The sequence below is a fragment of the Bos javanicus genome, chromosome 19 (assembly GCF_032452875.1).
Source record: "Bos javanicus breed banteng chromosome 19, ARS-OSU_banteng_1.0, whole genome shotgun sequence".
Taxonomy (NCBI): Eukaryota; Metazoa; Chordata; class Mammalia; order Artiodactyla; family Bovidae; genus Bos; species Bos javanicus.
Window position 1 is genome coordinate 6,740,078 of NC_083886.1, and position 262,564 is coordinate 7,002,641.

At 44.7% G+C, this 262,564-nt stretch overlaps 3 protein-coding genes and 1 long non-coding RNA gene across 20 annotated transcripts; 1 reads left to right on the top strand and 3 right to left on the bottom strand.

Moving 5' to 3' along the window:
• The first annotated feature begins 25,223 nt into the window (after positions 1–25,223).
• On the top strand, positions 25,224–79,380 carry HLF (HLF transcription factor, PAR bZIP family member). Of its 6 annotated transcripts, none has more exons than XM_061390005.1 (5): positions 25,224–25,767; positions 27,911–28,246; positions 45,798–45,881; positions 69,899–70,119; positions 75,136–79,380. In XM_061390005.1, exons 1-5 carry the CDS (start codon positions 25,653–25,655, stop codon positions 75,349–75,351), a joined length of 972 nt encoding a protein of 323 aa, XP_061245989.1. In that variant the 5' UTR covers positions 25,224–25,652; the 3' UTR covers positions 75,352–79,380. The 6 variants fall into 6 exon arrangements, with proteins under 6 accessions (XP_061245989.1, XP_061245992.1, XP_061245991.1 ...); XM_061390008.1 differs by having other exon boundaries at positions 25,224–25,364; XM_061390004.1 differs by lacking the exon at positions 25,224–25,767 and adding an exon at positions 25,849–26,034.
• On the bottom strand, positions 46,711–56,476 carry LOC133231640 (uncharacterized). Its single transcript, XR_009731180.1, has 3 exons — positions 51,139–56,476; positions 49,047–49,369; positions 46,711–48,093 (listed from the first exon to the last, which is right to left on the bottom strand). It is a non-coding gene; the product is annotated as an uncharacterized LOC133231640 (long non-coding RNA).
• Positions 79,381–94,613: 15,233 nt separating the features above from the next.
• MMD (monocyte to macrophage differentiation associated) lies at positions 94,614–175,066 on the bottom strand. 12 transcript variants are annotated; one of them, XR_009731179.1, is made up of 9 exons: positions 174,782–174,928; positions 166,797–166,878; positions 162,809–162,969; positions 159,284–159,358; positions 157,666–157,767; positions 155,484–155,553; positions 130,701–130,905; positions 117,350–117,490; positions 94,614–94,847 (listed from the first exon to the last, which is right to left on the bottom strand). XR_009731179.1 is itself a non-coding variant. In XM_061390015.1 (7 exons), exons 1-7 carry the CDS (start codon positions 174,805–174,807, stop codon positions 104,456–104,458), a joined length of 567 nt encoding a protein of 188 aa, XP_061245999.1. In that variant the 5' UTR covers positions 174,808–174,915; the 3' UTR covers positions 98,701–104,455. The 12 variants fall into 12 exon arrangements, 8 of the variants coding, with proteins under 8 accessions (XP_061245999.1, XP_061245994.1, XP_061245995.1 ...); XR_009731177.1 differs by lacking the exons at positions 94,614–94,847; positions 117,350–117,490 and adding exons at positions 124,751–127,312; positions 127,429–130,545 and having other exon boundaries at positions 174,782–174,927; XR_009731178.1 differs by lacking the exon at positions 94,614–94,847 and having other exon boundaries at positions 115,848–117,490.
• A 71,741-nt stretch (positions 175,067–246,807) lies between these two features.
• Positions 246,808–248,128, bottom strand: SMIM36 (small integral membrane protein 36). The gene has a single exon (XM_061389927.1). The coding sequence runs from the start codon at positions 247,631–247,633 to the stop codon at positions 247,352–247,354; it is 282 nt and encodes a 93-aa protein (XP_061245911.1). The 5' UTR covers positions 247,634–248,128; the 3' UTR covers positions 246,808–247,351.
• Positions 248,129–262,564: the final 14,436 nt, after the last annotated feature.

Sequence of the window (262,564 nt, forward strand, 5' to 3'; positions counted from 1 at the left end):
GGCTTAGTTGTTCAGAGGCATGTGAGATCTTCCCGGACCAGGGATCAAGCCTGTGTCCCCTTCGTTGGCAGTTCCCAACCACTGGACCACCAAGGGAGTCCATAAACCTCTATCTTATTTAAACCACTATTAAGTTGGTATCTGTTAAAGATACCAAATCAATATTGTGTTACTATCTTATATTGTGTAGATTTTCTTTTGAGAATTGTAACTTTTACATTATGTTCTATAACCACAATTATTTAAAAATTCATTTTATGCTTCATGTATTTCAGTGTTCACCAATAATCCTTATGTGCCTCAACACCATCCCTTTCATAAATATCTTAGTCTTAATCATGCCCAGTGGCCCTGGTGGTATCTTTTCATTACAAAAGGAAGAAATGAGTGATATATTCCCAGAGGTCTTCATATTTGAATGCCAATTTTTAAAAATTGAAATATAGTTGATTTACAATATGGTGTTAATTTCAGGCGTACAGCATAGTGATTTAATATTTTTGCAGATTATACTTCATTACAGGTTATTAGAAGATAATGGATATAATTCTCTGTGCTACACAGTGTATCCTTGTTGCTCATATATTTAATATGTAGTAGTGAATCCCATGCTGCTAATTTATCCCTCCCCACTCCCCTTTCTCCTTTGGTAACCGCAAGTTTGTATTTTATGTCTGTGAGTCTGTTTATGTACATTCATTTGTTTTATTTTTTAGATTCTACATATAAGTGATACTATATAGTATTTGTCTTTCTCTGACCTATTTTACTAAGCATAATATTCTCTAGTTCCATCTACATTGCTGCAAATGGTAATATTTCATTCTCGTTTGGCTGAGTACTATTCACATATATATACATATATAAAGGAAAGTGAAGCCGCTCAGCCGTGTCCGACTCTTTGCGACCCCATGGACTGTAGCCTACCAGGCTCCTCTGTCCATGGGATTTTCCAGGCAATAGTACTGGAGTGGATTGCCATTTCCTTCTCCAGGGGAATCTTCCCGACCCAGGGATGGAACCCAGGTCTCCCTCATTGTAGAGACGCTTTACTGCCTGAGCCACCAGGGAAGTCCTATACATGTATATACACATATCATATTTTCTTAAATTAATCATCTGTTGATGGGAACTTGGGTTGCCTCCATGTCTTGCCTATTGTAAATAATGCTTCAGTGAACACTGAGGTGTCCGTATCTTTTCAAATTACTGTTCTCATTTTTTTTTCTGAATATAATAGTCTGGAGTGGAATTGCTGGACCACATGGTAGTTCTGTATTTAGTTGTTTAAGCTCTACACTGGTTTTCATAGTGGTTGCACCAGTTTACATTCCCACCAAGAGTGTACAAGTGTTCCCTCTACATCCTCTCCAACATATTGTTTATAGACTTTTTTATGATAGCCATTCTGACTGGTGAGGTTATTCCTCACTGCAGTTCTGATTTGCATTTCTCTAATAATTAGTGGTGTTGAGCATCTTTTCGTGTTCCTGTTAGCCATCTGTATGTCTTCTTTGGGCAAATGTCTGTTCAAGTCTCTTGCCCATTCCTCACTCCCTTTTTTAATTGAATTGTTTGTTTTTGTGCTATTGAGTTTTATGAGCTGTTTGTATATTTTGGATATCAACTGTCAGTTGCATAATTTCCAATTATTTTCTCCCATTCTGTAAATTGTCTTTCTGCTTTGTTGATGGTTTCCTTTGCTGTGCAAAGGCTTTTGAGTTTTATTAAATCCCACTTGTTTAGTTTTGCTTCTTTTGCTTTGGGAGACTAATCCAAGAGAATATACCCACAGTTTATGTCTAAAAATGTTCACCTATGTTCTCTTCCAGAATTTTATGGCTTCATGTCTCCCATTCAGGTCTTTAAGCCATTTGGAGTTTATTTATTTATTGTGGTATGAGGGAATGTTCTAATCTCATGCTTTGACATGTGGTTGTCTAGCTTTCCCAGCACTTGTTTTTTTTTTCTCTATCATGTATTTTTGCCTCCTTTGTTGTAGATTAATTGATCATTGGTGGGTGGGTTTATTTCTAGGCTCTCTATTCTGTTCCATCGTTTTGTCATGCCTATTTTCTGCCAGGATGACACTCTTTTGATTATTGTAGCTTTGTGGTATAGTCTGAACTCTGGGAAGATTATACCTCTAGCTTTGTTCTTTTCTCTCAGGATTGCTGTGGCAATTCAGGGTCTTTTGTGGTTCCATATAAATTTTAGAATTATTTGTTTTAGTTCTATGAAAAATGTCCTGGGTATTTTGATAGGGATTGCATTAAATCTGTAGACTGCTTTGGGTAGGATAGCCATTCTAATAATATTGATTCTTCTAATCCAAGAACCTGAGATATATTTTCATTTCTTTGAATCATCTTCAGTTTCCTTCATCAGTGTTTTATAGTTTTCAGCATATGTCTTTTACTTCCTTGGTTAAATTTGTTCCTCAGTATTTTAAATTTTCTGATGCAATTTTAAATGGGATTTTTTTTTTTTACTTTCTCTATTTCTTTATTAGTGTGCAGAAAATAACAGATTTTTGCATATTAACCCTGTATCCTATAACCTTGCTGAATTCTGTTATTAGTTCTAATAGTTTTGGGGTGGAGAATGACAATTTGTTTATTTTAGAATCCTTTCTTTTTGGCTGTATTGTCTGGCATGTGGGATCTTAGTTCCATGACTGTGTCGCCTGCATTGGGAGCACAGAGTCTTAACCATTGGCTGCCAGGGAAGTCCCGTGTTTTAGAATTCTTGAGTCATTTTCCTTCCCTCTTAGGTCTCTGGGGATTGCTTTTTGTTGTTGTTATTTTTGTTACCTTCTGGGCTGAAGGTTGCTTTGAGATCAGCCTGATCATTTCTTCTTTTGGAATAACCTGATTTCTGCTGGGGCACTTTTGGATTGTAAACTTTAGACTAACAACTTCACAAAGATTATGTAATAGCAGTAGTCAATATTAATCATTTAAAAAATACTATAGACCCTTTATGGTGTAGTTCTTTGGTTTCCATCTTTCCATTTTCTTGTTATATTAACTTTTCTTTTTATTCTTTTATCTTCAGATATGCCAACTGTCTAAACTCATTCATCCATTCAACAAGTATTAAATAAATGTTGGTCACCATATTTAATGTTACTATGTGCCAGGCATTGTTCTAGATGCCAACAGTAGAGTAATGAACAGGACAAAGTTTCCACTCCATGGAGCATACCTTTTAGTAGAAGGAAGCAGAAAATAATTAAACAGAAAACTAAGCAAGAGCCTTTCAGATGGAGATACATTTTAGGAAGAAAAACCAGGATGACCTAACAGCATGACTAACAGCATGACTACCAGGAAGCAGTGGATTAAGGACAACTTCAGTGCTTGAGCTGAACCCTGAATGACCTAAAGAAGCCATTCATCCACGATCCTCAGTTCCGCTTTCTTTGTCTCACGAAAGCCCAGTAGAGGATTTCTGAAAGTGGATTCCAAAATATATCTCAAATCATATCACTTCTCACCACCTCAGCTTCTACCACTCTAGACCAAGCCATCTCTCTTTCTCCACTGGTCTCTCTGCTTCCACTATTATGCATACTCTCTTGAAACTGCTTTCCTTTACCATCCACGCAACTCCTGAAGAATCGGTCAGATTGGGTCACAACCTTGCACAAATCCCTACAGTGACTTTCTATGACAGAGTTATTTTCAACCAGAGAGCATTTATTTCTTCTCCTTTTGCTAATAGAATTACCTAATTTTAGCTAGGAGGCTTCCCTAGTGGCTCAGTGGTAAAGAATCCACCTGCGAATGCAGGAGACAAGAGTTCAATCCCTGGGTTGGGAAGATCCCCTGAAGAAGGAAGTGGCAATGCAGTCCCGTATTCTTGCCTGGGAAATTCCATGGAGAGGAGTCTGGTGGGGCTTCAGTCCATGGGTTCACAAAAGAGTCGGACACAACTTAGTGACTAAACAACAATTTTAGCTAGGCGCATTACCCAGCTTCCTTTGCAGCCAGTTTTGGTTATGACCAAATTCTGGTCAACAGGATGTGAACAGAATTGATGTGAACAATTCTAAATTGTGCCCTTAAGAAGAAAAGAGCTGTCAGGACTTTCCTAGTGGTCCAGTGGTTAAGAATCCATCTGCCGATGCAGCAAACATGGGTTCAATCCCTGTTTCAGGAAGACCCCATATGCTGCGGGACAACTAAGCCTGTATGCCACAGCTTCTGGGTCCGAGCTTGGGTCCTAGATCTCGTGAGCCTCAAATACTGAAGCCTGTGGGGCCTAGAGTCTATGCCTGCTCAGCAACCAGAGAAGGCACCGCAATGAGAAGCCAGTGAAACACAACTAAAGAGTAGCCCTCGCTCACCAAAACTAGAGAAAGCCCTCACACAGCAAAGACCCAATGCGGCCAAAAATAAAGGGATAAATATTTAAAAAGAAGATGAAAATAGCTGTCCTTTCCTTCTCCTTTCCCCTGGGTCTCATGGGGACCATGTGGTGGTGACCTGCCTTCCACTGTAGATGGTGCAAACTATGGGAGATGGTAGGAGAATGAGAGCAGGTGGTTCCTGCCACTGTGGAGGCCTTGGGGTTGCTTACTTTCAGACTGAAGAGGGAGAGAGAAATAAACTTCTGTGTTACTACTTAGGGCTGTGAGCAGAAATGATGTGTGGTACTTCTGGGTCATGTCTTAAAAGGATAGATCACCTTGCCTTTGCCTGACTTTGCTGTCTAGGGTACAAACACAGTGACAGCAGAGGGAGCAGTCATCTGGGGTTCAGAAGTGGAAGCGGTGTCCTGAGGGTGACACAGCCACTGCCTGCCCCTAGGCTGGTATGTGAGAGAGAAATACCTTCTTACCCATTGGAACCTCTGTACCGTTGGGGGCCTCTTTGTTACAGCATCGTAGATCCTACCTAGCTGATACATTTCCTTTTGCACTTAAATTGGAAGTCCTTGATAAGAAGACAGTGTGTCTACTTCATAGGGAGGCCAACACCTAGCACAGTGTTCAGAACAAAGGATGTACTAAAAATAGCAGAGCCAAGCTGGAATCAAGATTGTCGGGAGAAATATCAATAACCTCAGATATGCAGATGACACCACCCTTATGGCAGAAAGTGAAGAGGAACTCAAAAGCCTCTTGATGAAAGTGAAAGTAGAGAGTGAAAAAGTTGGCTTAAAGCTCAACATTCAGAAAACAAAGATCATGGCATCCGGTCCCACCACTTCATGGGAAATAGATGGGGAAACAATGGAAACAGTGTCAGACTTTATTTTTCTAGGCTCCAAAATCACTACAGATGGTGACTGCAGCCATGAAATTAAAACACGCTTACTCCTTGGAAGGAAAGTTATGACCATCCTAGATAGCATATTGAAAAGCAGAGACATTACTTTGCCAACAAAGGTCCATCTAGTCAAGGCTATGGTTTTTCCTGTGGTCATGTATGGATGTGACAGTTGAGCTGTGAAGAAGGCTGAGCGCCAAAGAATTGATGCTTTTGAACTGTGGTGTTGGAGAAGACTCTTGAGAGTCCCTTGGACTGCAAGGAGATCCAACCAGTCCATTCTGAAGGAGATCAGCCCTGAGATTTCTTTGGAAGGAATGATGCTGAAGCTGAAACTCCAGTACTTTGGCCACCTCATGGGAAGAGTTGACTCATTGGAAACGACTCTGATGCTGGGAGGGATTGGGGGCAGGAGGAGAAGGGGATGACAGAGGATGAGATGGCTGGATGGCATCACTGATTCGATGGACGTGAGTCTGAGTGAACTCCGGGAGTTGGTGATGGACAGGGAGGCCTGGCATGCTGCGATTCGTGGGGTAGCAAAGAGTCGGACACGACTGAGAGACTGAACTGAACTGAACTGAACTGTCCCTCCCCCCACTTTGCTCAGCACATCATTTTGATGCCTGGAAACCCTAAGGTAATGTGACTATGTTTTAATGGGAAACTAAATACTGGTAATTAGAAAATGTTGTTCGTAAGAGGATCACATCACTGCATATGTTTGCCAGGAAATGTCTTGCTATATTTTTGACATTAAAAAGGTTCCAATTTTTTGGGAAAGTGAGGCACTGTTGATTTCATGCCTTGTAACTGTCACAGATAGCTCTTTATCCAATCTAAGCCTTAGTTTTCTCACACTTCTTAGAGCGCCTGCAGGAATGAATTCATTAGACATTCAGTGGCAGAAGCTTGATGTGCTAGCCCCGTGTGGTGGTACCAGTCCTTTTCTCACACAGTTAAGGCCTGTGAATGTCAGCCCACTGCCAGGGCACTAATTAAATTGGGCAACAATCAAAGCTCTGACTAGAAAATCCACGGAATAGTGAAGAGAGGCCTCATCTCGCTCAGCCTCCTCCAGCGGCTGCCACTACAGGGAGAAAAAGACAGCCAATGGGATTTCTACCAAATACCAAGGTTATCGGTGCTTTACACACATTGTTTCCTTCATACCTTACGAGGCCCCCTTCAAATCATCATTATGATCCCCACTTTACTTTTTTAATTTTTTAAAAATTTATTTTATTTTTTTGGCTGCACTGGGTCTTTGCTGCTGCTGGTGAGTTCTCCCTAGTTGTGGTGAGCGGGGGCTACTCTCTGTTAACAGCGGTGCATGGGCTTCTCACTGCAGTGACTTCTCTTCTGCAGAGCACAGGCTCTGGGTGACTGGGCTTCGGTAGTTGCAGCATGTGGGCTCAGTCGTTGTGGTGCTCAGGCTTAGTGGCTCTGTGGCATGTGGAATCCTACTGGACCAGGGATCAAACCCGTGTCCTCTGCATTGGCAGGCAGCTTCCCACGCACTGTGCCACCGGGGAAGTCTGATCCCTATTTTACCGATGAGAAAACCGAGGCTTAGGACACTTGGCTATTTGATCACAAATGCTGAGCAAGGAAGTTATGAAGCCAGATTCTCTTGTGTTTGTTAAAAACTCATGCTCCCTCTGCCCGCAGACCTTGCCCCCATCCCAGGCTTCTGACAATGTGATGAGAGATGCCAGGGAAAGGCGTTCTCAGGCCTGGGGCACTCTGAGCTCAGTGTCCTCATCTGAAAACAGGGGTGCTGGGGTTAAGCTAGATGAACTCGGACTCTTGTGGGAAGAAACCTGCGAAACCTGCAAATGGTGTAGGAATGACACAAAGTGCTTTCCAGTCCACACATTAGAACGAGGTCCACAAGCCGTTCCTTGTAGCCACACATACCCCTGGGCTACAGCTTCCCACAAGCCCCAAGAAAGCCAAGGATCTGCGGCTTTGTTTACTAAATGTATATTGAGTGCCTTCTAGGAGCCTGACCTTGTGCCTGGGTCACACTGGTCAACAAGACATGTGTGATTCCTGGCCTCACAGAGCTTATACTTCAGCAGGGGGAGCAAGCCAGAAACAAAGAAACAAAGAATTACACATTTAAAAGGTATTTATAAAGAAGCAAATAAGGCTTTGAGAAAAAAAAGAGTAACTAGACTTTAGAGAGGGTGGGGGTGAGGGGCAGACCTAGAAGGTTAGCCTTTGACTGACTGGTCCAGGCAGAGCTCCAGGCAGAGGGAGCAGCGTGTGTAAAGGCTGAAAGCTGGGAAGAATGAACCAGGCTCAAGGGCCTGAGGCTTGAGTAAGTGAAGCTAGAAATAGAACCAGGCTCCAGATATGCAAGGCCGAGACTGAGAGCTATAGTAAGGAGCTTAGATTTTAGCTGAAGTGCAACAGAAAAGCACGAGAAGGATTTTAAACAGGGAAGAAAAGTGATCCAATACCCTCACCTTTTAAAATCCTCATCCCTTTGGGGGATAAATTTATTGAAGTATAACTTAAGTTCAGAAAAGTCCACATATTGAAAGTGTTCAGCTCAATACATTTTAACAATGTGAAGATCTCTATTTAAACAGCACCCAGATCAAGAAACAGAACATTACTGCAAGTCCAGAACCTCCCCTGAAGTCCCATCCCATTCATGTATCCACCCCTGACTCATGCAGAAGATGGCTCCTGGCAGCTTGCGAGTGATGAGGATCAAATTTTCAGGAGTCTATGAAATGGTTATTAAACACAGGAACTCTCAAAAATTTATATAAATTTCTAATTAGATACATTGTATTAAAAGAAAAGGTTAGAAATTTTAGAAATTAATGTATAGTAACAGAAAGCAGATCAGTGTGACCTGGAGATGGAGGTGGGAGGCACCAGGAAATTTGGAGGTTGGTGGATGTGTTCATTATCTTGATCATGGTGAAAGTTTTCTGTGTGTATACCGAAATCAAAACTTGGTGTGTACAGTAAATCATCTGTAGTTTACTGTATGTCAATTATACTTCAACAGAACTGTTAAAAAGAAAGGCACCTAGAATGTAGCTTGCTAAATATTTGTTGAGAAGCTGGGTAAATTCAGACAAACTAGGAGGGTTCAAGAAAGAATGACACTAATGGAGAAAGTAGCATCTACATATATACACTACCATGTGTAAAATAGATAGCTGGTGAGCTGGTATCAAGATTGCTGGGAGAAATCTCAATAACCTCAGATATGCAAATGACACCACCCGTATGGCAGAAAGCAAAGAAGAACTAAAGAGCCTCTTGATGAAATTGAAAGAGGAGAGTAAAAAGGTTGGTTTAAAGCTCAACATTCAGAAAACTAAGATCATGGCTTTTGGTCCCATCACTTCATGGGAAATAGATGGGGAAATAGTGGAAACAGTGTCAGACTTTATTTTTTGGGGCTCCAAAATCACTGCAGATGGTGACTGCAGCCATGAAATTAAAAGACGCTTACTCCTCGGAAGGAAAGTTATGACCAACCTAGATAGCATATTGAAAAGCAGAGACATTACTTTGCCTTGTCTAGTCAAGGCTATGGTTTTTCCAGTAGTCATGTATGGATGTGAGAGTTGGATTGTGAAGAAGGCTGAGCGCCAAAGAATTGATGCTTTTGAACTGTGGTGTTGGAGAAGACTCTTGAGAGTCCCTTGGACTGCAAGGAGATCCAACCAGTCCATTCTGAAGGAGATCAGCCCTGGGATTTCTTTGGAAGGAATGATGCTGAAGCTGAAACTCCAGTTCTTTGGCCACCTCATGCGAAGAGTTGACTCATTGGAAAAGACTCTGATGCTGGGAGGGATTGGGGGCAGGAGGAGAAGGGGACGACAGAGGATGAGATGGCTGGATGGCATCACTGACTCGATGGATGTGAGTCTGAGTGAACTCCAGGAGTTGGTGATGGACAGGGAGGCCTGGCATGCTGCGATTCATGGGGTCGCAAAGCATCAGACATGACTGAGCAACTGAACTGAACTGAGCTGAGCTGGTGTTGCTGTGTAACACAGGGAGCCCAGCCTGGCGCTCTGTGATGACCTGGAGGGGTGGGGGAGGGGAGGGAGGCTCAGGAGGGAGGTGATGTATGTGTAATTATGGCTGATTCGTATTGCTGTATGGCAGAAACCAATACAACATCGTAAAGCAATTTTCCTCCAATTAAAAAATAAATTAAAAACAAGGAAAAACAAGAATGGTGCAAATTGAGAGGGTAGTTGGACATCTGAAGTCATTTCAATCATGCCTTCTTAGAAGGCATTAGCTGTTTCAAATTTGCATGTGAGTGAGGGTACAGATCATTTGGAACACAGAAAAAGGTAATGAATACTCAAAATTATCTACTTCCTGTGCATTCTACTACATTTTATTAGTATTTATGCTCTTGAGGTTATTTACATCTATCCATCCAGTGGAAATTCCATATAATGTTGTGCTACAATACAGCTTCTCCCAACTCTGAATTAAATGGCGTTGTTTTAGCAGCTTGAAATTGGCTGAGATAGGAGTTTTTACACCCAGGAAAACAACTAATAGTGGCTTCTAGACCCATAGAAACTTTATACATAGTACATACTCATGGATCTGATGTCTTTGCCTTCTTCCATATTGCATTTACGAGATATTCATTTCGTTGCATAGAGTGGATTCACTGAGAGGAGAATCAATAGCAAGGGTACAAGGATGGGAGAGGTGGACACCAGTGAAGAGGCCCTTTTGGCCAGATTTTGCTTTTATGATGATATCAAGGGGGAGGCAGAGCTTTGGGATGAAGCACGCTGTAGTTGACCCTGATCCCAATGTTAAGAAGAGTCACAGCTCCTGGAAATGTTGGGGGAAGAGACAGGATTGGGGATTGCATGAAAAGTAAAATGTACACACACACACACACACACACACACACACACACACACACCTGAAGATAGAGCACCAGCTACAGGATTTGTAGAAAATCCTTGGAGTATTAGGTGTACAGGGAATACATATGGTAAAAGAGACGAGGTTCTTGTAGACAAAGCAGATTGCAGCCATGAAGACTCCCACACTTTTGTTGAAAAAGCAGGGGTTACTATAGATCCTTGGTTTCAAGGAATTCTTTAGTTTGAAACAGGATGAGGAAGGTAACTAATATACAGAAAGAGAAGGAGGAGGAATCTTACCTCAGTGGTAAAACTGTACTAATAAGACAGAGAGAGGAGAAAACCAGGATAAGGATTACAGAGAGGAAGGGCTGATTTTTATCAAGGTTCAATATACAAAGGTCTGAATGAGTTGAAAGAAAAGGAAATACTTCCATTCTTTTGTGTGCCTTGCGTGTTTGTTCATTCATTCATGCGTTTAATATCTGTGTTTCCAGCAGAAGGCTCAGTGCATTTGGTGAAGAGGCAGTGTCTGAGCCTGGAACTTTGCTTTTAGAGGTAAAGTTTTATTTTGGCTGGAGAGGAAAAGACCAGACATTCAATAGAAGAGAGAGAAAAGGAGAAGAGGGAAGAGGAAGGGAGGGGAGGAAGCGATATGAAACAGGGGAGGGAAGCCAGCTCTTCTGCTTTTCCTCCCCCTCCCTTTCTTCCACAATGGCAAGTGCCCAGTGAAGTCACTCAATCGTGTCTGACTCTCTGTGATACCATGGACTGTATCCCACCAGGCTCCTCAGTCCATGGAATTTTCCAGGCAAGAGTACTGGAGTGAGTTGCCATTTCCTTCTCCAGGGGATCTTCCCAACCCAGGGATCAAATCCGGGTCTCCCGCATTGCAGGCAGACGCTTTACCATCTGAGCCACCAGGGAAACCCCAGGGGGACAGCATTCCCTTTTATTTCTAATTTTTTCAACTTACTAGTGTTCTAGCATAGAACCGTCTAGATATCACGAAGACGAGTACAACGATAAGCTCTAAAACTGATCCAGGACCTAGGGTAGCATTTTTACAGTATAATCCCAGAACCACATAAATCAGCATAACTTTCTGTAGAGGGTTGAATCTGGTCCCATCAAGAAGATTTGTCAAGGAACTTCCCAGGTGGTCCAGTGGTTAAGAGTCTGCCTGCTAATGCAGGGGACATGGGTTCGATCCCTGGTCTGGGAAGATTCCACATGACTCAGGGCAACAAAGCCCCTGTGCCACAACTACTGAGCCTACACTCTAGAGCCTGTGCTCTGCAACAAGAGAAGCCACTGCAATGAGAAGCCCACACATCGCAACTGGAGAGTAGCCCCTGCTCATCACAACCAGAGAAAGCCCACACACAGCAATGAAGACCCAGGGCGGCCAAAACTAAAAAAAGGGAAGATATGTCCAAGTCCTAACCTCCCAGTACCCGTGAATGTGACCTTATTTGGAAATAGCATCTTTGCAGATGAAATTAATTTAAGAATCTCCAGGTAAAATGCTCCTGTATTTAGGATGAGTTCCAAAACCAATGACTTGTATCCTTATAAGAGAAATAAGAGGGATATTTGAGACCCACATCACAGGCTAAGGCCATATGGAGGCGAAGGCAGAGACTGAAGCGATGCAGCTACAGCCAAAGAATGTCCGGAGCCCCCAGCAGCGGGAAGAGGCCAGGAGAGATTCTCCCTGAAGTGCCTTTGCAGGGACCCTGATCTACCAGTATCTTCAGTTTAGGCCTCCAGAACTGTGAGAGAAAAATTCCTTTCATCTTCAGGTACCACATTTGCGGTGATTTGTTAGGGAAGCCCTAGGAAATTAATTGGGCCATGCTAAGTCACTTCAGTCACGTCCGAGTCTTTGCGATCCTAGGAACCATAACCCACCATGCTTCTCAAGAATACTGGAGTGGGTTGCCATGCCCTCCTCCAGGGGATCTTCCCGACCCAGGGATTGAACTTGTGTCTTACCTCTCCTGCACTGGCAGGCGGGTTCTTTACCCACTAGCTCCACCTGGGAAGCCCTAGGAAACAATCCCCCTTGATGCAAACATAGTGCAAATGACTTAACAAGTAAACAACAACAACAGATTACTAAATGAAAACTCAGCAGCAGGCCCAGGAATCTACATTCTAATGAACCCCTCTAAATGTTAGTATATAAGGCTCGACAACTGCAGATAAAGAACAACAGAGTGTGGCTTCTGTCTTTTGGGATCGAAGTGGCCCAATATTTCAAGATTTTTTTTTTTTTTTAATGAAATAGGAAATCCCAAAGGCTGTCTTCCACTTTCTCAGCACAGAAGCCAGGATTATCAGGCGGAGGCATGAGATGCCCAGATTACTGTTATTGGAGACGTATAATTACTTAAGCCCTGACTGAGTAGCAACTGGAGCCGCAAGCTGGAGACCTAGTAACTGGTCTCACTGGACAGGAAACCTCTGTGATTGTGCAGAAACTAATGAGGAAGGAGAGCTGCACGGTCAAGGGCTGGTGTCGGCAGGTAAACAGAAACCAAGCTGGAGAGGTAATGGAGAATCTGGGAAGCTTGATAAGAAACACAACTGACACTCAGACGTGGATAAGAGCTGACGGGTCGAGGCGGAAGGACCAAGTCCTGAGCTCTGTAAATGATATTTTCCACACCTCTGAATGTAAGCAAGTAGGAACAGTTGAAACATGAGTAGAGAAAACAATGGTTAGGCAAACTAATCAGCACCTTTGGATGACCCAGGCAAATGACTCTAGATATTGGAGTTGCCCCCCAAAAATCTACATATTTATGCTTTCAAACTGGTATGTGGTGGGTACAGTGTTAGGTATGGTGACGAATACCAAGAGAAAAGAACCCTACTCTCGAGGAGCAGGGGGGAAGACGGACATGAGGCCAAGAGTTTCTGGGGCACAAAGGAGGATGAAGTGTTTTTGAGGGCATCAGGGAGATTTCAACAAGGAGTGGCAGCTGTACTGAGCCCGGAAGGCCGAGACAGGCATTCCTGAGAGCTGTGAGAGTGGGACTCCTCATGATCACTCAGCTCACACTCCGGGCCAGGCTCTAGTCCCAGCCCTTCCTATATATTAATGCACTTAACCCTCCCCTGTGAAGTGGGTACAAGTGCTACCCTCATCTTATGGCTGGGGAAGAAGCTGAGGGACTTGCCACACATCATCCAACTGAGAGACAGTGGCCAGGTTTTGAGCTCCTGGGTCTTGTTCCCGAACCGCCCGCTGCCTGCTGCCCTGCTGGGGGAGCTGGAGTACAGGTGGGGGTCCTGGGCCGGGGCTGGAAGGAGCCTGCAGGCTGGTGCCCAACTGGGGCGGGGCGTCTGCTGCAGGAGAAGGGTGGGTTTCATTCTGCAGGCAGTGTGGGGATACTGAGGGCTCACAGTGAAAGGAAAGAAACCAAATCCCGATTAGACTTTTGGAACCTAAATTTGGAGGAACACTATTTTGGGAAGGCAGGAAGTGAAGACGGAAAGTTCAGGGGCAGCAGTGGGTAAGGAGGTTCCCCTCAAGGGAGAGCTGCAACAAGCCTTAACCAAGGCAGCGGCAGTGAGGATGGAAAGGTCAGTTCTGTAGCTTCTAACTTGCTGACCCAGCAAACTGGTGCCATTGGGGAGCGGGGGAGAGGAAATGCAACAGGGGAGGGGTGGGTGCATTTGAGAGTAGGACGAAAGAGGAGTACTATTTAGAGTTATTTTGCAGAGAGGACTAGACTCTCAAATATTTGGAAAATTACCGAGTTTGGTGGCATCTAAGCTTACTTGGTTGAACAATATAATTGTGCCAGCCAGGTCATATTGTTTCTGTTTTCTTCATATTATGGTGGTTTGACATTTGACATCTTAAAAACCTTCCTACCCGTTTTGGGGCTAGACAATTCTTAGGGATGGTATGGGGAGGGAGGAGGGAGGAGGGTTCGGGATGGGGAACACATGTATACCTGTGGTGGATTCATTTTGATATTTGGCAAAACTAATACAATTATGTAAAGTTTAAAAATAAAATAAAATTAGAAAAAAAAAATTAATTTGGTTGTGCTGGGTCTCGGCAGCCTGCAGGATCTAGTTCCCTGACCGGGGATCAAACCTGGGCCCCTGCACTGGGAGGACAAGAGTCTTAACCACTGGACCATCAGGGGAGTCCTGGGGCTAGGCAATTCTTACAGATAGCAAAGGACTCAGCTGGGAGCACACTCTGGAAATACATATGAACCAACCCAGAGTCATACCTCCTCTGCCTGTTCTGAACACCCTCAGGGCGATATTACTTTGCTTTAAGTACCCTGGGTACTCCGCAAATAGGACCACCCCTATAGCCTGCAGCTGATATTATTGAACTAGCCAGCTGTAGACTGTGGACTCTTCCCCGCCTCGCCTTTCCGGCAGAAATTAAAGGTCACCCAGGTTCTCCGCTCACTCCTGCCCCTTCAGCCTCCTAACCAGCCCTGGTGCTTCCCCACGTGGCCCTGCATGGGGTTGCCATGCCTCCTGTTTCTAGGACCTGTGAGTATATTAAACTTGTTTTCACAAGCCTCTCCTTGTTCTTGTCTTCTCTTGAGGCCACATTTGATTGCTCATCACCTGAAAAAGCACAAAACACAGGAAAAATCACCAACTCTGTCACCAAAAGAAGCTTTCCACAGCCACAGACTGAGCTGTTACCCTTGAGGGGAGAGATGGAAGAATACGGTTCAGTTCAGTTCAGTTCAGTCGCTCAGTCGTGTCCGACTCTTTGTGACCCCATGAATCGCAACACGCCAGACCTCCCTGTCCATCACCAACTCCTGGAGCTTACTCAAACTCATGTCCATTGAGTCAGTGATGCCATCCAACCATCTCATCCTCCGTCGTCCCCTTCTCCTCCCACCTTCAATCTTTCCCAGCATCAGGGTCTTTTCCAGTGAGTCAGTTCGTCACATCAGGTGGCCAAAGTATTGGAGTTTCAGCTTCAACATCAGTCTTTCCAATGGATATTCAGGACTGATTTCCTTTAGGATGGACTAGCTGTCCAAAGGACTCTCAAAAGTCTTCTCCAGCACCACAGTTCAAAAGCATCAATTCTTCGGTGCTCAGCTTTCTTTATAGTCCAACTTTCACATCCATACATGACTACTGGAAAAACCATAGATTTGACTAAATGGACCTTTGTCAGCAAAGTAATGTCTCTGCTTTTTAATATGCTGTCTAGGTTGGCAATAGCTTTCCTTCCAAGGAGCAAGCATCTTTTAATTTCTTGGCTGCAGTCACCATCTGTAGTGATTTTGGAGCCCCCCTAAAATAAGGTCTCTCACTGTTTCCCCATCTATTTGCCATGAAGTGATGGGACCAGATGCCATGATCTTAGTTTTCTGAATGTTGAGTTTTAAGCCAGCTTTTTCACTCTCCTCTTTCACTTTCATCAAGAGGTTCTTTAGTTCTTCGCTTTCTGCCGTAATGGTGATATCTTCTGCATATCTGAGGTTATTGATATTTCTCCCGGCAATCTTGCTTCCAGCTTGTGCTTCATCCAGTCCAGAACCCCCTACTCTTGGGACTTCCTCTTCCTTCCATTCCAACCATTTGGTCCCATTTGGGGTGGTCACATTCCTATCAACTACAGGACACCACTGCCCACTCCCAGAATGGGCAGCTGATCTAAGCTGGGCCCATTTGAGCCTGTCTATAAAACCAAGAAAGAGAGTTAGTCCATCTCTGATGGAGGAAAGCCAAAGATATAAAACTCTTAAATGACTGGAAGCCACACAGTGCATGGAAGAGGCCAATTTGCAGAGAGAGAATCCAGAGACAATGAGAAGGCAAAGCAAAGCCAACCCAAACTCCTCATACTCGCCTCAGCCAGTGTGGCTTTGGCTTATGACACCCCAAGAATTTTCATCAATAAAACCTATCAGTGTCTATCTCCTAGTGTTGTCTTGAACATGGTCTGTGATGATGCAAAGTACTTAGCACAGAGCCTGGCCTGGTCCGTGCTCTACATATAGTCACTGCCATGGTTAAGATCATTGGTATCATTCTTCTTCTTGTGAGCTTGGCATTCCAGAAACTGAACAGCCTATAGTTCCAACTGTGCTATTCTATGCCTGTGTGCCTTACACCCGGCATACCTCTCCCACTCCCCACCTCCCTCATTTACTCCTATTCTATCCACAAAACCTTCCTGAGGCCACTCTCTGAAGCCCTTCAATAAGAGGCAGTCACTTCCCTCTTCACACTGTTCGTCTCTCTCAATTGTATACTGATGTACGTATCTAGCTAAGTGACTGTCTTCCCAGCTGATTGCAGGGAACCCCATGTTTCTATTTCTCTTCTTAGCTTGAATCCTCAGCATCCAGGACAGCGCTGGGTCCCAGAGAGCTCTTCTTCACCCATCAGCATTCTGTGCCTTGAGAAGAGGACCTGCGGAAATAGAAAGGCAGGCCTGCTGAAAGCTCCTCAGTCCTCATGTTCCCTGCCTGACGAAAAAAGCACTAACAGATGGGAAAGAGTGTGCTTGGAGCCTAGTAAAATTAGTGTCCAAAAAGCCAGGAAGGTTGCCTCCAGCTCTGAGCAAAGACCAGCAGATTCGAAGCCTGTGAGACATAATGAGCTGGAATAAAGTGAGCCTAGAATGTGTCTGTCCGTGTGTGAGAAGACCTAACGCCACCTCCAGCCAAGCAAGGCCCTTTCTCCTGCCTTTCCCTCCCAGGTTCTGAGCCCCTGTGATGGACGTGTGTACATCCTCACAGTTGTGCAATGGGAGGGAAGTCTCAGCAAGATCGTGTGCACCCAGATAACACTGCCTGGTGTCATTAAGGCCATGCAACTCACTTGCCTGGCTCTAACTCCATGTTCAGCAAGGATGCTCCCATGGAGTGTCCCTACAGGGCAGGAAAAACACTATCCAGCTGATACAAATTTTTAAGTATTGTTAGAAGTTCAACACACCTGGCATGCCCAGTGCTTCTTTACAGAAGAAAGCTGTGCCAAGTTGATCTGGCCACACATGGCTTAGGCCACATGTTTGGGTAAAACCAGCTACCTTGGCCTCTAGTAATTGAATCGATTACCAATGTCCCAACAAAAACACCCACTTAAAGGCATTGGTTTGGCCACTTGTTATGAGATGGCCCATGTGAAACTCCACCCAGTGCAAAATCTGGATATAGAAAATGGTGGTGAGGTCTGTGGATCACGTTTTGTCTTGGAGTGAAGATGCAATGAACAGAGGGAACCTGCATTCCTGTGTGATGAGATGCCCTTGTTCCTAACACAGCCCTTGTTCCTAACACATGCCCTTGAGCCTAACACGCAGCTTGGAAATTATATTTTAGAGTGTGGTTAATGGTCAATTTTGCTGAGGCTGACCGAGCCTGGATTCTAGAAAACTGAAGGCTAGATTTTCAGTGATGGCAAGTCCTTGCCTCTGTAGCTCAAACATCTCTAACTTCACTTATACTGACTAGATTTGAAATAATTTTCATGTGCTAATTAACACCCTATATAGGGATTTCCCTATAGCTCAGATGGTAAGGAATCTGCCTGCAGTGCAGGAGACCCGGGTTCAGTCCCTGAATCAGGAAAGATCCCCTAGAAAAGGAAATGACAATCTCCTCCAGTATTCTTGCTTGGAGAATCCCATAGACAAGGAGCCTGGTGGGCTACAGTCTATGGGGTCCCAAAGAGCAGGACATGACTAAGTGACTAATACACAATTAACACCCAGATTTCTATTCCTCACCCTTTAGTAAGATATAGGAAATGGATATCTTTTCCATAGTCTGGTTGAAAGGCTATTAGGGATCTGCTTTATTGGATTCTTTCATTGAACTTCAAACTCATATGTCTTTTGGAGTCTGGAAGCAATAGAAGGTGGCTACCCTGGGTTTCTCGCTTTCGCGAGAAAAGTGTGAAAAAAGAAAAGGACACATGTGTTTGGATTAAAAGGAGCATCTAATATCACAGGCCAAAGAAACAGATATGTAGATCCACAAATGGAACATCCCTGCAAAGGAACAGAAAAATAGAAAATGCAAAAGTGCCCCAGTTAACAAGTTCTCACATACAGTCAGTCAGTTCAGTCGCTCAGTCGTGTCTGATTCTTTGAGACCTCATGGACTACAGCACGCCAGGCTTCCCTGTCCATCATCAGCTTCCAGAGTTTACTCAAACTCATGTCCATCAAGTCAGTGATGCCATCCAACCATCACATCCTCCATCATCCCCTTCTCCCACCTTCAATCTTTCCCAGCATCAGGGTCTTTTCAAATGAGTCAGCTCTTCACATCAGGTGGCCAAAGTATTGTAGTTTCAGCTTCAGGATCAGTCCTTCTAAAGAATATTCAGGACTGATTTCCTTTAGGATTAACTGATTGGATCTCCTTGCGGTCCAAGGGACTCTCAAGAATCTTCTTCAACACCACAGTTCAAAAGCATCAATTCTTCCCTGTTCAGCTGTCTTTATTATAGTCCAGCTCTCACATCCATGCATGACTACTGGAAAAACCATAGCCTTGACTAGATGGACATTGGTTGGCAAAGTAATGTCTCTGCTTTTTAATATGCTGTCTAGGTTGGCCATAGCTTTTCTTCCAAGGAGAAGCATCTTTTAATTTCATGGCTGCAGTCACCATCTGCAGTGATTTAGGAGTGCCAAAAAATGAAGTCTCTCACTGTTTCCATTGTTTCCCCATCTATTTGCCATAAAGTGATGGGACCGGATGCCTTGATCTTAGTTTTCTGAATGTTGAGTTTTAAGCCAACTTTTTCACTCTCCTCTTTCACTTTCATCAAGAGGCTCTTTAGTTCTTTGCTTTCTGCAATAAGGGTGATGTCATCTGCATATCTGAGCTTATTGATATTTCTCCCAGGAATCTTGTGCTTCATCCAGCCTGGCGTTTGTCATGATGTACTGTGCATATGTTAAATAAGCAGGGTGACATATACAGCCCTTCCAAGCACCTTCACATGCATTCTCATTTAATCCTCCTAGTGATTCTGTGAGCTTTAGTTTTTATTTCACACAAAGAAAATGGAGATCAGAGAGGTTATCCAAGGTCAAAGGACAGAGGAAGAATTTGAACCAGAGGGAAGCCCAGTGAGTTTACTGGATGGATGACTGTCATTCTTTTACTGCATGGAGGTTAAGAGCACATGTTTTGGAGTCAAGCAGAGCTGTTTTCAACTCACAGGTTTTCCATGTCCCAGCTAGGCATAGGACCAAGGCAAGTCACTACCTTCTTTAAGCTTTACTGTTCTCATCTGTAAAATGGGGGTGACAGTGCTCCACACCCTATGTTGATGTTACAAGCAAAAAATGAGATAATATATTAAAAGTGTCTAATGCTGTGCCAGAACACAGTTAAGCACACAACAAATGTGACTTTTTCTCCTTCGTGTTGTTCTAATTACTACTTTAGTAGGAGATACCAAGGTATGTCTCACCCCAAACTCTGTACTTATTCTACTGTAACACACTATATTAATTTTTTTCTCTCCCTTTTCAACATACTGTATATCTGTTCTTTCCTTCTCGTCAACACAATTTTTCTTCGCTTTCCTCTGGATTGCAGTAAACCACACTTACCTGGCTTACCACATCTACTGCTTTTTGTTTCTTTGTTTGTTTTAGAAATTAATATTAAGGAATTAAAGATAGTTTAAACAAAATCCCATGTATTTGGAAATTAAACATCCACTTATCAATGATGGGTGTATCTAAGATGGCTTACCACCTCTTACAGGTATCTGTCTTTCCTACTCCTTGGGACATTTCATTTAGTAAACACCCGCAGAACCCAGATCCAGGGTAGGAAGCCCAGCCCTGGTCCTTCACATGAGTCATCCTTTGGACAAGAACTTAGCCTGCTAAACATGTGTTTGCTTTTGGTTTGCATCTTTCTGCACCAAGTGAATGGATTTGAGGGTCTCTAGTAGTTAAGCTAATTAAATATAATTTTTCCGTCTTTGGTATTTTAGCCGGGATAGAGGTTTCAGGAAGGAGAGAGGGAAAGCTGGGTGAGGCGTATCCAGCTCAACTCCCATGTGATGTCTTTTACTTCTGAATTAATTCCCTGGATAAAGTGCCCTTTCTGGCAACAAGATAAACAGGTTCATCTAGAGGTTTGGCTCGCTGGCACATAAAGGCTTTTATAACCTCAGTGGCTGCTTCTCAGCACCCTAGGCTCCCAGCCGCTGGTAGGGTACAGTGGCAGGCATTGTGTGCTCAATAAGCTTTCACACCCACTGGGAACCTGAAACACAGATGCTGCTTACCCTGCAAAGACCTTTATGCAGACCTGCAGGGCAGTGCCAAGGTGGCAGCATCAAATCTTCCCCCACTAGGCTGCAAGAAAGACTTCCTCACTCAGTCTCACCCAAGTTCTGAAATGACAGGCCAGGTGCAAACCACTGGCTGGACAGAAGGCTGATTCCCACACCGTCAGGGCAGAGCAGGGCTGTGCTGACAGCTTTTAAGAGGTTGTCTGGGAAACCTTTCTTCCAAGGTCATTTCTATTTTTAGGACAGTTCCATACTCCAGGAGCCTCTGCTATCCTTCCCTACTTGAAGAGACAACTAAAGAGTTTCCACTGATCTGTTAAATGTTCTCCTTACAGAATTTATTTGTTTGGATGTATGCAACAGAGGTTTAGCTTTGACCTTTTTATCCCCCAAGCACATGAGGGTTAGGACAGGAGGGCTGAAAATAGTCACATTTGTAACAAAAAGCATTCAATAGACTTGATTATTTACTCTTAGACATAAAAAGCAAATTAGCCATGCCTCTGCCTCTGGCTCTTATTTACCTTAACATGGACAGCTTTGTAGAAGGTCTTGTAACAAACCAAATGGGCCATCCAAAGTGAGCCATCCATTTTAGCCTTGAACTTAGATGAACTTTGTTCGGCTGCTTGATGCGAATCAGAGCCCAGGAAACTTAGAAATAGCATTATTCTGTTCTTGGAAATAAAGCATCCATTTTCCCTTGAGGATCAAAGGTTTTGATCACTCACAAATATACAGTCAAATAATTTTCAATAAATCTACCAAAGCCACTCAAGGGGGAAGTAAAAGTCTTTCCAATAGTTGCTGCTAGAACAATCGAATATTCCCAGGAGAAAAAAAAGAAAACAGAGCCTCAACCTCTATCTCAGTGCTATCCACAAAATTTAATTTGAGATGGGTCATTGACTTAAAAGGAAAAGCTTAAACTATAAAAGGTTTAGAAGAAAATATCTCCAAAACTCAGGATGCTTAGTTCACCAAAAGTAATAGCCATGAAAAAATTTTTAATAAGTTGAACTTCATTAAAGTTCCGTGAGTCCATGAATTTTTGCTCATGGAAAGGCAATGTTAAGAAAATTAATAGGAAAGCCACAGAGTGGACGGAAACACATGTATCTGCCAAAGGACCTGTTATCCAAAGTATATAAAGAACTCCTAAAATTCAATCATAAAAAAGACAAACAACCCAGTTTTAAATTGGGCAAGGGACTTGGGCAGTTTGCACAGAAAAATATACAAATGATTGATATGCACATGAAAAAGTTCTTAACATTGTCATCATGAAAATTCAAACTAAAAACACAATGAGACATTCATCCACTTTAATGGCTAAATATTTTTAAATTGACAGAGGTAAATGTCAGTAAGAATTCAGAGCAATCAGGATTCTCAACTGCTGCTGGAAATGCAGAATAAGTCACCTACTTCAGGAAGTTGTTTGGCAGTTTCTCATAAAGTAAAACATGTATCCTTCCGATGAAACCAATTGCCCTCCTATTTGTTTATCCAAAGAAATGAAAACACATTCACAGGTTGTCTATGTTCTTTCTCCATATCTTGACCAATGTCATTCCTTTCTGGAATTCCCTTTTTCCTACCCGCATCCCTGATTTCCACATGTACAAATACTATGCATTCTTTTTATTTATTTTTGATGTGGACCATTTTTAAAGTTGGGCTTTCCTGGTGGCTCAGATGGTAAAGATCCCTAGGTTGGAAAGGTCCTCTGGAAGAGGGCATGGCAGCCCACTCCAGTATTCTTGCCTGGAGAATCCCATGGACAGAGGAGCCTGGTGGGCTACAGTCCATGGGGTCGCAGAGAGTTGGACACAAGGGAGCAACAAAGCACAGCACAGCACATTTTTAAAGTTTTACTGAATTTGTTACAATATTGCTTCTGTTTCACTGTTTTGGTTTTTTCTGCCACAAGGCATGTGGAATCTTAGCTCCCTGATTAGGGATTGAACCGACACCTCCTTGATCACCAGGGAAATCCCCAAATATTATGCATTCTTAATGTCTTGTTTTGAAAAAGCTTGCTGCAAGTTCCCCTCCCTTATCTTTATTCTCCAGATCTCTCTTGTACTCTTTCTGTGTTTCTCATGTGTGTGTTTGCTAAGTCGCTTCAGTCGTGTTCGACTTTTTCTGACCCTATGGACCATAAACCACCAGGCTCCTCTGTCCATGGGATTCTCCAGGCAAGAATACTGGAGTGGGTTACTATGTCCTCCTCAAGGAGATTTTCCCAACCCAGGAATCAAAGCCACATCTCTTATGTCTCCTGCATTGGTAGTTGGATTCTTTACCAGTAGCGCCACCCGGGAAGCCCATGTCTCTCACACACCATCACTTTTCACATTGGTTACATATGGCATATCAACCAGCCAGTCTCTAAGCTCCTCCCTGACCTGATCCCTCTGGTCTGACATCTTCACCTGGCACCCAGAGCTTTACACAAGTTGTTTTGAACTAGTACTAAATGAATGACTGAGTGGACATATAATCATCCAATGACACACTGGACTTATGGTCAGAAGATCTTGATATAATGATGTTTGATAAGTTCTCTAATCTCATTTGCCTTTATTTAAGATAAAATAACTGTGGTAGACTTTTACTTTGGGGACCTCCTAATGAACTATGCCACCCAACTTCTACCCCTCTGTATAGTCCCTCCTCACACTGACTTGAGATTTGACCACAAATCTGACTTTGACCACTGGAACATTAGCAAGCAAAATCTTAACAAGTGCTGCAGACTGAGGCTTATCTTAGATGGCTGGCTCTTGGCAGCCCTGAGCTGTCATGTAAGAAGTCAGACTACACGGCTGGAGAGACCATACAAAGGCCACATGAAAGCAGACAAGCCTTAACACCTCATGTAGAGGAAGAGAAGGCTGGCCATTTCAGTGTCCCAGCTGAGTCTAGTCCAGATTTCAGGACGAGGAGAAGAAATAAAACAGCTGTTCTTTGAAGCCAGTAGATTTTTGAGTGATTGTTTGGAGATGTCATCTCTATCTACCCATTTTTGCTCCTTTAAAACTATATTGTATATGCCAGGCTCTAAACTAAACTTTTTTGAGGGTTAGAACTATGTCTTATTCATCTTTTCCTCCTCAGTTCCAGTATAGGTCCCTGGCATACAGCTGGTGCTCGATACATATATGTGACATTATCTTAAAGCCTGATGTTTTCAGAATTTGGTTGAAGTCTGAAACACTCTAGCACTGTCTCACCTACCTTTCCTCATAATTTTCAAATGAGGAAAAATGTAGAGGTCACTTGATCATATATGCCCAATGAGAAGGAATCTGTGGCTCAGAGAGGGAAAGGCACTCACCAGAAGCCACCCTGCCAAGGGTCCCCTCCACCTGGTCTCCTGTCTTCCAAATGCCATGGGGGACTCCAGGGAAGAGCCACCAAGAATTTCCACCCCACAGAGGTAGTCTTAAAAAAAAACAAAAACTTTTTATTTTGTGTTGGGGAATAGCTGATTAACAGTGTTGTGATAGTTTCAGGTGACTAGTGAAGGGACTCAGCCGTACACATAGGTATATCCATTCTCCAGCAAACTCCCCTCCCGACCAGGCTGCCACGTAACGTTGAGCAGAGTTCCCTGTGCTGTACAGGAGGTCCTTGTTGGTTATCCGCCCACTCTTAGCCAGAGGTAGTGTTTACAAAGGCCTTTCTTATTGCAAGATTGTATTAATTTGTGCCTTTCACTCTTGCAGACCTTTCGGGAGATGACAGTACCCTAATCTTAGCGAGGAGATGTGGGAAGGGAAGGTGAGGAAGACCCAGATGTCTGTGTGTGGGAGGGGAGGGGCTCCCCAGGCCTGGATGCCAGCGCTACCAGCCAAGCTATACCCGGCTTCACGCAGAACTCAGCGATCACCACTGCCTGGCGGCATACTGGCCAAGCACAAACCTGCAGCTGCTGTGGTGGCCTTGAACAGTTATATTACTTTGGGGAAAATTTTACAAAATCGTTTTTAATACCATGCAGACTTTGTAACCCAGGCCCAGTTATCTGCGTTCTTTTAGAGCAAATATTCCTGAAATACAATTCAGTGTGGGTGTCTCTCCTGCCCTCACTCAACTTTGGGCCAGAGTGTATCCCTATTAACATTGCCTTGAAAGCTCTGGAAACAGTTCGCAGTGCTCCTCTGTGGTCCCCTCTCTGGTTTTTATTATGTCTCATTTGAACTTCTAGCAAGTCCTTATTTTTCTGAGGTTGTGGGAGCGGGGCAAGAGAAAGGGCGCTAAACTTGGCTGGGGCCGGGGGGAATATTCAGAAGAGTATCCTCGATTGGATCCTAAAGATCCTAAAGCAGTCATTGACCAACTTGGCTGCTCCTTAATCACTCTGGGAGAGATTTTTCAAACGCCCTAAATTATCCCCAGGTGGAAAACTAAAGAGATAAATTTCTCATTCGTCTTCTTACTGTGAAAAAGTTCGGTCCTCAGCGCAGGACCACTGCCCCGAGGGGACCTGGCGTCCTTACACCCTTCACCGCCCGCCGGCACCACAAGGCTCCAGAAAGTCGGCGCGCGCGGCGACGCTACACTCGCGGCGGGGGCGGAGCCCGCTGGGGCGGGGCCTCAGTGGGCGGAGCCTAGGGCCCTGCCCCCGAACGCTACTGGGCGCGCGGGGCGGGCACTGACGTCACTCCCGGCCGGCCGCGGCACATGGGCGGCCGGCTGCGCTGGGCCGGGCGCTGCGCTGGGCCGGGCGCTGCGGGGCCGCCGGCGCGGGGGGCAGCGGCCGCGGCGCGGGAGGGGCGGGGCGGGGCGCGCGGCCTCGCGCTCGCGCTCGCGCCGGGGCGGTGCGGGCTCTCCGCCTTCTGCAGCGCTCTGCATGTTTTTCCTTTCTTTTTCGCAATTTTGAGCGTTGTGCATGACGAGAGGTTCGAGGCAGGTGAGAGCATCCCGCCCGCCGCGGAGGAGCCCGCGGGCACTCGGCGCGCTCCCCGGGGGTCGTCTGCGCTGGGAGCCCGAAAGTTCTTTTGGTTTTGTGTTTTTATGCAGATGTATTTAAAAAGACATAAGTAATTTTTTTTTTTTTTCTTCTCTTGTCTCCACCGCCTTGAAAGCTAATACTTTTGGCAAAGGACGGAGGAAAAAGCTCAGCAACATTTTGGGGGGAGGTTGGAGTTTTTTGGTTTTTTTTTTTTTATTTAAGAAAAAAAAAATTGAGTGCATCGCGATGGAGAAAATGTCCCGACCGCTTCCCCTGAACCCCACCTTTATCCCGCCTCCCTACGGCGTGCTCAGGTCCTTGCTGGAGAACCCGCTGAAGCTCCCCCTTCATCACGAAGACGGTGAGCGCTGCCCTGCTGGCTGCCCCTCTGGGGGCCCCCCGCCCGGGCCGGCACCCCTGGAGCATCCCCCGCTCCCCCACTCCCGGCACCCCGGCCCCGCTTGAATGAAATTGAGGCACTCACCTATCGCCCCACCCCTCCTCCCCCCCATAAGGGAGGGGACGTTTCTGTCGAGGGGACATTCCGGGTTGCTAGTTGAGCGCCGGGGCCCCGGCCGGGCCTTGCGGGTCCTCTCGGGCGGCGCAGGTGGGAGACAGAAGTTGACAGGTCGGCGTCCCCGAGGTCGAGGTGCACCCACACGCGGAGCGAAAGCGCCGGGGCGAGGGGCGCCCCGCTCGCCGGGGAGTGAACCCCAGGGCCGGGCTCCAAGCGGACGGGGGCTTGAGTCAGGGGTCGCACCGCGGAGCCGGAGTATTTGCGATAGTGCTGATCACAGCTCTTAGTTTTAGCGTTTGGAGCTCCCGAGGCGACAGCGGAGACGCGCGTTGTCCCGGGCTGGGTGCTTCAGACCGGGAGATAGGGGCTGGGGTGGGCTGGAGGAGTGGTCCCTGGGCGGGGTGCCGCACCCCCCCACGCGGCCCCCTTCGCCGCGCACTTTCCTGGTAGGAGGGGAGAGCGGGGCAGGCTCAAGTGTAACCGCACCGGAGCCTCCTTTGGCCTGAACCCTTTCTGGGTAAGTCCCAAACCTTCCCCGGGCAACCCTGGCTGGGGCAGGCCCGGAGAGGTCCTGCGTGGAGGCGCCGGATCCAGTTGGTGCCGCCAGGGATTTGTCATTTGGGCTGGCGGGTTTCCTGCCACAGGTATCCCAGGAGCAAATGTGAACTGTGAGGTGAGCCCTGCGGCTCAAGAGTGTAAAGTCTTAAAAGATCCTTTGGCTGCAAGCAGCTGGGGCATATTCGCATTTTTCTTTCCTAGGACAACCTGTTGCATTGCAAGAGCCGAGGGGTTTGTTTCCCAGTCTGCAGAACAGAGCTTCCCTCTTAAATCCCCTTTAAGGAGGGGCACTTGGGAGGAAGGTGCTGCCTGCAGTCTTTTGCATCTGTGGGAGTTTTGAAGTCAGATTCTTGGGAGATGAGACTGTAGAGGATTAGAAGGGATGGCATGGAGGCTGTAGAAGCCAAATTCCTTAATCACAGATTTCACCCGCACTTGAGGACTAGTAGACTTGTCCAAATCCAGAGCGCTGGTTAAAGACCTAATGGGGTGAGGGATACTTGCTGGTAGAAAATAGCTGTACATCTCCATCATAGGTGCTCAGAGGAACCACCTTTTCTGGTAACTGTGCTTTTGACAGGTTCCATACATGTATAATTTTTGAATTCGATCATACCTAAGTGTTTGGGGAAGAGGAGGAAGAAAACACTTTTGTATTTTAAACCACACCAAAACAAGAAACTTCTTTTGTAAAATACAGTGTACCCCAGTGGCTTTAAAAGCAAACACATGTGGGCTAGGAAGTTCTCAGCTTTCCTCTCTGCAATGTGATACATTGGTTAAGCTCCCATAGGCCTCAGAGCCTCCGTTTCTTCATTGTGAATGGAAGTTGTCACTATTTGCAAGTTTATTATGAGATTTTTTGGGGGAGAAACATATAAAAGAACCAGGTATGTTAGTAGGTGCTCAATACAGGGTATCAAAGAAGGGCAGAGAGTCCCTGCTTTACCAAAATTAGCATTACTAATGCACTGGCTTTCTAAATCTGAATGACCTCATATTGTCACTGTAATGAATTTCCTGGAAGATAAATCATGCCTAGTTATTGGCTGTTTTCTTAAAAAATCACAGCAGTTGTATGTAATTGCAGGTGTTATTTTCCCACTGTAGTTTTAAATTATTATTTGTCTCCTTAAATAATGCACTGAGGGCTGTGCTGTGTTGTTTATATCCTAGTCCAGTCTCTAGCCCTGTCCCGAGGACTAGTGCTTTCTTTCCAAAGTAAATAGGAAGATGTCGAAAAACAGGCAGAGATCCATGTCCTGCCTGAACTTTTAACTCTAGATCCACAAGAAACAGCAGCCAGAGAACAGCCCCGGTATGTGTGGAAAGTAGTTTTGTAGCAGAAGCCAAGGAGGAGTGATTAAAAAAAAAAGTGAGACTTTTTCACTGTCTTTTTTAAACTCCAGTATTTTCCCTTGTTTTGCAGCATATAGTAAGGATAAAGACAAGGAAAAGAAGCTGGATGATGAGAGTAATAGCCCGACGGTCCCCCAGTCAGCATTCTTGGGGCCCACCTTATGGGACAAAACCCTTCCCTATGACGGAGATACCTTCCAATTGGAATACATGGACCTGGAGGAGTTTTTGTCGGAAAATGGCATTCCCCCCAGCCCGTCTCAGCATGACCACAGCCCCCACCCTCCGGGGCTGCAGCCGACCTCCTCAGCGGCCCCTTCCGTCATGGACCTCAGCAGTCGGGCCTCCGCACCCATTCACCCTGGCATCCCACCCCCAAACTGTGTGCAGAGCCCCATGCGACCAGGTAAACTCCCAGATGGTTCTGCCTTCCCGTGGGGAGGAGGGGAGCAAAGGGGGAGGACAGAGCTGACATGAACGTCTTGATCCTCCGGGGTGCATCTGAAAAGGGGAGCCTTGGATTTCAGCCACGGTAGTGGTTGTCCCATTTCAGCGAGCGCATCACCCAGAGAGTCTGCTAAAGGCTGACTCGATGGAACCTACTCCCAGAAATTCTGACGTTTCAGGTCTGGCTGAGGCCTGGAATATGCATTTTTATCCAGCCCCAGTGGGGATTCTAATGCAGCTGATCCAAGGACTGCAGTATGAGGAAAGCCAACCTGTGGTTAATGATTCAGATAATTTAGGCCCCTGTCTCAACTCCCGTCTTTTCCTCCTTCCCCAAGTACTCAGATAACAGGACCTTGCTGAATGATTTGGGTGGACTGTCTGTATAATGCTGTGGTTTACCTGTATTCATTGTTTTTTCGGCCTGAAGGGGAGCAAGATGTGAGAGAGGGGTGGGGAGCAGGTATCTTTTTCATCCATTTCATCTTGTGTTGTCAGTTGAGAAACTGAGTCTTAAAGTAGTTTTCACCTTAAGCATGACTTAGTCTTCTTCAGCATCAGATCCTGTCTTTCTCTTCACCATTCCTACCAAATTGTTCTTTTTTTTTCTTTTCACTTTCATCTGTTCACCACACGTAATCCACTTTTATCAAAACCTACAAGGCTGGCTTTAAACGGTGTTGAAATATTGCACAAAAACGTTACCTGAAATGACCGGTACTTCAAAACCCACCCACAAACGCTCAGATGTAAACACAAGTGAGGGCGCTCTGTCTCCGTGCGTTTAGCCCCCTGTCGTACAAAACACACAGGAAGAAAAGCCGTTTCATGTGCACAGGTAACCGGGAACAAAGATGCAGGGGATAAATTGTCGGGAAGGTCACCGAGCCAGGGGCCTTAGCTGCGGGGAGGCCAGAAAGCAGGACAGTGGGAGACTTGGGCCGGAGATCATTCCCGAATCTGTGTCCTCGGCTCCTGTAGAATTTCTGTGGCACACAGAGCGAGATGAAAATGAAAGGAAGCGGTGCAGAGGAGGAAGAGAATGCCTCTGCCTCGAAATTTAAGTATTGGAGTTAAAGCTCTCCCATCCAGTGTCTCTGTGCAGCCCCTTCTTCGAAACCCACTTTGAATTATAGCTTCCAGGGTGCTGCCTGGAACAGCATGAAATCTTAGCCCCTGCTCCCCACCGGGGGCCACAGAAGCTTATGGAGACACTCCTTTCATGTGAGCCTGACCCCCTGTTACTTAGGACATACAGGGGCGTTCTCCCAGCAACAGACTACAGAATAAATAATCATCAGAGCGAGAAGAGAGTCAGGAGGAAGGGCACAGAGGCCCGGTGAGAAGGCTTAGCTGTCCCTCTGTCATCTGCTCACAGCAGTGGGACTTTACAAAGTGCTGCAGCCTTTCTGGGCCTCGGTTTCCCTTTTGTGCTGGAGGGTATCATTTCTGTTCGATTGGGTCATTGTGAAAATTAGAGATCATGTGTCTAAGAGGTCAGATGACTAGCGCTAGATATTTCTTAATGAGAGCAGTTATGATCATTATTCTGTTCGTGTCAGGTTCCATCATTTCTTCCAATGCTTGTCTTCTGAAATACCTTCATAGAGTAACTAGGTACAGTGTATAACCCTTTGTTATGTAGAGAAATGTTAGGAGATTTTGACCAATAGTTTTTGGCTTGCAGTGTTCTAAGCCTAACACTTGCACTCAGTTGACAAGTTATTTCTCAGTCCTCTGTTCATGTATAGGATGTGTGTCATGTCAGAAATACTGCATTTTTCTCCCCAAAAGGCATGCTGATTGTCGGGTCCCCACCCTCAGGTTCCTACTGAAAAATCAAGAATTGGGATTTTGGAGCTTGAAAGTCATTTGAATCAATATTGATCAATGACTTTCAGAAACTTGTGATGCCCTCCTCAAACTTGCAGTCCATAATAAAGGACTCCTGCTTTCGGTTGGCTGTCATTTTGTTAGGTTGTGGAGTTAAAGATGCTTGGATCAAAGGGTGCCCTGGGCATGTAAGTTCTTCACTTACATGCCTTTTCTCATAATGGAAGCACACTTCATAAATAATACTCTTCAGTTCATTTAAACTCAATGATATTCCTGACAACAAATGGAAAATAAGTTAGAGCTCTTCTTGAAATACCCAGGGCAGATAAAATAACACTGCTGTTCTTACAGAGGTGATAATGCAAGGTAAATTCTAGGGAATGTGGAACTGATGGATGGTATATCACAGGCTAACCTGAAAAAGGAGAAAGTCTTTCATGATTCTGTGTAATCACAGTGGTGACCCGAATAGAAATACCAAGTAAACCTTGAGGAAAACAAATCCTGAGAAGGGAAGAGCACAGAGGTGGCAGTGAACATTCTGGGAACTACAGAATCTCAGTCTGGAGCACGATTTCTCAGCTTTGGCACTCTTACGTTTCAGCTCAGTCTTTGCTGTAAGGGCTGCCCTGTGCTTTGTGGGATGTTTAAGGGCATCCCTGCCCTCTCTTCCATAGAAGCCAGTAAATCCTCCCCACCCCAACCTGTGTGACCAGTAAAAATGTCTCGGGTTACTGCCAAATGTCCCCAGAGGGCAAAATCACCCCCTCCCTCTCCCCACCCCCACCCCGCCCCAGAACTACTGATCTCAACTTGCGATTTGAACGGCCACATCTGGGCTTAATTCAGGATCCTGTCACACACACGGATGCTTTATACCTCCTGTAATGCGTTATGGCAAAACTTTTGAAGCAGTCAGGAGACCTTAAGTTGCTAAGAAGAAATATAACATTAATAAGAGCATAGTTATCCACTTTTGGTTAATAAAACTAAGACATCAGGCTAATCAGGAGATAATTGCAAAGCAATTTTGTTAAACATTTGTTTTCTACTCTCTGCTCAGCATGCATCTTTTGAGTTATACTTGGTATCATTGTACCATTAGTGTTACCTGTGTGGCTGAAGGGAAGTGAAAGAGATGACAAATTATGCATTTCTAGGTTTACCCCAAGTGTGTCTTAGAATGACAAGGTGAGTGTTCCTGTGAATTCTCTTACTGTTTACCCTGACTGCCCTCCAAGCCCTCTCCTATTTTATACACCCTGTCTGTTCAAAGAATGAGTTAAATATCTGAATACAGTTTTCCTTGAAGAAATAACCCAGGGATCCGCTGAAGCCTCCTCTGGCAGTGGGGGTTATTGCTATGCTTTCTGGGCTGACATCTTAATCAGGAGCAGTGGTGGTTCCCGGATGCATCGGCAGGGGCTTCTCAGGCATTTGAGGTGCAGCTTCCTGGATATTCCTGAGCCCACAGGGATGGCAGGAGTTGTCCTGAGCACTTCAATGTTTGCATGTCAGATGCTATCAGAGGCGGTGCCCAGGAGTGCTTTCCTGGAGGTATGTGCTGCATTCTGGAAAAAAGAAGAATCAGTTTGCCCTGAGAATTGAGTGATTGCTTTAAGGACAGCAGTCCCTTTAGGGAAAGTCATCTATAGCAGACAAAGGCAGAGTTATTTTTAAATCACATGCTTGTAAAGCCAGAATTGAAATTGTTTCCTCTGGTGGTTTTTCTTTGAATAGCTTGGAGGTGTCCTACCACCATTAAACCCATATTCAGCTGAGAATTACAAAGCCTCTCTTTCCAGTTCTGAGAACGATCTGGGTTGTGGTGAAGGCTGGTTATGGAGTAAAGTGAGAACCCTTCTGTGTGGGGGTGTGTGTGGAAAGAAGAGGGTGGGGGGGTCGGGGAGACCCCACTGGAGCTTGGCAGGATGGAATCAGCGTTGTGTGTGCTCTGTTCTCCTCTTGTAATGAGGTTTTGATGTGGAAGGGAAGTGCCATGGGATCCGAATCGTGATGCCGGGGAGTTCTGTGCTGGGGGCTCTGAGATTAAGAGGGGTCCTGCTGAAGCAACAGAGTTCTTTGGGCTTTTCTGACACTGTGAGACGAAGCTTCGATTTCTCCCTGCCCTTAAGGGCGTGCAGTTCATGTACCTTCCCGTCCCGCGTGCTGGTCACGTCTGCGGGTTGGGAGCGCTCTGAGGTGAGGTGCACTGTGCCCCGCGCGTCTTGGGAATACTTTCCATTCATCAGGATCAAGGAGGCCTTAAGGGGAGAGCGTCAGCTTTGTCCTCGAAGCGGGCAGACTTTTTTTGGTTTCAGTTTCTTGTACGAGTTCATCTTCTCCACCACACCCTGCAGAGGACAGGCTTGCCCTGCTCTCTTGGCTTTGCCGTCTCTAACGTTCCCAGGACTGCACATCTTCTGGCAAGAGGTGTTTCTGGATAGGGGTGCACAGTGAGGGTGACGAGGTGCTTAAGAGCATCAGCTCTGGGCCCAGGGACTTGTGTTCACAACCTGGACGTATGCTGGCGTGCTGTGTAACTTTGGGTCCACTTCCTGACCTCTTTAAGCCTTGGTTTTCCCAGCGGGAGATGGACACTGGACATAGTCCCCCTCCCATGGGGTGTTAGCGGGCTGTGTGACACACGCCTCCGCAAGCTGGGAGCTGAAGGGATGTCATGGCTTGCCAGCAGGGAAAGGAACGGCCTGTTCCCAACCCCAGTCTCCATTGAGGGATTTGTTTCATCCAGCACCCTTCCCACTGCAAAACTAGGACGTGCGGTGTTTTGTGGTCCCCCCCACAGCAGGCCCTATACCCTGGAGGCTGCCTGACTTTTTGGCCTCATTCTGGATTAGAACAAGCCACTTCCCTGATGTTACCCCAGCAGTTTCTGGGTTCTCACCTCATGTCCTCCAGTGTAGACACAGCTGCTTGCCAGGTGCCCAGCCCCCAGCTCCCTCCCGCGTGAGCCCCGACCCTGGCTGCCTGCCCAAGCGCTCTGTGTGCCCCAGGCACGTGGCTGTGCCCCGCGGAGCTCGCCCAGCCCTGGGTGGCGAGCTGGCCGCCTGCCACCCTCCCGCCCCCACCCTCGCTTCCCTTCCCAGGCACGCCACTGCGAGCGCAGTGAGCCATCGTAATCCTGACCCTGGCACGAGAAGGCCGAGCTCCGGAGGGCCGTTCCCATGCCAGGGAAGCCTGCTCTGCCCCACATCCTAGCCAGACCCCAAGTGCCCAGCTGCCCAGAGGCGCTGTCTTCTCTGTGCCGCTGCGGTGGGCAGGCTTCCTGCAGGCCGGCTCCTGCCAAGGAGCTTGGCAGAGGCTTTTCAGTTCAGCCCGGTGTCTACCAGATGAGAAAAATAGCAGTGTAAAGACAGAACTAGGTAGAGCAGAAGAACAGGGTGGGGGAGGTGGGAAGGAGGGGGCCGTGATAACATCCTGGTGCGGAGAGCCAGAGGGTGACAGACAACAGTGATTTATTGGGTTTCGCAGAAGCCTCCCCGCCAACCATTGCTAATCACTTGTACCCAGGAATCATTTTTTATGTCTCAGCAGTGAAGATGGAGGGAAGCAAAAGGGTGGCAGGGGAAGCATTAAGATGGAAGAAGCTTTGGAAGAGAATAAATGAGAGAGGGACGGGGAGGTGCAGGGCCTGCATTTGGTTCTATAATGGGGAGGGCCGAGAATATTGGTGCCAGGTCATATCCCACTTTATTATACTGTTTGGTGTTCCCCCAGCATGTGTCTTAACCTGAAACCACTCAACCACTGTTTTGGAATAAACTGAAACGTGCTTCCAACCTAGGTGCTTGCTGGCTCACCGTTCAGATGTCCATCAGGGTGACCTGTGTTTGATACGCAGGTCATCCAAGCAGCGTGTCACTCTTGTAGGGCACAGGATCCCACAAAAACACACACCTGGTGTAAATCCCGTCCCTGCCACACTCACCCATGCTCTTGGACACATCCTTTAAATGGTGTGAGCGTTGCATTTCCCATCTGGAACTTCGGAGAAATCCCTGGACCTGCCTCCTAAGCTGTTGAAGGATTGCTGGAGAATACTTGGCACAGTGATGAGCCCACAGCAAGGGCCCAGTCACAGCTGCTCTGAGGGCTTCCTCATTCCCGTCTGGTCTCATCTCTCATAGGAGGACCTCATCTCTCGTTGGGTTCCTGGGGAGTCTCCACACTTCTCCCTTCCTGGCCAGTTAAGGCCTCTGGAGTTGGCGTTTCTCCTTTGCTTCTCTGCTGAGTCTTGCTCACCCGCTTCTTCACCTCTGAGTTTTAATTAACCTTGGATCGCTAACTGTAGCCTTTATTCAGTCCTCCTTGCTCATGAGATTAAAAAAAAAAAAAATCAGACAAGCAAAATGTAGCCCAAAGAAGTTCTTGAGTAGAGGATTTCTCCGTGACATATATGGCTAGTAAATCAATCAGTCAATCAGTTGATGTTACTATTGTGAATTTTTACTAATAGGCAAGAATCCCACTTGAAGGAAATACAGTGAACTCAGGGGTAAAGAAACCATACAGGCATGTTAGGGCGCTAGGAAAGGAGGAAAGTCTAGTCCATCCTTCTGCTTACCAGCAGGACTTTCCAAAAGCATTCCAGAATAATTCCTCCTCCCCCCCAGAGGTCCTTTAATGGAGAAATCTTGACTCTTTTCACACATTTATCTTCTTATCTGCAAAGTAACATCTTTGTTGGGTTGATGTGAGGTTTCTGATGTCCGTGAAAGCCAGCGTGGCACCTCCCATAGTAAGCAACCCTGACCCGATCAGTCCCATCACTTTCCACTTGTCAACAGTGGGAAGACGAGGAGGCAACAGAGGAAGCCGTCAGAGCTGGGGGCACGTGGGTGATCCCCAGCAATAGCATCAGCTGTGGATTTGTGCTTCCTCCTGGGGAAGACAGACAAGGGTATGATCGAGCTGCTTGTCTCAAGGAGATGGGAGTTCAGCAGGGAAGATGGAGCATTTAGGTAAAACCATGAGTGACGGAACAAGCTAGCATGTTCCAGGCCAAAGGATGAGTCCATGGAGGCCTCCCGTATCTACTGAAAGAGGAGGGTGGAAGAGTCAGCCCAAAAATGAGTAATAAAACCTCTGAAAATTAATGCGGGGGCAGTGCCAAAGTCAGTCAGGGATGCCAGGTCTCAGGGAAGCAGCCGCTGCCTGGGGCGGGAGGGCCTGGGGGTGGTGCTTCTTGGGGAGTCAGGCCTTCCTGGGTCTTGTGCGTGATGGAGGAGCTGGGATGGACAGCAGCAATGGTGTGGTGGAGCGTGGAGGCGGGAACGCCCGTGGGTGTCCAGGGAGCAGGGTGTCGATCCAGTTCGGCTGGTGCAGAAAACTCACACGAAGGAGGCAGGAGCATGAGTCTGCAGAGGCAGGTGCCAGCCAGGCTGGCAGCTTCATGAACGCCAGGCTCCTGAGCTTGAACTTGGTCCAGGAGGCAGTGGGGAGCCATTGAAGGTTTCTGAGCAGGGAAGCGGCATGTGGATGTTTCCGCTTGGGTTCAAGGTTGGATTTGAAACATTTTTAGATACTTCACAACAGTTTCCTCTGGCAAACCGGGACTTCCTTATTTTTCTTGTTTGGAAAATAAACACTCTTCCTTGAACATCAAACAGCTTTTCAAAACACAATGTTCTAATGATCTAGAGAAAGTGATTCAAAAACACAGGGTTTAAGTTTCACTTATAAAGCCCATAATTTTGATGATTGGGGGAAACCCTCTTTGGCAAGAAAAGAGTTTGAGGGATGTGAATGGTTCAGAATTTAGAAGTCCAAAAGCAGACCTGATCTCACAGAAGCAGACAAACCCAATCTATTAACATTCATGACTTTAAAATGTCTCTATGTTATAAAACTTACTGGGTTTGCAAACAAGTATGTTAAACCTCTTTCTATGAGTGTAGGTTTTTGTTTGTGCCTTTGTGTGTGTGTGTATATGTGATTGTGAGAGAGGGAGGGAAGGACCCAGTGATACAAATAGTACTTGATTATAAGGATTACCTGCAGCAGTAATATCAGGCTAAAACACTTAGGCGAGCGTTTGGCCAGCTTAGTAATTTTACTCCTGAGAGACAAAGGAATCCTTGTTGCAGTTGTGTATTCTTGAGTCCTGACCTTGTGTTTGTGGCTCCCTTCTTCCCTGAAGACCGGAATTAATTGCATGTCATGCAGAGATCGGGTGGTTGGGGGTTGGGTGGGGGTTGTGCCGAATTGCTGCTGGAGGAAAAGGAATTTGTGGGAGCAGACAGGCTCTGGGGGAGGGAAGGGGGCTGCTGAACAGCACCTGCGTGAAGTAGCTCGCTCAGGTACCCCTGAAGTGTTCTCTGAGATCAAGCTAAGATTACAGAAAGCAGGAGGAGTTGCCATAACCCAAATCAGTTCACTTAAGGGAAAAAAAAAAACAAACGCAGTGAATGTGTGCAATTTCACCTCCAGCTATGTACAGTAGACAATTGCAGGAGTGTTGGCAGAATCAAGCATCTGTTGGGGAAAAACTATACAGTACTTGTTTCTGTTAAATTGGCTTCTGGTGGATACACACTCCATGACTTACTATGAAAATTCCAAAAATGTTTTCCTTCCTTTCTGACTTTAACAAGTATTGTCACTGTCTCAAGTTCCTAGCCATCCAGCTCATAGTGGGAATCCAGTCTCATTGTCTGTCCTGAAAAATGGCAGTTCCATTGTCAGACAGATCTCCTAAAAGTTTTGTTTTTAGAAGTTTAATATAGGGTTTTTTTTTTTTTCCATTAATGATTTTTGGAAGAATGCTTTGGAATTTGGGGTCTTGTAATAAGAGACGGCTTGTGGCTAATTAAGCCCCTTTCTGTCTCAAATCTTGCCCGGGAGACCCTAGATTCCTAAAAACAATGAGCACATGCTGCTGCAGAAAGATGCTCCAGGGAGCTGCAACACTAAATCATCTGTGACAAAATGTTCTCTTAGACAGTGGGATTGCATAAATGGCTCAGCAGAAATAAGCGCCTTGGCAGAAGCTTCTTGAGTGGGAAACAGCAGTGCTTTCTTCTGTAACTGGCTCTGGGTAACAGTCTGCTGGGAGGTCCTTGCTGGGGAACCCACGCATGGGCCGTGGAGTAGAGAAGGAAAGCTTCCCTGCCGCTCTGTAAGTGTTTTCGCACTTAATGGAAAGAGTTAAGTGAGACTGGCCATTCAGGCCCAGTAAATGCCTCCTGAATTGAATGGCAGAGTGAAGGTTTGTTTGGCGAGGGATGCCACCAGGCCCTGGCCAATGGGAATCAAGGCTGTAAACCAGATGAACAAGATCATCTAGATAGGCAGTAATCAGATTACCCAGAACAGATACTTCAATGCCCCAAGACAGGAAGAGTTCTTCTAAGGAGAGTGGCAAAGAGTCAAACTCTGTCTGCCCAAAGGATTGATCAGAAGACTTAGTTCACTTTAGAATGGATTTATTGTGCTATGGGTTTAGTTAGAATCACGGAAGGAGATTATGGAGGCTTTTACTAGAGAGAACTTTTAAAATAGGATGGAGATCTCATATCCAGTTCGAATATGCCAAATGCCACTGAAAGATTTATGGAAGAAAGAGTAAATAATATAAAATGTAAAGATAGAAATAAAGCCTTGATAGAGTTTCTGAGGATAGGAAAAGGAAAATTTGTAGAACTGACTTCATAGGAATTTGGTAGAACTCATTTCATCATGATTGATTTCTTTTTATTAATATGCTTTCCAGGGGAGTTGTGGGTTTTTTCCCCTCATAGAATCTAAAGTATGTTTATTTCAAATGACCAGTAACACCTGAATGATTTTTTAAATGATATTTATATTCAGGTCAAAAATATGTTTAGCATTGTAAATGAAGTTAACCCAGACATATCAGGTCTCCTAGTGATATTTAGTTATTGGATTCCTTAGACGTTTAAAGGTAAAAGATGCGAAGTTTCAGTATTACAAAAATTAAGTGTAAAGAAGCAATTTGAGTGTACTTACATTCTACTTATTTCTCTTTTTATCCTCAAGCTTACTTGGCAGTAACATTGCATTGATTCACATTTTGTGATCATTTGATCTTGCATCGATCAAACTTAAATCTGGATCTTTGTGTTCTTTGTAAAGATATTACCAAACAAATTAATTATGCAAATAGAATTTTAGAAGGCACATTGAACTTATTTGAGTACTAAACAGGCTTTAAAGGCCTTCTCTGTGTCTATACATCCACGTTCTTAACCACAGCATGTATCAGCAAGGAGTAAAGGAATTTCTTCTCATCCAGCTGCGTCAGTACTTCAGGTTAGTGTGACCAGCAAGCTGTGGCAGTTTGTCTGTCTGCCCTCCCCCACCTTGTCCCCATCTACTAAAGTTTCATCTTTGTAAGCTTACATTTTCATATAAGTGCATGGAACCAAACGAGCATTTTTGTTCATTTTCATCCCATCAGAGAGGATGTTGTGCAAGAGTGGTGTTTTCCCCGAGGATTTTCCTCATGAACTCATCACCTGCTGGAGCAGACTCCTCTCCTTCTTCCCTTCCCCTCACTGGTGGGCAGCACAGTGTGGTTATAATTCCTGTCTTGGTTTAGATCTTCGAGCCAAGATGGACCCGCTCTCTAACTCTTCTGCCTTTGTTTTCTCCTCTGTAAGTGGGGATGGCGAACACCCGCTTGAGCTTCAGCGGATTCCTGGAGGAGTAAACGAGATGCTCTGTGGAAAAAGTGGTCAGTCTGAATGGTAGCCGTCGCCACTTTCATTTGCTCTACAATGACGGGTTTTCTCTTTTCCTACTTCCATCGTCATCTGTGGACACTTACGTGGGAACGGGTTTTGTGCTGCAGCAATCATGGCCAGCAGTGATTGCTGTAGCCATGCTCTCTGCCTCTTGTACGGAGAAAAGGGTGATGGAGAGGCCGAGCTGGGAGCGTCCTCTGTACTGACCTCAGTGAGCAGATATCCAGCCCCCGCACCCCGACAACCCTGTTTGTGGTTCTGTAACAGTACATGCTGTCTTTCTCGGGCAGCACTGTGTCTTCTGTCTCCACCCTCCTTGCCATCCTCTGACTCTGTGCCTGGAAGACCCAGAGAGACTAACGGGGGAAATGGGACAATTCATTTCTCTTCGTGCTCTCAAGCTTTTCCAGTGTGTTACAGGGTTGGGGACTGGGCTTCTTCTTTCTCCTTTCTGGTGACACCTTTGGGTCATGGACTGGAAGACTGGCCGTGGCCCTGCTGTGGGCAGCGGGGTGTGGAGCAGAGTGAGACCGTGGGCTTCCATGGTAAAAATCCCCAGCTTTCTGCTCCCCTGGTGCACATCTCGCAAACATTTTCTTAACCCTCCCTTCAAGATAAAAACATGGCAGAGGATGCCTCCAGAGAGGGCAGATAGAGCCTTCTGTCAGAGTAGAATGGAAACCAAGGAAACAGAAGTAAATGATTTGGAAGAAATGTGTGAAAATAGTTTTTACACAAAGGGGTGAACTAGAAGTCAATTAACTTAAGACTCGGGATTGACCTGTTATGACCGTCTTTCAGCCAGATTAGAGATCTGGCCCTCTTGGTGTGGGTCTTCATACAGTACAGAGGGCACTGTACACATCGGTGTGGCAGGATAAGCCTTTTCAAGGCACAACAGTCCTGTCTTAAGGATGGTGAAGTACATCAGCATCAACCTAGGCAAGACTTCCCTCTTGGGAGGGGAGTTTGATTTCAGGGAAAGCTCCCTCAGCCTGATTTCACATCCAATCACACACCTCTGAGCTTTTATAAAAGACTAGACACCATGCTCCTAAGTTTGAATGAACTAAACGCTATGACATCATGGCTGTACTCATTATGTGTTCAGGCCAGGATGGTGCTGAGCATTTAGTGTAAGGGTCGTAGGAAATCAAGTCACGTTAGAAATGAAATTGGTTTCTGGAATTTACTCTGCTCCCAGGAGCATTGACTCTTGTGGATCCATTGCCAAAGCACGTTTTCTCTTTTCTTCATCCGTCTTTCCATTCTGATTACAAGCTGCTTAAAAATAAATGTAGGCCTATCTCAGTAGCCCAAAACCATGGAGATCAGGATTAAATAATTTTAAGGCAGAAATAACAAGCTTTGATTAAGACGTTCAGAAAAACACGGTCCTAATAGCATCTGCACATTCCTTTTGGATCCTTCAGACACTGAACTAAGCGGGAGCCCAAGAAGCCGTGACACCCTGGGCAGATCACTTAAACTCTGAGCCCTGTTTTCGCGTCTGGAACATTGCAGTCTTATTTCATAGGAATGCTGTGAGGGTTGAGTGACATTAAATGGGCTAATTGGTGAACAGATCTGGAGAGTTGTCCCTCACTGTTAACTCAGAGTGAGAATCTAGTATTAAAGCGCCACTTTGAGGCTCACTGTTAGATTTCTGAGTTGCTAGGCTGAGTCTTTGCAAGCCTCCTGATGCGTCTTTAGATACACTAACAGATCTAGTATCTGGTTTTAGCTGTGCCAAGACCACCCTCTCTTGGTTTATCAGCCTCTCTTGGTTTCACCTCTTCATTTGTAAGATGGGAGTAATCTATGTTTTTCTAACTTACAAATAAATATAAGATAGCCAATTAGAAAACTGACCAAATTAAACTCAAATCAAAGTGTAAGTTCTGCGAGTGTTATTGTTTCCCTTGGGTTTTAAGTGGCAAAGGGGAAAATACATAGCAATAATTGCAGGGCAGGCCATTTACAAAACACTGAGTTTGGAATCAGCTAATCTAGGTTCTGGCTTCCCAGGGGGCGCTCGTGGTAAAGAAGCCACTTGCCAATGCAGGAGACATAAGAGACACAGGTTCAGTCCCTGAGTTGGGTAGATCCCCTGGAGAAGGACATGGCGGCCCACTCCAGTATTCTTGCCTGGAGAACCCCACGGAGAGAGGAGCCTGGCAGGCTGCAGTCCATGGGGTTGCAGAGAGTCAGACATGACTGAGTGAGTTTGCACACACACTCGCAATCCAGGCTCCAGGCCTGGTCTGCACCGACGGGTGGTGTGTCTCTGGACAGGTCACTGAATCTCTGAAGGCCTCAGTTTTCTTATCTATCAAACACAGGTGCTATTTTAAGCTCCATGACCCTGAATTATAAGGTTATTATGAACTAAAAGACTAATATTCAACTTTTGTTGCAAAAAATGTAAATTTTCTTGGGGTGATGGTACCACTCCTAAGCTGGTCAGTAGATTGAGAGTCTGATGTTCTGCCACTCATAAAGGATGACAGCATTCAAAAAGTAAAACTGAAAAGCAAAAGATATTTGACACCATTTGGGGTGGGTGGGGGGAAGGCAGCAGCATTAAAGCTCTTTACTACCTAAAATTTGGTCTTCATCCCATTCTGAATGGGAACTACTGACTTCTCTCTGGTGTTCAGCATTCCAGAATAACCCTGAAAGCAAGTTTTCTGGCTGAAATCACTGCTCCAAGGGTTAGAGTTTTTTTTTTTTTTTAAGTGGTGTTTTATTAGCCAGAGAAATAATTTTTAAAAAAGAGAAGCAGGAAAACCCCAAGGCCCACAGCTAGCTCTGATGGAACTTCTCTGGAGGGCTGCGGCCTGTTGTGCCCTGGCCTGCCCCTCTGGGTGGCCGGGTTTTTGTGTGAAGGAACTTCCCATGCAAGCCGGTTTCTCCCCAGCCATTTTTGATGGATTAGGAGGTACCTGGAATGTCTTGAAAGACTGAAACTTGGTCTGGGCTCAGTGGAAAGAGCTCTGTGATGGATTAGGGATGTCTGCTCTGAGCGGAGGTAGGACCTTGTTTGTGCCGGGTCTTTGCTGTCCCAACTGAGCCGGGTGGGAGGATCCTCTGGGACTTGTCCTTCCAGTGGGAAGAAGGTCAAGGACTTCCGCCAGTGCTGTTCCTGGTGTCCTGGGAAAGTGCTTATCCAAGTCCCTGGCAGGTACTGTTCCGCTCTCAGCAGGAGTCTTCCTCCGGTTAGTGTCGCAGGATGGAAGCAGGGAAATCTGTTGATTCTGTACCATGGTCACAGGACCGGTGTTGAGGGTGGAAGGAAGCTGTCATTCCAGCGGTCACCATCAGATTCTCATGGAAACTTCAGCACGCAGACCAGGGCACTCGCCTTCCCGCAGGGCAGCCGCGCACCGCGGAGCCCTGCAGACTGTGGCGGCGGAAACCCAGCCCTCAGAAGGACCGGGAGGCTGGGCCCTCGGGACACTGCACACTGTGATTCTTGACGTTTAAAACAGAAGTTCTGTTACCTGAAAGAGCATTGGAGAATTTACCAACCTGTATAGGTTTGAGGATGACCCTCAGGTATCCATGTTAGCAATTCTGAAGTTGACTTCTCTTCCCCTTCAGAATGTGCTGGATGTTTTTGTACTCTTGATACGCTTTCCTAGCGATGTTTAAACTCTTCAGATTTTCCTTTTTGTAAAGCACACTCAGGGGGAGAGTAGAGTGGTTTTTGCAGCTCCCCCAGTGTGGTTCCCCCAGCCAAATGTCTTGGAGACCTCCTAACTTCCTAACTTTAAATCCATCAGCCACACTGTGCGTGCTTGTGTGTGCTAAGTCACTTCAGTCGTGTCCGACTCTTTGTGACCCTTTGTAGCCCACCAGGCTCCTCTGTCTATGGGATTCTCCAGGCAAGAATACTGGAGTGGGTGGCCATGTCCTCCTCCAAGGGACTTTCCCTACCCAGGGATCAAACCTGCATCTCTTGTGTTTGCTGCATTGGCAGGCAGGTTCTTTACCACTAGCGCCACCTGGGACCACAGGCTCGACCACACTAAAGGATTAATAATAACTGCAACTTATTGAGCACTTACTGAGCACTCCCAGGAGCCAGGGTCGCTGTGTAACAAGGGTCAGTTGCAGGAGTGAATGGGGCCGCGCGTGAAGTGGGCTCGAGGTTGAACATTGTCTTTTGAGAAGTGACAGGTTCACTGAACGTGGACCTGACTTCCTCTGCTACTGTGGTTTCCTGCCGTTTCCAGTGACTGCACTTGGGCTGTGCCTACGATTAACTTTCAATTATCCTGAGGCCGATAAACCAGTTTGCAGATTAACCAAGGTGAAGGCTCACCTGGGCCTGGGAGGTACTCATCAATTCAGCTGCCCCACAATTAGCTGGTTCTGGTTGACTGCATACCCTGTGGTCCAGGAGCCTGAGGGCTGGGCTGCTGCAGGGGAGGAGAGCTAAGTGCCAGTGTCTTCTGGGACCTTCCATCCCTTTCCATCAGAGGAGCCCACAAGCCTGGCAAGTCCTGCAACCTCCAGCACATCCCCTGAGACGTTTGGAAACTCCTGGGGCCCCAGGGCTCTGCCTGTGCCCCCAGTACCTTCCAAGTTGGGGAGATCAAGTTAGCTAGAGGGCACAGTTCCTTTGACAGTCCTGGAGAGGAAGTGATCTACGGTGTTGAAAGAGACTCAGCAAGCAGGGGCCCTAATTCCCCCTTTCCTCCCCGTGAATCCCCCACACATGGTGCCCCCAAACGTGGGTTTGCAGGCTTGAGTCCGTGGGCAGTGGCTACCTCCTGTGGTCAAAGGAGGCTGAGGCCACAGTGGCAGTGAGGCAGGAGTGGCCCACAAAAGCGAGGCGTGTGCCAGCCTGGAGCATACACAGTCTAACCCCGGAGCCAACCTCCTGCCACCCTGGGAGGGATCTCAGTTGTGGGGGAGGAGCCTCGAGTCCAGGGTAAACTCCACATCTTGAGAAAGTGCCCATGAACTTTGGTCTCTGGCCCGTCAAGGAAGAGCAAGCCTTTGCTCAGGACATGCTCGCTGCGCCTCCGTGGATTATCTGATGTTTAAGCAGCTTTCGCGCAGGCGCCTGGCACGACCTTTCACCTCTGACTCGGGGCTCATCCCACACCTGCCCGGCCTGGCCGCCCTGGGCGGTGCAGTCGAGGTTGCCGACCGCTGCAGCCCTCCTCAGCCTGGCCGTGGGTTTCCTCGGGTCCTTCCCTTTGGCTCACGTTTTCCCAGGGCTGCCTGTGTGTACAGTCTAGATATCACATTTTATTAACACAAAGAAATCTGCTCTGGCTGCCTGGCTCTTGCAGTCACATGGAGAGAAATGTGCTCCTTCACTTCGCCAGCCCGCAGCTCTGTGCAGAATCCAGCCGCGGGCTGGGCACCGCGCCAAGCTTACATTTCACTTTGGAACACACTTTCGCATCACTCCTTGGCAGAACATCCACGGCGGCGTCTATTTGGGGAGTGAGTTAGAGAAGTGTTATTTCCCTCTTATGAGTGTCGAGAGATAGGACCTTTAAAGCATGTTTGACTGGTCCCCGTCCCTGACGTCTTAAGGGGGCCCGGGTAATGCGGGGACCCAGCGAAGCATGGCAGCGGCGGGCGGGAGAGGCCTCCTCCAGGTTCCCCTGTTTCCTAAGTCAGTAAACATAGCCAGGACTGCCTGGGACAGAGAAACTCAGGCCAAGGTAATAACATCAAAACCAAAGTCCTGGAACTCTTGAGTAAACTAGTGACCCTCCCAGATAAAACAACTTTGTTGTCCAAATCTTCCTTTCCAAAGATCTAAGACTTTTCAAATGCTGGTCCAAGGCCAGCCATTGAAAGAAAGAGCTTCAGCAAGCCTCCTGGAATGGCAAACACTGTTAAAATAAACAAACGAACCTCTTCCATTCAGTTTTCCCTTACTGGTCTATTTTTATTTCTGCCCCCCCGACCTTGGTACTTAACATTTTGTAATCCCCTCCCTTCTGCACCTCTGCTCCCATCCTCACCTCACTTTTCTCTGGGACTGAGCTCATTGTTTCGCCTTCAGTAACACAAATATCTAATTTCAAAAAGAGGAATTGGGGGAAAGGGGTGGTGTAACCTCCTCTTTTTGGTGTTGGCTCATACACCATTCTTACAGGTGGATACCTAAGCCTGACTTGGGTTTGAAAAGAACTTTGGTTCTGGAATTTTAAACCCTGATTAGGAAAGATCAGAATGGTCAGAACACAGAGATTCATTGGAATCATACTTACCTCTCTTTTCTCAATGAAATTGACCCCTCTTGAAACAAACAAAAAATTGAAAATAAACTCTTTTTTTCCACATTGTGCCAGCCCATACATCCTTTGGGGATTTCCCAAGTGCCAAGTCTTATTCTGATCCCAGTGTTGACTGCCTTGGAATGTTGCTTTTGCTGTCAGTCCCATCTAGCCAAACAGCAACTAATAAAGATTTAAGAAACTTTTTCATCCACAAGATGCATACGGCAGCTGCTGCTTCATAGAACAGAATGCCACGGATCCCCTCCCCCCATGAGAAGGGTGCCCAGAATCTTGGGGACCAGGATGCAGGCTCTCCTGCCAGGCATCTGGACAAGTTTCTCCTTACTCTGCAGAAGGGAGGGGGCAGAAACCCATGCCACCTGTCTCCAAAACCTGAAGGTAATTAGCTTTAAAAATAATGCCAAGTTCTCATGGTGATGGTAGAGGCCTCAGCACAGTGGGGGGTGGAAAGAGGGCCACTTCACAGAGTAAAACTGTTGCAATCACATTAGTCATTTCAGGTGAGGTCAGACAAGGTTATTGGAGAGATGAAAGTTGCCCTGCGGTTTCAAAGAGATCTCCTGAAAGCATTGAGAAATGGTTGAAGTTCAGAATCTTTGTTCTCCTTCCCCTTATAAGCAAGACAGGTTTTTTTTTTAGGGTTTTTTTTTGTCTCTTTTTCCTTTTGGATGGGCAGAAGCTCTGGTGGACGACGGGGATGGTCTGATCTGCAGTCTGGCGGGTGTGTTGTGTGGGTCACCTGCTTTCTACGTTGGCCACGGTGAGTGTGTAAGCTCTTGGCTCGCTGCCATCTGCCACCCAGCAAGATGGCACCTCGAGGCGGCTACCCTCTGCCCTTGCTTGGGGGAGGGTTCAGGGAATGTAACTTGATGATATAATTAACTGATGCAATGCACACTGCTTTTCTTACTGCTTTGAATGGCAGGACACTTGCCACTCAGAATTGACTGTGTTGGGACTTTGAAAATCAGTAGATTAAGTGGCTGGGCCTGGGTTTGACCTAGTCTCGTGCCAATGTGGGTACTTCCGTCCCATGAGAGTTTTGCATAAAACAGGTGGTGGTGTGTTGAACCCCATGTTCCCCAGAGCACTTGTGTGGACTGTACCCCTGCTCATGGGTGTCCAAGAGACAGGGATTGGGCGTTTCTCTCAGGCACTGAAGCCCATGCTTTGCCCCATGGTTGGTGTACGTGCCTCCCCAGTCAGCATTTGTTGAGTGATTGAGACCGCAAAGACGTTACTTTCACCATAAATGGTTTTCCAGGAGCACTTGTGCTCACTTCAATATCTTCGGCAGAATTTGGTTCAAAATGGCAAGTCTGTATGGAAGGTCCGGGGGATGTGATGAGCTCCTTTAGGGCAGCGCTGAGTCAGGGTGGTCTTGGAGGAGGGGCCGTGCGTACAGACCCTGGTGGACGGTGATGGGGTCAGGGCTGACCTCAGGGCTCCAGTGAGCTGCTCTTTGGGCTGTTTTCTGATAGGTTGTTGAATAGCCAAGGATGAGAGATTACAAACAAAGGTGGGTACTCACTCAGCCCTGACTTTCCATGCCAAGTGGCAAGCCAGCAACTCCAGACTGTTCCGTGTCCCCAAATCACCTGTAAGAGTTGTGAAACTCATTTAACAGGTACTTAATCGGAGTTTTAACTGGGCAAGTAAGAAGTCCCAGGTTGGGTTGGGGGAAGGGAGGAATGGAGAGGAATCCCAGTTTTTTGAAAAACACCAACTTATAGTTCTTCAGTTAGCAGATGCAGAGGCCTCTCCAGTGACACGTTAGGATGTAACTCCCCTGAGCATAGGGTTTGTTGGTTTGAGGAAGGCTGCTCTGTCCTCACCGCCAGTGGCTGGGGCCTCTGAGATAGACAGGGCCCTGCTGGAGGGAGAGGGGCTTCGGGGGCCGACCCTGTGCTGAGGATGGCCTGGGGGCCAGAGCTGCCCTTCTGGCCTCCTGTCCTCTGCCATGGCAGGTCAAGAATTAGATTGGGTTTTGCCTGGATCTGTGATGTCCTCAACAGTCTCTGAGCAGAGTTCATTCTAAGCCCCCTGCCCGCTGTGTGCCCACACCAGAAAACGCAGTGTGAAGCTTCTGGAGGCCCCTAGAGGTGTGGGACCCTCCCCCACGTGCTGCTGCTGTTCAGTCTGCTGTGTCTCAGTTTAGTAGAATGTTGGGGAAAAGAACCTCCCTCCTACTAGGGTGAGGTTGCAGAGGCCTCTGGAGAAAACAGAGCAGAAGATTATTTAAACAACTGCGGCATTTGAAAAATCATTTTGAGAAAGGTTTAAAATATTTTTTAAAAACTGCATAGCAAGCACCCTTCCATTATCCAGGGTGAATTAACATCTTGGCATATTTACCATGTATGTTCATATATAAATGTATGTATTGGTTCATGAACTTAAATGTTACAGATCAAGTTGTGATTTGGGGGGAACTTTTAAAAAAGAGCCATGTATAAACTCATAAGGCGGAACGTTAATAATTCCGAATCTGCTTTCTCGGGTGCAAATCTGTCCTGGCCCTTTGGGTCCGCCGTATTAATAAATAAGCCTGGCTTGAGTCTGGTTAGGAAGGCCAGGCTGGCTCATAGGAACACAGCGTTCCGCTCGGTTAGCCTTTGTCAGAGGGGGGCAGGCGGCTTGTTGGCACAGAGTCCTGGGTGTCTGCCTTTGGAATGTGAGGGGAGTATCCCTTCACTTCAGGGGAAACTGCACCAGGGCCATCTTCTTCCCTTGGTGTGGAAGAAAAACAGACAAACGCACAGAGCAGACGTTCAGAGAAGAGCGTGGTACAACCCAAAGCTGCATGGTGAGCTGTGATGCCTGCTCACCCCAGGGCACCCTGCGTCACAGGGGAGGCCCGTTAGGTGAGGCAGCCGGACCGGTCACCCTCGTGCCTTCTTTCTTGACAGCTGAAATCCTGAGAGTCAGGCAGTCTGCAGTGTGCACCAGTTTTTCTCTGAACACAGAGCTTCCTTCAAACAGATGGGTAAAAAGGAACAGTGTGATTAACAGCTAATCCTTCTCTAGTATTTACTGTAGCCTGGGCTACAAGCTAGACTGAGTGGTTTTACATGTACAATTAAAACTCAAAGCAAGCCCTGGGCGCTGCTATTATTGGTACTAGGTAGGTACTATTATTATGCTCCTTGCACAGAGGAGAAAACCAAGGGCCGGAGAAGGAGCAGACAGCCGACGGAGTCCGGTCAGTGGGCAGCCGGGCTGGCTGCGGCACCCGTGTGCAGGCCCACCCTCCTGTTTCCCCGCAGGAGATGCTTGCCTTCATGGAAGGTGGAGAACTCCCGGGACCTCGGAACCCCCGTGTGGATGGCATGACAGTGTCAGGCATCCTGGGGGCCTGGGTGTGGAGGGGATGCCAGCGAAAGGACCCCCAAACCAGGCCATGCATGTGTCTGTGGCGGCACTGAGATCACACCGCCCCGGCCTGGGGAGGCCAGCTGTCAGAGCGCAGGCTTCCCTTTCAAATCATAGCGGATGTGACTTAAAAATGGATTCTGTGCTTTGGTACGACTCTCAAAGCCACAGAGCCTTCCAGTCCGATCTTAAAAGTGAACCTCAGTGAAGTGGTAAACACAGCCATCCCGGAAGAGTCAGGGACACTCTAGAGGCTTGGCAGCACGCAGTGCCTCTGTGCCGAGCTCGTGGCGCGGTCTGCGGAGGGCGGAGGGCAGGGGCGGGCCCCCAGGGCCCAGGCTGTGCTGATCTGCCCGGTGCAGCAGGGAGGCCTGTGGGGCCCGAGAACACCAGTCCTCCGTGCTGAGATTTCCTTCCTCAGCCCTCCCGAGCGGCTGGCACAGAGAACCACGCACGGCCATGTGGACGTGCCGGGCGGCAGCTCTGTGCTGCGCCATCCGCGGGTGGGTGAAGGGAGTGCGCACCTTCACGTGCTTTTCAGAGACATGCTTACCGAGAGCTCCTTGCAGACTCAAAACGTGGGGAACGGGTGTTCACAGAGTCAGGTAGGTGAGGAGGCTCGGGGCGTGGAGCCGGCATTTGGTAAATATTAGTTCCCTTCCCCTTGCTGTGTGTGAGGCAAGTTGTACAAGTGAAGCATCAGCAGTTCAGATGCAAAAATAGAGCTCCATGTGAGGATGTGGCCTCTTTTCCCTGCGTGTGGACCAGATGTCAGGCTGCCTGGTGAGGACTCCAGGAATGTGACAGCTTCCTTCTTCGGGGCTTCACTGCTTCTCCCCATATGGAGGAGCCTCCCTCTCGATGCACTTCTTGGATCTGAAAAACAAGAATGAAAAAGAGGATGGTATAAAAGTCTCAGGAATGAACTTTCTGTATTCTCCTTCTTAAAAAAAGCATTTGCACATGTGTTCTTTGGCTCTTCCCTTCAGGTTTGATACCTGGTCGCCACATCATTATCCCTGTTACTTAACATGATAAAAATTAATGGAGGATCACAGCAAATGAACCTTTGTTTTCAGTGCATTTATCCTTTTCCTTACCTGACATTTACTGAGGGCCAGCTATCAGGCTTTGAACTAGATGTTGGAAATTCGGAGATCAGGAGGATGTTATCTCTTGAACTTGAGAAGTTTATGAACTACAAAGAGATAGATAAATAAATATGACTAAAGTGTATGGGTCTTCTCTGGCAGTCCAGCGATTAAGATGCTACACTTCTACTTCCCTGGTGGTTCAGATGGTAAAGAATCTGCCTGCAATGTAGAAGACCTGGGTTCAATCTGCGGGTTGGGAAGAGCCCCTGGAGGAGGGCATGGCAACCCACTCTAGTATTCTTGCCTGGAGAATTCCATGGACAGAGGAGCCTGGTGGGCTACAGTCCATGGGGTTGCACAGAGTCAGACACGACTGAGTGACGAAGCACACTTTCACTGCAGGGGGCGCAAGTTCAGCCCCTAGTTGGGGAACTAAGATCTTATAAGCCACATGCCAAGGCCAAAAAATAGAGGGGGGTAAAAAAAAAAGTACCACTTGGAAAGAAATGAAAGTTGTAAAGAAAGAAAATAGAAATTAAAAAAAAAAAGGTGTTAAGGGTATGGACAAAGTGAAGTCAGGAAGGCAAGAGTGGTCAGCTCTGAATGGGGTGCAGAGAAACGATCAGAGATGAACTGTGTCTTGAAGAATGAGCTCAAATTATTCAATGTGAAGTACATATTTAAATGACTCATTGAGTTTTTCTTGACTGATAATAATTTCCATTAAATACGCTCAAGAATTAATTCAGATCATAGCGTTAAGGGACATGAGACTAAAATTTTAAAATGAGAGGGAAAATAATAAAAAGAATGTATATGTGATGAATACCCAGAGAAGCGAGGCTTTGGTGTGTGGTGAGGGGTCGGGGGTCTGCACTCCAGGGCAGCTGAGGCACGTGTCTCAAACGTGGCACATTTAAAGAAGTTGGGAGGTTAGAGGCGGTGTGACTGATGGAATTTGACAGTTGCTGTGGCAACACACCCACTTTCAGAAAAGCATTTGGTGGGAGGGGAGGAAAAGGTGTGGTCCTTGCCCTGGGCTGCCTTACTCCCCACATTGCCTGTTCTGGCCAAAGGTGAGGATGGATTGAGAAGGACAGACGCCCCACGTAGCTGACTGTTGTCTGCTTTTGTGGAACTGACTCTGGAATAAGATAAGGAGATAAGTAAACCAGAGCAGACAACTGGGGACCATTTGAACAGGAGGGGGCATTCTGAGCAAGCCCATTGCCTTCAGGAAGACATCTCCCAAGCACTGTATTGGAATATATTGAATGACCCATGGATTTCTGTGAAAAAATGCACATGGCACAAATGTGTGTAAATCTCCCCTATGGAAGCAGCAGCAAAGAATGCTGTTGGCATAAAAAAAGAGTCCTGAGAGGAGCAAAAAGACTTTGGTTTATGAAAAATTGGTTTTGAAAAGTTTTGGCCCAAGAGCTGGGTGATTGTCTCTGCGGCGCCACCTTCTGGCACGTCAGAGGTATGACATGGTGTGAATCTCTATGGGTGGTGGGTTTCCTTACTGGCTTCCATGTGCTAGCTACTTACCTCCACGTGGGCTGTATCTTCAGACCTTTGGTTCAGGACTCAGCGACACAACATCAACAACAAATTGGTTCTCGACCTCGGCCTCATGTGAGACTCTCTGGAGGAGCTTTTTGAAAAAAGTTATTTAAAATAATTTAATTACAAAAGAAATAGTTCAGTCGCTTAGCGTGTCCGACTCTTTGCAACCCCATGGACTGCAGCACGCCAGGTTTCCCTGTCCATCACCAACTCCTGGAGCCTGCTCAAATTCATGTCCATTGAGTCGGTGATGCCATCCAACCATCTCATCCTCTGTCGTCCCCTTCTCCTCCCACCTTCAGTCTTTCCCAGCATCAGGGTCTTTTCCAGTGAGTCAGCTCTTCGCATCAGGTGACCAAAGTATTGCAGCTTCAGCTTCAGCATCAGTCCTTCCAGTGAATATTCAGGACTGAGTTCCTTTGGGATGGACTGGTTGGATCTTCTTGCAGTCCAAGGGATTCTCAAGAGTCTTTTCCAACACCACAAATCAAAAGCATCAATTCTTCAGCACTCAGCTTTCTTTATAGTCCAACTCTCACATCTACACATGACTACTGGGAAAACCATAGCTTTGACTAGACGAAGCTTTGTTGGCAAAACAATGTCTCTGCTTTTTAATATGCTGTCCAGATTGGTCATAGCTTCTCTTCCAAGGAGCAAGCGTCTTTTAATTTCATGGCTGCGGTCACGATCTTCAGTGATTTTGGAGCCCTCCCAAAATTAAAATCTGTCACTGTTTCCATTGTTTCCTCATCTGTTTGCCATGAAGTGATGGGACCAGAGGCCATGGTCTTAGTTTTTTTGAATGTTGAGAAGTAATATATGACCAGTGTAAAATACAACTTGAGTTCCTATATCTAATTCCCAGATTTAACAGTCAGCAGTGCCTTGGATACTCTTCCAGACATTTTCTTTGTGTGTATAAATACATGTGTACATATATTTATAGAGAGATTGATTGTGTAGAGAAGTATGGAAATATATGTATATGCACACACTATACGAAGAATATGTACTATACATAATGTTATGCAACTTGCCTTTTTTGCTTAATGTTTTTTGGATATCTTTCCATATGAGTATATGGAGCTCTCCTGGCTGCATGGAATTCCATTGTCTGGATGTGCTGTAATTTATTTAACAAGTACCTTTAGCTTGTTTTCATCCTTGGTTGCCATTCTCCATACATTCAGCATATTTAAAGTGTAAGTCCCTAGATGTGGAATTACTGGTTCAAAGTGTGTAGGCTCTAAAAGAATTGTACTAGTTCCTATCAAAAGTGAGTGTGAAGGCTATTTCTTCTTTCATTAAAAAAATAAATCAATAAAACAAACTGAAAATAGAGAGTTCCAGGCCCCATTTTCAGAGCTTCTGACTGAGGTGGGAGAGGTACTTGAACATCTATATGTTTTAAAGCTCTGCAGGTGAATCTGGGCCATAACCAGGGTTACCCCCTCAGAAAGGGGGTAAAATTAGGAACTGTGCCCCTAGGTGGTGATGCCTCAGTTATGCCCTTTCAGATCCAAATAGCAAGGCTTCCCTTTTGGTGGCCAGCTAGTGGGTAATTCCTTACTGCGTGGCCTCAGATTCCATTAGAAGAGACAGAGTTTGTGGATATGAAAGTCAATACCTTGCTGTCTGACTTCAATATGAAGAGCCCCTGGCCTGGCCCACTTTGGGGAGTAACAGTGTCTCCTTTCTTCTGCTTAGTTAGCTTCAGGAGATAGAGAGAAAACGGACATCTTTTCTTCAGAGAGCGCGTTGTAAGCATCCTCCGTCTCGGGGAATGACTCCTCCTGCACAGCGTGTGTCAGAAGAAAGTCTCCGCCTTCATTGCTTTCGGTCGCTCTCCTTCTGTCCTTTGAGGCTGTGCTCTGCCATCCCCTTCCAGGCCTCTGTCTGCCGAGCTTTGCCAAGAGCGGCGTCCTTGCCCGCTGGCATCAGGGCATCACGTCTCGCTTCACGCCTCCCACCCGCTGGAGGGATACATCCCTGTCCCTCCGTCCCTGTCCGATATGTCTGTCCTTTCGTTTTTGAGGAAACACCCCTATCCCTGCCCATCTATTGTTTGCCCACGTGTCTTTTCAGTTGGTTTCTTTCTCTCATTCCCATGTTTAGGTAAGAACTGCCTTTTGTTAGCTAAGGAGTTTCTATCAATATTAGGAAATCTGAGTTGACTGGGGTGGTGGGGGCGGGTTGCACACTGGAATGACAAAGGTCACGGAGGTGCTGGGCCCCGCTGGGTCCACCGAAAGGTCACAGACTGTGCCGGGCCCCCCGTCCCGCGCGTGGTCCTGGCGGGCCCTAGCCTGAGGCTAGAGAAGGGGTTTCGCAACACGAGGACCCGCACGAGTGTTTGATGCTGACTTGGTCCTCGTTTCTGTTTACCCAAGAGGCACGGAGACCTCACCTCGTGCCTGGGGAATAGAAAGGCAGATTTTTGTCCCATATAGATTTTTCTACATGAGGCAGGAGCCAGATGGGTTTAGCTTGGCTAATCTTAGTGCAAGCTGGAAAATTCCAATTTTTCCGAAACAACACATTTCTAAGAAATTGTCTGGTTTAGAATATTATGCTAGTATATGTAAGGGAACCACATGACTCTGGGCTGACTTACAGCGAGGCTTATAAATACGTAGGAAAATGTACCTGCATCTCCCTTGTCCCCCACCAGCATGGTGGTGGCAAGGACTAGATTCCGTTAAGCCCCTCCATTTTTATTGCTTGTCAAAACCAGTGCCTGTTTGGCAAATATTCCATTGTGTAGGACTTAAATTTATTTGAGAAAACCTGAGTGTCTGCCTTTCCCAAGTCTCGGCATGCATGACGCATGCTCAGTGAATGTTGATTCAGGTTTTACATCGCTGGAAACAGTGTGTGTTGCTCTTTAGTCTTCCCTTCTCCTCTGCCCAAATAACCGAGACCAAGCTATCACTTCTTTAAAATGCAGTTCCTCCCATGATACCTCATCACCAAGGTGTATGCCCATCGGACCACAGTACCCGTGCCGGGAGCACCTACGTGAAGCAGAGTGCCCGCCTTGCCCCGGATGAGACGCTGGGTGGGGTGGGGGGCACACAGTGCGTTTTGTTCAGGTACCAGCTGACTCTGTGGGGTTAAGCTGATTTCCCCCTCCCCGAGAATCCATATCCCGGAGTTAGCAGAACCCCACCCCACACCCCCACTGCGACTCCTGTTGCCTAGCAACACTTATTTAGTAACCTTTCAGAATCATCATTAATACTGAGGAAGAGAACCTCCCTGCTCCATGTTATATACACAGCCTGCGCACTGCAGACTTCTCTGTTGTGCGCTGGAGGGGTATCTACGGGCATTTTTTATCTGTCATCCTCTGTCCAACATACACTCTCCAGACCAAGAGCGGATCAAAAGATGTCACGAGGACTTTAGGGGACATCAAGGCAGTGGATGCAAAGGGGCCACTCTAGGTTGGTCGCTCCACATCCCTCAGAGAGAGCTCCCCCAGAGGACGCGGAGCAGACATGGACATCCCGAGGAGCGGGTCAGAGCCCCGGGCTCCGCCGCCCGAGGGGTCCAGGGGAGGGCTGCTTGGCGGGAATTGTTGGCCACGGCCTGTGGTGTTCCTGTTGTAGTTGGGCAGGTGTCAGTGGTGGCGGGAGTGTAGAGAGAATAGGGCTTTGGAAGTAACCCAAGTCTGAAGGTAAGCTCTTGTACCTCACTGGTTGCTCGACCTGGAGCCAGTTATCAAGCTGTAACGCGGCGAACCCTCGCTCAGTCAGCCCATGACACCAGCTTGTCCAGGGATGAGTCCACTTCCTGCCTTTCTGTCCTCTCCAAGAACTGTCCACAGACTCCTCTAAAGCTCCCATCCCTGGAACGTCAAGATTACCCCACGGCCTTTTCTCTGATTTTCTTCTTGCCCTGTATTATCTCCCAGGGGATCTCAAGGCTGTGAAATCCATATCTCTAGTTACAATTGCGCTTCTCAGGCCTGGACTTTTGCCTAAAGCTGAGGTCCACATCCTCCGGGGTCTCCATCTGGAGCCCAGAGGTGCCTGGATTTGGTGGAGCCACACACTCTGACTTTTCCTCTGAAAGTGCTCAGGGCACCGTCTCCTGGGTCCCGGTGAGTTTTATCACCTCCTTTCTGGCTGTCCAAGCTGGAACCTGCAAGTTGGTCCTGCTCTCTCCTGCGCTGCCTCACAGATTTACGGAGTCTCATATTGATCCTACCTCATCAATGACTCTTAAATCCAGCCTGCCCTCTCCCAGCGTTGGGGGAGCTGCTCAGCACGTCCTGCCTCCCCTCTGATGCCTCCTCCACTGTTGCCATGGTGTCACCTCATCACTCACTCACCAGCCCCTTGAGGGTGAGATCTGGCCACCGAGGGCCCCTCTCTGTCCGGTCTCAGCTCTTCTTTCCCCTCTCCTCGACCTCTAAGCTCCAGCTACCCCCTGCTCTCAGTTCCCTGCCTGATCCAGGAGTTCTTCAACATCTTCATGGCCTCACAGATTCTGTTCTCTCTGTCTCTTATCACCCCTTATCTCTTTACTTGTCCAGCCAATGTTGAGAATCCTCCAAGATGCCAACTCCCTCTGAGAAGCCTTTCCCAATGTCCCTGCAACTCCCTCCAGGGATCTGGCTTAGTGATCGATCTTTGGCCTCCACCCTGTGGTTCCCTGAGCAAAGCTCTCCTGTAGCACTTAGCACCTGCTGTGAACACCTGTGTGCTTACAGTGTCCACCTCCAGGCTGTGTGCTGGGTTTTATTTATGTATTTTCACAGCTTGGCTTCCCTGGTGGCTCAGGTTTGATCCCTGGGTCGGTAAGGTCCCCTGGAGAAGGGAAAGGCAACCCACTCCAATATCCTTGCCTGGGAAATCCCATGAACAATGGGCTACAGTCCATGGAGTCACAGTGTCCAACACCACTGAGCGACTCTCTGTCTCTCTCTCACACACACACACCCACACACCCACACACACAACAAAAGTAAATACACAACTAGGAAACTGACAGCTCTGCTGGATTAAGAACATGCAAACTTTTGGTGCTTCGCTGGTGGCTCAGACAGTAAAGAATCTGCCTGCAATGCAGGAGACCCGGGTTCAGTCCCTCAGTTGGGAAGATCCCCTGGAGAAGGAAATGGCAACCCACTCCAGGATTCTGGCCTGGGAAATCCCAGGGACGGAGGAGCCCGGCGGGTCCATGGGATCACAAAGAGTCAGGCACGACTGAGCAACTAACACACACACGCTCAGAACTTAGTCCATAGTAGGTCTTAGTAAATGTATGTTAAATCAATGTTTTAGTCAACAGCCATTGTTTTACTTTATTATTATTTTTAAATATTTATTTGGCTGCACCAGGCCTTACTTGCGGCACACAGGATCTAATTTCCTGACCAGGTTCAGATGCAGGCCCCCTGTGTTGGGAGTGGAGTCTTAGCCACTGGACGGCCAGGGAAGTCCCAACAAGCCTTTGCTAATCATCTTCTGTGCAAGGCATTGGCCAGGCCTTTGCCTGAAAAGATTTCCAGTGTAGTTTGAGAACAGATAATTGCTTAAAAGCTATAGAGTCACTTAACCTGAGAAGCTTCCAGGCCAGCATATGCTTGCATGAGATATGATATAGATATTACATGTGAGGCATGTTGGACGTTGTCACCAACACTGGGACAGTCAGTGGGAGGGGGGCTTGACTTAGACCTTGAGGGGCGGTCAGACAGGTAGAGGTGGAGACGATGAGAAGCAAGAGCATCTGGAACAGGGCCAACCAGCGTGGCTGGACTGAGAGCGGAGCAGGGCTGAGGTCATCCTCGGCCTCTGGACAAAGCTTGGACCAGGTGGCGGAGCGAGGCCGCTGGCAGCCTTGATCGGGTGGAGGTGCTGTTTGAAGTGCTCAGGACAAGCCTGCAGGGGGCAGGGGGCCCAGCGAGGAGGGCACTGCATCAGCCCAGGTCCTCAGGGATGGCCTGTCCCGCCTCTGACGGATCTGAACCAAGATGCACAGCCTCCCCAAGACTTAAGGATGGTTACTGCTAGAGCTGGAATGACCTTTGCTCTCATCCTGAACTCGCATCTCATTATATAACTGGTGCTCAAACCAGAGCCCAGGGGGTCTCACCCACAGTCCGCGTCACTGGCCTGGTCTCTGGATTCCAGTCCTTTTGCATGAGATGGGCGTGGTCCACACCTGAAGCCTGATGGAAGAAGAGATAGGAGACGGCAGCGTCCAGGCCTTGGGAGACCCGGGGAGAGGGGCTGGTGGTCCCTGCAAGCTCAGCCTGTGAGTTCGGTTCCCAGCGGCGGTGAGTGACAGGCCTCGTGTGGCTGCACCCTGACCAGCGCAGGACTCTGAACTCTGGGTAGAGAATTTCAGAGTGCGCTGGCCGGGTGCCGAGGCAGGAGGCCTTAGCAAAGCTTATTTACTTTTGGGTGCTCAGCCTGGAGACTCAGCACAGGAAAGAATTTGTGTGGATCGCCTTGAGAAGCCACACCTGAGTCCTATTCATGTTCATCCGGAAACTCAGGCTTTCAAACAATTCTGTTTCTCTTCCTATGTTTGTTTGGATAGGTTGAGGGGTTGGGAGAGGAGGAAGGGTGTCGCTCAGGGGAATGTGGGCCATTTGTTTGCTGCCAGTTCCGGGGTTTGCCGTGGACGTCAGCAAGCCCTGTGCTTACCTCGTCCCTGAATCCAAACAAAAATTCACATGGCCCAGGGGAGAATAGTCAGTTTAATAACTCGCCCTGGCAGCACTTTGAAAACTGCAGGTTTCAAATGACTAGACCTGCAGATTTTCACCAACTCGGACAATTAAAGAGGCTCCAGGGACCTCAGCGGTGCTGACTCCAGTGGTGCGTGTTGTCATTAGAAATGGAAAGAGCCTCCGAAAATAGCCTCCAGGTATGGAGAGCTTGCTTCTCTGCTTGATGAGAAGGTAGCCCCATCCTAGCGGGACCTCCGTAAACTGCATAGTGGCTCAGTTTCTCCGCAGGTACCATGTGCCCATTGGCCCTTGGGGCTCTGCAGGGCTGTCAGGAGGGCAGGACGAGGCCATCGACACTCCGTGTGCACTTGAACCAGGTCCAGAGGCAGCGAATAACGCTGGGCAGGAGCCGCTCTGGTGTCTGCTCCTCCTCGGAAACCAACATCACCACCGTTTCCACGCAGGGGCCGAGGAAGGGCAGAGGAGGGGAACCCAGACCCCGCTTCATCCCCTCCACATGCCTCTTGTCGCTTGTCCTCTGTCCCATGGAGATGCAGAAAGGATTGACACGGTCATTCTAGATGAGAGCCCTCGTTCCCTGGGCGCCTGGGGAGGATTACAGCCACGCAGTTCTCAGAGGGTGTGTCTGATGTGCAGAGCATTCAAAGGCTGGGCAAGCAGGCAGTTGGTGGGATTCAACCTTGCACTTCCCAGGTCTTGACCCGCCATGCATTTCCTGCAAGTGCAGAGGAACCAAGAGGCCTGCTCTTGTGCAGCGGCATGCCATGACTTGGGATGGAGTGAGCAGAGACAGGAGAGTGCAGGGGAGGACCGGGCACCATTTCCCATCCGTGGCCCTTCCGACTCACCTGTGGTTGATGGGGGGAGGGAGGGTCAGCGTTGCCAGACCTGGAATCCGGCCTGCACCCGCCGGCTTTGGTCTGTGGGGCTGTGAGTGCATTTCCGGCCACCTTTTTAATCCCCTGCACCTGGCGATGGCATGCGCCCAGCAGGGAGAGACTCTGGCCCTGGGGAAGAGGAGCTGGAGGGGCTCTGTCACTTTGTCTAGGGAACAACGGTGTGGTGGCCGGTGGGCCCACGCGTGCCTGGACCCCCGGCTGGAGCTTTGGTGCTGCTGCGTGGCACTGCGTGCCAACGGGGGAGGCTCTGAGCCCCTCAGCTGTCAGTCGGCTCAGGGAGGCAGGTTTCTTGCTGACTCCACTGGCAAGATTTGCGCTGATCCACACCCTTGGAATGAGAGGCCTTGCTAATCCAGCCCTGGCCTCTGCCAAATCAGGAGCTGCCAGATCAAGTCAGGGCCATTTTGGGTACTGGAGCGCGATCCCAGAGCAGCGTGCTTGTCCTGGACGCAGGGTCACACTTGGTGACGTCCAGCAGGCTTTGCTCGGGTGGCAGCTGGCAGGCAGTGTGTGCTGGAGGGCGGGGGCGCAGACGCTGCCGTGTGGCCACCCCACACCGTGGCCAGTGCAGCCAGCCCCGGGGAACTCACGAGAGAGCAGGACTCTGCGTGGGGGAGCGGCTGGCCCCGGTCACAGAGCTCGTTAGGGGCAGGTGCACCCTGAGTCCAAGTCCATCTGTGCTTTCAGGAGAGCCCGGCGGTCTCCAAAGGATGGGTCAGAGGGGACGGACAGAGGCTGGAGCAGGAGCCTGAATGGTGTTTCCCCTGTCTGTGCCCAAACGCAGACCCAGAGTTAATTAGCGCGCTGACCACTCAAGGGTGTAGATGTAAAACACGCTCCCCCGTGACATGACCTTTGCAGCCACATCCCATAACAGCACAGACAAGGCCTGGTCTCTGGCCATCCAGCAGCTCTTTAAAGATGATGAGTGATATATAAAGATGCCTGTATGATATGTAGCCAGGGGCCCCGGCCCTCTGGGCCATTAGTTGATTTGTCGTTGAAGGCGTGTCCTTGGCATGAGCGGCCGTTCAGGAGGACCGAGGTGGTGGAGGCGGGGAGGGAAAGGAAACGGGGCGGCTGGCTGCCCTCATTCCTGGGGCTCTCGTCCATGCCTGGGGGCATCCCTGCCCGCTTGGGGAAGCATCCACGCCCAGGAGCATGGCGCGCCCTGGGAGACTGAGCCCCACCAGTCTCCCTCCAGCTTTCCGGCTGCATGACTGTGTGTGTGTTGGGGCGGGGGGGAGGATGTGGATTTCACCTCTGACCCTCCTCTTCCTAATCCGTAAATTGTGGGGCAGGCTCATGAGTCAGTGGGAAGTTGTCCATGAGGCCAGGAGACCCAGGTCCTGACACTGAGCTCAGTCGGAGAGTACAAAATCCCTTGCTTTCCTTTAAGGCATTTCTGTGCTTAAGAGCTTGGGCTTTAGAATCAGAAGAATTGGGAGGTGAGATTCTGTTTCATCTACCAGTTGGGCAACCTTGGTTCATTATTTAGCGTTTCTGAGTGAGTGAGTGATAGTTGCTCAGTCATGTCCGACTCTTTGCGACCCCCTGGACTGTAGCCCGCCAGGCTCCTCTGTCTCTGGGATTCTCCAGGTGAGAATACTGGAGTAGGGTGCCATTCCCTTCTCCAGCATTTCTGAGCTTGTCTTAAACTGTCTGGAAAAAGGGGGTACTAATGATTCAAACTTACACACATATCTTGAGGATTAAGTGAGGTGGTACATGGGAGGGGTACCTAGGGGGGTGCTGACCACTGACCTTTGCTCCTAACAGCGACTTCTCAGTGGGCGGGGGCCTGTCCACCTGCCCACAGGGCAGCATTTCACTCACTCTCTCAGTGAATGGAGCAGACAGACCCTTCCTTACGTTCATACATAATGGGTTGGTTTGGCTTCTCAGTGTTGTGCTTTACCCATGTTTCTGTGGAGAGCCCATTACTGTGGAGAGAGTGTTAGGAAAGAGCTGCTTTGATCAAACTGATCTTTATAGGGACCTTTCAGTGTATTTGTTCTGCAATCATGGACAGCACTTACTGGGCACCTTGTCTGGATTTGGCACAAGGGAAGTGTGTGTGTGTGTGTGTGTGTGTCTAAAACAGAGACAGAGGGATTTGTTTTTGCCTCAAAGTTAATGTATCAGCCAAATAAGGCTCAGGACACTAGAAAAGTGTCAAATGTTATGACAGATTCACAGCTGCTGGAGTTGAAAAGGACTCTTTCACATCTAATGTTTGGTTAAGCCTTTTCTTTCTCCTCTTCTTCTTCCTTTTCTGGGGGCTTCTTCTCTTTGCAAAATGAAGCAAAGTCCAATTTTAAAAGCTCATTTTTATTTCTGTCTTTGAAAGTAAAAGAGGCTCATTATAGATAATTGGTAAAATATAATAAAAAGAAAACATATTTCCCCAAACAGTCCTCATTATGAACCAGGGGTATTTATTTCCATTTGTTCAGTGGTTAGTATTAAACGTCTCCTCCATGCAGGCTCCTTCTAGAAGCTGGGGATACAGCAGCAAAGAAGACAAGGTCCCCATCCCCTGGTTCTTACGTGTTTGTGGAGGGAGGTCTCTGACCAAGTCAAGCAAATACAAAAGATAATTTGGGGTAGAGATGCATTTTGCAAAGGACATGAAACAGGGTGGTTTGGTAGTTGGGGCAGAGCAAAGTCAGAGAGTGAGGGGACGTGGCTTTGCACCAGCAACTAAAGGACACAGAAGGGCCGGGCAGGCAGTGCAGGGGAGAATGTTTAGGTTAAGGAATCCTGAGGACCCAGACCTGGAGGTCCTGCTTGGGGCGTGAGGAGCGGAGGGAAGGCTGCATGACTAGGCCTGCGGGGTGCGGAGCCTTGAGCGGCAGTGCAAAGTCTTTGGAGGGTTTCAGATGGGAGGGTGACCAGCATAGGTCTGTATTATTTTTTTTATGTTTATTTTTGGCTGCACCACGTGGCATGTGGGATTGTAGTTCCCCAATCAGGGACTGAAACCACGCTGCCTGCTGTGGCAATGCAAAGTCTTAACCACTGGACCACCGTGGAAGTCCAGGTCCATTTTTAGAATGTTTTCCAGGCTGTGTGGAGAGTCCATTGTGAGGACTTGAACGGAAGGAGGGGAGCAGTTAGGAGGATGAGAGAGATGCCTCCCAGGTGGCTCAGTGGTAAAGAATCCGCCTGCCAATGCAGGAGATGCGGGTTTGATCCTGGGTTGGGACGATCCCCTGGAGAAGGAAATAGCAACCCAGCTGCCTGGGAAATCCCAGGGACCAAGGAAGCTGGTGGGCTACAGTCCATGGGGTCACAGAGAACTGAACGTGACTGACCATGCACTCACACACACACACTCAGATGCGCAGTGAAGAAACCATGAAGCTTAGACGAGGAGGTGTAGTCTTTTTATTCAATTTTTTAAAAGTATCTGGGATCATAGTATTTATTTATCTATCTATATTTTTGGCTGTGCCAAGCAACTTGCAGAATCTGAGTTTCCCAGCCAGGGATCGAACCTGCAGTGGAAGTGCAGAGTCCTAACCACTAGACTACCAGGGAACTCCTCATACTCTACTGCTGCTGCTAAGTCACTTCAGTCATGTCCGACTCTGTGCGACCCTAGAGACAGCAGCCCATCAGGCTCCCCTGTCCCTGGGATTCCCCAGGCAAGAACACTGGAGTGGGTTGCCATTTCCTTCTCCAATGCATGAAAGTGAAAAGTGAAAGTGAAGTCACTCAGTCATGTCTGACTCTTAGCGACCCCATGGACTGCAGCCCACCAGGCTCCTCCATCCATGGGGTTTTCCAGGCAAAGTACTGGAGTGGGGTGCCATTACCTTCTCCGCCTCATACTCTGGATATTTCATATTTGTATTTATATGGAGACCACTGACTATTTCCCAGGCACTGTGAATTATGTTGAGCACTTCATCTATCAGTTAAGTTCAGTCACTCAGTTGTGTCCAACTCTTTGCAACCCCATGGACTGCAGCACGCCAGGCCTCCCTGTCCATCACCAACTCCCGGAGTTTACATAGACTCATGTCCATCATGGCATCATTGGTGATGCCATCCAACCATCTCATCCTCTATCGTGCCTTCAATCTTGCCCAGCATCAGGGTCTTTTCAAATAAGTCAGTTCTTCACATCAGGTGGCCAAAGTATTGGAGTTTCATCTTCAACATCAGTCCTTCCAATGAACACTCAGGACTGATCTCCTTTAGGATGGACTGGTTGGATCTCCTTGCAGTCCAAGGGATTCTCAAGAGTCTTCTCCAACACCACAATTCGAAAGCATTAATTCTTCTGCACTCAGCTTTCTTTATAGTCCAACTCTCACATCTGTACATGACTACTGGAAAAACCATAGCTTTGACTAGATGGACCTTTGTTAGTAATGTCTCTGCTTTTTAATATGCTGTCTAGGTTGTTCATAGCTTCTCTTCCAAGGAGCAAGCGTCTTTTAATTTCATGGCTGCACTCACCATCTGCAGTGATTTTGGAGCCCCCAAAAATAAAGTCTGTCACTGTTTCCACTGTTGCCGCATCTATTTGCCATGAAGTGATGGGACCAGATGCCATGATCTTATTTTTCTGAACTTTTAAGCCAGCTTTTTCACTCTCCTCTTTCACCTTCATCAAGAGGCTCTTTAGTTCTTCACTTTCTGCCATAAGGGTGGTGTCATCTGCATATCTGAGGTTATTGATATTTCTCTCGGCAATTTTGATTCCAGCTTGTGCTTCATCCAGCCTGGCATTTTGCATGATGTACTCTGTATATAAGTTAAATAAGCAGGGTGACAATATACAGCCTTGACGTACTCCTTTTCCAATTAAGCAAATGAAAGAACTCAGCTGTAATTCTAGCACCTCCACTAGCTTTGTTTGTAATAATGCTTCCTAAGGCCCACTTGACTTCGGATTCCTGGATGTCTGGCACTAGGTGAGTGATCACACCATTGTGGTTATCTGGATCATGACGATCTTTTTTGTATAGTTCTTCTGTGTATTCTTGCCACCTCTTCCTAATAGCTCCTGCTTCTGTTAAGTCCATACCATTTCTGTCCTTTATTGTGCCCATCTTTGCATGAAATGTTCCCGTGGTATCTCTAATTTTCTTGAAGAGATCTCTAGTCTTTCCCATTCTGTTGTTTTCCTCTATTTCTTTACCCTGATCACTGAGGAAGGCTTTGTTATCTCTCTTTGCTATTCTTTGGAACTCTGCTTTCAAATGGGTATATCTCCTTTTCTCCTTTGCCTTTCTCTTCTCTTCTTTTCTCAGCTATTTGTAAGGCCTCTTTAGACAACCATTTTGCCTTTTTGCATTTCTTTTTCACATTCGTTTCTCACACAGCCCTATGAGACAGGCATGGTAATCCGCGTTTATAGATGAAAAAACTTAAACTCAGAGAAGTAGATTTTTAAAAAGGAAAAAAATTCACCATAGTTTCTGTCCTTACTATAGACCTTACTAGGAAGAGGGGACAATTTCTTTCTGGTGCTTTACTCAAACACCCAAGTTTATAACATATAGGTGGCAGAACGAGAAATCAAACCCGAGTCTGACTCACTAGATGGCTTAACCACTACTCAGTACATTTTAAAACCTTGTTGTAATCTTAATGTTATTGTATAAGCATCTCCCCAAGTACAGCAGCTCAGCCTGTAGATCAGTCGGGTTGCCACGACAGTGTTTACCAAACACTCACAAATGCTCAGTAGCATTCACAGATGAAGGCTTATTGTTCCCTTGTCTGAAACGGCTATGAGTTGGTCAGGTGGCTCAGCTGATCTTGGCTGGACTTGCATGTCTGGGGAACAGGTGACCTGGGCTGGCCTGGACTGGCCTGCCCCCTGTCCCCCTCAGCCCCTCCCCACACTGCAGGCTCGTGGGGCGGTGTGACTGGTGGGGACTGAAGTGCTGCAGAGAAGCAGCAGGACGTGCGAGCCCTCCTTAGGCGCAGCCTTGGAGTTGACACTGTCGCTTCTGTTACGGTCTGTCGGCCAGCGCTCGTCACAGGGCCAGCCCAGATGCGAAGGCTGGGGAAATAGACTCAGCCTGGAACTGCAAGGTCGCATGTAACAGAACACGGGGAGAGGAAGGGGCAAGACCTCTGGCCTTCAGGACACTGCTGTCTTTGCAGAGTGCTTGTTAGACCGGCCAAGAGGTTCCTGCCATTGGAATAAAGACCTCAGGGCCCAGAGTCAGCCTCAGGGTCCAGGAAGCCCGAATCCTTAGGATGTGCTTGTAGGGCCTTTATTTAATGTCAGTACCTAAAGTGGTCACTCATGATGGACCCTTGAACGTTACAGAGTCTTCTAAGTTAATTGGTTCCCTGTTACATAAGGATTCTCAGAAGCAGGGTATTTTGCAGTGAAGTGAGCCCTGATGATGGTTTTCCTCTGAAGGCAGTGGGTGCAAAGACAGTCAAAAGTGCTATTTCATACTCAAATTATGACTGTGTGGGGTCAAAGAGGTTGCTCGATTCTTATTAAGTATGTAAGAATAAGAAACACCCTATCTTCAGTTATGCTCTTTGGAGGCTTAGGCATACCTACTCTGTGACAAAAGCAGAGGCCAATCTTTGGTTTCAAGATAACTTTTAATCTCTGTCCAGATTTAAGCCCTTTGTTCCACCCTTTCCACCAGAAATCCTCCTTGGCTCTCCTAGAAATGACTTTCACTGAGATGCTTTTAGGAAAAAGAAAACTATGTCCCAGCAAACTGCAGAGTCTACACTATGGGGTTGATCCTGTCCACCCAGTTCTTTCAGAGAAAGCCCTGGAAAAATACCAAGCTCAGACTTAACAAATACACGAAAAGAGAAACAAAACATGTGATCATCTCAACAGATACTAAAAATGCATTTGAGGAAATGTATTATCATACATAATTTCTGATTTAAAAAAAAACAACAGTAACTCTCAGTGCAGTAGGGCTGGGAAGGTTGGAACTATTTTAGCTTCTCAGAAGGTTATCTACTAGGGGTCTAGAACAAAGCTTAAGGATGTAAGGCATTAAAAGTTATTTTCATTAAAGTCTGGGACAGACTCTAGCCTCATCCGTTTTACTCAGTGTTTTATGCAGAGCCTAGCCAATGCAGTGAGTTATTTTTTTTTATTTTTAAAGTAGAAATTATAAACACTGAGACAACAACTATCTCTAGAGGCAGAAAAGATTATTTACCTTGAAAACTCTGTTAGAGCTTTTAGAACTAATAAGGGAGTAAAGTGGCCTTAAAGATATAAGAAAAAGATGAAATCATAAAAATGGAGAGTATACTAAGGATATATTGAATATTTTAAAGATATCAGTTGTCCCCAAACTAACCTATGGTTTCATTCACTCGTCATTCAAAATCCCATTAATTTAGAATATAATTTAATGTATCCTGAAATTCCTATTTCTATGAGTATAAGAATACTGAAGAAAATCTTCCAAAAAGAACCATAAAGAGGGCAGAACTTGCCCTTTCAAACATCAAATCTTACTAATACCATTATATTAATCCATTTGGAAAGTATTATGTAAAGGCCCTTGCTTGTATGTTATACAAAAATAAATCATAGGTGACTCAAAATCCTAAAGTATAGTTATATTAAAGTATGCATGCTAAGTCGCTTTAGTCGTGTCCGACTCTGTGTGACCCCATAGACGGCAGCCCACCAGGCTCCTCCGTCCCTGGGATTCTCCAGGCAAGAACACTGGAGTGGGTTGCCATTTCCTTCTCCAATGCATGAAAGTGAAAAGTGAAAGTGAGGTCGCTCAGTCATGTCCGACTCTTAGCGACCCCATGGACTGCAGCCCACCAGGCTCCTCTGTCCATGGGATTTTCCAGGCAAGTGTACTGGAGTGGGGTGCCATTGCCTTCTCCATATTAAAGTATAGAGTAATATATATGTGTGTATATATGTATATATACACCCACACACATATGTACACATATATAGTGTATACATGTATATACATGTATACATGTGTGCATATAGTATGATTTGGGGATAGAGAAGATATGAAATTAGAAGCCATAAAGAAGAAATTTTTAAGATATTATTACTATATTATAGTGCAAGATCTCACCCATAGTGCAAAACTCTAAGCAAAGCTAGAAAACAAATAGTCTGGGGGAAAATATTTTCTACAGAGAAAACAGATGAAATGATTATATCCATAGTTGATATAAAATTCTTTCTATAAAGAGTGCTTACAAATGAATAAGCAACAAAATCCACTTAAAAAGGAGCAAAAAATAAGAAAAGGGTAGTATACCGGAGAAGAAATAAATACCCAATAGACATGTGAGGTGTTCAGTCTCACTACTAAGAAGGAAATGTAAATTAAACAATAGTGATATTTGTGTAGTCAGATTGGCAACATTTTAAAACTTATCATTTAATTTGTACAAAAATGAACTCTCACAAATGTTGGTGCAAGTATAAATAGATAAGACTTAGCAATGCTTTTAGACATTTAAAAATACTTGCCTTTTGTAAGAGCAATCTCACTTTTAGAAATCTCTTCTATAAAAACACTCACATACCTAAAAATGCATCAGTTGGGAAATGATTTGGTAAATTGTTATATCCAAATTTTGGGAACTACTCACCCTTTAAAAAGAACAGAGTAGTTCTGTTTGTACTAACATGGGTAATTGCATATGGTATACTGATATATAGAAAGAGTAATGTAAGACCTAGGGGTAGTCTAATCCTACAGGATTGAGAAGTTCACACTAAACAGTTAAAGGTATCCTTTGGGAAGAGCAGCAAGATGGATTGAGGGCAAGGGAGACACATTTCTGCATTTGTTGAAATTTTGCAATGAACATCTATGGTAATTTAAAAAATTAAATGATTCTTAATTTGAAAATTCTTATTAATAAAATTTTGCAAATCCACAAAAAGTAGGATAAAATAATAAAGATCCTCCCTCCTGTTACTCAGGGATACTGTTAACATTTAGTAATAAAGGGGGAAATAAACGTGTCCAACAGAGTTAATGCAGTCAAAAATATAGACAAACAAGATTATGCAAGGGTATCTTGGGAGAAGGGAGACCTGGATGTTTCTCAGGTCCTTTGCTGGGTGCTCTGCGATGCTGGGAAGCCACTGAAAGCCATTGACTCATCTGCGGTCCGGGTAGGTTTTCTCCATGCTTCAGGTAGGGCTGACCTACTTCCATTGGAAGAAAGGGCTGAAGAGAAAGAATGCAGATAAAGGTTCTGCCTCATGTGAAGTGTAATTGTTAGAATGTCCATGAATGAATGTCAGCAGCCAGCATTTCTGAGGGCCACCATTAAATGAGCAATATTCTTTATAGAAGCAGAATTCTGAAGTAGGCACACTGGGAGAAGCGGGTGGGGATAAAACAGAAGAAAGATGAAAGACCATGTGGTCAGTAGGGGAGGAGTGTGTGTGTGTGTGTGTGTGTGTGTGTGTGTGTGTGTGTGTAAAGCTTAACATGTATAAAGAAATAGAGTATAATGTTTAAATACAATGTAAGTACTTGAAGTAACTTTGAGCAATTAGATGGTAGGAGAGGGTATTTATGCCTCTGTGTGTGTGTGTGTGTGTGTGTGTGTGTGTGTGTGTTTGTATCGGGCAGGGGGAGGGGGTATGGGGTGGCTTTATTATTAAGTTCAAAGAGAGTTCCTAAAGGGAAAATAAAATACCAGTTTGAGTCAGACACGGCTCATTCTCTCAGTCAGTGTCGAGAGGCACAAGATCAAATCTGGCTTGACACCATCCACTGCAGATCTCAGCAGCCACTAGAAGCTGGAACCAAGCAGAGCCTGGCTAATGAGAATCTCCATCCTCTGCCAGTGCCTGGGGGCCCATCCCTTCCTCTCTGGCAAGCAGGATACAAAGAGAGCTCAAAGCAGAGTGAGGACCAAAAGGTCACCCAGAACATTCATTCTGCAAGCTCCCCACCAGGCCTTTCTGAAAAACAGACAAGTGTGGTTTCACAGTTTAGCCAGAAAGCAAGCCAACGGCTTTGCCCTTCAGTCCAGGGTAGGTTCTAATGGCACCCAGAGGATGTTCCACGTGACAGCCAGCCTTCAGCAGTGAAGGCAGAGGAGGACCTGGGCCAGACCCAGCTGAGGCATATCCCCTCGTGTATTCTTTGGGCGTGAAAGGGGTGACTGTAAAATTCAAGTGAAACTGGAAGTTAGGATTCAGAGCTCCCCACATAAACACTGCAGTCTGTTATCAAGTTCACGTTCACCAGTGAGACACTTTCCAAAACGCAGTCAACTTGTTGCTCTGAGGACCTTTGTGCGTTTTGGCGGCTTGGTTCGCAGCTGCCTCAGGTGGAAGTTAGAGCATCTCCACCATGTCTTTTCCATTTTGCTTGGTGTTTCTGGAGTGCACGTGTGGGTTAGGTGCAGCCTGCCGGCTCATCTCCCGTGTCCAGTCCTGTCCCCTTCAGCTCACTCCTCACACTTTCCAAACCTCAGCTCCGCCTGTTGCTTTCATGCTCAGAACCCCTCAGTGACATTCAAGGCCTCTTGAACATCCCTACTGGCCACCTTCCTGACCACATCTCTTGCACTTCTGCCTCTCTCAGTCTCGTTCTCTGACAGCCACCCAAGACTGCTCGTGGTTCCTTCAAAACCTGACCCCCTGTCTTGGGTCTGTCCCTGGATTACCTTTGTGGCTCAGTTCTCTGTGTAGAGATGCAGCTACGCCAAGCATCCTCTCTTGGAAGTGTTCCCTGGCCTCTTTGTGTTGTGTCCTGTCCTCCGCTCTCTGCAAGCATGTGTGGTTTCCTTTCACCCCTTCACTATATCTTACTGGCTGGTTTTAATCTGATTCCCTGACTCACTTGGAAGAAACCTTAAAGGTGAAAAAAACAAGGTACCTGCCACAGAGTTGGTGCTTCGGGATTACATTATAGGAAGGGATGAACGTGTGCATTTTTTAATTTAGCTTGTGAATATGTGTACGTGGGTCTTTGTTTCCCCCTATCTGACACACGAGTAAAGTGTTCAGCCTGCTGTGCCTCAGGGGGGATGTTGGGGTCACATTTAAGTGAGCTTAAGACTCTTCACCTCGTCCTGAGTGTCATCAAGTAGACGGCAGTTGATAGCCCACTCCTGGGCTTCCATAGAGGGCTCACGAACTAAAGCTCCTGTGCTGTTCCAGGCCAGCTGCTGCCAGCCAACCGCAATACTCCGAGCCCCATCGACCCCGACACCATCCAGGTGCCGGTGGGCTACGAGCCGGACCCAGCCGACCTCGCCCTCTCCAGCATCCCCGGCCAGGAGATGTTTGACCCTCGCAAACGCAAGTTCTCCGAGGAAGAGCTGAAGCCACAACCCATGATTAAGAAAGCGCGCAAAGTCTTCATCCCGGACGACCTGAAGGTAAACGGGAACTGGTAACTAGGCTGTGGGCAAGTGGAGAGCAGGGTCGAGAGAGGCCAAGACTGATAATTTTCGGCCCCATTTTTCAGCACGTGACAAGGCTGGTTGCTTCCTTTCTGGGTGTCTTCTGTACTATGCCTTTCGTATCTTGATAATGTACAGAAATAAGGAAAAGCAATAAAATGAAGTACTTTGCATCCCATGAAGGAAGCAAGCCCACTGCTATCTGCAAGGAAACCCATAAAAGCCTAGTAAAGTCAAATCTGGATCTTTCAAGGTTGGAAAGGGGAAAAAAAAAATATTGGGAAGGATACCTAGACCTCAGAGTCTTCAAGGGTTACCTTTCCTTTGGGAGTTTAATGCTAATTAACTGCTGCCAGTTCTCTGTAGGCCTCAGGGAGTAACAGCGAGACAGGACCTCTCTCCACATTGCCAACCTTGGATGCCAGGGTGGGATGTTGTTAAGGAAGCTGGGGCGTTTCCTGACCCTATTTATAAGTAATGTTGACTCTGCATCTCACGTAGTGATCACTTGAGTATCTCAACAAAAGGTTAATTTGGGGTTCTTTTTTCTCTACTGTGTTGAAGGGACACATTATTTATAAAGGAAAATAGATTTACCTTAGGAAATCAGATGCAACTTAAACAAAATTAATCCGACACCTTTATGATACCTTAGGAAGATAATTCTTTCTAAAATTATGCCATGCCTACTGATACCAAAATAGAACCATTTTTGATTAGCCATTGCTTAGAATTGTCTGTGTTTATGCTGCTTTCTAATCATATGAACAATAGAGATGTGATTGTATACATTCAAGGCATTGGAAGCAGGCATAATTAGGTCTTTTCTAACTTCTCAAACCTAAACATGGTTCACATGAAGAGAACTCCTGTTGGGAAAATAGGGAGTTTGGGACATTATTCTGGAACCACTGTAGACCAGTTATGCCTGCTTTTCAGACCTAAAGAGCACTGGAAGAAAACATGCCTGCAGATTTGTCACTGCTGTCATCCAGCACCTGAGATCACCTGCAGTGATGCAGGATCATAAAATATCCGAGGTGAAGGGGACCTCAGAGGCTCATTAGATCAAAGTGGTCATGGCACCACTGAGGAAATGGAGATAAAGGAAAGTGAAGGTGAGCCCTGGTAGTTAGAACAAGACCCAGCCGGGTCCCCAAGTCTGCTAGCTTCCAGAAACATCACTGCAGCGTGTGGCCCCGACAGGAGCTACAACAAGGACCTCCAATAACTGTCATCCTCAATAACTGTCAGACTCAAAGGAGGAAAGTGCATAGTAAACACACCAGAAGATAGAGACTAGTCAGGGAACTGATGGTTAGACAAAGACAGAATAAGAAAAGGGCCCCTGGGATTAGGTCCTGGGCAGTTTAAGTACCTTCTTTCAATGGATGCTTTTCCTCACCTTGTGTTCTTAGTCATCCAATTCTCTGTATTGTAGAACTGGCTTCTTAAACTAAACCAGGGAGCCCATTCAGCATGGATGTCCTCTTGAGTGGAGGCAAGTTTGAAGAGGTGCTGCTATATAGTAGATAAAACCTCTAGCCAGACTTGCACAGTCTCCGAATTTACAAGTTTAAAGCAAGGAGCAAGCTGCTTTAATTACCCAGGTAACCTTGGCAACAGAGGCCACGTGAACATCGCTGTGCTGGAATTATACATGTTACCGCCACCGCGGCTGGACGTGGCCTTTCCACGTGCCAGTGTGGGGAACAGGCAAGAACGTTCTCCTGCCAGGGGTCTCTGGATTCCTTCAGTTGAGAGCAAAGCCTCAGGCCCCAGACCAGGAGCACGGGTGAAACAGGACGCAGAACTCTAAGGTGTTTCTTGTGCAGCAGGAGGACTGAGCTGGGGCAGGTGGGAGCCACATGTGCGGCCTCCAGCGCTGGCTGAGCAGACTGAGTGCGTGAAGTGGCCCTCACTGCCTGCACTTCCTCTCTGGAGCCATTCATCTGGGTTAGCAGGCGTCTCGCCCCCACCCAGGAAGATGAAGGGGTAGCATACTGGTTCCTAACTGAGAATCAGTTTAATCGCCTTGGTGTCTTTCAAAGACCCATTCATTCACTTGACAAATATTTTTCAAATGCTAGTGTCTGCCAAGTCAGGGCCTGGGGATTCAGAGGTGACCTACTACTGACATTGTTCCTACCCCCGAGTGAGAAAAAGGGAGTGCTGATATGTCAGGAGAGGCCTGCTGAGTGGAGGTGGCATCAAACACAGACCCTCAAGAAGATGGGACTGGACTGAGGGTGCTTTGCCAGGTGGTGGTGCCTCGGGAACCAGATGGCATCTGACCCTGGGAGGTAGAGGGAAAGGGCACAGGTGATGTATCAGCCCCGATCAATACTTCTGCATCCCACTCCCATTCTGAGGTAACAGAGCGGGGAAGGCTGGTTTTGTTGTCGGGGACAGCCCTCCTTCCATCATTCCTGCCTCCTGTGTCCCCTGCTCCATTCCTACTCCCAGCTCCCCTCCAACCTGAGATGGTCCACATTTCACACCTTGGCTCGCTCATCTGTTCATGTGCACAGGAGGCTGGGAAATGAAAGTACCTCAGAAGTGAAAAGAGCTCAGAAATCGGTTGTTACACTGAGGTCAGCTGGTGACTCCCCTGGTCCTTAAGACCTGATCCCAAACCTCCAAGGCCTGTGGTGGTACCCCTTCTCCATCCCCCTGAAAACACAGCTTCTTCAATTTCCCAGGGCCTTGTTCTCCCAACTCCCTGGCCCCCGTGTGCAACTTCTGATACATCCTAAGTTAGTCCCTCTTTCAGATCATCTTGGAAACCACACTTCAGCGAACACTGATGAGAGTGGTAGATTTCCTGATTTACCAAGGGCGTGGATCTGGGGCTTACTAACATAGACAACATCCATCAGAACTGGAGGTTTCACTGTTAATGTGCCATAGACCCTCTCACCCCACGGAGCCTTAGGCTCTCTTAGCTCCTCCCAGCTTCTTTCCAGCCAGCTGGCCTGGCCTCTCTCCTCTTCCTCCAGCTCCCCACACCCTTTTCCCAATGGCAAGCAACAAATCCTGCCCCATGGTTTCCAAAGGGTAGCCTCCTAAGAATTCTTCGGCCATTATGAAGATCATGTTTTTCACTTTGTTATATATTATTATGAAATGTATAGTAATCTGGGAGTGCTTTATAAATAAGAGAACAATACTAGCTTGTGAAAGGCAGACAGAAGGTGCCTGCACTGACTTTGTCTCACACCTCCTGTCTGCTGGGCAGTGTTGGCTGAGGGTAAAGGGCAAGGATGGGGCAGACCACTGACCTTGCAACTTGCTTGGAGACTTGCCCTCAAACCATGTGACCTCCTCCAATGCCAAATACCCCTTGGAATCCTGGGGCAGGGTAAGAACTGACCTCACTCACTTATTCTGGGTGGTACTAACTGCGGGTATTAGCATTGCTAGGATTGAGGAATTTACTATTGCAATGTGTTGAAAAAAAGGGGTTGCAAAACCCACCTGGTGGCATCATAAATGGAAGAAGACTTACATTTCTTAATGCTTCTAGGAAGGTTTTCCCTTTTTTGGCAGAGAGAGCAGTGATGGGGGAAAAAGGGGACTGTTTTCAAGTCGACCACAATCAAACATCACTCAGGCTAAGAAGGCCTAGTTAACAAACAGTTAAACAAAAAAAGTTATAGTAAATTATTTAAATGCTAGCCATGAATAAGAACTTATTAATCAGTGGCCAAGTGGAACTTTATTGTTTGTTTTTAATTGCCAAAGTATACATGCCATTATAGAATATTCTAATAGTTCAGAAGGACATAAAAACTCAAAGATCCTACCTTCTTCAATTTCCCTTCTGAAGGCACCACTTTTAATAGCTGGGTATAAATCTTTCTGGATTTATACTATTTCTGAATATATATTATTACTTAAAAAAAAAAAAACAAAACGAAGTGGGATGAGAACCTATTGATCTGCAAATTGCCACTGTTTCTGCCTACACAGTGATATGTCTCTAGCATCTTTCTGATTCAGCAGGATCATTATTTTTAATAGTTGTGTGACTCTATCATGATGTAGTTATCAAAACTCCTACTGATAATTGAGAGGGGAGGGGTTGCCCATTTTTTTCAATTTCGGACAGTTCAGTTCAGTCACTCAGTCGTGTCCAACTCTTTGCAACCCCATGAACCGCAGCACCCCAGGCCTCCCTGTCCATCACCAACTCCTGGAGTTTACCCAAACTCATGTCCATTGAGTGAGTGATGCCATCCAACCATCTCATCCTCTGTCGTCCCCTTCTCCTCCCACCATCAATCTTTCCCAGCATCAGGGTTCTTTCCAATGAGTCAGCTCTTCACATCAGGTGGCCAAAGTATTGGAGTTTCAGCTTCAGCATCAGTCCTTCCAATGAACACCCAGGACTGGTCTCCTTTAGGATGGACTGGTTGGATCTCCTTGCAGTCCAAGGGACTCTCAAGAGTCTTCTCCAACACCACAGTTCAAAAGCATCAGTTCTTTGGCACTCAGCTTTCTTCACAGTCCAACTCTCTCATCCATACATGACTACTGGAAAAACCATAGCCTTGACTAGACAGACCTTTGTTGGCAAAGTAATGTCTGCTTTTTAATATGCTGTCTAGGTTGGTCATAACTTTTCTTCCAAGGAGAAAGCATCTTTTAATTTCATGGCTGCAATCACCATCTGCGGACAACACTTTAGTAAAAACAAGCCCTTGTGTGCGCAGGTTGAGTGAGGAGTGCCCTAGGGAGACAGCCCAGTGACACTGCTAGGTCGTCTTCCAGCAGATACCGTACCAGCTTATCTCGGAAAGAACGCGTGCCCAGGGAAGGAAGGGGTTGAACAAAGAGAAGGAATTCGGCCTGTCCTTCGGGGGTGCAGGGCCTGCACCCCACTTGGCGGGCTTGCGCTCTGCCTGGCGGGAGAGGTGGCCCGACGGCGGGCCAGGCCAGGGAGGGAGGCCCGGGCGGCCGCGCTCTGACGCATCGTGTGTCTCCCGGCAGGACGACAAGTACTGGGCGCGGCGCCGGAAGAACAACATGGCGGCCAAGCGCTCGCGGGATGCGCGGCGCCTCAAGGAGAACCAGATCGCCATTCGTGCGTCCTTCCTGGAGAAGGAGAACTCGGCGCTGCGCCAGGAGGTGGCGGACCTGCGCAAGGAGCTGGGCAAGTGCAAGAACATCCTGGCTAAGTACGAGGCCCGGCATGGGCCCCTGTAGGTGGGCGGCGGGCGGCCGCGGCCCGGACAGGCCTTCACCGCAGCGACCGACCTTTCTGACATCAGCACTTTACCAGACGCAGCAACACGACGGACTCACGTTTTGGGGTGTGTGTGTGTGTGTGTGTTTGTGCTCCTGTGTGGTCAGCGCGGTGTGTGTGTGTGTGTGTGTTTGTGCCCCTGTGTGGTCAGCGAGTGTGTGTGCGCGCTCGTACATCCCTTTGCGCCCGCCATTTTGAAACGAAAGGTGCCATGTTTTTACTGGACTGAGGAGACCGCGCGGGTTTCCTGGTCCTTGCCCCCTCACCCCACTCCCGCCCTTTCCTGTGGCTTCATGTGTGCTCCTGCCCACTCTTTCAGGACCTTCTCGGGTTCACTAAGAAGGGCCCTGCTGAAATAGTAGATCTCGGTTTTCAAGACCACAGGCTCTTGTTTCTGTTTAATCTGTAAGTTACCATGCTAATAAGGTGCACAGAGTAATTTAGCACTACACTGCAGCTCCATTCAGTTATAGGTTGCTTTCCTCTCTTCTTAAGTTTTGGTGATAATCGTCTTCAAATTCAAAGTGCTGTTTAGATTTACTAGATCCCATATTTACTTAACTGCTCTCTACTAAGTTTCCTTTTAACTCTACCAACTCCAGCGAGTAAGAGTACTCTTATAGAACACAGAGTGTGTTTTTGCACTGTCTGTACCTAAAGCAATAATCCTATTGTACGCTAGAGCATGCTGCCTGAGTATTACTAGTGGAAGTAGGATATTTTCCCTACCTGAGAATTTCACTGTCTTTTAAAAAGCAAAAATTACAGTAATGTATTTGAGCATGCCCAGAACATCCCCAGGACCGGGAAGCAGAGGGAAACGCCAGGTCTAAGAACAAGGGGTTAACTTATCAGTGTACAGCCAAAAAATGCATCTTGGAACAGCTTTTGACATTGATGTGTTTGCTTTTGTTTTCTCTCTTTTCCCATGCTCCCAACCCCAATTTTCTAGTTAACTTTTTCGACATCCCTCTTGATATTCAATACAATTCAATTACTTAAGATTCAGTTTTCCCCATTTTTTGGTAATGTATATATTTTTGTGAATTATACCTTGTTGTTTTAAAAAATCAGTTAAGTTAATAAGTTGATGTTTCGTAAAACCCCTTTTTCTTAGTGGTGTCATATTTGAATGCTTCATAAATTAATGATTCTGGAGCTTATGTTTCTTATTCTCTGTTTTCTTTTGAACGTATGTGCTCTTATTAAGTGGACTTCTGAAAAATGAATGTAAAAGACACTGGTGTATCTCCAAAGGGGATGGTGTTGTCACAAACTGTGGTTAATCCGATCAATTTAAGTGTTTACTGTAGACCAAAAGGAGAGATTATTAAATTGTTTAATGTTTATACAGAGTAATTATAGGAAGTTCTTTTTGTACAGTATTTTTCAGATATAAATACTGACGATGTATTTTGGAAGACATATATTATATATAGCAAAGAGAAAAGGAAAACTATTCCATGTTTTAAAATTATATAGCAAAGATATATATTCATCAATGTTGTACAGAGAAGTGCTTGGGGGTTTTTGAAGTCTTAAATATTTTAATTTTGTCACTGACACATCAGCATGTTTTCTGCTTTAAATTAAAATTTTACAACAGTATCGAAGCTTGCTGTGACGAATTCTGCTCTAAAATATCTAAGGAGTTTTCTTATTTCCTATTAGGTCTCAGAAAGAAAACCCAAAACCACAAAATGGATGTTAGTCAAATATTTATTGGATGATACAGTGATTTTTAGGAAAAGCATCTGCCACAGAAATGTTCACTTCAAAATTATGAGTTTCTAAAAATGAATATCACTGCAAGCATCCCCCAAAATTCTGTTCTCCTCTGTGGGCACATGCATCTTACACAGTATAAGGTTAATATCGGTGCTATGTGTATGATTTATAATTTGATAGCTGTCTTGACTTTAAAGGTGATTGTTCTTTTGTTTCACTAACTTGTGTTAAGAGATTTTGCTGTTGTTGTAAAGAAACATTTTCTGCAAGATTAAAATACCCTTTTATCAGTGGGATTTTGTAGTTTCCTGTGTCCAGAGTATGTGATTCTTTAATGACCTTTATTGGTTCTTTAATGGTGATCTCCTTATCAATCTGTTAGCAATGCTTCTCTCTTACTGTTATAGTCTTGGGGAATCTGAATAGTGGAATATTCCTACAGATATCCCTTTTTATCTGAAGCTACAGATTATGATGGGAGATGGACGCATATTGGAATTGAAATGACTTTGTTTGGGTAAATAACTAATAAAATAAACAAAACCTCTATCAAACTTAAGCAGAACTGAATTAATAGTATTCAGAGACACAAGTAAGCATGGAGTTGGCCTTTTTATAGGTAAAGAGACTAACTGCAGCAGAATTGTTAAATAGTTCAATGTCTAGCAAGAAAGCTGGAGAAGTATTGAAGGATTGTACTGAAGACAATCCAAATTCATTGAAGTTTAAAATGGTAACTGAAAAAACTGTATTTGAGTACTAGTCTTTCTGAAATTAGGTTGCTTGTATCTGATGAGCATCACAGATGTTTTCTGCAGAAGAAATTTAAAGATCATAATAAAACTTAGTCTTTGGCGTGCCAGGGGAGGTTTCAGAAACCTACCTCGTTTTAAATTTTTTAAAGCTTTGGAGTCTGTACAGGTGCCTTATATGTAGGTCATTGTCACCACACACAAGCACTCAACCCCTGAACTCACTGCCTTCTGTCCAGGGCAGTCAGCTAGTAAATAAAGCAGTCCTGCTAAATGACATGAGAAGGCATGGCCTGATTTGGAATGACTTGGATCATCCAGGGTCAGATGAGTTCCGCAGACTGCAGCTATTAAAAGAGTCCTGTTGTCATTTTTCACCTTTTCATCATAAGCATCTTTCAGAGATTAATTACTTGGCCATTAAAAATGAATCCAAATCATATTATGCCAACATCATTTAGACATGATTTGGAATGAGCAGCCTAGGACTTCTTGACAAGGTCACATCCTCCTTTTGACTGGACTTGCAAAGAAAGGCAAAAATTGAACAGCCTATGGTTCTGCTTGTGCCACCTGGAGGACATAGGTAGGGAATGGGAGGGCTGTAAGTGATCACTTCCTCCTCTTGAGAAAGTGGACGCTTTTGACCATTCCAAAACCCACAGTGAGCAGGATAGTGACAGGCCTTTCATCTTCACATATGACAGGCCGCTGTGAAACCATCGTTTGAAGCAGAAAGACCGTTTGCTTCATGAGCATGCAGATGGAATTCTAGCACTGGGTGGAGAGGAAGCAGTGCTAGAAAGCCCAGAGGTTCCTTCCAACTTACCGGTTTTGTGAGGAACTCAATTCTAAATATATGTTTGAAAGGTCTTGAGTCTGTTTGGAGAAGAGTCAATAAGAATTTTAAGTAGAGTCACTCCCACCCCCATCCCAAATTAAAACAAAGGTCATTCTGTAAAATGCAAAGGAGTTTGCCTCCCTTATTCCTAAAGTTCCTTTTAGGAAAACTTAATTCGTGTTAATCAGAGCAGTTCCAGAAGGTGATAGACACCTGCTCTCAGTCTGCCAGCTTCCTGCTAAGGGCTCCTAGGCCCCCACTGAGGAGGCTAAGATCTCCTCTAGGTTTTCTCTACAATTAATGCCATTTTTTAAATGAGCAAAGCCATGTTTTTAATCATGATGCATTGGATTTGGCAACTAAAGGCAGTACATTTTGCTGAGGGCTAAGTGTATGTAGAGGAGTGTATGTGTGTGTGTGTGTGTGTGTGTGTGTGTGTGAGAGTAGTTAAGGCATAAAATCTTTCATGTGGAGCACCTTACCAAACGTAACAATAATCACCATTATCCTTTTGGCAACACCACAAAGATTGCATCTGTTAAACAGGTACAAGTTCACTTGATGTCAGTGTGTTTGTACACCATGGTTTTGGTTGCTGTTTATGCTGTTAAGTCCAAAACTTTGTCTGTTATTCTTAATGTTTAATAAAATTTGAATTGTTTCCTGTCTTTCATGTATTTTTGTTGATAGTCTGCTGGAAATCGGATTCTATTCCCAATTCTATCACCAAGAAGCCATTGACAGATTAATTACATAGATGATTAATAATATAATTAGTGAGAAATTAACATTTATTGGGTACTTACATGTCAGACCCAGTGCTAAACACTTGCAAGGAATATTTAATCCCACATTAACCTCATGAGATAGGGACAATTGTTATCTCCGTTTATGGAAGAGAAGGTAGAAGCTTGGAGAGGTTATGTAGCTGGTAGAAGTGACAGCAATGAGTTCTGGTTCATTAGATGGGCATTATTTAGAGTGGTGTTCCCCTAAAACCAATCCAAAGGCTGTTTTCTGGTCATATATTTGAGAATCATCTGGAAACATATTACTAGACCACAGACTCAGTGATTCTGAATCAGTACATCTGGGATAGAGCCTGGAAATCTGAATTGCTTAAAGACTCCCAGCTAACTTGTATGTGTGGCCAAGTAACTGGAGCCCAAGGATTTACAGACTTGACCTTCATCTGAGTTCATGACCTTGGGGGAATCCATGTAGAAGCTTCAAAACTTCTGTAATTACCTGGAATTGCATGCAACTTTTTGTACATAAACAATTTTCTGTAGAGGGGATCCATGGCTTCCCACCCCACACAGGAATCTGTGCTGCAAGATGGAATAAAAAATCCCTGATTTACAGGAGAGGTGATGTAGTGTGGTGGTTCCCAGCCCAGGCAACCCATTAGAGTCACCTGGGAAGCTCAGAATACTGCTGCTGTGTGGGCCACAGCCTCAGCCAAGGAGCTCAGCATCTCTGGCAGAAGAGAAAGGGCTCCAGTGAGGAGCCCAGTGATTCAGAGCTGTCACTTCATAGGTGTGTGACCTTGAACAGCCACGGAGCATTTTTAATCTCCTCCTCTGTGAGATGAACTTCCACTCTCCATCCCTGGGGGTCATGGGGAGAACTAATGACATAACAAATGCATAGTCTGGCTCATTGTCAGCCCTCAGTAAATAACTGCCATGGGGACCCAGGGAGTCGAATGTGTGCCTGGAGCACTTTTTCCAATTCAGTATTTCAGACCATTCGTTCCTCCAAAGAAGGCAGAAAACAATTCTGTGCAGAAGAAGGGGCAGGTGGCTGGTGGGGAGGGAAATCGTGACGCCCCAGCATGGGTGTGGTTTGTATTCCGACACCCCTAGTAGATCCGAGCTTTGGCCAAGCCTGGGGGACATCCATCAGGTGGCCCCTTCCAGTTTAAGCAGTCATAATTCAGAGTTAGCTCTATTTCACCACCATCAAATTGCTTTCTCCTTCCTCAGAGGAATAGGCACAATGACCTTCAGGTTCTCTGAGTAGGTGATTCTGTGTTTTTGCATTTTCAGCTCTTAGATGGAATGATTGCTTCTCCACGCCTGGAGAGACTTTTGAGTCTCAGATGGCAGGAACTGATGAGAAGCCCCGCTGCAGATGCCCCCGTCACTCACAGTCACTCAGTCCCTGAGCCAGTCACATGCTGCCTTGGGGGATGGCTTTTCCACTCACATTTAAACATTAGCACACCATCCGCCCCCAAGCCCTTTCTCTTCAAAACACAGCAATACCATTCCTTCTTTGAAAATCACTGGCTTGGAAGTCTCTTTGTGCGTCTTTAGCCGGGATCTGGGTGGAAATTATGGAAATCTTGCCTTTGTGGTTGGGAGATGGCTCCTTGGTAATAAAGGTAAGGGAACTACTGAAGGAGAAAGTCCCAAGTGAGGAAAGTGGTGAGCGTCTTCTGCTCCTCTGTGCTTTGAGTCAGTGAAGACTTGGGCGCAAAGGCCCCTCTCTGACTTTTCATTGTGCAAAGCCTGGCACAATAGGAAAAGGCAAAAGTTACTGAGTCCTAAGCCTTGTACCTGCCACATCTCACTTAATTCTTATGCTATGAAATTGCTACCAATATTTTTCCTGTTTTACAGGTAAAGAAACAGGTTCATGGAAATGAAGGAAGCAGAATGTAAACCCAGACAGGATGTCTGAGTCCTGAGTTTGTGTTCTGTGCTGCTATTCTCCGTGACTTAAATGAGGGACTCAGCAAAGGCAAAAGGCAATTGCTGTGATTAGGAGGGTGAGCCCAGGGCATGCAAACCTGCACTTAAATACCCCTCTGTTATTTACTGTGTGACCATAGACAATTCACCAAAGCACCCTGAGCTTTACTTGCAAAACGGACATACTACTACTGTCCGTAGGGTTGTTGTAGGATTAAGTGAGGGGAGAAGGCAATGGCACCCCACTCCAGTACTCTTGCCTGGAAAATCCCATGGATGGAGGAGCCTGGTAGGCTGCAGTCCATGGGGTTGCTAAGAGTCGGACACGACTGAGCGACTTCACTTTCACTTTTCACTTTCATGCATTGGAGGAGGAAATGGCAACCCACTCCAGTGTTCTTGCCTGGAGAATCCCAGGGACGGCGGGCCCTGGTGGGCTGCCATCTGTGGGGTCACACAGAGTCGGACATGACTGAAGCGACTTAGCAGCAGCAGGATTAAGTGAGAACATGCATTTCAAACACTTGGATCAATGTCCAGAGTATAACAGGAATTCAACAAATATTTGCTTTTTGTGGTAATAATAGCAATTATTAATAAGTATTGCTTGATTTAATTTCACTAGCAATGTGCTACAATGGAGTCAGACTCTACGTTGTGTATTTTAGTTGGCACACTTTTATTTTGCAAATCCTAGACTATGTTTAGGTGACATGCCTCTTTTGGATGAGTAAGTGGGAGAGCTGTGATCACTTTATGGGCCTAGCTGTGTTTCTGAGATTGATCTTATAAAATCCATAAGGCATCACCAATTTTAAGTCAACTCTGTTGCCTCTGATATTATTGAGAACCTGGAGATCTTTGCTTTAATGAATGTACCAAGTGGTACTGAAAGGCTGACCCTTGCAGTGTGAGGGCAGGCTAAGGCTCACAGAGACGAGAAGTCATGAGTGGCTCTCAAGCGTCTTTCATTCGCTTCTGCCTTCAGGCCTGCCCCAGTCTCCACACTGTACATCTACATTCATATATCCATCTGTATACCTCTATCAATACCTCTATCAATCCTTGTTAGCTCCTGCTAATCACATGGAGAGATAGGCTGGGGCCCCCATGGTCTATGACGAGAGTAAGAAATATGTCAGCAGCTTACTAAACCCATTGCTTTCTCAGGATTTCCCTGGCTATCCAGTGGTTAAGAATCTGCCTTGCAATCCTGGGAACGTGGGTTCAACCCCTGGCTGGGGAACTAAGATGCCCCACGCCACAGAGCAGCTAAGCCCATGCTCCACAACTCTGAGTCCACATGCCCTAGAACCCGAGCTATGGCTAGAGAGAGGCCTGCACACCACGTGGATCCTGCGGGCCCTTCATGTCACAATAGGACTCAATGAGGCCACAAAACCCCATTGCTTTTCTAGACATTCACCGAGACCACCTTTTCCAGCCCCTCTTGCACTTGGTGTGTCCAGACAACTGGATTCTGGCCCATGGCATGTGAGCGGGAGTGAGCCAGGCATCGATTCACAACTGGCCCACAAATATCTCCTTCTTTCTCTTCTCCTGGCTCCAGCAGATGCCTCGAGAAGATGCAGACTCCAGGAAGAAGGGACTGAGGTCTCTGAATCACTGGACCGTCACATGAGGGGCAAAAACCCTGCTCTGGACTAAACCTTTGAGATCCTGGGACTGGTTGTTACAGGGGTCAGTCCGCCCTGACTTGAGAACCTTCTCCTACAGTTCAGTGTCCTTACTTGAGGTCTTTGCATCTTTGCCAGTCTCCCTCCCAGGCTGGGGAGTGGGGCTGGCTCCTTGGAACCCAGCTCTCACATACAGGACTTTGAGGTCTACCTGCCTCCTGGACACACCTGCCACCCTATTTTGGCCCAACCTGTTGGGCTGAACCTTCAGAATATCACTGCCTTCCTGTGGCCTCAGTTTTTCCTGGATTGAACAGTATCCACAGCTGTCCAGCCTCCCTCAGGAGAAGCAGCCTCTACCTCCAGGTCAGCTTTTCCAGCCTCAACCGTCCTCCTAGCCTAGACTTTTTCCCTGGCTCCTTGGCCCTGCCTCCCTCCCCCACCCCAGATATTCAGATACTTCCCTAGAAATGAGGCCTAACATTTCTCAGAGCACTGATCCTCCCAGTTTTTGACTCACATACTCCCTAAAATTCTTTGTAAATCGTGAACCCACATTGCACATTATAAAGCTAACATCTAAAATTTCTCATCACAAGTATGTGATACCATGCTGTGCTAAGTCGCTTCAGTCATGTCTAACTCTGTGCGACCCTATGGACTGTAGCACACCAGGCTCCTCTGTCCATGGGATTCTCCAGGCAAGAATACTGGAGTGGGTTGCCATGCCCTCCTTCAGAGGATCTTCCTGTCCCAGGGATCAAACCTGCATCTCTTCAGTCTCCTGCATTGACAGGCAAGTTCTTTACCACTAGTGCTACCTGGGAAGCCCCATCACAAGTATTAATAGTTGCAAATAGAGCAATAGCTGCTCTAAATATCAGCATTTTCATAAAGCACAGCATACCTCTTCCTAAAGTAGCCAATGAGGTACAAAACCCCAAGTGACTGGATACCTGCCAACATCCACTTGAAAAATGCAGCTGGAATTTGTATGTCATTTCTTTTTCCCTTGAGATCATTATTTTAATGGTATTGTCCATTACTGAATTTGTTTCTAATGTATATATTTGGGGGCTTATAATTATGTCTTGTATTGCTCCTCCATGTTTTTCAGCTGTCAAACCATATCTATAGACTGAGATTATTTTTATTTTCTGTGAAAATAAGGCCCCCCCATTTTTAAAATTTCTTTAGGTGTGATTTACTTTTATTACCACTTTTATTTACCTTTATTACCACTATGCAATTGATCAAAACCACATATATATGTTAAATTTTTGGAATTTTTTTGGAATTTGTTTTTATTACATATATATAATAAAATTCTTGCCTGGAGAATGCCATAGACAGAGGAGCCTTGTGGGCTACAGTCCATAGTCTCACAGAGTTGGACACAACTGAAGCGACTTAGCACGCATGCACACACACACACACACACACATATATATGGCTCCTTGAATTTGAAGATTATGCTAGCTCGAAGCAGGGTGTTGGAGATGGATGGGGGGTAAGGAGCAGGAAGTTCATTTGGGCAAGTCTTACATTTTTGAAGGGTTTAGGATGCTTAAGTAGGATGCTTGAGTTGTCATCAAATGAATATACATTTACAGAGATAGAATGGCAGCTTTTCTTGGAACTTTCTCTGGGCATTTCTTCATCTTTTTGAATATACCTTAAAGTCCATAAACAGAAGTGGTCCCAAGCCTCCCTCCCTCTCCATTGTGGGGGCAGGATGGCCTCCAGGTCTGGAAGGGCTCTCTAGGGAGGGTGATGATTGAGCTGAGTGAGGGAAAGCAAGTTTGTCAGGAAACAATGGGCAGGGATATTCCAGGTAGCAGCACAGTGGGGAGAGAGACCAGAACTCTCCTAGACTATTAGAGGATCATAAAACCAAGAAATACAAACAGGAAGTAGAGCAACAACATTTTTATGTGTTGAAAGTGAAAGTGAAGTCATTCAGTAGTGTTCTACTCTATGCAACCCCAGGGACTATAGCCTGGCAAGCTTCTCTGCCCATGGGATTTTCCAGGCAAGAATACTGGAGTGGGTTGCCATTTTTTTCTCCAGGGGATCTTCCTGACCCAGGGGTCGAATTCCTGTCTCCCTCATTGCAGGCAGACTCTTTACTGTCTGAGCCACCAGGGAGTCCTTCCTAGGGGCGACAACAATGTTGGATCCTAGGGTCTGAGGGGCAATGTGATGGGAAACGAGATGTGGCAAGACCATAAAAGTCCTTGCATGTCACTCCAAGGCCTTTGGAATTCATCCTAATCAGGAGAATGACACAAGCAGACTCCTTAGAAAAGATTAGCCTGGCAGCTATATGGAAGAAGGATTGCAAAGAATTAGGAAGAGTGGAGGGCTGAGGAAGGTTCTCACGTTCAGTTCAGCGGCTCAGTCGTGTCTGACTCTGCGACCCCATGAACCGCAGCATGCCAGGCCTCCCTGTCCATCACCAACTCCCAGAGTTCACCCAAACTCATGTCCATCGAGTCAGTGATGCCATCCAACCATCTCATCCTCTGTCATTCCCTTCTCCTCCTGCCCTCAATCTTTCCCAGCATCGGGGTCTTTTCAAATGAGTCAGCTCTTCGCCTGAGGTGGCCAAAGTATTGGAGCTTCAGCTTCAACCTCAGTCCTTCCAATGAACACCCAGGACTGATTTCCCTTAGGATGGACTGCTTGGATCTCCTCGCAGCCCAAAGGACTCTCAAGAGTCTTCTCCAACACCACAGTTCAAAAGCATCAATTCTTCTGTGCTCAGCTTTCTTTGAAGACCAACTCTCACATCCATACATAACCACTGGAAAAACCATAGCCTTGACCAGACAGACCTTTGTTGACAAAGTAATGTCTCTGCTTTTTAATATGCTGTCCAGACTGGTCATAACTTTCCTTCCAAGGAGTAAGTGTCTAATTTCATGGCTGCAGTCACCATCTGAATAAAGTTCTAGGGATGTGATGGGTGGATGGATTCAGAGCCTGGTCCATAAAGTTTGGTAGGAGGATCCCTCTAAGGTTTCACTTCCGTGACTTCTGGTGATCAGTGATTCACAGCTAGTGGTGCAGAGAGGGAACGTCTGGGGAATTTGTAAAGAAACCCGTGCTGCATCCTCCGGAAACACGCAGCCTCTGGTTTGGAAGACCAACCTGCTTCCCTAGAGAACTCTCCTAGCTGCATCTCCTCTGCACATCCTTGGTTGACCAGCACTGATTCTCTGAGAGTGATGTGGATCCCTGACCGGCAACTTTGGCAAGCTTCAAAGAGGGAGGGAGGCCGGAGGCCACTTCTCTTTTACAGATGTGAAGGTGTGTTTTAAAAGATGAAGAGGTGCCCCAAAAGAAAACGTTACAAAAAATGTTGTCAGTCTATCTCTGTGAATATATATTTGTTTGGTGACAAATAAAACATCCTTATTTGATACCATTCACCTTTCACTTAAAGAAGCCAAGGCTCAGACTTCCCTGGTGGTCCAGTGGCTAAGACAGGGAGCCCGGGTTTGATCCCTGGTCAGGGAACCAACCGGATCCCATGAGCTGCAACTAAAGTCTCCGCCGGCCACAACATATGGAAGATCCCATGTGCTGCAACTGAGACCTGGTGCATCCAAAATAAGCAAATATTTAAAAAGAAAGAAACCAAGGCTCAAAGAGTTCTCCAGTCAGAGTCTCTGGAGCAGAGCTTACACCCAGGAAAAGTTGATGCCAGGATTTTGCACCAGGATTTTGGGCTCCTGAGCCCTCTGCTGTCCAGATGTGCCGATCCTCGCCCCCGCCCCCCCCTTGCCCTGCACAGTCCAGTAGGGCTGGGGTATTTATACCTTGTGAGCCCGCACTTTATCCATGGCTGCCTGAACTAGGAGGAACACCTAACCCCAGAGAAGCCACTTCCTTGAGTCAGCTGGGCATCTGGTCTAAAACAGAGGCTCTTAAACCTTGCTGCTCATCTGAATCACCTGAGGGAACTTTAAAACATATCCTGATTCCCAGGCCATACTTCAAACCAGTTGTTATCAGAATATCTGCTGTGGTTGGTGGAACCCAGACATCACTACTTTTAAAAATTTCCCAGGTGATTGCAATTGCAGCTTGTGGATTAGCACACTAAGGCTTTGAAGTTGAATTACCCTTGAGTTCAAACCCTGTCTCTGATATCCATTTACTTAATAAACAAATATGCATTAACCATTCATGATGGAGAAGCTCTTTTAGGCTAGTAACACTGTACTTAATTTTTCTGAGCCTCAGAGTCATTTAATGCCATCTTAATATTGTTTGCATTAAGTAACATATATAAAGCACCTAGCAACTTGAAATATTAGACATTCAACAAGTATTAGTTCCTTCTCTCACTCTTCCCGACTCCTCCTTTCCTTGACCTTGCAGGAGGTAAATAAGAAACTCAAGGAAGGAGGAGCCCAGGGTTGGAGTCCTCATTCTGGCCTTTGAAATTCAAGAGGTCCTGCTGCTGCTGCTGCTAAGTTGCTTCAGTCGTGTCTGACCCTATGCGACCCCATAGACAGCAGCCCACCAGGCCCCTCCGTCCATGGGATTTTCCAGGCAAGAGTACTGGAGTGAGTTGCCATTGCCTTCTCCGAATTCAAGAGTAACACAGGACAAAAAACAAGGAGGCCTTTTCACACTTTTGCCCCTTAGGCTAGATTTACTTGTAAGATTCCTATTCTAGCATACTCTGTGTTAGTCACTCAGTGGTGTCTGACTCTTTTCGAGCCCATGGACTATAGCCTTCCAGGCTCCTCTGTCCATGGAATTTTCCAGGCAAGGATACTGGAGTGGGTTGCCATGTCCTTCTCCAGGGGATCTTCCCGACCCAGGGACTGAACCCAGGTCTAACATACTATCAGTTCAGTTCAGTTGCTCAGTCGTGTCCGACTCTTTGCGACCCCATGAATCGCAGCACACCAGGCCTCCCTGTCCATCACCAACTCCTGGAGTTCACTCAGACTCACATTCTTCAAGTCAGTGATGCCATCCAGCCATCTCATCCGCTGTTGTCCCCTTCTCCTCCTGCCCCCAATCCCTCCCAGCATCAGTCTTTTCCAGTGAGTCAACTCTTCACATAAGGTGGCCAAAGTACTGGAGTTTCAGCTTTAGCATCATTTCTTGCAAAGAAATCCCAAGGCTGATCTCCTTCAGAATGGACCAGTTGGATCTCCTTGCAGTCCAGGGGACTCTCAAGAGTCTTCTCCAACACCACAGTTCAAAAGCATCAATTCTTTGGCACTCAACCTTCTTCACAGCCCAACTCTCACATCCATACATGACCACTGGAAAAACCATAGCCTTGACTAGATGGACCTTTGTTGGCAAAGTAATGTCTCTGCTTTTGAATATGTTATCTAGGTTGGTCATAACTTTTCTTCCAAGGAGTAAGTGTCTTTTAATTTCATGGCTGCAGTCACCATCTGCAGTGATTTTGGAGCCCCAAAAATAAAGTCTGACACTGTTTCCACTGTTTCCCCATCTATTTCCCATGAAGTGATGGGACCAGATGCCATGATCTTCGTTTTCTGAATGTTGAGTTTTAAGCCAACTTTTTCACTCTCCTCTTTCACCTTCATCAAGAGGCTTTTTAGTTCCTCTTCACTTTCTGCCATAAGGGTGGTGTCATCTGCATATCTGAGGCTATTGATATTTCTCCCAGCAATCTTGATTCCAGCTTGTGCTTCTTCCAGCCCAGTGTTTCTCATGATGTACTCTGCATAGAAGTTAAATAAGCAGGGTGACAATATACAGCCTTGACGTACTTCTTCTCCTATTTGGAACCAGTACGTTGTTCCATGTCCAGTTCTAACTGTTGCTTCCTGACCTGCATACAGATTTCTCAAGAGGCAGGTCAGGTGGTCTGGTATTCCCATCTCTTTCAGAATTTTCCACAGTTTATTGTGATCCACACCGTCAAAGGCTTTGGCATAGTCAATAAAGCAGAAATAGATGTTTTTCTGGAACTCTCTTGCTTTTTTGATGATCCAGTGGATGTTGGCAATTTGGTCTCTGGTTCCTCTGCCTTTTCTAAAACCAGCTTGAACATCTGGAAGTTCACAGTTCACGTATAGGAGAGCAAATGGATTAAAAAATCTTGGAGGGTCTTCCCTGGTGATCAAATGGTTAAGAATCTGCCTTCTAATGCAGAGAACTTGGGTTTGATCCCTGGTTGAGGTATTAAGATCCCACACGTCCTGGAGCAACTACTGAGCCCACACACATAATTAGAGATTCCCTGCATGCTACAACTAAGACCAGATGCAGCCAAATAAATAACTTTTAAAAAAAAGAAAAAGGAGTCTTGGAGAATCTTTCATCCTGATTTTAAGATGAGAAATCAAACATTTGCTGGTGGAGACTAGATTCCATCCTAGGTTTGCAAACTTCCGGTGTAATGCTCGTTCAGAAACATCAAACTTGCCTCCTAAAAACTGAAACGGAGCAGGGACCTGTGGCACTCCTGGGCATAGAAGCCTTTCTATGTCCCCCATTTCTTGTTTGCAGGGTATAGACTCCTGTCCCTATGACTTTCCCTGAGTTCTAAAAGGCAGATTCCAACAGCTGCTAATCAGGGAAAGGAGGAGATGCAGAGAGGAGGGAGCAGCAGTCAGGAAACAAGAGTGCAGCTTGGGGGCCAGGGCCTGACTCCATGTCAAGGGATGCACAGAGCAATGCCTTTGAGCTCTTGACAGAACTAAAACTCCCAACAAACGGAAGATGGTGGCATTCTTCATTCCAGACTGAAGAACCGGAGAAGCTCATCAAGACTAGGAGACCACCCGAGACCCTGAAAACACTTCGATCCTTATCAGAAATCCTGCCCCTGCACCACTGTTATAACACTCACCAAATCCCCCTGGGTTGGGGCATACAGTTTTTGAGGGGCACAAGCCTGCTGGGTTCCCCTTTGCGTGGCAAAACGGTAAATATTCTTTTCTATTTTAGTCAAAACTCTTGTCTCTGAGATTCCATTCAGCCCCAGTGCACAGAGGCTGTTTTCAGCATCAGAGCCATCGTCACATCTTTAATTTTTCACTCCAGTATAAACTGGTAGCGGAGCAGCATGGAATTTTGAACCCCAAGATCAGCACTGACTTCTTAAAGCACCCCCAAATTAGCATGTAAGACCAGAATGCTTGGTTTACTAACACGGCTGTACCCCACTCCCCGTATAGATGGCAGCCCCTAAGCTACTTCTTCCTAGAAAGTCTGAAGCCATCCCCGAAAATGAGTCCCAGGAGGTAAAGAATCAGAGATCTGTGCCCTGCAGTGTGGACCCACAGTCCCCTGTCAGATGGGAATTGCGCAGCTTTCCTGGGTAGCAGGTGGCTTCCAGCATGACGCACAAGGTTCAGCCAGAAGCGAGGTTTCTGCTCCAATTCTGTCCTTTCCCCGGGCAGCCTCCTGTGACTTGAGAACCCGGTGAAAGGAGAGAGAGAGAGAAGGGCGGGTCTCCTCGTGCACCTCTCACACGGGAAGACACATTCAGGGACGGAGAGTGTGTGCAGCGCTGCCCTGGGTACAGGCCCCCCGATGTGTCTGAACACCACTGCGCCGCAGAAGGACGCCTCACCCGCGTCTCACTGGCCCTGTCAGCAACCCCGGGAAGGGCCCAGGAAACGGCTGGCGGCCCCAGGCATGCTGCAAGGCCAGTGAGGAGCGCGGCCTAAGCTGCGCAGTGACTCCGACTTCCCTGCGCTCCCTGAGTGGGTGTGCGGACCCCAGCCCAGCCTGACTCTCCTCAGTGCCCTGCGAACGCACCTCGACCTCCTCAGCTGTAATTAATGACCTGTGAATCAATTGTAAGAGATGCTTCTAACGGGGTGAGGACTCCCCACCCACCGCCTCTGAGGTCCGATTAATATCTGAAGCCAGAAACCAGGGCTGGTTGATTTCCTTTGAGATGGGACTGCCTTTCCTAAACGTGCGTCTTCCCACCTCGATCCTACTGCTTGCCCTCTCCCTAACTTTTCTGCTCACAGCTGAAGGCCGGAGCAGGGCCCTTTGATGGGCCTCTCCGACAGCACAGGGCCCCCTCCCCGTCTCCGGCGCACCCCCTCCTCCTGGGCAGGCGGCAGAACGCGGGTCCCCCTTCCTGCAGGAGCCCTGCCGCCTGCTGCCTCCCTGGAACTACAGAGGCAGGCAGACGCGCACAGAGGCCTCATGAAACGGTACCTTAAAAGACCAAAGGGCCTTTCTTTCTTTTGACAGAAGATGAATCTCAGAAATAGAAGAGTGATTTTAGAAGGCGATGGGGGCGGGTGAGCAGAAAGGGGGAGCTGGGGTCTGCGCGTCTGCGCCCTGGGCCCTTCCCCTCCTCGGCCCTCCCTCTGCTCCGACCCCGTGGTCTCTCCTCCCCTCCGTCGCTGACCCTCTGCCCTCCCCACTCCCTCGTCTCTGCCGCGTTTCTCCCTTCCCACCCGCTTCTCTCCTCCTCACTGGTGTGCTGGGTCGAGAGGGGACGTGAATGAGCAGAGGGGATGGCTACAGGGAATCGGGGCCAGAGACTCAAGGCCCCCAGCAGACGGATGGCACGGGGAACGCCCGGACTCCCCGACCCGCCTCTGCGACCCCATAGACCCCGCAGCTGGTGCTCTGGAGCCAGACCCGTCCGCCGCAGCCATACTCAGAAAGCCTCCCCAAGGCGCTTTCAGGATGGCCCTGGAAGGTCTGGGTCAGAGGATGCCTTTGAGACGTTTCCTGGGATAAGCTCTTTGTGGCCTAGAGAGGGAAAGCGACTCTCTGAATGTCACGCAGTTGAGGACAATTACGATGATCCCCCCACCCGCGGACAGGCACTGTTCCAAAGAGCAGTCTGTCTCCTCTCGGGTTCGTTTCCCTGTGGACCCAAGGGGCAGAAAGGATGGCGAAATGGAGGCACTGGCTCCTAGGCCCTAGCAGAGCCTTTAAGTACCGAATGCTATTCATTCTTCAGGACACATGGAAATGCTATTTTTTTCCGTGAAATCTCCTCTTGAGAGAGTCAGTTCTTAGGCAGGTTGTTAAGAGGTCCGGGAGTCCCAGAGGAGAGAGGGGTCTGGGGTTCTCGAGGAGGAGGAAAGGGCAAACCTTTTTCTTCCCTCTGCATTCCTTAGTCTTAGTCACATAAAACGGTGTTTTTCTTTAAGCCCAGAACTGATGATTACACAAAAAACAATTCAGTTTAAACCCTATACTAGGGATTATATAACAATGTATCCTGCTTGAGAACAGTTTCTCCTTCCTGGAAGCCTTCTGACTAATCCTGATATTTTAGAATGTAAATTATGGGAGTGGGTCTGGTAGGATCTTTCTATTCTAGTGGGTCTTTCTAGGATCTTTCTGGTAGGATCTAGCTTTCTAAGTTCTAATCCTGTTGTCCTGAAACATATATTGTGAGAGTGGGTCTGGTAAAATTTTCACAAACTTGAGACATTCTTTTGATATATTGTAATAACTAATTAAAAAGCACATAATTCCCTTGCTGAAGACTAGCAAGGGGGCACTCTCCACGCCCTTCTGATGTCTATGTCAGAAGTTACCTCTGTCCCTTCTCACTGTGATAAACTTCTGCCACACGACAGCCCTGACTGGTCAAGCCTGGTCCCTGGTCCCAAAGCTAAATCTTCTTCAGAGATCACAAATCCAACATCCTTCACCGTAAGCTTACCCCTCTGATCTCCTGGTTGGACACAGTTACTCCCTCCCCTGAACCTCACCCCTTTTCCAACGCAGCTCTCCACCTGCCCCTCTCTTGTGATGGCTAACTTCCTACAGTCCGTAAAACAGCCCCTCCACAAAGACACCAGCATCTTTGAGGGCAGAGACTGTATGTTATGGATGGAAAAGCAAACATAACCCTAACTAATAAATGTGTCATTTTTATTCTTTCATTTGTTTCTGTATTTGCATATTTTTATGCCAAGAATTAGAAACGGTGGGGGGCGGAATCTCGTGGTGAAACACTGATTCCTTGAAACCTGACTGACCACATAGACCTTTCCCTAACAACAGAAAAATGGAACTTAGCTCCTCCAGGAAGTGTTCATCCAGAGCTGGTGGGGCCAGAAGGCAGGACGGGTCAGCCCAGGGTGTAGGCGGTAAGGGGCTTCACTGTCAGAAGTGATTTTTAAAATGATAATATCAATGTTCTGTTAATCAGCCATTTTCTCTTTTTTGTGGAAGAAAAATTTTCCAAGTCTTAACCAAATACAATTAAATTCAGTGGACTTTCTGTTAAAGGTATTTTAGTGGAAATTTTCAACTGTGGAGACTTTGGAAAGCTTTAGAATAAATCCTGAAGAGAAACAGGACACAGAAAGTATTGCAATTTCTGGAACTGACTGAAAAATGGGATGTCTTCTGTATCTTAGCTGAACTTACTCTTAGGTAGGTATGAAAATTTCTACTTGTACACCTGTTTCTTTATATGAAAGAAAATTTCAAAATTAAGACTAATAAAAAATTCTTTGATCAAACTATGAGTGAAGATAGCTTGACAAATCTGACTGCATTGTCTATCAAATAGGAATATGCAGACTAATTTTGACAGAGAAGGCTAATTTTAACTAAAATCATTGACAAATTTGTCGAACTCAAGGCATGAATATAGAATCTGTAATATCATTATTCATTATTTCAACATATCAGTATACAGGTATAGTTTTTCTTTTGAAAGAAAATACATTCATATAATTTAAAAGTACTAATATAGTACTCTTCCTTTTTCACTGCATGTATATTTATCTTTTTATTACTGACATGATTATGTATATGACATAAAAAATTTAGTTTTCTGCTTGTCATTATTTATTTTAATTTGATTATCACTGAAAGTAATCATGTAGAGAGGAAAGGAAGTTAAAAATGATCTGTTCTGAGTATGCCCCAAGCACCAGCCTGCCCAGGATGTGCAGTTTCTTGTTGACAAAGCCTTTGACTTATCCACTTGACACAGCATTTTAGAAATGAAGCTCCAGTGGGGTTATGTATCTAGGGAAATTAAGGTTTATCAGTTGTGTCTTCCTCATTAAGTAGTAATCACCTTGGCTATGGGTTCCTAGCCTATTTTCACAAGTATGAAAGGAGAGATACAACTTACCCCCTTGAACTCAATCCCCCATAACATATATGTAAGAGGGTTGCTCCATCTTGGCACTAGACATTTGGAGCCAAGTCATTCTTTACTGAGACTGTTCTCTGCAGCACAGTATGTTCACCAGAATCCCGGCCTCTACCCCTGGGTAGAGTGTGACAACCAAAATTGTCTATGGAAATGGCCCCAGCTGAGAACCACTATATTAGACAGAGATTCAGCATGGGCCTGGAAGAAGCCTTCTTCTAGGTTGGTGAACTTGAACAAGGCTCTGACCATCACTGAGCCTCTGTTTTCTGCATCTGTAAAGTTGGAATAAAGCATCTACTTTGATTTGCCATCAAGTTCCAAATGTATGTGAAGATGACTCAGAAACTCTAAATCTATTTGTGGATTTGTAAAGCAATCATTATAGAGAGGTCAAAATTTTTACACTGCAATTCAGTTGTGCAAAAAAAAAAAAAAAATTTAGCTCTAAAAAGTATAATTGATTTCATCAATTTATTTGAGTCCCCAAAAAACTTAATTGGCCAATTAAAAGTAATTTCTTCTTTTCTAATTTAAAACAGGTTCTTTCATTCAACTTAACAAGTTCAGGTTAAGAATCCAATCAATTTAGGGCTTTCCTGATGGTCCAGTGGTTAAGACTCTGTGCTTCCATTGCAGGGGGTGCAGGTTCCATCCCTGGTTGGTGAACTAACATCTCATATGCCGTGCTGCATGGTCAAAAAAAAGAGAGAAAGAAAATAATTCAATCAGTCCAAAATACAAAGGTCCGGGGAAGTTTCTCTCAAGATATCTCTCAACCTTTCTCTCTTTCTCTGGGTTGTGTCTGGGTAGAGGCCATGAGGGACGATAGATGGGCCCCTGGGCTGAACAGCTGGAGCTTGTCAAGTAGAGTAAATTGGATCTTTGTTTTCCCTAGACAGTTCAAGGATCAACTCAATGGCAGGAGCTGATCTCTGCTGGAATAAAAAGATAAGATGACCACATCTATGACTCCTGAGGTCAAGGAGCCCTCCCCAACTGCACATGCATAGGAAGACTTCTCAGAGGTCAAAAAGGGAAGGGACACTGCTTCATAATAGGTACTGTGAAGCTCCCATAGGCCTCTGCACTGGAATCTATCTTGGCAAAAAGATGTGCACAGATATAGGGGAGGGCCCTGGGACAGAACAGATGTGGGAAAAGAAATGAGGTAATTGGCCAGATGAGGACAAAGACCCAGAGGAACTGTCCCTATATGAAGATTTAACCACCTCTTTACTGTACTTCTCCTCATTGGGAAGGACGCCCACACTCTTTCTCTCCAGGTATGTATTCCTGTTTGTTTCTGTCCAAATAAACTATTTGTACATGAGCTCTTGCATGTGTTGTGCTATGCCAATAATAATAATACTCACTGCCCAACAACCATTGACAGGAGAATGTTGGATCCCACCAAGAAAAGATACCCCACATCCAAGGGCAAAGCAGAAGCCAATTAAGATAGTAGGAAGGGCTTTGCTTAGATTCAAAGCCCATAATTGCCAGAAATGCTTGGAGGGCTCAAACAATGCCTGTGTGCACCAGGACCCAGGGACCCCAAAGAGACAGGGCCAGGCAGCTTTGTGTCTGAGTGTCTCCTGCGGAGGCAGTCAGCAGTGGCCTGCGTAGGGACAGGGCCTGTGGCTGCAGCAGATCTGGGAGGCACGGTCTGTGGCCTAAGTCCTCTTAGAGGAGGTCGCCATTAACCCCACCAAAGAGCCACTGAGCAGATGACCCGCAAACGGGAGAATAATTATACCAAAGACATTCTCGCACTGTTACAAAAATTCTAAGATACACAACAGATTTTCCAACGTGGGGATCTGGCAAAGAGACTGAGAACCCGCAGGGAATTTGACTTTGAAGGCCAGTGGGATTTGATTACAGAACTGCCACAGGACTGGGGAAACAGACTCTTGGAGGGCACAAACAAAACCTTGTCTGCACCAGGACCAGGAGAAAGGAGCAGTGACCCAACAACAGACTGAACCAGAGTTGCCTGTGAGTATCCAGGAGTGTCTGGCAGAGACATGAGTTGACAGTGGCCTGCTGTGGGGTCAGGAACACTGACAGCAACAGTCCTGGGAGCAACAATTCTGACCATCAACAGAAAACTGCATTAAAGATTTACCGAGCATGGCTCCGCCCATCAGAACAAGACCCTGATTCCCCCACAACCAGTCCCTCCCATCAGGAAGCTTCCACAAGCCTCTTATCCTTATCCATCAGAGGGCAGACAGAATGAAAAATGCAATCACAGAAAACTAATCAAACTGATCATGTGGTTTACAGCCTTGCCTAACTCAATAAAACTATGGGCCATGCCGTGTAGAGCCACCGAAGATGGATGGGTCATGATGGAGAGTTCGTGGTCCGCTAGAGAAGGGAATGGCAAACCACTTCAGTATCCTTACTTTGAGAACACCATGGACAGTAGAAAAGGCAAAAAGATATGACACTGAAAGATGAACTTCCCCAGTCAGTAGGTGCCCAATATGCTACTGGAGAAGAGTGGAGAAATAACTCCAGAAAGAATGAAGAGATGGAGGCAAAGTGAAAACAACACCAAACTATGGACGTGACTGGTGACGGAAGGAAAGTGAGATTCTGTAAAGAACAATATTGCATAGGAACCTGGGATGTTAGGTCCATGAATTTAAATTGGAAGTGGTTTAACAGGAGATGGCAAGAGTGAACATTGACATTTTAGGATTCAGTGAACTAAAATGGATGGGAATCTGAAAATTTAACTCAGATGACCATTATATCTACTACTGTGGGCAAGAATCCCTTAGAAGAAATGGAGTAGCCATTATAGCCAACAAAAGAGTCCAAAATGCAGTACTTGGATGCAATCTCAAAAACCACAGAATGATTTCTATTCATTTCCAAGGCAAACCATTCAGTATCACAGTAATCCAAGTCTATGCCCCAACCAGTAATGGTGAAGAAGCTGAAGTTGAATGATCCTACGAAGACCTACAAGACCTTCTAGGACTAACACCCAAAATGATGTCCTTTTCATCAGAGAGGACTGGAATGCAAAAGTAGGAAGTCCAGAGATACCTGGAATTAACAGGCAAGTTTACCCTTGGAGTACAAAATGAAACAGGGCAAAGGCTACCAGAGTTTTGCCAAGAGAACGCATGGGTCATAGCAAACACCCTCTTCCAACAACTCAAGAGACAACTCTACATATGGACATCAGCAAATGGTCAATACTGAAATCAGATTAGTTATATTCTTTGTGGCCAAAGATGGAGAAACTCTATACAGTCAGCAAAAACAAGACCAGGAGCTGACTGTGGCTCAGATCATGAACTCCTTATTGCCAAATTCAGACTTAAATAGAAGAAAGTGGGGGAAACCACTAGACCATTCAGGTATGACCTAAATCAAATCCCTTATGATTATACAGTGGAAGTGAGAAATAGATTCAAGGGATTAGATCTGATAGAAAGAGTGCCTGAAGAACTATGAACAGAAGTTTGTGACATTGTACAGGAGACAGGGATCAAGACCATCCCCAAGAAAAAAGAAATGCAAAAAGGCAAAATGGTTGTCTGAGGAGGCCTTACAAATAGCTGTGAAAAGAAGGGAAGTGAAAAGCAAAGGAGAAAGGGAAAGATATACCCATTTGAATGCAGAGTTCCAAAGAATAGCATGGAGAGATAAGAAAGCCTTCCTCAGTGATCAATGCAAAGAAATAGAGGAAAACCATAGAATGGGAAAGACTAGAAACCTCTTCAAGAAAATGAGAGATACCAAAGGAACATTTCATGCAAAGACAGACACAATATAGGACAGAAATAGTGTGGACCTAACAGAAGCAGAAGATATTAAGAAGAGGTGGCAAGAATACACAGAAGAATTGTACAAAAAAGATCTTCCTGACCCAGATAACCACGATGGTGTGATCACTCACCTAGAGCCAGACATCCTGGAGTGTGAATTCAAGTGGGCCTTAGGAAGCATCACTATGAACAAAGCTAGTGGAGGTGATGGAATTACAGCTGAACTATCTCAAATCCTAAAAGTTGATATTAAAGTGTTGCAGTCAGTATGCTAGCAAATGTGGAAAACTCAGCAGTGGCCACAGGACTGGAAAAGGTCAGTTTTCATTCCAATCCCAAAGAAAGGCAATGCCAAAGAATGTGCAAACTACCACACAATTGCCCTCATCTCACACGCTAGAAAAGTAATACTCAAAATTCTCTAAGAGAGGCTTCAACAGTATGTGAACTGAGGAGTTCCAGACGTTTAAGCTGGATTTAGGAAAGGCAGAGGAACCAGAGATCAAATTGCCAACATCCATTGGATCACATAAAAATCAGAAAAACATCTACTTCTTCTTTATTGATTATGCTAAAGCCTTTGACTGTGTGGATCACAACAAACTGGAAAATTCTTCAAGAGACGGGAATACCAGACCACATTACCTACCTCCGAAGAAACCGTATGCAGGTCAAGAAACAACAGTTAGAACCGGACATGGAGCAATGGACTGGCTCCAAATTGGGAAAGGAGTGCATCAAGGCTGTGTATTGTCACCCTGTTTATTTAACGTATATGCAGAGTACACCATGAGAAATGCCAGGCTGGATGAGTCACAAGCTGTAATCAGTATTGCCCCTGGTGGTCTAGTGGTTAAGAATCCTGGTTTTCACCCAGGTTTAATTTCTGGGCAGGGAATTAAGATCTTGCTTCAAACCACTGCTCACTGCTGTCTCCCAGATCAGCAGAAGTTAAAAGTCTACGGCAGCAGGGGGTAGTCACGGTTCCATGCGCTAGTCATAGGTATGTGCTGACCCATGAGCCATTCTTGTCTGGTTCCTGGGTATCTACCTTGGTAGGGAATCCTGCCTTGTCCTTTGGAGCTTTGGTGGGGCCTCCACCTTGGCATTCAGAGGTGAATCCCTGCTCCCTGCAGCCATCTTATCCACCACCCTGATCTATTTTGATCATTTATTTCAGCCTCTGCATCCCCCTGGGGGTCCAGGAACTCTCAGATGTGGACCCTGCATCAAACTGGAGTCCATAGGTCTCCACAAGTTGGACCTCCTGGAAACCCTCCTGAGCCCTGGTTCCGGCTACCCAAGGGCCAGGGTTACAGGAGCTCTGGGCCCACCTGGGCAAAGATACTTGCATTTCCCCGGGGGTGAGTCATCCTATATTCCCTAACTGGGTGTTTCTAACCCCTGCTAAATGTCTTTGGTTCCATCCCACCCTCAACAACTGAGGTGTGACCTGGAGCTGAGGAGCAGAAACACCCACACCTCATACTCTCTGCCCTGTTTTCTCTCTCTCTAAGCCCCCTTCTCAGACTGCAAATGCATTTCCTCCCCTTCCTTCTGGGTGTCGAGTTCCCTTAAGGTCCTGTCTTCTTCCTTTGCTACTCTGTAGCTTTCCTCTCCATCTCAGGGGCCATATAGCCAAAGGGATTGGGGAAAGAAACATATTTATCAATAATGAAAATACATTGAGATGTATTTCAAAAATAGTACAGTGAGGGCTTAGGGCTTGGTGGTGGGAAAGAGGAATCCTCTGAACATGAAAAGCGTGCTCCAAACTGTCTTCACCCTTCAGCTTCCTGTTCACTCCCATGGAGACCAGCTCCTGCCCTGGGAAAGCGAAATCTGTCCTAAGAGAGATGTCTCCTAAACCTTTCCCTCCTCCTTGTCTTTGTAAGCTTTCCTTTCTTCTCATCCTCCTTGTTTTTCTGTCATCATCTCCTCTCTATCTGGATTTGGTTTCCTGTATCATTCGCTCTTGGGAGCTATCCCCTGGAAAGAGGCCCCTGGGTTAGCAGAGGGAGGTCTGCTTGCTTTCTCCTCTTTGCTGAGGAAGCCGGCCTGATCCAGCTGCTCTGGCAACCAGTTTTCCAAGGAGAGCCGCCAAGCTTGTGGAGCCTCAGCACAGGGAGCTGGGACAGCATCTCCTGATGGAAAAGCCATTCCAGTGGCTTCCTTCAGAACCACGTAGAAGGGCCAAGGCAGACCCCAGAGTTACTCACCAGCCTGAGGTGCTCAGCAAGCAATCCCCAGTGGCTCCATCAACAGCTCCCTTTGAATTTCAAAGGGAATTAGCCTACAACCTATTCAGGGCCAGCGTTGCATTCTTGATAGCACTCCGAACACACTACGTGCACATGCACGCATGTGCACGCACGCACACACACACACACAATGCACACACATGGACACATCTCCCCTCCAGCTCTGTTGAAAAGCCTGGATTAATATAATGAAACTTCTTCTGCCTCATGAACTAAAATAACTCTGGCATCCCCTTCTGGATGGATTTTAATTAGGAAAGACACAGCATTTAAATTATGCTTATTACTTGCAGTTGCTTGTACAGGCTGTGCGCTTAGGAAAAGGCAATGGAAGTCATGTGAGCTGGAGTTTTTAATGGGATGGCTCTGGAAGGGGAAAAACAGGCCAAGAGCATTTTAAATCTTTCCTCCCCTTGTAGGCAGCCTGGCTGAGAAAAGAAGTCCAGGTCCTGATATCACCATCGTCATCACTAATATTCCTTGAGTGCCTCCTCCATGCCAGAATCCCAGCTAATAAGTATTTTATATGCATAATCTTATTTAGTCAAAAGAATTAGAATTTGACCAATAGAACTTATTAGAGGCCATTTCCAGGGGAGACCGGGGACAAACCTTAGCATGAATCAGGGATTCTTTTCCTCCCTGGAGCTGCCAGGTGCCTGTCACAGTATCTACTAAGAGTACATGTGTGATGAATCAATCAGCAATAAATACGTGACTGAATGTGGATGTGCTCAGGATGAATCAGATGCAGACCTGTGTGTGGGAATAGAGTTTAATCACTCCCTGGAGCTGAGGCCTGGTCGCAGACCTTGTTTTTGTGTAGACCAGACAGGCAGTGCATTATTCCATTAACTCCTCAGTGGATGGATAATGTGATGGTGGGGTTTAAAATTTGGAAGAACAGAGAGAATTTCTCTCCCCTTCCACTTTCCCCAAAAGGTCTATCGGTATCTCACAAGGGATAAACTTCCAGGCCACAATTATGATTTTAGGCAAATTGTTAATCTCACTTGATCCATTTCCTCAACTATAATGTGGCTGTCTGTGATGCTAACATCTACCTCAGGGAGTTTTCTGAAGATAATGAAAGACCAGATGTGTCGCTGAGGAATAGGGGCACCAATATATTAAATGGTGTTACCATCATTACTTATTCAATCACCCAACAAATATTTGATTATCTATTATGCATCCCCCATTCTAGATGCCGCTTCCTTTTTTCTTTCATTCTTCATGTACAAATGTGACAATTGGACCATAAAGAAGACTGAGTACCTAAGAATTGATGCTTTTGAACTGTGGTGCTGGAGAAGACTCTTGAGAGTTCCCTGGACTGCAAGGAGGTCCAACCAGTCAACCCTAAAGGAAATCAGCCCTGAATATTCATTGAAAAGACTGATGTTGAAGTTGAAGCACCAATATTTTGACCACCTGATGCAAAGAGCCAACTCATCGGTAAAGACCTTGATGCTGGGAGAGACTGAGGGCAGGAGGAGAAGGGGATGACAGATGAGATAGTTGGAAGGCATCACCTACTCAATGGACATGAGTCTGAAGAAACTCCAGGAGATGGTGAAGGACAGGGAAGCCTGGCGAGCTGCAGTTCATGGGGTTGCAAAGAGTCGGTCATGACTTAGCAACTCAGCAACAACAATTCTATATGCTGGGGGCACAACAGTGTATGGGACAGACAAGGCTCATTAGTGGGGCAGGGGAGACAGACAATAAACAAATAAAGTAGGTAATTTCAGATTACAGCAAATAGAGAATAAAAGAAAACAGTGAAAAGGCTGTGATGGAGTAGGGTAGGGAAACTTTAGTCAAAATCCTCAGGGAAGAGCTCTAACAAAAATTGCCTGTTAGGCTGGGATCTGAATCAAAAGAGGAAGAAACCAGTATATACACGCCTGACTCCTTCACTGTTCACCTGAAACCATCACAACATTGTTAATCAGCTATACCCCAATACAAAATAAGATAAATTTTAAAATAAAGAGGAGGAAGAAACCATGTGACTGGTGAAGAACAATTCAGTCAACAAAAACAGCACATACAAAGGCCCTGAGGCAGAAAGGACATTACAGCAATGCTGAGACAGGAGGTCAATGAGCTTGGTGAGTAAGAAGCAGGGATTCCAGGAGAGAGCTAGATGGGTAGACAGATGCCAGATCATGGGAGGACTTGGTAGAGTTTGGATTTTATTCTAAGTGCAGTGAAAATATTTGGAAAATTTTAGTAGAGGAGTGGTGTGTTCTGATTTACATTTTAAAAGATCCCTCTGGCTGTCACATGGAGAATGAATTAGAACGAGACATATGTGGAAGTTAAGTGGAATAGTCGAGGGCAGAGGTGATGGTAGCTGGACTGGGGGGCAGCAACATGATGGAAAAGCCTGGACCCAGGCAGTAAGGGAACTGAGCCTAGAGCCCTGCCTGCTACAGTACCTGCCCCTCTGGCCCGCTGTGTGCCAATAGAAACAGTCCTGCTTTTCTTTTGTTTTAAGCAGATTTCCCATTTAACAGAGATTCCTGAAGAGCCAGGAGGTCCCTGGGAACTGCTAAGGTCTACACCCGAGGGAGATCTACGTGCCGATGTGATATACATTGCTAAGCGTCTCCGCAGTTCATCCTCCTACAGTGCTGGCCCCGAAAGGGCTGGGACGCCCCGGGAAGGGCAGGAAAAGAGGGGCGAATGGGATCTTGGGGCTCCTGCAGAGTAGGTGGCTTCTCATCCAGAAAGCACAGGTCTGAGGTTACAACCTGTTCCCATATAAGGGCAGCTAGCTTGCTGGCAGCAAGAGAGACCGTGTGGGGGGTGTTGGGGGGACAGCAGTGGGCGACCCTGGCCTCCGGTGCTGGCTGGGAGCACGCCCTTCACCCTTCACTGAAGGGCTCTTCCTTTGCAGCACTTCACATCCTCCAGATGTGAGAAGGAACGGCTGTAACACTCTGGGGGGCCTTGTTTCTCAGTGCCCTGGGTTAAATGCCACCCTGAGTTTTCGACATCGTAATTCTTTGTTCATGAGTCCTTCTCCCTCATGGGAGAGTAGTCTCACTGCTGCTGCTGCTGCTAAGTCACTTCAGTCATGTCCAACTCTGTGCAACCCCATAGATGGAAGCCCACCAGGCTCCCTGGTCCCTGGAATTCTCCAGGCAAGAACACTGGAGTGGGTTGCCATGTCCTTCTCCAATGCATAAAAGTGAAAAGTGAAAGTGAAGTCATTTAGTCATGTCCGACCCTCAGCGACCCCATGGACTGCAGCCCTCCAGGCTCCTCCAGTGGGGTGCCATTGCCCTCTCTGAGTTTCTCTGAAAGGTATCCTTGCACCACAGCGAAGGAACTGGTAGGCCACCGGCAAAAACTGCCTAAGAGTTAATCCTGGAAGCACAGAACTGTCATTGTCTCAAGCTGGATGGTAAGAATTTGTAAATCTTAAGTCCAGGGATTCTCAGCCATTGTCTGTCACAGACTCTTTTGAGAAAACAATGACATCCATGGACCCTTCCCCGCCCCTCGCCCAAATTTACGCATAAATTTTTTTAATATGCAATTTTTTTAAACAGGTGGGAAATGACTTATCCAAAGCCACCAAACTTTTCTGTGCCGGTCGTACCCAGAAGCCCAGATGTCTTGATCGCCTACCCCGTGCACTCTGCCACACGTGGACTCTGCCACCGATGTCACGGGGAGGGTACAAAGATAACGATCAGAACCATTCCAAGAACTGGCCCTGGGCAGAGTTCTCAGAATGCAGCTGATGCAGAGATAAGCTGCCTGGGGCTGCCTGATCACCTGGGCCTGTCCCGGGCAGGCCGGAGGAGCCCAGAGGGTATCGGAGTCCAGAAAACAAGTGACTGCTCAGTTGTCTCTGAAAGCAAGGCAACGATACCAGGTGTGTGTTCAGGAACCCAAACCTAATCATAACCCCCGATGAGCTCATTTCAACCTCCGGGTACAAACACCTAGGACCCCCAAAGCTCCACCCTTGCCTACAGGCGCATTTAAGAGGGAGTCACTGAGCACAGCCGGGCTGGGGTGCCCCTCAGAGCCTGCCCCCTGCGTGGCTGAAGCCGGAAACACACGTCTGCCGGGCGTACCCCCGACTCCCGCTTCCTGAGAGAGAAGGAGAAACAGCATGTGCTGGAAGCACTGAAGCCAGAGGAGAAACAGAGGGGACGTCGGAAGACGAAGAGGCGATGGCTTCCCTTCTCTGGGGCTTTTCCACCTAAAAGCGCTGTCTTAAGGCCACGTCACAGACCCCCCAGCACAGGTTGTAATGACTGAGGAGACCTGGAGGGGAAAAAATAAAGGAACGTTCTCAGTAACCATCCTGACCATTTTCTTCCTTCAAGAGCCATAAGGCTGGGTTCTAAGGAAAATAGAACAAAACACTCAAAAGAAAAAAGACAGCTAGCTAGCTTCCCTCTGAGGACGGTCTTTAAGCACCAGAGGTCCGGTAAGGCAGGACCGCACGCGGAAGCCGCCGTGTGGACAGGCCCGCCGCGGCCTCCCCGGCTGCACGCCCTGTGCCTTCCCGCGGAGGGCAGCGCGGCCCGCGCAGGCCCTGCGGGCGCAGGAGGCCCCAGGCTGCCGCCCTCCCCTCGTGGACCGGCTCCCCTGCCTCACCCTTCGTCAGCCCGCCAGGCTCCTGACAAACCCCATTCTGTCTTGTTCAGCTCAGATGTTACCCTTTCCATGTTGCTTTTATTCTCGGACCCACTCTTTCCTCTGCGGAAGACGAGGCCGCCTAACATTTATGTGCCTGTTGTGTAGCCACCGTGCGCGACATACAGTCTCTTGAGTCTCAGATCTAGGAATAGCTGGACTGCTTCAGAACTCCTCTGCGTTTAGCTTGGCGCTCTGAGTCATAACTAACCATATTTCCTTTCTTTACCGCTTTGGATGCTGAGAATCTTAAAGCCGAATTTGTGCCCCCATCACTAGCAATTATACAGACTCTTAAGATGGGATCCAAAATTCTAAACTTGTTTCCTGCTTTAACCTATCCTTGATTTTAAAATGTATTATAAAAGAAAAGGTCATTATGTTAATTTTTATTTTGAGTAGGTAAATTCAAATCCTATCTGAAATGGGACATGATACAAAGAAAAAGTTACAAGTATTATATATACCTTTTATGTGTGTGTGTGTGATTGGCATGATAATCTTGCAAGTTGCAAGGCAAGTGGAGCTCAAAGAGTTTACATCACTTATTCAAGATAAGAGCTAGGTGTCAAATCAACATCTGACTGATTTCAGAGTTCAAGCCTTTGACAGTCAAATTGCCTATACAGGCAGGCTTGCTTATTTTGTAGCAGGCTTTGTGCGGCTTATCCTCAGAATATTATCTCATTTATCCTGACAACCGTCCTACAAAACAGCCACAATGATTACAAACGTTTAAGAGATGAAGAAATTGAGGCTCAGAGAGGTCAAATATTTGTCCAAAGGTTCTCCGCATGCTAAGATTCAAATCCAAACGCCTGAACTTGGAATCTCTGCACTTTTTTCAGGTTCTATAACTTACAATAGAGATAAACATATAAAAAGGCTTCCCAGGGGGCGCTAGTGGTAAACAACCTGCCTGCTAATGCAGGAGACACAAGAGACACAGATTCGATCCCTGTGTCCCGAAGATCCCCTGAAGGAGGGCTTGGCAACCCTCCTGCCTAGAGGATCCCATGGACAGAGGAGCCTGGAGGGCTACAGTCCATAAGGTCACAAAGAGTCGGACGCGACTGAAGCGACTTAGCACGCACGCAAACATATAGAACGCCAGACTCTTAATTGTTTGACTTATTTGGAATGCCCAACTGCCTGATTAAATCACAAAGGCTTATCCGCTGACAAATCCTAGTGGAGAAATGGGTGTCTGGGTAGAAGTAGGTATTTCTGAGTTTCACAGTTCTTCATGGAGCAGATGGATCAGAAACACAAAGTCTGTGTGCAATACTGGATTTTAAATACCAGCCTGAGCACTGACAGAGGAAGATACCTCGCACCCAAGGGGTGGAAATGAAAGCCTTTGGAAAGGGCAGTGCTGCTCACAGGCGCCATCTGGCAGTAGAGGTGAGAAATTGCTCCCAGAAAGAAACCCACACACAAAATAGAATTCCCCCAAAGTATGAAGTAGTCATGCATGGACCTGAGAGTTGGACCAAAAAGAAGGCTGAGTGCTGAAGAATCGATGTATTTGAACTGTGGTGTTGGAAAAGACTCTAGAGAGTCCCTTGGATAGCAAGGAGATCCAACCAGTCAATCCTAGAGGAAATCAGTCTGGAATATTCACTGGAAGGGCTGATGTTGAAGCTGAAACTCCAATACTTTGGCCACCTGATGGGAAGAACCAACTCATTGGGTAAAGACCCTCATGCTGGGAAAGATTGAAGGCAGGAGGAGAAGGGGACGGCAGAGGATGAGATGGCTGGATGGCATCACCAACTCAATGGACATGAGTTTGAGCAAACTCTGGGACGTAGTGAAGGACGGGGAGGCCTGGCGTGCTGCAGTCCACGGGGTTGCAAAGAGTCGGACACGCCTGAGTGACTGAACAACAATGAAGTATAATGCATTGGGCCTCTTATGTTTTGAGTGCATAATGTACATATTTTTCTATGTACATAATGTACATATTTTCTACATACCTATCCTTAGGGAGATATGATTACCTTTGTTTTATAAATGAGAATTTTGAAACTCAAAGGTACTAAGTATCTTGCCTTAAGAAGCTTGACCACAGTTTGCAGAGCCTCCCTCAACCTCTATTTCCGCTGGACCAGGCAAACTCTCAGAAGTTCCTCAGGCCTCCTGCCTTCTCTAATCCTTCTCAGCTGGAATCACAGGTGGTCTACACTCCACCTTAAGCTGTTTGTCCAGGCAGGAACCACATTAGCGGGAGGATCAATAGGGCTGGTTGTCCCCCTTGCCTACAGTTGCCTGACTCACAGCACAGAACTCCTGGCCCGGGGACTGTCAGACGCTCCAGCCTGAATTGCAGGGTGTTGTTACCCCATGCTACACTCAACAGCTCCCCTCCCAGGGAGTGGGCGATGCTGGATTCTCCTCTTTTTGTCCACTAATCATTGACGAGGTGCCCTCAGGATTACAGAGAAAAAGAAAAAATGTATCCTCATCCTCTCCTCTCTCCTCCTTCTATCCTGAACTCCACCACAGCCCTGAATGTGGCTGGGAACTCTGGTCTCGTTGACCCCCACGACACCACCCCGGGAGCTGTTGAGCAGCGGCGGCCCAGGCTAGGCCACACAGGAACCAGCCTCTGCAGCGAGACCGCTTCCCCAGACCACCCCTCCCGGCCCCGCCTCACCCGGGAACTGCTGAGGCTGCAGATGAATTCTTCCTCGTCATTGTCCTCTGGAAAATATGTGCAGAGATGAAAAAAAGGCTAGAAACTTGAGGGCAGACCTATGCTGCCTCAATTTTCGAAAAGAGACAGTGATGACTCCTTGATATTTCACTAAGTATAACATCCTTTAGAAACAAAGGATGTGTGAACAGTAAAGAAATAGTGAAGCATGAGAGCCGAAAACATTTGCTGTGAATAAATCATGTAAAATTAGCCAACTTACCTTTTGAGAAAAAAGTTGTCTTACTGGTAGATTTTGTCATGCCAGTGGCACAGTTTGGAAACACAAGGATTCCAAAAATTTTAATGGAGGACAAGTCCTCCCGGAGGGGTACCCAGTGAAATACAAAAAGGCTGGTCGGTGCTGTGACTCAGCCAAGTGAATTAAATGAAACCAAGAAGCATCCTTACTGATGCAGGATTCACAGTTATTTGACATGCTGGATCAACAGCAATAAAGAAAAATGAATTTAATTAGTGGAAATGAAAAGTCTTAGGCCTCCTTAAAAACAACTAAAGGAACCTGTTCCTAGCTACTACAGGAAGGAGTAGCCAGCAGCTCATGACAAAAGATCGAGGCTTTTGACCACCACAAGCCAAGTGTAAGTGAGACTGTGATGCCATTGCTTAGAAAGTCCTGCAGCCAGGCTTCCAGTTTGCACAACGGCAGAGTGGAGACTTGCGAAAATCTGCTTTTCCATAAAGCAGGAAGAACACTGAATCAGTGTTTTTAGAACTATGGAAATGAACAAAAGTCTTGCAACAATCCAAGGAATATTTATTCAGGGAAAATGTCTGGCTCTCATCAAAAACGTGCTTTGTGCATTTAAACTTGTCCTATTCCTGTGTCCCTCATATTTATATGAATATATATGTATATGTTTCTCTGGAGGAGGAAATGCAGTATTCTTGCTTGGAGAATTCCATGGACAGAGGGGCCTGGCGGGCCACAGTCCATGGGGTCGCAAAGAGTCGGACACGACTGAGCGACTCTCAGTCATATGTACATATCTAGATATATATACCGGAGAAGGCGATGGCACCCCAATCCAGTACTCTTGCCTGGAAAATCCCATGGACAGAGGAGCCTGGTAGGCTATAGTCCATAGGGTTGCAAAGAGTCCAACACGACTGAGCAACTTCACTTTCACTTTTTACTTTCATGCATTGGAGAAGGAAACGGCAACCCACTCCATTGTTCTTGCCTGGAGAACCCCAGGGACCAGGGAGCCTGGTGGGCTGCCGTCTTTGGGGTCACACAGAGTCGGACACGACTGAAGTGACTTAGCAGCAGCAGCAGATATATATACATGTATATGATCTTAGCAATGCCCCTGGTACATAACCATCACTTAATAAATATTAGCCTAAAGATAATGCTTCCTTCTTTTTCCCCTTCCTATAATTGTTGTGCCTCCAAATATGTATGCATATCTGTGTGTGCATATACACAGTATATAATACCATACGTAGCATATATGTATATACACAGTATTTACACAGTATAGTAGTTTTGCGTACATATATGATCAGTTGCTAGATCCCCTTCATTTTTCTTTCCTAGTTTTCATAGGAGCTAGAAAATCCTGGCAGAAGTAGTGGCCTCCTAGTCCATGCTGCTGCTGCTGCTAAGTCGCTTCAGTCATGTCTGACTCTGTGCGACCCCGTAGACGGCAGCCCACCAGGCTTCCCCGTCCCTGGGATTTTTCCAGGCAAGCACACTGGAGTGGGTTGCCATTTCCTTCTCCAATGCATGAAAGTGAAAAGTGAAAGTGAAGTCATTCAGTCGTGTCTGACTCTTAGAGACCCCATGGACTGCAGCCTACCAGCCTCCTCCGTCCATGGGATTTTCCAGGCAAGAGTACTGGAGTGGGTTGCCATTAGGGCTCCCATGTACAGGGCTGGGGCAGGCTAGGTTGTCTCCGGGAAGTGAGACAAATGTGAATTATAACTCAGGACAAGAAGCAAGATTAACACAAAAGTATGGCTCAGACCCTGAGCCTGTGCTGGTGTAAGACAAGGGGCAGAACACGAGGGGGGCAGAAGAAGTGGGGCGAGCGGGAAGAAGAGGATGAGGGGCCCAGGCTGCAGGGGGCTCAAGAAGGCTGCAGGCAGTGCCCCTCCGCCCCCCCTGCGCACCCTCCCCGGCATCCTTCACCCTGAATCTCCACCTACTCACTCTGCTCTCTGGACCACTGAAGGGGCTTGCAAATTGTGCTACCCAGAGGTACACCCAAGGGTCTCCCAACATCTAATTTTAAAAATTGTGGCCAGTTTACCGTTTGGGGGCTGCAAGAAGGTAAGAAAGAGGCATGGTAGGTGAAGACCTGGGTCCCACACTCGTGTTTCAGCAAGAACATCAGCTTCATTTTCACTTCTCTTAACTACTGGAGTTTCTCTTAAAATTTAGCTTTGTTAAGAGTTTTCACTGCAACAGTGTTTGGCTTCTCATTGGTCTGCTGCAACATTGCCTGGGCATCTCTGACTTTTGCCACTCTTTTTCCCTGCACTCTGCTCTAAATAAATCATGCCAAGTGCTTCTTCATTAAGGTACCTACTTCCTGCTCCAAAATATCTGTTGACTTTGTATTATTCTCTGAGCAAATCAAACCCCCAGCTGAGCCCCTGGGCCCTCTTCAACCAGAATGAAAGGAATCTGATGCTATTGAGAACCCTTAGTGCTTGGCAGGCACTCAATACGTAAACACCAACTTATGATATTTGATTGTAATTCAAGGGAACTTTGCATCCTCCCAACTTCTAGAACAGGACCTTGCACAAGGGCTTTCACAGCACTTCCTTGTACACAGCTCAGTTTCCATGGGGAAGCAACTGGGCGATGTTTAGGAAGATTCTGAATTTATACCTTCTGCAGAAAATGATGTGGTAATGTTTAGAAAGTGCCTTAAAGTTTCACCTTCTGTTGTCTGGAAAAATACCTGCTTCTGGCTGGTCCTCGATGGAACTGTTGGGATGACCTAACTGAATCCCTGGAGTGGCTCATCACTACACCTGGCTCTTGGTGCCCCCTCGTGGCGATCTGTTGCCATGCAGCGTTCAACCAGAGAAGGGAGAGCTGTTCTTTAGCGGGTGTTGAACTCTGAGAGGAACACCACGGGAGAATTAGCTCCTTTATCCTCACCGCGCTCCTCTGAGGTTGCTGCCGTTGGTTTCATAACTTATTCTAAGTACCATACCTAATAAGTGGCAGAATAGAAATTTGGACCCAAGCTGTTAGACCAGGGCTTGTGCTCCTGACAGCTATGCTAACATGCCAAGAGACATTAGGGGAGGCATATAGTGGATGAATTAAGAGATAGACTTTCTGGAATAATGGAGTATAAAGCTTGGCAGGCTTTCCCCCAAACAAAATAACAACTGAACTGAGGATATTATTTAAAACAGTCATCACGGAAAGCCTCTGGAAAGATGCCCTATGGGGATATAGCAAAAGAGAAACATTTGTTCAAGAAAATCTAAAGTATCTCAATAAAAACAGTGAAAATCTGTGGTGTGTGAGCCCCACTCTGCTCCACTGCTCTCCCCACTAGCTCCAAGTTTTGGAAGTTCTGCCCAGGGCACGTGTAGCCAAACCCTCCATTTCTCCTGAGACCTGGGTCTGGGGCTGTGGTTTGACCCCAGAGGAGGCAAGAGGCTGCTGTTTCTCAGCTTCCAGCCCCATTTTGCAGAAGTTGCATTCCAGAGAGTCATACCAAGAGGACTAGGTCTCCCTCTCCTCATCTAGCCACACCTGTTGGGCAGAAGCTCTTCCCCAGGCAAGTTGAGGGTCCCAGGGCCCTGGTTGCCCACACTTGCAGGGCAGAGATGATATGAGTGTCCACACCGCCTCCCACAGAATACACTCTTTAAGCAAGGGCATCCCTTTGGGAGAGAGGCTCTCTGGCCCAGCTTCAGTGCACTGGTACCACTCATCTGAATCTAGCGGGACAGGCAGGCCACAAGAAGGAACAGCTCCACAATTCTGAATTTATTTGGAATAAAGAGTGGAGAGCTTCCTGCCTAAAAGCATTGCTGAAAATACCCGTGATCTTCATGGAGAACAACGGGAGAGACTGTTATCTGCGGGATACAGGCAAAATGGTGGACCAGGCAGAAGCCTAATTGAGAGAACCAGGGACAGAGAAGCCCAGCAGAGCACCCCACTGGTCACAGCCGGCTCTGGGGGTCACGCTGCCCGCCTTGGGAACCGTTAGAGCAGGGCGAGGACAGAGGCGTCACCGGGACGCGGAGAGGAGACGTTCCGGAGTGGTGAGTGTGGGCGGCGGGCCGCAGGGGGAAGTCGGCCACGTGGAAAGGAGGCCTGGAGACCGACTGCTCCTCTGAGCTAAGCACGAGGGGTGAAGGGAAGGGCGTGGAGCTCGGGGGGCGTAGTGTCACTAGTTCGTAAGGTTTTTAAAGTGGGGGCTCTTCCGTCCTTTGTGTGTAGACAGGATTGTGTGTGAGCCAGGTAAGAAAGGGCAATTCATGACATGTGATGTAGAAGGGGTGTGGCCTTGGAGTGAAGAAACCCAGGCACACGGAAAGGACGGCCTTTCAGAGGAGGAAGCGCAGGACGACGAGGAGGAGGGTGCCTGCTTTCCTGGATCAGACAGAAAAGAAGCTGGATGCAGACACAGGACGATGTCCCGCGTGGTCAAGGAAAGACGGGCGCACTTCCACGTGATGCCCTGGATTTTAACCAGGAAAATATAGAGATAAGCCGGGGAAATCTGAGGCGTGAACAAAAGGGGTGGGGTCAAGCGGATCGAGAGAGAGCGTGGGAATCCCCGGCAGCACAGTGTACCCAGCTGAAGTCAGTTACTCAGCTCTTGATTTAAAGTGACAATTGGCTTCAATCCGTGGCCTTCTGTGGCTGTTCCTGGAAAAGTTGGTGTATAGAAACTGCTCCACCTGTGAGGTGTGTGTGATGAGAGGAAGGAAGGGTAAGAGAGACAGTGGCGGGGGAGTGACGGAATGACCCATGAACTGTAAGTGAGGGAGACTGAAGTGATATCAAGAAAAGAAAAAATAAGTCAGTTCAGTTCAGTTCAGTCGCTCAGTCATCTCTGACTCTTTGCAACCCCATGGACCACAGCACACCAGGCTTTCCTGTCCATCACCAACTCCCAGAGTTCACTCAAACTCATGTCCATCACGTCGATGATGCCATCCAACCATCTCATCCCCTTCTCCTCCTGCCCTCAATCTTTCTCAGCATCAGGGTCTTTTCAAATGAGTCCATTCTTCCCATCAGGTAGCCAAAGTATTGGAGCTTCAGCTTCAGCATCAGTCCTTGCAATGAATATTTAGGACTTATCTCCTTTAGGATGGACTGGTTGGATCTCCTTGCTGTCCAAGGGACTCTCAAGAGTCTTCCCCAACACCACAGTTCAAAAGCATCAATTCTTCAGAGCTCAGTTTTCTTTATGGTTCAAATCTCACATCCATACATGACTAACAGAAAAACCATAGCTTTGACTAGATGGACCTTTGTTGGCAAAGTAATGTCTCTGCTTTTTAATATGCTGTCTAGGTTGGTCATAGCTTTTCTTCCAGGGAGCAAGCGTCTTTTAATTTCATGGCTGCAGTCACCATCTGCAGTGATTTTGGAGCCCCTCAAAATAAAGTCTCTCACTGTTTCCATTGTTTCCCCATCCATTTGTCATGAAGTGATGGGACCGGATGCCATGATCTTTGTTGTTTGAATGTTGAGTTTTAAGTCAACTTTTTCACTTTTCTCTTTCACTTTCATCAAGAGGCCCTTTAGTTCTTCTTCACTTTCTTCCATAACGGTGGTGTCATCTGCATATCTGAGGTTATTGATGTTTCTCCCAGGAATCTTGATTCCAGCTTGTGCTTCATCTAGCCCGGCATTTTGCATGATATACTCTGCTTATACATTAAATAAGTAGGGTGATAATATACAGCCTTGACGTACTCTTTGTCTAACTCAATGAAACTATGAGCCATGCTGTGTAGGGCCACCCACAGATGGGTCATGGTGAGAGTTTTGACAAAGCCTGGTCCCCTGGAGAAAGGAATAGCAAACCACTTCAGTATTCTTGCCTTGAGAACTCCGTGAACAGTACGAAAAGGCAAAACATAAAAGTTGGAAGAATAGATTGGAGGTCTCCATGAGGCTGAAGAATTCCTGGCAAGAGAGGAAGATGTGGTCCATAAATCAGATCATCAGGTACTTGGAGACAAAGTCCGCAGTGGAATCTCAGGCTCCCAGGCTGTGGCGCTGGTAAGGAAGGTCAGAGAGTGGATGGGCGGGGCGGTGGGCGAGCTGCTTGCCCGCCTGCGGAAGTCCCTGAGCTGAGTCCCTGGACCAGGAGACAAAGCCCGTGGATCACGGGCTAGAGTCTGGAGGTAACGTGACGACAGAGCGAAAGGAAAGAAGGCAACAGAGGGCAGCACAAGCCCCAAGGGAGCTGGGTTTGCCGTTGCTATTGTATGTTTTTTTGTTGTTTGTTTAACACCAAGGTAGAGGAATAACTGTTGGAAGCAGCAAGGACCCACGTGGAGGACCGTTCTCCCATCAGGCCCCGAGCTGTGGAAGAGTGAGGCACACACTGGCTGGGGTTTCAACTCTGGCAGAGAGGTGAGGGAATTCTTAGAGGAGTATCTGAGGGTGGATGAGTCTGCTGATCACTCAGTGGAAGTTCTTGGTGGCAGAGTTAAGGGTTGGAGGGAGAGGAGGAGTTAAGGGTTGGCTGGATGGGGCAGGGGCTGTGTAAAGACAGGCTTTTATTTTTCTAAACAGCACTAAATTTGCTGATTGTTTGGTAGATGACTTACATAATTTGTTAGTGACATACGTTTGTGGTCAGTCACCTCTGACTCTTTGTGACCCATGGACTGTAGCCTGCCAGGCTCCATGTCCATGGAATTTTCCAGACAAGAATACTGGAGTGGGCTGCCATTTCCTCCTCCATGGGATATTGCCCACCCAGGACTGAATCTGTGTCTCCTCCATTGGCAGGAGGATTCTTTACCTCTGAGCTGCATGGGAAGCTAGCAACATTTATATGTATATAAAAATTATCTCCTCCTACTCAAAAAACTGACTATAGAAAATTCCATTGGCCTCCAACTTTATTTTATTTTTCTAGCATTTTTTAATGGCTTCCTCTGCTTTTTTAGACATTGTGGGCCCTCAATGGTAGTTGTAGTTTTGACTTGATTCAGCCCATTTGGAAAACAAACCATTAGGAAGCACATTTGGGCTTCGTTTTGTGAAAGAAGCAAAAAAACCCCTGCAGTATCTATTTCATTAGCAGATCAGGCCCTGGGGAGAGGTGAGAATACTCTGGAAAGAAAAGTACAGCAGGACTCAGGGAGAGATCAGCCAAGCCCCACAATTCAATTTTACTCTTTCCAGACCACACCTCAGTCAGAGCAGCTGGACTAGATAAGGCTCTTAAGATGCTGAGATTGATATTCAGATGAAACGTAATGTAAGGAGGACTTTCTCTCTCAGGTTGAGAATGTTTTCTTTAGGGAAAAATAGCAGGCAAAACAAAGGAAGTGCTGAGGCTTTCCAAGAAAATGAGAACAGGAGAGGATGATGGGGAAAATGGTTTAAATGTCCCAAAGAAAGGCTGTGCTTGTCTGCACTGGTCAGGTCTGCCTGACAGTCAAGTCAGAAATGTGTCCAGCCGTCTGCGGCTCTGAATGCATGGTAACAAATCCCCTGCAATGGTCCAGCTTTTGATTGCCTCAGCAATGGCATTGTTTGTGGCCACAGAGACCCAGCTACTCTTCCTCTTGCTAAGGAACGCTTAGAGCCATTCACTGGGGCCTTATTTAAAGATATTACATTGATAAATTAAATGGAATAATATATCCAGCTTGCCTAGCGCATAAGAAGGCTACTTTCTTTCCACTTCAGTTATTATACAAACACAGTGCAACAATGGACAGCACACATTGCTCTAAAGAATTGCTTTTCCCTCTGAATTTTAAAATGGCAATAACTGTAATACTGAAGCTATTATTGCTCTCGTTGACTCTAAGTCTCTTGACACTGGCTGGAAGTGTATGTGAAGTGAGTCTTTTCTTGGCCTCTCCCCCACAGGCTTGGTGATGCAGCCTGGTCTAGAAAGTGGTCTTACAGCAATTGTGGTAATTACCACCCGGATTGAGATGCTCCTGCACGTCAGTTAGGTTTGTACTGGGCATATGTTCTCTCTATTTCCCAGAACCTCTGTGAGTGAGGTAGCAGCATCCTGATCTAATGGATGAAGAAACTGAAGCTTAGGAGAGTCTTGGCCAAGACGGTTTTATTAATGATGAAATTCATAAATAAAAGGTTTTATTTAATACCTGCCATGTCAGTGGTGAAGCATAGCTAACCCTTGATTAGAATCTTCTGAAGAATTTTAAACTCTTTTCAAACTATTTTTTAAGCTTGGGTCACTGTGATCCAACACCAAAGGCAAGCAGTTGAGAATGGCAGGTGGTGCCACAAGAATGCCAAAGAATCTTACCTTCCTTTTTCCTTTTTTGGGCGGTGCCAGGTCTTCATGCTGCACTGGGCTTTTTCTAGCTGTGGCTAGCAGGGGCTTCCCTTGCTTGCCATGCGTGGGCTTCTTGCCGCCGAGGCTTCTCTTGCGGAGGAGCATCGGCTCCAGGTGTATGATTTCAGTAGTGATGGCTCGAGGGCTCTGAAGGACACAGGCTCAGTAGCTGTGTTGCTTGGGTTCAGTCACTCCGAAGCACGTGGGATCTTCCTGGATCCCAGATTAGGGATCAAACCCATGTCTACTGCATTGGCAGGCAGATTCTTAACCACTGGACCACCGGGGAAGGCCAGGAGGCAGATTTTTTTTTTAATTATTTTTTTATTTTGGTTATGCCGGCTATTTGTTGCTGCGTGCAAACTTCTTCTTGTTGGTGTGGGCTGGGGCTCCCACCAGAAGTCTGGTGGTCATGGGCTTCTCATCGGGGTGGCTTTTCTTGTCGTGAAGCCTAGGCTCCAGGAGCACTTCAGTGGTTGCACTGCGTGGGTTCAGTAGCTGTGGCTCGCAGGTGCTAGGGCGAGGGCTCAGTTGTTGTGGCGAAAGGCTTTAGTTGCTCCCGCCAAGTGGGATCTTCCTGGACCAGGGCTCCAACCCGTGTTCCTTGCACTGGCAGGCAGATTGCTATCCACTGCGCCACCAGGGAAGTCCCTAGCTTCTCTTTCTTGGACACTGCTGATTTTGATCAAAACATAGCTCCAACTATAGGGGTCTGCCCTTGGGTTTTCCCTTCTCCTTTGCCACTGTCTCTGGGCAACTTCACTTATGCTTAGGGCTTTAACTGCCAACTCCATTCTGATGATTTCCAAGTCTTTAATTACAGTTCAATCTCCTTCCCGAGTTCCAACCCATTTAGTCTTATAAAACTTAATTTTTGTTGGTTAACATATACATTTTACACTTAGCAACAGATGTAAACTCTGAAACATCCATCAGAAAAGAATGTCCCTGAGGCACTTACACAAGAGGATATCAATAGACATTCACACAGTGACATCTCGGACAGATAAGTGCCCTTAGATCAGGTCACCAAATAGGAAAGATAGACAGCTTGAGCGGAGAGCATGGGACATAAAATGAAATACATATGTAGAGACTGACCATCATTTGAAGCCAACCCATTTATATCCAGCTACTCATGAGATGTCTCCTCCTGGGTATTCCTAAGGGACCTCAAGCTCAATATACCCCAAACCGAACCCATACCATTCCCCCAAGCAAGTGTCCCTTCTTCCAGTTTCCATATACCCAGAGAGTCATGGCTGGAACCAGCAGGTCACAGAATCCTCCCACTCTTTCTGTCTCTCTTCCTGTATCCTGTTGGTGGCCCAGCCCTGCAGAGGAGAGATTCTTGGAATAAGGTCTCCAGATCACCTGCAGCAACTCCATCTGGAAACAAGTTAGAAATAACGATGCTTGGACTCCATCCTTGTTCAGAACGAGCATCTTTGGGGCTGGGACCAGCAATCTGTGGTGTAACAAGCCATCCCTGTATTCTGGTGACACTCTAAACCCACCTTGTTTATTAGCTCTCTAATTACTCCATTCTGGAAGCTCCTAAGTCAGGTCTTCCTCTTCTCGCACCTGAATGAGTATAATCATTTCCTAACCATGTACCTTTCTCCAGCTTCAGACCCCTATGAACTTCCTCCCCTTTCTTGCCAGCATGCTCCCTCCAAATGAAAATTTGATCATGTCTCTACCACACATATTAGGTTGGTGCAAAAGTAATTGCATTTTGCAATGTTCCAAATAGGAAAAGGAGTACGTCAAGGCTGTATATTGTCACCCTGCTTATTTAACTTCTATGCAGAGTACATCATGAGAAATGCTGGGCTGGAGGAAGCACAAGCTGGAATCAAGATTTCCAGAAGAAATATCAATAACCTCAGATATGCAGATGACACCACCCTTATGGCAGAAAGTGAAGAAGAACTAAAGAGCCTCTTGATGAAAGTCAAAGAGGAGAGTGAAAAATTTGGCTCAAAGCTCAACATTCAGAAAACTAAGATCATGGCATCCGGTCCCATCACTTCATGGCAAATAGATGTGGAAACAGTGGAGACAGTGGCTGACTTTATTTTTCTGGGCTCCAGAATCACTGCAGATGGTGATTGCAGTCATGAAATTAAAAGATGCTTAGTCCTTGGAAGCAAAGTCATGACCAACCTAGACAGCATATTAAAAAGCAGAGACATTACTTTGCCAACAAAGGTCCATCTAGTCAAGGCTATGGTTTTTCCAGTAGTCATGCATGGATGTGAGAGTTGGACTATAAAGAAAGCTGAGTGCCGAAGAATTGATGTTTTTGAACTGTGGTGTTGGAGAAGACTCTTGAGAGTCCCTTGGACTGCAAGGGGATCCAGTCAGTCCTGATCCTAAAGGATCCTGATCCTAAAGGAGATCAGTCCTGGGTGTTCATTGGAAGGACTGATGTTGAAACTGAAACTCCAATAATTTGGCCACCTGATGCGAAGAGCTGACTCATTTGAAAAGACCCTGATGCTAGGAAAGATTGAGGGCAGGAGGAGAAGGGGACAACAGAGGATGAGATGGTTGGATGGCATCACCAACTCAGTGGACATGAGTTTGGGTGGACTCCGGGAGTTGGTGATGGACAGGGAGGCCTGGCGTGCTGCGGTTCATGGGGTTGCAAAGAGTTGGACACGACTGAGTGACTGAACTGAACTGAACTGAATGTTGAACTTTGCTATTTGATATTGGAATACATTCATAAATAAATGTGGTTTTGCTATACATGATTTTAACGCGTATTTCTCGCCTTTTTTTTTTTTTGCCAGTGACTTATTACTTGCTGTGTATTTTATATTTATTTTAGACTATGGAATTGATGTTAGACAAAAAGAAAATTCGAGTAATTTTCTTATTTGAGTTCAAAATGGATTGTAAAGCAGCAGAGACAGCTTGCAACACCAGTAACACATTTGGCCCAGGAACTGCTAATGAATGTACAGTGCAGTCCTGGTTCAAGAAGCTTTGCAAAGAAGACAGGAGCCTTGAAGATGAGGGTGTGGTGGCTGGCCACTCGAAGTTGACAATGACCAACTGAGAGCTATCATTGAAACTGATCCTCTTACAACTACACGAGAAGTTGCTGAAGAACTCAACATCAACCATTTTACAGTCATTTGACATTTGAAGCAAACTGGAAAGGTGAAAAGACTCAATAAGTGGGTGCCTCATGAGCTGACCAAAAGTAAAAAAAAAAAAAAAAAATCATTGTTTTGAAGTGTTGTCTTCTTTTCTTCTACACAGCAGCTGTGGACGGTTTCTCAATTGGATTGTGACATGTGATGAAAAGTGGATTTTATACAACAACTAGTGATGACCAGCCCAGTGGCTGGACCGAGAAGAAGCTCCAAAGCACTTCCCAAAGCCAAACTTGCACCACACAAAAGTCATGACCACTTTTTGATGGTCTGCTGCCCATCTGATCCACTACAGCTTTCTGAATCCATTAGATGGATTGTAATGGCGAAACCATTACATCTGAGAAGTATGCTCGGCAAACCAGTGAGATGCATTGAAAACTGCAATGCTTGCAGCCGGCACTGGTCAACAGAAAGGGCCCAATTCTTCTCTAGGACAACACCCAACCGTAGGTCACACAGCCAACACTTCAAAAGTTGAACAAATTGGACTATGAAGTTTTGCCTCATCTGCCATATTCACCTAACCTCTTGCCAACTGACTGCCACTTCTTCAAGCGTCCAAAAACTTTTTGTAGGAAAAATGCTTCCACAGCCAATAGGAAGCAGAAAATGCTTTCCAAGAGTTTGTCAAACCCTGAAGCACAGACTTCACATTACAGAAGTAAACAAACTTATTTCTCATTGGCAAAAATGTATTGATTGTAATGGTTCCTATTTTGATTGATAAAGATGTGTTTGACCCTAGTTATAATGATTTAAAATTAATAATCCAAAACTGCAGTTACGTTTGCACCAACCTAATAACTTTCTTCAAAGTTTCTCCAGTGCCTAAGGGGCACTCTTCCCAAGAAAATATAATGCAGGCACATAGAATTATTTAATGTGGCTACTAGACAATTTTTTTAGCTGAAAAAGAAACTGGACTTCCCTAGTGGTGCAGTGGATGAGACTCCAGCTGCCAGTGCAGAGGACGTGGGCTCACTCAGTCTCTGGTCCAGGAAGATCCCACCTGCCTCGGAGCAACGAAGCCCGGGTGCCACAAATACTGAGCCCACGTGCTGCGACTCCCGAAGCCCAGGCGCCTCTGGGTGTCTGTGTTCCACAAGGAAAAGCCCCGCAGTGAGCCACAGGGAAGAGTAGCCCCCAGCTAGAGGAAGCCCTCACGCATCAGTGAAGACCCAGTGCAACTACAACTAATTAATTAAAAAAGAAAAGAAAGAAACCGAAAGATCCCACATGCCACAAGTAATGATCCTGAGTGCCGCAACTAAGATCCAGCACAGCCAAATAAATAAATAAATATTATAAAGATAAATGAATTTAAATAATTATTAAAACCCTATATATCTAAATGTTATTTCAACATGCAATTAATATAACAATGAATAAGGTACTTTACTTTTTTTTTCCAAGTCATTGAAATCTGGTCTATATCTTCACGCTTACTGTGTATCTCATTTCAGATGTTTTCATGGAGAATATTCGGCTTATATTTAGATTTCATAAAATTTGCAAGTTGAAAGAGTTGAAAGCGTAGATGTACTTATCCAAGGTGCTCCAAATATACTTAAGGGTTTTTCGATAGCTGAATTGAATACCACTTTTAAAATTTAAATGAATTAAAAATGAACTTCTCAGTCAAGAGACCACATTTCTAATGCTCTCTAGTCGCTCGCTGCAGTGCCGCCAGCCCTCAGCGTGGCTTGGAGAGCGAGCCTGACCCTCAGCCCCTCTGGGACCTGCTTCCTCCCTAGCCTCAGTGCCGCCCCTCCCCGCCCTGCTTCCCTGAATGGTTCACCACAAGGAAGTGCGTTTCCTGAGATACTTGGGTCGTTTCAGTGCCTCAGGACCTCCCCCATGACACCTCCTTCCCCTCAGTTCTCTCTCCCTCATCTCCTTCTCGATGTGGCAAAACCACTTATTTTTTAAAGTCAGCCCGAGAGACACCTCCTCCATTAAGCCTCCATCTCTGCTCCCCAGGACTGACCAATCCTTCTCTGAGCTGAACTGTATCACCTTCTAAGACTCATATAAATACTGAATTTTATTTACTTGCTCATATTTCTTTTTTTAATTAAAACATTGCTTATTTTATGTCGGCATATAGTTGAGTAACAATGTTGTGTTTGTTTCGGGTGTACAACAAGGTGATTCAGTTATACATATATACATATCTCTTGCTGCTAGTTAGTAAACTCCTGAAATCTTGTTATTCATTTCTTTTTACCCATAGCACCTAGAACACCACCCCAATGAACACATGAGTAATACCCACGTTTGTGCCTTTTTGTTATCACATACTCTCCTCCACGGACCTGCAGGGCAGCGGTTCACTATGACTGAAGAATTAGTAAAAATTGTAGCTATGTGAGACGATGGATCTGTTAATTAATGTGATTGTATTAATCCTTTCACAGTGTATACATGTATCAGAACATCACACTGTATATCTTAAATCATATTGTACAACCTAAATATATACATATTTTTAAAATATATATATATATTTTATTGAAGTATAGTTGACTTACAATGTTTCAGGTGCACAGCAAGGTGATTCAGTTATATAAATACATATATATTATTTTTGAAATTATTTTCCATCATAGGTTGTTACAAGGTTGACTCTGGTTCTCTATGCTATATGGTAAACCTTTGTTGATTGTTGCATATTTATTTTTTAATTAGAAATCTAGCATTCTATTCACACTAGGTCAAACGAATGGAATCAAAATGTCATAATTTTTTAAATTAGGCAAAAATTCATAAGTTTTCTAAAATAGTACTTATTTTCATATATGTATATTAAAGCTTTTCTACTACACCTGATAGAGGCTTGAGGAAGATTAAAAACAAAGAAGAGATGGAGAAATTGGAGAACATAAACTAAATGAAATGGGAGCACTGAATATGAAATAGAAAAAGTGAAACAAACTAGATAAAAGTAAGATCATCATATAGTACAGTTGTTTTTAAATATGACTGCTCATTAGAAACATATCTAGAGCTCTGGAGGAAAAAAGCAATACCTGAGCATTTGTATTTTTCAAAAAATTTCAAGATAATTCTGATATGCACCTGGATTTTAAAAAGCAATTACAGGTTTTTCTATTATATCCTAGTTTTGGTGATACAGAATTCTATTATTTTTCTGTTGACCAATCGTGATAAATGGTGTTAAGTGAGTAATAATAGTAATAATCACAATAGTAAAAGAAGTTTGTCAATTTTCACAATCAATAGTCAGACAAAGAATAAATGATAATTACAATTGCAAGCCATAATAGGAACATGATTAATTTAACAATATGAAATAATTACATTAATTACATACAATTTGGGGGGCGGGGGTCAAGCAGAGTGATGTGGTAAGTGGAAATGCATTTACATTCAAGGTAATTATTGATAGGTATGACACTATTACCGTTTTCTTAATTGTTTGGGGTTTGTTTTCTTTACGTCTTTTCCTTCTGTTGTGTTTCCTGCCTAGAGAAGTTCCTTTAACATTTGTTGTAAAGCTGGTTTGGTGATGCTGAATTCTCTTAATGTTTGCTTGTCTGGAAAACTTTAGGTTTCTCCATCAAATCTGAAGGAGAGTCTTGCTGGGTAGAGTATTCTTGGTTGTAGGTTCTTCCCTTTCATCACTTTAAATATATCATGCCATTCCCTTCTGGCTTGTAGCGTTTCTGTTGAGAAATCAGCTGATAACCTGATGGGGTTCCCTTGTACGTTATTTGTTGTTTTCCCTTTTGGCTTTTAATAGTTTATCTGTAATTTTTGTCAGTTTGGTTACTATGTATCTTGATGTGTTCCTCCTGGGACTCTTTCAGGGACTCTCTGTGCTTCCTGGACTTGATTGACTATTTCCTTTTCCATGTTCAGGAAGTTTTCACCTATTACCTCTTCAAATTTTGTCTCAGGTCCTTTCTCTCTTTCTCCTTCTGGGACCCATATAATATGAATGTTGGCATGTTTAATGTTGTTCCAGAGGTCTGTTAGGTTGTCTTCATTTTTTTTTTTTCTTCAGTGGCAGTGATTCACACCATTTTTTCATCCAGATCATTTATCCATTCTTCTGCCTCAGTTATTCTGCTACTGATTCCTTCTAGTGTATTAGTCATCTGTTTGTTCTTTAATTTTTCTAGGTCTTTGGTAAACATTTTTTTTGTATCTGCTCAATCTTTGCCTTCATTCTTTTCCAGAGATCCTGGGTCATCTTCACTATCATTAATCTGAATTACTTTTCTGGAAGGTTGCCTATCTCTATTTTATTTAGTTGTTTTTCTGTGACCTTATCTTGTCCCTTCATCTGGGACATAACTTGCTGCTTTTGAATCATGGTTAACTTTCTGTAGTATGATTTTTGTTTTAGCTGCTGTGAGACAGTGCTTTTTCTTGCTTCTTCTGTCTGCCCTCTGATGCATGAAGCTTCTTGATAGGAGGGACTGGTGGTGGGAAAAACTCGATCTTGCTCTGGTGGGCAGAGCTTTGCTGAGTAAAGCTTTAATCCAAATACCTGCTGATGGGTGGGGTTGCCCTTCGTCCCTGGTAGTTGTTTGGCCTCAGGCAACCCAGCCCTGGGGTCTTTGGGCTCTATGGTAGGGTTAATGGTGACCTCCAAGAGGGTTTCCACCAAGGCAGACCTTCCAGTGTCCCCTTCCCTGTGGGGCGCCTACTGACCCACCTCCACAGGAGGCCCTCCCACACTAGCAGATACTTTTGGTTCCGTCTCCTGTGGGTCACTGCCCCTCTCCTCTGGGTTTTGGTGGGTGCACAACTTTGTCTGTGCCTTCCAAGACTGGAGTATCTGTTTCCCTCAGTCCTCCGGAAGGCTATAACCAGATCCCACCAGCCCTCAAGGCCCGATTCTCTGGGGATTCCCAGGCCCTTTGTTGGATCCCCAGGCTGGGAAGCCTGAAGTGGGGTTCAGAACCTTCACAAGAGCGTGAGAACTGCTTTGATACCATTGTTCTCCAGTCTGTGGGTCACCCGCCCGGTGGGTATGGGATTTGATTTGATCGTGACTGTGTCCCTCCTACTATCTCAGTGCAGCTTCTTTGTCTTGGAGGTGGGGTATCTTTTTTTTTTTGATGGTCCTCTTGCTGATGGTTGTTCAACAGCTAGTTGCAATTTTGGTGCTCTTGCAGGAGATGTGGAGAAGGCGATGGCACCCCACTCCAGTACTCTTGCCTGGAAAATCCCATGGACGGAGGAGCCTGGTAGGCTGCAGTCCATGGGGTCGTGAAGAGTTGGACACGACTGAGCGCCTTCACTTTCACTTTTCACTTTCATGCATTGGAGAAGGAAATGGCAACCCACTCCAGTGTTCTTGCCTAGAGAATCCCAGGGACGGGGGAGCCCAGTGGGCTGCCGTCTACGGGGTGATGAGCGGACATCCTTCTACTCCACCATTTTGCTACAATTCTCATTTGAAAAATCATACTTCCATAAAACTGGAAAGGAAAATAAATAAAAATTTGAAAAAAAAAAAAAAGTATTTGTGCTCTTGCAATTGTCATGTTATGGCAATGTTCCTAAAGCTGAAGGACAAGAGATGGGCTTTCTGCCTTGCCATTTGTTCTTTCTCCAAAGGTGACAGGCACACTGCTGAGTGTTCCCTTCACAATGGAATTAGAAACAGAAGACTGTAAGCTCTGGTGATTGTTATCTTTCTCTGGTTTTCCTGGACTCAGTGCTTTAACTTCTCTGAATCTTGGTGTCCTCCTCTGTAAAATGGATGATGAGTCGTGCTGTCACTTCAGTCATATCTGACTCTTCGTGACCCTATGGACTGTAGCCCGCCAGCCCCTGTGTCCGTGGGATTCTCCAGGCAAAAATACTGGAGTGGGCTGCTATGCCCTCCTCCAGGGGATCTTCCTGAACCTGCATCTCCTGCATTGCAGGCCAATTCTTTACCCACTGAGCCACCTGGGAAGCCCTAAAATGGATGATAACCTAATGAACTAAAGAATGTAAAATGTGCTATAAACTGGAGTTAAGCAAACGTAAGGTCCTATTATCACTTACTCTCACAAGGTCACTAACAAAGATGAGAAGAGAGGCAACGCCTCCTTTATGCCTGTGGAGGCAGCTGAGAAGCGAGGTGCGTGGATGAGGCATGGATGAAGTCACGGCTGTCTCATCCTGTTTCTTCATCACATTATGTCTCCATAGGGAGGAGGTGCCGTTTTGCACTCTCATTGGTTCTGGGGTGTTACCCAATTCCTATGTCTGGCTTTTTCTCCTCCAAACCTTCTTTTACTGTCCTGAGATCTTTCTATATACAGGCCGCTACATAAAAGATTTCTGAAGTTCAAGGAAGGACTGAAAAGCAATAATAACATTGTTAAATTATTGGGAGTTAAGATTGTCAGGTGTAAGCTGTAATGATTTAGCTCAGGATACTTGCTGAGCTGGGGACTTCTCTGGTGGCTTAGCAGTAAAGAATCCACCTGCCAATGCAGAAAATGTGGGTTTGATCCCTGGGTCAGGAAGATCCCCTGGGGAAGGAACTGGCAACCCACTCTAGTACTCTTGCCTGGGAAATCCCATGACAGAGGAGCCTGGTGGACCACAGTCCATGGGGTCACAAAGAGTTGGACACAACTTAGCAACTCAACAAAAAAACGACAAAGACAGCTTGCTGAGCTGGGTTCCCTCTGCCTGCCTACTCCTCCCAAGGGGAAGAACGTGACAGGGTTGGGAGGAAAATAAGACAGCAGGTGGTGAGTGTACCCGAGAAGGGGTGCTCCTCCCCAGAGTCAGCTTCAAAGGGGGTGGGGCGAGTGGCCCTGGAAAAGTGTGAGTTCCAGCAGTGGGGGGCCCTGCCCTAGGCCTGGGCCCCAGTGGCGCCTTACATGCCTGTGGCTTGAGAGCAGAAGGGAGATATAATGCCAGAGGCTGAGAGCAGAGAGAGTCCAAAGCAGCCAGTGGCTCAGTTTCCTAAGCTCCAGGGAGCCTTCCTAGAGAGACACTCACATTTCTTTGTGTATCCAAAAACGAGTATGAGAGAACTGGTCGACCTGATGGTGTCTGCGTCATGCTGGGGGAGCTGGTCCGCCAGCCACACTGCCGGTTAGGCAGAGGAGAGGTCTGGCAGAGGCCAGCACAGTGCTGACAGGTGCCCCCTCAAGTGTCTGATGCCTCCCTGACCTCTAATGCCCACTCACTGTGTGATGATCAGAACTCAGATGCAGTCCTTGCAACTGCTTGGAAGGAAAAGTAGAAGACATGGGATTAATCAGGACAGCCTGGAACTGGCTTGGCTAAGAATTCAGTCAGAAGGGGGTAAGGCAGGGGATGGAGACTTTTATAGAGATGAAGTCAAGTTACACAAAATAAAGTTGGGATGCAATTAGAAAAAGCCTGTGCATAGAAATAAAGACCAAGTGCAACCAAAAATTAAATGTGTGTGTTAGTCTTTCAGTCGTGTCCCACTCTGCAGCCCCATGGAGGCCAGGCTCCACTGTCCTTGGGATTTCCCAGGCAAGAATACAGGAGTGAGTTACTGTTTCCTTCTCCAGGGCATTTTCCCAACCCAGGGATTGAACCTGGGTCTCCTGTATTGAAGGCAGATTCTTTACTGTCTGAGCCACCTCGGAAGCACCAAAACATAAATACATAAAACTTTTTTTAAAAAGTAGGGGAGAATAACCAATTTACCCTGTAGAGGAATTCTAGATAATTGATGTCGATATTCTGCCCTCAAGAGGGGCAGCCAACTCCCCGCTCCCTAGTGTGGGCTGTGTGTGTGCTTGGTGACTTTTCAATTTGGACATGCCATACAGCATGCAGAATCCTAGTCCCTGACCGGAGATCACACCCAGGGCCCTGGGTTCTAGGAGTGCCCTAGAGTGCAGAGTCTTAACGACTGGATCACCAGAGAAGTCCTGGCATGGTGACTTTCTTCCCAAGAGTGCAGGGTGGGAAAAGAGGGAAAAGGGTAACTTGCCAGTGGAGAAAGCCAACAAGCAATGGCTCAGCCAGGTGGACCCAGGTCAATGTCAGGAGTGGTAGGTCGTGTTGATAGTAGGCACTCCTGGTACGACATGATGAGAATGGCACTTTGCCGATTTCCCTCTCAAGATCCATAACCCTGTCTTACCATGTGCTAAACATCAGACACATCCCAGGCGAGGAACATTCTAAGGCTACCTGACTCGTCCTCCTCAAAATCGTCAAGGTCGTGACAAACAAGGGAAGACTGAGAAGCTCACAGCCGCGAGGAGCCTGAGGAGACATGATGACTCATTGTATCTTGGATGGGATCCTGGACCAGATAGAGGGCATTAGACAAAAACTAGGGAAATCTGGATCAAGTATAGACTTAGTTAATCATGATTAAGCAATTGTGATTCATTAATTATGGCGAATACACCATTCTAGCGGAAGATGTTAATAACAGGGAAAGCTGGGTGAGGGGGTATATGGGAACTCAATACTATTGGCATGTTCTGCAAATCTCAAATGATTCTAAATTTAAAGGTCTATGGGAAATACATGAATCTTTTAAAAAATGATTAATTGGGACTTCCCTGGTTGTCCGGTGGTTAATACTCTGTGCTTCCACTGCAGAGGGCACAGATTTGATCCCTGCCCATGAATGTTCCATCTGTTGTACAGTGTGGCCAAATAAATTAATATATCAATTACACAGTGAAAAACACCGCTGTGCCTTTATTACTGGCGTTATCAGGGTAGGGCTGAGAGGAAGGCACTATACAAGAATTATCCTATTTTCCTGTGACTCAAGTTGGAGTCAGTCAGTTTTGGTTGAAGTAACACAGAAAAGAGCTTTTATATTCCTGTCACAAATATGTGGCCCCTCCAGTGCCTGGCTGATTCTGGATGAACACGTTTTCTGCACCATCGTCTCCACAAACTTTGCTCTCTGATGTTAATAACTCTGTTAGCAGCTCTTTGGTTGTTCCTTGAGCCAGAATATCTACTACATCAGCTAGCTTCTTTTCAGAATCCAGAAAAGAGTGGAAGATTGGAAGTCAGAGTACCTTTGAGTGTCACTTGATCGCCATGCTCTTTGACTTGAGCTTTCTCATCCCTTACTTCTTTAGCCATGAACTGATGATAATGATGGTCCCGGGGTAGTACAAGCTTAAATGGTGGAAGGTATGTGAAAGCATTCTGTGACCTAGAAAGGGCTGTGATATTTTATTGTAGAACGTGCTTCTCTTCTGGGAGACTAGGACTTCCTGTGTCTCATCCCCTTTTAAGCAGCACTCTGGCTTATTCACTCAATTCAGCTTCACAGACATTTGTCAAGGATCATTAACACGTCAGCCACACGAAGTGCCTCACCTGACACTGACGTCCCTGAAAAAGTAAGAAGTGGAGAAACTCAGGTTTATCAGAATCTCCATCGCTTGGAAGAGTTGCATGTGGCTGGATGGACAAGCTGCTTGGGTGGGGATTATAATCCACAAGAGGCATTCATGAGTCCTGATGCCTTTGGTTGCTGGACATTGAAAACCTGAATCAAAATGGCCTAGATAAGCTGTTGGCTCACCTAACTGGGAGGTCCAGTGTTAGGAGGTCTTCAGGGTTCCATGATACAGTGGTTTAACCACAGCATCAAGGGTACAATTTTTCCTTTTTCTGTTATCTGTAGTGATGGCTTCATCCTGTAACTAGCTCCTTTCAGGGTATGGGATGGCTGCCAGCAGCAAGTGGAGTTCTTAGCTTCCTTGTTCATGATAAGGCAGGATGGGGAGGGCACTCACACCTCGTGACCTTGACCGTCTTATCTTAATTAGCCACCCCCACCTCCTGTCTCTTTCTCTAATCTCTCTGCATTCTTCCTTTCACAGTTTGAACTATTATTTACTTTGCTATTTTGCTTATTATTTATTTATATGTTTACTCATTTATAGTCAGCTCCCTGTCTGGAATATCAGCTTCGTGGGGTCATGGATTTCATCTTGTTCACAGTGGTCCTTGACCCACCTTCTAAGGAGATCCTCCTTGACCTACAAGAGAGAGGCTGAGCCTGCAAGGGCGGTCCTCCTTTCCTGCCTCCTTCCTAAGTCCACAGTGCTTCTTGCCTGGGTCCTGACCCCTTGGTGGACGTCGAGATGTTACTGGAATTAAGATGATCACAGGGGCCACTTTGAAGAGGTCTTTCCAAATAAATCATCTTGAGTTGGTTTAGTCTGGTTAGAAAAACAGAACTGTTGACCAGATTTATCTGGGGAAGCTGGGAAGACAAGGTTGATGGACAAATTGTCCCTGCAGTGAGAAGGGCAGCAAGGTCAAATGGGTGACCAACAAAGTGGCATAAGATGAACAGATTAGGACCAAGTCGGAGCAGAGGCGGGCCATGGTCGGGCTTCTCTCCTGTAAACCTCTGTCTACATTCCTGAGCATATTAATCACACTCTTGCATGGAGATGCTCCAAGGGTCCTATGAAAGATTAATAATAGTTCTTCACAGTTTTAGAGCATTTCATAACTTATAAGACATATTCCCAGACATTATCTCACTTCATTGTCACAGCCATTCTGTGCGGTTGGCTTGATCACTCCTCTTTTGCAAGCAAAGAAACCAAAATTCAGAGCGACTGTCCAAAAGCCATGAAGTTCAGAAGAGGGAAAAACTGGGTACAGACGTTTTCCTTCAAGTCTTGAGTTCATGCTGCCTCAGTGCAGCTGAAGAAAAATGGGCTAATGATTTCCTAATGAAAACACATCTTTAGGCCTATGCTTTTTTATTTTGCATTATTTGTCATCCCATTTAGAATTGAGTTGCTCTGTACTTTTATATACATATGTAATTTTCCATAACAGAAAAGCTTAAAAAATTAAAAGGAAGGGGTTAAATGGCTTGGCCAGCCCCCAGCAGAGAGAACCACGGGAAGGTCAGGCCCCGAGGAAGTCAGGTGCTGAAGGGTTTGGGTTTCAGTGCTTTAAGATTTGACTTTAAAAAAGAAATGAGAAAAGAACATTTGAGAATAAGAAATAAGAAAAATCACGTGCATGCATAAGCAGCTAAAAAAAAAAAAAAACAAAACACCACAAAGGGATGAGTTGTTCCCTCCAGGTTTTATATTCTCTTGCCAGATCATTTAATTATGTTTCTATTCTTTTTTTCCCAAATTTAATTTTCCCCCAGACTTAAATAAGGAGCAGCTGATGCTTCATAGAAGACTTTGTGGAGCAGCCTTTCTGGAGATGTTATTTGCAGGTCCTGGCTTGATGTCCATTTCACTGTGTGATCTTGGGTTATTATTTCCCTCCGAACAGGTTCACTTTCTTTGACTGTAACATAGAAATAATACTGTTTACCACCAAATGACCTCCCAAGAAAACTGAAAAAGAAGGCAGGGTGATAGCCACAAAGGCACTTGGAAATTTTCCAGAGTAGAATGTCTTAAGCTGGGAGACGTTATTATTAGAGTATTCCTTGGACTCACCTGAGTTTGTGGGTCACTACAGTCCAGGGCTCTGGCAGCCCCTGCTGCCCTGGAATTAAAGTTGAAAGGACTTAAGTGGTCAACCTGCCTGGGATCTTAGAGTTTCTGAAGCTGGATGTCTTCTGGTTGATTTGGTTGGTTGGACACAGATTTCATCCCAGGAGGTATTATTGATTTGCGCAGATGATTCAGGAACCAGAGTGTCCTGAGAAAGAGATGTGGTCAGTCCTTGATTATCCATGCTAAGGGGCAGATCATAATCTCAAAGAACAGGTCATCTCAAGGACTGGGATTATTTATCTATTGGCAATACCTTGGCATTCAGGATCTTAGTTCCTTGAGTATGGATCAAACCCATGCCCCTTGTACTGGAAGTTTTAATCACTGGGCCACCAGGGAAGTTCCAAGGAGTGGGATCATTTTAAGTCAACATTGCAATAATACAATTTTTTTTTTTTTACCTCCTTAACTTTGTTGCTCAGGCTTGACTTTGTAAAATGGAAGAGGGTTGACCAAGATAGATTTTGGGTGGAGGGAGGAAGGTCATGTGGGGTTACTAAGCCTGGCTCAAGACTCATCTTTCTTTGCTTTCCCTTTCAAAGGCTTCAGGACAGGTGCTGTTGGCTTATCTTGTAACAGGAGGGAAAGGGGCAGGGCAAAACTTTTGAAAGAATGACATACCCCAAGGACACAACATAAAGCAATCAGAATCAAATGGGTCCAAGATGGCAGACAGGTTGACTTTGATTAGACCTTGATCCTCAGTCAGCAAGCTAAATACACACCCAGAGGCACCATGATAGTTTCAAGGCATGTCAAAAGACCAAGGAGTGGCCCAGTTCCTGGAAATCTCCACCCCTTCTCCAAAATAGATGGAATAATCCTCCCACTCATTCAGTTCAGTCGCTCAGTCCTGTCTGACTCTTTGTGACCCCATGAATTGCAGCATGCCAGGCCTCCCTGTCCATCACCAACTCCCGGAGTTCACCCAAACTCATGTCAATCGAGTCAGTGATACCATCCAACCATCTCATCGTCTGTCGTCCCCTTCTCCTCCTGCCCCTAATCCCTCCCAGAATCAGGGTCTTTTCCAATGAGTCAACTCTTCACATGAAGTGGCCAAAGTATTGGAGTTTCGGCCTCAACATCAGTCCTTCAAATGAACACCCAGGACTGATCTCCTTTAGAATGGACTGGTTGGATCTCCTTGCAGTCCAAGGGACTCTCAAGAGTCTTCTCCAACACCACAGTTCAAAAGCATCAATTCTTCGGCGCTCAGCTTTCTTTATAGTCCAACTCTCACATCCATACATGACCACAAGAAAAACCATAGCCTTGACTAGACGGACCTTTGTTGGCAAAGTAATGTCTCTGCTTTTTAACATGCTGTCTAGGTTGGTCATAACTTTCCTTCCAAGGAGTAAGCGTCTTTTAATTTCATGGCTGCAATCACCATCTGCAGTGATTTTGGAGCCCCATAAAATAAAGTCTGACACTGTCCCACTCATTAGCATATGACATTACCCAGCCTATGAAAACTAACCATGCCACATTTCACATTTCACTCACTGTCTGCGATTGCCCACAGTCTGTATGTGGAGTGTGCTTCTCTCTGAATCTGAATATGTACATTTCTTACCTATCACTTTGTCTCTCACTGAATTCTTTCTGTGATGAGACATCAAGGATCTGAGCTTCATTAGGTCCTGAAACCGTGTACCATGGGTTTTGGCTGGGTTTGAGTCCGAGACACATGGGTTCAAGTCCCAAGGAGGGTTTTGGCTGGGTTTGAGTCCAGTACATGGGTCCCAATCTGTGGTAAATGGTTTCAATCTGACAGCCTGGTTTCTAAGTTTCTTCTCAACAAGATGTTCTTTCAACAAGTGCTCCTGCCACGCGAGTGTATGTTCCTCGGTTCTTTGTCTCGTCACAACAAAGATTTGGAGCGATGGACAATAAAGCCCTCGGCGCGTCACAGCTCTCAGGTCTTGGACAAACTGTGTTACTGCTCTTAGGCAAATCAGTGTTACAGCTCCATTTTATTTAGAAGATAGCAGGAGAGTGAGAGAGAGAGAGAGAGAGAGAAAGAAAAGAGCGCACGCACGCGGGAGAGAGAGTCTGTGAGAAAGCGCTTTGGCTCCTCCTTTTATATGTTTTTTCCTCCACCTGGGCCTGCCCTATGCAAATTGGGCTTAGCCAGGAGTGCTGTTTGTTCTGCCTGAAGTCTTCACTCTGGTCCTCGGACCTTCCTTTGACCTTCCTTGTCTTTTAGCCACCGCCATTTTGGACTCCTTTTCCCTATTCTACCTACCTAACAATCCCATCAGTGCCATTAACTTTATTTAATCATTCATTCATTTGCTTATTCAATGTATGCTACAAGTAGCTCCTATGTGTTGAGTACTTCTTAAGGATCAGGTGTACAAAGATTAGAAACTTTCCTTTACCTTGAGGTCTGTTGTGGGGAACAGATGAGTCCCATATGGTGTGATTAATAGCTGTCATAGTGGAATGTCTTTGGTGACTGTGAAGGAGGAGCCCTTCCTAAACCCAGCAAAGACAGTAAAGACTTCCAGGAGGAGTTAACACTTGGACTTGAAGCCTCAGTAGGAATTTTTCATGTGGATGGATATAAGTGACTGTGGGGTGAGGGAAAGCATTCCAAGAGGAGGGCACAGCATGTACAAAGGCATGCAGGCATGAGACAGCAATGGTATATTTGAGGAACAGCTAGTATTCTGATTGGCCGGATGGTACCTGTGGATTGGCAGTAGAGGAGTCCAGGTAAGTAGGTCCCAGATCCAGCACCAGGCTTATCCTGAAGGACATGGGGAACCACTTCCGGGAGTCAAGTCATTCTCATTTTAGAAAAAATGCTCTGGCAGGAATGTAGATACTAGAATAGAGACATGTGAGATTGAAGGAATGGGGTGGATGTCCCGTTGGGAGCTTTTGAAACAGGAGGGAAGGGGACAGGGCATGTTGTAAAAGAATGACGTAGCCCTAGGACGTGACATAAACTGATTAGAACCAGACAGGTCCAAGATGGTGGATAAGTCTACTTCTACTAGGCCGTGAGCCTCAGTGTAATACATTAGCAAGCTAAATGACACACTCATGGGCACCATGACCGTTCCAAGGCTGACTGTAAAGACAAAAGGTGGTGGCGGCCCAGTTCCTGGAAGTCTCTGCCTCTTTCCTCTGACTCAGACGGTAAAGAATTGCCTGCGATGAAGAAGACCCAGGTTTGATCCCTGAGGCAGGAAGATCCCCTGGAGGAGGGCGTGGCAACCCACTCCAGTATTCTTGCTCGGAGAATTCCATGGACAGAGGAGCCTGGTGGGCTATAGTCCTTGGGTTCACAAAGAGTTGGGTATGACTGAGCGACTTTCACACTTTCCCCCAAATAGTGGGAATAACCCTTCTACTCTTTAACCTATGAAATTACTCAGCCTATAAAAACTGACAACCCCCACACCCTTGTGCTGCTCTCATTTTCTGAGATGGCCCGCACTCTGTCTGTGGAGTGGGTTTCACTCCAAATAAATCCACTTCTTACCTATCACTTCTCTCACTGGATTCTTTATGTGATGAGACATCAAGAACCTAAGCTTCATTAAGTTCCAAGACTGGGTGTGATCTCAGTTAAAAGACTGTGGGTTCAAGTCCCAGTGTGGGTTTTGGCTGGATTCGAGTCCTAGCCCATGGGTTCAAGTCCCAGTCAGAGGCTCACAGTTTCACTTTTATAGTAAATGAGCTGAGAATGGATAAAGGCCTCCACTCAGCAGGTGTGGATGGAGGAGGGGAGAGTGGAGAGAGAGATCTGAGCAGAGGGTATGAGACTAAGGAGCTGGTGGAAGGTGGGGGTCTAGACTGACTCCCCTGTTCCTGGCTTAGGTGACTGTGATGACCAGCCCACTGGCTTACATAGGAAACACAGGGGGAGAATCAGGCTTGGGAGGAAGTTGATTTATTTTGCTTTGAAAAGACTGAGGTGAGTATGGGACATCCATGTGGAAATAGCCAGTATGCAAGACATGAGAGTGTTTGGGGCTAGAGACCCTCACCATGGACATCAGTGAGGTCACCCAGGATGAGTGGGGAGGGAGAGGAAGCAGGCATCTGATGGTCGTTCAGTCGCTAAACTGTGTCCAACTCTTTGTGACCCCATGGACTGCAGCACGTCTGTGGTCTACTATCTACCGGAGTTTGCTCCAATTCAGGTCCTTTGAGTTGGTGATGCCATCTAACCATCTCCTCAGGAAACTGATGTTTTAGGTGAAGTAGAGCAGGACAATCCAGGAAAGAAGACTGAGTAAGAGAAGTCAGAAACGCAGCGGGGAGCCAGGAGGCAGCATGTTAGGGAGGCCAGGGCGGATTTCAGAAGAGACAGTGGACAGAGTTGTCAGGTTCCTAGGGAGGGTAAGTCTGATAAAAGCCAAAAATAAGGGGCCTGGTTGGTAGAGCAAGGCCTGTAACATAACTGATGGGCTTGAGGAACAGCCTTATCGAGGAGGAGGGCTGCCCTTCACTGACAGGGGAGATGTAAAGAGCTGGGAAGGAGAACCTCCTTGTTCTAGTTCCTCAGGTCAGTTCAGTCCAGTCGCTCAGTCGTGTCTGACTCTTTGTGACTCCATGAACCACAGCACGCCAGGCCTCCCTATCCATCACCAACTCCCAGAGTTTACTCAAACCCATGTCCATCAAGTCAGTGATGCCATCCAACCATCTCATCTCGTCCCCTTCTTCTCCCACCTTCAATCTTTCCCAGCATCAGGGTCTTTTCCAATGATTCAGCTCTTCACATCAGGTGCCCAAAATACTGGAGTTTCTGCTTCAGCATCAGTATTTCCAATGAAAATTCAGGACTGATTTCCTTTAGGATGGACTGGTTGGATCTCCTTGCAGTCCAAGGGACTCTCAAGAGTCTTCTCCAACACCATAGTTCAAAAGCATCAATTCTTCTATGCTTAGCTTTCTTTATAGTCTAACTCTCACACCCATACATGATTACTGGAAATACCATAGCTTTGACTAGAAGGACCTTTGTTGGTAAAGTAATGTCTCTGCTTTTTAATATGCTGTCTAGGTTGGTCATAGCTTTTCTTCCAGGGAGCAAGCGTCTTTTAATTTCATGGCTGCAGTCACCATCTGCAGTGATTTTGGAGCCCCTCAAAATAAAGTCTCTCACTGTTTCCATTGTTTCCCCATCTATTTGCCAGGAAGTGATGGGACCAGATGCCACGATCTTAGTTTTCTGGATGTTGAGTTTTAAGCCAACTTTTTCATTCTCTTCTTTTACTTTCCTCAAGAGGCTCTTTAGTTCTTCTTTGCTTTCTGCCATAAGGGTGGTGTTCCTAGCCAGGAGCTAGTCCACATTCTCCAGGGCACCTCTGATGAGGAAGAACTTTTGGGAATGGAATTCAGTGCCTCCTGATTGTCAGGTCCTGTGTTAGACATTTCATGCAAATAATGTCACCATAGTCCTAGGAGGGGACAGCCTAATCTCCCTTTTCAAACAGAGGACATCAAGGCTTAGTCGAGTCACTTATTCCTCTCTTTTCCACCGGCCAGGTCACAGCCTCCAAAGCAGATCTGTGAAGAGCCAGCCCTTTGTCTCTCACTGGCTCAAGTTGCTAAAGCTGATAAGGAAAGAAGATAGTCTTGGGCCAGACACAGGGTAGATTTCCACCACTGAGGCCACCACAGAAGCAAGTTAAATCAATGGGCAGAACAGAGATAAGACACTGCACAAAGCAGCTTTCTTTTCCGGGAGCAAAGATCAGCTAGGGAGGGGTGGAGGTGGGGGCAGGTAGGGGAGAAAGTCTGCAAATCTCCCTCTTAAACAATCAGACAGTTCAAGGTTGCTTGTGAGGAAATACACGGGCCCACTTCTTATTTCTAAGATTGGTGCTCATTTTTAAATTAATACTTTTACAGTGTTTGACTATATTCTGAGATTGGTTTTATTGCTAAAATCTGCATTTTAAAGATAAACCAATACCCAGGGTCTTGCACATGTGCTTTTCTGCTATTTAGGAAATGAACTGCCCAGCTGCAGTTCATTATTGAGAGCACAGCATTGGGATCTCTCTAGATGATCCCTCAAGGAATTCCATCGCTAATCACAACACCAAACATGTGCCCGCGGACCTTACAGTGGCTTCCAAAGCCCTATATATCCGCCATTCAGTTCCCCTTTTAAAGGAAAAATAATCCATGACACTTGTTAAAGGTGAGTAGGCAGACTCTTTCAGAGGCTACCGCAATGGCGTTTTGGAGTAAAGGCCACTAAGCTCAATACAATGACCGGGGGGAAGTTACAGTCAAGGAACGGGGCTGCGGGCAGAAGTGGGGTGGTCAGTGGGTGGAAAATGACCGAGCAGGCCAGGGTTGTAAGATACCAGTGCCGGGGGATGAGGAATTTCATTAGCTCCCAAAGGTAAGGATTTTCCCTTTAACTGACCCAGCAGGATTCATGCTAAGACTGGACTAAACAGGCCAAGGACAGGGCCCGAGGTCAGGGACTTGTCAGAAAGGGAACTCGGGAGGCTGAATCGAACTCGGTCAAAGGAGACGGGCTCTGGCAGCCTCCCTGACGTCGTTGCCGAGAGTGCTCCCAGCCTGCTCACAGGGCTCCTCCCGGCCCCCTCTGTGCTTGCGCGGTCCCTCCCCAGGAAGGCCTTTCGCAGCGGCAATCGGCCCCGCGGGTCCTTCCAGTCTCCCCTCTCAGAGAGCGCCTGTCCTGAGCACAGGTCCTCCCGCCCCCACGCCCCCTGCCTCTCTCCTGAGTGCTTTCCTCCACGGCACCATCTGCCAAGCCGTTTACCTGTACATTTTGTTTATAGTCCCTTTCTCCTCCAGGAGAATGTCAGGCCCATGAGGCAGGAATTTGCTGTCTCCCCAGTGCCTGGAACGGCATCTGGCATGTCGGAGGGGCTCACGCTTTGTTGAATGCATTGAATGCCTGGATGCTGACGGTCTCCATAATACCTTCAGATCTTGATTATCCTCGTCCACAGCAAAGGATGACATTCCCCAGTGTCGGAAGCCCCTTCCAACCAACTCGTAGCTTACTTTTACCAGGTGTTATTTCAACTTGTATACAATAACCCAAGAATCACCTCAGATGTTGCTCAGTCACTCAGTTGTGTTCGATTGTTTGTGATCCCATGGACTGCAGCACGCCAGGCTTCCCTGTCCTTCACCATCTCCTGGAGCTTGCTCAAACTCATGTCCATCGAGTCAGTGATGCCATCCAACCATCTCATCCTCTGTCGTCCCCTTCTCTTCCTGTCTTCAGTCTTTCCCAGCATCAGGGTCTTTTCCAATGAGTCAGCTCTTTGCATCAGGTGGCCAAAGTATTGGAGCTTCAGGTCAGACGAACCCTGGAATATTTGCCACCCATAAGAATTCTAAGGTGTTATGTGCTTAGGCGGGGTTGAAAACGGGAAAAGGAAACCCAAAAATATTGGACAAAGAAACCCATCTAGGAGTTTGCTGCAGAACACTTCACATGCATACAGGGTCATCTTCCTCAATCGCCAGAGGAATAGATGAGTGCCCCACCCTCCTTTTGTCAAAATCTTGGCTCCCTGTGCACCAATGAGAAACAGAAATACGGACGCAGTTATGAAGAAGGAAAGAGTGGCTCTATTTCTTTGCCAGGCAAAGGGGGAACACAGTAGGATAGTGCCCCAAGAATTGTGCCCCTTTCCTGGTGAAGTGTTGTAATTTAGTCACGGATTCGTGTCTGACTCTTTTGCGACCCCATGGACTGCAGCCTGCCAGGCTTCTCTGTCCATGAGATTTCCCAGGCAAGAATACTGGAGTGGGTTGCCATTTCCTTCTCCAGGGCATCTTCCCAACCCAGGGATCAAACCCGCTTTGGCAGGCAGATTCATTACCACTGAGCCACCATGGAAGCCCGATTAGAAAGAGATTGTCTATTTAGGCAGGCGTATGTGATAAGGATCAAGGCAGTAATAGTCTACTTCTGTCTTCTGCAAGTTTCAGAAGGGTGGGGTTGCTGACAACATTAGGGTGTGTGCAGGGTCTGAGGTGGTCTAATCTCCTAATCTTGATGAGTTTCCCTTTAATCCTGTGGTTTTGTGGCTGCTCCTCCCTTGATTAGCAACTGTTTGAATCTGCTCTTTGGAACTCAGAGAAGGTCATGGAGGCTGGAGTCTTGCCTATAAGAAATGGTGAACAAAAAGGCCATTGTGCCTGGGAGTCCCACAGCGCTCTGTTCAGCATCACACCCTCTCTCTTCTCCCGAGAGGTCTTGTACAACAGGCCCTTAGTAGGCAATCACACAAGCTGCTGCTACTATCTGCCGTCAGCATCATCTTCCCTCCAGAGGCGTTTCTTAGGAGCATCCATGCTGTTTAGGAAACCTGTCGGACTGTTCGCTGCCACGCGCCCCTGCTCATTCTTTCTCTGTGCCCAGACTATCATCTCTGCCCTACCCTGTCTCCACCCACTGCCCCCTTCTTTCTCATCTCCCTAGTAAGTCCCCACACACCCTGCCAGTCTCAGCTGAAACTGCCTCTACGGGGAGGACTTCGGACTCCCCTGGGCAGGGTTAATCACCTCCTCCAATAGCAGCCAATACAAACACTGTGATTAGGTTGTATTATAATTACTAATTTGTCCCCAAGTCCTCTCCCCAGGAGAACACGGGGGCCTAGAGGGCACAGACGCAACTTACTGCCAGCGCCAAAGGAAAGGTCTTAGCGGACAGGTATCTCTCACGCCTCACCCTTGCCTGGGAGGCTGGGGAAAGCCCACTTCAAAAGCACCTGACACGCTTCTGAGCTTCTGGAGTGCAGGGAGGCTCTGAGAGCAGACTTCACACAGGCTTCCTCTAAGGCGTGTTCTTCCAAAGCAACAGCTGATTTTCAGAGGATTTGAATCTGGCCCAGCAGATGCAAATCTACTGCCCTGAACAAGGCAGCTGTTGAAAAGCTAGTTAAAGCAGCCACTTCCTACCTGTCGGCTCACACTGGCATGTTGACTGGCCACTGTCATTTGGAAAGTGCCAGAAAACAGGTCAGCAAAACTCCACTAAGGCCTTGGGACCAGATAAAGGAGTGGAGCCAGGGGATCATCTGGCCTGAGTGACAGGCAGAAGTTTTGTCTTTTTATAGCATCCGCAGTAGGAGATCAGTCTCTAGCACAGATTTGATACCCACAAAACAGTTGATAGTGGCTCAGACATGAGTCAGACCATAAAGAAAGCTGAGCACTGAAGAACTGATGCTTTTGAACTGTGGTGTTGGAGAATACTGTTGGGAGTCCCTTGGACTGCAAGGAGATCCAACCAGTCCATCCTAAAGGAGATCAGTCCTGGGTGTTCATTTGAAGGACTGATGTTGAAGCTGAAACTCCAATACTTTGGCCACGTGATGCGAAGAGCCGACTCATTTGAAAAGACCCTGTTGCTGGGAAATATTGAGGGCAGGAGGAGAAGGGGATGACAGAGGATGAGATGGTTGGATGGCATCACCAATTCAATGGACACGAATTTAAGTAAACTCTGGGAGATGGTGAAGGACAGGAAAGCCTGGCATGCTGCAGTCCATGGGGTCGCAGAGTCAGACACAATTGAGTGACTGAACAACAACAGACAGTAAAGAATCTGCCTGCAACGCAGGAGACCTGGGTTTGCTCCCTGGGTCGGGAATATGCCCAGAAGAAGGGAATGGCTACCCACTCCAGCTGGACACAACTGAGTGACTGACACTTTCTCTTTCAAACATTTGATGGATGAACGTGCAACTTCAGGGGGAATAAGTTGAGATAAGACGGAGGAGACATTGTATATTGTAGTTGACAGTAATTCTTCATTTTTAGAAGTCCCTCAGTTGTTTCTCTGCGGCTGCCCTGGGCCCTGGTCGCTGCTCGAGGGCTCTCTCTGTGGTGGGCGGGGCTGACCTCTGGCTGCGCTGTGGCGGCTCCTTCCTGGGGCGGCTGCTCTTGTGCGGCCCAGGCTCCAGGGCACAGGGCTCAGTAGCTGCGGCTCATGAGCTTACTTGCCCCGCGGCGTGGGGGACCTTCTTGGACCAAGGACTGAACCCATGTCCTCTGCATTGGCAGGCGGATTCTTAACCACTGAACCACCAGGGAAGCTCCTAGAACTGATTCTTGAACAAGCCATCGAAGGTGGGTCTGGTAGGTGAGCCTCCAAAGTGGCACGTGTAGCAGTAGGCATGGACCACATTGCTGCCCGGGAGTGTGGCCCAGTCAACCGGGGGCCTCCGGGTTGACTAGGTGGAGGGCGCATGTTCCCCTCTGGGCACAGAAGGAAAACTGTCCAGCTTTCCTTGCCCACCTTTGTCCACATAGTGCTCTGGATCTGTTTCAAGAAAGCGAATATTTAAAGAACATTGGTAACAGAGGGCACTAAACCACTAGAAAGCCAGGGGTGACCGCCTGCCTCAGTTTAGCTTCAGCCACAGTCCCATGAACTTCTAAGAGCTAAAAACTGCAGGAGACTTTTTAAGAGCGCCACTAACTGTTCCTTCAGGTTGCTTCTGCTTGAAAATCTCTGCAGGTGGGCTAGAATCATTTAAAAGCTCAGCCATATGGGGAGGCCATTTGTGTAGCGCCAGTCATATGCCAGAATGCATGAACTAGGCACTTCTGGGGTATCATTTCATCCTGGGGCTGCAGCCCGAGGGAGGTCCTGGACCCCTTCTGCAGGTGGGCATGGAGGCTCCAAGGTCACGAGGGATTTACTGAAGCTCATCTTCACTGGCAATCTGTCCCAGGCTGGCTGATCCATGCCAACTCAGTATGCAGCTTGCAGATGAGATCAGAAAACACTCATGTTTTAAAAGAACCAAATCTTCTTGATGGATAGCATTTCCTGAACTTTTTGGTGGCTGACATTGTTTGGGTGCCGTAAATTTGATCTGGCACGGAATAGGAGAGGTAGACGCAACCTCTCCCAGCTGGGGCTGACAGCACGTTTCCCAAGGCCCTCCTGAAGCCTGGCCAGTTGTTTGGCCTTGGCTTCCGAGTGCAGGCAAAGTCTGAGCGACAGTGAATTGTGTAGAAGAACGAGAGAGCTGTTGTGTTGCCCAGGCTCCTGATGGCAATAGTTTTGACTCGCTTTGCAAGCGGCTAGACTGCACAGTGGCACTGCTTCTTGGAAAAATCACCCCGCTGATACATCACAGGGAAGCATGTAGGGGGAAGAGGCGCAGAATGTAAGAGGTTGGCACTGTCTGTTCCAACTAGCAAAAGCAGCAGAAAGACGCGAATGCAGTAATTCTAACCTTGTTAAACTAAAAACATTTCTCAGGTCCTCTTGGGAAACTTTATTTTGCTTCCCAAGGAAGGAAGTGAATCGGCTTCTTCGAGGTCAGTTTCATTTGGAAATTTTCCTTTTTCACTTTCCATCTAATTGGCACACAAGAAGAGTAGACATAACCTGAAAATGTCAAGCAAAAATCTGGAGGTTTGGAATGAGTCTCATTTTTAAAAGGTCTTCCTTTGGGCTTCGCTAGTAGCTCAGTGGGTAAAGAATTTGCCTGCAGTGCAGGAGACCCCGGTTCGATATCTGGGTTGGGAAGATCCCCTGGAGAAGGGAACGGCTGCCCACTCTAGTATTCTGGCCTGGAGAATTCCCTGGACTGTATAGTCTGTGGGGTCTAAAAGAGTCGGACAGGACACAGTGACTTTCACTTTCACTTTGGGTAAACCCATTAAGAAAACTTTGACCCAGGGATTGCACTCTTGAGAATGAAAACTCTAAGACTCCAGGATCCCTGGGTTTAATCTGGCTCTGACACTTATCTTGAGCAAGGAAATTCATTTATCTGTGCTTGTTTTCTAATCTGTAAAATGGAGATAAAACTGTCTACGCATAAGGTTTTTTGTAAAGAGTGAGATAGTCCATGTAACTAGCACAGTACCAGTCCCCCAGACATAGAAAGTACTCAATTGTTTCTTATTATCTCAAAGACCCAGTCACAAACAGGGGCAAAACTTTATGCAAAGCTGTTCATACAGCACTGTTTACAGTAATGAAAAATCTGAATCTAAAACCCCCCAATTAGGTGAATGACTAAAACAGGCTGCATGTCTGGTCTGGAAAGATGATGGAGCCATTAAAAATGTTGGCTATGAAAGCTATATAATAATTTTTTTAAATGTTAATATAAGCAGGAAAAAGCAGTTACATAATTGCATATGTGGCATATTTACAACTGTACAAAACAAAAACCAAATTCCTTAAATAGCAGGGGAAAGAATGGCAGAAAATACACGATAATGCATTAGGATGAGCGGACTCCTTCTAATTGAGGGCAGTCTGCACTGAGGCTCACGGGTTGCAGAACCAAGTGTTATTTCAGTTTATTATTACATGCAGAGAAGAGGACCAGAGGGAGGCAGGATAGGCAGAACAGCTTTCCAGACTTTCATAAGTTTAGTTCCAGTTGGAGGATAATCGTTTTACAGTGTTGTGTTTGTTTCTGCTGTGCAATGTGAATCAGCCAAAGGTATGCATGTGTCCCCTCCCTCTGGAAGCTCCCTCCCGTCCCGCCGGCATCCCTCCCCTCTAGGTCGTTACTGAGCCCTGAGCTCCTGTGTTGTACAGAAGCTTCCTGCCAGCTGTCTGATCTCCACACCGTAGTGTCTATGTTTCAGCGCTATTCTCTCAGTTCGTCCTGCCCTCTCCCTGCCCTGCTGCATCCGCCATCCTCAAGTCCGCTCTGCATGTCCGCACCTCCATCCCTGCCTCACAAACAGGTTCATCAGCACTGCTTTTCTAGATTCCGTATATATGTGTTAGTATACAATATTCCCCTCTTTCTGACTTAATAGGCTCTAGGTTCATTCACTTCAGTTCAACCAACTCAAATTTATTCCTTTCTATGCCTGAGTAATATCCCATTGTCTACATGCACCACAACTTCTTATTCATTCATCTGCTGATGGACAACCAGGTTGCTTCCATGACCTGGCTATTGTAAATAGTGCTGCGATGAACATCGTGTTGCATGTGCCTTTTACATGATGGGTAGTCGGTCCTCTGAACCCTTCGGTAATCTAGCTTGGATTTTCCCTTATTTAGGACACAGTCTCATGTTTCCATGCCAGTTTCTCATCAACTTTTACTGTGGTCGCTATGAATGTTCTAGCGGACCCTTGGTCAGGGAAGCCAGTGAGGCCAAGGAACTGGAGTCAAGCCAGTCGGTGAGAGCCGCATTGGCTTTCAGGGACCAGATCCACTGGGTATAACAAGTGTGTCCTGAAAACACTTTATGTTGTCTTTCTCACGCATGACACCACCCTCCAACCTGCCCCTCCCTTTCCACTCTCATTCCCAGGCCTCTTTACACTTCTGCTGTGAGGGTGGCGCTGTGCTGCAGATGGAGCTGGGTGAGACTCAGCTCCTGCCTGCAGAGGGGTGGTCCCTACCACAGAGAGGGCAGACAGACAAACACTCCCCAGGGCAAAGGATGGGGCCAAAAAGGGGCAGCGGTGCTGAGGCCCAACTGGGAGGGCACATGGGGCCGGAGCCTGGGAGTGCTGGTGGAGGTCTGGACCCAGCAGAGCCTTCCAAGCCGAGGAAGAGCGGGTACGAAAGCACAGGGACAAAGGCACCATGAAGGCAAGACGTCATGGGGCTAGTCCGTGGGGTTCAGTCGGGGAAAGAATAAGGAAGAGTCAGCATGAAATTAAAAGACGCTTGCTCCCTGGAAGAAAAGTTATGACCGACCTAGACAGCATATTAAAAAGCAGAGACATTGCCAACAAAGGTCCATCTAGTCAAGGCTATGGTCTTTCCAGTAGTCATGTATGGATGTGAGAGTTGGACTTTAAAGAAAGCTGAGCGCCGAAGAATTGATGCTTTTGAATTGTGGTATTAGAGAAGACTCTTGAGAGTCCCTTGGATTCCAAGGAGGTTGAACCAGTCAATCCTAAAGGAAATCAACCCTGAATATTCATTGGAAGGACTGATGCTGAAGTTGAAGCTCCAGTACTTTGGCCACCTGATGAGAACTGACTCATTGGAAAAGACCCTGATGCTGGGAAAGATTGAAGGTGGGAAGAGAAGGGATGACAGAGGATGAGATGGTTGGATGGCATCACCAACTCGATGGACATGAGTTTGAGTGAACTCTGGGGGTTGGTGATGGACAGGGAGGCCTGGTGTGCTGCGGTCCGTGGGATTGAGGAGTCAGACACGACTGAGCGACTGAACTAAACTGAGCATGTGAAGAGGCCACAAGCCATAGGCAGCCTGAGCCGTACAGAGCCATACAACCGTCAGTGGCAGTCCTGAAGCAGGGGAGAGACATCCTCATTCTTTCAGGGGGATGACGCTGGTAAGCGTGGAGGATGAGCTTGTCTATTGAGTGTGACCAGTGGCGGGTACACGAGGAAGTGGCTACAATAGTCTGAGAATCGCTTTCTAGGGCTTTATAGGGAGCTGCAGTGGGAAATGGGTTGAGGAACCAGATCAGGGAGCTGGGCCTGAGGTGGAGGTGACAGCTCTGGCTGCCTGGTTGAATCTTGGGGGTCGGCAGTCAGAGAAATCAAGGATGTAGACGGCTACGGCCATGCCATCAACCAGGATAAGATATTTCAGAGATGAGTTTGGTGGGGGAATGAAGATGACCTCAGCTTGGGACCGGGTGAGGAAAATGTGCTGGAGGTGGGGAAGAGGCAGTTGATTAGAGAGGTCTGGCCTTCAGAGAACAGTTTAGGCTGGAGGTACTGATACGGATTGATGCTTTCAAACTGGGGTGCTAGAGAAGACTCTAGAGTCCCTTGGACAGCAAGGAGATCCAACCAGTCCATCCTTTAGGAAATCAGTCCTGAATGTTCATTGGAAGGACTGATGCTGAAGCTGAAACTCCAATACTTTGGCCACCTGATGTGAAGAGCTGATTCATTTGAGAAGACCCTGATGCTGGGAAAGACTGAAGGCAGGAGAAGGGGACGACAGAGGATGAGATGGTTGGATGGCATCACTGACTCAATGGACATGACTTTGAGCAAGCTCCAGGAGATAGTAAAGGACAGAAAGGCCTGGCACGCTGCTGTCCATGGGGTCACAAAAAGCTGGACACAAATGAGCGACTGAACAATTGATAAAGAAGGAGATACACAGAGTGAGCAGATGCTCCAGGAAGAGATGAGGTTACCCTGGTGGACTAGACAACAGAATTCTAAATAAAACCTCAAGACACCCAATCTTCAAATAGATTTGACAGAGGTTTGTGTGTGGTTTACTGAGGTTCTAAACTGTGTGAAAATTGTTTTCTTTTCCATGTGTATGCCTGACCAATTTTCATTTCAAGTTTTTGATCCATTTGTTCTTGCTGACTCTGACAATGCTGTGATGCAAACTGAACAGGAGGCTTCAGAACTGGAGAGAACCTGGGTTCCTGTCCCAGCTCCCTGAATGAGCACGAGGCAGGTAAGCCTGACTGTTTCCTACCCTGCAGAAGAGGGAGAATGAAATCCAACACTCACAGAGTTGTTACTCACTTACAGTATGTGTCTGCTTGGTAACAAAAAAGCGTGTAAGCTCAATCTTATAGGATATTATATAAACTAAACCAAAAGGCTTCTCTGGGTAACATCATTTATAAAATTTATAATCCTTAGGCCCAGACTGGCATATTTTAAGCTGAAAATGTGGTTAAATGTTTGCACTGGTTCTAGCAATTATTAAAAAGTGGACTAGAAAATTCTAGATGACAGGGTACATTTGTTTTTATTCCCATCCTGACTTTTCAAAAAAAAAAAAAAAGAGAGGAAAAAAAGGCTAGTATACAAATTACATATGCTAGATGAGCTCAGGCATTCAAAAATGCATTATCATTTTCACAGTCATCTAATTTAGAGACAGTGGAACAAGTCCAAGTAACAATTTTATTTTTGTCTACAGCACAATTTTTTACATACACTTTAGTGGTTTTGACAGTGGTACTTTTGAGCAGATTTCAAATGAATCCACAAAAGTTAATATACTTAAAATTAAATATACACAAAAAACAAGAGGCATCCAGATGCTCAGAGCCATGCAGAAGGGATGGTCTGGTTGGCGTTTTCACTGGGTACCTTGCCTATTTGGGGTTGCAGAGAGTCGGACATGACTGAGCAACTATTAACTTTCACTTTTGCCTGTTTCAGAATTCATCAGCAAAAGGCAGTTCTTCTGCTCCTCATTCCCATATAACTTATCAAAGTCAGAGTTCTAAGCATACACACACACACAAAATAAACCCTCCTTTAAAGCTACATCAGTACAAAATTTCAATGAACTGAATTCAATATACTGTCAAACTAACAATTCCAGTGATCTTACCCAATCACTAGAAAACAGGCAATATCAGCACCCGATCTAAATGCAAGGTTATTTATTAAAACACCAACAGGAGATTAACCAAAAAGCAACTAATATGTTAATCTTAATATAAGACATTGAAGAAAAACCAAAAACAATATATTAAATATCACTCCACTGAGCCAGGCTGTAACTGATGGACAACAGACACGTGAGTTTGTCAAACAGTGCTTTAGATACTTTTCTAAGATAAAAAGTGTATCAGGAGATGCAAAGGAAAGGGAGAAATGTGAATTTATGCATTGAGTTCCACAACTTAAAATGACTATCAAACCGATAATATAAAGCTAAGTGACAATAACTTAACCACTGGGCACCAGACAGGCATGACCACTATTCACTGTAATTCACAGCGCTCTTCAGGAGTGTTCAGTGGACGGCCAAGCCAGCAATCCTGTCTTAATACAGACTGGATACTCCTCTGTGGGAAAAGACCCCGAAGAAGTCATGGCAAAGGCATAGAGAAAAAGTTCAACCTTTTGAAAAAGTTAGTGATATCAAAATGCTTTTCTATCGCTGGGAAACCAAACTAGGTCAAATATGTGGCCCAAAGCAGCATGGAATTCAGAGTCAGAGGTTGGCAGGAAAGTTTTGGAAAAGTTGCAGCTTTTAAAAATTGGCAATCTCTCCATGCTTAATAAAACTATCAGAGAAGAGGTATAATGTTTGTTCATTTGTGGAATGTTGACAGACTGCTGCAAAAATTCACATGAATGAAGAACCGCACAGATGTGCTTCAATGAAGTATTTTTTAAAAAATTTACAAAAAACTGAAGTTTCTATTTAAAAAATAACTACGTATGCCAAGATGAAACATGGTAAAAAGTAGTGTAATTTCTAGTCATGATTCTTTTAACAGCTAATGGGAAAGTGATAGAAATCATTTTCTCTTAAAAAGGAAGTTTTGTTATTGCACTGACTTTTACAATCTGACCTAGTAATTTAGAAAAATCATGTAGTAAAATCTGTAAAATTAAAATACAAAATTCTGGTTTGTAAACATCAGTTGGCCAAGTCTCTCCAGAGTCCTTCATGATAGTGGAATGGAATGAATAATTAACTCACTACCTTATTTACTTGCTGTGAGGGGGAAAATCCCAGAACACAGCTTTCATAACTTTCACAGTAATTATATTCAAAAGATATAAAGAAAGTCAGTGCAGTTGTCTTCTTTTCTTCCTCTGTGCAATTTTCAGCTCTTATCCCACTCTTAAGTGCCATAACTGAAATAATACTGGTTTGGAGACCTAGTACAGATTGGTCATAAATGTCGCATAAAATCTGTAGGACTTCGGTAAAGATATTTCCAAATGGCATAGTAATGCACTGCAGCTGCCGTGGCCACAAACAGGTGCCAGATGGCATGCGCAAATGGAATGATGCCATCGCTCTTGAAGAACACAACTCCCAGGCAATAAATTAAGCCCCCGCAGGCAAGTTCGTGAAGTCCATCCGTGTTGTTCTGTCAACAGAGGAAAAAAACGAAAAGGTTTTGATGTTACTCTGATGACAGCTAAAACCATCCCTGCAAATGCCCCCTAAGTCTCCTGATTTTCCAGACAACAAAGCAGCTCTGCACAAACAGAATCCTTATCTGTACACATGAACTACACTTAAATCGACCTGGATTAACCTCGGAAATCAGCCGTCTGCATCTCACCAAGCAATCAGGTTATAGGTTCCAAGGCAAACAGCAGCATCTTCTGCTCATCTATAGCTTGTTTAAGCAGACTGCAATCGCATCTAAAATGAATGGTCATTCATTTGATAAAGTACAGTCCTTGGCTTTCATCTTTCTCTTGAGCAGCCTTCTTCCCTACTAAGGTACACTCAAGCCGCTCTGCTTATAATCCACATCTCCAGCACGGTTTTCACTCCCTTTGTCTTCCTCAAACTCTGTTCTACACTAATCACTTTCCTCAGACTCCTCCTGTTTCTGTGAGCTTGTGGCTCCCTTACAGCTGACATAGCCAGAAGGAAAATCCTTGCTAGGAGTGACCTCTGAGATCGTATAGCACAATACAGTTCCTAGCCTTCTAGATGCACCAGGCCTTTGTGTCTTTGTGCTTGGGAGTGTTTTAGCTCAGCAGGAAATTAACAGTCAGGTGTGCTTTAGCACAAAAAGGAGACTTTATAAAGTACTCTTGGTTTTCAAAGCCCTTGACTCATCTACAAGATGAGACCGGGCTGTGTGAATGGCAGGTGAAGAGAACAGAGGCAGGGCTCAAGATGCTGATGGACAAACTCACGAGGGTTTCTGGAGACCAGAACAGGGAGGTCTCCGGTTCCGCAGGGTGAGTGGGAATCTACAGCAGCTTGTGGCCAGGCCTTGGAAGGGACAACGGTGGGGGTGTTCTGGAGGCCTGGGCCCTGCAGCCTTGGGAGCCTTGGAGCAGGGCCCTGCAGAAGTCCAACAGGGGACTGGGGGGCCCCGGTGCGTGGGCTGCCTGTGCCGAGGTGAGGGCGATGGCCACATTGGACACAGAGCCAGGCGTGAGGAACCAGGCCGGGGGCGAGGGCCAGCCCCATCTTCAAAATTCACATAGGCACCGTGGTGTTCTGCAGGATCAAACAATGAGGAAGGAGACTTCTCAGATTGCTCCTTAACCTTGGTCAGATGGGACATCAGTCAGATTTCATTTTCTTTAAAAAGTAAAACATAGCAAAACAAAACACCAGACACATTTATTATTTCCTAGAGGTTATAGAGCAATTAATATCCATTAATAAGAGTACATCATAAGAAATGCTGGGCTGAAAGAAGCACAAGCTGGAATCAAGATTGCCGGGAGAAATATCAATAACCTCAGATATGCAGATGACACCACCCTTATGGCAGAAAGCCCAAGAAGAACTAAGGAGCCTCTTGATGAAAGTGAAAAAGTTGGCTTAAAGCTCAACATTCAGAAAACGAAGATCATGGCATCTGTTCCCATCACTTCATGGGAATTAGATGGGGAAACAGTGGAAACAGTGGCTGACTTTATTTTTTGGGGCACTCCAAAATCACTGCAGATGGTGATTGCAGCCATGAAATTAAAAGATGCTTACTCCTTGGAAGGAAAGTTATGACCACCCTCGATAGCATATTCAAAAGCAGAGACAGTACTTTGCCAACAAAGGTCCATCTAGTCAAGGCTATGGTTTTTCCAGTGGTCATGTATGGATGTGAGAGTTGGGCTGTGAAGAAACCTGAGCGCCGAAGAATTGATGCTTTTGAACTGTGGTGTTGGAGAAGACTCTTGAGAGTCCCTTGGACTGCAAGGAGATTCAACCAGTCCATTCTGAAGGAGATCAGTCCTGGGTGTTCATTGGAAGGACTGATACTAAAGCTGAAACTCCAATACCTTGGCCACCTCATGCGAAGAGTTGACTCACTGGAAAAGACCCTGATGCTGGGATGGCAGGAGGAGAAGGGGACGACAGTGGATGAGATGGCTGGATGGCATCACCAACTCAATGCACATGAGTTTGAGTGAACTCCAGGAGTTGGTGACGGACAGGGAGGCCTGGCATGCTGTGATTCATGGGGTCGCAAAGAGTCGGACACGACTGAGCAACTGAACTGAACTGAGTAATACAAAATTCCCTGTATACATGTATTAGGGGCATTTTCCTTAGAGAGGGTTAGGTTTTCCTAACAGAGGGTTAGGATTCTTACAGGAGCATCTGACCTCCCAGTGAAGAGTCACTCATCTAACATAGCCTCCTTATTTTAGAGATGAAGAGACTAAAGTCAGAGAGATAAGTACTGCTTTATCAACTTTCAAAGAACCAGAACATGGTTAATCTTAAAACCAGATTATGTCTGCTTCATTATCAACACCATTACTGTGTTTCTATGTCCCTATTAAACGTTTGAAACATTCATTTAATCTTCATAACCCTAAATTAAGTATTTTTATCCCAACTCCACAGATGAGAAACCTGGAACACACAGAGGATAAATAATTTGCCCACGGCCATGGAGCCTTTAAGTACCAGAATCAGGATTTGAGTCAAGACCAAGGTGTTTTGTTTCCTGAAGTTACATTCCTTTTTTAGGGAGGGAGCAAAGTCTTTTAAAGACTGATGATTCATTTATATAGTGTAATGCATAGATATTAAGTGGACTGTAAGGTTTTGTGAAATGCACACTTTTATGTAATTCATATCACCCCTATGAAGATACACAAATATCCTAACACTCCAGAAAGTTCTTTGGTGACCCTTCCCAATCCTAGACAACCCCTTCCACTAAGGCAACCATTGTTCTTGTTGCTATTACCACAGACTAAGCCTCTCCATTCTAGAAGCTCACATAAATGGAATTATACTGTATGTACAGTTCTGCGTCTGGCTTCTTTTTTGCTCAATATAATATTTTTGGTGCTAGTGATAAAGAACTCGCCTGCCAATGCAGGAGATGTAAGAGATGCGGGTTCGATCCCTGGGTCAGGAAGATCTCCTGGACGAGAAAACGGCAACCCACTCCAGTATTCTTACCTGGAAAATCTCACGGACAGAGGAGCCTGGCGGGCTACAGTCCATGGGGTTGCAGAGTCAGACACGACTAAAGCGACTTAGCTCGCAAGTGTGCACATGTATGCATGCTAGTGCTAATGTCATTCATTCCTTTCTATTACTTGGCATTTCATTAAGTTTTAATATCCTTTCCATTTGGGGGCTATCATGAATAAAATTTAATCCTTAAACTGTTTTACAAGTCCTTTTGTAGATACATGTTTTCATTTTTGCTGAACTATAAATGTGTGCTTAATTTTATAATAAACTGCTAAGCAAATTACCAAAGTGGTTGCATTTTATATTTTCCAAAACAATGAATCAAGGCTCTAGTTATTTCACATCCTTGTTGGTATTTGGTGGCGTCAGCCTTTTTAATTTAACTATTCGGTATGGTGTGGTGGAAAGCTTTTAATGTTCATTTTCGTGATTTCAGAGATGACTGGTGACATTGAGCAGTTTTTCAAGGGTTTACTGGATACTTGTATCTCTTTCTCTTTTTATTATTGATTTAGAGTGCGACACTGTGTTTGGTACATATCCTTTGTCAGATACATATAGAGAAACCAAATTTCTCCCAGCCTGAGGCCTGACTGTTCAAGTTCATTGATCTTTTCTTCTGCAGTATCCCATCTGTTCTTAAATTCCTCCAATACATTTTTTTTTTCAACATATAGTTTTCAGATCTAGAATTTTCATTAGGCTTTTCTTGCTTATCTAGCAATATTTGTTTAGTTAATGGATGCCAAGAGTACAGATTTTGTTGTTTTCCAAACGTTGAGTTTGTTCTGCCATTTATTTACTAGAGGATCAACTTTATCCTTTGAGGTTTCTGGGCTTTGTTATGGGAGTGCCACAGCTTTGTCTAAGATGTGATCTTGCTAGGGTCAATGGAATACTTATTTGGCTCTGCGTGGTCTCTCCATTCTGGCTGGTTGGAACTCTGGGATCTCCAGTACTGGGCTCATTCAGGAATATCCACTTACTTCACAGCCTTTCAACAGCTATCTTCAACCAGGGTATGCAGCGTCTTGCCCAGCACAAATGCAGCTTAGTATTTGGGCAAGGGCACAAGTAAATCCCTTTGCAGATTTCTGGAAACTCTTCTCTGTGACGCTCCCTCGTCTCCAGGACCCTGCCCCAGCCCAGTGAGCTGAATTGTTGGTTTGTTTCCTCCACCCAGATGGCTGCTCCTGGACTCCACTTTCTTTCACTGTAGTTTGGAAAGCATTCCAAACAGGGAGAAAACTGCAGTGCATTTGAAGCTCATCTTTTGGTTTCTCTCTCAAGAATCATAGTCCTATATGTCTGTGTCCAATGCCAAAAAATTGTTGTTCATGCACTTTTGTAGCATTTTTATAGCTCTTTGTGGTAGAAGGGTAATTCTGACACTCGTTATTCTGACTGCAACACCAAAGGTTTGAGTCTTCATCATCTGTGCTGTTCCTGCTCCTTCAGATGCCTGGTTCCTTTTGACCTGGTCTCTGCTCACCGGTTTCATCACAGAACTTGTGTCATCTGCACGGTCACACCCCTCACATGTCTATGCACATTCAGACGCTGCTTCCTTGTGCCCGGGCCTCCCTCCACGCTGGGTCCGTCTCCGTGCCACCTGCGCCACTCTTCCGCCTCTTGGCTCCCGTCTGTCCTTCTGAATCAGCGTGAATAGCATTTCCTCGGGTATTCTGTCAGGCCCTCCCAGAGTAGGCTGCACTTTCCCCAAAGCCTTATAAAACTTGATGACCACTTCTTATTTTATATGAATGGTATTTTTCTGCTTGATTCTAAGTTCTATCAGGGCAAGGGTGTGGATTTTCCTGTTTGATAAACGTGAACAGTAGTCACCTGTTATTGTGCCACTTGAAAATGTCCATGAAAGATTTACACTAGTGAAAATACTGGATAAACTTGTTTTTACGATACCCGGAGGGAATTTACCTGAAGCTTCACTCTAACAATTAGTAACCTATCACCCAGACCTTGCTCTGGGTGTCCTCAATCGCCTTCCAGGCAGATTTTCTCACTTCTGTCTTTCACCTCCCTCCTCTCACCATGCCCTGATGCCTTTACCAACTAAACTATATATATTTTCGGTGCAAGGTAAATTACTAAAGCCATTATAAATCTTGTATCTCAAAGAACATATCTCGTTACAATCTCATAAAGCATACTCTTTGAAAAAACACAAGCAAACATAAATCCTAAATATTTTACAGGCATTTTTGTGACCAGAGCGAGAACTATATACAGCAAAATTCTTACAAAGTGCCTGTGAGCTCAGGAGTGAAATTACAGGTACATTTCTGACCCTTGCAGGCTAAGAAGAGAGTTCAACTAAACAAACCATGACTTCCTTAATTAATACAGTAGCCAGTGCCCCAAAATGCAGAGTATAGACTGGAAATACATAAGCTAAAAGCACAAGTGAGCAGTGGGTGGGATTGTGAGGTCGTTACGTTATTGTTCCAAACTGACAAATACACATGGATTTCTCAATACTGATTAGTCTGACTCCTACAGGTAATGCCACGTTTTCACTCAGTAAAGTCCCCAAAGGACAATTTCAAGCAAAGTTAAAAAAAAAAAAAAAAAAAGCACTTTCCTGGGAAAGAGAAATAATACGACTTAAAAGCAAGTGAAAGGAAATGTAAGAGTGAAGGGATTCAAGAAATATCCAATAAAATGTTGAGCCAAATGACCTTTTGAAGTCCTTCCAATGCTTAAATTTTAAGAAGTCATTAATTTAACTGTTTACAATAGCCAAGACATGAAAACAACCTAAATGTCCATCAACAGAGGAATGAATAAAGAAGATGTGGTACATATATACAATGGAATATTACTCCACTATAACTGAGTAATATTTTTAATATTACAAGCCATTAAAAAGGATGAAATAATGCCATTCGCAGCAACATGGATGGACCTGGAGACTGTCATACTGAGTGCAGTCAGTCAGAGGAGAAACACTGTATGACGTCCTTTATATGATACTGAGCGCAGTCAGTCAGGGGAGAAACACTGTATGACGTCCTTTATATGATACTGAGCGCAGTCAGTCAGGGGAGAAACACTGTATGATGTCCTTTATATGATACTGAGTGCAGTCAGTCAGGGGAGAAACACTGTATGACGTCCTTTATATGATACTGAGTGCAGTCAGTCAGGGGAGAAACACTGTATGACGTCCTTTATATGTGCCATCTAAAAAGAAGTGAAACAAATGAACTTATTCACAAAACAGATACAGACCCACAGACTCAGAAGAGGAAGTTATGGTTGCCAGGAGGGGAGGATGGCAGGAAGGGCCAGTGAGGGAGTCTGGACTGACGTGCACACACTGTTATATTTAAAATGGACAACCACAAGGCCCTACTGTACAGAACAGGGAACGCTGCTCGATGTCATGTGGCAGCCTGGATGGGAGGGGAGATTGGGGGAGAATGGATACATGTGTATGCAGAGGTGATCTGCTGTGCAGCTGAAACTATCACAGCATTGTTAACTAACTATCCTCCAATATAAAATAAAAAGATTTTAAAAAAATGAAAAAATTTACCCTTGTCCATGGATTTAGGTTTAAGACACTAAGTAACTTAAAAAATTCCCACCTTCACATTATCTCACACCTCTTTGGGTAAAGGGTGGGAGTGGGGTTATCTCCAAGAACAAATACAGCAGATTACCATATGGAAGGAGACACTTGGGTGTATAGCTTTTCCAAACTGCAGACAGCAAGTCGTGCAAGTTGTGGCACTTTGTAATTTATATATTTTTTCTTTTGAGTCTCTAATAGGCATATTATAACTTCAGAAATAAAAGCTACAGATTGTATTTATGGACATATTAAAAGTCACAGTGATTGGAAAGAAAATAAGGTGAAATAACTAAATTATGAAGAAACTTACCATTGATGTTACCACCAAGGCAGGAGAAAAGCCCATTGTGAGATAGAAAAAGAGCTCAATCACCTTATACCTGCAGAAGAGAAATGTGTTAATATAATTTATCTATTCCTACAACACTTAAACCATTTCCTTGCCATTTTTTTCTTTTGAAAAACAAATGTAAACTCTTAATGAAATGTATTTTCCCTACAGGAGACCATTACAGACTGAAATACTGTAGTTGAGTATAACAATGAACGAATATTTCTTTCAGGATTGTTGTTGTTTAGTCATTAAATCCTATCTGACCCTTCTGTGACCCCATGGACTCTAGCCCTCCTGGCTCCTCTGTCCATGGGATTCTCCACGCAGGAATACTGGAGTGGGTTGCCATTTCCTTCTCCAGGGGATCCTCCTGGCCCAGGGATTGAATCTGCATCTCCTGCATTGGTAGGTGGATTCTTTACCACTGAGCCACCAGGGAAACCCTTTCAGGATTGATAAGGCATCAAATTCTACATGCTACATGGAAAATGTTCTTTGCCCAAAGTTATCACTGAATCCAATTAACCGTGCACCCTCCCTTTCTAATCCCAGTGTTTGCCTTCACCATCATTCCAATTCATCACTATAAGACACTGAAATTATGAAGCTGCACAAGGAATAGCTTGGCGCCTCCTCTATCAGTGGCAAAGGGATGGGAGCCTTAAAGAACTAAGGGAATGTGTTTCTGATGGTCTATTTTGTATCTGCACAAACTCTTAATTTGTAAGGCTCATCATCTTAGATGCAGATTATTTGAAAATGCTAAAAAAACACACTGTACTGAAATTCAAGCTATATTTATGCCTAGTCAAACTACACTTTAAGTTTCTCGAAGGCAAGGACCAAAGTATATTTATGTTTGGATCTGCAGGGCCTAGAACAGTATGTGGCACCATTTAGGTTTTCCCTAATACCTGCCAAACCAAATGGCCAAGGGTGACTTGCATCTCGTTCTTAGTGTTTTGTACTCAAAGTCCACCAGGAAGTAATCATATCAGGGAACTGGGAAAGAATGTGGGTTTGGTTTACATCAGAAGGCCTGAAACAGGATAAAAAATAGTTGTCTTACTTTACTTCCTATTTTATCCAAGGGTATAAATTAGGGGTTTGAGTCTGAGAAGCAAACTGTTCCCTTGGATATATATATATAATGCATAACACCACTCAGAATTGCTAATTATGGTCAAAAATGCACTTAAGTGAATTTCAAAGTTACAGAGAAGTTAGCTAAAACTACTATTTTCTTCTGAAAAGAGAAAACAATTTATTACTTTGTGACAAGCACACGTTATAGTCAATTCTGAGGGCCATTCTGCCAAAAACAATAGATAAAGAATTTAATAAACTGTATCCAAATAAATGATTTCATGGTTGTGAGTTTCTCAAGTTCAGGCATATGAAATGATGAGAAGAGCCATGGAATAGGAACTAGGCCACCTGGGTCCTAATTCCAGATGTGTCACTGATTTCATGCATGTACTGAATGTTCTCAGTTTTCAAGCATGAAGCAGAAATAGACGACTTGAAGGTCTCTTCTAGAACTAAGATGCTAAATTTCAATAAGCTTTCTTTTTATATTGCTTCACACACTAGGACCTTTGAATACCAGGTTAAAAAAAAATGTGTTCCATGGTGAGGATACTAAGAGTTCATATACCCTTCCAAACATCCCCCTTCCCAGGAGTCTTGGGTTGGAACAGCTGCTGGGCTCCTAACTAGGTTAAGTGTTTTGCTGAGGGCTTAATATCGATTATCTTCAACCTTCCTAGAAACTTAGAAAAGCAGTTATTTTTCTCATGTGGTAACTGTAAGTCACAGAGGCAGGCTAGTTTGTAGATACAACTAGTCTGGCTGAGGATGTGAAGTGAAGTCTGACTCATTTCAGAGTCAGAACTGAACTGCCATTGCAGATGAGGGAGAAAGCTACTTTGTCCTTCAGCTACATCATGTGTTACACAGGCACCATTCATTTGTCTACAGCAATCTGTCCACCAGTGATACAGAGCAAATGGTTCTGAAGATTTATTAAAACAATATATATTTTGTTTATGTATTTCTACTATTTTGAAGTACAAATGTAAAGTAAATCATACTGTAATGTAGATAAAATTTAGGAAGTTAATTTTAAAGGTATTAAATGTAAATTATTTTCTCTTACTTTTCATGGTAGAGAAATACATAAATGGTTCCTCCAGCTGCCATGAGCCAGATAAACCAACGCATATGAGATGCCAGGGGTCCAAGTTCACGGAGATTTAACCTAAAAATGTAAACATGACAACAGAGAACAGAAGTGATAAATGAAAGGAATTCATAAAACCTGTGTTTTGCTCTAGTCCTGAAAACTGATAGAGAAGGTAAGAGGATAAGACCAGAAAGAAAAAGCACTCAACATGTGGTGGAGGTATCTGGGCAACTGGGGTAAAATTAATAACTTAAAGAGACATGTACAGGTGAGCCCCAGCACACCACGACACCCGACTTTCCTGATTAGGCGGGCTGCTGCAGAGGCCACTCGCCTTCTCACTCCTGACTGTGTACTTGAGAGCAGACTGTTTACAAAGATTACTGAGAACAAAACCCTCAACTGGATGCCACACACACAACAGATACCTAATACACAGACCAAGTATCTCTGCCAAGAGAAAACATCAGAAGAATTAGCCCAACATACGTCATGTAAGATATTTTGTTAGAATTTAACCATGGACTCCTGTGAAGCCTGAACTTAAAATGCTACAAATTCATCTGTACTAAATTCTGATTAATAGATATGGGGGAAAAATGTTATTCTGAATGACTATTACTACAAAATTAGTATTTCCAAATGGAAAAGGTACCATCTGCATATCGAAGACTTACATGTGAACAAACTGTTTATTGTAATATTTGTTTCCTCAGTCTACATTTAAAATTTTTATTTACTTATTTTAAATTGAGGTATACTTCACAAAAGCCTCCAAGTATTCTCGCTCCAATATGATGCAGACCTATAATTTAGTAACAGGTACTGGGGAGAGACAGCACTTACTTTTTACTACAACACATAATTAGGTTTCTTTTGAATGATGGATGCTACATTAGTCAGAATCCAGAGACCGGGTGTTTCTAATGACTATAGTAGTTGACGGCATAATATCAATTTCCGAGTGGTTAAAACTGGACCATACCGTGGTAGAGGAAAACTAATTTTTCTTTAATTATGGATTCAAAACAGCACAAGACTCTATCTTGTCTATACCGAAAAGACAGGAAGAACCAGGACACTGAACTGAATACCAGGCATTTTAAATGGCTAACTAATTAGGCTAGCTGTCTTATTCACATAGCTGAAGAAATGAGAGACGCACTCCATATATAGTAGCTACTGTGCTGTGAAGATAAGCAGTGTGAATTTCAAAAGTTAGCTTGTTTTCTTTACATATATATTTATAGCATTTCCATTTAAACAATTAGATGTCCAAGTATTCTGAATAGCAGAAGCACAAAGAAAGAAAATGGAAGGCAAAGGTAATCTATTTCCAAAGTGAGCATGCTACCTACACACAACTTTGTAGCACTTCTCTGGAACATTCCAGGGCAGATGTGTATTCTGAGTGTCAGCAACCTTGTTTCCTTACAGTCTGCAAGCTGACTCAAGCAAATCAAAATGGGAAAGGAAAAAAACCCGTGTATGTATGTTTTTTGGGGTGGAGGGCAGGGACAGGAAGACAGGAGGGAAGAAGGACTGAGAATTCTCTCATAAAAATGCTGTCTTCAGAAAAACTGTATCTTACCATGGAGCGTAAGACGCAGCAATGAAGAAATAGATGACCATTCTATCGCACATGTGAAACCAATGCTCCACTGTCCTGTGGGGGCAAACACGTCAGACAAAGTTTTCAGAAAACTGTAAGACTGGAAGTAGGGGTTGTCACTCTGCTAGGCCACAACAGCCACTCTTGTTCCTAGTTCTCATGGCATACATAAATGGGCTTTCAAAGTCACACAGCTTTCTTTTTTTTTTAATAAAATGAAGCCACAAATAAAAGTTTTATTATTAAGATTACACATACCAAAGATTCTCTCCATGTAAGAACCCCACAACAATCAGAAACTCTGAAACTATTAAACAATAACAAGCAAAATCTGTGCTTTCTGATGTTTTCCATTTCTTTTAGAGCCTATCTAACAGGAAAATGAAGTTCCCCGAGGACAGACCACCTCTCAACCCCTATCATGGTGCAGGGCACAAACCTGTGAGGGCTCAGTAAAATACTCCCTAAAGCCACAGTGTTTTTACAATGTCTCTGAAGCAGCCTTTACTCCAAGTACCTTAATGCAGACAATAAGTTGCAATAAAGCAAATTTAGAAACTAATTTAGGAACAGCAATGACACAAACAAGGGGAAAAAAAAAATGGTCATCTGCTGTCAAGAGGGTAGCCGCCTGCACTTCTAAGCAAGTTTTCTCCTGCAACTGAAGGGTCAGGAAGTGTACAACGATCCGGCTCCCCGAGGTCTATTCACAGAGCGGATAAGACAGGATCTGCCCTTCACTGAGGGAACGTAAAAAGTACAAACGCACTGCACTGTCTTTAATCCACTTTCAGCCCAAGTGGTGGACACGACGGCTTGGTGGTTGACCAGCATTAGACCTGCCTCGCCACACACCCTGCGGTGGCCAGGGCAGGCCGAGGGTGTCCAGCCAGTCAGTGCTGGTCACTACATTAATGTTCTCAAGCCTGACTGCCTTTCAGAATCGTCCAGGGAAGCTACAATACAGTCACAAACTCCAGGCCAGCAGATCCTGACTTAACAGGGCTAGAAGATGAGGCAGAAGGTAGAGGGAAGAGGGGAATCTCTTTTTTTAACTGCTTGGACGACTGTGATTCTGAGCCAGTTCTGGGGCCTTTCTAATTCTGCTTTCCAGACGGTGGCAGCACCCAAAGTCAAGCTGCAGCTTGTTCAAGACCCACCCCGAAGGGACTGCCCTGCCGGCCCAGGGCTGAGACTCCATGCTGCCAGCACTCGGGGCCCAGGCGTGAGCCCTGGCGTGGGAACTAGACCCCACCTGCCACAACTAAGAGTTCATCTGTGGCAGCTAACACCTGGCGCAGCCAAAAAAATAAACAAATGAATAAAATATTAAAAAAATAAAACCCCACCACCCGCCTCTCTGACACTCACCCTCCAGAAACAACATCTGTATCAGAGTACGTATGAGCATTAAATGAGACGATGCGGCCATGTGATTAGCACAGCACCCAGCACATAGTAGGTACTTAACCAATACTCATTCCCTTCCCTCTTTTACTTAAATTAAGGATATACTGGGATATTTTTAAGAATTAATGCAATTAAAATAAATAAAATTCCACCCACAGCTTATGATTCTAGCAGTGCTATTACAAGGTTCAAGAGAGACTGGTTTCTCTTACACCTTCTTCTCAGGCCTTGGCAGGGAGGCCCTGAATACTGAAGCAGGTACCTACAACTCTTTATTGATTCAGAAATCTAGACAGCAAAGCCAAGTCAGACAAGGCAATCACAGGCACTGCACTATGCCAAAAAGATAATGAAGTGCTCTGGCCTCTGCGACAGTGTGTCCTGAAGAGTCAGGATAGGTACTTTTGAGGCATGCTTCTGAGTGTGTCCCTGGGCTCCTTCATGATTCAATGCTGTGGTTTTATTTTAAGCTCAGGGAACTGTCAGCTTCTGGGTGAAGGTAGCAGACTACAAACTATAAGCAATAATGTGAAGGGTGTGGTGGAAGTAAACCTCAGGACCGGAGTCAGAGGACCTGGGATGATCAGATTCTGCGGCAATCGATGACTCGGGCAAGTCAGGGAGCTTCTCTGGGTCTCAGTTTCCCCAGGTGAAAATGATGGGTCTTGGATTAGATGTTCCTTAAGAATCCTTCTTGGAGAAGGCAATGGCACCCCACTGCAGTACTCTTGCCTGGAAAATCCCATGGACGGAGAAGCCTGGAAGGCTGCAGTCCACGGGATCCCTGAGGGTCGGACACGACTGAGCGACTTCACTTTCACTTTTCACTTTCATGCATTGGAGAAGGAAATGGCAACCCACTCCAGTGTTCTTGCCTGGAGAATCCCAGGGATGGCGGAGCCTGGTGGGCTGCCATCTATGGGGTCGCAAGGAGTCAGACATGACTGAAGTGACTTAGCAGCAGTAAGGATCCTTCTGGTTCTAAAACTCTGATCTTTAAATGTGAGGAAACTAGTAATCATCTCATCACTAGCAGAATCCCAAATCCTGCTTTTAAATAAAGCATATCTTTTTAATGTTAGATTGTCCAAATAGCTTGAGATTTCTTTGAACATTCTATAAAACCAAAAATTCCCTTCTGAAATTATACTAAATCACTTTTGGTCTGTTCTAAATCCTCCTGAGAAGAAATTTTGCCCTTTGGGGTTGTACAGATTCTATTTCATAAGCAACTAAATGGTGTGCTCTACCTTTGTATTCTCCCCAATTAACTCTTCACTCAAAGGATGATTGCTTTTATGTTCTTCTCGTTGGGAGGTGAGGGACCGCAGTATTGTTTGGAAAGCGTTTAATAGCTAATAAGTAGCAACATATGTGTGTTTTGTTTGAGTAGATACACTGGATCTAATTCTGAAAGCTGAACTTCACAGAACAGTAACCTGAGCTGTAATATATCTGCAGTATGGCTGCAGTGATTGTAATTTTCAGTCACCTTCACATGCATCATCTCATTCACCTATCACAACAGTCCACCAGTCGGGCATTACCATTCTCATTTTAGTGATGAGGAAACTGAGGCTACATGAGGCCAGGTGGCAGGGCTGGGACTGAAAACCCAACCGATGAGTCCAAGCCCAGGGTCCTGCCCACCACCCCGCAGCTGCAGTGGAGAACAGGCGTCAGGGTTCCACACTGTCAGTCCTAGGGAAGCAATGTGGGTTGGTTTGGTTGTTGGTTGGTTGGGTTTTATTTCGGCTGAGCAGCGAGGCTTGCAGGATCCCTGACCAGGGACTGAAGCCGGGGCTCCAGCAGTGAGGGTGCAGAGTCCTAACCAGTGAACTACCAGGGAATTCCCAGCAATGTGGTTTTGTTTGTTTTTTGAACAAAGACCCACTTTTTAAAGATACACATGGGGGGTCCTCAAACTCCTTCCAATCCATAGAAAATTTCCTGAGCAATGAATGGGACAGTTGAGTCTACCAGGAAGGGCAATGTCCACTCTTCGCCTCAGCTGCCCAAAGCATGCCAGCAGGAAAGGCCAACCTGAACCAGTGATTCTGTGTGATCTGTTCAAACAGCTGCCATTCACGGTACCTTAAGTGGCTCTTTTTCCATGCTACAATGTGAAATACTGTGGAAACGATGAAGAGGGCACAGAGGCCCATTCCATAAATCCAAGCTGTTATCTTTTCCCAGCAGTCATCAGAGAGCCGGTGAAGGAGGGCACTGCCCACAATGGCCGGAACAATGAGGAACTGAGAGAGAGGGAAAGAAAAATAAATATTCAGTAAAACGCTGAATTGAGAGCTGTTAAAAATACCCAAGTTTATGAGGGACAACTTTAGGAAGATCACTTTAAAACACACATCTCCTTTCCTGGATAATTAGAACAAGCACCAGATGAAGCTGACGTTTTGCTGCGCTGAGAACAGGTGCTGTGTTTAGGGCCCAGAACCTGTGCCTGCCAGTGGGGACATGGTCAGGCAGCAAAATTACTCAACTGTTGCAAAACAGACGTCCTCTATTCTAATTTTGCTACCAAGCACGTACCCAGATTTCCCAGGGATGACTTGATCTTGAGATAGTCCTTCCTGTTTCCCCAAAGTGCTACTGAAAGCCCAAATTTCAGCAAAGGGTAACTAAATGAATTAAATCAGTGCATATAACGCACATACCACACTCAAATCATTTGTCCTATCATACGTCCTCATTTCTAGTCGGGATGTCTACATCCCACCAGTTTGGGGGCTACTGTAGAGTGAAAAGGGGTGGAAGGGTCTTTGCATTATCTCATTTTCTGAGATTCATTTACCTATTTGGCTGTGCCAGATCTTGGATGCAGATGCGCGATCTAGTTTCCCAACCAGGGGTTGAACCCAGGCACCCTGCACTGGGAGGATGGAACCTCAGACATGGGGCCACCAGGGAAGTTCCCGGGTTATTTCATTTTTAACAGCACCTTTCAAGTAGACAAAGGTAATCCATTCCTACCGAGTCAAATAATTTTAAGAGACTAGGATCTTAAGAGGGAATTTTGCTTTTACGCCATATTTTACACTACATATGGACACAAAGTGCAAAGTCTAGCCATAACAGTATGACTAATAAACATTTTATAATAATAGAAATCATCAGGAGAAATCAACTACTTTATTAGATACCAGAATAAACATACCTGGCAAAGAATGCAAACTTTAGAAATCTCATCTATTTTTGTCTCCAACACCTATGTTTTCTCTCTTGCAACAGAATATTAACTCTTCCAGATAGGATCAGCACTGAATTTCAATGCTGATTACAATGGCTGAGAACAAAATGTGAAAATTAAGGACAACAAAGTAAATTTTTCATAAAACAAAATTTATTTTGAGACTATGTCCTTTCTATTTTTTTTTATATTAAAGTATCTTCCTGAGAATTAGACGGAAGTTTTTTGTTTTGTCATTTTTAGAAATTTTAATGCTCTCTGAAATCCAAAAATCAGGGATACAGTTTAGTAAGTTTAATAAGATGACGTTTTCTGTTCTAAAAAATTAATGTGTATGTTTTGTCAGTTTTCCCTTAACTGTGGTTTATATAAGTGTTCCTGATGACCATCCAGGAGGGATAAACTAAAGGATTATTCAGGTCTATTTCAAGAAAATACTATTCTTAAAGGTGACCTGTGCATCTCAACAACCAAACAATTATATTTAAATGCTCAGCATTATGCTAAATAATAAGCACTTCACTGGTTGCTTTCATAGGTCAGTATTTTGAAAACTATCAGGACACTATTTTTCTACCTTTTATCAGTACTTTGCAGTTGGTAAACGGATACAATGATGGATGTATACTGGAACAATAAGTGAAAGAAAAGGCCATATAAGCTATCATTCAAACTTTATATCCCTTATATCCTAATCCTGATGTAGACTTAAATACATACACACACACACTTATTTTCTTAAGGGCCTGTGGACAATTATCTTAAGAAATAACTTTAATTTTAGCTCTGTTAAATTCATCAGACATTTAGTTAAGAATAAAAAATGGAAACCCAAATGTCTGTCAAAAGATGAATGGATAAAGAAGGTGGGATATGTATAAACACATACATACATATACACATACACATGTAATAGAATATTACTCAGTCCTAAAAAAATGAAATATTGCCAATTTGCAGCAATATGGAGGGACCTAGAGATTATCGTACTAAGTGAAGTAAGTCAAAGAAACACATGATATCATTTATATGTGAAATATAAAAAATAAAATAAATGAATCTATACACAAAGCAGAAACAGACTCACAGACATAGAAAATAAACATGACAACCAAAGGGGAAGGGGAGTGGGGGCAGGAAGGGGGATAAATTAGCACTACGGGATTAACAAATACACACTACTAGACAAAATAGAAACGCTCAAAGATTTACTGTATAGCAGAGGGAACTATATTCAATATCTTATAATAACCTATAATGAAAAAGCTGGCTTAAAATTCAACAGTCAAAAAATGAATATCATGGCATCTGGTCCCATTACTTCATGGCAAATAGAAGGAGAAAAAGTAGAAACAGGGACAGATTTTATTTTCTTGGTCTCAAAATCACTGTGGACAGTGCCTGAAGTCATGAAATTTTAAGACGCTTGTGCCTTGGAAAGAAAGCTATGACAAACCTAGACAGTGTATTAAAAGGCAGAGACATCACTTTGCCGACAAAGGTCCGTATCGTCAAGGCTATGGTTTTCCCAGTAGCCATGTATGGATGTGAGAGTTGGACTGTGAAGAAGGCTGAGCACTGAAAAATAGATGCTTTCAAACTGTGGTGCGGGGTAAGACTCTTGAGAGTCCCTTCTACTGTAAGGAGATGAAACCAGTCAACCCTAAAAGAAATCAATCCTGAATATTCATTGGAGGGACTGATGCTGAAGCTGAAGCTGCAAAACCTTGGCTACCTGATGCAAAGAGCCAACTCATTAGAAAAGACCCTGATGTTGGGAAGACTGAAGGGAAAAGAAGAGTGGCAGAGGATGAGACGGCCAGATGGCATCACTGCCGCAACGGACATGAATCTGAGCAAACTCTGGGACATAGTGAAGGACAGGGAAACCATGGGGTCACAAAGAGCCACACACGACTTACTGACTGAACAACAGATGAAAAATAATCAGAAAAATGTGTGTGTATATATATACACGAATAAAACTGTATCACTTTACAGTACCGTTGAAACTGTCATAGTATTTTAAATCAACTACACTTCAATTAAAAAAAAGAATAAAAGATGGGTATCTAGAAAGTACAGCTAATAATCAAATTAGGCTGTGCATTCTTTAAGTATGGACTCTAAACATTTTGACCCTCTGGGGTTGTGAGGCTCACTTCACAAAATATGTGTCATTAATGCAAAGACAGGGGTCAGCTCAAATCTAGAGAATTTCACCAAATCCTTCCTGCCCTAAGAATCTAAGCCACAGGTCCAGGGAGACTGTCCACTAGTGAGGTTACTCCAAATTTCATTACTGAAGAAGCCCTTTAATGGCTTAAAATGAACATGTTTTGCTTTTAGAAGGAAGAAAAAACTGAATTCAGGAATTAAACTTTTCTTTTACAGTAAGGACTAACATCTGCTCTGAGAAGCAATGACGACCGTGGGGATGGGAAGGATGTGGCTACCTATTTTAGGGGATCACTCAGGGGGAAAAAATCTTTCTCAGCAAATGGGGTGAACACTTCTTGCCAAATGAACACAGGTGACTGTCTTGAAAAGGTAATTCATTTCATTCCAGGGGTGACAGTCTTTATAAATAATTTCCTTTGGTTTTTCTTATAACTAAACACTTAATTTCTTTCAAAGAAGATCTTATCTGAGAAAGCAAATTCAGGATCAACAGAGCTGACTGTAGGTCAGAGCACTCAAAGTATCTAACGGCTTACAGTTTCTGATGACATGACCTAGTACTGATACGAGGTCAGGAAAGGTCACAGGGATGGGTGAACCGGATTGACAGGGCTGAGATTAACAGAGATGATCGCCCCTTCTTCCCACCAAAGCGCTTGGGAAGCATGGAAAAGGCAGGCAGCTTGTACTCACTGCATGTGTGTAACAGTTAGCAGCATGTTCGTAACAAGTTGGCTTGTAGCGGCCATTGGCAGGGGCCCGGTGGTTCATGAACCTGTAGAAACAAAAGACATCCCATGAGAAAAGCTCAGAGTGTGTAAAGAACGATGGGAAAGCTTGTCAGAGTTTGCCTGGTCTTTCTAACTGAAGAGGTGACTGCTGGAAATACCTAGCTACTGGAACAAAACCAAAGCCACAAAGCCGGTGTAAATTGAATCAAAGCCTTTGTCTAAAGTGCATGCCCTAGTTAACTGGATTCAGTATTCTTTCAGTTCATTCAAAAAAATCTTCTACCAATGAAAAGCAAACAAAACTCCTATCTATCCCCTTCAACTGGTACTCTTCAACTGGGATACTTAAAAAAAATAAAAAATTAAAAATGGCATAACCAAATCTGAAATCTAAAAAAAAAATCAAGGTCATTTTCCTAAACTTTATAAATACCAGTAACCACGATTTAATGTGAATTCAATGCGTTTGAAAGTTCCTATTTTGTCTCTCAAAATGTATAAAGTTTTATATATATTAGATCTTTAAATGCTCCATCCCATTATTAGCAGGGCTGCCAAACCAGTTTCCCTGTATTGCATTACCTGTTCCGGCCCCAGACAGCTTAAATAAATGATACTTGGCTGCCTCCAGGCCACTGGAAACAAGAGGTCCATTTTCACCTGCATTCTTCCTGAATTAAAAAGAGTTTGCTTCAAAATCTAAATATGTGACTAGTGCCTGACACACTGGCCAGAACAGTCATGTGTGCCTGGGCTTAGTCGTGTCTCTTTGTGACCCCCATGGACTGTAGCCCCTCGGGCTCCTCTGTCCATGGAATTTTCCAGGCAAGAATACTGGGGCGGGTTGCCAGGATCTTCCCAACCCAAGGACTGAACCTGAGTCTCTTGCGTCTCCTGTAGTGGCAGGCAAATTGTTGATCACTGAGCCGCCTGGGAAGCCCCTAAGAGCGCATGAATCTAAATACCAACACTTGGTGTGTACACGTGACCTGCCTCCTGAGAAACCTATATGCAGGCCAGGAAGCAACAGTCAGAACTGGACACGGAACAACAGACTGGTTGCAAATAGGGAAAGGAGTACGTCCAGGCTGTATATTGTCACCCTGTTTATTTAACTTCTATGCAGAGAACATCATGAGAAACGCTGGGCTGGAAGAAGCACAGGCTGGAATCAAGATTGCCGGGAGAAGTATCAATAGCCTCAGATATGCAGATGACACCACCCTTATGGCAGAAAGTGAAGAGGAACTAAACAGCCTCTTGATGAAACTCAAAGAGGAGAGTGAAAAAGTTGGCTTAAAGCTCAACATTCAGAAAACGAAGATCATGGCATCTGGTCCCATCACTTCATGGCAAATAGATGCGGAAACAGTGGAAACAATGTCAGACTTTATTTTTTTAGGCTCCAAAATCACTGCAGATGGTGAGTGCAGCCATGAAATTAAAAGACGCTTACTCCTTGGAAGGAAAGTTATGACCAACCTAGACAGCATATTGAAAAGCAGAGACATTACTTTGCCAACAAAGGTCTGTCTAGTCAAGGCTATGGTTTTTCCAGTGGTCACGTACGGATGTGAGAGTTGGACTGTGAAGAAAGCTGAGTGCCGAAGAATTGATGCTTCTGAACTGTGGTGTTGAAGAAGACTCTTGAGAATCCCTTGGACTGCAAGGAGATCCACCCAGTCCATCCTAAAGGAGATCAGTCCTGGGTGTTCATTGGAAGAACTGATGCTGAACCTGAAACCCCAGGACTTTGGCCACCTCATGCGAAGAGCTGACTCATTGGAAAAGACTCTGATGCTGGGAGGGACTGGGGGCAGGAGGAGAAGGGGATGACAGAGGATGAGATGGCTGGATGGCATCACTGACTCAACGGACATGAGTTTGGGTAAACTCTGGGAGTTGGTGATGGACAGGGAGGCCTGGCGTGCTGCAATTCATGGGGTCGCAAAGAGTCGGACATGACTGAGACTGAACTGAACTGAACTGATGGGCTTGGGGCCTGCAAGATGTCAACAGGCTTTACACAATAGTGTAGGTTTTTGCTTGAGTTAGTTTAAGGGGGTGTGGGTAGGAGGAGGAGACTTTGTTACTTGTCACTAACAAGTTCTGACTATTCATGTCTTATCAATTAACACGATGGAAAAACGGTACCAGGCTAAACCAAATGGCACAGACAGGTTGCCAAAAACTGACTAAAAACATGTGGCCAAGCAATTCCAAATAGTGTCCAGTTTATGAACAAAAGACCAGCCAACATTTCTCCCTGAGTTAAAGAAGGGCCTGGTAGCCCTAGAGCAAATGAGTAAAGATCAAGTGGCAGTCCCTGCCAAGCTGACACAGAAAGTTCGAGTGGAAGATCCCTTAGGGAACGGAGTTGGCACTGTGAAGACACCTTCCCTGTCTTCACCAAAGGGCAGCTATCTAACTAACATGCAAAAGATACACATACTGAATGGGATTCATCACACGGCTTGGAAACTATTAGAGAGAAATGTACAGTTAACAGCTTCAGAATTACTCCAAGATATTCTCACACATAGATAAATAAATCTTTTCTCCCCTGACAATCCTTTAAATAATTTCACTAATTTCCTAAGGGACTAGAGTGTTGCTATACGGCAGTTATTAGTAAAAAAGAAAATAATTACACTCTTGGGAAGGAGGCTTTAAAAGTGTCCCCTGCATTCAAGGGCCTACAGGATTATCAGCCTGAGACACAAGGACAGGGCTCTAAGTAGCATACCCCATTAGGAACTGTAAAGGGTAAAGAGTAAGGCTCCAGGGTGGCTGAGGGTAGATTAAACTGCAAGCACTCTCTGCAGGGCATGCTCAGGAGGGTTGTCCACCCACCACCAGCCTGCAGGCTAAAATAGCAATTTATATCTCTGGCAGCCCAAACTAAAAATAGTCAGGCTATAACAGAGACAGGGATAGACTTTAAAAGCAAGGAAGCTGAGTGGCCATGTGTGTAACATGTTTGTGCCCACCTGGAATCACTCAGGTTAAAAATGAACTCAGAAGTTGCAGAGAAAAATATTCCTTCCATGTGACTTAAGGTAGTTTCTCTCTAAGGGCAGGGTCAAGATTCTGGCAATAAGGAAAGGGAACAGCAAGTATGTCAGGCACCGTCTGGGGCCCCATGGGATGGCACATGGTTCTGCCAGGAAATTTACATTTTCCATTTCTCTCTGATACAATCATGCCTCCCATTGCCTCCTGAAGAAATCATTATGAAGAAATTAGTCACCCAAGACCTACATGAAAAGCAGATGTAAAATGCAAATAAACCCCCCAACACTGAGGCTATTCTCTTCGCCCCAAAAGAATGAGGAAGGTTCTCAAGAGTTATGGGAAACAGCACCCACTTAGGCCAGACACCTCCACTTAAAGCAAAGCCATTCTGATGGTCATCCAATGCTAGAAAACATTCTAACACTGGGTGTGTTGCCCATGCCGCAACAACAGAAGCCCCCCAAACAAGTGCCACAACTAGAGGAAGCCCACACGTGCGGGCTAGGTCACTTCAGTTGTCTGGACTCTTTGCGACTCTATAGACCGTAGCCTGCCAGGCTCCTCTGTCCATGGGATTCTCCAGGCAAGAATACTGGAGTGGGTCGCCATGCCCTCCAGGGCATCTTCCTGACCCAGAGATTGAACCCGTGTCTCTTAGGTTTCCTGCCCTGGTAGGTGGGTTCTTTACCAGGAGTGTCTCATGGGAAGCCTGGAGGAAGCCCCTGTGCCCCAAGAAAGAGCCCACATGCTACAGCGAAGATACAGCATAGCCTTCCCCCCATCCCAATTTTTTAGCCCAAAACAGTGCCTTCTGAAGGTAAATTCGAAATGCACCATCAGACCTCAGAGCCTGAGATCAAATCTCAGAAGTTGTCCTTAATTCCTCTGTATTTCCCCATACTCCAAATGCAAGTACTGTCTGTGCTATCTTCAAAATACATTCCAAAACAGTCCCAGTCTCTACAGTTTCAAAGTTACTACCTTAAATCAAGACATCGACTCCTCTGGTCTGTAGACAAAGCTCTGGTCTCCCTGCCCGCCCGCACATGGACTCTCTTCTTTACCCAGCAGCCATGAGTCTGTTAACACCAGATCACATCACATGCTAAGCCCACCTTAAAACCTATCTGGCTTCCCAAAGTGCTTGGCAACAGGGCCTCCTCTGCAGGCCATGAGCCCTCCCGACTTCTCCAGCCAGGGGCTCCCTTCCTTTCCTCTCCCCTCCCCCTCCAGCCAATCACAGCCTTTCTGCTCCTCCAACCAACCAGGTCTGATCTGACTCAGAGCATCTGTGTTTGCCGTTTATGTCTGCCCAAACATTCTCCTCCAGTGTGCCCAGCTCTCCTCTCACCTGTCAAACTCGGCACAACCATCCTACCTAAAGTATCAATTCAGCAGAGCCCTTATCACAATTAGTAAGAACTGGACGTTTTGAACTTATTTATTTCATCTTTCCCCACTGTAAAGTGAATTCCATGAAGGCTGCCTTGTCTATTTTTTCATTTCCAGTCCCAAACACAAAGTCCAGCTGATTGTTGGAGCTTAATAAATAAGTGTTGAATGAGAATAAAAAGACATTTTGCTGCTGCTGAAGCATTTTATTATCCTAACTGAGAGAGATCCTGTCGGCAGTTAGTTTCACTGGGGATTTCCGTATGCAACAAAAACAGGCAGTCTTAGAGCCAAGAGAATCCTCGATCTTGTGAAAACAAAATGGACAAAGGACAAGACCATGAACATTTCAGGGGCTCCTTCAACATCATTCGAAGGGGCAACAGAACTGATCCCTACATAGAACCCTACTATTGATATTAGCTGTCCTGTATGAATAAGCATGATGTTTAGGAGAAAGTGCCTGCAGTCAGAGGTGGCGATAGTGGTGGCAGACATTTAACTTAATTACTAAATAAGGGAAATGGCACATATAAGGAAACAACTTCAATGTTCTTCAGTGTTCACTGAACGGTGTATGATTCGATGCTCTGAGAACATGGAACAAAAAGAGAGGCAACAGGCAGCACTGGAACACTTCCTAATGCTTTAGAATAAGACGCCTTACCACATACTCAATTTGAAACTAACCAGTGGTCACGAGGCTGGAGCTAAGGAAAGCAGTATCCTTTTCTTTGGATTTCTGGTTGCCAGGCGGGAGAAATGAGCACACACCAACAGGACACTTTAGAAGCTCTGGGTCCTAGGCCTCTGCACTATCACACAGATGTTGTGTGTGGGTGGGGAGACAGAGGTAAATGGCTGCATGGGTGGTGGAAAGGGACGTGAACCCTTCTGTCTGCCCCGTTCTAGCTGTGTGATGATAGCAGGCTCTTTTATTCTCTAAAGCTCTTCTATTAAATGGGTAGAAGTTTGCCTTTCAGGGTTACAGTTAGGGATGAGATGAGTTACCTACAAATACCCAGCTACTGCCTGGCACTGATAGGCACTCAATAAATGTTAGCAAGTATTCTAATCAGTCAGAGATGCTGTGAAAGGGAGAGAATGACTCTGTGCAGTGTGGGGGTAGAATCAAGAGCAAAAGGGATACAGCATGAAAGATAAAAGGTGTCCCAGTGGGATTTTTCACATCCTAAGATTTTTGAGAAGCCATGCCTGCATAAAGCCCTCCACTTACTACACTGGGTTAGGCGTCCTTATAGCTCTTCTCCACATATGGCAGAGCTCTGGAAGTTGATCCAAAGCCACAGTGACCGCCAAGTTTCCATTATGAACAAACCAGCAGGGTGTTCAAGTTTTCTTATAAGTTAGACATAGCCACAAAGGATGGCCTAATGAAATGTTTTTACTGCAGTCAAATGCTCTTCAACGGAGTCCTGGTGAATCTATCAAAAGGAACACAAGGGCTTAAAGATAAGTGTGTTCCTCTTTCTAGTTCCTCTGTCATTTACAACCTGTAACTATCCTAAATGCTCACAAGATGGATAACAAACAGCTTTTAAGAGGTGCAGAACAGTACTCTCAATATGTTAATGTATAGACCACAATATATTACTTATTTGCAGACTTTATTTCTAAGTTCAAGTTGATATATAGAAATGTCTTTGCAAACAAGAAATTACAGGATCATTCATTCTGCAAAGAAAATCAGGGCAGGTCTAGATGTCATCAAGAAAATAACTGTTAAATATCCACTGACATTGTGCAGTTGCTGCGGAAATTACAACGTCTATGCTATACCAAAAGAAAATGCCTGTATTTTTAATTTTTAAATGAATGGAATAGAGGGCAAAATCACATTACAACTGTGATAATAAGGACTGCATAGATTAGTGTCCAGCAAACAATAAGAGTTCAATCAGCTGAGATGGTAGGATCTTAAATAAAGATGTGTTTGTTTTTCATTTCTCTTAATACTGCTAATGTTTGTGCAACAAACAATAACACAAGTTCCTTTTTTTCTTTCTTTTTCGAGAGAAGAACTGAAAGGATAGAAAAGAAATAGAACTCTTTAATCTAACAAAAACCGGTAAATGCACAGAAGACTGCCACGGTTCCCGGAAAACAGGAAGAGCACAGATGTGCAGAGAAGTAAAACCAAATTAAACACACCACATACAGGGTTTTGCCAACCATTGCTGAGCCTGTGTTACATCCTCCCTTGAAGCCCCTCCAGTCCTCATGGCTGACTTCATGTTCTCAAGACAGAACATCACGGTTCCCTTTGCCTTTGGAAGAACTGATATGATGTTCCCATTAGGCGAACATTGCCAGGCATTCAACACACTGAGTGATAAGCAATGTTCAAAAGTTAATCCAAGTCTTCATCCTGATCACTCCAACTCTCCCTGTGCAAATGTCACTCTGGAGAAGAAATGAGACCAGCAGAAGAGGTGAGAGGGTTTCCAGGGATTAAAGCATTGGAAAGAAAAACAAAACAAAAAAACCCCATACTTCAAAATCCTGTAATAAAAAGCAATGCCTAAAAACGCAACAAAAGCCTTAAGAGATTTCATGCATTTTTTTTTTTTTTTCAAATTCTACTGCACACTAAGCTAGCCTGCTCAGGGTGAAGGCCTGGGAGTGGGGATGCTAGCCTGATTCAGACAAAGGGATGGAGAGTTACCACAAACACACGACACGTGAACTTTCACCCACTTACACGAAGGAGCATTAGGGGAAAAAAAAAAAAAAAAGCGCAGAGCTTCCTCTCGAATTATGGCCAGCCTCCATTCATTGCTAGATGGCAGGGACCTGGAGTCAGGATTAAGGCCAAGTTATCTCCCCAGGCTGGCGTTCCCACCGGCTTTCCAGCCAAAGAGCACCCGGCCATCCTTCCGGGGGGCCTCCTCGGTTCCTCGTTTCCTAACCCAGGCGTCTCAACTGCAGGTCTTACCGCCCAGAAGCTAATGCCCCGGCGCGGTGACCCAAAATAGCACACGCTGGGGCTCTAAGCCCGAGAACCCCGCAGGCAAGGCTAAACCGGCGGAGCCTGCCTCAGTTTTCCCCACCGCCACGGCAGTTCAAAGACAAGCGCCGGAAACCCCCAGCACCCCTGCGGGGCAACCTGGCTCGGGTCCGGGCGCCTCGGGGGCCCCCCAAGGCCGGTTAGGGATGCAGGCCAAGGCTGGGGTCGGATGATCCGGGGTCGGAAGATCCGGGGCCGGTGCCCGCGGCCGGCGTTCAGGTCCCCGGAGCAAGCGAGAGGCTGTCCCTGCAGGGCGAAGCTGGGCGGGCAACCGACCCCCCGGGGAAGGCAACCGGGGTCCGAGGGCTGGGGACTGCAGCCCGTAACGAGCAGCGGGGTCCCGGGCCGGCGCGAGACCAGCTCCCGGAGCGGGGCCGCCCGGGGACGGCGGGGCGGGGAGCCCCCGGAGCACGAGAGGAGGACCAGGCGGGGCGCCGGGCCCCACACGGGCGGAGGCTGGTCCGGGACCCGGTGCCGGCGCAGGCGGCGGGCCTGGGGCGCTGCCCTCTCACCGCTGGAATCGACTCTGGAACCGCATCGATGCTCCTGCTCCTCCGCGGGGGCCGCGAGCTCCGTCTCGTCAGCGCCGGCGCCCGGGTGCGCGGCCCGCAGGAGCTGGGGCGGCTCCGGGGGCCGCAGCGGGCCCGGCGGACCGCTGGACCGGGCAGGGGAGACGGGGCCGGGCCGGGGGTCGGGACCGGGCCAGAGCCAGACCGGGCGCCTGGGGGCGGGAGGGCGGCCCTTAAACGGCCCGGCCGCCTCCCGCCACCTCCCGCCGCCCGGCCCTGCCGCCCCCGGCAGGGAGGCCCCGCCCCACCCGGCGCCCAGACCCGCCCCCCGCTGCCCGCGCCCCGCCCGCCTGCGTGCTCCCGCGGCCGCCCGCGCGTCACCGCGCCCGGGGGCCAATCAGCGCACGAGCGGAGCCGCGGCCGCGCTGCCATTCATTCCCGCTGGGGCAGGAGAGGGACGGGGCCTCCCGGCCGGGGGCGGGGCTACAGAAGGGGCGTGGTCTCCCGGCGGGGCGGGAGACAGAGGGCGGTTCACGGCTCGAGGGGTGGAGTTGGAGCGAGAAGATAGAAGGGCCCGATGACAGGAAGAAAAATGGTAAAGGAGGATGTGAGGCACGGCTCTTGAAAGCGACTGTGGTGAAAACAGCAACAAACAAAGGACCTCTGTCTGTGTCCTAGTCCTGACTCTGTGTCTTTCGTTCTTCAGCATTCCTTTCTTCATCCCTCCGTTCGTTTATTCCTTCATCATTTTCAAGGTCAGCTACCCCTGAGGCTGTTATGCGAGGTTCTGGGGTAGATTTTTAAAATCTTTCCTCGCCTGTCATGTAGGGATGCTTACATGTAATCCTTTCATTTATTTGCTTAATCCAAGCAACTTCTAAATAAACCAAAAAGTAGATTTGAATCAGGGTCCTGTGGGAAAAATATAAACTCAGAGGGCTTCCTGTAAGAGGTTCAAAGAATATTTAATGAATGATGATTTTTTTTGGGGGGGGGTAGAGTTCTTGGGATGAACTAAGCTATGTACAACTTTTAATCATCTTCAAAGGCCTCAATGATAGTTTGTTTTTCAATTTTTATATATTTGTTTATTTAGTGCTGGGTCTTCATTGAGTGCAGGCTTTGTCTCGTTGCCCTGAGTGGGGGCTACTCTAGTTGTGGTGTGAGGTTTTCTCATGTTGGGGAGCGTGGGCTCTAGGGTACATGAGCTCCAGTAGTTTCTGCCCGTAGGCTCAGTACTTGTGGCGCCTGGGCTTAGTTGCTCCGTGACATGTGGGAACTGACACGGATCAGGGATGGAACTCGTGTATCTTGCATTGACAAGCGAATTCTTACCATTGAACCACCAGGGAAGTCCCTGGTTTTATTTTTTCTTTTTTAATTTTAATTTTTTTCCCAGCTGCATCACATGGCCTGTGGGATTCTTGTTCCCCAGCTTGGGATCAAACCTGTGCCCTGCAGTGGAAGCCAGGAGTCCCAAACCACCGGGCCTCTAGGGAAGTCCCAAATGGCTGATTTCTTGATTCCTTCCCTTGATATGGCTCCTTCCAGGTATCCTGTCCACACCATCACTGACACCCCAAACTTCAGGCTCTCAAGCGGACAGTAGGTCAGCCTACTGGAAGTGTTTAGTCGACATGCAGTGGGAACATTGGAAAGCTGAGAAGTAGTTCACCCAAAATTCTGGTTTCTTTTCCTTTAGCACCTTCCAAGTTGGCTGGATCTAGAAGGGTGCTTTCCATGGTTATTTCCATCAGTTTCCCAGGAGATAAGCATTATCTTACTCATTTCACAGATAAGGAGGCTGAGAAGTTTAGAATCTTACCAAAGGCTAGGATTTGCTCCTAGCTTTGTCTAACATTAAAGCCTGAGATCCTTTCAGCCCCAAACTGCCTCTCCCTAGGTTGTAAAGTTGTATATTTCTTTAATTTTTTTTTCTAAAAGTCAGAAAAATGACCATGGATTGAAGGTTTACTAAACTGCTCTGTCCAGCCACTGGGTTAAATGAATTGGTGGGGGAGGGAAAGGTCACAAAGGAAATAACTGATAAAAACAGATTTAAAAAATAATGATATGAAGTAACATAGGAAGGATTGAAAACAATGAACCAGCAGATGCTAGGTCACATCCTAGCAATGGTTTAGGAATGTGCAGGAGACTGAGACGCTAAGTGTGGTGAGGCTAATTAGGAAATGGGACACATGAGAGAAGGAAGTCTGGAGATGCATTTTTAAAGAGATGATGGGCATGACTTGGCACACATCCTTTCGTAAAGTATAATAGCTTGGAAAACATAGGAGATGTGATCAGTATGGGGAAAACTTGTGAATGGCCACCTAGGTTTAGAAACATCATTATGAATGGCATTTACCAAGGTGGGGGAAAATGAGTGAGATAAAAATTAGATCAAATCAGAATAAAATATCTTGACCTATTTTGTCTCTTCCACGGAAATATTGTAGGAATATAATACACAGGAATATTTAACAAACTAAAAATGGCTTGTGTAAATAATATGATCACAAATTAAAATCAACCTCATTCTTAGTGACTCTCCCAAGTGAAAGCAATTCTCGAAAGATAAAAATAAAAACCATGAAAGAGTTTAGAATTGAACACCGCCCCTCCTCCCTTTTGTACTGAGGTGTCCATTTGAATCTTTGTTGTTGTTGTTTTCATCTTTTTGAGGAGAAATCTTGAGTATGTTTTCAGAAAAGAGGTACTACATTCAACTTAGAGATTAGCATTTTTAAGTGAAATAAAATGGAGTTTTTCACATTAGCAGGATGTGACATTTTTGTTGAGCTCAGAAATATACTAGTTCTTCTTTCTGCAAAACAGCAGACAATTATTTGCATAGCCTCTGCCTGGAAAAAAGGATGTGCAAAGGAGCAGATGCCAGCTGCAGAGGAATCTCTTGGGAGAACACCTGTCCTGCTTGCTGAGGGCCACAGAGTTCCTGACCGGATGCTGACCATACTAGGAAGTACCTGAAACCTAGTCCTTCAGCTGCCATCATCCAATCCGAAAGTAGCAGCTCTGCTGCAGACTGTGGCCTCAGATGACCAAGGAGGTTGCCTGAACTCCTAATTGCAAATCGTATTCTATGACTGGCTTTCAGTGTGTCTCTTTACAAATATGACAATGTAAAGCAGTTATTAAAATGTAAATGCTCCCATCCTTTTTTCCCTTTCCTGAAGACAGGAATGCTATCTTAGTCTTAGTTCTTAGGGTTTTGCCCACATTTCCTTATTGTCTTCGTCCCTACTCCAAGCTGCATATGTTGAAATCCTAATGCTCAATGTGATGGTATTAGTGGGGTGATGGGAGAAGGGGTGAGAGGTGATTAGGTCAACCACCACCCTTATGAATGAGTTTAATACCTTCATAAAAGAGCCATGAGAGAGATCTCTGGCCCCCTTTCATCATGTGAAGACCCAAGTCAGCAGTCTTCAACCCAGAAGAGGGTTTTCATCAGACCCTGATCATTCTGGCAGTCTGATCTTGGACTTCTAGATTCCAGAACCATAAAAATAAATGTCTGTGGTTGATAAGCCACCCAGTCTTTTTTTTTTTTTCTTAATAGCTCAAGTAGACTAAAACCTGACCTTCAAGGAATACCTGTCTCTTTCATGTTCAGTTCCTAGACCTTCACAATGAAAACAGCTGGAGAGAACAATGGGAAGAAAGATCTAGAGAGAAAAAAGAGGCCTTGGCAGAGAGGCTATATTGGTTTACAAGATGGAAATGAGTGAGAGAAAAACTTTCCATAATCTGGGGGATATTGACCGTTATTGACCCTTGTGCCTTCAGTCAAGTAAATCTTGGACTCTGTTGACCTAACTCCCAATTCTGTGCTGAATTCCCCTCTGCTGAAGGCATGAATATGAATATATTAACATCTGCCCTTAGCTTAAGACTTTCCCAATTTTGCTGTTCTTGGAAACACTGCTTTGGGAAAGATCCACAGTATTTTCATTGCTTGCTGTAAGTAATCAATCCTTCCTTCTCCTGCTCTTTGGCTTGTCTGTGTCTTTTGGCCCCACACCAAGGTGAACTCAATTTTCCAATAACAAGTTTTGACCCAGATGGGATATCTCACCTAACCTCTTTGGCTTCCTCCAGCTCCGAATATGCTACGAAGTGGGCTGCGGTAGCTCACCTGGGTGAATCTGTCTGTGTTGCTGGGGGACTGTGGGGAAGGGCGTAGGAGAATCCCTCTTGGCACCTGATTGTCAAGTCTGTGCACAGCAGACACTGTGGACATCTTGATTTAAGGAGTTGCTTTGGAGAGGTGAGTGACATTTATTCCACAAGTTAGCTTCAAAGCTCTGTCCCCATCTCAAGGTGGGAGAATGAATGATTCAGGAACTGAATAAGTAATCAGATTTGCTCTGGTTGTCTTGGAGAGTCTGAGAGATCTGAGAGGTTGTAAGACATCCCTGCCCTCTGAGTCCTGGAGGCTGATCAAGGATGCCTGATTGCGAAACCCTTCAATGACACAATCTGTATTTCTCTTGGTTTAGACCCTCATTAGGGGGCTTTGATAACTTAAATTATTTCTAGAGGAGTGCCAGCTTGGTATACCTGAACAACCTGCATATACACTTAAAAATCTTTTTTAACTTTTTTTTTTGTATTGAAGTATAGTCAATTATGGAAAATTCAACTGTGGGAAATTCTGAAAGAGATGGGAATACCAGACCACCTGACCTGCCTCTTGAGAAATCTGTATGCAGGTCAGGAAGCAACAGTTAGAACTGGACATGGAACAACAGACTGGTTCCAAATAGGAAAAGGAGTACGTCAAGGCTGTATATTATCACCCTGCTTATTTAACTTCTATGCAGAGTACATCATGAGAAACGCTGGGCTGGAAGAGGCACAAGCTGAAATGAAGATTGCCAGGAGAAATATCAATAACTTCAGATATGCAGATGATACCACCCTTATGGCAGAAAGTGAAGAGGAACTAAAGAGCCTCTTGATGAAGGTGAAAGTCGAGAGTGAAAAAGTTGGCTTACAGCTCAACGTTCAGAAAACTAAGATCATGGCATCTGGTCCCATCACTTCATGGGAAATAGATGGGGAAACAGGGGAAACAGTGTCAGACTTTATTTTTGGGGGCTCCAAAATCACTGCAGATGGTGATTGCAGCCATGAAATTAAAAGACACTTACTCCTTGGAAGGAAAGTTATGACCACCCTAGGTAGCATATTAAAAAGCAGAGACATTACTTTGCCAACAAAGGTCCGTCTAGTCAAGGCTATGGTTTTTCCAGTGGTCATGTATGGATGTGAGAGTTGGACTGTGAAGAAAGCTGAGCACCGAAGAATTGATGCTTCTGAACTGTGGTGTTGGAGAAGACTCTTGAGAGTCCCTTGGACTGCAAGGAGATCCAGTCAGTCCATCCTAAAAGAGATCAGTCCCGGGTGTTCTTTGGAAGGACTGATGCTGAAGCTGAAACTCCAATACTTTGGCCACCTGATGCGAAGAGCTGACTCATTTGAAAAGACTCTGATGCTGCAGGGGGTTGGGGGCAGGAGGAAAAGGGGATGACAGAGGATGAGATGGCTGGATGGCATCACCGACTCAATGGACATGAGTTTGAGTGAACTCTGGGAGTTGGTGATGGACAGGGGGGCCTGGTGTGCTGCAGTTCATGGGGTTGCAAAGAGTCTGACGTGACTGAGCGACTGAACTGAACTGAACTGAATGTTTCTGCAAAAAGTGTTTTGTCTTCAAGAAGATTCACAGGAAGGACTTTTTGACAATTACTTGTTTCTGATAAATTTCAGATCATACTGCTGAACTGGATAATAAATTAAAGAATCTTAATGAAAACCCCAATGACTTCATAAAACTATTAAGAGAAAGGATTAGTTACCTTATGAAAAGTTTCAGCACAGCTAACTTAAAAAAGCCTACATGGTCCATTCAGTTCAGTTCAGTTCAGTTGCTCAGTTGTGTCCAGTTCTTTGCGACTCCATGAATCGCAGCATCCCAGGCTTCCCTGTCCATCACCAGGTCCCGGAGTTCACTCAGACTCATGTCCATTGAGTCAGTGGTGCCATCCAGCCATCTCAACCTCTGTCATCCCCTTTTCCTCCTGCCCTCAATCCCTCCCAGCATCAGAGTCTTTTCCAATGAGTCAACTCTTCGCATGAGGTGGCTGAAGTACTGGAGTTTCAGCTTCAGCATCAGTCCTTCCAAAGAACTCCCAGGACTGATCTTTAGAATGGACTATTAACCAGACTTAATTTTGCAAGCAAATTAGTTTTAATTTGGCTATACTTGTTAGAAATGAGGGTGATTTTAGGAAGAAAAAGATTATGTTTCAGGGGATATTAAATTCTAGTTTTGTTAACTACGGTCTGTATTTACTGCCTAAAACTCACTTTCCAGATAGTTCCTTGCTGCTATGTTATAGTACTGTAAAGTTTAATGGAATTATTAAAGTGACCCTTTTCAGAAGGGCCTCTGCATTGGACTGGTCTATACAAAGGCTGGTGACCCTAGAGGACATCCGCACCAGGAGTGGAAAAGACCACAGCAGTGATAGACAGCTGACCTGGGAATCTGGACCAGGACCAAGACCCCTCCTACTCATTTAATTGAGGTCTTTACCAAATGTTTGTCTCATTATCAACTCTGGAATTTCCCTCAATGTTTAGGATGGAAAGGAAATTCTCTAGTGTAATTGTCACAGAATGTAACTACTCATGGTCTGTATTACGGCTTGCTTTAAGTCTACTGCTAAAAGCACATGTACAGACTTTCTGTGACAGTTCAGTATAATTGATAACATGTATAGTTTATAACATTTTCCTCCATTAACATAACTATAAGCTTGTTCTTAGAGTTCAAAACTCTAAGAGTTCAAAACTCTGATTAGTTTTCCCCAAATGTGGATGACTAGGCAAATATATGAGCAAAAAGGAGGCCTTGCATCGTTTGAAATGATGGAGTTATGACAGGCAGCAAGCACCCTTGCATGTAGGGACAAATATTTTGATCTATCGAAATATTTGCAATCAAAAGATAGAAATTTTCCAACTGAGGAGGTTATTGTGACCAGCACATGATTTGAATCATACTTGACGCTGACTAGAGTGGTCAGTTTTGTGACCTATAAACATGCATTGTACATCTGTTTGGCTGTTGAGGAGGGGAATACATTTCAAAATAAAAAAATAGAGGACGTTGTCACTCACATAGATGTTTTAAGGAATTTTACCCTGTAAGCCCTAAAAGATAGTAATCAAGATGCCAATCTGCTGAACTCAAATGTTTCTATGATTAAAAAAAAAATATGGTCCCACGAAAACACATGGCCCTTGATATTTTAACAGTCTCTCAAGAAAGAACACATGTTATTATATAATACATATCAAATGCTACTTTTTTGTACCTGATGAGACTTTTAATGTGATTCAACTTATGATATATATAAAAAATCAACTCTCATCTCTGAATTATTCCCTTCCTGTATTTAGTTGCTCAGTTGTATCTGACTCTTTGTGACCGTATGGACTGTAGCTCACCAGGCTCCCCTATCCATGAAATTTTCCAGGCAAGAATACTGGAGTGGCTTGCCGTTTCTTCCTCCAGAAGATCCTCCCAACGCAGGGATCAAACCCAGGACTCCTGCATTGCAGGCAGATTCTTTACCATCTGAGCTATTTGGGAAACCCCTTCCTAGGTTAGGGGAAATATTAGAAAACTAGTCTGACTTAGGGGAGTCTTGGCTCATATTTCTACATTGCAAAGTTTCTGTTAATTGTTTCTCTTGCTATGCCTCTCCTATACATGCTACAATAATCCTATTCAAATGAGGTGCAAATGCTACTTCAGTTCAGTTCAGTCACTCAGTCGTGTCCGACTCTTTGCGACCCCATGAACCACAGCACGCCAGGCCTCCCTGTCCATCACCAACTCCCGGAGTCCACCCAAACCCATGTCCATTGAGTTGGTGATGCCATCCAACCATCTCATCCTCTGTTGTCCCCTTCTCCTCCTGCCCTCAATCTTTCCCAGCATCAGGGTCTTTTCAAATGAGTCAGCTCTTCGCATCAGGTGGCCAAAGTACTGGAGTTTCAGGCTCAGCATCAGTCCTTCCAATAACACCCAGGACTGGTCTCCTTTAGGATGGACTCGTTGGACCTCCTTGCAGTCCAAGGAACTCTCAAGAGTCTTCTCCAACACCACAGCTCAAAAGCATCAATTCTTTGGCGCTCAGCTTTCTTCACAGTCCAACTCTCACATCCATACATGACCACTGGAAAAACCATAGCCTTGACTAGACGGACCTTTATTGGCAAAGTAATGTCTCTGCTTTTGAATATGCTGTCTACATTGGTCATAACTTTCCTTCCAAGAAGTAAGCATCTTTTAATTTCATGGCTACTTCATGAATGCTACTTCAGTGGACTCCAAAACTTATCTAGCTTGAGCAGCAAGAGTTTCACTCATCTAACTAGGGATTCTACAATACCTGTTCTCAGTGGGAAGCAGTTACAGAAGACTGACCTTAGGCCCTGTACTGCTTGAGATTGAAGAGTGAAGTATCTCAAGGGGGGATTTTGTAAGCAGATAGGGTACAGGGTCTTTTGGCTTGATACCCACCAAGAGGTGAACTCGATTTGGGGGTAACAGAGACAGCACAGCATATGCAAAAGCATGATATGTTTTAAGAGCTGCAATTCCACATGCTTTAGGTCAAAGGCATTTGTGGAGAACTGTCATAGATGAAGATGGAGTCATAAGAAGGGTTCAGATTAAACAAAGGACTGATGTGCTAGACCAAGGAGATTTGGTGTTTTTTCTGAAAGCAGTAGAGACCTGTTTAAAAAGTTTGAACACACAAATGAAGTGATCAGTTATATACGATGAAATTTGTTTGGAGAACTGGAGGGGTGTGGACAAGACTGTTGGTATATCAGTTCTATCCAGTGTAACTTTCAATGATGACAGAAATGTTCTATATCTATGCTGTCCAATATCATGGTATGTAGCCACTTACACTACTGAGCACTTGAAATGTGGCTAGTGTATCTGAAAAACTGAATTTTGCCAATACTTAATTTTACTAAATTTAAATGTAAATGGCCACACGTGGTCAGTGGCTACCATATTGGGCATCACTATTCTATATCATTTCCTTTTTGTCTGTCCTAAGAGAGACCGAGTTTTTCAGCTGGGCACATGGTTGCACAAAATAAAGATGCCTTATAGCTAAGTGCGGGCCATATGACTACATTCTGGGTAAAGAGATATGTGAGCTGAAGTGCAGTTGCTGGATGGTGGATGAAGGACTTCTCCCGCACCCAGGTCCCTTTCTCCACAGACTGAACTGCAGTGTAGGGGAGTATGCGGCAGAGCAGGGCAGAAAGATAGACAGAACTGGGCCTCCTTGGTCCAGAGTTGTCATGACAGCCAGACTTTTGAGCAACAGAGAAATAAAGTTCTGTCTTGTTTATACCACTCTAATTCTGGCCTTCTCTCACATGCAAGCTATTCTAATGGTTACTGTGAATAAAGCTGGAAATGGAGTGAGCAGGTGAAACATGATTAGAATAATCCAGCCAAGAAGTGATGCAGGCCAGAAGTAGAGTAAAGCCATCGGGAGGCAGAGAAAGGAGCTCATCTGAGAAGGATAAAAGGACTCTTTATACAAAGCCTGAATCTGTGAAAACTCAAGGAGGAATAGTTCCATCCATGACTGCTTCTGTGAGCATCAAGTTAAACTCACAATTCAGTACCATTTAAAAGTAGAAATCTAAAGAGTAAAGAGAAACAAAAATAGAACATATGCTCTTCTCCACATTCAGCTCAGGATGGTAGCAATACAGATAAAATTAAATCAGTGTAGTACCCTTACCTATTCAGAAACTTGAGAAATCTTTGTATTTGGATTAAGTTACTGAGAGCCAACTTACAGTAAAAATCCTAGAATAATTTAAATATCTGTCTTTTGTGCCTATATGTCACCAACTTCATGTCAACAAAAAACATTGATGGCAAGTGTTAAAAGATGTATTAATGAAAAAATAAGATTAATTAAAAAAATAAAATGCAGCATGTCCATTGCTTGCCAACAGTTTCTTAAGACAATGATATTTTAAGCAAATTAAGCAAGTTTTCTATTCTCTTTTTTACACTAAACCTTTGCATCAAAAGCTGTTTCTGCACATTGTAAAAAAAAGTTCTGGTTGAATACAGTTTGATTAGGAAAGATCTTATAGTATTTTGAATGAAAAAAGGAACTGTCACCCTTACTGTGCAGGTCAAGCGGCCGGGCCCAAACCTGTTTTCAGTCATATAGACTAACTGTGTTTTATGAACAAGATGACACAAAGGCCCTCAACAAACCAAAACTGACCAGCTGGATCCAAGATAGTGACTAACAGTCACCACTTTCATTGCCTTGATTTATGTCTCTGTTTCAAGAGTACTTGATGTCCGGCAGAGCTGCTTTGGAGCTATACTTTGAGAGATACATGCTTTGAGAGGTATACAATAGTCAACGGCTTCACACTGGCTCTGGTTTGACCACAGGAAAGAGCCTGTTCAGGTGAAACCTGGAAGTGCTTGAAAGTTACCTTTGCTTCACTGCCATGCTAAGATATCCACCCAAAGCAGTAGATTTGTGCTCTGCTGGGCACAATTTGTGCCATGTGCAAGGGAGTCTGAGGGCCTGCACGTGCCATCTGTTTCTGGAAATCCCTGTCCTCCCCAGTTTCTGATGATGCTCCTGCCTCTTGTCCCTTGTAAGTTCCCTACTTTCCTCCCTTCGGAACCATGAGTGCCTCTCCTACATTCTCTGGCCACTGAGTAAAAGCCTGTCTGGCTTGTGCCAAACTCAGTTTTGTTACTGACAATGTGAATATAAGCAGGAAACTATTCCCTGACTGAGGCAGGTGACTTTGGTTCAGATAGGCTTGGGGGTGTTTTTCTGAAAGCTATTCCTCTTTCTCTTTTTTTGTGGGGGTGGGCGGTGCTGTGCTGAGAGACTCGTGGGACTTTAGTTCCCCAACCAGGGACTGAACCTGAGCCCTCTGAAGTGAGCGCACAGAGTCTAACCACTGGACTGCCAAGAAATTCCCCTAAAAGCTCTTCCTTTGAAATGGAATCAAGGGCCTATGTCTCCCAGTCTTGGTGGGAAGATAGATTCCTTGCTTTAGAAACTGCCAGCTACCCAACACAGCTGGCTGCTAGATTTACACTAACTAACCTTTTGTGCAAAAAAGCAAAATGGCTATATGGGGAGGCCTTACAAATAGCTTTGAAAAGAAGAGAAGTGAAAAGCAAAGGAGAAAAGGAAAGATATAAGCATCTGAATGCAGAGTTCCAAAGAATAGCAAGAAGAGATAAGAAAGCCTTCCTCAGCTATCAATGCAAAGAAATAGAGGAAAACAACAGAATGGGAAAGACTAGAGATCTCTTCAAGAAAATTAGAGATACCAAGGGAACATTTCATGCAAAGATGGGCTCAATAAAGGACAGAAATGTATGGACCTAACAGAAGCAGAAGATATTAAGAAGAGGTGGCAAGAATACACAGAAGAACTGTACAAAAAAGATCTTCATGACCCAGATAATCACGATGGTGTGATCGCTCACCTAGAGCCAGATATCCTGGAATGTGAAGTCAAGTGGGCCTTAGAAAGCATCACTATGAACAAAGCTAGTGGAGGTGATGGAATTCCAGTGGAGCTATTTCAAATCCTGAAAGATGATGCTGTGAAAGTGCTGCACTCAATATGCCAGCAAATTTGAGAATCCCTTGGACTGCAAGGAGATCCAAGCAGTCCATTCTAAAGGAGATCAGCCCTGGGTGTTCTTTGGAAGGAATGATGCTAAAGCTGAAACTTTGGCCACCTCATGCAAAGAGTTGACTCATTTGAAAAGACCCTGATGCTGGGAGGGACTGGGGACAGGAGGAGAAGGGGACGATAGAGGATGAGATGGCTGGATGGCATCACCGACTCAATGGACATGAGTTTGAGTGAACTCTGGGAGTTGGTGATGGACAGGGAGGCCTGGCATGCTGTAATTCATGGGGTCGCAAACAGTTGGACACGACTGAGTGACTGAACTGAACTGAACTAAATAACAGCCTCAACTTCAAAGGTATTGTGAGGAGTAAATAAGATAATGTCCTTATATACTCTGAGTAGTCATGACACATAATACATGCTCAATAAATACAGCTGTGTTATTATTACAGGAGCTCCGGTATTTATAGCTCTTGGTTAAATACTCCAAATCCCAATATGACATTCTCAGTTGGGAGAGCCATTAGCTGAACCTTATCTCTTGAGGTTTTAGGTTTCTATGAAGCAGGCTTTCAATGAACTGACTTCCCTCATCCAATTAACTCAGGCTAGAAGATGAACTCTGACAGAACAACACAATTGACTCATCCATCATTTCTCCAGGGGCTCTAAGTGCGGGGACAGTTCTTTCAGAAGAGGGTGTGAGTGTGGCTAGCTCCTGATGTATACAAGAATTTGTTCTCAGACATTGAATTTTAGTAAGTGGTTGCACCCCCTGGGTTATAGGCATCTACTTTTTGTTTTGCCACTTGGGCTACATTGTATTCATGGGATTCTCAATGGACCATAAAGAAGACTGAGCACCTAAGAATTGATGCTTTTGAATTGTGGTGCCAGATAAGACTTGAGAGTCCCTTGGACAGCAAGGAAATCAGATCATCCTAAAGGAAGTCAACCCTGAACATTCATTGGAAGGAGTGATGCTGAAGCTGAAACTCCAACGCTTTGGCCACCTGATGTGAAGAGCTGACTCTTTGGAAAAAACCCTGATGCTGGGAGGGATTGAGGGCAAGAGGAAAAGGGGACAACAGAGGATGAGATGGTTGGATGGTATCACCAATTCGATGGTGATGAGCAAGCTCCGGGAGGTAGTGAAGGACAGGGAAGCCTGGTGTGCGGCAGTTCATGCAATGGCAAAAAAATCAGACACCACTTAGCGAACGAACAACAATTTGGGCTACATGAGGAATTCCCCCCATCTTCACCCTTATGCTTTCTTACATCCCAGAGATTCATGGACCCAGCCCCCATCTGTCAAATGCCTACAGTGTATCAGGCACCATAGTCCTCATTGTGCAGGGGGCAGTGCTGGGGTCAGGTCAGAGGACGGATGGAAAGACGAAAAAGGAGCAACTTCTGTCTTTCAAGGTACTTAAACCTGGTGGGTTTCATAAAAATAACTCTAAACCAAGGGAGCGTATGATGAATATGGTATGCCTCCATAGGCATGAAGGGTTGACTCCACAGAAAGGGATAAATACATTCCGTCCATCTGCTGGGATTATAGAGAAAGTCTTCACAGACAAAGTCATTTGGCCTGGACAGTGAACGGTGGTGGTAGCTTATGGTGAACGATGTCAGATTCGTGATCTCCAAAGATTTAGCTTCGGTACCAGGGACCAGGCTTGATCACCCAAGAGCTTTTGTGTAGCAGAGTTTTATTAAAGTATAAAGACAGAGAATGCTTCTGACATGGACATCAGAAGGGTGATGGAGAGTGCCCTGGTCTTATCAAGGTCTTATGTACTTTTACCAGACCCACTCCCACAACATACTTCTTAAATTAGCAAGGTTAGAACTAACAATAGAAAAGTCTTACCAGACCGACTCCCACATAAGATAACATGATTAGTATACCTTGTTGTTATATAATCCTTAGTACAGAGTTAAGATGAGTTGTTTTGCTGTGTGATCATCAGCTCTGGGCTTAAAGAAAATAAAAAGGTATAGCTTAAAGAATATATAGTAACTAATAACTTAAAGAAAATATCTCTAGGCTTAAATAAAAGTCTTATGTGACTAAGACTAAGGAACGTTTATCCTTTTCTCCTCCTTGAGAGCCCTGGACCTCTTTCTTGAGGGCTCCGGACTCCTTATTAACCTAAGAATCAGCTCTCTCAGTGGGAAGATACTGACCATTAAGATGAGTAAAAACTATATTACACACAAGTTTTGTAAATATCATGAATGAGATTTTAGAGGTAAGAAAGGACAGAGCCCATTAAGTCCCAGTTAATGGTCTGGCTTTGTTCTACTATAGGTTATTTTCTTAATGAGGAAGAATGTGTCATGTGTGTAGAAACATTGGCATCAGATCATAATGGACCTTGATCCCAAGCAAAAGAGTTGGTGCTTAATTTAAAAATGCAAGTTGAATCTATTAAAGTAATAAAATCAGTTCAGTTCAGTTGCTCAGTCGTGTCTGACTCTTTGCAACCCCATGGACTGCAGCACACCAGGCTTCCCTGTCCATCACCAACTCCCAGAGCTTACTAAGTCTCATGTCCATCAAGTCAGTGATGCTATCCAACCATCTCATCTCATCCTCTGTCATCCCCTTCTCCTCCTGCTTTCAATCTTTCCCAGCATCAGGGTTTTTTCCAATGAGTCAGTTTGTCAAATCAGGTGGCCAAATTGTTTCAGTTTTAGCTTCAGCATTAGTCCTTCCAATGAATATTCAGGACTGCTTTCCTTTAGGATGAGCTGGTTGGATCTCCTTGCAGTCCAAGGGACTCTAAAGAGTCTTCTCCAACACCACAGTTCAAAAGCATCAATTCTTCAGCGCTCAGTTTCCTTTATGGTCCAACTCTCACATCCATACATGACTACTGAAAAAAACATAGCTTTGACTAGATGGACCTTTGCTGGCAAAGTAATGTCTCTGCTTTTGAATACGCTGTCTAGGTTGGTAATAGCTTTTCTTCCAAGGAGCAAGCATCTTTTAATTTCATGGCTGCAATCACCATCTGCAGTGATTTTGGAGCCCCCAAAATAAAGTCTCTTACTGATTCCATTGTTTCCCCATCTATTTGCCATGAAGTGATGGGACTGGATGCCATGAGCTTAACTGTTTGAAAGTTGAGTTTTAAGCCAACTTTTTCACTCTCCTCTTTCACTTTCGTCAAGAGGCTCTTGAGTTCTTTTTCACTTTCTGCCTTTAGGGTGGTGTCATCTGCGTATCTGAGGTTATTGATATTTCTCCCGGCAATCGTGATTCCAGCTTGTGCTTCACCCAGCCTGGTATTTTGCATGATGTACTCTGCATATAAATTAAATAAGCAGGGTGACAGTATACAGCCTTGATGTACACTTGACTTCACATTCCAGGATGTCTGGCTCTAGGTGAGTGATCACACCATCGTGATTATCTGGGTCATGAAGATCTTTTTTTGTATAGTTCTTCTGTGTATTCTTGCCACCTCTTCTTAATATCTTCTGCTTCTGTTAGGTCCATACTATCTCTGTCCTTTATCATGCCCATCTTTACATGAAATGTTCCATTGGTATCTCTAATTTTCTTGAAGAAATCTCTGGTCTTTCCCATTCTGTTATTTCCCTCTATTTCTTTGCATTGATCACTGAGGAAGGCTTTATCTCTCCTTGCTATTCCTTGGAACTCTGCATTCAAATGGGTATATCTTTCCTTTTCTCCTTTGCCTTTAGCTTCTTTTCTTTTCTCAGCTATTTGTAATAAAGTAATAAAATATCTACTGTCTAATTTTGCTTTATGTTCTTACTTATCGGCTGCATGTATTATAGAAGTATGTCCATTTAAGTGATCTTTCTCTCAGTTTCTGGAAGGCAGGGATTATATAATAACTAATGTAGCCTGAGTACTCACTCACCTTTGTATCTGCCAGGTGCTAATCTAAGCACTTGACCTGAATTATGTCCTCCTCCTAACTCTGTGACACAGGTACCATTATCTTCATTTTACTGATGATGACGTTGGCACTGAGCAGAAAGCAATCTGTTTGCCTGGAAAACGATAAAGCTGATACGTGAACGTGGGCACACTGGTGTGTCACACTGCACCTTGCTAGCAGTTAATCCTTCGCAGCAACACCCAATCTAGACCAAGCAACAATTCTGGCCTTTAAGGAAAATAATTCCATGCACAAGGTGATGCTTTTGACAATCATAAACATACAGGATGGAGGAGGCCTTGTTACCTATGGCCTAATTATCCATGCATGGCCTTTCTCTGCATTTGAGAAATAAAAATTGTAGCCTTGACCCAGACTTGGGCTGTGGAAGAAGATCCCTGCCTCAATCAAAGACCAGAGAGCAATTCTCTAAAGGACCCCAAGCCCTGAATAATTTATGAAGTGACTCATTCTTCCTCTTAAAGGAAGCTTTTACTTTCAAACCAAAAGAACAAACAGAAGGACAGGTGTTTTCTTAGAATCACCAAGTATCAGACTTAGAAGGCGTTTTAACTACTGCTACTTCAATGTCCCCGCTCCAAATTCAGTTCTTGGATTTCCCTTTACCACAGCATTATCTGTCTCAGCAGTTCAAAGCCCTTGTTTTGTGTGATACACCACCTTTGCTAATGAGATAAGAGTTGGTGTTCAGTTCGGTCACTCAGTCGTGTCCAACTCCATGCGACCCCATGGACTGCATGCAGCACTCCAGGCTTCCCTGTCTGTCACCAGCGTCCAGAGCTTGCTCAAACTCATGTCCATTGAGTTGGTGATGCCATCCAACCATCTCATCCTCTGTCGTCCCCTTCTCCTCTTGCCTTCAGTCTTTCCCAGCATCAAGAGCTGGTGGGTTGTGTGCAATTCCTGGCACCTGCTTTTGCCACGCCTTTTATTCCACTCAAAGAGAATACATAATGCACACAGTTAAAAGGGATGCTGTTACAGAGACAGACTTGATTTTATTCTAAAGTATGCAATTTTAAAGTCATTCGTTCGCAAAAGTTGGCAGTTTAACTCTTAATAGCCAAAATTACTGGTAACTCTTAATAGCCAAAATTACTGGTAACACCCTGCTTGGCTGTTCTTGATACATAGATTTTGTGCATGAAAAGTGCTAAGGTCACCAGTGGTTGAAATCATCCAGGGATGGGGAGTTTGCCCTTTCCAGTGGGAGCCAATGACAACTTTGGCAGTTTTACCATCAGCAAATTCTTCCTTTTATTCAGTTGAAAAATTTCTCTAGCTGCAGTGGGCCCTTTACAGCATTGGGGAATCCCTTTGTCCCTGGCTCTGCCTCTTCTCCTAGTGTTCTGAAAACCTGTTCTGAATCTTCACAATTCTCTTCAAGTCCTCCATTCCACTTGTATTTCCCACACTCAGAAGATGACCTTCCTTGGGACATTCTAACTTCTCAGGAAGCGTCTGCTGGGTGAATATCTCTTCCTCTACCAAATAGTTAACATGAATGCCCTAAGGATTCCAGATTCTATCCTACCAATGATTTTTAATTTTAGTCACATGTCAGAATCACCTGGGAGCTTTAAATAAAGATGCTCAGACCAGTGAAACCAGAACTTCAGAGGGTAAATGTGGGAACCAGATTTTGGTATCATTCCTCTTGGGCACTGGTATTTTTAAAGCTCTTCAGGTGATTCTGAGATAGGAGGGGGGTAGGGCACAACCTTCAAAAGAATGACATAGCTGTTGAGGGCACTACAGAAACTGGTTAGAACCAACTAGGTCCAAGATGGTGAAAGATTCAACTTCCCGTAAAACTTAATCTTCATTGTACTCATTATAATATTGATCCATTAGCTAAATGACATACCCACAGGGCCCGTGACAGTTTTGAGGCTAGCCATAGAAGACCAAAAAGTGGTTGGTGGCTCAATTCTTGGAAATTCCCACTCCTTCTCCAAAATACTTGGAATGAACTGTTGAAATTACCCAGCCCATATAAACCAAACACCCCATATTTGGGGGCCACTCTCACTTTCTGGGATGGACAGCATTCTGTCTGTGGAATGTGTATCTCTCTAAATGCTGTGGTTAACTCTTAAATTCTTTCCTTCATGAAGCCAAGGATCCTCACTTGGTGGCCCGTCCCACAAACCTGCCTGAGACCTGGGACATGACCATCCTCTCATGCCCTGTTTTTCTTGCAATAATTCCAGGGTGCATCCACGTTTGAGAACTTCTGGTCTGAAACTCAATTCCCGCTGTACAAAACATGGTCCTAGATCACCACCATCATTATCATCTGAGAGCTGGTTAAAAATGTAGAAACTCAGGCCTCACCTATTGAATAAGAACCTGCATTTTACCAAGACACCCTGGGATTTCTATGCACTTTAAAATTTGAGAAGCAGTGGTCTAGACACTCTAAAGCAGGATTCACCGAACTGAAATCCTTAGGTCAAATCCCACTCACTGCTTTTCTTGTAAATACAGTTTTATTAACAAACTTCCTTCATTACTTTACACTCTTTATGGTTATTTTTGTGCTACAGTGCAGAGCTGAATGGGGATACCATGAAGCTGACAAAGCCTAACATGTTTACTGTCTGTCCCTTTACAAAAAATGTTTGCCAGTCACTGCTTTAGAAGATGGAGCGGTTAAGTTCAACCATGAAAGCATTTGTCAAGGCATGGGTGGAGGGCAGGGCAAGTGTCCCTGCCCTTATGTTGGTGATGCCCCTTGTGAGGACAGGGCTTCTGGCACATAGGCCTTTTATATGTACTTACCAGGGCCATCCTGCCAAATGAGCCTGCTATTTCTTTTGAAAACTTAAAAAAAAAATTTATTTATTTTTAATTTCAGCTATGCTGGGTCTTTGATGCAGGGCAGGCTTTTCTCCAGTTGTGGTGAGTGGGGCCTAACCTCTAGTTGCGATGCAGGGGGGCTTCTCATTGCCATGGCTTCTCTTGTGGAGCACAGCTCTAGGCATGTGGGCTCAGCAGACACGACTCCCAGGCTCCAGAGCACAGGCTTGGTAGTCAGGGTGCTCAGGCTTGGCTGCTCTTCAGCACGTGGGATCTTCCCGGACTGGGGATCGAACCTGTGTCTCCTGTATTGTCAGGCAGGCTCTTTACCACTTAGCCACTAGGGAAGCCCAAGCCTGTTTATTGCTAACAGAATTAATTCCGGATCTACTCTCCAGAGAAACAGATGGGCTGGCACTGATGTGCTTTCAGACTCATGCTCAGATCAGACACAAGCAGACATTTTGTGTCATTTAAATGATGTTGCAGAATCATTTGACTAATGCAATATTGCAAAGTCTCTACCAGAAAAACAGGACTGCGTGAGTCAGGAAGATAAGCCTTGTGCCTGAAAATCCAGATGATCTTCTACTCTACTTCCCCCTCAAAGATAAAAGGGTTTCTTCCCCCACCACCTGGTGTCAGCTTGATTATATCTTTTTACAAATGTGTGTGTTTCACGTTCATTAACCACTGGCCTCCAGTGAGAAAGTCAGAATTTACTTGATTTGTCCAGGAAAGAGGCCTTTGAGCTGACCTGCTTTATGGGCCACTTTGGTAGCTAGCACAGATTGGGAAGGTGCCCATCTTTCCTCTGTAATCATAGAACAGAGAGAAGCTAACTAGCCTGTGGCGATAGAAGCTTGCTCCAGTGGACACTACATAGTATTGCTTCTCAAACTCAAACATATTAGAAATCACCTGCCCAGCTTGTTAAACTGCAGATTCTGATTCAGTAATTCTGCACCTGTGCCTGGGAATCAGTATTGTCTAGCAGGGTTCAAGGTGAAGTTGATGATCCTGGCATCATGCCTTGGAAAATAAGAGTCAGGGTGAGGGTTGCCAAAGCATGGCCTGTGGCCTCAAGTGGCCTGCAGCCTGCTTCCAAAAATGAAGTTTTATTGCAGTCCACCCATCTCCTTTATCTGACATCTTGTCTGTGGCTGTTTTCATGCTACAACAGTGGAGCTGAGCAGTTGACAGAGGTTATCCAGGCCTTCCCCAGTGGCTCAGTAGTAAAGAATCTGCCTGCAATGCAAGATCCACAGCAGACCTGGGTTTGGTCCCTGGGTTGGGAAGATCCCCTGGAGAAGGAAACGGCAACCCACTCCAGGTTCTTGCCTGGGAAATCCCATGGACAGAGGAGCCTGTCGGGCTATAGTCCGTTGGCTCGAAAGAGTCGGACGCTGAGCAGCTGAGCACACATGCGCACCTGACCTGCCATGCCTAAAAGAGAAAAAGTCTAGAGCATCAATTCTCCAACCGTGGGCCAAGGGTGGCCTGCATCAGCATCATTTGTAGGGTTGGTTCCAGATATTGATTCCCAGTGTCATCCCAAGCTGCCTCTGAAGACAGTCTGGGGTGAACCTGACGAGCCTCGTGGTTGTCAAGCTGCCTGGGTTCTGCTGATGGGCCACCCTGTGCAAGTCCGCGGCCCGGCGGAACCTGCCAGAGACGGCCACGGGGGGACGTCTGCCCGGCACGGGAGGCGTTTCTTTGGGGAACGCCTACTTCATTAAATGCATAACTCTGGCTCTTGCTGAGGCTTTTGGAGCCCTGCTGTCTCTCTTTCCTGCCATCCAAGTCCTGATGGAAGGTGGGCTGTTAGAATCACAGTGGCGTTGGCTGGGTCCTCAGGAGGCTGAATCTTAAGTGGAAATGTGTGTGCTAGAGCTTTATTAGGGACTGGTCTTGGATTAGCACCTGTAGAAGAGAGAGAAGGGGGACAGAGTGGGGAGGGGGGAGACAAGCAGGCCTGGGGGAGGGCGAGAAAGTGGGCTGTAGGGTGGTTTCAGCTGCGGCTGTAGGCAGCCCACGGGAAACTCTGAAGCCCAGACAGCCCTCACAAAGAGGGTGAGAGGGTCAGAGCTCGGTGTTTGGAGCCACTCCACAGCTGCCCTAAGAGGGCACATCATTGCCCTGCCCTCTTCAGCCAAGACCATTCCTGAACAGGGCTGAGAGTGGAAGGCTGTCTCCCAGCAACTTTCTCAGCAACTGGAGAAACAATTCCTGCCTTTATTCTGAAAGGGGGATCTGGAAAGTGCCTCACAGCCTCCACTCCACAAAGGGTCATATTTATAAATGGCAACTGCCATTCACCAGACTCCCATCAGGTGCCAAGCAATACCTTCGTTTATTTCATTTTCATAGGACTGTTCAGTTCAGCTCAGGTGCTCAGTCGTGTCCGACGCTTTGCAACCCCATGAATCACAGCACGCCAGGCCTCCCTGTACATCACCAACTCCCGGAGTTTACCCAAACTCATGTCCATTGAGTCAGTGATGCCATCCAGCCATCTCATCCTCTGTCTTCCCCTTCTCCTCCTGACCCCAATCCCTCCCAGCATCAGGGTCTTTTCCAATGAGTCAACTCTTCACATGAGGTGGCCAAAGTATTGGAGTTTCAGCTTCAGCATCAGTCCTTCCAAAGAACACCCAGGACTGATCTCCTTTAGGATGGACTGGTTGGATCTCCTTGCAGTCCAAGGGACTCTCAAGAGTCTTCTCCAACACCACAGTTCAAAAGCATCAATTCTTCAGTGCTCAGCTTTCTTCACAGTCCAATTCTCACATCCATACATGACCACTGGAAAAACCATAGCCTTGACTAGACGGACTTCTGTTGGCAACGTAGTATCTCTGCTTTTTAATATGCTGTCTAGGTTGGTCATAACCTTCCTTCCAAGCAGTAAGCGTCTTTTAATTTCATGGCTGCAATCACCATCTGCAGTGATTTTGGAGCCCCCAAAAATAAAGTCTGACACTGTTTCCACTGTTTCCCCATCTATTTCCCATGAAGTGATGGGACCAGATACCATGATCTTCATTTTCTGAATGTTAAGCCTTAAGCCAACTTTTTCACTATCCTCTTTCACTTTCATCAAGAGGCTTTTGAGTTCTTCTTCACTTTCTGCCATAAGGGTGGTGTCATCTGCATATCTGAGGTTATTGATATTTCTCCCAGCAATCTTGATTCCAGATTGTGCTTCTTCCAGCCCAGTGTTTTTCATGATGTACTCTGCATAGAAGTTAAATAAGCAGGGTGACAATATACAGCCTTGACATACTCCTTTTCCTGTTTGGAACCAGTCTGTTGTTCCATGTCCAGTTCTAACTGTTGCTTCCTGACCTGCATACAGGTTTTTCAGGAGGCAGGTCAGGTCGTCTGGTATTCCTGTTTCTTTCAGAATTTTCCACAGAAACCGTTAGGAGACTGGAATTATGAGCTTCCTTTTCAAGATGGCAGGACAGAGGTTCTGAGAGGGTAAGTACATTCCCCAGGGCCCCACAGCAAGTAAACAATTGGATAGTGATTCCAATCTAGACTTGCTAACACCAAAGGTCACAATGATTTTCCATTAAACCTGCATTTCCCAGTTTGTATTCTTCAGAACAGATTGTTGATAAGTATTGTATGAAAGAGAGAGAGAAAAAAAAAAAAAAAACCAACTATATGGTCAAATAGCTTTTGGAAGAGCTTTCAGGTAGCTCAGCTGGTAAAGAATCCGCCTGCAATGCAGGAGAACCTGGTTAGATTCCTGGGTAGGGAAGATCCCCTGGAGGAGGAATAGGCTACCCACTCTAGTATTCTTGGGGTTCCCTGGTGGCTCAGACAGTAAAGAATCCACCTGAAATTTGGGAGACCTGGGTTTGATCCCTGGGTTGGGAAGATCCCCTGGAGGAGGGCAAGGCAGCCCACTCCAGTATTCTTGCCTGGAGAATCCCCATGGACAGAGGATCCTGGCGGGCAACAGTCCACGGGGGTCACAAAGAGTTGGACATGACTGAGTGGTGAAGCAAAGCACAGATTTTGGAAATCTTTCATTAAACATAAACAGGTTTATTTCTCAGAACCTTTAACATGTCAATGTGAAGCGTGAATCTCTGAGAATCAGTAACATGCAATATTCCCCAACCTTATTTAAAAGGGAAACTGTTTGGTAGCCGAATGTGCATGGACCGCCTTTGCGGGGAGGATGCATTGCTCTAAATGGCCTCCTTTTAAGCTTCCTTCTGTGGGGAGATGGAAGGATTTGCCCTGAAAGCAGGCAGCCGGGTACCTCCACCCTCCCTTCCCTTGTCAAGAGAGCTTTTCACATGGCTGTCTTACAGAAGGAATGGAATGTTGAGTTTATACTTCGTTACAGCCTTTGGTCCTGATTTAGAAACACTGGGGCTGGGAGTCCTGAGCAGAGGGAGGGAGGTCAGCCTCCCAGCAAGGACGGCAGAGTGAAAGTCGGGTAAGGCCTTTGCATGGTTCCACAGGAGCCCCCTGCTTGGGACTCCCCCAAATTCTGTGTGGTCTGGGTTTATGGCTACATCTTGTAGTTGACAATATACTACACGTGTCTTTAAAGCTAACAATGGCAACAGACAATAGAGGCAACTTTAAATTCCTTCCAAAGGAAGTTTGAACCACCTCCATTTCATACATACATATTTAGTGTTTGTGTGAAACAAAGGCGAAAAATCAATCAGGATGCAAAGTTACTCTTAGGGAAAAGCTTTTCTCAAGTAAGAAAATGCCCAGGGACTGCTGGGAGGTGGGGGCTGGAGCTGGGGGGGCTGGCGGCCACAGAATGGATGGAAGGTGGGTGGGTGGGGGTTTAGGCAGCGTCATCTGCTTTGCTGCTTACTTTGAGAGTTCCAGTTGAAACATGGGGGTACCTGCAGACCTGCGTACAACTTGCAGTAATCAACCCCATTTGAGGATGCAGTTAGAGGATTAGAATCCGTATCACCTCTAACCACTTGGAGTTGGCCTCTGTCATGCTCCCCACCCTTAAGATGGAAAAGCTCTTTGGCTGGACAGTTTTGGAGACCGAACCGATTTGAGCAGAATTCTTGTGGTCTCCGCTTCCCATCTGATCTTCCTGGCCTGTGGGTAATTTAGGGTATATGTACTGCAAACCCTGCTACTGGGGATAAGAAGTTGAGGAAGTGAGGAAGGCTGCAACTGAGCTTTGTGTTTCAGACCATTTCTCTTCTGAGAGGCAGGCTTGCAATTAAAAGTCCCCCCACCACGCGCCCACGTTTGAATCTTGAATCTTTTGGCTCAGATCACAAGGAGTTTCTACACTTAGTCACCAGATAAACAGACTGGTGGGGTAAAAAAAGGGGCCTGGGAGTGGTTGCCGAAGACACTTTTGAAACAGAACCATAAAACACTAAAGGGAAGGATTTGCTCAGCTCTGAGAAACTTAGTTTAAAAAATTCCACAATTGAACAAAACAGAACAGATCAGTTGTGAAACTGACTATTCTAAGGTCAGGTTACAACAGGCTAAGTTGCAAAGAATCTTTCACTTTTTTGGCCAGACTCTTCATTTCCCAAGAGAAGGGCCCAGAAAGGTAGAATCTGTTTCCCACGTCCAAGCCCCATGGCTGTTAGTTGCGGAGGTAGGAGGAGAGTGCTGACTGCTTCCCCTTCTCGCTATCAAAAAGGAACGATTCGACACCTAAGTTACAAACTGAACAATGTTGTGGCAGGATTGAGGTGGTTTTATTATATACAACTTCCTAAGAGATCAGTAGCTGCATTAATGAATATTTAAGGGGTAAAAATGGAAGACATGAATTTCCTGAGTCAGAAGAGCATTAAATAATCCGGAATTCAGGTGGCTTTCATTTGAAGCTTGCGTCATATCTGTTTCTGGCATTTACTGTAAGTGGGATAATTCACCATCAGGGGTTGGTCTTGAGACAGCCCCATGCTTTTAGCTTGAGAGATCTGTACTGTAAATTGAATATGTTCCTCATCATTAAAATGAGAAGAATATTACAACCTATCTCAAAGAGCTATTATGGTAATTAGATAAACTGTGAATATAAAGACCATTGCCTGCCACATAGCACACAGTCAGTAAACATTAGCTATTTTTTGTTGTTCTAATTTTGATTTTTTAAATAAATTCTAATTTGGAAAAAAGTTCTAATAGTTACAAAAGTTGAGAGAATAGTACGATGATCACCCAAATATCCAACATCCAGATTTCACAACAGTTAAATTTGCTTTCCCTTCTTATAGGCACATGTGTGTGACTGTGTTATTTTTTGTTTTTTGGCTAAGCCTCTTGAAAGTAAGTATTAAACATTGTGACACTTTGGCCTTGCATACCTCAGGATGTGTGCCCCAAAAACTAAGAATGATTTCTTTCATACTATATCATTGTAAGAACACGATATTAGTTCCCTAATAACTAATTTCCAGCCTGTAATCAGATGTTCTTAATTGCCCATTTTATAGCTTCTTTGGAGCCACTGAAGGTTTATATGGTGTATCACACCTTTCTAGTTCTTTAATTGCCCCTAATCTAGACCAGTGACCCCCACTTGTTCCCATTGGAATTGATGTTTTGCAGAAAGAAGGCCAGTTGGTCTTGAGGAATGTCTTACTTTCTGTCATTATATAGTTGTGGTGTGATATAACTTATTTCTCTGTCTTGAATATTCCCTGTAAGCTGGAGACGAGGTCTAGAGGCCTCCTGATAGTCAGGATAAATATTTGGGCAAGAATACAGCAATTCCCATGTTGTGTTGGCCCTTCACGTTGTGTCACTTCCGTAGGCACATCATGTCAGCTGTTATTTTTACCAAGAAGGGGTGTAGTACTTCAGCCTTCCTCAGCGGTCCTTTGAGTCACGTGTCCAGGACATGGTACCAAAAGGTAGAGGTAATCTCCGTGTGTCGTGTGACGGTAGCTGTGGGGTGAGGGACGAAAACCACCACCATCACCAGCAGAACCGATGATTGCCATGAAAGACTTTGGGTTACGCAGAATCACTCTACAGGCTGGTCGTATAGAGTGTCTCCTGTGAGGTTTGGGGTGACATTTCCAAATTTTAATTCAGCTAATTAAACATTTCCAAATATTGTCATTGGCCAGATATCGTGCCAAATACCTGGGTTGGGAGATGAATCTGAGCAAAAGAGTTACAGTCTAGTGACTTCCCAAAATTCTTTCAATACTGGCTAAAGGGAAGGGCTAATTTTACTCTCAGTAAGGCCATTATTTGTAGGTTGTAGGAGCCCAGTGAATTCTTTAATTATTCTCAAAGTTCAAGTGGAGCTGAACTAGGGGATAACACAGCAGACGAGGCCATTGACAGAGCAGACTTAGGAGGATGTGGTTAGATAGTATTCAGTGAGTGATGAGTTAACTTTCTTTCTACTCACCCAGTCATCATCTGGAAAACCACTTCAGGTCAGGAAATCAGCTTGTGGTAGACATGAAAAGCTAATGTTTACTCAGTAGTAACTTCTGCTTTGTCTGGAAATTAGTGTTATTACTATCTGATTTTTTTTCTCCCCATAATAATTATCACATGTCAGTTAAATGGGTTCAAACCCTGGCTTCCCCTCTAATGGTTGTGTGATTTGGGACGATGAACCTCATCGTTTCCATAAACATTGTTTTTAGCTGTAGTAAAACATGCATAACACGAGTTTTTGCAGTTTTAACCATTTGAGAGTGTGGAGTCTGGCAGCCCTAAGTGCATTCACAATGCTGTGCAACAGTCACTGCTCCCTGTTTCCAGAGCTCTTGCATCATCCTAAATAGAAAGCCTGTACCCCCCAAACCACAGCTCCTGCTCTCCCCTCCCCTTATCCTCTGGCAACACCTGTTCTGCTTTCTGGCTCTGTGTATTTATCCATATTAGGTGCCTCATGTAAGTGAAATCATATGTGTGCTTTTGTGTCTGATTCATTTCACTTAGCATAATGTCTTAACATTTTTTCTTATTGAAGTATGGTTGATGTACAATATTATACAAATTATTGGCGTACGGTAAAGTGATTCATAATTTTAAGAGTTATATTCATTTATAGTTATTATAAAATATTGGCCATATTCCCCACGTGGTATAATATATCCTTGGAGTTTATTTTATACATAATAGTTTGTACCTCTTAATCTCCTGCCCCTATATCGTCCCTTCCCCTTCCCTCTTTCCATGGATAACTACTCATTAGTTTCCTATATATGTGAGTCTTGAGCATAATAATGCCTTAATTCTTACCTATGTTGTACCATATACCAGAATTTCGTTCCTTTTTAAGACTGAATAAAATTCCTGTGTGTGTGTGTGTGTGTGTGTGTGTGTGTGTATAAATAACAGATTTTGTTTATCCCTTCATCCCATCATGGGTATTTGTATTATCTCCATATCTTTTAAAGGGGACAATAATATCCATTTCACAGGGTTGTGAAAATAACCAGGAAAAGGCCTGGGACATAGTAGGTGCTCAGTTAATGTTCTTTTCTTCCTTTCTCCCTGGTACAAAGTTCATGTATTTCCTCTAGCACTTAAGTAAGGAAATGTGATGAGAAGGACAGGATAATTCTTTTCCATTCCCTGTGCCTTTCTCATCCCCTGTTACAATTCCTCTCATCTATTGCTTGGCTCTTTAAGTTATTTATGGGAGGAAGTTTTCCTGAGGTGTCCCTCTTCCTGAGGTGTGGGAGGTGGAACGGAGCGGGCGGGATGAGTGTGGAAGACAGAATCAGGCTCAAGCTGGCGGTTGGTTCCGGGACGTGAAGAATACTTGTTAGCTGAAGGATCTGCTGACTTTTTCCAAAACAGCAATAGAGCTCTTGAGAGAGATAGAGATCTTTGAAACTTGACCCTCCGTATTGCAGAAGCCTCAAGTGTTTAGATCTGGGTCAGCAACACTGGAAAATGAAGATTTTTATCTCACTTCGATCCTTTTCTTCTTTCTAGGTCAATTCCCCCAAACTGCAGTAAATAAGGGCAAAATTTTTCCTTCTGTAACTTAGAGGAGACATATGTTTCAAAAGACTCTGAGAAGGAACATATTTAATTTTTAATTTGAGAAGGTTCAGAGCATGCCTCCCCTTATTATAGGCCACTCTGACATAGGATTATTTTGAGCCAAGGGCAATGAGAAAAAGCAGACACAAGAAAAGCTCTCTGCCTTCCCCTTCTCTGCTCCGAAGGGCAGGATGATTGTTAATCACTGAAGACAACTTTGGACCGAGATGGCCCCAGGGGAATCTAGGTAACAAACTTTGCTAAATAGCCCTTATTTTCCATTGGTTTTCTCCATGTATTTACCTTCTCGCAATTTGCTGCACCTGAAAACTTGAAGGGCCTCTTCCTTTGTCTTGTCATATCGCTACAAATCTGTTGTTCTTTTGCTAAGATGCTATAACAAACCTAAATTCTAACCTCCCTTTTGAGCTATTTATCACTGAATCCTCCCATCTGTATGCATGATACATATGCTGACAAACCTCTGTTTCACTCTTGTGAATCTGTCTTTTGCCCGTCTAAATTGCAAGGACAATCAACCTGGGCCTGGGCCGAATATAATGTTGTTTGTTTGTTTCTTTCTTTCCCTACAAATTCTTCTTATGGAATATAAGTAGTGTGAGTTTCTAGAAGCCAGTCACATTAAGCTTTCCTCTCTCTCTTTATTGACGTGGATTGTTTTTCAAAGTCTTTATTGAATTTGTTACAATATTGCTTCTGTTTTGCGTTTTGGTTTTTTGGTCATGAGGCATGTGGGATCTTGGCTCCTAAACCAAGGATTGAGCCCACAGCCCCTGCATTGGAAGGTGAAGTCTTAACCACTGAACAGCCAGGGAAGTCCCTTGCCCTAGTTTATTGAACAAAATAAATCATCTGCAAAAGTCCACATTTTAATATTGCTAATAAGTTATGTGCATCCCATCTCACAGTGGATCATAGATCACAAGGCCAGTGGTAACTAAGGTGGGTCTAAGATGCCTACCTGTCTGACGTAGGTGCAGCAGGCTAAGATGTACCCTTCTGAGCAGCTCGTGGTCTACCTCGCCTGCAACCAGATGAAGCCTCAAGCTCCTCAACGGACAGACAACCTCCCCCAGGCCATCAAGACAGATGACATGCAACCACCAACGCTGCCCTGCAGTGTCAGCCTTTGAGGGCTGGACCACAGCTCTGGTCACTGAGGTTCTAGGAGAATATCTGGCAGGTGCCAGCATTCCTTGGCTTGTGACCACATCACTCCCACATTCAACGGCCAGCACCTTCAAATCTCTCTCTGCTCCATCCTCTCAATGCCTTCCCTTCTGTGGAGCTAGGCTTCTCCCTTTAGAAACCAATGCCCAGACAGCCAGAGAGACTTGCCCGCCAGAGTCACAAAACAGACTGGTGAAGAGGAGGGACTAAAATCCGAATCTCTCATGCCAAGCTGAGCACATTCTTTTGCTTCTTTACAAATCAGCTGATGTCTGGTTGACTTTCCGGTCTTTGAGTTGTAAGTGAAGTGCTCAGGGTATGCTTACTGAAGGGTTTCTTGAAGTTTCTGTTTGGGAGCAGTACCTATTGAAGAGCTATCTACCCTATGCAAAGTCTTTTACTAAACACTATAATGGAGAAATGAAAGACATAAAAGTCATCGTGTAATGGGAATCCTGGACAGGAAGAGTGATTACCCTGAAAATGGTGTGGGGACATTTGGAGTGAGGTGGTAACTGATAGCTGTGGTGGGCTTGGTGATGGTTTCATGTTACAGAGGAAGTGAGTGAGGCCCTGGGAAGTGAGTGCCTTGCCCACACTCTCACAGCTGCTTACTGCAAAGCCAGGCGTGGAACCCAGGTCTTTTGATCCCTGGGTTTTACTCTTTGCTTTCTGCTTAGGACCTAGTGAGAGGGAACTTGCAATTGAGTTAGGAAACAGAGGTTCACAGCCACAGAAAGACAGGATGAGCAGAGCACAGATAAAGTGCTGAAGCATGAGTTGAGTCCAGACGGTAACTGGAGAGTTCCATAGGCACTCCACCTGGACACATTTCTTTCTTTTTTTTTTTCAGTTTACCTTCTGTCTTTATAAGTAAAGTTTTATCAAGACATAGCTATGCTCATTCATTTGCATGGCATCTATGGCTAATCTCGGAGAAGGCAATGGCACCCCACTCCAGTACTCCTGCTTGGAAAATCCCAAGGATGGAGGAGCCTGGTAGGCTGCAGTCCATGGGGTCGCTAAGAGTTGGACACGACTGTCCAACTCACTTTTCACTTTCATACACTGGAGAAGGAAATGACAACCCACTCCAGTGTTCTTGCCTGGAGAATCCCAGGGACAGGGGAGCCTGGTGGGCTGCTGTCTGTGGGGTCACACAGAGTCGGACACAACTGAAGCGACGTAGTAGTATGGCTAATCTTATACTTCAATAGCAAAACTGAGTAATTGCAGCAGAGGCTACTTATGACTTCTGTCGTTGTTGTTGTTGAGTCGCTCAGTCGTGTCCGACTCTTTGCGACCCCGTGCCCTGTAGCCTCTCAGGCTCCTCTGTCCGTGGAATTTCCCAGGCAAGAATCCTGGAGTCGGTGGCCATTTCCTCCTCCAGGGGATCTTCCCAATGCAGGGACCGAAGCTGCGTCTCCTGCATTGTGGGTGGATTCTTTACCACTGAGCCGCCTGGGGAAGCATATGTGAACAGCCAAGCCCAAATATTTGCTCTCTGTCTCTAGAAAAGATCCCAGTTTTAGACCTATGGTTCACAAACACAGGTCAGAAATCCATACCTCGTAGGCCACATCAGATCCAAAGAGGAACATAAAATAAGTTGACATAAAATAATAAAATAGCCAAATTACACATGTGTGTACTTTTTCAGAATACATTTCTAATTCACTCTCTTCTCTCCATCTCCCTTGGCAGCATCTTGCTACTTAAAGCCCCCCAGGGGCTTCTTATCACCCTTAGCCTGAGATCCAAACTCCTGATTGTTGCCACCAGGCCTTGTGTGATCCAGTCCCTGCCTCTTCCCCAACCTCATTTTTCACCACTGTCTTCTTCCCTCACTGTCCTCCACTACCACCAACCTGGACAGACCCGACCAGCCCAAGATCTTCCTGCCTTTGGGCCTTTGCACTTGCTCTCTCGTTTGTCTAGAATGTTTTCCTTTTGGCTTTTCCTGTGGCTGACTCATTTTTGCCTTCAAGTCTCAGCTCAAGTAGCTCCCCAAAGAGTCCTTAAATTGGGTTCTAGCTATTTCCTTCTTATGCTTCTTACCACATACTGACGCCGTCTTGTTCGCTGCTTTGTTTTCTTCTCTTGCCACTAAAATAAAAATGCTCTGAAAACGGCCTTGAGAAATATGTATTTTCCAGGCACCTGGAACAGTGCCAGACACATAGTAGCTATTTGACAAATACTTGTTGAATAAAGGAATTTACCAGCTTTCCTAAACTAAGCTGCCTGAGGAATTACTATTTATTCCTACAAAGAAGATTTAAGAGTGTTTCTTTTTTCTTTTTTCTTTTTTTTATCTTCTGGGACACTGATAGTGCCTATCAAAGGCTCTGAGAAGTTCTAAAGTAAACACTTAAGAAAATTCAGCAGTCCCCGGGTGTATTTTTCCACATATCCTTTTGTCAAGGAATTTGCATGAATATCCCTGAGTATAGGTGCTCCACAGAACATAGTCTGGGAAGTTCTGGTATGGAAATCCTGCTACATTCTGTTAAACTACCAGTTTGTTTGAAAACAGCTGTCGCCTCTAGACTATACACACGTGTGTGTAAACACAGCGTTATCTATAGAAAGAGCGGAGCAAAGCTGGTGGCGGAGTTGGGTTATAACGGTGATGCCAGAAGGAAAACTCGCAGGATGGAGAAATAGGAGATTCTCAGGTCGGCTCATGAATCCCTGGCATTGAATGGAGGAAAGTGAGGTAGGACGTGTTCTCAGCTTCTAGTGGAGGTTTGACCATGACCCGGACAAACCACAGAAGCCACAGAAAGCTCCAGCTCTTCTGCTCCGAGTGCTCCCCTCCCACAGTGACTGTCCTGTGCTGGAAAACGGGCTTTGTCGACCCTCAGTGTATGTCCTGAGTGACCTGAGAGGCACCCATGAATGTTTAACTTTGCTTTCTAATAAGAAAAATGATTCTGACAATCATTGCTGCCTATTTTTTCAGTACTCCCCAACAAATTATGTCTTTTCGTTTATCACCCAGTGAAGGCAAAGCTATTAGCTCTTCTGTCCATGAGAATCTCCAGGCAAGAATACTGGAGTGGGTTGCCATGCCCTCCTCCAGGGGATCTTCCCGACCCAGGGATTGAACCCACATCTCTCACATAGCCTGTGTTGACAGTTGGGTTCTTTTTTTTTTTTTTAATTTAAATTTATTTATTTTAGTTGGAGGTTAATTACTTTACAATATTGTATTGGTTTTGCCATACTTTACCAGTAGCGGCATTGTGGAAGCCCAGGCCGTGGTTAGGAATATAAAATATCCTCTTTTTCTAGCTGGCCCAACCTGAAGTTCAGAGATGAAAAGTGCAGTGCTCAGCGATCTACCGCAGGTGAAGCCTGTGGTAGGAAGCTGTGTTCCCACGTGGTCACCCACCCTCTTCTCTGAAACACACCACCTGGGCAGTTCCTCAGACTATGAGGCCACGCAACTTGGTTTCCAAGCATAGTTCTCTCTTATTTTCCACTCTCCTTCTTGCTTCCTTTCACTCTCAAGTGAAAATGCAAAGCATATCCATTATCCTACACATCTCTTGGCAAGTTCAGCAGTGATCCAACTGAAGATTCTTACTCTGGGGATGATAATAGTGGTCCCCAGGTGGATTTATCTTTTAAACTTTTACTGAAGTATAACATATATACTACATGGTCACATATGTACACTGAATGAATCTTTAGAAGCTGAATACCCTTACAGCCAGCACTGAGAACAAGAAACAATATGACCAGCTTCCTGGGAGCCCCCATCACTCCCGTCTCCCCCTGCAGGTGTGGAGACATACACCACAGTGTATTAATCCAGTCTACTGTTAATGACAGGTCCTAAGGTTCCAATACTTTGGCCACCGGATGCGAAGAGCTGACTCATTAGAAAAGAGCCTGATGCTGGGAAAGGTAGCAGGTGGGAGAAGGGGATGACAGGATGAGATGGTTGGATGGTGTCACTGCCTCAATGGACATGAGTTTGAGCGAGCTCCTGGAGATGGTGGAAGACAGGGAAGCTTGGGTGCTGCAGTCCATGGGCTCGCAATGAGTCAGACACAACTGAGCGACTGAACAACTGAACAACAGGTTTTAACAGTAATTTCCGCAGATGCTCAGAATAGTTGATCAAGACTATTTAAGCATGGCAGTGGTATGGCTCTTCATTGGGTGACATGTGAAATAATCTACAGTTGTGTCCTACTCAATGGACATGAGTTTGAACAAACTCAGGGAGATGGTGAAGGACAGGAAAGCCTAGCTTGCTGCAGTCTCTGGGGTCGCAGAGTCATACACAACTTAGCAAGTGAACAGCAACAACAACAACAGCAGTATTGTCCCTTTTGAGGGCAATAGCAGAACCCTGGTTTTCTAAGAAATACCGACCAGCGTGGCATTGTGGGAATTTGCCTTCTGGTGTGACCCCATCAGTTCCCTGTTTAAACACTTGTCTGGCTGGAAGGATCTCAGGGCAAGTTAGAGTCAAGCCTACTTCCTCTTCTCTCTCATTACTAGCTGATCACTCAGTGTCATCTGGTCAGCTGTGGAATTTTTGACACAACCAGAAGTAGCTTTCTTAGACAGTGGGTTTTGAATGTGTGTTCGGTAGGAATCTTCATAAATAAACTAATAGGTAAGCTAAAAGATAAATGAAGCCCCTACATAAATTATCCCAGACAAAATAAGTCTTCAAAATAAGGTAGGAAAGGAGGAGAAAGGGAAGTGTGTGTGACATTTGGATGCACATTACAAAAGCGAAGAAACCAGCCCAGGAAGTCCAAAACTGTCCTGGCGAGGTTAACTTTCTCAGTCAAAAATAATCACACCCGAGGGATTGCCATCTGTTGAAAAATAACACCTGTATTGCTTTGTTTTTAAAACGATCACTTGTTACCCCAATAAAAATTTTTAAGAAATGATCACGTATTTTTTTGAATGTAGAAAACATAGAAAAACAGAGCAAGAATTTTTAAAAGCTAATTTCACAAGTAGGGGTTACCATTATCAACTTTTTGATGAATATCCTTGTAGTTTACAGATCTATTCACGTGTCTTTTTATAAGAATGATAGTATACTTACTTCTCTGCAACTTTCTTTATTTCTCTAAATGTGTGTCATGGGCTTCCTATGCAAATAAGGCACACCGGCAAGTTAAAAATCTCTGGCTTCTCATTTGAGAAAAACACAATAGGGAAGGTGAAATAGTCAAGACAAATGTAAAAAATTCAAAATATGTCACAGGCATTTCCCCCACTAACAGCTCTTCTACAGTACAATGATCATATTTTTTTTTTCCGTCTTGAGAAGGTGCCATAATTTATTTAACATCCTCTATGTGTAGAGACTACTGCTAAGTTGCTAAGTCACTTCAGTCGTGTCCAACCCTGTGCGACCCCATAGACGGCAGCCCACCAGGCACCCCTGTCCCTGGGATTCTCCAGGCAAGAACACTGGAGTGGGTTGCCATTTCCTTCTCCAGTGCAAGAAAGTGAAAAGTGAAAGTGAAGTCGCTCAGTCGTGTCCGACTCCTAGCGACCCCATGGACTGCAGCCCACCAGGCCCCTCGGTCCATGGGATTTTCCAGGCAAGAGTACTGGAGTGGGTTGCCATTGCCTTCTCCGATGTCTTTGTTCATAAGTAGAACAAACACTCCAGTGGATAGTTTTGGAAATCTCAGGGAGTGTTCATTGTTGTTTACTTAGAATAAATCCCTAGAAGAGGTATGCTGCTGCTGCTAAGTCACTTCAGTCGTGTCCGACTCTGTGCGACCCCATAGACGGCAGCCCACCAGGCTCCTCCGTCCCTGGGATTCTCCAGGCAAGAATACTGGAGTGGGTTGCCATTTCCTTCTCCAATGCATGAAAGTGAAAAGTGAAAGTGAAGTCACTCAGTCGTGTCTGACTCTTATGACCCCATGGACTGCAGCCCACCAGGCTCCTCCTTCCATGGGATTTTCCAGGCAAGAGTACTGGAGTGGGGTGCCATGCCTTCTCTGAGAAGAGGTATTGCCCATTCCAAAGCTATGCACTCAAGACATTTTGATACTGCTTTCCAAATTGCCCTCTAGAAAGATTGTACCAGTTTAAAGAAGGCTGAGAGCTGAAGAATTGATGCTTTCCAACTGTGGTGCTGGAGAAGACTCTTGAGAGTCCCTCGAACTGCAAGGAGATCAAACCAGTCAATCCTAAAGTAAATCAACTAAATCAATCCTGAAGTAATTCAATCCTTGTATATTAATTGGAAGGACTATTGCTGAAGCTCCAATACTTTGGCAATCTGATGGGAAGAACTGACTCATTGGAAAAGACCCTGATTCTGGGAAAGATTGAAGGCAGGAGAAGAAGGGGACAACAGATGAGATGGTTGGATGGCATCACTGATTCAATGAACATGAGTTTGAACAAACTCTGGGAGATGCTGAAGGACAGGTAAGCTTGGCATACTGCAGTCCATGGGGTCTCAAAAAGTCGGACATGACTGATAAACTGAACAACAACAAAATAGTCCCACCAGCAACTTTTATGAGTGTTTACTAGTGCTGAGAAAGTGTGAGCATCCAAAGAAGTGTCTGGAAATGTGATAGGGGATATATGGTATTTGGTGGATTTTTTAACTTGTGTTGTACATGAGGTATCTGTTCTCTTTCTACTTCTGACACCTCTCACAATAGGGCCAGTGCTCATTTTTCCAATCCTGCCTCCTATTCTTCTATACACACACACGCAACACACACACACATACACACAGATTCATGTGTTCCTAACTTTACTTTTCCAGTTTTTCTTTTCCCCAGAGTACTCCATCTACTCTCACCTTAGCCTTACCAATAATATGTCTCAAAATCTATCATCTGAGACTATTTCAAAGGTCACATCCCTCATCAGGTCTTTTTTGACACTCTAAAACAAACGCAATCTTTCCCATTTCTTCTGTAGTTCTTTCCTGTTACTTATCTCACTTTATCTGAGTCATAGCCATAGTTAGCTCCAGAATGAGAGATGTGGTCCATGTCCTAGTGGTATTTGGCAGTTGGGGCAAGTCATTTTCCTCTATAGCATCTCAGTTTTCTCATTTGTAAACTGAAGACTAATTAGGGCTGGATGGCTTTAAAGTACATTTCACATTTAACAATTTATCATTCAATCTTTATATATGACTTATCCCATGACTTGGGACTTCCCAGGTGGCACAGTGGTAAAGAATCTGCCCGACAATGCAGGAGACCTGAGTTCGATCCCCGGGTCAGGAAGATCCCCTGGAGGAGGAAATGGCAAACCACTGCAGTATGCTTGCCTGGAAAAATCCCATGGACAGAGGAGCCTGGTGGGCTACAGTCTATGTGGTCATGAAGAGTCTGACACGACTATGTGACTGAGCATGCATGCATCCCATGACTAAGACAGAAATCCTTAAATATCCTCAAGTCACTGGTGCCTTTGAGAATCTGATGAAAGTTTTTGAGCCCTATTTTTCCCCCAATGGATTTAGAATTATGAATATTTAAAAACAATATGTTTATACAAGCATCACTTGAAGCCCATGTAAGGCTTTGAGGTTAAGAACTATAGCTCTCTTTTTCCAAAAAGAAAAAAGTTATTTATTTTGGTTGCCAGGGTTCTCAAGAATTTCCCACAGTTTGTTGTGATCTGCATAGTCCAAGGCTTTGTTGTAGTCAATAAAGCAGAAGTAGATGATTTTCTGGAATTCTCTTGCTTTTTCAATGATCCAACGGATGTTGGCCATTTGATCTCTGGTTCCTTTTCCTTTTATAAATCCAGCTTGAACATCTGGAAGCTTCTGGTTCACATGCTATTGAAGCCTGGCTTAGAGAATTCTGATCATTACTTTGCTAGCTTGTGAGATGAGTGCGGTTTTGCAGTAGTTTGAACATTCTTTGGCATTGCCTTTCTTTGGGATTGGAATGAGAACTGACCTTTTCCAGTCCTGTGGCCACTGCTGAGTTTTCCAAATTTGCTGCCACATTGAGTGCCGCGCTTTCACTCTTTCATCATCTTTTAGGATTGGAAATAGCTCAACTGGAATTTCATCACCTCTACTAGTTTTGTTCATAGTGATGCTTCCTAAGGCCCACTTGACTTCACATTCCAGCATGTCTGGCTCTAGGTGAGTGATCACACCATTGTGGTTATCTGGGTTGTGATGATCTTTTTTGTGTAGTTCTTCTGTGTATTCTTGCCACCTCTTCTTAATATCTTCTGCTTCTGTTAGATCCCTACCATTCCTGATCTCCTGATCTTCCTTGATCTCTTGATTTCCTTGGAGATCTGTATGCAGATCAAGAAGCAACAGTTAGAACTGGACATGGAACAACAGACTGGTTCCAAATAGGGAAAGGAGTATGTCAAGGTTGTATGTTGTCACCCTGCTTATTTAATTTATGTGCAGAGTATATCATGCGAAATGTCCGGTTGGATGAAGCACAAACTGGAATCAAGTTTGCTTAGAAAAGTATCAATAACCTCAGATATGCAGATGATACCACCCTTATGGCGTAAAGTGAAGAAGAACTAAAGAGCCTCTTGATGAAAGTGAAAGTGGAGAGGGAAAATGTTGGCTTAAAACTCAACATTCAGAAAACTAAGATCATGGCATCCAGTCCCATCACTTCATGGTAAATAGGTGAGGAAACAGTGACAGACTTTATTTTCTTAGGCTCCAAAATCACTGCAGATGGTGACTGCAGTCATGAAATTAAAAGGCTCTTGCTCCTTGGAAGAAAAGGTATGACCAACCTTGACAGCATATTAAAAAGCAGAGACATTACTTTGCCAACAAAGGTTCATCTAGTCAAAGCTATGGTATTTCTAGTAGTTAGGTACGGATGTGAGAGTTGGACTATAAAGAAAGCTGAGTAATGAATAATTGATGCTTTTAAACTGTGAGGTTGGAGAAGACTCTTGAGGGTCCCTTGGGCTGCAAGGAGATCCAACCAGCCCATCCTAAAGGAGATCAGTCCTGAATATTCATTGGAAGGATTGATGCTGAACCTGAAACCCCAATACTCTGGCCACCTGATGTGAAGAGCTGACTCATTTGAAAAGACCCTGATGCTGGGAAAGATTGAAGGTGGGAGGAGAAGGGGACGACAGAGGATGAGATGGTTGGATGGTATCACTGACTTGATGGACATGAATTTGAGCGATCTTCGGGAGCTGGTGATGGACGTGGAAGCCTGGTGTGCTGCAGTCCATGGGGTCACAAAGAGTCGGACGTGACTGAGTGACTTAGCTGACTGTCTGGGTCTTAGTCGCAGCACATGGGAGTTCAGTGAGGCAAGTGGGCTCTCTAGTTGTGGCCTGTGGACTAGTTGGCCCCATAGCATGAGTTTCTAGACCAGGGTCAAAACTTTCGTCCCTGCATTGAAAGATGGATTCTGAACCACTAGACCACCAGGCAAGTTCCAACTGTGGCTCTTTAAGTCTATGTTTTGTTAATTTTTGTTTCTCTTTTGAATATAGTAGGAAAGGTCAATAAATTTTTTTTGCAATGAATCATTTATATAGTAAGGTTGTGAGACTAAAACATAAAGAGTTGAATTTACTGTTTGAGATATGAAGAGAAATTTCATTACTTTTTAGTTATCTTGGTGTTAAATCTCCACCCATATCAACATATTAAATAAGGCAAATTGAGGGGCTTTCAGAATACATTCAACATAGACCATGACTTTTAGTCTTTCAGACACTCTTAAACCTCAGGCATTTTGATGATTCTTACATAATAGTCTGCAATTTCAGATTTCCTATCCGAGGATTGCAGATCAGCAAGCAGTTATAATGTAGTGGTTTTTCCTCTAACACAAGAACACCGATTTTTAAGAGATAAGTTCATGGGGTAGGAATAGATTGGGAGAGGATAAACCAGGCATTTTTCACATAAATCTGCATTACTAGAAAATACAAAATTGCTCTGTAAATGAAGAACTATGTTTACCAGGCTTACATTAAAAACAAAATCCTGTTGACAGCTCTCAAGTTCTTTATCAGGATCTATCACAAAGGGAAAACATTTGTAAATGCCATTAACCCACAAGCAGATCTTGAGAGTAATGGTAATGGAGAGTTGGGATTTGCATGCTGTCTGAACTGATTTACGCTGTTTTATATGCTCCCTGTTTTTAGACTGTTTCCTATTGTTCCTCCTTCCTACTTCACATTAAATGGAAAACAATGCAATATAAGGGCTTCCCCCATAGCTAAATCAGTAAAGAATCTACCTGCAATGCAAGAGACCTGGGTTCAATTCCTGGGTCAGGAAGATCCCCTGGAGAAGGGAATGGCAACCCACTCCAGTACTCTTGCCTAGAGAATCCCATAGCCTGGCAGGCTACAGTCCATGGGGTTGCAAGAGTCGGACACAACTTAGTGACTAAATCATCAGCACCAATGCAATATAAAGTGTTTAGTCAATTTGGAGGGGGGCTTTAATCCTTACTTTGAACTTGGATTTTTCCTCTTGGTGCAATTCAATGCTAGAGCTGAGAGCAGTGACTTGATCCTGTTTCCAGGGGGTTCTGTTACTTGCTTTCTCTAATTTCACCTCTATCCAAGCAAACAAACAGACCTGCCTCTGACCCACCATGCATGGCAGGAACTCAATATTTCTTTTGATGATGCAGGCCTATTGTGATGACACATATTTACACAGAATAAGAAGGTGAGAGCACACTATTGATGATTCTGGACTTCAGTCATCTGTGTCACTCTGCAGTCTCTAGGTCATCAGCTTTGACTCATCTCTGCCACTCACTGGACTGCCACTGGCAGTCATTGGAGCCAGTTTTCTGCAGCTCAGTCCTAGATTTCTTTTGTTCAAACTTGCCCATCTGAAGAAAATGCAAAACCCATCTGGTATATGCACAATATATGTGACTTAAGTGTATAGGAGCCCTAGTTAAGGGGCAAAAAGTTGGCTAAAGTGCCCTCATCTCAGAGAGGCAGTCCCTAGTCTCAAGATGTGGTTGCGCCCTCCAGCTAGAAACTCTCATAATACTTAGTTCTTTACAATTTTGAGATTATTACCATCATATTTATATAGCTAATCATGGACTTACTTGTTTTCCATATTTCTTCATAAGGAACTGTGTCTTCTTTTTGTTTGTTTTAAAAAAATCAGTACGTTTAGAACATTTTTTATTTTGGCTGCATTGGGTCTTCATTGCCGTGTGAGAGCTTCTCTATTTGTGGTGAGAGGCTTAGCTGCCCTGAGTCACGTGGGATCTTATTAATAGTTCCTTGACCAGGGATCAAACCCACATTCCCCGTATTGGAAGGTGAATTCTTAAGCACTGGACCATCAGGGAAATCCCAGAACTGTGTCTTTTTTAAAACCAACAAACAAATATATTTCTCCATATCTAGAGTTTAACAAAGTAGATGCTCAAAAATATTTCTTGAATAATTATTATTATTACTACCACTACTAGTAATATTATTATGACTGTCATTTCTAAAAATAGTAGTAGCAAGTATTGTAGAGTTATTTACAAAGTGCTACACATTAACTCAGCATGGACGGAACTTAAAAGCATTGCTGAGTGATAAAGGAACATTTCAAGCTCTATATCATAACACCCTTTACTTATATTTAAAAGACATGAATATAAAAATCAGCACTTTGTAGATTTTAAAGATCTTCACACACCTAAGCACATACAAGAAGCGTATTAGAGAGGAAGAGAGTTTTGGAGGAGAACAGCAGTGGTGTAGAGAGTAAATTGAGAAACATGATACAATTAAGGAGTGAGTCCTCACCCAGACTAATGGTGATAGGAAAAAACTGAGGACTAAGAAATATGATTATCTCAGCTCTGACCTAAGACCAAGGAGAGAGAGAGTCATCTATATTAGATTTTGGAAAAACCTAAAGTAATTATTTGTACGATATTTTGAGTACATTCAATTTCTCAAATACCTAATTCTTGACTCAACATCCCCTTGTTCCTCCAAACCAACATCCTGTTCCTCTTCCTTCTCTGTCTCTTTTCTTTTGCTCACATGCTCTCAAAATATTTTCATCAAAAAGAAGTAATTATCCATTCAGCAACATAGATGACTTACAATGCATCATGCTAAGTGAAAAAAGGCCAGATGCAAAAGGCTCTCTATTGTACTCTGTTCATATAACGTTCTGGAAGAGGTCAAATTATAGGAACAGAGACAGGGCAGTGGCTGCCAGAGGCTGAAGGTGGGGAAAGAGGATTGACAGTAAAGATAGAACTTGTTAGAATGATGGAGGCGTTCTGCCTCTTGACTACGGTACAAGTTACACAGCTGTGTTAGTGGGCCTGGGGTTCTATGATAAAATATCACAGATGAGGTGGTTTAAGCAAATAGCTTCCATGAGTATCCAGAAAAATACAACTTGTGCATTTTTATGACCTATTTCTTTAATGAGGAAAAAATCCCTAGACATCTCCCTCACAGTGGTAGTCCTGAATGAGTTAAGAGTATCCGTGAAATCCTATTGTTTTTGATTCTGTAATATGGTTAATAGAACACTTCAGGGCAGAGAGTTCCTGTGGAGAAAGCTGCAAATGTGGGCAACATTAGGAACCCACTGGGAGAATGGTCTGGCAGAGCAGACGGGAAAGGCTGTAGAGAGCCTCTGGTGGGGGCCAAATTCCCACTTTTCAGGGTAAAGTAGAACTAACCCTCCACTTGCCCCCTTGTCTGGGGTTAGTTGAGATCAAACTCGAAAAAACAGAGGACAGATTTGAGGGCAAGCATGTTGGTGCTGTGGAAAGCGTCTGGCCTTAAGCTGAACCTGGGATTTAGATGGATACGCTTGGGTTTCCATAGTGGCTTCTCCACTTATTATCTTGGAAAGTTATTTAACTTCTCTGGATCTTTATTTCCTTGTCTGGAAAATGAGTGAATGAGAGCCAGCATTCAGAATTGTCCTGAAGATTAGAAATAAAGGATATAAAGCCCCGGGCTGGGGCGTTCTGTAGGGACTCAACAATTTACAACATTTGTTATGCATTGTGATTTGAAAAGCAGAATTCAGGTCGGGTCCGGAGATAGAGCACTTGACCTATGGGATCACGGGCTTCTGATGTGGTCTAACACTCTAGAGAGCGTCTTTGGAGGTCAGTTTCTGTGTCTAAGTGATGATAGAAGACTTGTTTTTCTCTTCTAGAACCCCAGAGCTCCTTTCTGGATCTCTCTGTTAAAAGTCTTCCCTTATGATGACAAATTTAGTACCCAAAGAACTGGGGTTTTATTTGAATTCACCCAGGAGCATTTGATCTCTAAGTCAAAAGGAAAGGGTCTCTCTTCTGCCTTAATGGGGGCTTCCAAGGATCCCCTCAGGCTTGACAGTAGTGCAGTTATGGGGTCAACACACATAACAGGGGAGTGTCGATTGGTAAGTCTGCTGGTTGGCGTGTTGGGAGGTGTTCTGCCTTAGAAAATAAGAAGCCTGGGCTATTGAGCTGTTTTTGTTTACCTGTTTTTTTCCTTTAAGGAGATGATTTGAGGTAAATAATTGTTCTTTGGGTTTCATTTTCTTACTGTATGAAGGGAGAATGTTGAATTAAATGACTTTTAAGGTCCTTTCCAGTTAAAGATATTCTAATATTCTATAGTTTGAAACTGGAGGAGGATCTTAATTGGTTGATTTCTACTGAGTTGGCCAAAAAGTTCTTTAGAGTTTTTCCATAAAAAATATTATAATTTATTATAATATTATAAAATATATAAAATAAACAAATTATTATAAATAAATAAACAAATATTATAGAAATTTATAATAAATAAATTATTATAAATAACTAAATAATTATAAAATATTATCGAAAAACCTGAATGAATATTTTAGCCAACCCAGTGCAAAGCTTGAGAGCATCCACTCTATGTGGAGGCCTGTGCTGTGTTCCGGGCAGACAGGGAGGAACAAGCCAGGCCAGCCCACTCCCAGCCTGAGCTTGTATCTCTGTCACAATGCTTCATGTCTGGGGTCAATTTCTGTTTAACACTTTTATCAATGACTTCTAGGGCATGTTCATTCCATTTGTGGAGAGTTCAGAGTTGGGAGTATTGACATGGTAGAATCTGATTCTTCAAGTATCAGGCTCAACAAAAAAGTAAGCACTTTTAAAATTTAGGAAGATGGACCAAAACTCACAAGATAAATATATAAGGTACAATTAAGTACAGATAGAAAATCCTTAACTAAGGTTTAAAATAAATCAGATTTGCAGGTACAGGATAAGACGTATTGGGTGGTAGCTTTAAGCATCTGATACACTTTTCTGCTCAGCCTCCAAAGGTTAAAGAGTCACAAAGTAACATTAGTCACAACGTTGGAGAAGAATTGAGTCCTTGGGAGGGATTGGGGGCAGGAGGACACGGGGTCCACAGAGGATCAGATGGCTGGATGGCATCACCGACTCGATGGACGTGAGTTTGAGTGAACTCCGGGAGCTGGTGATGGACAGGGAGGCCTGGCGTGCTGCGATTCATGGGGTTGCAAAGAGTCAGACTGAGTGACTGAACTGAACTGAACTGAAGATCTCTGTGCTTGATAGTTTTATAACACCAGCGATGTGGCCGGGCACCAATTCTATCATCTCTTCTACTTCCATCCCCTTTCTTTTCTTTGCTCCTTTGACAGCAGGGTGTGCCTTATCTAACACTGTATCCACACCTGCATTTCTGGTCCATAGTTCCTTGATTTACTTATAACAGGCAATTTTTTATTTTTTCCAGAGGAAATTTGCTCCTTGGTATCAAAGGAGGCTCAGCCCTCCAGCCCAGGGGACCGGGGCACTGAGAAACGGAATGAGGGCCCCACTCCAAGCCCTCCCTAGATGCAGTAGATGAGGAGAGGAATCCCATTTTAGGCAATTAATGCAGTAAAATAATGCCTGATTTTACAATAGTCCATGTGGATTTTGATATCAGTGAATCGTGTGATAGAACTACCAGGAAATACTAAGATCATCTTGGCCTGTATTAACAGAAGTTTGCAGTGGGCAGTAAGAGAACTCTGTATTCTGTGCTAGGCAGAAACGTCCACAAACATTGCATCCCATTCTGGATATCACATTTAATGAGAGACATTAAAATTGGAGACTCTCCAAAGAATAATGAACAAGTTGGTGGCTGCCTATCAGTTAAGGCCATCCACTTTGCAATCAGACAGACCTGCTCAGGTCCAAGCTCTGACACCTACTGTGCGACTTTGGGAAAGTTACTGAATCTCTCATAAGCTCAGTTTCTTCATGCAGGCAATGGAAATAATTAACGGTACCTGTTTCATGGAGCTATGGCAAGAACGATGAGGATGATGATAAACTATGATCTATATTTGAAGGAATTAGAATTGTTTAGCCAGAAAATTGAAGATTTGATGGGGAAAGGAAGAGGGAAGTGAAAGGGAGGTGAGATCTATTTTTAGACATTTGAACAACTGCTATAAGGAAGAGTTATTGGATTTCTTTTGGGTGATTCTCATGACAGAATTAGGTCAAATAGTAGGATTTGCAGAGAAGAAGATGATACTGTCTTAAACATATGGCAGAAATTTTTAACAAATAGCACTGTTAAAAAATGCAATTCAAGATCATACCAGAATGTTCAGGCAGATGCTGACTTCCATGCCTTAGGATAGTACAGAAGGGAGTCCTATATTGAGTGAATGAGTTTGGGCTTTTAGGTTCTCAAACTTGGCTGTGTCTCAGAATCATCTGGGATCAGGGCTCAAGAATCTCTTAAGTCCTTCAGGTGTTTCTGATAAAGTCAGTACCTGCACAGGCAATTTAGACCCTTTGGACTGGAGGATGGGTCCCTTCGCACCTACATTAGACTGTGATGGGATTCTGGTGGCAAGGTCCTGAGAGCAAGGAGACAGGAAGATTAAAAAAAAAAAGTGCCAAGCATACTTTGCAGTATTGGGGTCGAATGGATGTTTCATGTAGATGGGTGGTTGGAATCTGGTTGGAGTGAAGTTAGGGCCAGTGTGTGGAGAGTTTTAGGTGTGAGGTATGGAAGCTTGAGGTTATATCAGGCAGGGTTCCGTGAGAAATGTGACACAAAGGAAGTTGCAAAAATCCCTCATTCTAGAAGGGTGAAGAAAGGCAGTTCCAGATGCTGTATTTCATTCCTCTTGGAGTTCACCATCTTGGAACCTATAGCTTGACTCATCACTTTCTATTTTCTTCATTTCTGAGCTACCATCAGTTGGACAATGTGTGGTGATAGATCCGTGATACGTTTTTAAGGCATCTTTGCATCCTTGGTATGTGAAAAGAAAGTGAGGACTTTCATGTAGGTAGTTCTTCAAGGTTGTAGAGGAAGCATCCACAGATCTGCTCAAGTGAAAAGCAATAGTCTCGAGATCACAGTCTTGATGATGTCAGAGGTGCAATGGCTGGAAGCCAAAGTTCAGGGATTTCCTTAACAGACAAGTTCTGCCTACATCCAAGCCACTGAATTCTGTAATGTAAGCACTTTTGTTTTTATCTCAAGGCAATTCTCAAGCTAATTAGTTATGATTACTAGCTCTACTGCATGAGAATGCACAGCAACAAAAGCGGGAAATGAGGTCATCAGGGAGATAACCCTGAGTGTTCTGAGACAGCAAAGGGAGGAACTGCAACTGACCACACTGACCAATTTAAGTCTTAAAAAACAAAAATCTAAAACAAAAACCTCCTCCCCAGTCCTCACGAGCCAAAGACAAATACTGTACTTTCACAGCGTTCCTTCTCATATCTGCCCGCCTCCTGCAGCCGCGTCACTGAAGATGGTTCAGCGGGCAGAAAGAACAGTGGGGCTGGTCAGAAGCTCTGCGTTTAAGGGCTTGCTTGCCTTTATCAGCTACGGGATTTGGGGCCAGCCAGTTTCATCACCTGTTGCAGGTAGAGATGCCAGCCTTTTAGGGTGTTGGGAGCCTTGTGGGTGAATCACCTATGACCATACTTATTGTTTGACAAATGCAGATTGAGTTCATGTTGGTCTCCACTGTAGCTCTCTGACTGAGCTAGCACGTGATTTGCATGGCCCTACCTTTGTGCCTTCAAGATCATCCAGGATCGTCTCCACTATTCTAGCAATGTTCTTAGCTACATGTCTAAATCTGCATGCTTTCAGGGAGCATTGTAAGAAGGTGTATAAGGGTTTGGGAGTTCTATTTGTTTCTTAGAGCTGCTGTCACGAAGTACCAAAACCTGGGGGGCTTGAAACGACAGACGTTTATTGTTTCATATTTCTAGCAGCTAGAAGTCTGACATTCAGGTGTCGTCCTGGCCGTGCTCTCTCTGACGGCTCTAGGACAGGACCTCTTCTTAACTCTTTCATCTTCTGGGCTTTGCTATCAGCCCTTGCCATGCTCTGGCTACAGACATATCATTCCAGCCACGTGGCTGTCTGCTCTCTGTGGGTCTCCACATTATCTTCCCTTTGTGTTGTCTTCCTCTGGTTTCAAAGTTTCCCTTCTTATAAGGATATTAGTCATGTTGCATTAGGGTCCACTCTAATGAGCTTCTTTTAAGCTGATTACCCCTGTAAACATCCTATTTCTATATAAGGTCATAAGCTGAGATAGTGGGGATTCGGACCTTAACATAACTTTTGGGAGGCATGCAATTCAACCTATGATAGGCACCATGGATACCTGTGTTCAAACCCTGGCCCTGCCATCTATTAGATATGATCTTGGTTGAGTTATTTATCTCTCTAAGCCTTGTTTCCTCATCTGTAAAATCAGGACTATATTATTAACCACCTCATGAGGTTGTTTTGAGGATACATTTTTCAAGTGTCTGGCAAATGATGAAGGAGAAGGGCATTTTCATAGACATATCACTGATTTTCAGAGAGAGGAAAGCCCTTTCCCCAAGCCCCCAGAAGGGGTGGGTCACATTCCCATGTCCTCAGCACAAGAAAGGCTGGGGAAGTGGATATCTGATATTTTCAACTCTCAACAATGAGACATGGGCCCTGCCAGCTATAAAAAAGTTAATATGCTGAAACCTCAGTTACAGAGAGTTGGGAGACCAGGAAAGGGCCCCAGATGACAGCGGAGCCCAGTGAGAAGAAGAAAGACTCTTCTTTCTTGGTGAGGACTCACTTACGGGCTCTTTGCTCGCGACAGCCTCTCACCTTCCTTTTCTTCTCTGTAAAAGCACGGTCCTTTCCCTGTGCTGTGGGGACTCACATGTGGCTCACCCTGGTTGCAGATCCCAAACTGCAATTCTCTGCTGACTCTGAGAAAACCCATCTTTGCTGGGGAGATACCTGGCCTTCTGTTTGTTTTAGGTCAATGAAGCAAAGAAGAGGTAAGTTTTGGTGGGAAATATTCATCAAGTAGGCAGTCAACAGTGTCTTTCCTATTCCTTTCCTTTGCATTTCCCCCAAAGAACTTGGGCTCTCTCTGAGTATTTATACAATAAGTGCTCAGGTACGAGTCAACTAAAGGTGGGCAGTGGTAGAGCTGGCTGGGGTTCCTCTCCCCACAGTTCAGGGGCCTGAATGGCAGTTTCCTTCCACCCCTTGTGACCTGAATCACCAAACTTAATTGAAGATGTGACACTTTCCTCAGAGATGAGTACAGTTTTGCCATCAAGGGTACCTGATACATTGGTCCCTTTACCATGTCAATAAAGGAATAAGACAGATACCACCAGCTGTGTTGGAAACTTATAGGAGGAGCTTATCCCTCAGATTTTGTTCAGCCTCAGAAACTAAGCCTCAGGTCCCCAATTACCCAGAAGTGTTTAGGAATGATAGTAGATAAATTCAGGAGGATAGAAAAGCTCTTTTCAAGCGTGTTTCTTAGCATGGAATTCCTTTTTCAAATAGACGCTTACAAAGGAGGCTAATGACCCAGAGGGATGGTACGGGGAGGAAGGTGGGAGGGGGTCCAGGATGGGGAGCACGTGTACACCCGTGGTGGATTCATGTTGGTGTATGGCAAAACCAATACAATATTGTAAAGTAATTAGCCTCCAATTAAAATAAACAAATTTAAATTAAAAAAAAATAAAACATATTTCAGCCATAAAAAAGTTGAGCACCAAAGAATTGATGCTTTTTAAACATTTTTATTTATTTATTTTTTATTGAAGGATAATTGCTTTACAGAATTTTGTTGTTTTCTGTCAAACTGCAACATGAATCAGCCATAGGTATACATATATGCCCTCCCTTTTGAACCTCCATCCCATCTCTCTCCCCACCCCTCTAGGTTGATACAGAGCTCCTGTTTGAGTTTTCCTGAGCCATACAGCAAATTCCCGATGGCTATCTATTTTACATATGGTAATGTAAGTTTCCATGTCACTCTTTCCATACATTCCACCCTCTCGTCCCCTCTCCCTATGTCCATAAGTCTATTTATTCTCTATGTCTGTTTCTCCATCGCTGGCCTTTCAATAAATTCTTCAGTACCGTTTTTCAAGATTCCATATATATGCCCTAGAATATGACATTTATCTTTCTCTTTCTGACTTACTTCACTCTGTATAAGAGGTTCTAGGTTCATCCACCTCATTAGAACTGACCCAAATGTGTTCCTTTTCATGGCTGAGTAATATTCCATTGTGTATATGTACCACACTTCTTTATCCTTTCATCTGTCACTGGACATCTAGGTTGCTTCCATGTTCCAGCTACTGTAAATAGTGCTGCAATGAACAATGGGATACATGTATCTTTTTCAATGTTGGTTTCCTCAGGGTATACGCCTAGGAGTGGGACTGCTGTGTCATATGGTAGTTTTATTCCTAGTTTTTTAAGGAATCTCAACAGAGTCTTCCATAGTGGCTGTATCAGTTTACATTCCCACCAACAGTGGAGGAGCGTTCCCTTTTCTCCACACCCTCTCCAGCATTTGTTGTTTGTAGACTTTTTGATGATGGCCATTCTCACCGTTGTGAGTTGATATCTCATTATAGTTTTGATTTGCATTTCTCTGATAATGAGTGATGTTGAGAATCTTTTCATGTGTTTATTAGCCATCTGTGTATCTTCTTTAGGGAAATGTCTGTTTAGGTCTTTTTCCCACTTTTTGATTGGGTTGTTTGTTTTCCTGGTATTGAGTTGTATGAGTTGCTTGTACATTTTGGAAATTAATCCTTTGTAAATTGTTTCACTTGCTATTATTTTCTCCCATTCAGAAGGTTGTCTTTTCACCTTGCTTATAGTTTCCTTTGCTTTGCAAAAGCTTTTAAGTTTAATCAGGTCCCACTTGTTTACTTTTGTTTTTATTTCCATTAGTCTAGGAGGTGGGTCATAGAGGATCTTGCTTTGATTTATGTCATTGAGTGTTCTGCATACGTTTCCCTCTAAGAGTTTTATAGTTTCTGGTCTTACATTTAGGTCTTTAATCCATTCAGTTTATCTTTGTGTATGGTGTTAGGAAGTGTCCTGATTTCATTCTTTTACATTTAGCTGTCCAGTCTTCCCAGCACCATTTATTGAAGAGGCTGAATGGATGCTTTTGAACTGTGGTATTAGGAAATACTCTTGAGAGTCCCTTGGACTGCAAGGAGATAAAACCAGTCAATTCTAAAGGAAATCAAGCCCGAATATTCATTGGGAGGACTGATGCTGAAGCTCCAATACTTTGGCCACCTGACGGAAAGAACTGACTTATTAGAAAAGACCCTGATGCTGGGAAAGATTGAAGGCAGGAGGAGAAGGGGATGACAGAGGATGAGATGGTTGGATGGCATCACTGACTCAATGGACTTCAGTTTGAGTAAGTTCCAGAAGTTGGTGATGGAAAGGAAAACCTAGCGTGCTGCAGTCCATGAGGTTGCAAAGAGTTGCAGACAACTGAGCGACTGAACTGAACTGAATTGATTCTGCTTGAAATGGGTTAGTTGGGAAGCCCATCATGCCTGATGCATTTGCCTTATTCTTTTGTAGTGTTTTCTAAGACACCTTTTTGGAAGTACTCAGCCACCTTGAAAGTTCAAAAACCACTGGATTAAATATTCATTGGTGAGGATGTTACTTTCATCAAGAGTACATACTGGAATAGGCGTTTTTGTGCATATCACCTCATTTAAAGTTATGATGGGAATACTATTAACCCTATTTATTATAGAATGAAACTAAGGCTGAGAAGTAATTTGCCCAATTTGTACAGCTGGAAAGAGGCAAAACTGGGTTCAAAAGCAGCATAGCAAGTGGAGGGTCTTGCTCCCAGCCAATGGGCTACAACTGGCACACAACCAGATTTGTGCCAGAATGTGATCTGTATACACATCTAGATGTTGCAAGGATCCGAATGCCTGCCTGTGGCTCTAAGCGATGCTATGGAGAAGGTGAGTCCTGTTCGTATGCCTTCGGGTGTTGTACGGATACAGAATCCTGTGGGAACACTGGCTGGAAGCTTTGTCTATGGATCAGAAGACCAGGAAGTCTCTGTTCCCTGAAGTTGGTGCAGGATTTGCAATTGACTCTAGGAATGTCTAGGAATAATGTGGGGATCCTGCTGTTCCACTGGGAACAGAGAGTACCCTCTCTTTGGGGAAATGGAGCAGATTAGAATTCAGAAGAAACCACAGAGAAGGAGGCTGCCCACGGGTCTGCAGGACCTGGAGAACTGGCCTGTGGGCTTCCTTTTTACTAGAGAGAGGTTCCATTCTCCTTCCCAGACTCAAGATCAGATAAAGACATTGTGGAGAGGAGTTGAAAGCAGCATCCTCGCCAATGAACATTTAACCCTGTGGTTTCTGAACTTCAAGGTGGCTGAGTACTTCCACAAAGGTGTCTTAGAGACACTGCAAAGGAATAACGTACATGTACCAGCAGGTGGGCCTGCAACCCCATCATATACTTTGAGTTCCTAGCTGAACCACTGACGTAATTTTTACTATAAACCTTACCCTCGACCTTTTGACCCTTCTTTCAAAAACATGATCATTGCTGAAAACTTCTTGACTTTTCCTGTGAGGCAGGGCCTGGCTAGTGGGAATGTCCTGTAGTAACCTCGTCACCGTGTCCAGCTGAGCACCGCAAGCAGAGGGAGAACAGAAAGAAACTGGGTGGGATCTTGTGCCTGCCTAGATACTCTGTTGTTTTGGCCTCAGCATGGGTGAAGGGGCTGAGAAGTAAACAGTGAGCTGCACAGGAAAGGCAGGGCAGGAAGAAGGATGTGCTGGGAAAAGAACAATGCCCTGCAGACTATCCGCAGCCCAGCCTGAGAACTAAATGGTTGGGAACACAAAGGCAGTTTGGGTTTCTCATAAATTCAAAACCCATTGTATTGTAGTTCTTATGGAGTTGGATTTAAGGGTGAAAACCTCTCCCAAACTTCTGGTCTCAATCCTAGATCTGCTAAAATAGACTCAATAATGGGACCTGAGCATCCATATTTATTTTATTTTTTAACTTTACAATATCCATATTTTTAATAAGCTTTTCAGGTGTTTCTGCTTAGCTTGCTCTTTGAATGGATTTTGGGGATGCATAACTCACATCTTTTGGTTAAATCCCCCCAATCCATGTGGTTTATAAGAAGCACTGAGGTGCAAGATTTCCTTTGATTTCTAATAATAATTATCATGTGGGTAGCATTTCATAGTAGTTGAAAGAACTCTGGTTTGGGAGCTGGAGACCTCAGATCTAATCATCATTTTCTTTCAATTTCCAGTAATAATTTGGACTAGCCACATAACTGCTGTTTCTTAGAGATAATGGTTGCTCCTTGCACTATCTTATAATCATCACAGAGTCTGTGTAATAGCAGGGGCATATCTCTTATATGCAGTGTTACAAAATTTCTTCTCACTTAGATTTTCCAATGCTTCTCAATTTCTTTAGGCAAATTATAGACTGTAGCATTTCACTCATCCTGAACTTAGCTTGTCATACAATCACAATAAATGACTGTAAGGGAAAAGCACATTTACGTGTGCGCATGTATACAAACATCCATTTTCTTTCTCTCTGTTTCCCTCTCCCTCTCGCTCACATGCACCCCTTTTAATTAAACGGCCAGACCAGATGGCACTAAGTCTCAAGATACTTTACATGCACGTAATCCTCTTAGACCCTTACTCAGAGCTTATTTACTCTTACTCTATGTGTAATTCTAACAGAGCTTGGTGATCTGGCTGCTAAGCCTTATGTAGAACAGAAGCAGCAAATAGAACAAACATGGGATGAGATGGGGGGATGCTGAGACCATCAAAATCGAGTGTTGTATGCTCAGCAAAAAAGACAGAAAAAGAACGAGAGAAAGAAAAAATGATAACAAAGCAATTTGGAGCCACTGAGTTTAGGGATGCACAATCCCTCGTGCCTCCATGGAGCCTGGCAATGCTGTGATACAGCACAGTCCGATCCTTTCTGTTTCTGAGGCTGACTCTGAATCATCAAAGCGGCTAAATTAAGTTCTGTATTTTAGGCTTGAGAAACACGGACATGGGTACTCTAGCTAAGAAAGATGTATATCTAAAACGTTAAAAGCCTTCAGAAAAGATTTGGTTTCTGAGAATCATTGGAATCACATAGTTTTAGAACTGGAAAGTGTCATAATCATAATAGAATTACAATTTATTACGTAATGTTTTGACAATAACCTTCACAATTGAGCTGACCGGACATGACCTACTGTTTCCTGTTAATAGAAGTTGGTGGGCTAGACAGAGGAAGTCTTTTTGCCCTCTTTAGATGAATCTTAAGATCCTCTCCAAAAGTATAGAGGAGGAAGTTAGAAGTAAAGAATTTATAAAGTGCTACTCAAGCTGCACATGTCCAGACATGCTTCCTACTCCTTCCCTTTGAGAACCTTGTATTCCCTAGCACACCTACATACCATCTGCTCCATCCTGGCCACCCGTGTGAGTGTGCATGCTCAGGCACTCAGTTGTTCTGACTTTGTGACTCCATGGACTGTAGCCTGCCAGGATCCTCTGTCTATGGGGTTTCCCAGGCAAATACTGGAGCAGGTTGCCATTTCCTACTTGGATCCCTAGGTCGGAACTTTGGATCCCTAGGTAGGATTTTCCAGACCTAGGGATCAAACCTGAATCTCTCCCATCCCTTGCACTGGCATGCAGATTCTTTACCACTTAGCCACCTGGGAAGCCCCTGTCCACCTACCCACCCAGGCCCAAATCTATTTCTGTTCCTCAGTCTAGCTCAGCACCACCTCCTCCAAGACGCTGTCAGGAATTTTTAGTTGAAACTGATCTCTCCTTCTCTGAATTTCCATGGTGTGTTACTAATCTCTCTCATTGTACATTTCAATTTCTATATTGTAGCACTTTGTTTTTAAATTATGGCTTCTTCCTTTTAAGAACTTGTAAATTGCTTGAGGACAGAATCTGGATTTGGTTCATTTCCGTGTCTCCAAAAGCTCTTGGCACAGTGTTTCACAAATACGAGGCATTTGATAGATGCTTGTCGAGTAAATAAATGAATGAATCAAGCCAGCCAGATATCTGTCATTTGCATTTGTCAATGCTACATTGCTGTATTACAGAAATAAATCAGGGACTCCAGGGGAAACATGAATTTACAGACAGAGGTATTAACATGGAAAGTTAGTACACTGATTCTTTTACCTTTAGGGAAGTAACAGCTTTCCCTTTTCTTAAAGTATGGGGCTGAGTGGTGGTCTCTCTCAAACGAAGAGAAAGTCATTGATTATCATCAAATTGTGGCCTTGTACTTATGGCTGCAGCTTTAAAGCACACTTGCTAGACACTCTGATCCCTTGGCTGTTAACAAAAGCAGTCTAATAATACCTTATATTTGCATAACAAAGAGTTTTCAAAGTGCTTTAGTAAACATAATTTCTTTTAGCTGTCATGACAAAGTGTAATGGCAGGTAAGACAGATGTTACTATCCTTAATTTTCAGATGAAGACTCTGAATCTCAGTGAACTAATATAAATTACAGAAGAGAAGCTACATGAGAATTCCCACATGTGCCATTCTTGGCAGCTCTCATTCTGGCACCTAAGCCAGTAAAACACACAGCAATAATTGATCCACACCTTTCTTGTTTGGTTCAGCCCAAGTGTTCTTCTGCATCTGTGAACACCCACAGTGAGCATTGCTTCCACCACTCATTTTGCATTTCCTAACTTATATTGCTAGTGCTTTTTTTTTTCATAGAGGTGATATGATGGTTAATTTTATGTGTCACTTGACCAGGTAGGCCATGGTCAAACACTAGTCTACATATTGCTGTGAAGGTATGTGTTTTTAGATCAGATCAATATTTAAGTCAGTTGGCTTGGTGGAGAACATATTGTCTCCCATAATGTAGGTGGGATTCATATAATCAGTTGATAGCCTTAAAAGAAGAGGAAATTTCCCTAAGAGAGGATCTTGCCTCCAGAAGCCTTAAACTTGAGTTGTAACATTGGCTCATTTCTGGCTCTTCAGTCAGCCTGCCTGCTCTGCAAATTTTAAACTTGCCAGGCCCACAATTGTGTGAGGAAACTTAGAGTAAATCTCTTTCTCTCTCTACATTCATACATATACAGTGTGTGTGTGTATACACACACACACACACATTCACTAGTTCTATTTCTCTGGAGAACCCTAATACTGACAATTCCTAATTTATGAAGATAATTAGTTTTATAAATATGTTTAGCTTTAGCATAGAAGAACTCAATGAATTCATAATGACACAAACATTTAAAAAATGATATCTTCCCATCTGAAAGCAAACAAACAAAAAATGTCAACAACAAAAACAACAACAACAAAAATACCCCAAAACTCTGGGCAGCATTGGAAGAGTTTCAACTCCTTACTCTGAAAACCGATCATCACAAGGAATGAGTTCAGTGTTTATTCTGTCCTTCCTATAAACTGTACTGAAAGTAACCCAGCCCTAACCAATGAAGGATAGTCTTCTTTTTATTTTTCTCTTCTTGACTTAAATTTTTAATTTTTATTTTGTATTGAAGTATAGCTGATTGTCAATGTTATGTTAGTTTCAGGTGAACAGTGAAGGGACTCAGCTGTACATATACATGTATTCATTCTCCCCCAAAACTTGCCTCCCATCAAGGCTGCCATGTAACATTGAACAGAGTTCCATGTGCTATACAGTAGGTCCTCGTTGGTTGGCATATACTTCTTTACAAAAGAATTCTAGTTAATAAATGTGGAAGGAGTGATGGAGCTAGAATTATTTCTAACTCCTAACACATGACTATTTCTTTGCACTGATCACTGAGGAAGGCTTTATTTCTCCTTGCTATTCTTTGGAACTCTGCATTCAGATGCTTATATCTTTCCTTTTCTCCTTTTCTCTTCTTGACTTAAATTTTTAATTTTTATTTTGTACTGAAGTATAGCTGAAGTATAGCTTTTCACTTCTCTTCTTTTCACAGCTATTTGTAAGGCCTTCTCAGACAGCCATTTTGCCTTTTTGCATTTCTTTTTTGGGGGATGGTCTTGATCCCTGTCTCCTGTACAATGTCACAAACCTCCATCCATAGTTCATCAGGCACTCTATCAGATCTAGCCCCTTAAATCTATTTCTCACTTCCACTGTATAATCATAAGAGATTTGATTTAGGTCATACCTGAATGGTCTAGTGGTTTTCCCCATGTTCTTCAATTTAAGTCTGAATTTGGCAATAAGGAGTTCATGATCTGAGCCGCAGTCAGCTTCTGGTCTTGTTTTTGCTGACTGTATAGAGCTTCTCGATCTGTGGCTGCAAAGAACATAAGCAATCTGATTTTGGTGTTGGCCATCTGGTGATGTCCCTATGTAGAGTCTTCTCTTGTGTTGTTGGAAGAGGGTGTTTGCTATGACCAGTGAGTTCCCTTGGCAAAATTCTATTAGCCTTTGCCCTGCTTCATTCTGTACTCCAAGGCCAAATTTGCCTGTTACCCCAGGTGTTTCTTGACTTCCTACTTTTGGATTCCAGTCTCCTATAATGAAAAGGACATCTTTTTTGGGTGTTACTTCTAGAAGGTCTTGTAGGTCTTCAGAGAACTGTTCAGCTTCTTCAGCATTACTGGCTGGGGCATAGATATTGAATGATATTCAATATATTGATATAGATATTCAATGATATTGAATGATTTGCCTTGGAAATGAACAGAAATCATCTTGCTGTTTTTGAGATTGCATCCAAGTACTACATTTCAGACTCTTTTGTTGACTATGATGGCTACTCCATTTCTTCTAAGGACATGGAACAACAGACTGGTTCCAAATAGAAAAAGGAGTAGGTCAAGGCTGTATATTGTCACCCTGCTTATTTAACTTCTATGCAGAATACATCATGAGAAATGCTGGGCTGGAAAAAGCACAAGCTGGAATCAAGATTGCCGGGAGAAATATCAATAACCTTAGATATGCAGATGACACCATCCTTTTGGCATAAAGAAGAACTAAAGAGCCTCTTGGTGAAAGTGAAAGAGGAGAGTGAAAAAGTTGGCTTAAAACTCAACATTCAGAAAACTATGATCGTGGCATCTGGTCCCATCAAAATAGATGGGGGAACTGTGGAAACAGTGGCTGATTTTACTTTTTTGGGCTCCAAAATCACTGCAGATGGTGACTGCAGCCATGAAATTAAAAGACACTTACTCCTTGGAAGGAAAGTTATGACCAACCTAGACAGCATATTAAAAAGCAGAGACATTACTTTGCCAACAAAGGTCCGTCTAGTCAAGGCTATGGTTTTTCCAGTGGTCATGTATGGATGTGAGAGTTGGACTATAAAGAAAGCTGAGCTCTGAAGAATTGATGCTTTTGAACTGTGGGTCCCTTGGACTGCAAGGAGATCCAAGAAGTCCATCCTAAAGGAGATCAGTCCTGGGTGTTCATTGGAAGGACTGATGTTGAAGCTGAAACTCCAATACTTTGGCAACCTGATGCAAAGAGCTGACTAATTTGAAAGGACCCTGATGCTGGGAAAGATTGAGGGCAGGAGGATAAGGAGACAACAGAAGATGAGATGATTGGATGGCATCACCGACTCAATGGACTTGAGTTTGGGTGAACTCTGGGAGTTGGTGATGGACAGGGAGGCCTGGTGTGCTGCGGTTCATGGGGTTGCAAAGAGTCGGACACGACTGAACAACTGAACTGAACTGAACTTGACTTAGTGACTGAACAATGCAGTCATTCAGGCAATGATCGGCAATGAATGAAATCATGAGATGAAAGGTCGATGGAGAAATTTATGACGGCTTAACCATGTGGACACCACTTGAATCCATTCATCAATTTCTTATTACTAAAAGTGGGACAACCAGACATTGTATATCTCTTGATATGAGGCAATATACAGCAAACAGAACCTTTAAGGAAGAACTCTTGCCAAAAAAGTTTTACCCGAACAATGTATAGGAAATACAGCAGCTAAAAAGTAAATAATGAAACAAGTGAATCAACTCCAAGTGTGTAGGGTGACCAAAAACAGAAGAGTGTTATTCATAATTATGCTGGGACAAAAGACATAAACTGTACCAGGCAAAGCTAGAAGAATGATCATCGTAAAAATTGAGTTTTCTGATTGCAATGACATGGCCCAATTTTGCTCACCTATTTCCTTCTTTTGGTGTTCAAATAACACTCAAAAGTTTGCTTCCTGAGTCAGACAAAGATACAAGTTCTATGTCTGCTGAGTCTGCAGTGAAGACTACAAAAACGTGCCCACTTGACTCTTGGAGGCTGGAAGAACTTGTATCTCATCTGACCACCAGGCAGAGGTGTCCCCTTGCCAGTCTGTGGGCATGGGGGCTGCATTATGAAGTGCTCTCCCAATGCCTTTCTGTCCATGGGGCTCCCAAAGAGTTGGACACAGCTTAGCAACTGAAGAACTACAATGACTGAGATTCATTGTAGTAAAATGGAAAAATACATCTAAATACAAAGAAGAAAATTTGCACAATTTCCCAGATGCAAAACTAATATTAGGTTGGTGCAAAAGTAATAGCAGTTTTGCCATCCTCAGGTCTCCTCAGAAGTCAGGAGGGTCACTTTCTTCTTGCCATCACTGTTCTTGGTGAACTTTGCCTTCTGCATGGCAGAGACACTTGTCCATCCACTTGCATGTCTCAGGGTTACTCAGCCTTCTCCAAACATGGGGTCTGGGCCTGCCGATGGGAGTTTACCCAGAGTCTGCGTGTACCCCGCCTGTGAGGCTAGACATGGGGCTCCACTGGCTTTTGGATGAATGGCATTTGGATGAATGGCGTTTGGGTGAATGGCGTTTATTGAATTTTGCTGTTTGATATTGAAATACATTCTTAAATAAATGTGGTTATGCATCATTTTAATGCATAATTCTTGATTTATATGTATATTTTTGTTGATGACTTTTTACTTTCTATTTATTTTATATTTATTTTAGACTAGGGAAATGTTAGACAGAAAGCAAATTTGAGCAGTTTTCTCATTCCAGTTCAAAATGGGTCATAAAGCGGTGGAGACAACTTGCAACATCAACAACACATTTGGCCCAGGAACTACAAATGAATATGCAGTGCAGTGGTGATTCAAGAAGTTTTGCAAAAGAGACGAGAGCCTTGAAGATAAGGAGGGTAGTGGTAGGCCATAGGAACTTGACAATGACCAAATGAGAGGATCATTGAAGCTGATCCTCTTAGAACTATACGAGAAGTTGCTGAAGAACTCAACGTTGACCATTCTAAAAGTAGATTATGACAACTGGCGATGACTAGCTCAGTGGCTGGACTGAGAAGAAACTTCAAAGCACTTCCCATTCTTCTTTCTCAAGACTGCTTTGGCTATTCGGGGTCTTTTGTGTTTCCATAAGAATTGGTAGAGACGTCTGACAGAATGTGGTCCACTGGAGAAGGGAATGGCAAACCACTTCAGTATTCTTGCCTTGAGAACCCCATGAACAGTATAAAAAGGCAAAAAGATAGGGTACTGAAAGAGGAACTCCCCAGGTCAGTAGGTGCCCAACGTGCTACTGGAGATCAGTGGAGAAATAACTCCAGAAAGAATGAAGGGATGGAGCCAAAGCAAAAACAACACCCAGTTGTGGATGTGATTGGTGATAGAAGCAAGGTTCAATGCTGTAAAGAGCAATATTGCATAGGAACCTGGAATGTTAGGTCCATGAATCAAGGCAAACTGGAAGTGGTCAAACAGGAGATGGCAAGAGTGAACATTGACATTTTAGGAATCAGCAAACTAAAATGGACTGGAATGGGTGAATTTAACTCAGATGACCGTTATGGAGTGAGTTGCCATTTCCTTCTCCAGGGGAATCTTCCTGACCCAGGGATTGAACCCAGGTCTCCCGCATTGCAGGCAGACGCTTTACCGTCTGAGCCACCAGGGAAGCCCATAAATCAATGAAATGCACTGAAAACTATAATGCCTGCAGCCGGCATTGGTCAATGGAAAGGGCTCAGTTATTCTCCACGACAGAAGCTGACTGCATGTCACACAACCAATGCTTCAAAAGTTGAACGAACTGGCCTACAAAGTTTTGCCTCATCCGTCACATTCACCTGAACTCTCGTCAACCGACTACCACTTCTTCAAGCATCTCGACAACTTTTAGCAGGAAAAATGCTTCCACAGCCAGCAGTAGGCAGAAAATGCTTTCCAGGATCTCAAAACACAGATTTTTCCCCTATGGGAATAAAGAAACATTTCTCATTGGAAAAATTGTAATGGTTCCTACTTTGATTAATAAAAATGTGTTTGAGCCTAGTTATAATGATTTAAAATTCATGGTCGAAAACTACACACAGTTAGCTTTGCATCAAATAATAATAATACTAATAATACTTAAGTACATGTGCTTTTAGGCAGACATATGTATAATTTTTGTACTGTAATGGAACCATATTGTATATGCTATTTGGAAATTTGCTTTTATGCACTTAATATTATATCATTAGTATATTACCATGTCAATAAATTCACTGCTACAATGAATGCCTACTATTCCATTGTAATGCTGCACCATAATTTGTTAAGCCATTTCTGCTTTTAAACATTTAGCTTGTTGCCAACATTTTGCTCCTAATTAAACTTTGTTATGTTTCCATCGAAGAAATTTACCAAAGTGAAACTGCTGGGTTAAGATGCTCTCAAATTGTAAAGGCTTTTGGCACATACATCTGGTCAAGTTGCCCTACAAATAGTTCATATATATGTATATGCTCAGCAAGAGCATGTGAGCCCTCATCTTCACCCCCTGCCCCCAATCCCAACATCATCATAACAGCTAATGTTTATTGAGCTCTTAGTATGTGCCTGACAATGTTCTAAGCATTTTATTCTTGGCAGTTCACTTAATTGTCAAAATTTCTGTGTGGTAATTACTAGAATGATTCAAAATGTATGACGGGAAAACTGATTATACATAATTATATTTTAAAAACAGAAGTATGTGTGCGACTTCCCTGGTGATCCACAGGTTAATAATCGGCCTGCCAACCCAAGGGACATGGGTTTGATCCCTTTCCTGGGAATGAAGACCTCACATGCTGCAGGCTAACTAAGCCTGTGGTCCATAACTACTTAGCCTGTGCGGCCTAGAAGCCATGCTCCACAACAGGAGGAGGCACCACAGTGAGAAGCCCAGGCAACCGAAACCAGAGAGTAGCCCCCAGTCCCTGCAGCCAGAGAGAAAAACAGGCCGAGCATGGCAACAAGGAGCCTGTGCGCCACAAGACCCAGCAGAGCAAACAAACAAACAAAACCCCAAAACTGAACAAAACACCAAAAACGATTTTTAAAAAAAGCCCCAAAACAAAATCTAGAAGTGTGTGAATAAAAGCAAGTAAATAAAAAGCTATTTCCCCATCTTAAAATCCCACTCAATTGAATAAACACTGTTAAAATTTTGTGTGTATTTGTCTAGGTATTTTCTAAGCTTACGAAACGTGTGTAAATGTACTTTGTTTTTTGAACACAGAAGAGATCATGCTACATATACAATCAAATTCCTCTGTCGTCAGCATTTTCCTTCTAATGATATATGATGGCCACTTTCCCACGGCAGTTCCCACAGATTGACCTCATTCCCTTTCACACTTGCATGACATTCTATTGTATGAATGTGCCATATTGGCTCATGTCTCTCATCTCTCTGACCAGGCTGTGAATTCTATTATCTATAGCACAACTCTTTGTCACTTAGCAAGATTTTAGCTCATAGAAAGTGAACAATGGGTGGAAAAACTGTAGAGTGTGTTTTTGTCTCTGAAAATCCAGGTATATGAAATGGAATAGCCCATTGAGAATTGTCACCTTTAACAAGTTGCTGCTACCGCTGCTAAGTCGCTTCAGTCATGTCCGACTTTGTGCGACCCCATAGACGGCAGCCCACCAGGCTCCCCATCCCTGGGATTCTCCAGGCAAGAACACTGGAGTGGATTGCCATTTCCTTCTCCAATGCATGAAAGTGAAAAGTGAAAGGGAAGTCGCTCAGTTGTGTCCGACTCCTAGCGACCCCATGGACTGCAGCCCACCAGGTTTCTCCATCCATGGGATTTTCCAGGCAAGAGTACTGGAGTGGGGTGACATCAACTCTTTAAAGTTATTTTAAAGTTAATGCCTTTAGCAACTGGTTCTATTTGGTTGTGTGTTTTTTGTGACTCATAACATCTTTGAAGTTTACCAATCAGTTGCACCACCCAAAGCATCTCAAGTAGATTGGAAAATCACTAGAAAGGTACTTGGGAGGCCTGGGTTTTGGTACTGACCATGCCGTGTGACCTTGAGCATGGCACTTTTCCTTTCTGCTGCTCCATACTGTTGCACTAGGGTTTGGGACGGGGGCCATGAGATTCTAGGCTTTACAAGTCAGAGCATTATCCACCTCTGTGAGCCATGCAGTAAGAATAGGCATGACAGCTCACGTTCCCTGAAGAATCATGTTACCTCTTGGCACGTACACTTGACATTTATTAAGAAGGAAAAGTAAAGAAAGGAGAGCATATGACACAGTCTTAGAATGAGAGTGAGAAGTCAGCCAAATCTGCTGTACGGCCTCCCAGAAGCAGAGCTGGAGAAAACAGGTCTGTGCTACTCACTCTCTCCTACTTCAGGCACCTTCCAAACAGCTTTGCAACCACAATTTGGAATGCCATTAAAAGGGAGACAGTAGGGTCATATGTAAATTCAGTTATTTTATTTAGAAAGCAAAAGAAAGATACCACCTTATACATACACACACTCTGATTACTAATATGAAAAATGTACGTACAAGTGGCAGAAAATGCAGCAAAATAGTATGGTGATTATCTCTGTGTTATGGGTGTTTCCTATTTTATTTTCTATACTTTGCTCAAATTTTCCCTAAAGGATAGATAGTCCTTTTACAGTCGGAAACATGCAATCACCAATACACAAATACTAGTAAAAAAAACCCAACCATGCAATTACACTAAATACTACTGGAGATCACTTAGGGTAGTTGAAATCATCATTATCTTTCTTTTCTGTTTCCAGAGTTTTTAAGTTTACCTTAACAAACAGGTATTAATTTGAGAAGGAAAACAATCCCACTAGGGCAGTTGAGTACACCAAATTCATTCTCTCCCTTTTCTTTTCCAAAGAAACTCTGAGTTGGTGGGGGTTGGGGGAGAATATCAATGTATCCATAAAAACGGCACCTTCCAGAGACAGTGGGGAAGACCTTTGATTAAGTTCTAGCCAGTGAAATATGAGTGGAAGTTGTTGAGCCTATTTGACTGGTATCACGAGCATGATGCCTCTTTGCCTTCCCCTCTTATTCCTCTCTCTCTTTGCCTGGAACGCAGATGAAAGGTTTGGCAATGCCGTGGCGATTTTGTACAAAGATAACCTCAGAGTTAGAAATCATGAAGGAAAGCTGCTGGGGAAAAGCAAAGGTTCCTGGGCCCTTGGGGGTATCTTGGAGCCATTGTACTTGGTTGAACCATCTCCCTCCCAACTTCAAGATGCAGGAGAGGTAACAGCCTTCATTATGTTTCAGCCTCTGGGTTTTGTGTCATGTTAGTCATAGCTGAGCACAATCTCTAACTAATACATCCACTTACAAAAAAGCATTTTAATTCCTGACCGCTGTGACTATGTGAAAACGAGTTTTTAGGGGGGAAGGCAGTTGAATTCACTTAGGATGGAAATAAAAGGCAATGTTCTACTAAAAATTAAGGACTGTCTCTGAGGCTCCAATAAATCCAATCTGTTTCACATTGTCAGTGTTTCACGCTTGGTGGTAAGTTCATTATTTTTACATTTGGGGACAATAAGTTTGTTAATATATCCCAGCAACTAGAAATCAATGCATCACCAGACGCCTAAACTGAGACCATTTGTCACAGTTTATGCTCCTTCCAAAGAGTGCAAAACAGACCTTGACTTGAAGAAGCACCAACGTGGGGGTAGTTATTTGAAATGTCAGATGGAAAACATGTTCGAAAATGGGGTGTGTATACGACTCCTGTGAAAGAAAAGGACTCAGCCCTCCATTAAGCCTCCTTTGCGGCTCCCTGATCAACAACAATGCCCCAACCAAAGGCATATTTTCAGGACAAATCCTCCTATCTGTAGTTGTTTCATCCTAAAATGCCAGGAGAGAGGAAAGGTCAGGAGAAAGGAGAGATGTGGGGTCAAAAAAGCCAGAGCTGGACGGACCTTGGGTGGCTGCTAATTAACTTCACTACTTTCTTCTCTAGGTGAGCAAGTGGGGCCTGAAGCCTCCCAGGAAGTGAGTATTTATGGTGAATTTAAAGTTCTTCCTTAGACAGGAAAGAATTTGGAGAATAAAGTGATAGATAAGAAGTGGATTTATTTAGAGAGACACACACTCCACAGACAGTGTGGGCCATCTTGGAAGGCAAGAAAGGCTTGAAAGATGGTGTGATTAGTTTCTACGGGCTGGGTAGTTTCATAGGCTTATAAATGAGAGGATTATTCTGATTATTTTGGAGAAGGAGCCAGGATTTCCAGAAATTGGGCCACTGCCCACTTTTTGACTTTTTATGATTAGCCTCAGAACTGTCACAGCCCCAGTGGGCATGTGACTTAGCATATGCCGACATATTAAATGAGTATAGAATGAAGCTCAAGGTCTACTGGAAGTCAAATCTTCTGCCATCTTGGACCCAGTTGGTTCTAACCAGTCTTTGTCATGTCCTATGGCTATATCGTTCTTTCAAAGGTTGTATCCTGCTCCCTTTACTCCTATTTCAGCAGCAGAGTTGACATGTGGCAGGACAAAGTACAAGAGAACTTGCAGTTGTTTTCCTGGCGGTTTAGTAGAGGAGAAATCAGAGGGAAAGAGGAAGTTGGGTGGTTTGGTGGTGCCGGGAATGGATGGAGAGGTGGAGGGACTCACCTCCACTGCTCTGGTTGCCCAGCCTCTTCGCCATGTGCCTGTGGGCGAGCAGAGGGGGGTGGCCCAGCATCATCCCGGCTGCTTCGCTCATTACAAGATTACATACTGCGTGGGGACGTCAGAGCAGCCCTGCTCCGTGACGTGGGGATGTCACAGCTCCCTTCTGTGTCTGGGGCAGTTTGTTTCCGTGGGATAGTCATTCCTATTCTACAATTGAAGTAAGACGTCTCCCTTTCTCCAATAGGATGAATATTTCCTGATGTGTTCAGTCCTTTACTGGGTGCTGGGGGTGCTGAGACAGGCACACTGGCCTCTTTTGTTGGAGATGTTTAAGATCCAGCCAGAAAAGAGAATTCAAAATAAAGGAATAGGATTTACAAAGTAGAAGAACTTGCCTTTGCATATTAGAAAAAAAAAAAAAACTCATCAAGGAATTTGCCAAAGCAGCCTTAGCTGTACAAAGATCTAGTCCAAACTTGAAAACTACTGCTCATTATTAAAAAAAAAAAAAATTTCCTAGACAAGTTTCCCAACCCCATTCATCCAGAGCAAAACCTAGAGTTAGGTGGGGAGAGATTAGAGGCAGATTATTCCCCTTATACACAGACAAAATATGGGAGCAATGTGGTGGAATGGTGTGGAGCAGTGGTCTCCAAGGTGAAGTGAATAAGAAAATTTGTAATGCAATAAAATGTGTAAATACATATGTGTATGTATAAAGTATAGTAGGTATATATAAAGTATAACTAGCTACAAATCTAGACTTAACTTAAATATGTATTTTAAATCAATGTATACTTATTTAAATATACACACAGAGATGAATAATAAATTTTTCTTTACTGAAAGGAACATAGGCTCAGAGGTGCTTGGAGGTCACTGGTTTGGAGAATGGGCTTTAGAGTCTTAGCTGCCCAAAATACATAAGATTGGGAAAAGGTCAGTACCTCTTAGAGTAACAGGTAACTTATATGAAGAGGCAGACAATATATGCAAAGTGTTTAGGAGTTTTTCCGGCTACTTGGCAAGATTTGTGAGGACGAGACTTGCATCTGTTGTGTGCTTAATGTATTTCTTGGGCCTGGCACAAGGCCTGTAAAAAGTAGGTCAAATATTTGTCAAATTAATGAGTGATCAATAGCCATAATATACACAATTGCTTCCGTGTTAGCTGTCACTGTGCTCGTACCTGTGCTGCCCCAGCAACGACGTTGGAATACACGGAAGTGACAATGGCATTGTGACTGAGATTACCTTTAGTTCACCCCAAATTTAAAAATAGGTAAATCATTCACAAACTTAGGTAACTTATTTTTAGTTAACACATGACTTGTGGACACCTCACGACTGATGGTGATTCATCAATATGCTATCACTGTGATCACCAAACTTACTATATTCTGTGGTGTAGTCTGATTGGATTGTTTCATGAGAGATGTTTATACAAATCACCATATAAACAGTGCTTTTTTTTTTTTTTTAATAAAACTCAGAAAGGGCAAATGAGAGAAAATGATGATAAAGTATAAGAACAGAAGAGATTTAGGTTAAATTAGGGTAGACTTTCTTGTCGTTTAAGAAACCGATTGTTTCCTTAACTGGACCTGATTTTCCTCCTGATTATGTGTCTAATGACTGTTACATAGAAATTCTTCTCCAAAACTCTGTTGTAATATTAGGTTTTCTGCCTTCCTTAATGGCAAGCAACGTGTCATAGGTAAATTTCCGTGGTAAGAGCGTCCTTATCAATTCTGATAAACAGTTCAGACTCCAAATTCCACTGCCGCGTTTCCTCTGCCGTCCTGTTGGCCAATTCTAAGCCTCCCCGTGGAGCCACAGGCTTCTCTCTCCCTGGTCTCCTTCATCCTCACCAAGTCCATATTTTTCTAGTCTCTCATAAGCCTTGCACAGCTTTCAATCTTAGATCACAGGTGAGCCCCCCGAGCTGTAGATGCACCCAACAGAGAACCAGCAGATCCTATCACATGGCCGGTGTCTAATTTAGTAACAGTCAAGTACTGAGAAGCTTTGAACGAAGAATAAGTATGTGCAGACAATTTCCCACTGTCTTAGGAGGATGTGAAATAACTGAGATCTTTCTTAATCTTAGTGTCACAAACCCTTATCTGGAACAGTGACAGCCCCGAAAGGTCAAAGTCGAGGTGAACTGTTACAGCAGGGGAAAGACACTGTTCTCAGGGAAGATGAAATAATGAGAAAAGGCCTGTTCTTCGTGCTCTTGAGCAACACTGGGCTGTGTCCTCTAGTTTGCAGGGGCTTTTGCCCTCCTCAAGAGGATTGTGTTATTGGTGTTTCCTGAAAGTAAAGGCAGTGAGGGATGTACTGCAAAAGTGTGCACTCAGTAGACCCTGCTGAGTATGCTCTGCTACTCTGCATAGACTCTGAGCTGCTGTGAAACTACAGGCAAACTCGGGGCTGAGCCAGGGTCCCAGGGCTCTGTGCATCCCATTCTGTCCCCTAAGGGTTCAGACAAGACAATCTGAAATTCCCTTGTCCCTAACTAAGAACAATGGGTTCCTCCTACAAATTTTCTGGCAGTGAGAACAGTGAGTATCTGGCACTGACTAAGTGGCTTTTGAAGTAACGATGGCCTAGCTGGAGGGATGTGGGTTCTTTAGGGCTAGTTCTGAGGGCTAGTTCTTAGTTTCTTTTCTTCCTTCAACCCAGTAGGTTTGCACTTGGCCTCAATACTATCTTTTCTTTGTGACTGGCTCTTCCAGTTTATAGAAGTGAGAGTTCCTTCCTCTTAGGCCTCTCGGTTACCCTTTCCATTCTGTGAAGCAAAACCACAGCACATCTTCTTTCTAAAGACATTTCTCCTGTACTCCACTCTCCTTAAAATCACAGCAAATGACTACTCTGTGTAGTTCGATTTCCCAGGTAACTGTGAAAAAGCTTGGCCTTCTAGCTTCTGCCCAAGGCCCAAACTCAGCATGGTATCATAGCCAAAAGAATCATGTCACTAACCCCAAGTGAAAGTGAAGCTGCTCAGTTGTGTCCAACTCTTTGCGACCCCATGGACTGTAGCTTACCAGGCTCCTCTGTCCATGGGATTTTCCAGGCAAGAGTACTGGAGTGGGGTGCCATTGCCTTCTCCAGAAACTAACCCCAAAAGACCTTGAAATATTAAGCATCCCATTATGTGTTGCAAACATTATCTTGGAAATGGCAACCTACTCCAGTACTCTTGCCTAGAAAATCCCATGGACAGAGAAGCCTGGTAGACTACAGTCCATGGGATCGCAAAGAGTCAGACAAGACTGAGCAACTTCACTTTCACTTTCAAACCTATCCTAACAACTACCACAAACCAAGTGGCTCCAAATTTGGCTCAAATGGTAAAGAATCTGCCTGCAATGCAGGAGACCCAGGTGCAATCCCTGGGTTGGGAAGATCCCCTGGAGAGGGGAATGGCAACCCACTCCAGTATTCTTCCCTGGAGAATCCCATGGACAGAGGAACCTGTGGGCTACTCTCCATGGGTTCACAAAAAGTCAGATGTGACTGAGTGACTCACACTTTTAAGTGGCTTAAACAACAGAAATTTATTGTCTCACAGTTCTGGAGGCAAGAAGTCTGAGATCAAGATGTTGGCAGGATCATGTTTGCTTCAAAGGCACGAGTGTAGGATCTGTTCTGGACCTCTCTCTTACCTCTGGTGTGTGTGTTAATAGCCCAGTTGTGTCTGACTGTTTGCAACCCCATGGACTGTAGTCCGCCAGGGTCCTCTGTCCATGAAATTCTCCAGGCAAGAATCCTGGATTGAGTACCCATTCCCTTTTCTGGGGGATCTTCCTGACCCAGAGATTGAAGCCAGGTCTCCTGCATTGCAGGCAGATTCTTTACTGTCTGAGCTCCTTGACAAGTGGTAGAATAGTCTTCACAGACATTCTCCTTATGTGTATGTCTGTGTCTAGATTCCCTTTTTCAGAAGGACACCAGTCATGTTGGATTAGGGGTCTGCTTGGCTCCACTATGACCTCCTCTTATCTAATTACACCAGCACTGATGCTGTTTCAAAACAGGATCACATTCTGCAGTAGCGGGGTTAATGACTTGAACACCCATCTTCAACTCGTCACAGACACTTTCTCTTATTTCCAAATTCCTGTGGTGTGTGGCAGCTCTCCAACCCCATCCTGCTTCTCCTTGAAGCTCCCCAAAACAAACCTGAGTCTCCAGGAGCATCTCCGCCTTGGAGTGATGGGGCTCCCATACAATTTCACCTTATCAGCTGGTATTATAATAACAGTGGCTTTCATTGTGTTGAAATCCTACCATATGCCAGATATTTTATGGATATCACACTAAACCTCACCAACATTAACTTTATATTTAATGGGCTTCCCTGATGGCTCAGTTGGTAGAGAATCCGCCTGCAATGCAGGAGACTCCAGTTCGATTCCTGGGTTGGGAATATCCCCTGGAGAAGGGATAGGCTACCCATTCCAGTATTGTTGGGCTTCCCTTGTGGCTCAGCTGATAAAGAATCCTCCTGCAATGTGGGAGACCTGGGTTCAGTCCCTGGGTTGGGAAGATCCCCTGGAGAAGGGAAAGGCTACCCACTCCAGTATTCTGGCCTGGAGAATTCCCTGGACTGTATAGTTCATGGGGTCACAAAGAGTTGGACACGACTGAGCGACTTTCCCTTCACTTCACTGTGTTGGAATCCTACCATATGCCAGATAGTTTATGTATATCATTCTAAACCTCACCAACATTAACATGTTTAAGTTGGGAAAGGTTTCCGCAGTAACAGCAGGTACTGACAGAAGGTTTTGAGCTTGGCATTTCTGGTACAGAGCTCTGCCTTAGGCCGCTTATCTCGGTATCTTTTGGAACATCAGAAAATTCTGTGGCCCAATTATCCTAATTTATTTTTTCTTTGCTGGAAACCGCAGTCATCTTATTCAGAAGAGAAAATGTGAAAAACCGTTAGACTGTTTAACAACTTTTATCGAGCAACCTCCCAGGTATGTGATTCTAGCATGGGAGAGAGGAAACGAAGAACAAACATGGGTGTGGATGGCTGAGAAAACATCGAGAGCAGAGGCGACACGCTGAGGACTGAATTCAGACGCTGCCTCCCACGCAGACCAGCTGCGTGGCCTTGCACAAGTTCTAGTGTTTTCCTGAGCCTCCATTTTCTTATCTTTAAACGACCCTTAGTTGTGTCTGTCTCACAGGGGAGGGTGAGGATTAAAAGAGATGTGAATAAAAAGTGTCTGTTATGCAGTAGATTCCTGATAAACCTCTATTCTCGTCCTCCTTTCCTTTGCCTTGAAAGTGTTTTGTTTGTGTCCTTCCCATGGCTGTCATCCAGATAAAGCCAAAATACTGCATTTGCTTTAATAAAAATTGTGCGTGATGGGAGAATAATGTTAAAATTAAAAGAAGGTGAAATAAGGGAGCCTTAATTCCCAAACGAAGCAAAAATAAGGCTGTAGAATTTGACTATAAAAGGAACTCCTTGGTTCTAGTTGGCATCCATTTCACCAGGCTTTAAGACATTAGTTTCATAACTGTGCAACTAAAAATTCCACTGGGAATTAAAACTTCATTTGAGAAATAAGAAATAAATCATAAAGTTTTAAAATACAAACAGGTAAGAGATCATGCTTACCTGAAAGACGACTGGAGGACAAATAAGGGAAAGGGAATAATGGGATCTTTGCGTCTGTCCGGAAGCCAAGCGTTCTTGGGGAAATCACTCTTCCTTCTGGGCTATTTCCTCATTGGTAAAATTCTTAAAGATACTTCTTATAAGATTCTAAGTGTACATTGCCATGCAGAAAAGATTGTTTTAAAAGCTGGAAAGCTTGTTCCTTTTGGAGAACACAACTCCAAATGAACCACAAATCAAATGAAACAAAGACGTGGAAAAGCTTAATACCCTTTATCCCAACCTTCACCTTAGAGTGTCTTTGGTTTCCTCCTTTCCTTCTTTTTTCTTTCCTCTGACTTTATTTCTGTTCCCTTTTCTGTTGTAGTTGTTATTTTAACTATTTGGTTTTCTGTTCTTCTCCTTTCTCTTAGAATTTATTTTTCTTTCCTTCCATCTGTTAATTTTTTCTCTTCAACTGACCACAATATGGAATTGAAATATAATTGAAAGTTAGGATTACAATTAATATTTTTGCCATCAGTTTTTTTGTGGCCCATGGGTTTTTTTTCTTCACTGATATATTTTTGTCTCCACTAATTTATATACATATCCCCATGATGGGGAAGTAAATAAGGTTAGTCCAGGTGAAGTTCACACTAGGGCAAGGGCAAGTTCTTAGAAGCAGCCTGTGAATTTACTCTATTTTCCCATTCATTTTATATTTTAACTATTAAGGTAAAGATGATTTTTGAGTATAAAAGAAAAAAGTTCCTCTGAAAGATTTTCAATATAATTTTCAAATCACACATTTAAGAGAAAATATGATTTTATGATAAAATATAAAGAAAAAATTTAAAATATGAAAATGAAATTACTGGGGTTTTCTTTATCCAAAGGCCCACTGCTGAAGTTAACAGGGCAGACTGGGACAGTACCTCCTCTTTAAGTTTTCTATAAGTTAAAATGAAATTTAATTTCTCACTTTTTCCTCCCAAGTTTTGGAAGCCATCAAACTGTCACAATCCGTGAACTCTCTAATCTCTGTCTATACTATCTGTTCTGTCTAAAATGCTATCTCCTGTCCTACTGAGAAAGAAGGCCCCAGCACACTTCTGTCCTCCTAGAAAATGATTGCTTAATAACTTTCAAGACAAATCATCTTGTCTTTGAAGCCTGAGTCTAAGAGGATATTGTTTACTCAACATTGTTCAGATGTTTCTTGAGCCCCTTCTGTGTGCTAGGCACCCGTGACTCCTCAGACTCCTGAGCTCTGGGCAAATTCCTAGCAGAGGCTTGGCAGTGCTTTCTTGTCCTTCATCCTCTGAGTCACGCCTGGTTCCTCCTTTTCCTTTTAGGCAACAAAAGGAGGAGGGTCATGACACACTCATTTCTTTGTATTCCGACAGGGCCTGACAAAAAAAGGGGTTTAGTAAATCAACAAGTGAACATGTAAGTTGCTCTGAGCTCACAGAAGGGAGGGTTAATAAAAACACATATATACAATGGAGATGCTAATTCAAAAGGTGGTTAAGACTCCAGGCCTCCAACGCAGGAGGCATGGGTTCGAATTAATTAAAAAAAAATTGTGCAAATAAATGAATGAGCAGGAAAATAAATTTATGATTAGTAGCAACAAAGATGGAGAAGGAAATGGCAACCCACTCCAGTGTTCTTGCCTGGAGAATCCCAGGGACGGGGGAGCCTGGTGGGCTGCCGTCTGTGGGGTCGCACAGAGTCGGACACGACTGAAGCGACTTAGCAGCAGCAGCAGCAACAAAGAAAGAGGACAAGAAGATAGCAAGTAGCGCTGGGGGGACTGAAACACCAAGCCATGGGCCCTGATAACTTTTGCAGAGTCCTCAGTAACTTTGCATTGGACCAGGTCAGACTTGCTGCTGCTGCTGCTAAGTTGCTTCAGTCGTGTCTGACTCTGTGTGACCCCATAGACGGCAGCCCACCAGGCTCCCCCGCCCCTGGGATTTCACAGGCAAGAACACTGGAGTGAGTTGGCATTTCCTTCTGCGATGCATGAAAGTGAAAAGTGAAAATGAAGTCACTCAGTCGTGTCTGACTCTTTGCGACCCCATGGACTGCAGCCCACCAGACTCCTCCACCCATGGGATTTTCCAGGCAAGAGTATTGGAGTGGGGTGCCACTGCCTTCTCTGGGTCAGACTTGAGGACTGAAGATTAAACATCTTGATCAGAGGGGTGAAAGGGAATACTGCTAATATTCATCATAGCAGCTCACCTTATGTGCCAAGCATCGTCTCAAGTGTTTTCAGTAAATAAACTTGTTTAGATAACCCTAACAGCCTGGAGGTCTGACCACTAGCTCTGAGTTTGACCACAAACAAATGGCTCTGGTCATACAGCTAGTAAGTGGAGGAGGCAGGGTCTGAATCAACTTCATGGTTAATCACCACACTCTTCAATTACTGTGTTCATTTTATTGACCCACAGTGAGAAGTAGAATGTGAAGAGCTGGCATTTATAGAAATAGTTATAATCTTAAGTCTGGGAAAGCTCAATGGTTGCCTTGAAAAGAGAGGATATGCAAAGTATGCAGTAGATTTGAGCTAGTTCCATTTCTCATTACACACACACACACACACACACACACACTATTGCATTCTCTTCTTTAAATCTTTACTCAGACGTTAGTATCTCCTAGAAGTTGCAAGGACAGCTTCATCAGGAATGTGCTTGTAACCAGCTTTGACTAACCAATAGTATTGCTAAGATTTTGTACCTGGAGGCCTTGACCAAAGGCCACTGTGGGCTTCTTACCTTAAATAGTTGCTTTATCCACAAGGAGGATGACGAGAAAGCAGAAAGGAAGGCAGAGCTCCCACTTGCATAGGCCAGCGAGACGTGTGTGCAGACAGCGCTGTAGCCCGTGGGGACCGGCTTGTCCACAGCCTCTTGTGTTCTCTCCCAGTATCCCCCAGCCAGGCTTACACCACGGTGCTCTTCTTCCCCAGTGGGGTGTGATTCCCAAAGTGGAGGCTGGACCTCCGTGCCCAGGGGGCCCCCGGGGAGCCTTGCTGCATCACCACCAGGCGGATGGAGGGCTGGGCATCCAGGGAGGCCTCGGGTGCGTACTCCTTACTGGGGTCCTTGCCTCGGCAGTCATAGAGCACGCAGGAGATAAGGAAAACCAGGAGCAAGATGACGTAGCTGGAGACTAGGATGATCAGGTTCAAGGTGACAGGGTCGATCTCTAAGTAGAACTCCATCACATGGCACACGGTTGGGAAGTGGGTTTAGAGCAGGGCAGTGGGGCCAGTTGAGGGTTCTGGGAGCAAACCCTAGCTTGATGGAATAGCTACATTGGCTCTGGAATAAAAATACATTAATCCCTACTGCTCCAGGAGACTTCACAGATTAAAGCTGCCCGGTTTAATAACTTAAGCTCTTCTGCTAATACTACAGCTACCAAAGCACAGACACTGTCTCTCATCGCTTCACCTACATAGAGAGAGAAAGAGAAAAAGAGATAGTTCATATGCTACCCAGGTGTGGTATGTAAGCAGGAGGTCCATTCAGTGTCCAAACAGTTTTGTTGAGCAGAAGAAAATCAGTTCAGTCAGCCAGTTCAGTCACTCAGTCCTGTCCGACTCTTCGTGACCCCATGGACTGCAGCACGCCAGGCCTCCCTGTCCATCACCAACTCCCAGAGCCTGCTCAAACTAATGTCCACTGAGTGAGTGATGCCATCCAACCATCTCATCTCGTCCCCTTCTCCTCCCACCTTCAATCTTTCTCAGCATCAGGGTCTTTTCAAATGAGTTAGCCCTTTGCATCAAGTGGCCAGAGTACTGCAGTTTCAGCTTCAGCATCAGTCCTTTCAGTGAATATTCAGGACTGACTTCCTTTAGGATGGACTGGTTGGATCTCCTTGCAATCCAAAGGACTCTCAAGAGTCTTCTCCAGCACCACAGTTCAAAAGCATCAATTCTTTGGTGCTCAGCTTTCTTTATGGTCCAACTCTCACATCCATACATGACTACTAGAAAAACCATAGCCTTGACTAGATGGACTTTTGTTGGAAAGTAATGTCTCTGCTTTTTAATATGCTGTCTAGGTTGGTCATAGCTTTTCTTCCAAGGAGCAAGCATCTTTTAATTTCATAGCTGCAGTCACCATCTGCAGTGATTTTTGGAGCCCAAGAAAATAAAGTCTGTCACTGTTTCCATTGTTTCCCCATCTATTTACCATAAAGTAATGGGACCGGATGCCATGAACTTAGTTTTCTGAATGTTGAGCTTTAAGCCAACTTCTTCACTTTCCTCTTTCACTTTCATCAAGAGATTCTTTAGTTCTTCACTTTCTGCCATAAGGGTGGTGTCATCTGCATATCTGAGGTTATTGATATTTCTCCTGGCAATCTTGATTCCAGATTGTGCTTCTTCCAGCCCAGTGTTTCTCATGATGTACTCTGCATAGAAGTTAAATAAGCAGGGTGACAATATACAGCCTTGACATACTCCTTTCCTGACTTGGAACCAGTCTGTTGTTCCATGTCCAGTTCTAACTGTTACAGAAGTAAGTGCATACAGTTAAAACTTGGGTTGTTCTGTAAAAATTGTGAAGTATGGTCATCTTTAATATAAGAGAGGCTTATTAATTTTATTTTCAAAGTGAAAATATAGTTTATTTACAATATTATATTAATTTCATGGTGCACAACATAGTGATTCAATATTTTTATAGATCATACTGTTTAAAGTTTTATAAAATATTGGCTATATTTCCTGTGCTATTTATCTTAGTCATTTTATACATAATAATTTGTGCCTCTTAATCCCCTACTCCTACCTTGCCCCTCACTGCTTTCCTCTCCCCACTGGTAACCACAAGTTTGTTCTCTATATTTGTGAGTCTGCTTCTGTTTTATTTGCTTCATTTTTTGATTCCACATATAAGTGATAATATATAGTATTTGTTTTTCTCTGTCTGACTTACTTCACTAGGCAAAATACCCTCCAGGTCCATCCAATTGTCATTATTGCAAATGACAAATTGTCATTCTTTTTATGGCTGACTAATATATGTATTGGAGAAGGCAATGGCACCCCACTCCAGTACTCTTGCCTGGAAAATCCCATGGACGGAGGAGCCTGGTAGGCTGTAGTCCATGGGGTCACCAAGAGTTGGACACTTACTGAGAGACTTCACTTTCACTTTCATGTATTGGAGAAGGAAATGGAAACCGACTCCAGTGTTCTTGCCTGGAGAATCCCAGGGATGGCGGAGCCTGGTGGGCTGCCATCTGTGGGGTCGCACAGAGTCGCACACAACTGAAGCGACTTAGCAGCAGCAGCAGCAGCAATATATGTGTTAGACAGTCACATCTTTATCCATTCATCTGTTGACTGACAGACACTTAAGTTTTGTCCTGGCTATTATAAATAATGTTGCTGTAAAGATTGGGGTGCATATATCTTTTCAAATGTTTTCATTTTCTTCAGATATATACCCAGGAGTGGAATTGTTGGATCATATAATAGTTTTATTTATTTATTTATTTTTCCAAATGAATCCATCACAGGTATACATGTGCTCCCCATCCTGAGCACATGTTTTTAATGTTTTTTTTTTTTTTGGTTGAACCTCCATACTGTCTTCCATAATGGCTGTGCCAGTTTAAAATTCCCACCAACCGTGTACAAGGGTTCCCTTTTCTCCACATCCTTGCCAACATCTGTTATTTGTGGTCTTTTTGACACTAGCCATTCTGAGGTGTCAGGGGCGGGCTCACTGTGGTGTTGCTCTGGGGTTTCCCTGGTGATCAGCGATGTTGAGCATCTTTTCATGTGCTTGTTGGTCATCTGTATGTCTTCTTTGGAAAAGTGTTTATTCAGGTCTTTGCCTGTTTTTTAATCAGGTGGTTTGTTTTTTTAATATTGAGTTTTATGAGCCATTTATATATTTTGGATATGAACTCCTTATTGGACCTATCTTTTGCAAATATTTTCTCCCATTCAGCAGGCTGTCTTTTTCATTTTGTTGCTGGTTTCCTTCACTGTGGAAAAACTTTTAAGTTTAGTTAGATTCCATTTGTTTATCTTTCCTTCTGTTTCCTTTTCTAGCTAAGGGATATTTTAATGCCAAGTATCCATCTTTGGAAGGATTTGAGTCTTGAGAATGGATGGTTTTATTTAATAAAAAGACCATACTCAGCCCCTGACGTTTTCACTCTTTTTCCTTTGTTGGTGTTTTTCATTCATTAATTCAAAAATAGTTTTTGAGCTCCTCGTATGTTCTAGGTACTGTGCTAAGCAATATTGAGACAGAATTATTCAGTCTAGCAGGGGAGACAGACATTAAACAAATACTTGCAGAAGTCCCCATTTAAGAACAGAGGGAATTGGTTTATAAAAGACAAGGAGAGGGTGGTAGGAGAGTGAATCCCAAAGTGAGTGCGAGAAAGTTTCCATGAGAAAGAGACATTTAACCTATGACCCCAATGATGGTCAAAATTTAGCCGGGTTGGAAATGGAGGCAAGATTCTTCAAGCCACAAAGAGCATGCATGAAAGTTCTGAGCAGAAAAAGGCCTGGAAAATTAGAGGAGTTAAAACAAGGGCAGCGTAACTGTCATACAGAGAAAGAATAGGGAGCGTAAGGAGAGAGTGGGGCAGGGGTCAGAATGCAAAGGGACGTGTGTGCCCTGCTCAGGGCTTTAGAGTGGGTGCCAGAGCGAGGCTGCCCCTGGATCAGCTGATACAGGGGAAGGAGGGGCCAGCTGGACTTCAAAGAGCTCCCCTTAGTCACTGTGTGCATGCAAGAAAATAAGCAAAATTAAAAGATCAAATAAAAATACAGATATTCCTTGATTTATAGTCATCTTCCTGCCTCAGTGGGGTGTGTGTGCTAGGCGGGTCTGACTGTTTGCAACCATACGGTCTGCAGCCCACCAGGCTCCTCTGTCCATGGCCTCAGGGGCAGCCTGTCCGAGTAGCCCTTCAGAGGAGGGCTGAATAGGCCTGAATAGACTCCCAGTAGACGTCACAGGCGCGGGACCTGGGCAGTTGCACAGGCCCCTTGCTCAGAAGAACTTCACACTTAGTTTAGTGCCCTGCTGTCTCCATCTTCAAATTTTTAATAATTTTTTATTGTGTGCTGGGCTCACAAATTATGTATCTTGCTTGGTCTCATATGTATACAGTTTTGGCTGGACAGGGCCATTTCTCCAAGAGCTAATGGGACTCTTTTGATGCTGCTGGTTAAAGGTCAAAGGTCCCGGAGATCTTCTGGCTTATCATCACAGTTAAGCTTTAATGTCCTAGCAGCTTCGGTCTATTCCTTTATTCTCAGCCTCTCTGGGAATGGGAGGGCTCAGGGCTGCTGTAGAAAAGCATTCTTATTGATCTGGAGACCTTTTCCAAATAAAGTATTTCATGAGTCCGTGGTTCTGGACGAAGCTGTGGGATTATACTGAAGAAGATGAGTGGTTCTCAAACACGGCAGATGCCGAGCCACCCTCACCATCATCAGCTGGGCTTCTTAGGAATACAGAGTCCCAGATCAGTGCCAGATCTATTGAATAACTCTTTGAGGCTGGAATCTGCAAATCCGCATTAGTAACAGTCTTCGTGGACAATTTTGATATGTGACCAGGATGGAGAATCACGGCTACAGACATGTGAGAGAAGGATGTGCAGAAAATGGGTCACCAGGGTAGTTGTTGGCCACTGAGATGCCAGAGGAGGCATACAGCAGAGACATCACACTGTCCAAGGCTCTGAGTCGAAGAGGCTCAGACAGTTCACTTTGTCATGGGAAAGTCCTTTTCCTGATGGTCATTCACATCTATCAAGCTCACAGGAGACTGACGTTCAAAACAGAATACCAGTTTATTCAGTTACAGTGCAAAATACACCTGTCACAAAGTTGGGAGGTCTTGTGCTGAAATGACCATAGTTTTTACCTCCCTGGAGGCAAATCTACAGACGAAGTTCATTTATAATAGAAAGTTTCTTGCTGAGCACAGAAACTCAGCAAGTAGGGTTGTCTGGTGCTTCTCTAAGTCGCATCGGTGATCCCAGACCACAGGAAGGCTATTTAAAAGCAAGTATATACCAGGTAGTTACTTAGTTTTGTCCACACTGAACTCTAGATTCCTAACTTCTACAGCAAACTGACATTCACACAGCACAGGCTCTTCCGCATAACACTATTTGGAGTTTTTCTTTTTTTGATGACTTTAAACAAATGATACAAAAGCTTGCTAAAATTGAGACGTACATGCAGTTTGTGAGACTGAGCCTACTCTTTGCTACAGCATGGATCGTAGCCTGCCAGGCTCCTCTGTCCATGAAATTCTTCAGGCCAGAATACTGGAGTGGGTTGCCATTCCCTTCTTAAGGGAATTTGCCAACCCAAGGATCAAACCCAAGTCTCCTGCATTGCAGGTGGAGTTTTTACCATCCGAGCCACCAGGGAAGCCCATAACCCACCAGACTCCTCTGTCCATGGGATTCTCCAGGCAAGAATACTGGAGTGGTTTGCCATTTCTCCAGGGGATCTTCCTGACCCAGGGATGGAACCCAGGTCTCCAGCATTGCAGGCAGACGCTTTAACCTCTGAGCCATCAGGGAAGCCCATATACAGTTTAGTCCACATTAAATTAACCTGAAATGTATGCAGCAACTCTGCCACATGTAGTGGAGGTTCCGCATCAGCTCCAAGTTTCTCTGTGCGACAGTGATGACCCGCAGTCATGGTGGCTGACCTGGTCTGGCCACCTCTCTTGCACTGTCTCAGTTCTACTGATTCTCTCGTGATGCCCCAGAATATTTTGTTCAAGGCTCTTGTCTTTGAATCGATATCTCATTACTATCTGCAGATAGCACTTTTGTCTTTGTATCTACCAGTGCCCAAAAGGTCATTTCAAATCCAGCCTTATGGAGGCTTTGCTTCCTTAAAACGTGTTCCGTGAAACGCTGGCTACCTGGTTTGTTCACCCCAGGGGATGGCTGCCTTATTCCTACTGCAGCCCAACATCTCAAAGCATCTTCCTGGCACGCCTGATCATTAGAGAACTTTCCTTTTGTGCCATCTAGTGGCCAAAGCAGAGACTGCTAAAGGGAAAACTGCAATGTCAAGCTGGAAGGACTTTCTAATCAGCAGTAGAGGGTGACAGCCACAGTTCAGAACAACCCCTTGAGGTAGTCAGGCATGGTCATTCTTTCACTCATTTACAAACATGTATTGTGCACTTACCATTTGGCAGCCTGCTCGACGATGTGATAAATGCAGAAGCTGAAGGGAGAATGCTAGTGAGTAGGGAGGGAGAGCATCAGCTGCATCTTAGGAATGAAGAAACTGAAGCTCACAGAAGCAGTGGAGTTCTAATTAGCTCATTCTTGTTCTCTTTCTCCCTCTCACCCTTCCGCCTCTCTTTTCTCCTGCCGAAATATAAATAAAATATCTACATAGAATACGTTATGCTGTGTGTTCTAATCAGATAGATTTTCCCTGGGCTCCCAGTTATGTACACACTTATTCATAATCTAGACCATTTTGTCTGCTGAGCTAGAACATCACCTAATAATGCCAGACAAATGTGTTCCATTTAAGTCTGGGGGAGAACGGATACCTGTATGTGTATGGTTGAGTCCCTTCGCTGTTCACCTGAAACTATCACAGTATTGCTAATCGGCTATAACTCAATACAAAATAAAAGTTTTAAAAAAATGTGTTCCATGTAAATGCATTTACAAGCAGCTAGTGTTTATTTCCTTTTTTAAAAAATTTATCTTGGCTGTGCTGGGTCTTCGTTGCAGCACGAGAGAGATTTTTAGTTTTGGCCTGTGAACTCTTGGTTGCAGCTTATGGGATCTAGTTCCCTGACTGAGGATTGAATCCTGGTCCCCTACCTTGGGAACCTGAAGTCTTAGCCACTGGACCACCAGGGAAGTCCAAGAATTTATTTCTTAAAACTCCAAAATATTTTTGTATTTTAACCATGCTGGATAGGAGTTTAACTGATATTCACACTGCCTTGCTTCTTCAATAAAATACAGGATTCCAGATACCTTGTCTACAAGCTAAGTTGCTTCAGTCATGTTTAACTCTTAGCGACCTTATGGATTGTAGCCTGTCAGGCTCCTCTGTCCATGGGATTCTCCAGGCAAGAATACTGGAGTGGGTTGCCATGCCCTCCTCCAGGGGATCTTCCTGACAGGGACTGAATCTGTGTCTCTTATGTTTTCTGCATTGGCAGGTAGGTTCTTTATCACTAGTGACACTTAGGAAGTGTAGTTTCAATTTTTAATAACTTTAGAGGTAAAAAAGTCACAAACTTACAAAGGAGTCATTGGAAGTCTAATTATTTTGCAGTTGAGGACAGTGAAGCTCATGGAAGTGATTTGCCTTAGAGCCAGTTCAGTTCAGTTCAGTTCAGTCGCTCAGTCATGTCTGATTCTTTGCATCCCCATGAATCGCCGCACGCCAGGCCTCCCTGTCCATCACCAACTCCCAGAGTTCAGTCAAACTCATGTCCGTCGAGTTGGGGAGCCAAGCAGATGGTAAATGATAGAATCAAGACTTAAAGCCAAGTTTTGAATTCTAATCTAATGTTTTTTCACTGGAGTTATTAACTAGGTAGAGAGGAAAATGAAAGAGGTCTAGCTGTATTAGATGTTAGAAAAGCAAGAATGGCAATCATCATAAAAGCCAAATGATAACCATCTGTATTTTCAAAAGTCCACTTGACCTAAACATTTTCCCTGAGAGAACATAACTCCACCTCCAACCCACGGCCCCTCTCAACTTTCCAGTCAGAATCTAGTGTGTGGTTCACCTGGGACCTACTGGGAAAACACTGCCACAAATTATCACAGACCAAATTTAAGATATTTTTCCACCTCAGTTCAGGTCAGATCAGTCGCTCAGTCATGTCCGACTTTTTGTGACCCCATGTACTGCAGCACACCAGGCCGCCCTGTCCATGGCAAAAACACCCAAAGCTTGTTCAAACTCATGTCCATTGAGTCAGTGATGTCATCCAACCATCTCATCCTCTGTAGTCCCCTTCTCCTCCTGCCCTCAATCTTTCCCAGCATCAGGGTCTTTTCCAATGAGTCGGCTCTTGCATCAGGTGGCCAAAGTATTGGAGTTTCAGCTTCAGCATCACTCCTTCCAATGAACACCCAGGACTGATCTCCTTTAGGATGGACTGGTTGGATCTCCTTTCAGTCCAAGGGACGCTCAAGAGTCTTCAACAATACAGTTCAAAAGCATCAATTCTTCAGTGCTCAGCTTTCTTTATAGTCCAACTCTCACATCCATACATGACTACTGGAAAAGTCATAGCTTTGACTAGATGGACCTCTGTTGGCAAAGTGATGCCTTTACTTTTTAGTACACTATCTAGGTTTGTCATAGCTTTTCTTCCAAAGAGCAAGCATCTTTTAGTTTCATAGCTGCAGTCACCATCTGCAGTGATTTTGGAGCCCGAGAAAATAAAGGCTGCCACTATTTCCATTTTCTCCCCATCTATTTGTCATGAAGTGATGGGACCAGATGCCATGATCTTAGTTTTTTGAATGATGAGTTTTGAGCCAGCTTTTCACTCTCCACTTTCAACTTCATCAGAGGCTCTTTGCTTCCTTTTTGCCTCTGCCATAAGGGTGGTCTTCATATTTGAGGTTATTGATACTTCTTGCAATCTTGATTCCAGCTTGTGATTCAGCATTTCTCATGATGTACTCTGCATATAAGTTAAACAAGCAGGGTGATAATAAACACCTTGATATACTCCTTTCCTATGGTTCATTTTTCCGTGTCTGGTTCTAACTGTTGCTTCTTGACCTCCAGACAGGTTTCTCAGAAGGCAGGTAAGGTGGTCTGGTATTCCCATCTCTTTAAGAATTTTCCACAGTTTATTGTGATCCACACAGTCAAAGGCTTTAGTGCAGTCAGTGAGGCAGAAGTAGATGTTTTTCTGGAACTCTCTTGCTTTTTCTATGATCCAACAAATGTTGGCAATGTGATCTCTGGTCCCTCTGCCTTTTCTAAATCCAGCTTGTGTGTCTGGAAGTTCTTGGTTCACGCACTGTTGAAGCCTCGCTTGAAAGATTTTGAGCATCACCTAGAGCCTCTAGAAAGGATCAAACCTGTTGGCATTCTTACTTCAGACTTCCAGTCTCCACAATTGAAAGAGAATAAAATTCTGTTGTTTACTTGGCTCAGTTTGTGGTATTTTTGTTACAGAATTACTAAAAAATGAATATACCATCTCTATAATGCTTAGGGATTGTGGAGTAATCCCAGAGCATGGCGTGGCTTGGAGCAAAATCAAGTTCTCCTATGGATATACTCCCTTCTGTTTCCTTTAGACAGTTGCTCTTCTAGCTCTGGCTGTGGTTCCTGGCTCCTTCTGCTCCGGTATGGCTCCATTTTGAAAATGCCTGAGATGAAAGAAAATTCCTGAATGTGAAATTTGCTTCCACAAAAATAAACATAAAAATTTCAATTAAAAACAGCAACTGGGAGAGAACAAGATGGCAGAGGAGAAGGTGGACGTGGAGTACATCTTTCTCCATGGATACATCAAGAATACACCTTCAGACACAGAAGTACTTGCAGAACACCAGCTGAGAGCAGACAGGAGTACCTGACCAGTAGCAAAGAATATATATAACCACGCAAAACTCGATAGGATGAAGGAACTAGGGGGAAAGACAGAGTGTTACTAGAACTGGACCTGCCCATGGCTGATGGGGAAACTGAAGCAGGGGTCCGACCCCCCCCATCGGGGTGATTGTCTGAGTCAGAGGAGAAACATTTAAGGCTGAAAGTGAAACAGCTGATCTATGGCGGCCTAAATGGAATGAGAATCAAACTGTCCTTGCCGCAGTCACACCTACCCTGGACAGGGATGAGGGTCCCCTAGAAGGTGCAGTGGCTGGGAGCTGGAGTTTAGGGATTGTGGAGTAATCTCAGAGTGATGGCAGCTGTTCACTGCAGAAAGACAGACCAAGGGGATGTGTGGGAGGAGACTGTGGTGGGAAATGCCTGTGGAGGAGAGCCAGGCAGCCATGGAAGCAAGGCAATACTGCTGAGTCACGCGTAGGAGTTGGAGACATCACCAGAGCCTCTCTCTCCCGACATGCCAGCATCCACAGCTGAACTGACAGACTGGCCCATCAATTGCCTGATGCACTGAATTATAGAGTAGGACCCCCGCCAAGGTGCCCCTTTAGTGCCTGATGCACTGATCTACAGAGTAAGACCCCAGGCAGGGGGGCCTCTTTATGTGCCTGATATGTGGAAAAACAGAGAAGGACCCCAGGCAAGGGAACTCTCTAAGTGCCTCAATGGGTGGGGCTATGGAGAAAGACTAGCAAAGAGGCCTTCTGATTGCCAGCTACCAGAGGCTTGAAAAAAGACTGATAGGACCATAACTCCTGCAGTTGAGGCAATCCATATCCCTGCACACTTGGTACCACCAGGGTCCCCATGACCCAAGCAGCTGTGCCAACTGAGGCAGAGCTGTTACAGTAAAAAAAAAAAAAAAATTATGTCTATGCATGCAGGGTCTCTTTGGTCATGTCCAACTCTTTGAGAACTTGTGGACTGTGGCCTGCCAGGCTTCTCTGTCAGGAAGGTTCTCCAGGCAAGAATACTGGAGTGTATTGGCCAATACTGGTTGCCATACCCTTCTAGAGCACTATGTTCCCTTCTGCCCTAGCCACCAACTCCCCTGAGTACCTGGTGCTTCCAGAACCACTGTGACCCAAGCAGCTGCACCACCTCCACACCTGGCCCTCACAGGGGCGAACCCAAGTCCTCCAGGGCAGCCTCAGGAGCTAAACCCCAGTGGACGACCCACAGGCAGAGGTGGAAATAAAACCACAATTGAAACCCAGGGGCAGTGTGGCTAAGGAAGAAGACCCAAAACCTTCCCATCAGCTGTACAAGCTGGATTAAATCCACATGATCAACTAGGCAGACTGTGCCTATGGAATATATAAAAGGCCATTGAGAGTTGCCACTAGTTCTCGTCGCTGTGGACATTGGAGCCAAGAACACACAGGAGTAGGACCAGATTAGAGTCTGAGCTGCCCCACGGCAGGCCCAGAGATCAGCAGAGTTGGAAGGCATCCTAGGGAGGTGAGGTGGGCTGTGACAAGAGAAAGGACTCTGACAGCAGTGGCTCAAGAAAAAATTTATTATTCTTATGTTTTGACTTGTTCTGTAGTTTCTTTTGGATTTTTTTTCTTTTCTCCCCCCACTCCACTCCCTGTTGTAGTTGTCAATTTTATTGGCACTATGAAATCTAATTAAGCTTCTGAGTTTTTTTTTTTTTTCCTTTTTTCAATCACATTTTTTATTGTTGTTATAAACCTCTGCCTCAACGTTGGGCTTTTGCAGTTCTGTGGAGTTTTCCTTTTTTTTTTTTTTTAATTTTCTCTCTCTTTTTTTAAATTTTAGTTTTTAATTTTTTAAACATATGTTCCTTTGTTTGCTTTTCCTACTGTTCATTTCCCCTTGCAGTTAATCTTTAATATACATAAATCTTCTTTATCTACTTCTATTTAACTTTGCACATCTATTCTTTCTTTCTTTTCTTTTCTCTCAACATATTTGTTAGTTTTGTTTTCATTGCTCTATTCCTCACTTGGCACCTTCCTTTAGTTTTGTTTTCCAGTTTGTGCTTTAGTTAGTTTTGTTCTTAACTGGTAGATATAATTTTTGGTTCACTGGGTCAGTCTATTGTACTTTATTTTTGTTGGACTGTTTTGATTTTGCCTATGGATATATATGTATATTGCATTATTTTAATTATTATTTGCCTGATTTTGCAACTGCCATTTGTCTGGGGTTCATCTTTGCTTTTTCTCTTTTGGTATGTGTTTTAATCTTACTTAATGCCATAACAAACTACTTGTGGAATCTTCATTCCTGACCAGAGATCAAGCCCTGAGCCTTTGGGGTGGGAGCACTGACTCCAAGACCCTAGACTACCAGAGAACTAACCCTAGGGAGTTCTCACCCTAGATAGTGAGAACTCACACAAAGAAAACCACTTGAATACAAGATCACCCACCCACCAGGAGCACCCTATGCAAGACCTTATCCAAACAACAAACAAAACAAAACCACAAACCCAATCATCAACAGACAGGATTAGCACAGCACACAGCCCTGCCCATCAGAGGAAAAACAAACAAACAAACAAAAAACAAACTCAGCATAAAACTCACCCTATATGAAGCTTACACAAACCACTGCACTAACCTTAGGAGGGCAGAAACCAAAAGGAAGAAAGAAATCAACCTTGAAGCCTGGGAAAAGGAGACTGCAAGCACAATTAAAAAAAAAATAAAAATGAAAAGGCAGAGAAGTACTGCACAAATGAAGGAACAAACTAGAAACACAGAAGTCCAAATAAATGAAGAGGAAATAGGCAAACCACCTGAAAAAGAATTCAGAATAATGATTGTAAAGATGATCAAAAATCTTGAAAACAGAATGGAGAAAATGCAACAATTAATTAACAAAGACCTAGAAGAACTAAAGAATAAACATACAGAGACAAACAACACAATTACTGAAATTAAAAATACTCTAGAAGGAATCAATAGCAGAATGGTGGAAATAACTTTTGAAGAGCAGAATAAAGTAAAAAGAATGAAAAGAACAAGTATAGTCTCAGAGACCTCTGGGACAATATCAAACGTACCAACATTTGAATTATAGGAGTCCCAGAGAAAAGAAAGGGTATGAGGAAATTTTTGAAGAGATTATAGTTGAAAATTTCCCCAACATGGAAAAGGAAAGAGTCAATCAAGTCCAACAGGCTCAAAGAGTCCCAAACAGGATAAACCAAAAGAGAAACATGCCAAGACACATACTAATCAAACTAACAAAGATTGAACACAAAGAAAGAATATTAAAAGCAGCAAGGGAAAAGCAACAAGTAACATAACAGGGAAACCCCATATGTTTAACAGCTGATCTTTCAGCAGAAACTGCAGACCAGAAGGGAATGCCAGGATATATTTAAAGTACTGACAGGGAAAAATCTACAACCAAGATTAATCTACCCAGCAAGGATCTCATTCAAAATTGATGGAGAAATAAAAAGCTTTTCAGACAAGCAAAAGTTCAGAGAATTCAGTACCATCAAATCAGATTTACAACAAATGTTAAAGGGTCTTATATAATCAAGAAATAAGAAATACAAGAGAAGAAAAAGATCTGCAAAATCAAACCCCAAACAATTAAAAAAAATGGCAATAGGAGCATATATATCAATAATTACTTTAAATGTAAATAGATTAAATGCTCCAACCAAAAGACACAGATTGGCTGAATGGATACAAAAACAAGACCCATATATATGCTGTCTAAAAGAAAACCACTTCAGACCTCAAGAAACATATTGACTGAAAGTGAGAGGATGGAAAAATATATTCCATGCTAATGGAAAGCAAAAGAAAGTGAAGTAGCAATCCTCATATCAGACAAAATGGACCCTAAAATAAACACTATTACAAGAGATAAGGAAGGGCACTGTGTAATGATCAAGGGATCAATCCAAGAGGAAGACATAACAATTGTAAATATCTATGCACCCAACATAGGAGCACCTCAATACATAAGACAACACTAACATACATAAAAGAAGAGATTGACAGTAACACAATAATAGTAGGAGACTTTAACACCCCACTCACACCAATGGACAGATCATCAAAACAGAAAATTACTAAGGAAACACAAGTCTTAAATGATACATTACATGAGATGGATCTTATTGATATCTTCAGGACATTCCATCCAAATGCAGAAGAATACACCTTCATCTCAAGGATAGATCACATCTTGGGGCACATATCAAACCTCAGGAAATTAGAGAAAATTGAAATCATATCAAGCATCTTGTCGGAACACTATGCTATGAGACTAGATATCCATTACAAGAAAAAAAACTGTAAAAAACACAAACACATGGAGATTAAACAATTTGTTTCTAAATAACCAACAGGTTACTGATGAAATCAACAGGGAAATAAAAATATTTATAGAAACAAACGACAATGAAAACATATCTCAAAATCTATGGGATGCAGCAAAAGCAGTTCTAAGAGGGAAGTTTATAACAATACAACCCTACCTCAAGAAACAAGAAAAACATTGAATAGACAACCTAAATGTACACCTAAAACAACTGGAAAAAGAAGAACAAAATTAACAAAAGGGAAGAAATCATGAATATCAGAGCAGAAATAAATTTAAAAAAATGAAAGAAACAATAGTAAAGATTAATAAAACTAAAAACTGGCTCTTCAGGAAGATAACAAAATTGACAAATCTTTAGCCTTATTCCTCAAGAAAAAAAGAGAGAAGAATCAAATCAACAAAACTAGAAATGAAAAAGGAGAGGTTACAACTGACAATGCAGAAATACAAAGCATTATAAGAGACTATTATGAACAACAGTATGCCAATAAAATGGATAACCTGGAATAAATGGAGAGATTCTTAGAAAAGTTCAATCTTCCAAGACTGAATCAGGAAGAAACAGAAACTATGAACAACCCAATTACAAGCACTAAAATGAAGCTGTGATCAAGTCTCCCAAAATACAAAAGCCCAGGGCCAGAAGGCTTCACAGGAGAATTCTATCAAACATTTAGAGAAGAGCTAATGCCTATCCTTCTAAAACTCTTTCAAAAAATTGCAGAGGAAGGAACACTTCCAAACTCATTCTACAAGGCTACCATCACTCTGATACCAAAACCAGACAAATATAACACAAAAAGAGAAAACTACAGGCCAATATCACTGATGCACACAGATGCAAAAGTCCTCAGCAAAATTTTAGCAAACAGAATTCAGCAATGCATTAAAAAGTTCATACACCATGATCGGTTCAGTTCAGTCGCTCAATCATGTCTGACTCTTTGCAACCCCATGGACTGCAGCATGCCAGCTTCCCTGTCCATCACCAACTCCTGGAGTTTGCTCAAACTCATGCCCGTTGAATCGGTGATGCCATTCAAACCATCTCATTTTCTGTCGTCCCTTCTCCTGCCTTCAATTTTTCCCAGCATCAGGGTCTTTTCCAATGAGTAAGTTCTTCGCATCAGGTGGCCAAAGTATTGGAGTTTCAGCTTCAGCATCAGTCTTTCCAATGAATATTCAGGA

Bases quoted from the DNA above. Each gene is read 5' to 3' on its own strand.
- HLF (XM_061390004.1), top strand. From the start codon at position 25,872: ATGAAATTGAGGCACTCACCTATCGCCCCACCCCTCCTCCCCCCCATA. The intron at 45,882-69,898 runs GTGAGTGTGTAA...GTGCTGTTCCAG, and splicing joins TGCTTTCTACGTTGGCCACG to GCCAGCTGCTGCCAGCCAAC. The intron at 70,120-75,135 runs GTAAACGGGAAC...GTCTCCCGGCAG, and splicing joins TCATCCCGGACGACCTGAAG to GACGACAAGTACTGGGCGCG.
- MMD (XM_061390010.1), bottom strand. From the start codon at position 174,807: ATGCGGTTCCAGAGTCGATTCCAGCG. The intron at 162,970-166,796 runs GTGAGTACAAGC...CCTCTCTCTCAG, and splicing joins CTAACTGTTACACACATGCA to TTCCTCATTGTTCCGGCCAT. The intron at 155,554-157,665 runs GTAAGAGAAAAT...TCTCTTCTGCAG, and splicing joins GTATTTCTCTACCATGAAAA to GTATAAGGTGATTGAGCTCT.
- SMIM36 (XM_061389927.1), bottom strand. From the start codon at position 247,633: ATGGAGTTCTACTTAGAGATCGACCCTGTCACCTTGAACCTGATCATC.